We start from the raw sequence: 278,596 nt of genomic DNA, 5'->3' as shown, positions 1-278,596 counted from the left end.
TCCCCAGCTCCTCTTAAGGATTTGCACATGGGTGTTTCTAGAAAGTTCCAGGACAATCAAAGCTGCTGCTTCAAGCTGAGTCCAGTTCCAGCACCCTCCCCTGCTCCTCTCCAGGAAAAAACAAAAACAAAATCCCTCTTTGAATGAATGCTGCTTTTTTAATGTACAGAAGTGATATATAGATATCCAATTGATAAACTTAACTGTGTCAATCGCATATGGAGTCCATAGGTATACAAATGCAAATTGAACACCTCTAATCTGAAAACCTGAACTTCAAAATGCTCTCAATCAAGAGGTAAAGTCCCACACCTGACTTCACGTGCAAGGTCAAAGTCACACACATGACACACTAAAAAAAAATATTGCACAAAATTTTCCTTCAGGCTATGCGGAAAAAGGATGGACATTACTGAAAGCCGGTGTGGTACTGCACACCAGTAATTACAGCACCTAGATTCACAGGTGGAAGAATCATGAGTTCAAGACGACCTTAAACATAATGAGATGGAGACGACGTCTCAAAAAAAAGAGAAGCGCTAAGAGATCTCAGGATGGTACTTAGTTCTCATTTTCCCCCAAGATACAATTATTCCAAACTCTGAAACAAACCCAAAGTATTTTGGGAAAGCAATACTCTGTCATAAGGAAATAATAGTTGAGCTCTGATGACTTCACAGATGCTACCGGCCCAGAGGCATTGATAGATAGCAGCCTTCCAGAAGCTTCTAGATCAATGTTTCTAGAAGTTGAACCATGGCCCTCTAGTATCAAAATCACTTACAGAAGATGGAGATTTTTTTTCCTGGAGGCTCAGAATCTCTCCCAGGAGAACAAAGCGTCTGAACTTTTCCATTAGATTTATTTTACTATCGTGAGAAGTTTCAAAAACTCTATAATGGGAAAAAATGAGGTATAGGGTGCCAGTGGTTCACACCAGTAATTCTAGCTACTCCAGAGGCTGAGATCTGTGGATCACAGTTTCAAGCCAGCCCACGCTGACAAATCTGAGAGATGTTTATCTCCAATTAACCATTAAAAAACAAAAACAAAAACAAAAACAAAAAACAAGATAGAAGTAGAGCTGTGGCTCAAGTGGTAAATTGCCAGCCTAGAGTGTGGGAAAAAAAAGTTAAGTAAGAGCTTGAGGCCCCAAGTTCAAGCCCCAGCACACACAGAGTGACTAGCTATAAAGAAACGCTCTTGGGCCAGAAGCATAGGCTAGTGGTAGAATGCTTGCCTTGCATGCATGAAGCTCTGGGTTTCATTCCTTGGTACCACATACATGGAAAAAGCCAGAAGTGGTGCTGTGGCTCAAGTGGTAGAGCTCTAGCCTTGAGAAAGCTCAAGGACAGTGCCCAGGCCCTGAGTTCAAGCCCCAGGACTAGAAAAAAAAAAAGAAACACTCTCTTCTCTTGCTCTTTCCCACTTCTCACTTTCATTCCTCCCCCCCTTCCTCTCCACATCTCATCCCAACTTATCTCTATAGACAAATTTTCCCCCACAAAACCTCAGGGAGAAGAAAATGTCTAAGATGTCTAATCAGGGCATTTTATTCTCCACGCTCTACTTTTAAGTGGGGTCAAAGACTACATAAACAAATATCCCTCAAGTAGAAAGTACTTGGTGCCCTTGAACAAAATCATAAACCACTCAGGAACCAAATATCCTCATTGCCACCTTCTCAACTCAGCTATGACACTCATTTGTCACACTCGTGCGTGCTGTGCTGTGATATAGGTATAAAAATAGAAAAAAGCCAAGTGCCAGTGGCTCACACCTATAATCTTAGCTACTCAGGAGGCTGAGATCTGGAGATCACAGTTCAAAGCCAGCCTGAGCATGAAAGTCTCTTTTATAACCAATTAACCACCAGAAAAAAACAGAAGGGGTGTTGTAGCTCAGAGTGGTAGAGTGCTAGCCTTGAGCTGAGGAGCTCGGGGACAATGCCTAGACCCTGAATTCAACCCCACAACCAACGAAAAATAAAATAGAATAAGGTAGAAATATGGTTGATTCACCACTTCCAGACAATTCCCAGGTCCTGTGGTCCTGAGATGCATAGTCTTTCGGTGACCTCAGGCTCCCTCCAATCATAAAATGACAAAGCAATAGATCTTTACATGAGTCCTCACCACCCCCAACCACATAGAACCAGGTCTTTGTGTTCTAGATGTTTTAGGTTGAGATAAGGATTTGAAGGCAGGGCCAGGAGTTCGGCCTGGTGATAGAGTGCCTGCCTAGCATGCACAAAGACCTGGGTTTGATTCCTCAGTGAAACACACAGAGAAAAAAGCTGGAAGTGGTGCTGAGGCTCAAGTGATAGAGCTCTAGCCTTTAGAAAACCCAAGGACAGTGCCCAGGCCCTGAGTTCAAGCCCCAGGACTGGCAAAAAAAGAATTGGGTCATGCCTGTATTCCTAGCTACTCAGGAGGCTGAGATCTGAGGATCAAGGTTCAAAGCCAGCCCGAGCACTAAAGACCACAAGACTCTTCTCTCCAATTAACCTCTAAAAAATGGGAAGTGGGGCTTGGCTCAAGGAGTAGGGTGGTAGCCTTGAGCTGAAGAGCTCAGGGACAGTGCCTAGGCTGAGTTCAAGCCCCATGACCCACCAAAAAAAAAAAAAAGCATTGGAAAGCTGGTCATTGGTGGGTGAGATCTGAGGATCACAGTTCAAAGCCATCTCCGTCAGAAAAGTCCCTAAGACTCTTAACTACATGAAAAAAAAAATGGGGGGAAAAAAGGCAGAAGTAGAGCTATGGTTCAAGTGCACTAGCCTTGAGCAGAAAAGCTCCCTGAGTTCAGACCCAAGGACTTGTACCTGCCCCACCCCCCCCCAAAACAAAACCAGCACTGGTGAAAAGAAGCTGTAGGCACAGCTGGTTCTGACAGCCTGGGGTATCCTTAGGAGAGAAGAGGGGGGAGGTGGCCTGGCTGTCTCCCACAAGCATGGCTAGAGAGCTGGGCTGCAATCTATCATGATACTCTACAAAATGTGCACTCTGCTGTGTGGCGTGCAAACCACTCACTGTGAACACACCAGGCTTACTTCCTGGGACTTTGAATAAATTCACACTCTTAGGAAAGCCTATATTGTTTATTGTATTTACATCATATTGTGTTTACACAGATGGCATCAGTGACAAGCCATTTAAGAGGCCAAGTTTTAGGGGTCCTTCCATTTGGTCAACCCAGCAGTAATTTTCATGCTTTGCTAGAGCAAAACTTTCTCTCCCCTCCTCTCTTCCCCTGTCAACAGTATTTTACTCTCTTTCAAGCCACCCCAGGATCCCATCCTGAATCCACAAACCATACTTCGTAGATCTGGGAATTAGTGCAGGACAAAGGCTTGATCGATTACACTGTTCTATTCTCCTGGAGATAAGAAAGAAGATTGGGGGTGGGGAGGTAGAGGGAAGTGGGAGTCCAATACTGCTTTTCTTTAGAATTCGAGAAATAAGGAAGGCTTTCACCACTGGGTACGGCATGGAAATGTAAGCCTAGAGCCATGATGGTCATATACTTCCATCAGGGAACAAACCTTCAGAGAAGAAAAGAAGGCCAAAAGCAAAGAGAGCTGTGAAAATTCACACCCAATGATATCATTTGGTGCCTGGAACCAGCTGTTCCTGAAGACACATACTTCCACACTGCCTCATCATGGGAATCTGTAAGATTCCTCTTCATACTTCAGTCCCTTTAAGCTAGATTTTTCAGTCACTTACCAACCAAAAGATTATGTAGGCAGATGGACAGTTCCGAGATCAAATGAGCTACCCAGAAGCACCCGCCCTTCCAGCTTCCCCACCCCCTTCTCATTGCCTCTCAAGAGAGTTTATTTCAGAAGTCAGAGAATATTTTCAGGGCATCTTGCCACCATGGGACTGAGGGATGTACCCCGAGCAGATTCTGGCTGGCAGGCAGGATGACACACACACATAGGTCACTTCAGGATCCGGATGCTCATTTTTTGTTCAATGTTCATCTTCTCCAAGGTCTGGGGAGAGATAGATGTGGTTGACACAGGAGGCTCCAGTCTCAATCCTTTAACCTTCCAGCCTCTTTCCCAGGGCCCTGCCTAGGGCTCCAAGAGCTCCTGGGGACAAATGTTGTTCTGCCCCCTTTCCTTCCCTTCCCTTCCCTTCCCTTCCTTTCCCTTCCCTTCCCTTCCCTTCCCTTCCCTTCCTTCTTTCCTGCCTTCCTTCCTTCTTCTCTTCCTTCCCCAAAGGCCTGAACACTGTCCTTGAGCTCCTTTGTACCCAAGGCTAGCACTTTACCACTTGATCCATAGCTCTCTTCCTGCTTTTTGGTGGTTTATTGGAGATAAGAGTCTCACAGACTTTCCTGGCCAGGCTTTCTATAAATTGTGCTCCTCAGATCTCAGTCTCCTGAGCAGCTAGGATTCTAGGCATGCGTCAGAGTTCCTGGCTGCCCGCTTTCTTTGAACTTCACTTCCCTGTCCATCAGTCCCAAAAGACACCTGACATAAACTTTCATTCCCCAGGGACATTCCAACCTTGGCGAATTCCAGGAAGGACACAGCCCCATCCCCATCTTCATCCGCCTCCTGTACCGTGCGGTCTGTGATGCTCTCCAATTGTTCCTCTGTCACCTGGACCCCAACCATCAGCCGGAGAACCTGGGAAGTGAAAGAAGAGATTGTGGTAAGCCAGGCAGGATCATGAGTTCAAAACCTGCCTATCTCAAAAACAAAATTGAGGCTACGAGCCATGGCCCTAGGTTCAATCCCCAGTACCATAAAAAGGAATGAGAGAGAAACTACAATAAATTTAAAAAAAAAAAAAAAAAGCTTCTCTCTCAAGACAGGGTGTGAGTGGAGTGGTTCATGCCTGTTATCCTAGCCAAGGATCCTGGTTCAAAACCAGCCTGGGCAAGAAAGTCCATGAAGCTTTTGTCTTTAACTAGCCAGCAAAAAGCTGAAAGTAGAGCTGTGGCACAAGGTGGGCAAAAAGAAAAAAAAAAGCCAAGCAAAAATGCAAACACACGCACACACACACACACACACACACACACACACACACACACACACACACACCATTCTCCCATCCTTCAAGCCTTTCCTGTAACGAGTAGTGATTTTACAGCATTCTATAGCAGTCTCGCCTCCTTACTAATTCCCCGACTTCTGCACCATCCAATCACCCTGGAATCCCTAACTTCAACAGTGAATCTGCCCATGCCCATCACAGCAACGTACAACCCAGCCTCCACACATCTCCATCTCCCAGACCTGAAATCCAAGGAGCTACCCCATTCTGTCATACCTGCTCCCACTTCTCAGCTTGATACCACCAGTCCCTGGGGGCTTGACAATGGCCTTCTTGTGTTCAGATCACACCTCCTAGGCAAAATTCCTGACCTCTTTCCCCATCCCTGTCCTCTTGAAACATAGACACTGGGTCTAAGTGGTACCATCTTGGCATGTTATCAGAAGGTGGGGATTTTCCGAAAACTCAAGGTGAAATTCCACTTCCCTGTCCCCACCCCCAGGTGACAGGTGCCTGAACTAGCAGATGGGGCTAGGATTTGGATAATAGGTTCCCGGATCTGCCAGATCTGTATCATGAACTCGGGAGACTTTGAACTCTCCAGCTCCTTGGGACCTAGCCCCTTAACCATGACCCCATTTAAGTCTCTCAAACCCTGCCACCATAGCATCATGTCTACTGTCTCCTGACTCTCCTCAGGATACTGTGGCATCCCTCTTCAGATCTCCATTTGAGTTGATCTGGTTTGTTGAGGTTGTTTTTCTGCTTTTCTTTTACTCTCCTACCCTTGTGGTAGTGTTTCAGGAGTGTGGCCTAGTGGGAGAGTGCTTGCCTAACATACAGGAAGCCCTGGATTCCATTCCTGGTACCAAATATACAGAAAAAGCCAGAAGCGGTGGTGTGGCTCAAGCGGTAGAATGCTAGCCTTGAGAAAGCTCAAGGACAGTTTTCAGGTCCCGAGTTCAAGCCCCAGGACTGGCAAATGTATGTAAATATATATATATATATATTTATTTTTTTGCCAGTCCTGGGCTTGAGCTCAGGGCCTGAGCACTGTCCTTGGACTTTCTCAAGGCCAGAGCTCTACCACTTGAGCCTCAGCACCACTTCCGGCTTTTTTTTTTCTGTGTATGTGGTACCGAGGAATCGAACCCAGGTCTTCATGCATGCTAGGCAAGCACTTTAACCACTAGGCCAAACTCCCGGCCCCCTGGCAAATATATTTTTTTAAGTACTAAGTGCATTTGTGGGTTCAAGTGGGACAAGTCAGCTCCCAGGAGTGGGCATTCTAATAAAGACTCCAGATTTGACCTCTCAAAATTTGGCTTCTCTGTATCTCCAGATCAAATTCCCCTTTCAACACAGGTAACTACATTTCCAATGACACTTCCCCCACTCCCTCACCCCGATCTCCCAGCTAACCCACATCCACTCCTCCCCCTGGTTCTTCCTAAGCTCCCCCCCAGCCCCACAGCGCCCCTCCAAAGCTCCCACCCTCCAAGCAGCATGTCCTGCCTTGGAATTCCCCCCACCACCACCCCCCACCACCAAACCTGTAGCATCTCCTGTCTGGATATCTTCCCATCTCCATCCAAGTCGTACAGCTGGAAGGCAACTGGGGAAAGAGAATGGAGGTGAGATGAGTCCCCTGCTAGAGCTGAGAGGCAGGAGGCCCACCCGGGCACCTGTCTGGGGTGGAGAGACTGGGGGCTGGCTGGGCAGGCGTGCCCCAACACACAACCAGTGAACTCACATCGAAGTTTGTTCATCCTGCTGTTGAGAGGCTCGGGTTGCTTAGGATCTCGGGTTCCCGGATCCTCATTCTCTATAGGGCGAAAATGAGCCAGGACCCTCACAAAGCCTGGGAAATCCACTCGCTGGCTCCTGCGGGGCGGGTGAGGGGTGACAGTGGTCATACTCGTTCCGTCCCTCTGTCCCTTGGTCCCTCCCCCTCCTCATGGGCTCACCCATTAGGGAAGAAGCTGTCGATGATGCGGTCTCCCAGGGGATTCACCGCCAGCGCCCCAATTTGCTGGAGATCCATGCGACTGTAACGACCAAGTTGGAAAGTTGGGGGGGGGGATCTGTCAAAGGCGTCCAAGAGGGAGGAACGGAGTTGGGGAGACAGATGGGAGGACCAGCGGCTCCCCCTCACCTCAGGTAGCCCTTCTGGTTCCTGTCCAGAGCTCGAAACCGGTGGTAGAGACGGAGCAGGCTGGCCTGAGAGACTACACGAGGGAATGAGGGACGAGGTCACACACACACACCCGGGACGCGCACGCCCTCCGGATTGTGGGGTGCCTCCATGCCTTCCCTGCACAGATGCAGCTGATGGGGCTGGGATCAGCTTGGGGGAGATCTAAATTTGAGATCCGGGTGGTTCCTAGAGCCGCCTCCCATCAGAAAGCCAAAGAGCCAAAGCGCACCCCCTAATCACCAAACAGCCCCCCCAAAACGAGATCCTCCCTGAAGAAGGACTTCCAGGACCTGTGAATTCACCCCCACACCACCCCACCCCACGCGGGACCCTGCGATCGATGGCAGACACCCAGGAGGGGGTCTAGCCCCTGGGTAGGCAGGAGTGGGGGCGCAGATCGGGACCTGCAGACCCATCCATCCCTCCAGCGCGCGTTCCCGGGGTCCCCACGCTGCGCCCCGCCGCCTCCGATTCCCAGCCCCGGGGACTCACAGCCCGTGTCCCGTCGGATGTCGTCCACGTCGGGGATGATGGCGACGTGGGAGCTGCGCGCCCCCATGCTGGAGCCGGAGCCCAGCGCCCTGCGCCCTGAGCCCTGCGCCCGGCCGGGGACCCAGGCGCGGCCACCCCGTGACCCCTGGGATCGAAGGCCACAGGCCGGCCTGGCAGACAGCCAGGCTACAGAACCCCGGCGTTCCGCGCCTCCCACCTGCGACCCGGCGGGGAGAGAACAATGCCCGGGGCTGCGGCCCAAAGCAGGCGCGAACAACGGGTTGTTTCAGTCCTGAGATTGAAGCTGGCTGGGGAGGAGCTGGGCGAGGCCCGGGCACCTCCCTCCTCTCCTCCTCCTGCTCCTCCTCCCCCCCCCAACTCCTCCTCCTGGGCCCCAGATCTCCAAGTCCTGCTAGGAAAGAGAGAGACATTTGTCCCCGCCCTGCCATGCCCTCCTCTGGGGACAGGATGGGATGGGGACTCTTCAGTGGATCTGGAGGACTTACACCCGAACCCAGTTACACTGAGCCAGTCTAGTTTCACTTCACCTGTTGGTTGTTGGTCTACATATTTCTGTTAAGTAACTTGAGCCAAGGCTTAAAATCCAGGCTAATCCTGAAGGAAAAAAAAAAAATCAGCTGTCCTAGGGGTTAGGGATGTGGTTCGGGGTAGAGTAGCTGTCTACCATATAAACGTGTTTAGCCTTGGGCCAGGAGTGCAGCCTAGTGGTAGAGTGCTTGCCTAGCAGGCACAAAGCCCTGGATTCGATTCCTTGGTACCACATACTCAGAAAAAAACTGGAAGTGGTGCTGTGGTTCAAGTGGCAAAGCACTAGCCTTGAGCAAAAAGTGTCCAAGGACAGTGCCCAGGCCCTGAGTTCAAGCCCCAGAACTGGCAATAATATTAATAATACTAATAATTAATAATAAAAATAAAAGTGTTTAGCCAGGTACCTATGGTTCCTATCTATACCTATAGCTACTTAAGAGGCTGAGATCTGAGGATTATGGTCTGGAAGAAACCATAGATGGTTATCTCCAATTCACCAACCAAAAGCCAAAAATAGAACTGTGGTTTAAGTGATAGAGTGCCAACCTTAAGTCATAAAAGCTCAGGGACAATGTCCAGGCCCTAAGGTCACACCCCAGGACTGGAACATGAACACACACACACACATACACACAATGAAGGAAGGAAAGGGAACAGTAAAACAACATCTAAAAGACACTGTGAACGGAGGGATAATGAAAAGTAAAGACTGAGAAACTTAGTTGGAAGGCACGGGTAACTAGTTTTCAAATAGTTCCCCCACCCCCATTATCACTCATAGGCACAAATAAGCAGCACAGAGCTAGTCTTGAATCAAAAAAAAAAAAAAAAACTCAGAATCAGGAGCCAGTGGCTCATACCTGTAATGCTAGCTACTCAGGAGGCTGAGATCTAAGGCTCACAGTGTGAAGCAAACTTGGGGCAGCAAAGTCCATGAGAGTCTAATCTCCAATTAATCACAGAAATAACCAGAAGTGGCACTGTGGCTCAACTGGTAAAGTGCTAGCCTTGAGCAAAAAGAAGTTCCCAAACCCAGAGTTCAAATCCCAGGACCAGAAGAAGAAAAAAGGCGCTCTCTCTCTCTCTCTCTCTCTCTCTCTCTCTCTCTCTCTCTCTCTCTCTCTCTCTCTCTCTCTTTCACACACACACACACACACACACACACACACACACACAGTTCAATACAAAGGTTCAAGTTCACATTTGCCTCTAGAGAGAAGGGGCCTAGACACACAGTACCTTCTCCAAACCCAAGGCAGTAGGGGTGCGGCGGGGCGGGGGTGGGGGTCCCCTGGTAAGGAGGCTTCCCTACAGTCTGGCCACAAGCCAGCTTGGGCTGCTGATACTGGAAAGGATTCTTCTTGTAAAGAACAGCAAACAGTCCCTCATCCAAGACAGCTCTGTGTCCTATCCTGGTCCTCCTCAACACATATGGGAATGGATTTAAGTCATTTCCATGACCTGGAGCGTGGTTCAATTGGTAGAGTGCCTGCCTAGTAACTAAGAGGTCCTAGGTTCGGATCCAAGGAGAAAGAAACTGGGCCACTTTGGTTTTGGGTTTTGTTTTTGTTTTTGCCTTTAAATTGTATAGAAATGGCCAGCTATCTTTGAATGAAGGTTCAATTAGGAAAATGAGCTTACAAGAATAATCAAGAACACACAAAGCTACTTTTTCCACTCAATAATAATTAAATAGGTCTCAAATAAAAATTGACAAAAATGCTGGGCATTTTTGACTCATACCTGTAATCCTAGCTACTCAGGAGGCTGAGATATGCAGACCGCAGTTCAGTGCCAGCCTACGTAGGAAGTCCATAAAACTCTTATCTCTAGTAAACTACTCACAAAAAGTCAGAAGTGGCACTATGGCTCAAGTGGTAGAGTGCTAGCCTTGAGCAAAAGAAGCTCAAGGACAGTGCCCAGGCCCAGAGTTCAAGACCTAGGACCAGAAAAAATGGCCAAAAAAATTGAATATAGATTTCTTTAAAGAATAGATTTCAGAATTGTAATTCAGGGCCTTCAATTTGCTAGACAAAAGTGACCCATTTGACCCATGTCCCAGAACTCTTTTGCTTCGTTTTATTTATTTATTTATTTATTTTGTGCCAGGCCTAGGCTTGAACTCAGAGCTGGGTGCTGTCCTTGAGCTTGTATTTATTTGTTTGTTGTTTGTTTTTGTTCAAGGCTCACATTCCACCACTTGAGCCCCAGTGCCCTTTGACTTGGCTTCTAACTACGTTCCTGAGCTCATAGCCTCCTCAGTAGCTAGGATTACAAACATGAGCCACCCGCGCCCAGCTAACTTTCAATATAGGGTCTGGAGCGGGGCATGGTGGTGCACACCTGTAATCCTAGATCTCAGAAGGCTGAGATCTGAACATCGAGGATCAAAGCCAGCCTGGGCACTGAAGTCTATAAGAATCTTATCTCCAATTAAACACTAGAAAACAACTGGAAAGTGGCACTGTGGCTCAAGGATGAGGGCAGTAGCCTTGAGCTGAAGAGCTCAGGGATGGTACCCACGCTCAGAGTTCAAGCCCCATGACTGACCAAGTAAATAAATAGATAATCAACATAAAATAAAATAGGGTCTAGTACTTTAGCTCAAACTAATCTCAGATAAAAATCATCCTACTTCCTTCCTTGCCCCCTGGATAACCGAGTCACATACAGGTATGTGTCACTACACCTGGTTTAACATTCTTTTAAAAAAAGACAAAGTGTCAGGCACTGGTGCTCACACCTGTGTTCAAGAGGCTGCACTCTGAGGATTGTGCTCCAGGCCAGCCTGGGCAGGACATTCCATGAGATTCTGAACTTCAATTAACCACAGAAAGTTGGAAGTGGAGCTGTGGCTGAAGTGGTAGAGTGCCAGCTGAGCACAAAAGCTCAGGGCCACATCCAGGCCTGCATTTAAGCCCCAGAACTCATACACACACACACACACACACACACACACACACACACACACACACACACACACACTTAAAAAAAGAGTAACTAGAGGGGCCGGGAGTTTGGTCCAGTGGTAGAGCGCCTGCCTAGCATGCACAAAGACCCGGGTTCAATTCCTCGGTACTACATACATAGAAAAAAGCCAGAAGTGGTACTGTGGTTCAGGCGGTAGAGCTCCAGCCTTGAGAAAACCCAAGGACAGTGCTCAGGCCCTGGACTCAGGCCCAGGACTGGCAAAAAAGAAGAAGAAGAAGAAGAAGGAGGAGGAGGAGGAGGAGGAGGAGGAGGAGGAGGAGGAGGAGGAGGAGGAGGAAAAGCTATTTGAAAAAGGACAAAATAGCTCCAGCAATTGAAGTTCTTGGAATTAAACTCAGGGCCTGGAATTTGTTTGTGGAAACACTATCACCTGAGCTAGACCTCCAGCCCTTTTATTTTCAGTTACTTTTTCAGGTAGGTATTTGTTTTTTTCCTAGGCTGGCCTCAGACTATGAGCCTCCTATCTCCACCTCCAGAGTAGCTGGGATTATAGGTATACACCATCACACCCAACATAACAAAATTGTAAATATATCATAAAAGTACAATTCAGGGGCCGGGAGTTTGGCCTAGTGGTAGAGTGCTTGCCTAGCATGCACGAAGACCCGGGTTCGATTCCTTGGTACCACATACATAGAAAAAAGCGAGAAGTGGTGCTGAGGCTCAAGTGGTAGAGCTCTACCCTTGAGAAAGTCCAAGGACAGTGCTCAGGCCCTGAGCCCAAGCCCAGGACTGGCAAAAAAAAAAAAGAAAGTACAATTCAGATATGCAAGAGACAGGTGAGACGCAGTAACAAATCTGAAATAGATGCAAACACATATAGGAATTTGTCACATGATAAAAAGGACATTTTATATCATGGAGAGAGTACAGATTACTCACTAAGTATCATTTGGGTCATGAGCATTTTTTTTTTTGCCAGTCCTGGGTGCTGTCCTTGAGCTTTATGCTCAATACTGGCCATCTATTACTGAGTCACTGATCCACTTCTGGCTTTTAGGGAGTAGTTAAATGGAGATATGAGTCTTATGGACTTTCCTGCCCTGGCCGGCTTTGAACCACAACCCTCAGATCTCAGCCCCCTGAGTTGCTAAGATTACAGGCGTGAGCCATCAGTGCCTGCTTCAAGGGACATCTATCTCTTATGGAGAAGAATAAAACTGTACTCTGACCCCTTACTTTGTGTGTGTGTGTGTGTGTGTGTGTGTGTGTGTGTGTGTGTCTGTTCCCGTGTACACCAGTACTAGAACTTAAACTCATCAGATCCTATTCTCACTAGTCTTTTCTACTCAAGGCTGTTGCTTTACCACTTGAGCCACAGCTCCATTTTGGCTTTTTTGGTGGCTAACTGGAAATAAGAGTCTCACACACCTTCTTACAAGACTGGTGCTATCCTTCTACCTTCCTAAACAAAAATAAATTACAGATTAAATTGATGTAAAGACAAGAGGAGCACATATACCATAGGAAATCCTGGTATATTTTGCTATGATCTTAAACAGGCCTTTCTAAGCATGAAATAAAACATAGAACTCACAGAGAAAACACTGACGAGCCATATGAAAATTAGACCTCTACGTGTGCGAGTGTGTCTCTATATACACATATGTACACACATACTTATGTATATAATCTATATTCTCTATAAAAGGTAAATGACAACCTGATAGAAAAAAAAATATATATATGGGCTAAGCCTGACACCAAGCTGTAATCCTCTCTGGGATGCTGAGACCTGGATAATTGAGGTTCGAGGCCAGCTTGAACAGAAAAGTCCAAAGTACTCCATCTCTAAAATAACCAGAAGCTGGGGTTGTGGAGAAAGAAGAACCCTACTGTACTACTGGTGGGAATGCAAACTAGTTCAGCCACTCTGGAAGGCAGTTTGGAGGTTTCTTAAAGAACTGAAAATAGACCTTCCCTACGATCCCGCCATACCACTCCTGGACATCTACCCTGAACATCATAAACCAGGATATGATAAGGACACCTGCTCAGCTATGTTCATCTCTGCACTATTCACAATAGCCAGGCGATGGAAACAATCCAGATGCCCTACTGCAGATGAATGGATACCAAAAAAAATGTGGTCAGTTGATGAGTGGATCAACAAGATGTGGTATTTATACACAATGGAATTGTATGCTGCTGTCAGAAAGAACGACATCGCCCCATATTAAGTGAAGTAAGCCAGACTCAAATGAACATAGGCTCAATGGTTTCCCTCATTTGTCATAATCAGTAGAAACCTTGGGCTCTCCTAGCAGAGATTTGCAATAGAGCAAAACCTAGATACATAAGGCCATATAGTATGAGACTAAATGAAAAGACCTCCAGGATATAGAAACAAAAGCCATATAATGAGTGATTGTTGTCCCTTAATGTACCATGTTATCTCTCATCTCTTTTGCTGTCCCTTGGTTATCTCATATTGTTACAGTATTTCACTTTGTTATCTGATATATTGGATATATACGTATTTGGTTTTTTGAAATTGGATAAGGAAGGGGGGAAAACAAGATGAGGGGCGGGGGTGGGGGGGAGGGAAATGGGGACCAAGACATGAGAAATGGTATCAATGTATGTGAAGTAATGCACCTTCTATCTGGTGAATATAATGTAACCCTTCTATTATTTACAATAAAAATATATGAAAAAATGTGGTATATGTACATATATGTATATGTACAATGAAATTCTACATAGCCAACAGACAAGATAAAATAATGGCATTTGCAGGGAAGTGGATGAATCTAGAGCAAATCATGTTGAGTGAGACAAGACCAAAGGAACAAAAGGTGCATGGTATCCTTAATATGTGGATTTTAGAACCAAACAGTAAAAGCGATGACCCAAGATTATGGACATGATCTTAGAGATATAAACATAATTACATAGGCATAAAAATCCATGATGGGCTATATACTCTATAGACATAATGTTTTATTATATAGATTAATTTGTATCTATGACATACAAAGACTCAGCTTAATTTTAATTACGTTCCAGTGATTTTATATAGAGATTCCCTTCTTGAATATTTGTTTGTTAAACATGACATATGAAATATGATGTAAAAATCAATGTTAATAAAATCTTGAAAAAAAATAACCAGAAGTTGGGTGCTAGTGGCTCAGACCTATCATCCTAGCCACTCAGGATGCTGAGATCTGAGGATCAAGGTTCAAAGCCAACCTAGGCAGGAAAATCTCATGAGACTCTTATCTCCAATAAGCCACCAGAAAACCAGAAGTTGAGCTGTGGTTTAAAGTGGTAGAGTGCAAGCCTTATGGGAAAGAGCACAGGGACAGTGCCCAGGCCCTGAGTTCAAGTCACAAAACCAACATGGGGGAAAAAAAAAGGCTATCCATTAACTAATCCATTCCAGCAACAGCAGTGCTAATGGATTCCTGAGCACAGAATCCTCAACACCTAATAGCACCCATCCCCTTAGGTCCCGCCTCTCAGGACAAGACAATTCCTTTGGAGATTAAATTTCCAACACACAAACTTTGTATTACATCTCCAACATATATTCAAGGTACAGCTTCAGGCATCCAATCCACACTGAAAAGAGCCCCTACCCATCCACTTGTGTGGCCAGCTGGGATCTTCCTTTCACCCTGAGGATAGAGAGGGTGGGACTATCCATGATTGACAAGCCTTCAGATGGGGAGGGGAACTAGAGGGAAAAGTACTTTCCCTGGGCAGATTAAACAACAGATGTCTGCCAGAGACAGCCAGTAATAAAACAATAGAGTGGCACTTCCAAGCAGGGGGCATGTGACAGGAAACAGAAGCTGTGTTGCAAGGAGCAGCACTTAAGCATGCCACTAAGGAAGAAGCCCTTAGTTGCACCTCTACAACTTCCCCAAACCATTTCAAAGTCCCAACCAACATCCCTTTCTGTTTCATTTCATGCTTCATGAGACACTGGCACAAAAACAGGCAAGAGCAAGAAAAGTGTCACAAGAGAATCGCCTACAATGGTCTTGTCTCCAGCAGAAAAAAAAAAGAAGAAGAAAAATTCAGAGGGAAAGGGAATAGAAGAGAAGCATGGATTGGATGGATGGATGGATGGATGGATGGATGGATGGATGGATGGATGGAAAGGCAGGAAGAATGAAGGAGGCCAAGGGAGAGAAAGAATAGAATTGTCGCCCTCTTCTGGTAGGCTGAGGTAGTCCAGGTCTCCTCAATTCCTCTCCATTTCTTCCTGTCCTGTAAGATTGTGTATTGAGCATGAACACACATGATTGCAGGTATGAATGAGGAGAAGGACTCGAAATGAGAGCAGGACAGACCCAGCTCCTGGAGCCCAGAGGCAGGAGAAGACACTAAACACGAATTGTGCTCATTCATTCGTGTATTTAATCATGAAAGGTTGCCCACAGATTCCCAGCCAAGCACCATCAGGAACTGAGATGAGCACTCTCTCTATGAGGTGTCCATTCTGAAAAGGGGCTGCAGGCAGCACACAAAACAGAAAGGTATATCATTTGTAAGATGATGGTAAGAGAGATGGAGGGACAAAGAAAAGCAGGGGAAGGGAAGGGCTGGTGACATTTGCAACTTTAACAGAGGGTGGCGAGGTGACATTGACTAAAGACTCAGAAAGCGAAGAAGAAGAAAAGCAATTAATTATCTAAGAGCATTTGAGGCAGAGAAAAAGTATACTGCATGCACAAAAATCCTGAGGTATATGCACAAAGTTGGGTCTGGAGTGCATAAGGAAGGAAGAGATAAAGGGCTATGTGCCAAAAAAAAGAAAAGAAAAAGAAAAAGAAAGAAAGAAAGAAAGAAAGAAAGAGAAACCTACAAATAATCATTTTAGAGTGTATTGGTTTCCTGTAGCTTCTGTAGTAAACCAATCTTGGTGGCTAAAAGCAAGGCCAATCTATTACCTTGTGTGGCCTCAATGGACAAAATCAAAATGGTGTGGGCATTGGAGCTGGAGAAGAGTCTGCTTCTGGGTCTTTCCAGGGTTATAAGTAGCCAGAAATCCTTGGCTTGTGGCCCCTGCCTCCATAACATCCACATTGTACATTATCCACAATGTGTCCATCCTCCATCTTTTTGTGTGTCTCTGACTGGGCGTGTGCTACACAGAAAATGCTCAGGGCCCCTGCCCTCAATGCCATCTGGGCCAGTGAGAAGCCATGATCTCAGATTCCTGGAACAAAAGAGATCTTTGGGCAGTCCTACCCTGACCTAGTGTCACCTAGTTTATAAGTTCTGTCAATGGAGACAGACTGCTGGGAGAGTGATGGCCCAGGTGGGGGAGGTGGGTGTTTACCATGTCAGAACTGTCTAGAAATGCATCTCCAGGGAAAGCCGTGCTTTTCCTAGCCAAGAACCCACCAATCATCCCTCACCCTCAGCACTCTCCTCCCACCTCAGCCTAGAGCAGGCCACTCCAGCCCCTAGCCAGCAGGCGTGGTTACCTCCTTTCCCTTTCCTGGAGCCAGGCAGGGTGTGGAACAAAGCAGAACTGTGCCAGGATGATGCCAGATGGAATCAGAATTGTCCTGGTGGCCATGAGCAAGGTCCCTGGGGAGCCCACAGATCGAATACCCATGCCCTGGCTCACGGTCCACACACAAAAGAGTCCTTTTCTTTTCCTGTTTGTTGTTTGCTTTTTATTTTTATGTATTTGGTTGGTTGGTTTTGGTGGTGGTGGTGGTGGGGTTTGAACTTAAAGCCTGTGATGCTGTCCCTGAGCTCTTCAGCTCCAGGCTAGCACTCTACCACAGTAGCCACCTCCCATTTTCAAGTGGTTCATGGAAGATATTGGTCTTCTAGATTTTGCTGTCTAGGCTGGCTGTGAACCACAATCCTCACCCTCCTGAGTAGCTAGGATTAAAGACATGAGCCACCACTGATGTATTTATTGATGTGTATTAAATCGTTCATTCATGCTCAGAATGTACTGCGTATTTTTATTACTCATTCCTTCCTCCTTTCTCTCTCCCTTTTCCCTTCTTCCATACTCTTTGCTCTTGCTCCTCTTCCTTCTTCTTTCTTCTCCTTCTCCTCCTCCTCTTCCTCTCCTTCCACCCTCCTCCTCCTTTTTCTTCCCTAAATAGCCATGGTCCTTCTTGCCATGTCCTGATCCCCATACACAAGCCCTCAAGGACTCCAACAGGACAGAATGGGAAACTCAGTCCCATCCACAGAGCCCTCCTATCAGGCCAGCCCCAAATCAGGGCACTCTTCCTCCAGGCTGAGCCACTGCACCCTAAACAAACGCTCCAGCCAACAACAGACACAAGCCCCGTGTCATGATTACAAACAGCACATTTCTTCCATTCCCTCAGTCCTGCTGAAGATCACCAGTTTCCAGTAGGAGGCAAGAGAATCTATTAGCTGGGAGTGGTGGTATATCCATGTAATCCGAGCACTCAGGAAGTAGACGTGGAGGTGTTGTGAGTTCAAGGCCAGTATGGGATTCAAGGGCTACACAGGGAGACATTATCTTTAAAACAAAAAAATCAAAGATTCCAGGTGCCGGGACCTCACACCTGTATTCCTAGCTCTTCAGACTCTTATTTCCAGTTAATCATCAAAAAGCCGGATGTGGCTGAGCACAGTGGCTCCCTCCTGTAATCCTAGTTACTCAGGAGGCTGAGACCTGAGGATCAAGGTTCAAAGCCAGCCTGGGCACAAAAGGATCTGAGAGTCTTATCTCCAATGAACCTCTAGAAAACAAGAAGTAGGGCTTGGCTCAAGAATAAGGAAGTAGCCTTGAGCTGAAGAGCTCAGGGCCAGCACCCAGGCCACAGTTCAAGCCCCATGACCCACAAAAAAAAAAAAAAATAGCCAGATGTGGAGCTGTGGATAAAGGAATAAAGTGCTAGCCTTGTGCAGTGGAAGCACACAGACACTGCCCAGTCTAAGCCCCAGCATGCATACACACACACACACACACACACACACGCACGCACACACACACACACACACACACACACACACACACCATATTCTTTGCACTTGAAGTTCTTTTTGCATAGGATCTTATAGATGGAAACTCATAACTGGGGACAGAAATGATGGGCTTTTCCATAAGAAAGCCATAAATATTCTCAGCCTGCAGACTGGGGTGTAGCTGAAAGGTGGCTGCAGACAATGTGTAATAAAATGGGCTTTGCTACAAAACTTTAATTTTCCAAGGGAAATGGTCCTCATTTCCAGGACAATGGGCTGGGCTGTAGCAGGAAATTAAACGTGTAAATCAACATGTAATCTTTAAAAAAGAAAAAAAAAAAACAGGTACAAACTGGGCACTGACGGCTCCTGTCTATAATCCAAGCTACACAGGAGGCTGAGATCTGAGAGTCACGGCTCAAAGACAACCCAGCGCAGGAAAGTATATGAGAATCTTCTCTCCCTTTAACTAGCAAAAAGCTGCAAGTGGTGCTGTGGCTCAAGTAGCACCAGTCTTGAACAAAAGAAGCTTGGGGACAGCACCCAAGTGCTGAGTTCAAAACCCTAGGACTGACAGACAAAAAAAAAAATGTATAATCAAAATTGCCCATTGGGGCAGGAGGAGGCGCACTCTTCGGGGTGTAAGTTAATATTGAACATGCTACCATGGGGTTCCAGCTGCCTGACTAATGAGGTACATTATATATTTTGGCAGGTAAATCCTAGAGGACTGCTCTCCCAGCCCTGATCTGTCCACCAGCCCCCCACTTTGCAACAGTATGGCCCAGTGGTAGAGTGCTTATCTAGCATGCAGGAAGCCCTGGGTTTGATCCCTCAGTACCACATACACAGAAAAAAACTGGAAGTGGTGCTATGGTTCGTGGTAGAGCTCTAGCTTTGAGAAAGCCCAAGGATAGTGCCCAGGCCCTAGTTCAAGTTCCAGAACTGTCAAAATAATAATTATTATTACAATAATAATATTATTTTGTTACTATTAAGGTGATGTACAGAGGTCAGGTAAGGAGTACATTTCTTATTTTTGGACAATGTCACGCCTTCCTTCGCTTTTCTCTGTTTCCCCTCCATTCCTGCCCACAAGTTCCACAGACCATTTCCAACATCTAGTGTTGAATGAATGGCATGCCTGTTGTTTGTTCAGCCCTCATCCCTTCCTTTCTGCACCTCCACTTTTTCACCTAAAAGAAAAGAAACATGGGCCGGGAGTTTGGCCTAGTGGTTAAAGTGCTTGCCTAGCATGAGCAAAGACCCGGGTTCGATTCCTTGGTACCACATACATACAAAAAAGCTGGAAGTGGTGCTGAGGCTCAAGTGGTAGAGCTCTAGCCTTGAGAAAGTCCAAGGACAGTGCTCAGGCCCTGAGCTCAAGCCCAGGACTGGCAAAAAAAAAAAAAAAAAAAAAAAGAAACAAACAACTATGTTTCCATTTCCTGGAAACATTTCATTTTCTCAAAATACTATTTCAAGAAATAGTATTTTAAATGTTCAGAACAGTTACTGTTTGTCTCTCTGAGCTTCACTTACCTCACTTAACAAGATTTATTCTAGGTTCATCTATTTCCCTGCAGATGACCGACATAATCTTATTCCAATGGCTGTGTAAAATTCCATTGTGTATAGGTATCACATTTTATTGATCCACTCATCTGTTGTGGGGCATCTGGGCTGTTTCCATAACTTGGCTATGGTAAATAATGTAGCAATAAACATAGATGTGTAAGTGCCTTTACCATATCCAGACTTACACTGATCTGGGTAGATGCCCAAAAGTGGAATATCGATGTTCAATTTTTTGAGGAACCTTCTTCCAGTAATAGGGTTCCATTTTCCCAACATCCCCACCAGCATTTGCTATGGTTCAAGTTCTTGATGATAATCAATGTAACTGGGATGAGATAGAATCTCAAAGTTTAAAACTTACTCTTTAATACATGAAATATGTAAAATGTCATTTTAAATAGGTTTTGTAAATGAAAACAATAAGTAAGGCATAGTGATGCAAGCCTGGGAGACTGGGCACTTGGGATACTGAGGCAGAAGAATTGTGAGTTTGGGGCCTAACAAGACCCTATCTCAAAAACAACACGTACATAGGTATGTACTTTATTTTCAGGAAAATGTATATGACCACATACATATATGAGTGTACAAACATAGACACGTATACTGTCACACATAATTTTGAAACCTCTGCATGACAAGACACATATAATTCTTTGTGAAGAGAAAAATCACTGTGAAGAAAGGAGCTCAAGCAACAAGATCCAACCTGGAGAATTCCATGTATGTGTTTGCCAACCTTCCTTATCTTGGCTGGAACTTACAGCTCCTAGAATTCTCCTATGCATTTCCCTTGTCCTCAGCCCCCTTCTTCTCTTGGGCATCAGGCAATCTAAATTAACATTAAAGTGACACTAACGTTCCGTGCAGTGTGAATCCAGCTTGTGAGCTCAGGATTTCCAAATCAGTAAATCTTACTTTAATCCAATACATGGTTCCACTCGGCTAGCAAATCAATGAGATATTTGATTTGTAGACACTTTCCACAAAGACCAGAACACTGGCTCTATATTTCCATGGAATAATTGGTTACTGAATTTCTTCAGCACACACCCAAGTAGATTTTGCATAACCTTTCCATAGCTGAATTCTTCCAACTAAAGAAAACGTACATTTCGTGTGCAAGGCTCAAGTCCAAGAGAGATTGGAGGTGAAGTTGCTCTGCTGTCAGGTGGTGTTTCTTCTCAGGTAGAAACTCCCCTAGACAGTGTTTGTGCTCACTGTGTGAGAGAGCTGGGTTGTGGATGGGCTTCAGAAGTAAAGGTGGTAAATCTGGGACCGGTGGATGGCCTCTCTCAATCAAGGAACCCGGAGGCCAAAGACTGAGAAGATCCTAAGGGAGAGACAGACATTGCAGGCCAGCGAAGGGAGGGGTCAACCTAGCAATGGAGAAACAGCACCTTGCAGTGAGCATCAGGAGAGATTCTACTCCTAGACCCCAGCAAGGGAATTTATCTCAATGTTGGGAAGGATGAAGAGGTGCAGGTGTGTCTTATGGGCACCCCATCTTATGGTCGTGATGTCACCAACTCACAAAGCTGCACCATGGACAGGCCAGGTAGAAACCATCTCCCCAGCTGCCCAGAACCGGAGTCAGGGAAGCTGGTAGAGGGTGAAAAGCCCACGGCTAGTCCACCACCAACCCTGCTACGCCAAAGCTGGTCACTCGTAGAGCCCCCCAAAGGTAAACGTCGTTGCCATCTGTGGGTCTCTTGCTGCTGCCAGTGTCAGGGGTTCATGGTGAACTTACTTCCTGGCATGGGTGCCCATAAAAAGACTCGGACATGAGAGCACTCAGTCCACTCACAGGAAAATCTGTTGGAAAGCTTGGAGGATAGCACAGACATGGTGACAGATGGCAGGGACCCCAATCCTATCTATTCTGTTCTCCCATCTGAAGAAGGGACTTGGGGCTCGTTGCCCCTGCCACTGTACACTTGGAAGATTCTAGCTCTTTCCAACACCACCAATGTGGAAGAGCAGGCTGTGGGGTGGATGGGTGGGGGAAGTAGAGGAAGACACATGCTAACAGCCCTCATCACACCCTAAAGAGAGACTGATGCCTAAAATCAGTTTCCTTTCCGCTTCCCCAACAGACCCTTTTTTCTTCCAAATAATGAGAATAAAGACCATCCTCCTATGTCCTCATCCCTTAACCTCCTCTCCCACGATATTTGCACACCTTTCCCGCACAAAGGAACCCCCCCCCCAGCCCTGCATGTGTAGAGTTCACTCCTTTTTCCTTCCCTACTCCTCCATTAGTTCCACTGAGCAGGGGCAAATGTGAATACTGACCCCCCACAGCCACTGGGTTAACGCTTTCCCTCAGGATATCCTCTCTGGTCACCAGTCATCCGGCCACCAGTGATGATGATGTTGGCATGGATGCCACTTGGCTCAGCCAACTGATGTTCATAGGGTTTGAACCGCACCTGGCTTGGGCTAGTGTGTTAAACCCTAGATCTGGCAAGATGGTAAGATTCTTCCTCACAGATTTCAATATCCTTCTTTGCCCCAGTTTGCTGTTTGAGGGGACTCCAGGAAAGGGGACGTGCTGTTGTTCTCATGTTGCTAGGGTGTGGTTGGCACCTCCCTTGCAGAGGGCACAAGGGCACACCATCTAACAAAGCCCCAGATGTGCATGCTCCTGGACTTCTCAGAATTTGCCCCACTGGTACACTCCCCACTCATGAAATGACGTGAGCAGGATTACTTGAGGCCGCATTGTTTTCTCCAGGAAAACCTGGAAATCATCCAAGTATCCATCAAGTTCATGAAACACTGTAAAAAGCTGGATTTTGTTTTTGTTTTTGTTTTTAAGAAATTCTATCAGGTTATACAGGAAAATCTCTGGGATATAGTGAGTGAGAAAGCCACGTTGCAAATGTTTTTAGCCATTAGGGAAATGCAAATCAGAAGAACACAGATTCCTTCACACCCCAATAAGAATGGGCATCATCAAGAAAACAGTAACGAGCCAAGTGCTGATGGGTCACAAAAAAGAAAGAAAGATGGGCCGGGAGTTTGGCCTAGTGGTAGAGTGCTTGCCTAGCATGCACGAAGACCCGGGTTCGATTCCTTGGTACCATATACTTAGAAAAAGCCAGAAGTGGTGCTGAGGCTCAAGTGGTAGAGTTCTAGCCTTGAGAAAGTCCAAGGACAGTGCTCAGGCCCTGAGCTTAAGCCCAGGACTGGCAAGAAAGAAAGAAAGAAAGAAAGAAAGAAAGAAAGAAAGAAAGAAAGAAAGAAAGAAAGAAAGAAAGAAAGAGCAAACACTGGGGAGGATGTAGGGAAAATGGAACCTTTACAGTTGGTAGAAATGTAAACAAATGCAATCAGCATGGATGTCAATTTGGAGTCTAGTTTTTTGTTGTTGTTAGCCAAAGGGCTTGAATTCAGGGCCTGGACACCGTTCCTGAGCTCTTTCACCCAAGACTAGCATTCTACCACTTTGAGCCACAGCTCTACTTCCAGTTTTCTCACAGTTAATTGGAGATGAAAGTCTCACATACTTTTCTGCCTAGGCTAGCTTTGAACCACGATTCTCAAATCTCAGCCTCCTGAGTAGCTAGGATTACATGCATGAGTCACCAACGCGTGCTGGAGTCTCCGCATCAAACCAAAAATAGATCCTACCCTATGGTCCTGGTATATAAAACTTCTGAGTTGAAGAAACGAAAGTCAATAGACTCGAAGCGACTCAGGAAACTGGGACATGGAAGACTGTGGTTTAAAGCCAGTTTGAAGGACAAAAGTCTGCCAGACGCCATCTCCAAAATAAACAGCAAAAAGCTACGCTAGAAAAAAGGCTCAAGTGGTAGAGTGGCAGCTTGAACAACAACAACACTAAATCCAGTTCAGGATATGAGGCACTGCCCCTGAGCCCCTTTGTGCTCAAAGCTAGACTCTACCACTTGAGCTACAGTGCCACTTCTGGTTTTTCAGTGGTTCATTGGAGATAAGAGTCTCATGGAGGGCCAGGAACTTGGCCTAGTGGTTAAAGTGCTTGCCTAGCAAGCACGAAGACCCAGGTTCGATTCCTTGGTACCACATATATAGAAAAAGCTGGAAGTGGTGCTGAGGCTCAAGTGGTAGAGCTCTAGCCTTGAGAAAGTCCAAGGACAGTGCTCAGGCCCTGAGCTCAAGCCCAGGACTGGCAAAAAAAAAAAAAAAGAGTCTCATGGATACTTGTTTCTGCCCTGGCAGGCTTTCAACTGAAATCCTCCTATCTCAGCCTCCTGAGTCGCTAAGATTCCAGGTGTGAGCCACCAGAGCCTGGCTAGAAGCTATTATCAAGGGGTAGCCTAGAGGGCAGCAGAGAGCCATGTGGCTCACTCAGGTCAGTGTGGAAAGCAGCTGGAAGCACTTTGCACTTCATACCTTTCCATATGGCTAAGTTTGCAACTGTGGAGCTGAGATAACATTACCCACTAAAGGCTTCATTGTAAAAATATTCAATTAAAGCTAGAGGTGGGGCCAGAACTGGCAAAAAAAAAAAAAAAAGCCTAGCTAGTGGTGGGCACTGATGGCTCATGCCTGTAATTCTAGCTACTCAAGAAGCTGAGCTCTGAGGATCAAGGCCCAACATCAGCCTAGACGGAAAAGCCCACAAAACTCTTGTCTTCAATTAACCACCAAAAATCCAGAGATAGATCTGTGGTTCAAGTGGTAGAGTGCTAGCCTTGAGTGGAAAAAGCCCATTGAGAGCAAGAGGCCCTGAGTTCAAGCCTCAGTACACACACACACACACACACACACACACACACACACACACACTAATACACACACAGCTTATAAAGTACATTTTAGTATGTTTTTCATGCTCACTTGTACTTGAATAAATTCAGAAATAAATTTCAGGCCAAGAGTTTGGCCTAGTGGTAGAGTGTTCGCCTAGCATGCACAAAGACCCAAGTTCAATTCTTTGGTACCACATACATAGAAAAAAGCCAGAAGTGGTGCCATGGCTCAAGTGGTAGCGCTCTCGCCTTGAGAAAACCCGAAGACAGTGCTCAGGTCCTGAGCCCAAGCCCAGGACTGGCAAAAAAAAAAATGAAATTTCATATTTTTCTCACTTTTGTTGAAAAAGGATGAGCCTTTTATAAATTATGGAAGTGATTTTTTCCCATTGTGGGGCTTGATCTTGGGGCCTGGATGCTATCCATGAGCTCTTTTGCTAAATCACTTGGAGCCACAGCTCCACTTCTGCTTTTCTGGTGATTAATTGGAGATAAGAGTCTCACAGACTTTCTTGCTTGGGCTGGCTTTGAAATGGGGTCTTCAGCTCTCAGTCTCCTGAGTAGCTAAAATAACAAGCATGAGCCATCAACACCTAGCTTAATGACTTTTTTGTTTGTGTACGTGGTACTGTGGATTTGAATCCAGGGCCTCATGCATGCTAGGCAAACACTCTACCACTAAGCCACAATCCCAAACCCATTTTTCTCATTTTTTTAATTTCAGTTTCTTACATTTTATGTTACATATGCAATATTAAGATGGGTTATGCATATAACGTAAATTATATATATACGCATAATCAAAACATTGCCATTGAAAGGCATGTAATTACAAATTATGAGACCTAAAGTGTGAAGCCAGTTTCAGAGACTTGAGACAAAAAAAAAAAAATTAACCACTATACTCTACCGCCCCCTGCTGTAAATTGTACCCTATGTTTCCAGAATTCAGGCCACAACTTTAATGCCATCCTAGTGACAAAAGGAAACATGAATAGGAAAATCTCAAGGATGGCCCTGAGCATGAAGCCAGATCCTAATCTTAAAAATAACACAGTCAGGTGTCAGTGACTCATGCTTATAACTATTCAGGAGGCTGAGCTCTGAGGATCATTATTCCAAGCCAGCCCCAGTATAAAGTCCATGAAGCTGTTATCTCCAATTAATCACCAAAAGGCCAGAAATAGACCTTGCAGTTTAAATGGTAGAGCACTAGTCTTGAGCACAAAAGCTCAGGGAAAGTACTCAGACCCTGAGTTCAAGCCCCAGGACCAGAAAAATTTACAGAGGGGGGGGAGGGGAAGGGAGGGGAGGGGAGGGGAGAGGGGAGGGGAGGAGGGGAGGGGAGGGGAGGGGAGGGGAGGGGAGGGGAGGGGAGGGGAGAGGAGAGGAGAGGAGAGGAGAGGAGAGGAGAGGAGAGGAGAGGAGAGGAGAGGAGAGGAGAGGAGAGGAGAGGAGAGGAGAGGAGAGGAGAGGAGAGGAGAGGAGAGGAGAGGAGAGGAGAGGAGAGGAGAGGAGAGGAGAGAGAACTAGCAGATTGGCTTATGTGGTAGAATGCCTAACTAGCAATCACAAGGCCCAGCGTTCAAACCCCAAAAGGGATTGGGAAGGAAAGAACAGTAAGGGGAAAAGTTCTTTTGGCTTTTCCATTTTTTTTTTCTTTTCTTGCCAGTCCTGGGCTGGCACTCTACTACTTGAGCCATACCTCCACTTCTGGTGTTTTGCTGGTTAATTATAGACAAGAGTCTCACATGTTTGTCTGCCTAGGCTGGCTTTGAACTTTGATCCTCAGATCTCAGCTTCCTGAGTAGCTAGAGTTAGTTATAGGGATGAACCTTATGCACTCGGTTTTTTATTCTTTCTCTGCAAACCAAGGAGATCTTTTTTCAGTCTCATTATTTCTAATCAGTTCAAACTTTCAGTTTCTCTCTCTCTCTCCCTCCCTCCCTCCCTCCCTCCCTCCCTCCCTCTCTCTCTCTCTCTCTCTCTCTCTCTCTCTCTCTCTCTCTCTCTCTCTCTCTCTCTCTCTCTCTCTCCTTCTTCACCCTTCCCTGGGAAAGTAAATCAAAGCAACCTCTTTTGAATAAAGTCTTCAGGGGAAAAAGGAAGTTGTGGCAGACAGAAAAGCATGTTAATATTTCAACAAAGGCATTTACTAGATGGAGGGGAGGAGGCAGAGCAGAAAACACCTGAGGATACATGGCAGAACATTAATACAGATGCTCTGCTCCCAGGAGATACAACCGTGAGTAAAATATTGTATTATATTCCTATTAATATTTTTTCTCTTTTCTGTGCTAGTACTGGGTCTTGAAATCAGGATCTATTTTGTTGTTATTATTGTTTTAGTTTTTTTACTCACATCTGGTACTGTACCACTTGAGCCACCACTCCGTTTGTGGCTTTTGGCTTAAATGGAGGGAGATATGAGTCTCACATCCTGCCCAAACTAGTAAATCTTCAAATCTCAGACTCCTGAGTAACTAGGATTACAGGTATGAATCACCAGTGCCCAGTACAACAACTCTTTTTTGTTTGTTTGGGGGGTTTTTTGCCAGTCTTGGGGCTTGAACTCGGGGTCTGGGCACTGTCCTTTAGGTTTCTCAAGGCTAGTGTTTTACCATGTGAGCCATAGCACCACCTGTGGCTTTTTCTGTTCTTGTGATACTAAGAAATGGAACCCAGAGCTTCATCTATGCTAGGAAGCACTCTACCACTAGACTCTACTCCTGGCCCACAACAACTCTTTTATGTTTAGACTTTTGTGTTCTTTCTCTTAGCTCTTCATAAAATGTAAGCTCCATGGGGCCAGGAGTTTGGCCTAGTGGTAGAGTGGTTGCCTAGCATGCATGAAGATTCAGATTCGATTTCTTGGTACCACATACATAGAAAAAGCTGGAAGTGGTGCTGAGGCTCAAGTGGTAGAGCTCTAACCTTGAGAAAAATCCAAGGACAGTGCTCAGGCCCTGAGCTTAAGCCCAGAACTGGCAAAAAAAAAATGTAAGCTCCAAACACTCGGTTAAGCTATAGAACCAGGGTGTAAATATTCCTGTGGCTCACACGTGTATTCTGAACTATTCAGGAGACTCAGATCTGATGACCAGGGTTTGAAGCTAACTGGAGTAGGAAAGTCCATGAGACTCCTGTCTCCAAGAAAGACAAAAAACTCAAAGTAGAGCTAGGCATCATCGTCCCTCTAAAGCTGAGAGGAAGGTGGTGAGGATGGAGGTGGCGTGGCTGGAGTTGAGCTTCTAGTCACAGGTGGAAAACAAAGGAATTGCACTGGGATATCTTGTATAATGGGTTCGTTATAGCCAAAAATTAAGAAGGACTCTGGGAATGAATGGTGTCATGATTTAAGAAGTCAATCTCAGAAGAGAGTTGGAGAACAGAGATGTGCTGGTCTAAAGGATGTGGTGGAAAATGGCCAGAGTTGACCTCACTGACTTCTACAGATCCAGCAATGGGCATAAGGACAATGTGTTGTGTGACATCTTTCCAGAATGTTCTGTTGGGTTGGAGAGGCAGACCAGGAAATGATGATCTCTGCTTTTAGTAGATCTTGTAGCTCGATTGTATGGATTCCCTTTATGAGGTAGACTCGCATCCCCCAGGGACTGAGTTACCTGCTAAGAGTGGTTCTCTCAGAAGTCACCCCTAATGGTTGAAAGCTGCCGTACCTGGGAGGTCAAATCCCACCCCAGTTGAAGCCTGTACCCAGTGGCTTACACAAGGGAAGGTCTGGCCCCTCTGCCAGATCACTAAGACTTTTTTTTCCCTGGCTCTGGGGCTTGAACTCAGCGACCTGGGCTCTGTCCCTAAGCCTCTCTGTGCTCAAAGCTAGCACTCTACCACTTGAGCCACCATGCCATTTCTGGCTTGTTTCTTGAGTAGATGTTTTTAGAGATAAGAGTCTCACAGACTTTCCTGTCTGGGTTGGCTTTGAGCTGTGATCCTCAGATCTCAATCTCCTGAGTAGTTAGGTTTATAGATGTGAGTCACTGGTGCCTGGTTGAACTTCCATTCTTTTTCATTTTTTATTTTTTGGTCATGGGACTTGAACTCTGAGCCTGGGTGTTGTCCCTGAGCTCTTCAGGCATGAGCCACCTTGCCCAGCTAAGCATCCAGTCCTGGGCTTCAGCTCAGGGCATGAGCATTGTCCTTGCTTGGGCTTTCTCAAAGTCAGAGCTCTACCACTTGAGCCACAGCACCACTTCTGGCTTTTTTCTATGTATATGGGACTGAGGAATTGAATTCGAGTCTTCGTGCATGCTAGGCAAGCACTACACCACTAGGCCAAACTCCAGGTCCCTAAGCATCCATTCTTATTCGGTTCTTTCCCTGCACTACTCCTCCTTCAGCTCCTTTTGCTCCAAATAGCACCACTCTAGTAAGATCCTGGGGTTGGGAGGAGAGATCAAACAGCTGAAAGGACAGGACAACATGGTAAGGAAGAGAAAGATGCATTTGGTCAAGGGATATATTTGGCCAAGTGAGGTACAGATGAAAGCTATGACCCACCTATCAAGTCTTTAGCCACTGGGGGAATGTCACTAAGGAAGAACATGAGTGACAGAATGGGAAAAAGGGGCCAGGATGCATAACCCTCAGATCAACAGGGGTTAATTTTGTACCATACTAAGATTTGAACTTAGGGCCTCTCACTCCCCATTAGCGTCCCACTTCCACCCGTGCTCAAAGCTGGTGCTCTACCACTTGAACCAAGCTCCACTGCTAGCTTTTTGGTGGTTAATCACCAGTGAATCTCATGGACTTTCTTGCCTGGGTTGATTTTGAACCAGGGATCCTCAGATCTCAGCCTCCTGAGTAAGCTAGGATTACAGGCTGGAGTCACCAGTGTCTGGTTTAGGCAGGAGGTGAAAAAAACATATATATATATCTCCCCATCCTGGGGCCTGAACCCAGAGCCTGGGCACTGTCCCTGAGCTTCTTTTGCTCAAGGCTAGCACTCTACCACTTGAGTCACAGCACCTCTTCCAGCCTTTTCTGTTTATGTGGTACTGAGGAATTCGAACCCAGGGCTTCATGCATACTGGGCCAGCACTCTACCAGTAAGCCACATTCCCAACCCTGAGCCAATATTTCTTCAGAAAGCTGAGTAGACATTCCTGTCAGGAGGTGATGAGGTCTGCCTGAGGCAGGATCTTCTCTGCCAGGCATTCTGTGGCTTCAGTTACCCAAGCAGAGGATTCAGTGGTCCAAGCTTTCCTCCAGCACTGCCCAGAGCTGTCTGTGGGGCAGACAGGGTGGGCAGGGGATGGGAAGGGCGGAACCATGGTAGGTGGAGGTTCCACCCAAGAGTCTGGCCCAGCCTGGGGCGGAGTCACCTCCCTATCGGGCGGGGTCGCTCTGTCCCCAGGTGGCACAAGACACCTGGCTGACTCGTGCCACTGCCCACGGGAACCATGGGGAGCGTACCTCGGGGGTCGCAGCTGTGGACCCCAAACAAGCTCTGGCTCCAGATGGCGGCGTTGCTGCTCGGGATGCTGGAGACCCAGGTGAGAATTGGGGATCTTGGGGGACCCCCAGGATCAGTCAGCAAGGCACAAAGGCTTGGGGCAAGCTGTGGGACGAGGGTGCAGGCAGCCAGTGGGGGCGGGTCTCCCTCCCTTGGTCCCCACCCCCACCCCGGCTAGCTCCATGGTTATCTCCAGAAGGGTGGAAAGTTAAGCTTGGGGGACAGTCGCCTGTCCCCAACACCACCTAGCTAGGGAGCAGTGCCTGGCATAGATAGGTGCTTCCCCTGAAGTAGCTGAGGCAGGAGGGGAGACCTGGCAGTAAAACCAGGCATCTCAAAATGTCTTGGTTGTGGGGAGGATAGGGGTCAACAAGCTTTAAAGGGAGTTCCTGAGTTTAATCCCCAGAACAGCCAAATGTGTGAGTGCATGTGTGCGTGTGTGTGTAAAGTAGTTATTACATAAAGAAGTTACAATTCCATAAGTCAGGTTATAGGTACAGTGCATCTCGATCAATGCCCCCCCTCCATTCTTCTCTCCCATTTCTCCCTCCTATCCCTACCCTCGTTATTTATGTAGTTACATTTTCACATAATATACAATGAATAGAATGGTCCCATTTACTCACCTTAAAAAATAAAATCAACTTAAGGATCCTCTGTGGAAAAACGTGATCCCCCCTCACTCATGAGGGGACCACACACACACACACACACACACACACACCAAGTTCAGAAGCTCTGGGATAAACGAGCTTCAAGTACAGGAATCCAGCTTAACCCAGGCTGAACAGATCAGACTTACAGAAAGGCAAGGCCAGTAACAGACGTCAACCAGTCCATAGCATGCATGTCCAGCCCAGGAGCTAAAAGGCTACTTGTAAAGTTAGGGGTCCACCAAGACCTTTCCAGCCACTCTGAGCTCATCCAGGTGCGCAAGCCATGATAAGTGTCTCCAGACAAATGAGAAATGAGAGCCAGTAGAAAAGAAATCTGGATTTTAAAAAAATCTTATTTAAATAATTTTTTAAAAGATAATTAAAAATAAAAATGTCAGCCCTGGTGGTCAAAACCATGTGTGGGTAGCCAGTGAGAAACCTCTTCTCTGTCTAGTCCTGCCTTTTACCTGCCATGTTACAAATGGCAAAGCTGAGTCTCAGAAAAGAGAAGGGTCTAGAAGGTGGCACCCTGGCTCTTACCCAGCCACCTTTGGCTCAGCCTTAAATTTGAGGGTCCCCAAAGCAGGATGTGGTCTCTGCAGGGGTGCAACAGGCCACCCGGATATCAGGGTTCCTGCTGTGAGTTCAGCCTCACCCTGTTTGCTCAAGGAGAGGCCGGAGTTGGTGAGTTGGCCCAGCAAGGGCCAGATGTAAGGGGAGCCCCACAGCCTCCCTCCCTCTCTCCTTTCTCCTTCCTCTGTCACACTCCCCTCCACCACACACACACACACACACACACACACACACACACACACACACACACACACACACACACACACACAGAGCTGAGGCTCTGGGGCACAGGAGAACCTGGCAGCAGAAGCCGTGGAGCCAGTTTGGGGAGCGAGAAAGGGACATCCAGAACAAGGCAGGCAAAGGAGAAAGACCAGGATTGTCAGAGAGAAGGTCTTAGCTGTGTCATTTATGATCTATGTGACTTCAGACTAATTTCTTATGCTTCCTCAGTCAGAGAGATGGTCTTCGCTGTGTCATTTATAATCTATGTGACTTAAGGCAAATTTCTTATCCTTCCTCAGACTCAGTCTACACCCTCCTTTCAGCTTAGACTAGAAGGAAGTGACTGTAGCCTAGACCCTCCAGCTCTCCACTGTAACATTCCAATAGGAGATATCAGCAAGATGGTCGGAAGCCAGGCACTGGTAACTCAACGCCTGTAATCCTTACTGCTTAGGAGGCTGAGATCTGAGGATCTCAGTTCAAAGCCAGCCCAGGCATAAAACTCTGTGAGCCACTTATCTCCAATGAACCACCAGAAAACTGGAAGTGGTGCTGTGGCTCAGAGTGGTAGAGCAATATAACCTTGAGCTGAAGAGCTCAGGGACTGTGCCTAGGCCCAGAGTTCAAGCCCCACAACCAATAACAACATCAACAAGAACAAAAAGGATGGTGGGTGAGGCAGCAGTATCTCTGATCTTTCCATTCTCCTCTCTGTCCCCCTTCTGGGAGAAGGGACACAGTCAGACCTTCCCAGGGCAGGGCAAAATCCTCCCTAACCAAGACCTAATGTCACTAACCACTCCAGGTCCAGACCCTCAGGCCAGAGAACCTCCTGCTTGTGTCCACGTTGGATGGAACTCTCCATGCACTGAGCAAGCGGACAGGGGACTTGATGTGGACGCTGAAAGACGGTGGGTGAGAAATGGCTGGTTCTCTGTCCTTGGGTCTCTAGTGTGATGAGGAGGGGTGAGGGGGAATGTGTGTGTCTGGTAACACAAGCACTGGAAACCAACAAGCCATTGTCTGTGGGCAACTTTACCATTTACCAGTCCTGTGGGACCGTGGCTAATGAATGACCTTACCTCTTAGAAACTTGACATTGAATCTTTGTCCCGTGTGGGGCTTGGGGTCTGCCACATGGCAAAAAACACTCAATGAGACTCTAGAAGGGACTCACTCTGTGTCCATGTCCCCTGCAGATTCTATCATCGAAGGACCCATGTATGTCACAGAGTAAGTAAACTTGGGGGGCTGGGGGAGGGGCTCTTAAAGGGAGGGAGCAGCTGGAGATGGAAAGATTTGGAGGTAAGAGAAGAGATTCATCATGCAGATGCACTAGGGAGCAGGATCTTGTGACTCTCAGCTGCTTCCCACAATGACAGGCTCAGATAGTGGAGAGGGTAGAAGAGTGGGGACCTCATGAAAGCAGCAATAAGTACCCCATCTTCTCCATGATCTTCTCTTCCCCACAGAACGGCCTTTCTCTCAGATCCAGCAGATGGCAGCCTGTACATCCTGGGGAACCAGAAGCAGCAGGGGTTAATGGTGTGTTTCCCATAATGCCCTGGAGTGGGTGAAGCCCAGGTCTCCATCAAGGACCAATATGAGCAGTGGAGAGGTGTTTTGCAGAGGCTATAAGTCAAAGCTCCATGCACGGCAGGAAGGATGTCTGTTAGTAGTCCATAGTGAGTGGGGGTGTCTGTTAAAAGTGGTGAACCATGTCTGGCTAGGTCTCTGAAGGAATTGCAAGGGAGTATTGCTTCTTCAGGATTCTGAGAGGTCTGAAGGAGAAACCCTAGGTATCACTCAGTTTTTCCTAAACAAATTGAGTCCCCAAAGTCAAAGGCTCAAAAATCCAAGGAATTTCATTACAGGAGATCACACCTGGAATCCTAGCTAATCACGAAGCTTAGATCCAAGGACTGAAGTTTGATACTAGCCCGGGAAGGGAAGTTAATGAGATACTAACCCAGTTAGCCACCCCAAAAAAGCCGGAAGTGGAGCTGTGGCTCAAGTGGCAGAGAGCTAACCTTGAGGATTAAAAAAAAAAAATAGCTGAGAGACAGTGTCCAAGTTCTGAGTTCAAGCCCCAGGACTGGCAATAAATAAATAAATGCACAAATAATACAAATATCAACGGAAGCTGTATGGTCTTTGGCTGACAACAGAGCTTCCAGACTCTGATCCCAGCCTGTCCCTATCATCAGATCCCAGCAGTGACCCCAATCACAAAAGCCTGGCAGGCCTGACACCCAGAAGAGCATAGGGTGGGAAAAAGAAAGTGGGGGCTGGGTCTCCATTCACAGCACCCCCGCCAGAGTTTCCTGTATCCAGGAACAGCTCATCTTTTCTGATCATTGGCAGGTTTTGTTCTGGGTTTTATTTTTATTTTGGCCAGCCCTGGGGCTTAAACTCAGGGCCTAACACTCTTGTTTGGCTTTTTCACTCAGGACTGGCACTATATACCACTTGAGCCATACCTCCATATTTTGGCTTTTTGCTAGTTAGAGATAAGAGTCTCACAGACTTTTCTGCCCTAACTAAACTTCAAACTGTGATCTTCCAAATCGCAGCTTCCTGAGTAGTTAAGATTACAAGCCTGAGCCCATAATAAACAGTTTTGATATCTCTGAGATTTTTTTTTTTTTTTTGCCAGTTCTGGGCTCATTGGCAATACGAGTCCCACAGACTTTCTTGCCTGGGCTAGCTTTAAAACTTGATCCTCAGGTCTCAGCCATCTGAGTAGCTAGGATGGCAGGCGTGAGCCACTGGCACCTGGCAATGTCTCTGTGATTTGCGGGGAGGTCCTTGGGCAGGCATCTTAGCATTGAGTATGAGATTTTTTTTTTTTTCTTCAGTTCCTCAAAGAGATGAAGAGCAAAGTGGTTAAGTGGTGGTTAAGTACCCTGGACTCAAGAAACCTGTCCTGCTGGGTTGAAAACCTGGCTCTTCCATCCACTGGCTGTGTGGCCTTCGCTGAGTTACTTAGCCCCTTTGAGCTCCAGTTTCCTTTTGTGGAAAGTGGGAATCAATCCTGAGCATGCCCGAGGAACATCGGTGCGTGGATTCCTTCTCTGACTTCTGGGGTCTGCTTCCTCCTTCCCCTTAGAAACTGCCATTCACCATCCCTGAGCTGGTTCACGCCTCTCCCTGCCGCAGCTCTGATGGGGTCTTCTACACAGGTGAGTTTCTCTCCAGCGCCCATCCCACAGGATGGTGATGGGTCATACTGTGCCAGTTTGGGAACAACAGGACCCGTGCCCTCTGCATGCTGTCTCCACAGGCCGGAAGCAGGATACCTGGTTTGTGGTGGATCCTGAGTCTGGTGAGACACAAATGACGCTGAGCACAGACAATGTCTCTACCCCTCGCCTCTACATTGGCCGGACACGTGAGTCCCTCTGAGGATGCTCCACAAGTTTGGGGGGGGGCTCCATTCTGTGAGTTGTGTGTGTGTGTGTGTGTGTGTGTGTGTGTGTGTGTGTGTGTGTGTGTGTGTGTTGATCCTGGGGCTTGAACCCAGCATCTAGGCACTACCCCTGTCCCCCCACACACACATCTGCCCCTGCTCATAGCTGGCACTCTACCACTAGAGCCACTTCCATCTTGGTGGTGATTAATTGGAGAGAAGAGTCTCACAGACTTTACTGCCCAGACTGGCTTTGAACTGCAGTCCTCAGATCGCAACCTCCTGAGTAGGTAGGATTATAGAAGTGACCCACTGGCACCTGGCAAGGCCCCCTTCACTTTTTCTCTGCTCAAGACTGGCTGCTCTGGAGTCCAGAGCTGTCCATCTGTCAGTCATCAACAAACATCTTACCAAGCACTGAAGAAAGCAGCTGTGGTAGTCAAGTGCTGGTGACTCATGCCTGTAATCCTAACAACTCAGGAGGCTGAAATGTGAAGATGCTGGTTCAAAGCCAGCACAGACAGGAAAGTCCATGAGACTTTTTACCTCTAATAAACCACCAGAAAACTGGAAGTAGTGCTGTGGCTCAAGATGGGAGAGCACTAGCCTTGAGCAGAATAGCTCACGGACAGTGCCCAGGTCCCCAAGTTCAAGCCCCACAACCAACAAAACCAAAAACAAAGAAACCAGAGGCTGAGTCTTGGGTGACAGAGCAAGAAGCAACTCAGATCTGGTTTCTGCCGTTGTGATGGTCATTCAGAGGCCTCCAGGCTGGATGCTACAAAGATGAATGATTCCCAGGGTGGAGGGCTGGGGGGGGGGGAGTGGAGAGAGCTCCACACATGAGTTCCTAACCACCTTGCTTCTGGGAATCCCCCAGAATACACCATCACCATGCACGACCCCAGAGCCCCAGCCCTGCGCTGGAATACCACCTACCGCCGCTACTCCACTCTCCCCGTGGATAACCTGCCTGGGAAATGTGAGTACCACCTTCTTCTGGTCCCCACCTGAGAGCAAGATCCCCTACCCAGGGCATCCTGAGGGACCATCCACAACCAAGACCCGTCCCCCCATCCACCTAGACCCCGCCCCCATCCAGTGACCCCCCTCAACACCAGGCAGCACCCCGACTCCCCTCAGCACCCCGACTCCTCTATACTCTAGACAGCCCCTTGTCATTGTGACCTTGGGTGGGTGGTCCCCCCACATCCTGAGACACCCCCAAGTAACTCCCTCTCATCCTGAGCAGCCTCCGATAGTTTCTCCCACAGGCTGGGTGACCTGTGTACCTGGCCTCGAGTGACCTGTTCCCAAAGTGATCCATCCACCCCTCATCTTAGATGTTACAGATGCATCTAGGGATCCCCACACATCTTGGTTCCAGCTGGGCTTGTAATCCTGGCTACTCAGGAGCCTGAGACCTGAGGGTCAAGGCAGACACATTTGAGAGATTTTTTCAATTATTTTTATTGTTATTATAAAGGTGATATACAGAGAGGTTACATTTGTATGTCAGGTATAAAGAGTACATTCCTTTTTAAACAATGTCACCCCTAGCGAGAGACTCTTAACTCCAGTTAACCAGCAAAAACCTGGAAGTGTGCCTGGCACCAGTGGCTCACGCCTGTCATCCTAACTACTCAGGAGCCTGAGATCTGAGGCTCATAGTTCACAGCCAGCCCAGACAGCAAAGTCCATGAGACTCTTATCTCTAATTAACCACCAAAAAGCTGTGGCCCAGGTGGTAAAGCACTAGCCTTTGAGCAAAAGAAACTCAGAGATAACACCCAGGTCCTGAGTTCAAGCCCCAGGATGAGCACCAAAAAAAAAAAAAGCTGGAAATGGAAATATGGTTCAAGTGGTAAAGCTCCACCCTTGAGCCAAAAGCCACACAAAAGAGGGAGGCCCTGAGTTCAAGCTCTAGCATTACACACACACACACACACACACACACACACACACACACACACACACACACACCACCTTGGCTCTGGCACTCAGCCTGAGCCTCATGTAGGGATCCAGAGACATGGCAATGACACTCTAGCTAGGGACCATGACTGGTGACCCAAAGCCACCTATATGTGGATAACCCCTGTGTTCAATGTCCTCTCACTTGACCACCCCTGCAACTCTCAGTCGCCACCCCTGAGAGCTACCTGACACCTCCCCAGCCACGTTTCTTGGCAGACATGAGCCACCTGGCATCCTGCGGGGCAGGCCTGCTGCTGACTGTGGACCCAGGAAGCGGGGCAGTGCTGTGGACACAGGACTTGGGCATGCCTGTGATGGGCATCTATGCTTGGCAGCAGGACAGCCTGCGCCAGCTCCCCCATCTCACCCTGGCTCGAGACACTCTGCACTTCCTCGCCCTCCGATGGGGCCACATCCGACTGCCTGCCTCAGGCCCTCAGGACACAGCCACCTTCTTCTCTGCTTTGGACACACAGCTTCTGTAGGTATCCCTGATCTGGGAGGGTGGGGGGTAGGGAGGGAGTTAGTGGAGGTGGTACAACCCAGACCCAGTGGCCAAAATGGATGGGCTAAATCGTGACCCACCATGTTTGAATCAAGCTGAGCCCCTCACACCTGAAATCCTTATTATACTCCTGTAATCCTAGGCTGAGGGCTAAATGATCTAGGCTCAAGGCTAACCCCAGGCAGAAAAATTCATGAGACCCACCCCCATCTCCAAAATAACCAGCAAAAAGCAGGGCTGGAGGTATGACTTAAGTGGCAGAGTATCATCCAAGCAACCTGAGCAAGGCTGAGGCCTCTGAGTGCAAACCCCAGTACTGCTTTAAAAAATATAATAGGTGAGGCCAGGAGTTTGGCCTAGTGGTTAAAGTGCTTGCCTAGCATGCATGAAGACCCGGGTTCGATTCCTCGGTACCCACATACATAGCAAAAAAAAAATAAAAAATAAAAAGCCGGAAGTGGTGCTGAGGCTCAAGTGGTAGAGCTCTAGCCTTGAGAAAGTCCAAGGACAGTGCTCAGGCCCTGAGCCCAAGCCCAGGACTGGCAAAAAAAAAAATATATATATATATATATATATATATATATATATATAATAGGTGAGCTAGATGTCAAGATAATACACCCCTAGATCCTAGATAGTCCGATTGTTCAGAAATTCACAGGTTATAATTTTGCCCAGCGGGGTCAGGAGCGTGGCCTAGTGGTAGAGTGCTTGCCTGGTATGCACAAAGCCTTGGGCTCCATTCCTCAGTACCACGTATACAGAAAAAAGCTGGAAGTGGTGCCGTGGTTCAAGAGGTAGAGCACTAGCCTAGAGAAAACTCAAGGACAGTGCCCGGACCCTGAGTTCAAGCCCCAGGACTGGGGAATAAAATAGGCCCAGATGATAGGGGTGGTAGCCACACCTGTAATTCAGCACTCAGGGGCTGAGACAAGAAGGTCACAAGTTTGAGGCCACTTTGGACTATATAGTAAAGAGAGAGAGAGAGAGAGAGAGAGAGAGAGAGAGAGAGAGAGAGAGAGAGAGAGAGAGAGAGAGAGTGTGTGTGTGTTTGGGGGCTGGGAATGTAGCATAGTGGTAGAGTGCTTACCCAGTAGGCATAAAGCCTGGTTTGATTCCTCAGTACCACATAAACAGAAAAGGCCGAAGGTAGCTTTGTGGCTCAAGTAGTAGAGTGCTAGCCTTGAGCAAAAGAAGCTCAGGGACAGTACCCAAGCCCTGAGTTCAAGCCCCAGGACTGGCAAGAAAAAAAATGTTGAAGTTATGGCTCAAATGATAGAATAACCCCAGTTACAGGGGCCGGGAGTTTGGCCTAGTGGTTAAAGTGCTTGCCTAGCATGCACGAAGACCCAGGTTCGATTCCTTGGTACCACATACATACAAAAAAGCCAGAAGTGGTGCTGAGGCTCAAGTGGTAGAGCTCTAGCCTTGAGAAAGTCCAAGGACAGCGCTCAGGCCCTGAGCTCAAGCCCAGGACTGGCAAAAAAAAAAAAAAAAGAATAACCCCAGTTACAGAGAGAGGCGGGGGAGGGAGAGAGCACATAGGAGGGCTTTTAGATCTCACCCTATCCTGAGCAGTAGGTGGTGGCACATATACACTTATTGCTAATTGCTATTTTAGAATGTCACCTCTCCTTATACAACTGACTACTCTAGCGTCTCCATCCCGTGATACCAGACAGGCTGGGAAATCAGAAATTGTTCATTTATTCGATCTACTCTACACATATTAGCTGAGACCTTCCTATGTGCCAGCCACTCTCCGGCCTCTGGAATTGCAGAGTCTGGTGGGGACATGGTTATGTCAAGGTACCATTATCCAGCACTGATGACTCATGCCTGTAAAACTTAGCTGGTCAGGAGGCTGAGATCTGAGGATCTCAGATGTTTCAAAGCCAGCCTGGACAGAAAAGTCCACATTTGATTCTTATCTCCAATTAACTACCAAAGCCAGAAGTGGAGGTATGACTCAAGTGGTAAAGTTCTAGCCTTGAGTGAAAAAGCTGGTGCCCAGGCCCTAAGCTCAAGCCTCAGTACTGATAAAAGAAGAAAGAAGCCTGTAATCCTAACTACTCAGGGGGCTAAAATCTGAGGATCGAGGTTCAAAGCCAGCCCGAGCACTAAAGCACATGAGACTCTTACGTCCAATTAGCCACTAGAAAATGAGAAGTGGTGCTGTGGCTCCAGTGGTAGAGCGGTGGCCTTGAGATGAAGAGCTCAGGGACAACACCCAGGGCCAGAGTTCAAGCCCCATGACCGAAAAACGAAGAAGAACATTGACCCAGTTTCTATGTGATGAAATCTTGGATGTTGTAGGAGAAACTGGGCTTTCTCATGTGGTGAGCAGATTTGCTCTGTCTCATTGGCTAAGGCAAGTCACCTGACCAAGCCCACCCTGGGAACCAGGTACCAAACTACACCTCCATCCTCACTCATCCTTCTCTTTTCTCTCCTCCACCAGGATGACACTATATGTGGGGAAAGATGAAGCTGGTTTCTATGTTTCAAAAGCACTGGTCCACGCGGGTGTGGCTCTCGTGGTGAGCCAGGGTCATCAAATGGAAAGGGGTGGAGCGGGAGAGGAGCCCCTGCCAATCATAGCTGTCCATCTTCTGTTCCAGCCTCGTGGATTGACCCTGGCTCCTGCAGATGGCCCTACCACAGACGAGGTGACACTCCAAGTCTCAGGGGAGCGAGAGGGCTTACCCAGCACTGCGGTCAGATACCCCTCGGGCAGTGTGGCCCTCCCTAGCCAGTGGCTGCTCATTGGTGAGGTCCTGAGCCGCAGGTTCTGGGAGCCTAATTTCTGAACTGGAATGCTGAAAGCAATTGTCTACCCTCTGATTTTTGTCTCTGCCATTTAGGACACCATGAGCCACCCCCAGTCCTTCATACCACCATGTTGAGGGTCCGTCCAACCCCAAGGAGTGGGACTGCTGAGACAAGACCCCCAGAGAAAAGCCAAAGGCCAGCTCTCTTCTTTGAGGTCAGGGCCATGAGGTCAAAGGGTATGGAGGAGGAGCCTGGCTTGGGGGGCAGGGAGGGGCAGCTCTCTAACCTTGACTCTGGCCACTAAGTGTTGTCACTTGAACTCCCATTAGTTTTCAGATGTCAAATTTTTATTCTTGTGACATGTGACTTTGTTCTTGTCCAGAGTGTTAGAAATACCAAAAACTAATTCTTGGAGCTAAAAGCTGGTGACTCAGTTATAGTCCTAGTTACTCAGGAGGCTGAGATCTGAGGATTGCAGTTTGAAGCCATCCTGGACAAGAAAGTCTGTGAAACTCTTATCTTCAAGTAACTATCCGAAAACAGGAAGTGGAGCCATAGCTCAAAGTGGTAGAGCGCTATCCTTGAGCAAAAAAGCTCAGGGACAGTGCCCAGGTTCTGTGTTCAAGCTCCATGACTGACATAAAAAAATTATCACATAAAAATAGGAAAGCTGGGAGTTTGGCCTAGTGGTAGAGTGCTTGCCTAGTATGCACAAAGATCTGGGTTCAATTCCTCGGTACCACATACATAGAAAAATGCTGAAAGGGGTGCAGAGGCTCAAGTGGTAGAGCTCTAGCCTTGAGAAAGTCCAAGGACAGTGCTCAGGCCTGAGCTCAAGCCCAGGACAGGGAAAAAAAAAAAAACAGAAACCAAAACACATGAGTAGGGGTATCAATGTGTGAGAAGTAATGCACCTACTATGTGATGAATGTAACAATAACCCCTCTATACATTACCCCGGCAATAAAATATAAATTGAAAAGAAAGAAAAAAATTGCTAGATATGGCATACCAGCCAGCCACCATCATGTTTCAACACCATGGAAAGAGCCCCAGTGCAGACCCTCCCCTCCCCCGCTCCTCCATCCCCTCCACCCCAGATTAGGTGATAAAGAGCTAGTGGGGGGATCCATGGCCAGAGGGGAAACCAAGAGTGGATGCCTTTCTTCCCCAGCTCTTGAGCCTGAACCACAAGGAGCCCTGGGAGCCAGAGCTGCATCCTAAAGAGAACAGCCCAGAACAGTCTCCAGGACTGGCATCCGGAGACATAGTGACAGCGGTCCTCACGGCTGTCCTCCTGGGGGGCTGGCTTCTCCTCCTCATCAGGCAGGTAAGCCCATCCACTGAGCTCAGGACCCCCTGGCAGGGTCTATAGGAGGGAGCTCTGCTTCTCTCTCAGAGACCAGTTAGCAAGTCTTTCCACCACCTGCTCTGCTGGCCTGCCTCCCTGCCTTTCCTGAGGCCTCCCCCAGGCTCTGGCTCCTGGGCTGTATAAGTTCAGGCCATCACAGGCAGAGCCCATCAATGGGCGGGCCTGGCAGAGGCGGGACTCTCTTAAGCCTTTGCATTGTAGCAGCAGCAGCAGCAGCTGGTAAAGCAGCCCCAGATGCCTTTGGCACCTGCAGACCCTCATGACATCTTGAAGGTTGCTGAGGCACAGCCCTCAGGCACCACATCCCAGGACCAGAAGAAGCTTCAAAACCACTCAGAGCAAACCACGCCATCCTGCCGCCCTGATGGTGAGCTCATTGTCATTTTGTTTTGTTTTGGGGTTAGTACTGGAGCTTGAACGCAGAGCCTGGGTACCGTCCCTACGCTTTTTTTCTTTTTATTTTTGCTCAAAGCTAGCCCTCTACAAATTAAGCCACAGGTCCACTCCCTGCTTTTTTTTTTTTTTTTTTTTTTTTTTTGGTGATTAGTTGAAGATAGGAATCTCATAGACTTTCCTGCCTGAGATGGCTTCGAGCCTTGATTCTCAGATCTGTCTCCTGAATAGCCAGGGGTACAGTTGTGAGCCATCAGCATCCAGCTGCCGGAATCAACTTCCTGTGTGTAGCCAACAGACCCTCAAAATGAGTCCATTGCAAGGGTGGGGGTGGGGCTAATGCACCACGGATCCCTGAATCCTCACGTGAATGCAGTACGGACATCTGTGCACATGTGGGGAAAAACCCATCAGGTCTCAGTAACTTGCCTAGCCCACACATCAGGAGCCCAGATGGTACCAGGCACAGGAACCATCAATACCAACTCCCACTTCCATGGGCATTCCTCTCACCCAGGGGACCAAGCCAGGTGGAGAAGGGTGGAAATCGACAGGAAGGTGGAGCATGGTGAGGGTGGGTTTGGACTGGTCCAAACTGTGGCTGGCAGAGGTAGGAGTGTGCTAAAACACATGGCCACCCTGTCTTCTAGGGGAGCAGGTCACGGTGGTGGGAAAGATTTCTTTCAACCCCCAGGATGTCCTGGGGCGTGGAGCAGGCGGGACTTTTGTTTTCAGGTGAGTGACATTTATAGTCCTCCTGGCCACTGCCCATTGGGCAACTACAAACTGGTTGATCTTCTTATATTCACCAGTTCCCACCTTTTTGTGCTGGTACAGAGGCTTGAACTCAAGGCCTGGGCGCTGTCTCTTGTCTCCACTAAACTACCAAAAAAAAAAAAGGCTGATGTGGAGTTGTGCTAGAGAAGTGATGTGCTAGCTTCGAACAAAAACCAGCTCAGGGACAGTGCCCAGGACCTGAGTTTAAACCCAAGGACCAGCAGCAGAAAAAAAAATAAAATCTCAGACTTTCCTATCTAGGCTGGAAACTGCAATCCTCAGACCTCAGCAGTCTGAGTGGCTAGGATTATAGGCTCATATTCTGGCTCCATTTTTTTTAGCATCTTTCTGAGTTCCCATCCCTTGTCTTCCCCTTCCCCCCCACAAGAGGGCAGTTTGAGGGGCGGGCTGTGGCTGTGAAGCGACTCCTTCGAGAATGCTTTCACCTGGTTCAACGAGAAGTCCAGCTACTTCAAGAGTCCGACAGGCACCCTAACGTCCTCCGCTACTTCTGCACCGAACGGGGACCCCAGTTCCATTATATAGCCCTAGAGCTCTGCCAGGCCTCCTTGCAGGAGGTCAGTTAAAAACCCGTGTTGGGGGGGGGCATCCTAAACCAAAGACCAACACTTCACCCTTCCCTGCTTCCCAGTACGTGGAGAAAGGCAGCACGGCCCGCTGGGGTCTGGAGCCTGAGATGGTTCTGCAGCAGATGATGTCTGGCCTGGCTCATCTCCATTCCCTGCACATAGGTATTCATGTCCCTGTCCCCTGGTTCCCTGCCCTTTCTGCCCTCTGCCCCTTCCACCAAGCACAACTGGCTCTCTCTGCTCTTCCTCCATAGTGCATCGTGACCTAAAACCTGGCAACATTCTCATTGCTGGCCCTGACAGCCAGGGACATGGCAGGGTGGTCCTCTCAGACTTTGGCCTCTGCAAGAAGCTGCCTGCAGGACGCCATAGCTTCAGTCTCCACTCTGGCATTCCTGGCACTGAAGGCTGGATGGCACCTGAGCTCCTGCAATGCCCACCCCCCGACAGCCCAGTAAGCCTGCCCCCAGTAAGCCTGCCCCCAGGAATCTTGCCCCCAGGACTAGGGACTCCCTTTTGCCCTGGTCCCATCCACGTGGGTAGCAGGGAGCCTCTTTCCAAGGCTACTTTCCGGGTACCAGTGCCTCACGCCTGTCATCCTAGCTACTCAGGAGGCCAAGATCTGAGGATCACAGTTCGAAGACAATCTGAGCAAGAAAGTCCATGATAATCTTATCTCTAACAGCAAAAAGCTGGAAGCGGAGCTGTGGCTCTATCAGTAGTACACTAGCCTTGAGCAAAAGAGCACAGGAACAGAGCCCAGATCCAATTCAAGCCCTAGTATGGCACAAAAAAAAGAACAAAAAGAAACCCTCAATCCTTCTCACCTAGAGCAGCAGCTCTGGTTCAGGGACTATTTTGAAGCCCAGGGGACATTAGACAATGTCTGCAGTCATTTAGTTTTTTGGAGGAAGGAAATGGTTCTAGAGCAGGGCCACGAATGCAACCATGTAGGTCCCAGAGCTCTGATCTGGCTTACAAAATGACCTTTAATCCTGTTTCATCCATCAGAGAGAGAGGAGAAGCTGGGCCTGTTGGCACACATGTGATCCCAGCACTCTGGGAGGCTGAGACAGGAAGATCACAAGTTTGAGGCCTGGGCTGTCTAGTGAGATAGTGACTCAAAAAATAAATAGGCCAGGGGTGTAGCCTAGTGGTAGAGTGCTTGCCTAGCATGCACCAAGCCCTGGTTCCATGCCTTGGTACCACATACACAGAAAAGACAGGAAGTGGCGCTGTGACTCAGATGGTAGAGCGCTAGCCTCGAGAAAGCTCAAGGATGGTGCCCAGGCCCTGAGTTCAAGCCCCAGGACTGGCACGCATGTGAACACATGAAATAATCAGGCGTCCGTGGTGCACGCCTCTCGGGAAGCTGAGACCTGAGGATTGCAAATCAAAGCCAGCCCAGTCATCGCCAGTGAACAACCAAAAAAGTAGACACGTGATTCAAGTGGCAGAGTATAAGAGCTCAGGAACAGCACCCATGCCTTGAGTTCAAGCCCTAGGACTAGCAGACATTCAAAAAAAAATGCCAGGTCCTGGTAAGGCACTAGATAATTGAAATGTGGCACCAGGATCAAGCCCACAGACTGACAGGGCTCCAGAGAATATCAACTAAAACAGAGCTTGTTGCAGCATGACCCAGACCCCAGGATTGCAAATTCCAATGTGTGTGTGTGTGTACGTTGAAATAAGTTGAAGTCATAAATGACTAACACTCAACTCTAATGACAATGACAAGAGAAAGACCCAATGTAAGGAAGGCAGTTCAAAGCCAGCCCAGTCAGATTCCTATATCCAATTAACCAGCACAAAGCTGGAAAATAGAGCCGTGGCTTCAATGGTAGAGCACCAGTTGAAACCGTGCCCAGGACAAGTTCAAGTTCTAGTGTAGCTTCATTACCGCCTCCCCCTCCAAACAAAAGAGAAAGCTAGAATCTCTAGCATCACACATACTGATGGCATGATGAGTTTGTACTGAGTTTTCTCAAGTTAGTGGCAGGGATTTTAATATTAGGAGAATCATAAAAATCTTGGGTTTGCTGAGTAGTAGTGGTTCATGTCTATAATCCTAGCTACTTCAGGGAGACTAAGATCTGAGGATCATGGTTCAAAGCTGGACTAGGCAGGAAGTCAGCGATTCTGACTTCCAATTAGCTACCAAGAAAACCAGAAGTAGAGTTGCGGCTCAAGTGTAGAGAGTTAGCCTTGAGCACAAAAACTCAGGGATAGCGCACACACACACACCTGGATTTCTGGATTCACTTTGGAAGAATCTGCTCTGCTTCTCCAGCTGAGTCTGTATTCAGGGTCTGGGCCAGGTCCTCACAGGGCCAGCCAGCTTCACTCAGGACACCACCCACCCTGCCACAAAACAGCTGGCAGCCAAGCCCCTGTGGCTCATGCCTGTAATCTTAGCTGAGATCTGCAAGATCTTGGTTCAAAGCCAGCCTGGAAAGGAGTCTGAGACACTTAGCTCCAATAAGCTACTCCCTAAAAAGCCAGAAGTGAAGCTGTGGCTCAAGTCATAGAGCCTTGAGCATAAGCAGTTGCGTTCAAGCCCCAGGACTGGTGTACCAACACACACACACACATGTACATATATACACACATGTGGATCAGAAGCTGGGGGATGAATCTGGAGCCCAGAGACACCCATTGATGAGCTCTAACGGGAATCCTCTCCCTAGACAGCCAGACTGACTTCTCATATCCATCTCTTCCCCTAGACGAGCGCCGTGGACATCTTCTCCGCAGGCTGTGTGTTCTACTATGTGCTTTCTGGCGGCAATCACCCCTTTGGAGAAAGTCTGTACCGCCAGGCCAACATCCTCAAAGGGGTTCCCTGTCTAGCTCACCTGGAAGAGGAGACGCATGGTGAGGGAGAGCTGGGTGCCCAGCAGAGACAAAGAGTGGGAAGCCAGGTTGGCTAAGCCTTTCCTCTTTCTGCCTTCCAGATGGGGTCACAGCCAAGGACCTCGTGCATGCCATGCTGAGCTCGCTGCCCCAGGCCCGGCCCTCCGCTCCCCAGGTGCTGGCCCACCCTTTCTTTTGGAGTAGAGCCAAACAGCTTCAGTTCTTCCAGGTCAGAGGGCAATCCTGGGAGAGTTCACCCCACCCAAAGTCCCAAGTCCTGGGTAACAATTAGAGTGGTGAGGGGCCAGTGGCTCATGCCTGGAATCCCAATTCCTCAAGAGGCTGAGATCTGAGGATTAGGGCTCAAAGCCAGCCAAGGCTAGAATCATCTCGAATTAAGTGCAGAAATGCCAGAAGTGGAGATGTGGCTCAAGTGGTAGAGCACTAGCCTTGAGCCAAAAAAGCTCAGGGACAGTGCCCAGTCCTTAAGTTCAAATCCCATAACACACACACACACACACACACACACACACACACACAGTGGGGATAAAACAAGAAGAGCTCCCTGTTCTAGGGAGCTTTTTATCTGAACCAGGGGTGTGGAGACCTACACACTACCATTCTGGCATATTCTGGTACTAGGGTGTCTTGCTTACTTGCAGCTTCCCTAGTGCCAACTGGGTGGGAGACAGACTACTCCTTGCTACCAGCACCGTCACTCGTGCTGGGTGGCGTGATCTTTAGCAAGGGACAGACAGTGCCTTGAGCTTCCACTGCTCACTGTGTGGAAGCGAGATTGGGGTGCCTCCTCTTGGAAGGCTAGGGGAAGAGGGATCTCTGGAGGCATGGCAGAGAAAGCTATCCTTGTCATTCTAAACCCACCCTGATGACACATGACACACTCCTGGCCTTGGGCCTCTGGGGGTCCTAGGACGTCAGCGACTGGCTGGAGAAGGAGCCTGAGCAGGGAGCCCTGGTGACAGCCCTGGAGGCAGGAGGCCACACAGTGGTTCGGGACAACTGGCACCAGCATATCTCTGCCCCACTGCAGGCAGGTAGAAGCTACATTGGGAGTGGACACGGGGGCGGGGGGCTGAGGGAAGCCAACCAGGGCTCCTCTGGGCAGTCAATCTGTCCACAGATCTGAGACGGTTCCGGTCCTATAAAGGGACATCAGTGCGAGATCTGCTCCGGGCCATAAGGAACAAGGTATGTGTGGGGGACTGGGGAGGGCCTGGGTCCCAGGAGAGCCTGTCACAGCTAAGCCAGTCTCTGTGCTTTGCTGCCACCCACCCCCACCTCCCAGAAGCACCACTACAGGGAGCTGCCCACCGCTGTGCGTCAGGCCTTGGGCCCGGACCCCGAAAGCTTCATCAAGTATTTCACACGGCGCTTTCCCAGGCTGCTTCTCCACACCCACCGCGCCATGAGGAGCTGTGCCCTCGAGGGCCTCTTCCTGCCTTACTACCCACCCGTGTCTGAAGTCACAGAGCCCCACCAGGGGCCAGGAGGAACTGGGGCAGCTGGGAGGCACAGAGGCGGACAGCTAAGGCTGGCTACAGCATCTGCCAGTACCAGCATTATCTGCTGAAGTGGGGGATGCGCCCCTCGAGGCCGGGCCCTCAGCAAGCACAAGATGGTGGGGGTGGGGCGGGAGGGAAAAGAAATTAATAAATGTTTAATATGTATAAAGCCAAAGGGAAGAAAAAAAAAAGTCCCAAATTCAATAGAAATAATACTCTGTACACTTCACACAGGGTGCAGCAGCCACACCCCCAACATGTACAAATAACTTACAAACAGCCCCAACCCGCAGCAGGGAGAGGGGCCACCAGGACAAGCCCGGCACGGGCCGAGGCGCAGAGGGGCGGCACCGGTCCCGAGGCGGGGGCCTAGGAGGAGGCCTTGAGGCGGTTGCGGGAAGAGTAGGAGCTCAGCAGCTTGTCTACCATGATCCTGGCGAAGCGGAGGCGGCTGGCCAGCTCCTTGGAGCAGCCGTGCTCCTCCAGCAGGCTCAGGCGGTACGTGCGGAAGTCCCGCTTCTCGTCGATGTAGGTCACCGCCGCCATCAGGGGGCACAGGATGAGTTTTGTGTGGTCCTGGAAGGACAAGTGGGGAGAGGGGGCGGCCCCGGCTGCTCTGATGTGGAAGACCTCATAGGCACCACAGAGCCTGGCTGCGTGCTGTGTCCTGTGTCCACTCCCCCACCTGCCCGCCCGGCTGCCCACCTGGAAGAAGTTAATCTGCACGGTGCCATTGCTGAGGTGAAGGATGATGGCGCTGCGTGTGCGGAACCAGGTACGCAGGTAGGGCAGCCGGGCCAGCTCGTCGCCCTCCCTCGGGGTGATGTTGGCACCGGCCTTCAGGAGGTGCTCGCTCATGTAATTGCGGAAATACTTGAGGAGGGTAATCTGATGGCAAAGAGAAGGGGGGAGGCGGGGATCCCAGAATGAGGAAGGGCCGGGTCCCTGGCACAGCCCGCTCCCAGCCTCCCCCCACTTTAAGAGGAGAGCAGATCACCCTCTCACCCACCTTCTTGGTCAAGGAGTTGGGGTGGGAATTCACGGTGAGGTAGGACTCCGTGCCATCGCGCTCAATGTACTGCAGGCTCTCCCCATCATCGTAGAGGATGAGGCGAGTGGAGTCATTGAACAGCACTCCCACACTGTTGTCGCACAGCTGATACCCTGAGGGCACGGGGAGAGAGACCTCAGAAGAGCAGGAGAGGGTGAGGCGCTAGGGCTCCCGCCTGTAATCCTAACTACTCTGTAATCCTAATTACTGGGAGGCTGAGATCTGAGGATCAAGGTTCAAAACCAATTAACCTCTAGAAAATGGGAAGTGGGGCTTGAGCAGAGTAGAGCCATAGCTTAGAGTAGAAGAGCTCAGGGACAATGCCCAGGCCCAAGGGTAGAGAAGTAGCCTTGAACTGAAGAGCTCAGGGACAGGGCACAGGCCAAGTTCAAGCCCTATGACCTACCAAAAAAAACCCCAAAACAAAAACAGAGTGAGGGAGGGGCAGGCAGGGACTGGAGGAAAGAGGGTTGCTGGAACAGGAACAGAGACAGGAGGGAGGACAGAAGAGGACCTGGGGCGGGTGGCTCACGCCAGTAATCCTAACTGCTCAGGCAGTTGGAATCTGATGATCACAGTTTGAAGACAGGCAGGGGAATTAAGTCCAAGAGATTCTTTATCTCTAATCGGCCCCCCAAAAAGTTGCAAGTGGAGCTGTCGCAAGCGGCAGTGCATCAGCCTTGAGCACAAAAGTTCAGGGACAGTACCCAGGCCATGAGTTCAAGCTCTAAGACTGGCACCAAAAACTAAGTAAGTAGAAAGACCCACAGCTGGGTTGCTGGTAGCTCTCACCTGTAATCTTAGCTACTCAGGAGGCTGAGATCTGAGGATGTCAACTCAAAGCCAGCCCAAACAGTTAAGTCTGTTGAGACTCTTATCTCCAATGAAACACCAAAAAACTGCAAGTGGAGCTGTGGCCCAAAGTGATAAAACACTAGCCGTAATAAGTGAGAGCTCAGGGCCACGGGAAGGTCAGCACGTGGCCCCAGCGAGCTGCTCCCACATTCTGGAAAGAACTTACCAAGGCCATACTTGTCCGAATAGTCGACCCACTTGCTGACCCAGAAGATTGGAATGCAGGCAGGGTCCTCGGCCTCCTCTGTGATGCAAGCAAGGCAGGGCAGATTGGTCAGCGCCAGCCTCCTCCCCACCGGTCCACTCAAAACCCACATCAGGGAAGCTGCTGTGCCCGTACCCCAGACTCCTCAAGAACCCTGGAACCCCGGAAAGAGCAGAAAAGCACAGCATGGCATCTGATGACCACAAATTCCCAAGTCATAGTGCACCAAAGGCCACCCACTCCTGTCTTTGATTGCCACTTAGTAAAATCCCTCTGTGTGCCCAGCACGATGGGAGCCACAAAGATGAATAAAACAAAGATGAATGACATGGCGGCCAGTGGCTTCAGATGGTCCACTGCTTGGGCCCCATCATGCTCACCTTGCCTCACCAGGCCTCGCTCGGAGGGCTTGGATGCATTGACACTGTTCAGCTGCTGTAGCATGTCACCGAGGTGGCACTCGACAGCCTCGTTGGGCTCCTGAACCACGGCCTCTTTTTCTTCCCGGGGTCGTTCTGGCGGGGTGTTCTCAGGGCCTAGAAGATGATATGGCCATGAGTTAATAGGTGCACACAAATGAGTGTGGGGAACTTGGATCACCTGCCACAGCTGGCAGTCTCCCCAGAGGAAAATCTTTAGCTACTACTGCTTTGGGGAAATTGAGTCAGTGCCAGGCTATTCAGAGCTGCAGCTACCAGGCATTCCAGTGGTAGAATGGTAAGCCTTCAGCAAAAGCAGCTCAGGCATGGTGGCTAGAGTTTGTAAGAGTCTCGTGGACTTTCGTGCCCTTTGAACTGTAATCCTGGCTAGTTTGGAGGCTGAGATAAGAGTATTTCAAATTAAGGGCAGCCTGAGCAAAAGTTCAAGAGGGCTGGCTTAGTGGTAGAGTGCTGGCTTTGCATGCCAGACATGGCACTGTGGCTCAAGTGGTAGAGTGCTTTTGCCTTGAGCAAAAGCAGCTCAGAGCTCAAAGCTCAGGTCCTTGAGTTCAAGCCCCAGGACCAGCCCAAGTTCAAAAGGCTCCATCTCCACAGAAGAAACTGGGTGCACATATACATATCTTATCCTATCTATTGCAGGAAAAGCAAATTATGAAGGAATGTCTGCTCAGCAAGTCCAACAAACTGAGTATGTATCAGAAATATCAGAATTACAAGATCACCCTCAAACTGTATTTCCTAACTTTGTCCTCTGAGGAGATCCACAAAGACAACCTAACCAGGGACACTTGAAGTGTCATAAGACAATGTCCACTTTTCTAGAGATTATAGCTTAAAAGAGTTAGATGGACAATTGCTGGTTAACTCTAAAACAAAGACATGTTAAGTGCCAGTGGTTCACACCTGTAATCCTACTTAGGTGGCTGAGATCTGAGGCTCCTGACTGGAAGCCAGCTGGGCAGGAAAAGTCCATGAGACTCTTACCTCCAGTGAAACACCAAAAAGGGATTCAATAGAGGTGAGGTGTTGCTTCACAGCTAGCCTTGAGTAAAAGGACAGGGACAGTACCCAAGGCTCAAGTTCAAATCTGAGGACTCACACACATCTGGGAGTAGAGGGTGGGTGAGGAATATAAGGTCATTATACTATGCTGTGTGGCTGGAATTTTCCATTTTCCATTGATGAGGACTGATGAGACCTTCCCCCTACCAGCCCCCCAGTCCTGGGGTTTGAACTCGGGAGCCTGGGCTTTGAGCTCTGAGCTGCTTTTTCCACTCCAGACTTAAAACTTGAGCTACAGCTCCACTTCTGGCTTTTTTCTTTTTTGCCAATTGATGGGTGATTAGTCTAACTTTTCTCTCCAGGCTGGTTTTGAATGGAAAACCTTCTATCTCAGCCTCCTGAGTAGCCGGGATTACAGGCATAACCACTGGCACCAGGTTCAACAGACCTTTTTTTGTTCGGTCATGGGACTTGGACTCTGGGCCTGGGCACTGCCCTTGAGCTCTTCAGCTGCCCCTGGAGCCACAGTGCTACTTTATCTCATGGACTTTAGTGCCTGGGCTGGCTTTGAATTGCCATTCTCAGCTCTCAGCCTCCTGAGTATCTAGGCTTACAGACATGAGCCACCACACCCAGCTCAACAGAACTCTTTAAAACTCATCAAAAACAGATTTCTCAGGGGTAGCATTCAATCTATTTTTGCTTTCTTGGGTCCAGTGGGTTATCTGGACAGTAAACTGTTTTTCCCAACAGGAGGACAAGGGAAAGAGACTAGGGACCAGAATTCATCCTATAAGAATTCAAGGTCCCAAGCCAGGGCGCAGTAGCTCAGGCCTGTAATCCTAGCTACTCAGAAGGCTGAGATCTGAGGATCGTGGTTCAAAGCCAGCCCAGGCACTAAAGTCCATGACACTCTCATCTTCAATTAACCACTAGAAAACGCCAAGTAGAGCTCAAGAGGTAGGGTGGTAGCCTTGAGCTGAAGAGCTCAGGTACAGACCCCAGGCCTAGAATTCAAGCCCCAGGACTTCAAGGTCCCATGCTATACCCATCTCTGTGGCCAGAGCTCTGGCATCTTCTGCACACCCTTTATCTGTACCTTTATTGAGCACTATGAGAGGCTTCCGGATGTTGGGGTCAAGGCTGCTGGGAGCGATGGAAAACCTGGGTGCAATGGTGAGGCAGGTGATAGGGAGACGGGAAGGGATGTAGCCAGAGGTAAAGAACTCGTCGTCCAGCAGCTCGTGGATGGTGGGGCGGGCGGTGGGGTCTGTCTGTAGCATCCTCTGGATGAGTGAGGTGGCCACAGGGCTAATGTGCTGCAGTAGAGAGGCAGCCTTGAGCACGGTGGGGTCCCAGAGCACACTGCTGCAGCCCTACCCACCTGGAGCCAGCAGCCTGGTCTCCATCATGCCACAGCTCAGCACCATAGCAACAGCAAGCCCTCCACAACTGGCTTTACTGAAGGGACGAGCATCACGCTAAAAGCTCCGAAGACGTTTTCTGCCAGTTACTGGAAGCTCATACCTGCAATCCTAGCTATTCAGCAAAGATCCCAGTTCAAAGCCAGCCCAGGCAAAGTCCATGAGACTCCTATCTCGAATAAACTTTGTGAAGCTATGGCTCAAGGTGGTAGAGTGCTAGCTTTGAGCAAGAGGCCAGGGACACAGCCCAGGCCCTGAGTACAAGCCCTATGACCAATAAAGAGTCGGGGGTGGAGAGACGGATATATGTGTATGTGTGTGTGTGTATGTATATACACACACATATAATTTCTCTTTCCTTATAGTCAAAATTAACTTGGGGGAAGTTTTTTCTCTTTCTTAGAATCCTAATCTTCAAAGTAATGGAATAGTATTCACTCATGACACATTTGTGTGCGTGTTATGTGTGTGTGTGTGTGTGTGTGCCTTGAACTCAGGGCTTGTGCTCTTGCTCACAACTGATCCTCCACCACTGGAACAATAGCTCCATTCCAACATTTTGCTGGTTAACTGGAAATTGGGAGTCTCAAATTTCTTCCCAGGTTGGCCTCCAATCTCAGTACTCTTGATCTCAGCCTCCTGAGTAGCTGGGATTATGGGCACTGAACCAAGGGCACCTGGCCCATTAGCAACGCACTCGTTGCACCTGTCTCTGTGGAGACAGAAGGCTTGGCTTCTTCTGAGTCAAGGAGACCAAACCGGCCTTCACAGTGACTTATCCACTCTACAAACAAGGAGTCCCTTGTTACAAGTAGCCAGGCCATGTACCCGACATGACCGGCAAAGTGGCGAGGGCCATTTCAAGACTTGAGTACTTTACTGCCTTCATTTCCCCTCCACTGCTTCCATAGCTCTTGAGTCTCTATCCCCAGGGTATGCTGGGCTCAGCAAATACCTGACCAGAGGTGTGGGGGGGGGGGGGGGCTGACTTTAGTCACCTTGGGAATACTGTACTCATTCTTCTTGATCCGGAGGTAGGTCTCTTTCAGGCAAGAGGTCTCAAAAGGAGGTTTGCCCACTAGCAACGTGTACCTGGAAACACACAAGTGAGATGTAGTTCAAGACTCCTGGCCAAACTCAAAGAACTCATCTGAGCCACAGGACTGGGACATCCCTGGATAGTCACCAAGAAGTCCCCCAAAGACAAACTCCCCATCTGCTTGCTTAGCAGCCCCGGCAATGGCTGACATGAGCCGTTGGGAGGAGGCAAGAAAGCCCTGGATTCCAGCGAGGGACTGTTCTCTAGCTTGCAAGAGGACTTGGTTTACAGACTTCAAGGCTGCTAGCTGTCCAGCGAAGTGAGGGGGCTATTCACTCTTGCTGACGGGAGCTCAGCGTCCCATTCTGTATTAAGCCTTGTCATTTTCTATTTGGAAAAAAGCTCCGCTGCGATGAACTACAGAAGCCATTGCTCCAGTGCAAGTCTTTCTCTGGTACCCAGGCTAACATGAAAGCTCAGATCTGGCAAAGCCCCAGTCTTAGCCTGGCCCTTGGCTGGTCTGGAGATGAAGCTGGCATTCACCAAACCCACTGGCCAAACTCCTGGTTCAATTTTCCTTTCTTTTTTCTTTTTGGTTAGTTGTGGGGCTAAGGCACGGTCCTTGAGATTTTTTTTTTTTTTTTTTTTTTTTGCCAGTCCTGGGCTTGAGCTCAGGGCCTGAGCACTGTCCTTGGACTTTCTCAAGGCTAGAACTCTACCACTTGAGCCTCAGCACCACTTCCGGCTTTTTTTCTATATGTGGTACCGAGGAATCGAACCCGGGTCTTCATGCATGCTAGGCAAGCACTTTAACCACTAGGCCAAACTCCCGGCCCCGGTCCTTGAGATTTTTTTGCTCAAGGCTAGTGCTCTACCACTCGAGCCATTTCCAGCTTTTTCTGAGTACTTTTTGGAGATCAAGTATTTAGACTTTGCTGCCCCGGTTCAGTTCAAATGGCAATCCTCAGAATTCAGCCCCCTGAGCAGCTAGGATTACAGACATTGAGCCACCAACGCCTCCTGACTCATTCCCATCCATTCTCTTTACTATACAGAGGGAATCTTCTAGAGATGTCATTAAATTCTGATTCGAATCCAGAAAGACCAGGTGCCCTGGACGACCCGGAAGATGATGAGGAGGAGAGAGTCTGTGGCAGTGTTGGAGAGGCCTGGGCTTCCCTTTCCTGGACCTCCAGTCTGGCTGCAACAGAGTGACGAGTGAAAGACATGGAAATGAGGCTTTTGCTGGAAGCAGCCTCTCTTTAGGAGCCACCTTTCCACAAGGTAGAACGATCTCTAGGATAAGCTCAGCCCAATGCCAAGTGTTCAGGAACCCCACGGAGACCCAACAGGTCCTGAGTGGGGGTCCACTTACATGATGCAGCCAATGGACCACACGTCCACCTCGAAACTGTGCCCTTTCTTGCTCAGCACCTCCGGAGCTATGTAGTTTGGAGTCCCGCACAGAGTCTTCTTCCTCTCTCCATCATATTCTACTTTGGTTGCCAGGCCAAAGTCCCCTGGGATAGGAGGAGGAGGTAGGGTTACTGAGATGGCCGCCTGATGACTGTCACCTGTCATTGTAGATAGCTGGAACATCTACTCCTAGAGTCCTCTGTTCTCTGCATGCCACAGGAGCTGTCCAGGAATCTGCCCCCAGTGCTGGCCTCGGGACAGCTCCCCACTGATGCCACTCTACCAAGTTTCTAAAGGAAAGCTATCCAAGGAAAGCAGGAATATAAGACCAGGTGATAGGGGAAGGATTTGTCTAAATAATTAACATGTGAATGAAAACATCATAATGTAACTCACTATTCTATGAAATCAATGTTTTTGTCTTGTTTCTGGTGCTGTTCTAGGTCTTGAACTAAGGGCCTGGAAGCCTTTGTGCTCCCTAAGCCTTTGTGCTCCAAACAAAGTGGAGCCACAGCTCCACTTCTGGCTTTTTGATGTTTAATTGGAGATAAGAATCTTACATTCCTGCTTGAGCTGGCTTTGAACCATGATCCTCAGATCTCAGTCTCCTAAGTTGCCCAAATTCCAGGCATGAGCCACCAGCACCCAGCCTAAATTAATGTTTTTTTTTTAAGACTACGATTTGGCAAAGAAGTGGCTGAAGTGGTAGGGACTGTGGGAAACCAGAGGGAATCTGAAAGGGGCAGGACCGAATACAGAGCTTGCAATGAACCCTCAAAGGAATTTTTTTACAGAAGAAAACACAGGTCTAGACTTTCACCATTCTCTTCCTCCCTCTCCCCTGCCCATTTCCTGCTCCCACCTTCCTGGCTGGCTTGGCAGAGGGAGTGCTTTCCTAAGCTACCTACTTGCTGCCTCTGCCAGGTGCCTGAACTTAAAAGTTTACATTCCAGGGTCCGGGAGTTTGGCCCAGTAGTTAAAAGTGCTTGCCTAGCATACAGGAAGACCCAGGTTCGATTCTTTGGTACCACATACTTAGAAAAAGCTGGAAGTGGTGCTGAGGCTCAAGTAGTAAAGCTCTAGCCTTGAGAAAAATCCAAGGACAGTGCTCAGGCCCTGAGCTTAAGCCCAGGACTGGGGAAAAAAAAAAAGTTTACATTCCAGAAGGAGGTTAAGACCTGGCTAGTAGAAACTTCCTGAAGGAGGAGGTACAAGTGAACTCTCTAGTTTTCCAAGCTCCTGGAACCCAAAACCCAGAATGAATCTCCTTTTCTAGGGGCACCCATTCCCAAGTTAGGGTTGCTTTCCCAAGATACCCAGCGGTGCATCCAAGTCCCTGTCAATCAAAATTTCTCCGCAGCTGTCCAGCGTTTAAAGGGGCTCCAGCTGAGCTTTGCATCTGCCATCTCACCTATCTTCACTTCCAGATCCTCGTTCAAGAAGAGGTTGCCCAGCTTCAGGTCCCTGTGAATGACCCGGTTGCGGTGCAGGTACTGGCAGCCAAGGACGATCTGGCGCAGGTAGTAGCGAGCCTCGGGCTCAGTCAGTGCTTTCCTCCTCTTGTGTAGCTCCAGGAGGGACTGTGTGCAGGAGGGGTGGGGGACAAGGGAGTGCATTGAGGACCAGGAAGGGAAGGGAGGTAAATGAGGCCCAGGACGAAGCCCAGGCAGCCTTCTCTTCTTTCCTGATGGCCCCCAATGCTCTCAGCACCCCTCCCGGGCTTCCTCCCAGGAGCGGACCCCTTCCTTCCTGCGAGCCCCAGGCCTGGTTCCAATCATCTCCGCCCAGACTCAGAACCCAACCGCACTCAGAAATGATCTGGGCCCGGGTCAGCCCTGGTCCCGGACTCTCTGAGCAGCTCCTGGGCTCTAGCTACCTAGCATTTCTTTTCTTCTTTTTAAGTTTGGTCGATCATGGGGTTGAACTCTGGGCCTGGGCACGGTCCCAGAGCTCTTCAGCTCAAGGCTAGCGCTCTACCACCTTGAGCCATAGCGCCACTTCCGGTTTCCTGGCTGTTACTTGGAGATAGGAATCTCTCCGGCTTTCCTATCCAGGCTGGCTTCGAACCGCGATCCTTAGATCTCAGTCTCCTGAGAAGCTAGGATTCCCAGAGCCTTCCGGGTCCCGGCCCCCAGCACCGTCCGGAGGCCGCCGGCTTGCCCCAGCAGCAAAACCACCACCGTGTTTTTATTATTATCATTATTATTTTAGCCATCCGGGGCCCGCTCCGCTCCCGAGACCCCGTCCCCCCCCCAACCCCCGCCCCGGCCGGCTCACCCTGCGGCGGCAGAGCTCCAGGACCACGAACACGAAATCGCTGTCCTCGAAGAAGCCGTGGAAACCCACGACGTGCTGGTGGGCGAGGCTGCGGTGGATGGAGATCTCCATGGACATCTTCTCCTTCTGGTGCGGCTTGAGCAGCAGGGACTTGGGCACGATCTTGCCGGCGAACACCTCCTTCGTGTCGGCGTCCGAGATCTCGAAGCACTTGGCGAAGCCGCCTTTACCCAGGAACCGGCCCCGCATATAGCGCCGGCGGCTGCGCGGATCCACCAGCACCTCGGGGATCTCCTTGGCCGGCGGGGCGGCCGCGGCGACCCCGGCAGCGCCCACCGCGGGGACCCCGGCCTTCCCCGGCTCCGCGGGTGCCCGCGCCAGCTTCCCCGCCTTGGCCGCCGCACTCATGGTCCCGGAGCTTGCTGGGTGCAACCGTGCGGGCGGGATCGCGGCCGAGGCTCCGCCGGCTCTGCTCTGGCTCCGCTCCGGCTCGGCTCCGCTCCGGCTCCGCTCCGCCCGGAATTCAAACGCCGCGCTGGGAACGTTACTAGAAGCTGCGCGCCCCTGATTGGCCGCGGGGGATTTAAAATCCAAACCCGCCCGCCGCGCGGCATCATGGGAGCGCTCTGCGCAGCCGCCGTCGCCGCCTTTAAACCCCGGGCAGCTGGACCCGAGGCTTGATTGACACCGTACGCACGTGGGACGTCCCTGGGAACCGGATCCGGCGTGCGGAAGCGGAGCCCCTGACCCCGCCCCACCCTCCGATCCCCCTAACCCTCTCCCTCCCCCTGAACCTGTCTCCCCTCCCTCTACCCCCCTCCCCACCTCCGCCAGCCCTTCGCCTATTGGCCCGGCCCCTCCCCCAGGGGCTCAGGGTTTAGGACTCCACCTGAGCCGGAAAACTTTATTTCCCCGCCATCCAGACTAGAAACCTTAGGCACTGACACCAGCCAGCCTAGTAGGTAGCTTGGCAAGACGGCACCCATTGTCCGCTGTCTGTCTGCCAAGCCAACCTAAATAAACCCCAAAACCTAAGCAAAGCCAGGATGCCACCTACAGCTTCGTGACCAGTTCTCCAGCTCCTGGTACCCCAGGATGACAGCACCGAGGAACTTAAGGAAAGCCAAGGAACTGAGGTTACCCTGCAGAATCTGCCTGTAACCATTAGGCTTCCCAGCCAGGTGTCAGTCAGTGGCTCGCGCCTGTAATCCTAGATACTCAGGAGGCTGAGATCTGCGGATCAAGGTTCAAAGCCAGCCCAGGCAGGGAAGTCAGAGAAACTCTTACCTCCAATGAACCACCAGAAAACCGAGGGTGGTGCTGTGGCTCAAAGTGGTAGATACTACTAGTCCTGAGCCGAGAAGATCAGAGATAGTACCCAAGCCCAGAGTTCAAGCCCCAGGACCGACAAAAGAAAGAAAAAGAAAGTCGTTGCTTGGCTTGCTCTCCCAGGGCTAAACCTAGTAGATACTGAGGGTTTGGTTTGTGCCATGCCATTCTGGGTCTTGAACTGAGGACCTAGGGGCTGTTTCTAACCCACGCCTCCTCCCCCACTCCCAAGCCACTCCAACCTCCCCAAGACTGGCACTCTACCACTTGAGCCACAGCTCCACTTCTGGCTATTCTGTGATTAGTTGGAAATGAGTCTCCTGGGTTTTACTGTTAGGGCTGGCTTTGAACTGTGATCCTCACAAATGCTGTAAATGAATTCCAAAACCACTGGAGCCACAGCACCACATCTGGCTTTTTCTATGTATGTGGTACCAAGGAATCAAACCTGGGTCTTCATGCATGCTAGGCAGGCACTCTAACATTAGGCCCTTAAAAACTTTTTTTTGGAATGCATTTACAGCGTTTGAAAAAGTGACTACACAAATTCAGATTTATGGATCTTCCTGAGACCCATCTGAGGCAGAGGTGGGGCTGCCATCCAGCTGTTCACCTCACGGAATCCATGCTATATAAGCCACAGGTTCAGATAAGAATAAGGTACCGGGGCCAGGTATGGTGGCTCATGCCTGTAATCCTAGCTACTCAGGAGGCTGAGATCTGACGATCTCGTTCAAAGCTAGCCCAGGCAGGAAAGAATGTGAAACTCTTATCTCCAATTAACCTCTAGCAAATGAGAAATCAGGCTGTGGCTCAAGGGTAGGGCAGTAGCCTTGAGCTGAAAAACTCAGAGACAGCGCCCAGGCCCAAAATTCAAGCCCCATCACACACACACACACACACACACGCACACACACACACACACACACACACACACACACACACACGAATATGTCACAGGGGGTGGGGGAGCATGGCCTAGTGGTAGAGTGCTTGCCTAGCATGCAGGAAGCCTCAGTACCACACACACAGAAAAAGCCAGAAGTGGTGCTGTGGCTCAAATGTGTTAGCTCAAGTGTTAGCCTTGAGCAAAATGTGTCCAAGGACAGTGCCTAGGCCCTGAGTTCATGCCCCAGGACTGGCAGAAAAAGAAAAAAAGAAAGTCACATAGTGACTTTTACACATCCTGTAAACCCCATGGGACTAAAGGGGACCATAAGAAAGCAGTCCCATACAGAAAACACAACCAAACGGCTCCTTGTCAAACATTCACTTTGACTTAGCAATTTTCTCCCTTTTCCCCTTAATTCTTTTTTTTTTTTTTTTTTTTTTTTTTTTTTTTTTTACAGTCATGGGGCTTGAACTCTGGGCCTGAGCAATGTTCATAGGCTCTTCAACTCAAGGTTAGCACTCTACCACTTGAGCCACAGCACCACTTACAGTTTTCTGGCAGTTAATTAGAAATAAGAGTCTCATGGACTTTCATGCCCTGGTAGGCTTGAACCATGATCCTCCAATCTCAGCCTCTTGAGTAGCTAGGATTACAGGCATGCGTCACCAGTGCCTGGCTTGTCCCCTAATTCTGATCCAAATACCTCTTCAAGAGTTACCTTTAGAAGGAGCCTCCAAGAGGAAGAATAATGCAAGACTGGGCAGGGAGGAAGGGCAGGCAGGAGGGAGAGAAGAGTGAAGGCATGTGGGGAAAAGCAAGAAGCCTGAACAGGCATCTGATGGTTTTCCTGTCCTTGTCACCTTTACCACAAGCCCCTAGGCACCAGCTATGTGTATACACCCAATCCATAGACATTGCTATTTCATTTTCTAGTCTGTCAGGATGACACAAGCCTGGATCGATGAGAACCAAATCCAGGAGCTTGGTGGGGAGTCATACTGCGGAGGCTGAAAAGACAGACAAGTCAAAACAGGCCTGAACTGCACAGATATGCCTAATGGCCCTGTTCCCATGCAGCCTGAAGCCCAGTCTGGCCGTGGCCTTCTCTGCTCTGTGGTCCAATACATCCCAGTCAGTCCTCAGCCATTGGGAAAGGCCTCAGTCAAGGTCTTGCCCATCTGTATTCTTTTCTAGGGGTTTACAATTCCTTATAGAAATAATTGCCAATGGGGTCGGGAGTTTGGCCTACTAGTTAAAGTGCTTGCCTAGCATGCATGAAGACCCAGGTTCGATTCCTCAGTACCACATACATAGAAAAAAAGCCGGAAGTGGTGCTGAGGCTCAAGTGGTACAGCTCTAGTCTTGAGAAAGTCCAAGGACAGTGTTGAGGCCCTGAGCTCAAGCCCAGGACTGGCAAAAAAAAAAAATAGAAATAATTGCCAAGTGACAAAAGTGTCATGGAGATACAGTCCACCTGGCCTTGCCTAAGTTACACATTCACAACATTCACAACAGCTAACACACTCTCAAACAGTATGGCTACATAATGATAGCCTCCCTGACTGATCGCTGGACTGTTTTGTCTTCCCAGACCCACTCAGGAAGGGACTTTGCACCCCCATACCATTTAGGGAGCAGTAGATGAAAGAAAGGTCACCACCCAGATGGGGTTTGTCACAGTGATTGATCAAAAGGGTGCCACAAATCACTGAGTACTTGGGAGACTGCCTTAAAGTAGAAGGAAAACTAAGCACCAGTGGCTCATGCCTGTAATCTAGCTATCTGAAAATCATGGTTCCAAACCACCCTGGGAAGAAAAGTTCTCATCTCCAATTAACCACCAAAAAGCTGGAGGTGAAGGTATCAAATAGTGCCAGCTCTTGAACTCAAAGCCCAAGTACTGGTGTGAGTGTGGACATACACACAAAATAGAAGGAATGGCAGTCTCACATCTGTAATTCTAGCTAGCTATTCAGGAGGCTGAGATCCGAGATCGTGGTTCAAAGCCAGCCTGGACAGGAAAATCCCATAAGACTTTCATCTCTAATACTATCAGAAAACTGGAAGTGGAGTTGCCCTCAAAATGGAAGAGTTCTAGCCATGACCAAAAGAGCTCAGAGACAGTACCCAGGCTTTGAGTTCAAGCCCCATGACCTATCATAGAAAAAAATTAAAAAGCCAGTGGCTCATTGCCTGTAATCCTAACTGTTCAGCAGGCTGAGATGTGATGATCATGGTTTGAAGACAGTCTGGGCAGAAAAGTCCCTGCAACACTCTCGCCTCCAATTAATTACTCAAAAATTGATTTGGTGCTGTTGCTCAAGTGGTAGAGGGTAAGCCTTGAGCATAAAAAGGCTCAGGGATCCTAAGTTCAAGCCCCAGGACAGGAAGAAGAAGAAGAAGAAGAAGAAGAAGAAGAAGAAGAAGGAGGAGGAGGAGGAGGAGGAGGAGGAGGAGGAGGAGGAGGAGGAGGAGGAGGAGGAGAGGAAGAGGAAGAGAAGGAGCAGGAGGAGGAGGAGGAGGAAGGAGGAGGAGGAGCAGAAGGAGGAGGAGGAGGAAGAGGGGGAGGAGGAGGAGGGGGAGGAAGAGAAGGCGGAGGAAGGAGGAGGAGGAGGAAGGAGAGGAAGAAGAAGAAAGCTGGGTGCAGTGGCTCATGCCTGTAATCCTAGCTACTCAGGAGGCTGAGATCTGAGAATCAAGGTACAAAGCCAGCCCGGGCAAAAAAGGACCTGAGACTCTTCTCTCCAATTAAACTCTAAAAAATTGGAAGTGGGGCTTGGTTCAAGAGTAGGGTGGTAAGGTGGTAACCTTGAGCAGAAGAGCTCAGGGACAGCGCCCAGGCCTAGTTCAAGCCCTATGACTCACAAAAAGGAGGAGGAGGAGGAGGAGGAGGAGGAGGAGGAGGAGGAGGAGGAGGAGGAGGAAAAGGAGGAAAGAAAGAAAAAGAAGAGTGATTACTTACATCCTAGCTTCTCATGAGGCTGAGATATAAGTATCCCAGTTCAAAGTCCTCCCAGACAGGAAAGTCTGAGAGATTATTATCTCTAATTAAGCACCAAAATAAAACTGGAAGTGGAGCTATGGCTCAAGTTGTAGAGTGCTAGCCTGGGGGTGCAGGGCCAGGGAGAAGAGCTCAGGAACAATGCCAAAGATTTGAGTTAAAAATTCGGGACAGGCATTAAAAACAATAAATTAAAAAACAAAAGTAGAAGGGGAAATAAAGTCCTCTCTTTAAGGATGAAACATGAGCACAGAACCATGTCCTCAGGTTCAGAGAGGAAGTCCACTCACTGTAGGAGATAAAAAGGCCTCCTGGGCCAGGAGTTTGGCCTAGTGGTAGAGTGCTTGCCTAGCATGCACGAAGACCCAGATTGGACTCCTTGGTACCACATACTTAGAAAAAGCCAAAAGTGGTGCTGAGGCTTAAGGGGTGGAGTTCTAGCCTTGAGAAAGTTCAAGGACAGTCCTCAGGCCCTGAGCTTAAGCCCAGGACTGGCAAAAAAAAAAAAAAAAAAAAAAAAAAAAGAATACAAAGCATCTCTGGTAGGACTCCCTTTCTCACCATGACAAGTTATGACAAAGCCGTGTGCAGGAAGCTTATACCTGTGTTCCTGGCTATTCAGGAGGCTTAGATCTGAGGATCTTGGTTCAAAGCTGGCCTGAGCAGTAAGACTTAACAGGAGTCCCGAGCAGCAGGAGACTCTTATCTCCAATTAACTAGAAAAAAAAAAAAAAGATGGAAGTGGAGCTGTGGCTAAGTGGTAGAGAATTAGCCTTGAGTAAAAACACTAAGGCCTTAGATTCAAGCCCCTGTACTGGCACACATGCACATGCATGCATGTACACATACTTATTACTTAGTGTTTTCTAAGCATCAAGAACTGTCCTTAATAGTCTTGTTAGATTGTTATTTAGGAATTTTTGTGTTTGCTTGGCTTACTTGCTCTGCAGGCACTCTAACCACTTGAGCCATGTCTCCATCTCAGTATTTTGCCAGTTAAATGGAGATGGAGTCTCATGGATACTTTTCTGCTCTGGCTGGCTTCAAACCAAGATCCTCTAGATCTCTGTTTCCTAGATAGCTAGCAGCAACTGGCAGTGTGTGTGTGCGTGCGTGTGTGTGTGTGTGTGTGTGTGTGTGTTAATGCTGCAGTTTGAATTCAGAGCCTTGTGTATGCTAAGCAGGTGTAATTCCCCTCACCCATAAGTGATTATATCTTTTGAGATCCTCCACCTTTGCCTCTTTAAAAGCTAAGATTCTAGGTACACACCACCTATTTTTTTTTTTTTTTTTGCCAGTCCTGGGCTTGAGCTCAAGACCTGAGCACTGTCCTTGGACTTTCTCAAAGCTAGAGCTGTACCACTTGAGCCTCAGCACCACTTCTGGCTTTTTTCTACATGTGGTACCGAGGAATTGAACCTGGATCTTCATTGAGCATGCTAGGCAAGCACTTTAACCACTAGGTCAAACTCCCGGCCCCACACCACCTTTTTTGTCTACATTCATTCAGGTGGATTTCTGTCACTTGCAACAAACCATCCTAACTAAATTTTCCTCTAGCACACATTCTTCTAAACAAGGTATAAAACTTAAGACATCATGCAATACCAGCAGAGAGTACCTGCAGAAAGTAGTCTCCCTTCTCAGACCACAGCTGTAGCCACAGAACAACAGGGACATGTGTCAAAAGGGACAATGTCCTTCCTGCCTAGAGAAGATACTGTTGAACAATTTACCCAATATCTGCTCCCAACCTTTTCCTTGACTGCCTGGCAAAGCAAAATAGCCACTTCCTCAGCTTGCGGTGCAGTTAGAGCTGGTCAGATAGACAATTTGGGGCAATAACAAGGATTACAACATGGAAGATTCCAGAAGACTGTTAACAGCATGGGTTCTAGAGCCAGAATGCCCAGATTCACTCACTGTAGCTGTACAGATTTTACAAATCACCTGTCCTTGAGGATAATGCCCATCTAGGTCCTGGGGCTTAAATTCAGGGCTGAGACTGAGCTGTTTTTGCTCAAGGCTGATGCTCTATCACTTGAGCCACAACTCCACTTCTGGTCTTTTTGGTGTTTAATCAGCGAAAATGAGTCTTCAGGCCCTCAGATCCCAACTTCCTGAGTAGCAGAATTAGAGGTGTGAGTCACTGGTGCCCAGCTTTAAAGGACTTTTTAATGTTGCTTCTGGATCTCGAACTCAGGACCTTGAGTATTTTCTTAGCTTTTTGTTTTTTAAATCAGTTATGGGGCCTGAACTCAGGGCCTGAGTGCTGTTCCTGAGCCTCTCAAGAAGTTTCCTGAGTGCTCAAGGCTGGCACTCTACCATTTCACCCACTGCACCACTTCTGGTTTTCTAGATGTTAACTGGAGGTAACACGGGAACTTTGATCCTCATATTTCAGCCTCCTGAGGAGCTAGCCTCTGGCACCCAGCTCCATAGCTTCTTTATTCAAGGCTGGCACTCTATTACTTGAGCCACAACTCCACTTCTGGTTTTTTCCTGGTTTATTGGAGATAAAGAGTCTCATAGACTTTCCCACCTGGAATGACTTTGAACCATGTTCCTCAGATGTCAGCCTTCTGAATCAGCATTTATTTTAAAAGCCTAAAACATAATGTGTGCTTTTTGTTCACCACTCACATGGATAGATATTAAATGTGCCACGCTTACTTTTTGCAACACAAATTGGAGAGGAATCTCTTAGACAAGTCCTGGAAGATTTTTATAGTCTTTTTTTTTTTTTTTTTTTTCCTTGGTGGATCATGGGGCTTGAACTCAGCCTGGGTGCTGTCCCTGAGCTCTTCAGCTCAAGGCTATGGCCCTACCCTTGAGCCAAGCCCCACTTCCCATTTTCTAGAGGTTAATTGGAGATAAGAGTCTCAGGTCCTTTTTTGCCCGGGGCTGGCTTTGAACCTTGATCCTCAGATCTCAGCCTCCTGAGTAGCTAGGATTACAGGCAGGAGCCACCATGCCCGGTTCTGAGTTGCTGGAAGAAGCACTGCCCCGAGCATATTCAGTACACCAGGAGGCTGGGAAGTGCCTAAGGCACAGCAGCTGCTGGATTTCAGACCTTCAAGCTGGTGGTTCAGCCCAGTTGGCTTATAGCACTGAACCTACTGTGCTTCTCAGCCTCTCCCTGCTCAACCTGGGAATCAAGGCAGAACCAGAGCCTTGTGCCATCAGATGGTGGAGATGGTATGAACAGGTGTGTCCAGGAGACAATTTTAAGGGTTCATTGAGCACAAATGTAACTGGGCTCCAGGATAAACATTATTCTCTGAATTGTGGGGGACTGGGCACAAAGATGGGGCAGGCAGGGGGAGCAATGCTAGGATAGATGACATGTGGTCATAAAGGTCTTATTTATTTATGTGTTTAGTGCCAGTATTAGGGCTTGAACTCAGGGCTTCTCTCTCCCTTGGCTTTTTTCCTGCTCAAGGTTAGGGCTCTACCACTTGAGTCACACTTCCCCTTGTGAATTTTGCTTGTTCATTGGAGATGCGTCTCTTGGATCTCAATCTTCTCAGTAGCTTGGAATATAGGCAGGAGCTACAGTGCCTGGCCCTGTCTTCCATTTTATAAGACAAACTCCTTGAGGGAGAGTGGAGGGAGGGACTATGTGACTTGATCCACATGGGAGACCGGAACCTGGGACTTTGCAGAGGCCAGTCAGGGGGGACGGAGGTACCCCTGTTCTAGTGAAAGCCAAAGGCCCTGGAGCAAGCAGGATGCTACAACAAACACCTTTTATTAACCACATTGCCCGCTGAAGTCCCTTGGGAAAGGAACAGCACTATTTGACGTGGACCTGCACTTCTGACTTGGACCTCGAAACTACAAACACTTTTCCTCGTGATTAAGAGCAATTATGGCTACTGCCAAATGGGAGCAGATGGGAAGCTGCACTGAGTGGGAGTGCGGGTTTAGGGTGCGTGGGGAGACTGTGCAGCTCTGGAGGCCCCTCCCTTGCAGCAGCATTGATGTCCTGAATGTGCAGGCTGTGGGGCTGGGGACAGTTTCGACTTCCAAACTGTGGTACACAGCCACCATTGGTAGGTCAGGTGTGTGTCTCACATGACAACAGCTCTTCCAGATGTGCTCAGAGAATTCTTCAGTACTTAGAGCCTTGTATGATTGGAAAGGCTAACTTAAAAAAAAAGAAAGAAAGGTAGATGGATGATGGCAATGATATAATTGCTCCTACGGACGCTGACTGGTCACTTCGTTCCCCAAGTTTATCTTAGAGCTCACGCGAATTCAAGGCAAGAGCAGACACTAGACTTGCGTCAGTGGCAAAAACTTCTGGTAGTAGCTCTTGGTGACATCAATCATCAGCTCCTGAGTGCATTCTGGGAGCTCCCCTGAGAAGAGTCCTGAAAGACAGAGAGACCTACATCAGCCACGAGAGCAAGCAAGGAGGGCTGCAGTGCTAACCTCGGGTCCATCTACACCTGGAGCTCTTTTCTCTTCCTATAGTATCTACCTGCTAGGTTAAGACGGACAGAATAGTCCACGGGGCCAAGAGCAGTGGCTACTGCCTTCATCTCAAGATGTTTGGGAGGCCAGTGATCAAGGAGATCCTAGTTCTAGGTCAGCCTGGACAAGAGGTGAGACCCCGCCCCCACCTCAACCAACTAGCAAGGCATGGTGACACAGGCCTGGAATCCCAGCTGCACAGGAGGCAGGATCACGTAAGAAGGTTCTTTCTTTTTTTGTTGTCGGTCATGGGGCTTGAACCACGATTCTCAGAGCTCAGCCTCCTGAGGAGCAAGGATGACAGGTGTGAGCCACCAGCGCCGAGCAGAAGGTTTTTCTTTAAGGATCTGGCTTAAGGATGCAGGGTGGGGGTAGGTGGAGGAAGAAATTCTGGAGGCACAGGGTAAAAGTAGTGATCCAGGAGATTAAATTGAGACTGAACTGCGTGCGATGGCACAGACAGCTTTACAGCAAGCAGAAAGAGGTGACGCTCCAAATTTACTCAAACGAAGATGAGTCAACTTTTAAAAAGCAGTTCTGTGAGGGCAGAATAAAGCAGGGAGTTTGAAGTGTCAAGATTTCTGTGTAGCTGACATGGCACAGGTCTATGTCATCTATGATGACAAGCTTTGATTTGTCACAGCATTTCAGCCTGGCTGAAATGACCTAGATCCTTTCTCATGGGTTCCCTCTCCTTTGTTTCACACTGAAGTATCATCTGTAGAGATCCAAAATGTGCCAGTGTCCTGGACCCTGTGTCTGTATCAGAAGACAGAGACTGTGAAACTGCATTCAGATGACTGGCACGCTCTGTGAAATGGCACTGAAGAAACTTTACAGGTTACCTGGGAGCCTGGATACTATGGGCCTCCCAGCCAGCCTCTGTTTCCTCATCTGCACTATGGTTGCACACAGCTTCACCAGAGTTTCATTCCACCAGTGTTCATTATTCAGATTTGACATACCCAGCAGTGCTGCCCTGTCTCCTGCCACTAATGACCAGAAGAAGCTGATAATAAGGAACTCGTGAGCCACTGGCTCCCGGCTGTAATCCTAGCTATTCGGGAGGCAGAGATCTGAGGATCGCAGTTTGAAGCTAGAATGGGGAAGGAAAGTCTGTGAGACTCTCATCTCTGATTAATAAGATAAAAGAAAAAAGCCAGAAGTGGAGGTGTGGCTCAAGTGGTAGAGTTCCAGCCTTGACTGAAAACACTAAGGTACAGTTTCCAGATTCAAGTCCTGATGCCAGCACGCATGCTTACTTCAGACTGGATACATGTCTGGCAATTACTTAAAACAACTGCTGGGGCTGTTCTGAACCATTACTTGCTAAGAACTTGCTTGTGATCCCAATATGGGGAGAACCACAAAATAAAAGCATCCCTTCCTCCGTCAGTAAAACCATATGCAAGAGACAACAGAATGGCCAACTGACTCCCTGAAGAATCTATACATCTTAGAATGATGAGATGTTTAAGTGAACAAACAACGAGCCAGGCTCACACATGTAATCCTAGCTACGGGAGAGGCTGAGATCAGAGGTTTAAAGCCAACTTGGGAAGAAAAGCTCATGAGATTCATCTCCAATGAACCATCAAAAAGCCAAGAGTGGAGCTGTGGCTCGAGTAGTAGAGCACAGCCTTGAGCTAAAGTTCAGTGACAGTGCACAGGCCCTGGGATCAAGCCTCAGCATCTGCACAAAAACAAAAAAGAAAGCAAAACAATGCCCCTAGTCTCCCTCTTCCTGTCAGGCTCCATCTGGGAATTTACGATGTGTCTTGTAGATGTAACATGTCAACTGTGTAAAATAACTAGGAGGAAAAAGACAGGTCTGGGTGCGGCTGGGCCTTTCCTATCACTTTTCTGTGTTTTCTGTTTTCTGGGATGAGCATCCATGACTTTCTGACTTAGAACTCAGCTCATAAGGGGCTCCACCCAGGGGACCCTCTAGGGCTCCACCTAAGTCCTCCTGTCAGCACAGGATGAGGTCACACACTTGATCGATTCTCCCAATTTAGGGATTTCTGCCTGTCCTGGAGGTATAAATTCAAATGTGCAACCAAGGTGAGAAAGCAGCATGAATTCTCTAAAGACAACTTGTCTTTTTCTTTTTCGTTTCTTTTCCTTTTTTCTTTCTTTCTTTTTTTTTTTGTCCATTGTGGGACTTGAACTCTGGGTGTTGTCCCTACACTTTTCAGCTCAAGGCTACCACCCTACCTCTTGAGCCACAGAACCATTTCCTGTAGTCTGATGGTTCATTGGAGATAAGAGTCTTACGGACTTTAGTGCCCAGGCTGGCTTTGAACCAAGTCCTCAGATCTCAGCTTTCTGAGTAGCTAGGATGAGAGGTGTGAGCCAACATGCCCAGCTCTTTTTTTTCTAGTCCTGGGGCTTGAACTCAGGGCCTGAGCACTGTCCTGGGGCTATCTCAAGGTTAGTGCTCTACCACTTGAGCCACAGCATCATTTCCAGCTTTGTGAATGTGGTACTGAGGAATCAAATCTAGGGCTTCGTGCATGCTAGGCAAGCACTCTACCACTAGGTCACACTTGCAGCTCCATACTTGTCCCACCAGAGGCCAGACCAGCAAGAGGTGCTTCTTCCTGCTTGCTGGGCGGACTGGTTCTGCATCAAACTTTTCTTTTTAATTTAATTAATTTTTTATTTATTTATTTTTGCATAAAACTTTCTAAAATTATTCTTTATTTATTTGCATCAAACTTTTCTTGAAGGAAAGGCCTCTTGGGGTTTTTTGAAGATCTTTGCTGTGGGGAGCTGGCAAGACTTTCTCTCTAGCTATGTCATTTTAGTTTTACTTTCCTCTTAGTAAGTTTTGTTTTTGTTTTTGTTTTTGTTTTGTGGGTCATGGGGCTTGAATTCTGGGTCTGGGCACTGTCCCTGGGCTCTACAGATCAAGGCTACTGCCCTACCCCTGGGCCTGGGTACTGTCTGGAGTTCTGCAGCTCAAGGCTACAGCCCTACCCACTTCTGGTTTTCTAGTGATTAAATTGGCAATAAGAGTTACAAAGTCTTTAGATCTTTACTGCCTGTGCTGGCTTGGAATAGAGATCCTCAGATCTCAGCCTCCTGAGTAGCTCAGATTACAGGCATGAGCCACCATGCCTGGTAAGTTCTTTATTTTCTTGAGAAGCCAGTTATACATTTAAAAATCTTAAGTTCATGATGAGAGATAGGAGTTACATACATGACTTTTGCAATAGGAAATTAAATGTTCTAAGAAGGCTGAAATAAAAGCAACCAAGCGAAGGTTACCTGGGCATCCTGAGAAGACAGTGAAGGGTGGGACCACGGTTTCTGGAGGCAATACTGTGTTGTCAAGAATTTTGCAGCAGTCTTTCAACACACAACGGCGCCCCTGAAATCCAAGTCTTATTAATAGGAAACACATCAGGACTGGAAGGGGAGGTTTTCTCTTGTGCAAGCTCTTCCTTATTTTTCTCCATTTTAGATATATTACAGCATAGCCAGGGACAGTGACGAGAGGCTGAGCCTCAATTACCTGCTTTGGGCGGAATCTGAAGAAGCTGAGAGGAGAGTGTGACATGTGCACCCACATGCACACCAGTGCATTTTGGGGGGAGGGTTTGTATACTAGGGATAGTACTCATCTGGTTTACTCATCTATTTTGCTCCTGTTCCTTCTAGCCACAGAATCTCTACTTTCTTTGGGAACTACCTCAGTCTAAACCCCAGCCCACTTGCTACCTACTGCCCTACCCCTCCCCCCCCCCAATAAATCTGAGCCTGATCACGATGACTGCTTTAGAAACTGGTCTATGAGTCAACTGAGTCTCATGAACCACAGGTATGGGTCTAGCTGGGACAACTGGGAGAGGCAGCATCTTTTTTTTTTTTGCCAGTCCTGGGCTTGAGTCCAGGGCCTGAGCACTGTCCTTGGACTTTCTCAAGGCTAGAACTCTACCACTTGAGCCTCAGCACCACTTCCGGCTTTTTCTATATATGTGGTACCTAGGAATCGAACCCAGGTCTTTGTGCATGCTAGGCAAGCACTTTAACCACTAGGTCAAATTCCCGGCCCCGAGAGGCAGCATCTTTCCTGGGACTTCCAGAGGACAGGAAGTTCCTGGAGCAGCCATATTCCCTCCTCCCAGGACAGTCAGACCCCAGATGAAAGAACAGGGATGAAGACTCATTCTTGTGATCCCTGGAGCCTGCTGAGCATGAAATCAGGTTCTACCTCTGGCTCTGCATTCCATCATGTTGTACATTATCTACTCTTCCTCAACACCCTCTGAAAGCTAGCCCCTTCCTTTTCTCCCTTCTATTCTGGGATCAAACAATCTGTCTACATACACACTAAGGGATTCCTCTGAGCTATCTGCACAATGAGAAGTAAATGATGGAAGGAAAGAAGCTTAATACAGGGAAGAAAATGCGCCCATTATCACGACAGTGGAATGGTCTTCCCTGAGCTGGGATTAGCCACTGCTGTCCACCTTTGCTGTGCCCTGCTGGTTCCAGGAACATGAACTGCAGCCAGTTTTGATACTTTAGAGTCTGAGTCATATACAGAGTGAGAGAGCTGGCTTGCATTCATGGGGCAACCATGGAAGAAACATGAGCTTGATTTGGGCTTTATATAGCTGAAATATAGGAAGCATTTTCCCTAAACAATAGGCAGATCAGCTCATTCTCACCTAGTAGTTCTGAGAAACCCCAGCAGAAATCAGGCTCTTGCCGGGCACCGGCGGCTCATGCCTGTCATCCTAGCTACTCAGGAGGCTGAGATCGGAGGATCAGGGTTCAAAGCCAGTCCGGGCACTAAAGACCATGAGACTCTCATCTCCAATTAACCACCAGAAAAAAACCGGAAGTGGCGCTGTGGCTCAAGTGGTAGAGTGATAGTCTTGAGTTGAAGAGCTCAGGGACAGTACTCAGGCCCCATGATAGACAAAAAAGAAGAAATCAGTCTCTTTGCCTAGGAACAGCAATAAATCCAAGCTGTGGCTGGATGGAAAATATGGAGGCCTATACACCTAAGCAGCAGAACCCTGTGGGTGTCATGATGGATGTATATAGGCCCTATACTACTCTGACAGGATGGCCACTGGTGACTCTAACACTCACCTGCCAATCCCTTCCCTGCAATGCTTAAGCTCCTCTCATTAAAAAAAAATATTATTAATTATTATTATTATTTTTTTTACCAGTCCTGGCCTTTGAACTCAGGGCCTGGGCACTGTCCTTGAGCTTCTTATGCTCAAGGCTAGCACTCTACCACTTTAGCCATAGTGCCACTTCCAGCTTGTTCTGTTTATATAGTACTGAGGAATCGAATTCAGGGCTTCATGCATGCCAGGCAAGCACTCTACCACTAAGCCACCTTCCCAGCCCCAAAATCTTCTCATTTACTGTGTCAACGTGAACTTGGTCCTCAGACCCACCTCCACGCGACTGTACACTTTCTGAAGAAGACAACATGGAGCTACTCACAAGTGTGGAGATTAAATCCTGCCTCTACTCTTCATTAGCTTTTGCAAGTGCGCTGCCACTTGAGCTACAGGGCCATTTCTGGCATTTTCTGAGTAATTCATTGTAGCTTTCCGGCCTGGGCTGGCTTCAAAACGAGATCCATAGATCTCAGATCCTCGGTGTAGTTAGGATCGCAGGGGTGAGTCACTGGCACCTGGCTCTTCTCTAGCTTTGTCAAGTCCACCCACATCTACAGTCTCAGTCTTCTCATCTGCAATCAGGGACAATGTGAGAGGACCAAATGCCTTGGCATGGCTGTATTGATTAAATCAAGTCACCGAAGGAAAAAGCATAACATATGGAAGAAAAACTAGCCATTTTATATATTTCATTTTTTTTATAGTCAGTCTTAGGGCTTGAACTCAGGGCCTGGACCTGTTGCAACTTTTTTACTCAACGCTTACACCCTACAACTTGAGTCGTAGCTCCATTTCCAGCTGTCTAGTGGTTAACTGAAGATAAGAGTCTTTCTTCCAGGCACCAGCAGCTCACTCCTGTAATCCTAGCCTCTCAGGATATTGAGATCCCAGGATCATGGTTCAAAGTCAACCCAGGCAAGAAAGTCTGTGAGACTCTTATCACCAATGAACCACCCAAAAACTGGAAGTGGCACAAAGTGGTAGATTGCTAGTCTTGAGCAATCTAGACAGTGCCCAGGCCCTGAGTTCAATCCTAAAAAACAAACAACAAAATAAAACAATCTCACAGACTGTCCTGCACAAACTGACTTTGAACTGGGATCCTGTGACCCTCAGATCTTAGCCTCCCAGGTAGTTAGCATCTGGCTGTCATTATAATTAACATGGAGAAAACACTAAACACTACAACCTCAGGAGGCTAGATAGTAGTCCTGTCCTGTCTGCCCCGGAAGTGGGCCAGCTGACTACGGCATGGAGTGGAGGGGAATAAGGCAGCTTAGGTAGCCAAGTCATCATACTCACTATCACACAGTTCTTGCCCACGTGAACATAAGAACCAATCTGAGCGGCGTTGACCACACAGTCTTCCTCAATAAAGACATGGTCTCCGATATGTAAAGGAAAGAATGCAACACTGGAGAAGAAGAAGATGACAATGAAAGGTCAAGGTAATGAGCTTTGGGAGAAGGATTCTAAAAGTACAGATTATAATTTCAACAAACAAGATCATAGGCTACAATTTCCAGGACCCACTATCCTTCAGCTTTATTCATTCATCATATTTACTGTGTGCCTACTAAGTGCCAGAGTCTATGTAAGAGATACGCTGTCCCAGAGAAGTAGAGTCAAGAGAAAACAAAAGCAAAAACAAAGATGCTGGGGGCTGGGAATGTGGCCTAGTGGTAGATTCTTCAATACCTCATAAACAGAAAAAGCTGGAAGCAGTGCTGTGGCTCAAGTGGTAGAGCACTAGACGTGAGCAGAAAAGTTTAGGGATAGCCCTGGGAAAAGAGAGAGAGGGAAGAGAGAAGGGAGGGAGGACAAGGGGATAAGCATGGAAGGGAGCGGGGGTGGGGGGAGACAGAGGGAAAGAGAGAGACGAGAGAGAGGCAGACAAATGCAGAGACTGCAATCTCCCAGTTTCCTCCAATGTCATCGATCAGGTTCTGCGTTCAGACTTACTTTTATTAATTAATTAATTTTTTTGTGGGTCATGGGGCTTGAACTCGGCCTAGAAACCCTGAGCTCTTGAGCTCAAGGCTTACTGCCCTACCCTTGAGCCAAGCCCTATTTCCCGTTTTCTAAAGGTTACTTGGAGATAAAGAGTCTCAGGTCCTTTTGTGCCCACCTGGCTTTGAACCTCGATCCTCAGATCTCAGCCTCCTGAGTAACTAGGATTATAGGCGTGAGCCACCAGGCCTGCTCGGCTGTGCTCAGACTTATTACATCACATTTTAGGTCTTTGGACTAGAATTCACATAAAGAAGGCATTTGCTCACTGGGTCTCTCTTGTTTTCATTGGATAAAACATTTATTCTAGGGGCCGGGAGTTTGGCTCAGTGGCAGAGTGCTTTCCTAGCATGCACGAAGAGCCAGGTTCAATTTCTCCGTACCACATACATACAAAAAAGCCAGAAATGGTGGTGTGGCTCAAGTGGTAGCGCACTAGCCTTGAGAATGCCCAAGTTCAGCCCAAGGCCCTGAGATCAAGCCCCAGCACTGGCAACAAAAATAAAATAAAAAAAATAAAATAAATTTCCATGACTCAAGATTCACTTCCATCTTTGTTATTAATCTAGTTGTATTTTTAGTTTCTGTTCCTTGTGCAACAATGGGTTCTTTGGTGGAATCATACTCTATAATAATACTGATATTTCTGTTTTATCATTTTGAGTCAGGTACTTGCTATGTAGCTCATACTCACCTTGAACTTGTTCTCCTGCTGCCTCAGCCTCCTGAATGCTAGAATTATAGGCATGTGCTACCATGCCTGGAGATAGTGTTGTATTTTTAAATTAAAAATTATCCTTTTTCTTTTTTTTTTTTTGCCCATCCTGGGGCTTGAACTCAGTGTTAGGGCACTGTCCTTGAGCTTTCTCAAAGATAGCACTCTGCCATTTGAGCCACAGCACAATTCTGGCTTTTCCTGTGTATATGGTATCAAGGAATTGAACGCAGAGCTTCATGCATGCTAGGCAAGCACTCTACCACTAGGCCATACTCCTGGCCCCTCTCTTTTTCCTTTTTAAATGTCAATCTTGGAGCTAGAACTCAGGGCCATGGCCACTGTCCCTGATCGTTTAGCTCAAGGCTAGAGCTCTACCACTTCCAGCTATCTGGTAGTTAATTGGACTTTAAACTCTGATCCTCAGATCTCAACCTCTTAAATAGCTAGGATTATAAGGGTGAGCCACTGGTGCTTGGCTCCTTTTCATACTCAACACAAGGATGCCTAGGTGTGATCAATCAAATTTCATTGCTCTGGACAGCTTGGGCAGACTCAGGCTACCGGCATCCGCCAGAGTACAATAACCACCATCAGAGCTGTGTCCTTTATGCTGAACTTTTACTCAAGCCTCAGATAATGGGATGGACCTGCTCAGTGCATAACTCAACCTTTCTACAGGGCTGCCAGCAGCAGCACTGGCCCAGGACAGGAAGGAGGCTATGGAATTACATACCCTTTGCTGAACTTCTTGAACGGTGGCCTGATGACACTTCGACTTTTCACAACGCAGTGGCGTCCAACCCTTACATTCGCCAGATCTCCTCGGATAATGCAGTCATTCATTATGATGGTCTACAAAACAAAGCAGATATTCAAAATCACCAGCACAGCTGAGAGCATGACAAAGTGAAGTACAACAGGACATTGATTGATGGTTATCTTACAGCCTACTGTATCAAATGTTCAGCCCTCCACACTGCCTGCAGACTACCACTGGAGATGGTGCCAGCATATCACAAACTTGTGTGTTCATGTGTATGTTTAGTACTGTGGTCTGAGGCCAGGCCTAGGGCATTCCAGTCAAGAACTCTACTACTTGAGCCATGCCTTTGACTCACTGAATGAACACTTGTTTATTGAGAATTACTACAGCAGACTTACTTTAGATGGCTTTGTTGATTCATTCAGGTCTATCTGCATGCCCAGTGCACTGGGGTGCTCTCCCAGTCACTGTTCTGGCAGATCCCACTTTTCCACATCTCCCTAAACTACTGACTCTCTCAATCTGTATGCTCCCACCAATGGATCTACTAAAATTCTGGTTCATCACCTAGCTTTGGGACACAGATTGCCTGCTCTACTGCAGGTTTCTCTAGAGACTGCCTGGAGGGCTTCAGTAACTCATCTTGAAATCTAGGGACATGAGTGCCCTACACTTGGCATTCACAAAATGTCTACTGAAAAGAAAATGAGGTTAAAAGAAAATGAGCCTGGCATTGGCAGCTAAAGCCTGTAATCAGAAGGCTGAGATCTAAAGATCATGATTTAAAGCCAGCATGATTAGGAAACTCTGTGAGACTCTTATCCAGTTAATCATCACCAAAAAAAAAAAAAAAAAAAGGTGCAAGTACAGCTGTGGCTCAAAGAGTAGAGTGCTAGCACTGAGCACAAAAGCTCAGGGACTGTGCCTGGGCGCTAGTTCAACCCTTAGGACCAGTATTTAAAAAAAAGAAAAAAAAAAAAAGCCAGGTGCAGTGGCTCATGCCTGTAATCCTAGCTACTCAGGAGGCTGAGATCTGACGATCTAAAGTTCTAAGGCAGCCTGAGAAAGAAAGTCCATGAGACTCTTATCTCCAATTAACCACCAAAAGGCTGAAAGTAAAACTATGACTCAAACGGTAGAGCTCTAGCCTTGAGCAAAAAATCTCAAAGACAGCACTCAGACTCTGAGTTCAAGCTTAGGGCTGGCACATGCACATGTGTGTGCACAGAAACCCGCCCCCCCCCACACATACACGGCAAGGAAGAGATGGAATAGACTGAAGACTGAGGAGAGGAGGGAAGAACTGAGAATTATTCCTTAATGGATGTTGAGTTTCTATGCAGGATAATGAAGTTTTAGAAAGAAGTTACATTGAATATAAAATATTGTGATGACTATTATATTTTGTGAGTCGTGGGGCTTGAACTCAGGGCCTAGGCACTGTTCCTAAGCTCTTTTGTTCAAGTCTAGCACTCTACCATTTTGAATCACAGCTCCACTTCCAGTTTTCTACTGGTTAACTGGAGTTAAGAGTCTCATGAGCTTTCCTGCCCTGGATGGCTTTGAACCATGATTCTCAGATCTCAGCCCCCTGAGGAGCTTAGCTTACAGATATGAGCCAACAGTGCCCAACGTGTGACTATTATTAATGGGGTTTACTTGTATATTCTGAAATGGTTAGAGCTATGGGTGTAGCACTTTTGCTATGGCAACTACATTACACATATTTCATCACCAGAAAACAAGTCTTCCCTACAATTATAAACCTTAGAGTGAGCTGAGGGATTTTAAAAATTCTTCTTCTGTTTATTGATGAGAAAGACAGAGTTAACGGAAATTTGTAATTTAATACAGAAATGGTAGGTCTGAACAACTTCTGCATAATATTTCTTCTTGTTTTCAGTGGTACTGGAACTCAAAATCAGGGCCTCACACTTACCAGGCTACTATTCTACTACCACAAACACTATTTCTTCCCTATTAAATTCTCCTACTACACCATACAGGCTTCCTGCATGCTAGGCAAGCACTCTACCAATATGTCACACTCTGAATTCCCATAATGACATCTTATCTACCCAGCTAATGTGATGATTAGTGAAAAGCAAGCAGAATTTTGAGTCTTGAAGCTGACTTTGTCCCTTACCTTGCCATTGAGAACAATGTTCTGGCTTCCACACAACACTGACTGGCGACTCACTTTATTTCCAGAGGCCTAAAAGGAAACAGAAAACTGGGTTAGCAAAGTGGGCTAGTATAGCTTTTCACCAAATAAGCTCATATTGAAAAGAAAACAACTTGACATAGAATGCAGTCTGAAATGGAATGAGGCTGAGTGTTGATAACTCACACCTATAATCTTAGCTACTTAGAAAGCTGAGGTCTGAAGATCACAAAGAAATCCCTGCCCCCCCCCCCAACAAGTCTGTCAGACTCATCTCAAATTAAGCAGTAAAACTAGGGAAGTAGACATGTAGCTCAGCTGGTACAGGGTCAGCCTTAACCAAAAAAGCCAAGAAAGAACAAGAAGTCCTGAGTTCAAGCCCCAGTACCAACACACCCATTATCCAATGGTAGAGTGCTTCCCTTAGCATGCATGCACACATGTGCACACGGGCTAACACAAATGCACACACACACAGAGTAAACTGGAATGAATTCACTATCTCAAAAAAGTAAGGATGGATTAGGAAAGTAAAGATTCAGGGACTGGCTGGTGCCAGTGATTGAAACCTGTAATCCCAGTACTCAGGAGACTGAGATCTGGAGAATTTCAGTTCCTGGACAGGCAGAAAAGTTCACTATATTCTATCTCCAAAACAGTCAGCAACAAAGGAGGGCTTTCGAGGCAAGGCTCCAGTGGTAGAACACCACAGCAAGCAACAAGTGAGGCCTTGGATTAAAACAAAAACAATGAAACAATAGGCTGAAACAAGAATTCAGAGAATGGATCATGAATTTGTATGTGGCACGTCTATAGCTTAGGGGCATCAGATAGAGGGGGGGGGATTCAAATCCCGGTTCCATACTTCTGTTTTAATCCCTAAAATGGGGGTAAGGACTTTAATATTAATGTGTTATGAGATTACAACAAAAAATAATAACCTCAAATAGGCACTTACTCTACTTCCTGATATTTTGTGTGTGTGCCAATCCTGGAGCTTGAACTAAGGACTGGGATATACTCTCCCTTAGCTTTTTTACTCAAGGCTGATGTTCTACCACAGTGAGCCACTGTACCACTTCTGGCTTTTTGAAAATGAACTGGAGATAGGCATTTCATGACTTTCCTGCTTGGGCTGGCATCAAACTGCAATCCTCAGATCTCAGCCTCCTGAGTAGCTAGTAGGATTACAGACATTAGACATTGGCACCTGGTTATTTGCAAATTCTTACACACATATCTTGTGGACTATAATAGCACACGGTATATATACTGTACATATAGCATAAATACTACTACATTTGTAAGACATATAGTAGATATAACTATTCACAATAGCCAGGCAATGGAAACAATCCAGATGCCCTACTGCAGATGAATGGATACAGAAAATGTGGTATATATGTACAATGGAATTCTACATAGCCAACAGTCAAGATAAAATAATGGCATTCGCAGGGAAGTGGATGAATCTAGAGTGAATCGTGTTGAGTGAGACAAGTCAAGACCAAAGGAACAAAAGGCGCATGGTATCCTTAATATGTGGCTATTAAATCCAAAGAGTACAAGAGCAAAGACTCAATAACTGCATACCCAAAGCTATGGACATGGTATTGGAAAAATAAACATAACTACATAGACATAAAAACCTATGACTCGATAGACACAATGTTTTATTACATAGATTATTATGTATCTATGATATACAAACCCTTAGCCTAATTTTGATTAGGTTCTAAAAACTAAGTGCCAGTGACTGTATATAGAGATTCCCTTCTTGAACACTTGTTTGTTAAACATTTGAAATAGGATGTAAAAATCAATGTTAATAAACTCTTTAAAAAAATAAACTAGGTATATACAATTATGAGTATGTACAGTACATAGTATACACATTATATACAGTACATATGTGTACTCATAATTACGTAAATATACGCATACTTTATATAATTACATAGATTATAAACGTGGTAGGACATGTCCTATCTATGTAGTATAACCATAACAACAAACCCGGACGCCCTACGCGGCTCCAGGCGACCCTGGGCACGCGTGGGGAGGAACCCTGGGGAGGGTGGGGCAGGGACGGGGGTGGGGCGCTCGCCAGGCCTCGAGAGGCCGCAGGCTCGGCCGGGGGAGGGCAGGGCTCTCCGGTACCGTCTCGATGTACTCTGACTTGTTGTAGAGCTGCTCGCTCAGTTCCATGACCGCTGTCCCAGCCTCTCCGGCACCGAGGGATGCTGTCAAAGTCTGGATGGCTGAGATTCCGGCTACTTCCGGCTGCCCCTTCGCTTCCGGTCCCATCGATCGCTCGGCTTTCCTCCGGGCAGCCCTGCGCCGGTGCTCGGCGATCCCCGAGCTGTGCGTACGTAGACCAGGCGGAGGTTTTGATTGGCTAGCGGTGTTTTGGCGCGCTGTGGGCCGGCTGGTTGGTTGTCCGCTGAGAGCACAGCCCCGGGTGTCCCGTTCCCTTCCCCGGGCTGCGTGCTCGGTGCACGCGGGGGTCCGTGTTCGGCTTCTGAGGGTCCGCAGGCCCGGGAGCTGACGTTCGGCCTGGCGGCCCCATGGACGAGGTTCCCGGGAAGTTCCTGAGCTGTGCGGAGAAGGAACAGGTGCCGCGGGCATGGGGAGGGCCGGCGCGGGACCCGAACCCCGGGTCCCCGGAGGGCTCCAGGCCCGGCCTTGTGTCCTCGGCGGTCCGAAGGCTGCAGTGTCCTGGGACGAGCCATCCTCGGAGGACCGAGGGGCGCCAGAGATGCATGCCTGCCCGTGTGGAGGCGTCTAACAAATTAGCCACACAGTTGCAATGCAGAAATACAAAATGTAGCGCCCCCTCCTCCCCCGCTGTGGATAAAGATTACGGTCCTGACCCTCTTTCCCGGCACCCCTCAAATCTTGGTCTTTGTTTTGTGCTGGCACAAGGGCTTCAGTTGTATTTGCTCCAGCCTAGCACACTACCATTTGAGGCACAACTCCAGTTCTGGCTTTTTGGTGGTTAACTGGAGATTAGAGGCTCACAGACTTTCTGCCCAATCTAGTATTGACCCTTTATTCTCAAATCTCAGCCTTAGGAATAGCTAGGAATAGGCTTATCTGTTTTCTCCTTTCTTCTTCCGTTCTTTTTCTTTTTTCTTTCTTTTGTTTTTGGTCATTCCTGGGATTGAACTCAGGGCCTAGGGGCACTGTCTAGGGACAGTCTTTTGTTCAAGGCTAGCACTCTACCACTTGAGCCACAGTGCCACTTCCAGCTTTTTCTGTGTATATGGTACTGAGGAATCAAACCTAGGGCTTCAGGCATGCTAGGCAAGCACTCTACCACTAAGCCACCTTCCCAGCCCCTGTTTTCTTGTTTCTTCTCTGTATCCTTCTCTGTATGGAATTTATGGCAAACTTTCAATATCTTTAGCATCTGAGACAATAAAGACTCACCAGCCGGCATCAGTTACCTTCCCAAGTGTTAGGAGATGTCTGCACCATTATCAGGCAAGATGTTCATTGGCTGAGCTAGGGTGAGTGATGTGGAGAAGTAGACAACACAGTGGGTATGGTAAATGCTGGGATCAAGGGAACACATAGCAGGGAGGGAGTATGTAATCTGGACTTGCAGAAGAATCTTAAAGTCCACCCCAGGAACATAAAAATCTGAGGCCAGGTGCTGGTGGCTTATGCTGGTAATCATGATAAGAGACTAAGATCTCAGGATCAAAGTTCAAAACCAGGCAGAGAGGAAAGTTCAGGGGATTCTTACTTCTAGTTAACTGCCTGGGACAGGCCCTGAGTTCAAACTAGCACCCACTCACAAAAATCTTAAGGTGAGGCTTGGAAAGTATAAGAATGTGCAAGGTAGAAAATGCTCTAGGTTCAGGAACAGTTTCCACCAAGGTCCTTAGAAGAAAGCTTGGTTCTTTGTGGGTACTGAGAGTGAGTTTGGGTAAGTCAGTCAGTACCCCTCCCTGCTACCCTGAGTCTTGTTTTTGTTCCTGGCAGAGCACACTCAGGACTGATAGCTATTTCCTGTCTCTGACTCCAGCTTTTCACTGTTAAACATTCTTGCTGTTTTTCTTCTAGCTGGAGGAAAAACTTGCACTTTTGAAAAAGGAATACAGGAGGACCCTGGCCCGTCTCCAGGTAGGTGAATCATCTTTTCAAAGGTGTTGTGCAAACTATATAAAAACATTTCTGGGGGCCTGGAGTTTGGCCTGGTTTTAGAGTGCTTGCCTAGCATGCCTGAAGACCCCAGTTTGATTCTTTGATCCCATATACATAGAAAAAAGCCAGACATGGTGTTTTGGCTGGAGTGGTAGAGCCCAAGGATAGTGCTCAGGCCGTGAGATCAAGCCCGGATCGAGCCCTCCCTCACCCCCCCCCCCCAAAAAAAAAAAACTCTGGCCAGGCACAAATGGCTCGCTCATTCCTGGTTTGGTTTTTTTGTTTGTTTTTGCCAGTCCTGGGGCTTGAACTCAGGGCCTGAGCGTTGTCCTTGTCCTGTCTCAAGGTTAGAGCTCTATCACTTGAGCCACAGCACCATTTCCTTCTTTTTTCTATGTGTATGGTACTGAAGAAATGAACCCAAGTCTTCATGCATGCCAAGCAAGCACTCTACCTCAAACGAGGCCAAACTCCCACCTCCCTGCCTCTCTTTTTTTTCTCCTGGCTCTGGGGATTGAAGTCAGGGCCTGGGCACTATCCCCGAGCTTCTTTGTGCTCAAAGCTAGTGTTCTATCACTTGAGCCGCAACACCAACTTCTCACTTTTTCTGAGTAGTTTATTAGCATCTCACAGACTTTTTCTGCCTGAGCTGGCTTTAAACTGTGATCCCCAGCTTCCTGAGTAACTAGAATTAAAAGCATGAGTGACCAGCACCTCCTAACTACTCAAGAGGCCAGATCTGAGAAACATGGTTTGAAGCCAGCCTGGGCAGAAAAGTTCTTGAGACTCTTAGTTCCAGTTAACTACCAAAAAGCCACAAGTAGAGCTGTGGCTTAAGTAATAGAGTGCCATCCTTGAATAAAAAAAGGTAAGAGATAATGCTTAGCTTGAGCATTAGCCTGAGCTAAAACCTCAGTACTGGAACAAAAATATAAAAAGATATGGCTGGGTGCCGGTGACTCACGCCTGTAATCCTAGCTACTCAGGAGACTGAGATCAGAGGATCAAGATTCAGAGCCAGCCTGGACACTTAAACCCATGATACTCTTTATTTCTAATTAACCACTAGAAAACTGGAAGTGGCAGTGTAGCTCAAGTGGTAGAATGCTTGCCTTGAGCTAAAGAGGCCAGAGGTCAAGCTCCCTGACCAAAAAAAAAAAGATTTCTAGAGGACAATATAGCTTCAAAAATAGTTCATGAGGTTTAGGCTATATATAGCTCATTGGTAGAGCATTCGTTTAATATTATATGTACAAGGCCCAGTACCAAAGAAAGAAAGGGAAAGAGGTAGGGAACAGAGAAGGAAAAAGGGAGGAAAAATGTATTTCTTGTATTGCCTTGCTTTTCTCTAGCGTGCCCACAGAGCTGAAAGGATTAAGAATTCTGTTAAGAAAAAAGCAAGACAAGATGACTTGCTGGAACAGCAAATCACATCACAGCTATCACATTCAGGTAAACCTAGCCTGCTGACCCTGGTTGACTTTAGTGTTTAATTTCCGGGTACCTGTAGCTCTTGTTCTTTTAGTCAGTAAATAAAGAGCAGTAGACTTTGTAATTGATGTGAACTTTATGCCTTATAAAATTCAAGTATGCATAAGACCACTTTTTGAACAATGAATAATGCTGTGTGAACATCCATATACAAGTTTCTCTGGGTATTTGTTTTCTTCCTTTTTTTGCCAGTCCTGGGGCTTGAACTCAAGGACTGAACACTATCCTTGGTCTTCTTCAAGGCTAGTGCTCTACCACTAGAGCCACAGCACCACTTCTAGCTTTTTTCTATGTATGTGGTACTGAGGAATCAAACCCGAATACATGCTAGGCAAGCACACCACTAGGCCAAACTCCTGGCCCACATTTTTATTTTTTAAGAAATTTGCTGGGCGGGGCTGGGATGTAGCTCAATGGCAAAGCACTTACCTAGCAAGTGCAATGTCCTGGGTTCCATCCCCAGTGCCAAAAAAGAAAAGACCAAAAAAAATAAATTTGCTGGGCACAGTGGCTCACACCTTGTAATCCTAGCTACTCAGGAGGATGAGATCTGAAGATCTCGTTCAAAGCCATCCCTGGATGGCTAAAAAGTCCGTGAGACTCTTATCTCCAATTAATCACCAGAAAACAGGAAGTGGCACTGTGGCTCAAGGGGAAGGATAGTAGTCTTGAGTTGAAGAGCTAAGGGACAGCGCCTAGGCCCAAAGTTCAAGCCCCATGACCACACCCCCCTGCCCAATTTTTTTTTCTATGGGCTGGGAGCATAGCCTAGTGATAAAGTGCTCACCTAGCATGCATGAAGCCCTGGGTTTAATTCTTGGGAACCACATACACAGAAAAAGCCAGAAGTGGTGCTGTGGCCCAAGTGGCTGAGCATTAGCCTTGAGCAAAATGTGTCCAAGGACAATGCCCAGCCCCTGAGTTCAAGCCCCAGGACTGGCACCAAAAAGAAAAAAAAAAAAAAAATTCTAAACTGGTACTTGAGGTTGGACCTTGGGCCTTACATTCCTGTGTGACTTGGAACTGTGATCCTTATATCTCAGCCTCCTGAGCAGCTAGGATTACAGGTAATGAGGCATCAGCACTGGTTTTATTTTTATTTTTTGCCAGTCCTGGGCTTGAGCTCAGGGCCTGAGCACTGTCCTTGGACTTTCTCAAGGCTAGAGCTCTACCACTTGAGCCTCAGCACCATTTCCGGCTTTTTTATATGTATGTGGTACCGAGGAATCGAACCCAGGTCTTCATGCATGCTAAGCAAGCACTCTATCACTAGGCCAAACTCCCAGCCCTGGTTTTATTTTTTATTCTTTAAATTTTTTTTTCTTTTGGTTGTGGGACTTGAACTCTGGGCAGCCTCAACTCATATTTTCTAGTGATTAATTGGAGATAAGAGTCTTATAGTCTTGTGTGCCCCTGCTGACTTCGAACTGAGATCCTCAGATCTCAGCCTTCTGAGTCGCTAGGATTACAGGTATGAGCCACCGTGCCCAGCTCCAACCCCTATTTTTTATTCTTAAATAAATGTTTAGTAGTTTGTTTATTATTGTGATGGTAGAGGACAGAGCCTCAGCATGTTAGGCAGTTTTTTGTCTTGCATCTATACTCCCAGCCTTATAAGTAAACTAGGGGTGTGTGTGTGTGTGTGTGTGTGTGTGTGTGTGTGTGTGTGTACATACGTATATGTACTAGAGACTGAGAGATACATGTTTGTTTTTCTCTTCAGAGCCTAAAAGTGAAGGATGTCCTTGTGACAGATTACAAATCAATACCCAGCTTAACAAAGAAACTGGAGAAAAGACATCATTGACCATTGTTGAGCCAAAGTCATTTAACCCTAAAGGTGGCTCAGAAGGATTACATATACTAAATGCAGATGACAATCAAGAACGTTTCCCCAATAAAGTCAGTGGCCCTGATGATAAGGAAAAGCAGAATGAGCTGCCAGGGAATAGAGAAAAGCAGCCCAGAAGAATGCTTGTTTCTCAGGAGACAGAGTGTTCCTTTGACACCAACTCACTCATTGTCTCTGGACAAAGAACTAGGAGTCAGGAAGCAATCAATAGCAAAAATCCTAATTCACCAGCAACTGTAATAACTTCTCTCACAAGTCCTCAGCCTGAAATTCTGGGCTTTCCAGTACCAGCTACAGAAGCTGCTAGAGCAATCACAGTAATTCCACCAAGTACTGAGTCGAGAAGAGGAAATCAAATCTCCAAGGAGACCACAGTTCCATTCCACCCTGCATCAGAAATTACTGCTCCAGCATTTCAAACCATCAGTCCTTCTCCACCCCTAGACCTGCAAGCACAAGGCAGAAAAATGTCCACCCTTACAGATGACCCCATAGCCAGTAACCCTTTTGGTGCCAATGACCAGCTGCCTACAAGTCTTAACTTAGAGGCAAATAATTCATGTTGTACAAATAAACTCACTTACAGTGACTTAGCAGCCAATACAACTCAAGACTTAGAAAAACAAAGTTATCACACTGGAAAGTCTTTAAAATGCACTCAGGAAAGTGGAAATGAGACTGTGCAGGAGAAGGAGACTCTAAGCCAGCTTAAGAGTCTTACCCTGGAACCAGGCTCTCCTATTTCTACAGAAAGTCAAACACATTCTTGCACAATGGTTGAAGGCCTTCTGTTTCCTGCAGAGTACTATGTTAGAACAACACGGCACATGTCAGACAGCCAGAGGAAAACAGCCCTGGAAGCTGTGATTCAAAGTCACTTGAGTGTCAGAAAGAAAGGGTTTAAAAATAAAGAAAAAGGAGTGACTAGAAATGTAAAGCTTTCTAATGAAGAAGCTGACCAAAGTGGAATCAGCTTGTCAGACACGAGCTTAGGACTGCCAAGTTCAAGTCCGTCTCAGGAACTTCTGTCACAAAGTGAAGGCCACTCTCCCCCCCCACCCACTGAAAACAGCCACTGTCCTAGGAAATCTGTCACCAAATCATCTGCTAGAAGACAAAGAGGAAAAAGGAAGTCAGTCTGCACCTTGGCTCTAGATCCGTGTGAACTGCTTTTGCCATCTTCTAGCGTGTTCGGTGTTAAGTGGTTCAAATATCAAAGTGAAAACACAGCAGTTCATGGTAAGAAGAGAGGTAAGGGAAGTCTGGTTGGGTAGTAAGGAAGGCAGATAATTTCTCAGTGCCTGCCAGTACCTGTACATACTACACAAATAGGAACTTCTATGAGTGCAGTAGCATGCTATGTTAAAGTAGAATCTTTTGGTTTATGGAGGTGAGGGGTTTTTTTTGTTGTTTTGTTTTTTTGTTAGTCATTGAGTTTGAACTCTGGGTCTGGGTACTGTCCTTGAGCTCTTCAGCTCAAGGCTAGCATTCTACTACTTTGAACCATAGTGCCACTTCCAGTTCTCTGGTAGTTAATTGGAGATAAGAGTCTCATGACCTTTTGTGCCCAAATGGAGATCCTCATATCTCAGCTTCCTGTGTAGCTAGGGTTATAGGTGTGAGCCCCCTGCTCCCGGCTTAGGGTTGTTTTTGTATGTGCTAATATTGGGGCTTTTCCTCAAGGCTAGCATTCTACCACTTCAGCCATGCTAGTTAATTGAAGATAAGATTCTCAAGAATTTTTCTCTTGAGGAGTTGGGGTTATAGCTATGAGCCATTGCATGTTATGTATGTTATGCTCACTTTTGGGTGAGATAAGACACTAAGAAATTAAAATTAATTTGATTAGCCTCGTTCAAATTACAGAGTCACCATTGAAACCTGGCAATTTCACTAAGGTTGTTGAAAACCCACCACTGCAAAGAAAAATATATTGGTTGCTTGACAAAATTAGTATCTTACAGGTACAGAACGGTCTTTATCTTCAGGTAGAATCCTATAATGTAAAAAAAGTATTTTGAAGTAAAACGAAATATGTTTGGAGTACACTGAAAAACTTGCTTGGAAGTAATCAGATAATAAAAAGGCATAAGGGGCCTGGAGTTTGGCCTAGTTGTAGAGTGCTTGCCTAGCATGCAAGAAGACCCAGGTTCCATTCCTCGGTACCACATACCTAGAAAAAAGCCCGAAATGGTGCTGTGGCTCAAGTGGTAGAGCTCTAGCCTTGAGAAAGCCCCAGAACAGTGCTCAAGCCCTGAGTTCAAGGGCCAGGACTGGTAGCATTTTTAGATCAAAGATCTAATATTCCTTGAGATATGGGGCATAAGTTTTTTGCAGCAGCAAGCAAGAAAATGCTGTGAATTTAAACTAATTGTTCATTTTTGTGGGAGCTAATCTGATGACTGAGCACAGAAACTGCACCATTGCTTGTAGCTACATACAAGGGATCAACAGAGGTCCTGTGAGGGCCATATGGTAAATACTGCACTCTTGTCATTTGTTTCAACTACTCGGCTAAGCAGCCAAAGTAACCACACACTTTTTGTAAATACACACTTGTGTTCCAATTTTTTATTTTATTTTATTTTTTTTTTTTGCCAGTCATGAGCTTGAGCTCAGGGCCTGAGCACTGTCCTTGGATTTTCTCAAGGCTAGAGCTCTGCCACTTGAGCCACAGCACCACTTCTGGCTTTTTTTCTATGTATGTGGTACTGAAGAATCAAACCTGGGTCTTCGTACATGCTAGGCAAGCACTCTACCACTAGGCCAGACTCCCAGCCCTCCAATAGAATTTTTGTCCAGGCATAGGCAGCAGCCTGCTTTGTACAGTGAATGTAGACTCAGGTTGGGAGTTTGGCCTAGTGGTAGAGTGCTTGCTTAGCACGCACAAAGACCTGGGGTTTGATTCCTTGGTACCACATACGTAGATAAACTGGAAGTGGTGCTGTGGATCAAGTGGTAGAGCTCTAAGGCTTTGAGGAAAGCCCAGGGACAGTGCTCAGTCCCTGAGATCAAGCCCCAGGGCTGGCCAAAAAAAAAAATTTGAACTCAAGAGTCTTGCCTCTGGTGCTTTACCACTTGAGCCACTCCCCCAAGTGAAGCCAGCCATAGTGTATTTATAATTCTAACATTACCTCTAACTCCAGCATTACCAAAGCAGAGTTAGGATGAAAAGTTTGTGGCTTGTACCAGAAAACAAACAGAACAAAAAAAAAGATGCTAATTGTAGGCTTGAAGGTCTGGGGTATTGTCACTGGCACTCTACCACTTGAACAACACCTCTACTTCCAGCTTTTTGCTTGTTATCTGGAGATCAAAGTCTTGACTTTGTCTTCCTGGGCTTTTTGACTCTTGAGTACCTAGGATTGTAAATGTGAATCAGCAGCACTCAGCCTTAGCTTTTTTTTTTTTCCTTTCTAGTACTTTTCTTGAGGCTTGAACTCAGGGCCTGGGTTCTGTTCCTGAGCTTTTTTTTTTTTTTTTTTTTTTCTCAAGACTAGTCCATTTGTGAATTAATAGATTGTTGGCCCAGTTCCCTTGTGAGTGACAATGAAAGAGGAGGGAAAATGACAATGAATTGATTGACCCAGTTTTATGTAGTAAGTCATGGGCTTGAGTAGAGCCTGTACCAGTTTTCCTATTCCCAGTTTAATACTCAAAGTGCCACATTTCAGGGCCTGCATAAAACCAGTCGCTAGCTAACCACTCTCTCTAGGTTTCAGAGTTATGCATGAGAGCAATGAGAAAATTCTCTACTGTATTTAATCTTGGAAGCTAACTCTTTGGTGTGTTCCTATTGTTTTAGCTTACTTTTCTGTCTTGGAGAAGGAAAGTCATTGTCCAAAAAAAAAAGTTTGTTGAGCTTTGGGTGATGATACTTTCAGTGTCCCATTTCATAGGAACGAGGTGCTAAGTTTGCTTTTCTTCCCTATCACAGATTTTCAGTTACCCGATGAGGACTTTGGGCCTCTGAAGCTTGAAAAACTGAAGCTTTCTGAGAAACCCATTCAGCCTCTTGAATCAAAAACACATGGAAAGAAGCTTCTTCAAGAGGAACTAAGTCCTTGGTGCATAGCTGCCACAGTGAAGGACTTGAATGAGGAACCTACTGTTGTCCCAGGAAAAGCACATCCTCAAATGCCAAACCCAAAGAGCCAGACTCCCCCCAAGGGCCTTTCTTCATCCATGTTACTCTTCACTCCTTTAAATACTACTGCTGCTGCTGCTGGTGATGAGAGTACCAGGCCTGCCACAGACCCGTGTTCCCCGACTTTCCCTACCCTAGGCACCACTCCAGCTTTCAATTCTCAGGCATCTCATGAAGGAATGTCTGTCCAGCTTGATGAATCAGCTTGTTCCTTGCCCCACCTTTCTCAGTTGGAAGACACAGTCAGTCTACCTAGGGCTTCTAAACAATTGGACAATACAGCCGACCCCCTTAAACTGGATACCAGCCTGCATGAGCCAGGTAGGCGAGGACCGTCTGCCTGTCACCATGACTCTGGCCCCCAAGCAACACCTGCTCCCACTGAGTCATTCACTTTCAGAGAAAATCAGCTGTGTGGAAACGCATGCCTGGCGTTGCATGAGCATTCCACTGACCAGGTACAATTGCTTCCTTGTGAATTTTCTCTGAAAGAATGAAATGTCTTAGCAAATGTGGGCAAATGCCTTTCTTGCCAGTGGCATCTGTGTGTAAGAGAACATTAAGGTCCTGGGGGAAATTCAGGGTGATAAAGAGGATTGTTAAATCTGTCAGTGGTACAGCTACACGTACAGGCAAGGTCCTGCAACCTGCAGTACGCGCAGTGAGGGATGCAGGCAGATACACAGGTAAAATGTGCACTGATGGCGTGGCTTTGTTTCTACAGACCGAAACCACACATCTTCCTGTTGATGATGGCTTAAACCCAGGAAGCCTACAATTGCTTTCAAAGTTAAAGGTCAGGAAATTGTTGTTACTATGCATAATGAATTGATAATTGAAAAGTATTCTGGTCAATTTCTGGTTCTCTTATTATTAAGTATACTGATATTTGAATTATTTAATTTAGGGCTTTTTTTTTTTTTTTTTTTTGCCAGTCCTGGGGGCTTGAACTCAGGGACTGAGTACTGTCCCTGGGCTTTTCTTAAGGCTAGAGCGCTACCACTTCTGGCTTTTTCTATTTTGAGAAATGGAACCCAGGTCTTCATGTATGCTAGGCAAGCACTCTACCGCTGGCTCCAAATTTAATTTTTTTTTTCTTCTTTTAATGGATAGGTTGTGGGGATTGAACTCAGGGCCTGGGGCAGTGTCCCTGATCAAGCTCTTTTGCTCAAGGTTAACTGCTTTGAGCCACAGCACCACTTCTGGCTTTTTGGGAGTTAATTGGAGATAAGTGTCTTATGGACTTTCCTAACTAAGATGGCTTTGAACCATGCTCCTTAGTATGCCTCCTGAATAGCTAGGATTATAGGCATGAGTCACCAGCCACAATATTTATCCACATTTGGATTTTTAGTTCTACAGCTTATATGTCTAGACTGTTGCCAAGAACAACTTAAGCTCAATAACTTAAGTAAATATAACTTAGTATCTAAATTTAAATCAGGCATTTGGATAGGAAAACAGAGTTGAGAGTCATACATACCTCTCTTGCTCAAATAATCTAGTGCTTCCAGTATAAGGAAATGGGCTGGTGGTTCCTGCCTGTAATCCTAGCTAAACAAAGGCTCAGGGATAGCCCCCAGGCCCTGAATTTAAGCCCCAAGACTGAGAGGGAGGAAAGGAAAGGAAGGAAAGGGGCTAGTTGTATTATCACATTCTTGTAATCTCAGCACTCAGGATGCAGAAAAGGAGGATTGCATAGATATAGTCTCAACTATGTCAAAAGAATGAATGGGGGGCAGAAGTTTGGCTAGTGGTAGAGTGCTTGCCTAGCATGCATGAAGACCTGGGTTCAGTTCCTCAGTACCACATGTATAGAAAAAGCCAGAAGTGATACTGTGGCCAAGTGGTAAATCTCTACCCTTTGGGGGCTTTTTTTTCTCAAGGCTAGTGGTCTGCCAATGAGCCACAGCACCATTTCCAGCTTTTTTTCTATGTATGTGGTACTGAGGAATCAAACCTGGGTCTTTGTATATGGCTAGACAAGCGCTCTACCGAAGCTAAACTCCCAGTCCCAGTTTTAGATTTTTTTCTTTTTACTTGGTGGGTCATGGGGCTGGAACTCTAGGCCTGGGTGTTGTCCCTGAGCTTTTCAGCTCCAGGCTACCGTTCTACCCCTGAGATACAGCCCCACTTCCAGTTTTCTATTGATGAAATGGAGATAAGAGTCACATTCTTTTACTGCTCAGGCTGGGTTTGAACTGTGATTCCCCAGATCTCAACCTCCTGAGTAGCTAGGATTACAGGTGTGAGCCACTGCACGTGGCTTCAGTTTTAGATTTTGGTGTAGTAAAATGTTCATCTGGAGCTCCACTTTTGGCTTTTTTTTGTGGGGGGTGGGGGGTGGTTTGTAGTCATGGCTCAGTTGGTAGAACAAAAGTGGATGCAAGTACAGAGTTTGAGTCCTAGTCTTGGACCAAAAAGAAAAAAAGAAGAAAAATGTCTCATGAATTTTCCTGCCCCAGCTGGTTTATAACTGTAACCCTAATGTCAGCTTCCTGAATAGCTAGGATTATAAACAGGAGTCACCAACACCCAGCAGGAGATGTATTCATGTATGTATGTATGTATGTATGTATATATGTATGTATGTATGTATGTATGTATTTATTTATTTATTTATTGCCAGTCCTGGGCTTGAGCTCAGGGCCTGAGCACTGTCCTTGGACTTCCTCAAGGCTAGAGCTCTACCACTTGAGCCACAACACCACTTCTGGCTTTTTTTCTATCTATGTGGTACCGAGGAATCGAATCCGGGTCTTCATGCATGCTAGGCAAGCACTGTACCACTAGGCCAAACTCCTGGTTCCTCGTTCCCTTTCTTAAGCATTTCATTTCATCCTTATACTGTATCACTTGGCATACTTGTTCTTTTTGTGTGTTTGCTGGTCCTGAGACTTGAATAGAGGACCTGGGCTTTGTCTCTTAGCTTTTTTTCCCTCAAGGCTGGTGCTTTCCCTCCTAAGCTAAAGCTCCATTTCGAGTGATTGCTTGTTTTTGTCATAACACAGATCTCAGGGGTCCCTTTAACAGTTGTTGTTGCCATTCTGGGTCAGAACCCCTGCAGTTCCTGTTCCGTGGATGTGAGCGCCCTGTGGTGGGAACAAGCTGGCTTGAGGGAGCCATGCATCGTAACTGCTTGTGAATACACAGTTTCTCTTTGGAAGCCACTGCGTACGTGGCAATGGGAGAAAATGTACACCTGGCACTTCACAGAGGTAAGTTCGAACCTTAGAGCTAGCTGAAAGGCATCTTGGGCAGTCACTCCTGTGATCACGTAGATTGACAGTTTAGCAGAATTGCACGTGACAGGCCCAAGACAAAGGGGGTTTATTGCTCACTATGTATTAATGAAAAAATTCAAAGAATTGTGATATCTATATCTATGTGCCATCATCTTGATCCCACCATCATGTAGGGCACTTTGTCTTAACATGTGTTTTGTTAAGAGATGGACCGAGGCTTGTTGGGTGCAAGAGCGTGGAATTTTGTGTCTATTCTGACTTCTAAACATGTTTACACTTCTTCTTTCTCCTTCTTCTCTATTTGTCATCCAAGTAGCTGGGTAAGCATATATTTTAAGTATAATGTTTTTTATACTCACTGACTAGAATTTACTAAACAGTTTCTCTGTCATTAGAGATATAAATAGTATTAGATAAATGCTAGCTATCTGGGCTTGGTGGCACATCTGGAAGTCAGAAACGGGATCACTTGACCTCCAGAATTCAAGGCCTTGGCTTAAAAGAATTTTGATCTGGGTATTGATGGTTCACTCTGTCATCTTAGTTGTTCAGGAGACAGATATGAGGATTGTAGTTTGAAGCTAGCAGAAGCTGGAAGGTCAGTGAGATGCTTACCTCCAATTAGCCATCCCAAAAGCTGGAAGAGGAGGTGTGACTTAAGTGGTAGAGTGCCAGCCTTCGTAATTAAAAATAAATAAATAAATAAATAAATAAGCCAAGTGAGCCAGGCACTGGTAGCTCATGCCTATAATCTCAACTACTCAGTAGGCTGAGATCAGGAGGAATGTGGTTTGGAGCCAGCTAGGAAAGTCTATGAGACTTTACAATTATTTATTTATTTTTTGTTGGTGTGGTACTGAAGTTGAGCCCAGGGCTTCATGCAAGCTAGGCAAGCACTCTACTTCCTTATCTCCACTAAACTACAAAAAAACAAACAAACCAAACCACTGTGGCTCAAGTGGTAGAAGCACCTTGAGTTTAAGCTCCAGTAGCAGCACACACAAAATAGCGAAGGAAGAGAAGAAAAGGGACAGAGGGAATGCAGTTAAGTTTGAGGCAAGTGCTAACTAAGCACGGTACACAAGGTGGCTCCAGAACTTTCTCATATCTACTTCAGTGTTGGAAACCATCCAGGTACAGTAAGGATACAAAACAATGTAGAAAATGTTTGATTTAAACTGAAACAACAAAATATAATTTTAACTGTTTTTATCTAGATTCCAGTGTTACAAATAGTTCCACTGCCCGATGTTTGTAATCTGGTATGTGTGGCGTTGGGAACTTTGGAAATCAGAGAAATCAGGTATGGAATTCCGAAGGAACAACTGCTATTTGGTTTTGGGTGTGATTTGTGTGTGTTGTGTTATGTTTTCTTTTCTTTGTCTATGTCAGCTTGTTATGAGTCCAGATTCTTTTAAGAATCTGAATTTAAGTGTAAAGGAAGTTTTCTGTGTGTGTGTGTGTGTGTGTGTGTGTGTGTGTGTGTGTTTGCATGTTTGCCAGTCCTGGGGCTTGAACTAAGGGCCTGAGCACTGTCCTTGGGCTTTTTCTACAAGGCTAGCGCTCTATCACTTGAGCCACAGCACCACTTCTGGCTTGTTTTTTTTTTTTTTGCCAGTCTTGGGCTTAAGCTCAGGGCCTGAGCACTGTCCTTGGATGTTTCTCAAGGCTAGAGCTCTACCACTTGAGCCTCAGCACCACTTCTGGCTTTTTCTAAGTATGTGGTACCAAGGAATCGAACCCCGGTCTTCGTGCGTGCTAGGCAAGCATTCTACCAGTAGGCCAAACTCCCAGTCCTTTCTTTCTCTTTCTTTCTTTCTTTCTTTCTTTCTTTCTTTCTTTCTTTCTTTCTTTCTTTCTTTCTTTTTGGCATCATGTCATGTCTGATTGATGTTTCTGTTTTAGACTTTGCACTCAGTCTTTTAATAGCGCTTCCCCTTTTGGCTTAGGGCATTGCTTTGGTCCTGTGGTGATAAAAGTGAAAGGCACATGCTCCTACATTCTGGTAATATAAAGGCTGTGCTTGGCCTGACAAAGAGGCGGCTGGTCAGCAGCAGTGGAGCCCCCTGTGGTCAGCAAGTGGAAGTGATGGTGCTGGCAGAGGACGGCCGGTAAGGAAAGCATTGGTTGATCTCTACTACTAGGAAGAGAGGCTTGTATTCATAAGTTTTGGAAACAGTAGATTCCTAGGATCTCACTTCCTGTGCTAGAGGCGAGCCGGAAGTCCCTCCACCCTGGGTCACAATCTAGAAGTGGGTCTGAGAGGTGGAAGCCAGCAGAGGCAGAGAGGAAGTCTACAGAATGAGAGGCTTTTCTTCCTTCAGCCTTTTTTGAAATCTTTGTGTCCTGGGACACTGGTGGCTCACGGCATAATAAGCTAGTTTACTAGGCTGAGATCTGAGAATCATGAGTCAAACCCAGCGAGGACAGGAAAGTCCTATGACACTCAGTATCTCCAGTTAACTACCAAAGAAAGCCAGAAGAGGAAGTTGTGGCTTAAATGATAGAGCACTAGCCTTGACCAAAATAAAAACAGGACCCAGATTTAGTGCCCAAGTTTTTAAGACTGAGGATTGAAACGTGGGACTCACGCATGCTAAGTATGTGCTCTTCCACTGAACCTGTTCCCAGGCTTTGTGTGTGTGTGTGTGTGTGTGTGTGTGTGTGTGTGTGTGTGTGTGTGTGTGTGTGTGTGCGCGCGTGCGCGTGCGCGCGCACGCATATGGATATGCACTCACACACCATTACTGGGGCTTGAACTCAGGGGCCTTTCACTTTCCCTTGGCATTTTCTCTCAAGGCTGATATTCTGCCACTTGAGCCACAGCTCTGCTTCTAGATTTTGGGTAATTGGGAGATAAGAGACTCACTGACTTTCTTGCCTTGGCTGCCTTCTAACTGCTATCCTCAGAATTTAGCCTTTTGAGTAGCTTGGGTTATGTGAGCCACTGGAACCTGGACACTTAATTATTATTAATTTTCTGTCTTTCCTCATAACAGAGCAGGGACCTTGGCCGTCTTTAAAGATAAGTAACATGCTGTAGTTAGGAGAATGTTAGTGAAGCTAAATCTTTGCAGTTTGAAGATAGACTGGACATAGAAGAAATTGGCAAGGTTGATAGCCAGATTTTAGCACAGGTGACTTGGGAAATGGTTGTGTAGTTGTTGAGAGAATGCCAAAGAAATGAGATTTTGTGTGTGCATATGTGTTGTGTGGTGGTCCTGGGGTTTGAGCTTAGCCTGGGCACTGACCTGGAGTTTTTTTGCTCAAGACTAGGGCTCTCTCATTTGAGGCATATCTCACTCCTGGCTGATGTTTGTTTGTTTGTTTTTTAGGGCTTGATTGGTGATTAGAGTCTCAAGACAAGCTAACTTTGAACAGTGAATCTCAGATCTCAACCCCTGAGTAGCTGGGATTTACAGATATGAGCCACCTGCTCCTGACCTCAAGAAATGAGATGTCAAGTGAAAGTTGATGAGTTTAATATTGGATACAATGCATCTGAGATGCCTATAGCATATCCAAGTACATATGTAATGTTTATCGTAGAGAGTCTAGACTATATAGTCTCTGCTTTAAATGCAGTATTCTTCCAGTATTAGGTCAGTTTTTATGTACAGTTTCTGATGGATACTAGAGCTCTTTAGATATTGCTTTGGTGCAGGGTGTTGATTTCTAATACCATCTTCAATGCAGAAGCAAGGAGAAGCGGTTTTTGATGCCCCCTGAAGAAACGGTGCTAACTTTTGCTGAGGTGCAGGGGATGCAGGAGGCTCTGCTTGGCACCACGGCCATGAGCAACGTCGTCATCTGGTAAGCTTCCTTTGGGTCTCAGTTCTATGCATATAGACTTCCCTCTCTAACTTTGTTTGCTTGCTTGCTTCTTTATTTATTTATTACCAGTCCTGGGGTTTGAACCCAGAGCCTAGGCACTGTCCCTAAGCTTCTTTTTGCCCAAGGCTAGCACAGCACAAATTCCATCTCTGTCTATTTATGTAGTACTGAAGAATCAATCTTAGGGCTTCATGTATGCTAGGCAAGAGCTCTGTGCTGTACCACCTGAGCTACAGCACCACTTGCGTCTTTTTTTTTTTCTGTATAAGTGGTACCGAGGAATCGAACCCAGAGCTTTGAGTATGCTAAGCAATCGCTAGGCCACACTCCTGGATTCTGGGTTTAGTTTTTGTTGGTACTAAAGTTTGAACTCCAAACTTCCTGTTTTCTCTACCACTTGAGTCATATCCCCAGCCCTTTTTGCCTAGTTTTCAGATAAGGTTTTACATATTTTTTTGCCCAGAGACAGCCTTAGATCTTAGTCTTCCCATTTAAGTTTCCCACATAGCTAGAATTTAAGATTGAGCCACCATGCCTTGCCTGTTTTTTGAGATTGGGAGGTTGGGCAGGGTAGGGTCTCATTAACTTTTGCCCAAGTTGATCTCAATCCACGATCCTCTTGCCCTCTCTCTCCCTAGTAACTGGAATTACAGTAATGACTCACTGCACCTAGATTTTCTTATACATAGTTTCTATGCAAAGAAGTTTTATATTTGTTATGTGGCCTCTCATACTCATTATTGCATGTATTAAATACAAAGTGAGGCACGTGGACTATATTGCAGGAGTTTAGAAGAGGGGGCGTCACCAAGCTGGCATAAACGGAGGAGGAAGCTAAATTGGCTTTCTGCATCTTGGATGTGTGGGACCCTAAGCTGTGGGATGTGGCGGGGGTGGGGAGAAGCATGGGTGGTGGGGAACTGGCCAGTAACAGCAGGGCATTGGAAGGGAGAGCCTGAGCAGGTGTGGATCAGGGAGACACATGGCAGCCATGGGTGACTAATGGTAGTTGCCTTGCTGGCCAGGCTTGGGTGGGCATCACACAACATGAGATAGATGGTGTGTCAGTGAGGATCCTATAGTGGGGTGCCGGGACTAGTGCCACAGGTCCTTGACACAGTGAGGAGAACTCCCCAAACTCTTCCCTCCTTCCTCATGTCCCCTCTGCCTTTCCCCAGTTTCTGCCCCATCTCATTCTTCTCTTCCGTCTTCATTATCTTGGCTTACCTCTACTGTAGACACAGACGCTGCTACAGCTGTATTCCTTCACCCAGCCAAGTCTGCTTTCTTGGCCATTTTCTTCCCTAGAAAATGTAGACGTGCAAGAAGATTCACAGAAGTGTAGTTACACTGCTGTACCAGGAGGCTGAGATCTAAGGATTGTGGGAAGCTATTCCAGGCAAGAAAGTCTAAGAGATTCAACCAGTAAATTACAAGTACAGCTGTGGCTCAAGTGGTATAGTACTAGCCTTGAACAAAATAGCTCAGGGACTGTGCCCAAGCCCTGAGCTAAATTCAAACCTCAGGACCAGAAAAACAGCAACAAAAATGGAGACCATGGAAAATTTCCTGTGAACTTGGGTGACATTTGTCCCCAGTGGCTTTGCAACTTCAATTTAAGGCCTTGTGCAGTTGGTAAAGTTAGCCTACGATTCTACTTTTAGCAAAATTTGATCAATCAAAGGTATGTGTGCCTTAGTATTTTCTTGATCGCTTCTTAAATGAATATTGTAAGCAAGGCAGTTGGCTGGAAAGATGATGTCAGCTAATTTATTTTTTGGTGCCTTAGGAATTTAAGGACCGGTCAACTCCTGAAAAAGATGCACATGGCTGATTCTTACCAAACCTCGGTGTGTCACAGAGCCTATTCTGAAATGGTGAGTCAGCCTTACCATGTATCTCCCTGTGCCCTCTTGTCAGCTTCCCTCTATAAGACCTGACCTGTTGTCTGCTTTCTCAAGAGTAGGATGAACTGTGTTTGCCTTTTCTTGAAGTTTCTGAATGAAGACAAGTATTGGCGTCCCAATTGCTTATTAGATTTTCTGGCTGTTCTATGGGAAGAAACACCATCATTTGGCCATTGTGTTAGGTTTTAGTTTCATCGTCTGACACACAGCTGCCCAAGTATGGCGTGGAATGTCAGCATGAGTGTCTGTGGAAAAGCCATGTGCAATGTCAGGCATCAGTGGCTCAGGCCTAGAATCTTAGCTACTCAGGAGACTAAGATCTGAGGATTATGGTTCCAAGCCAGCTCAGGCAGGAAAGTCTGTGAGACTCTTTTCTCTAATTAACTGGCAAAAAGTCATTAATGAAGCTATTGCTCAGGTAGTAGAGTACTAGCATTGAGCAAAAACAAACAAAAAACCCCAAACAGACAGGGCCCAGACCCTGAATCAATACAAAAAAGAAAAACCAGGGCTGGGAGTTTGGCCTAGTGGTAGAGTGCTTGCGTATGAAGATCCGGGTTTGATTCCTCAGTACCACATACATAGAAAAGGCCAGAAGTGGCATTGTGGCTCAAATGGTAGAGTGCTAGCCTTGAGTAAAAGAAGCTGAGCCAGGAGCCGGGAGTTTGGCCTAGTGGTACAGTGCTTGCCTAGCATGCACGAAGACCTGGGTTCGATTCCTTGGTACCACATACATAGAAAAAAAGCTGGAAATAGTGCTGTGGCTCAAGGGGTAGAGCTCTAGCCTTGAGTAAAGACCAAAGACAGTGCTGAGGCCCTGAGTTCAAGCCCTAGGACTGGCAAAAAAAAAAAAAAAGTGAGTAGTGTTACTCATTCTAAAGTGGTGGTATGGTGTAATTTTCCCTTTCTCACCAAGAGAATGGTAATGTCTGGGGATCCCAAACAGTAGGCTCTCAGCTAAGCGTGGGTGGCTCATACCTGTAATCCCAGCTGCTCAGTGAGCTGGGAATCTGAGGTTCATAGTTACAAGTAAGCCAGGGCAGGAAAGACCATAAGACAGTGTCTTTCTCTCTCTCTCTCTCTCTCTCTCTCTCTCTCTCTCTCTCTCTCTCTCTCTCTCTCTCTCTCTCTCTCTCTCTCTCTCTCTGTCTCTGTCTCTCTCTCTCTCTCTCTCTCTCTCTCTCTCTCTCTCTCTCTCTCTCTCTCTCTCTCTCTCTCTCTCTCCCTCTCCCTCCTTTTAGCCAGTCCTGGGGCTTGAACTGAGGGCCTGAGCACTGTCCTTGAGCTTTCTCAAGGCTAGAGCTCTATCACTTGAGCCACAGCACCATTTACGCCTTTTTCTGTTTATGTGGTACCGAGAACTCAAACCCAGGTCCTAATGAATGCTAGGCAAGCGCTCTACCTCTAGGCCAAACTCGCAGCCTCCAAACTCGCAGCCTCCAGACTCTCTAATGAACCATAGAAAATCTGGAAGTAGAGCTATGACTCAAGTGAAAAGGCTAAATTGACAGTGCTCAGACCCTGAGGTCAAGCCCCCCTGTACAACACACACACACACACACACACACACACACACACACACACATTCTTAGGACCTGTCTTTAAGTTGGGAGAGACTGTTAATGCATCTTCTCTTTGTCACTCGACAATTAGCAGCACCTTAGTGTTTGCCCGCTCTTTGGACTTGCCTGAGAATCTAGCCCACTTATAGGGTATTCTTAGGAAAACATGTTCTCAGCTACTTTACACCTGGGTATTTCTTTATTAGAGACTCTACACTGTGCCAAGACTTTCTCTACAGGTGGAGGAAATGCTGGCTTATCTAGACTCATCCTCCACACAAGAATACCCCTCTGGAACCCATGCTTAAAGCCACAAGTTGTCTACATCCTGACTGCAGAGTGATAGAACCACTGATGCATTATACCCTAGATACTCACGAGCTTACTGATCAATCCTATTACTTTTTGATCTTGTCTTTGCCGAATATTCTCTTGATGGTCTGATTATTTCTCTCCTACACTAGGGGCTCCTGTTTGTTGTTGTGAGTCACCCTTGTGCCAAAGAGAGTGAAGGGTTGGGAAGCCCAGTGTTTCAGCTGGTGGCGATCAACCCCAAGACAGCCCTGAGTGTCGGGGTGCTGCTCTATTGCCTGCCCCAAGGGCAGGCCGGAAGGCAAGTGGGTACAGCTTTGATTCAGGGGGTGTGGCCTTTTAGAAGGCACTAGAGAAATATAAAACTTTTTTTTTTTTTTTTTTGTGGTTCATGAGGCTTGAACTCTGGGCCTGGCCGATGTCCAGGAGTTCTTCAGCTCAAGGTTTCCACCCTACCCCTTGAGCCACAGTGCCACTTCCACTTTTCTAGTGGTTTATTGGAGATAAAAGTCTCACGGTCTTTAGTGCCCAGGATGGCTTTGAACTTCGATCGTAGCTAAGATTACAGGCATGAGCCCGGCTGTATAAAACTATTTTTATGTCACTTGGATAACTGGGAATTGCCCTATTATAGCAGTGTTTGGGCCAGAAGTGTGACCTAGTGGTAGAGTGTTTGCCTAGTATGCATGAAGCCCTGGGTACCACCTACATAGAAAAAAGCCAGAAGTGGTGCTGGGCTCAAGGGTAGAGTGGTAGCCTGGAGAAAACTCAGAGACAGTGTTGCCCAGACCTTGAGTTCTAGCCCCAGGATTGGTTTTAAAAAAAAGAAAGTAGATTGTTTAAAGCCTGGCACTGATGGCTCACGCCTGTAGTCGTAGTTACTAAGGAGGCTGAGATCCAGCCCAGGCAGGAAGAAGGTTCACGAGACTGTCTCCAGTTAACCAACAGAAAAGCTGACAAGAGCTGTGGTTCAACTAGCTCTCCACAAAAGCCCAGGAACAGTGCTGAGGCCCTGAGTTCTAGGCACCGCCCCCCCCCCCCCAAAAAAAAAAGAATGTTCCATAAGGTTGAATGAATCTCAGATTCCCTATCTTCTGACCCCCACCAGTGTGGGTTTAGACAAAGGTTTGGGATTTCCCTCCCCTCCCTCAAGAAACTAATCTTTACTCAACAGAATTCTGAACAACTGGAATCTCAGGCCACCTCAGTGCCAATCACAGCACTGTAACAAATGGACAGATCCCTGAGCCCTCAGGGAAAAGAGGGGAGAGAGGGACAGGAAGTGGGGATGACTGTAGATCAAGCCCAGTCTGGATCCCTAGCACTGGCCAGGGAAGGTTAAAAAGCTGAAACTTTGTTGTACAAAAAAGACAATCACAAATAAAAAGCTAATAGTTTTGGATTAAGAAAAAAAAAAAAAGAAAAGAATTGGTGCTGTGGCTCGAGTGGTAGAATGCTAGACTTGAGAATTGAAGAGCTCAGGAACAGCACCCCAGGCCCAGATTTCAAACCCCACAACTGCGAAAAACAAATAAATGGGCAACAAATCTTAAAGGAGTTACAGGGCCCAATTTTCCCAACAACTGAAATAAGAAGGCCCACTTCCCTAGCGGAAGGTAGGAGGGCCCTTGTACTGTGACCATATCCCCTAGGGTATCTGCTCCAGTTTTGGTGGCATCTCTGGGCACTGTTATGGGTGTACAGATGGGGATATTTGCTTTTCCCCTGCTGGAAGCCCGAGCTCTCATTCTTACCTGGAAGGACATGTAACCACCATTGAAGAGCTTCCTCCCAGAACGCTAGAAGTGGGCTCCCAGGAACAAAGAGCAGACTGCCCTTAAAGATGCTTCTGGGGGCCGGGAGTTTGGCCTAGCGGTTAAAGTGCTTGCCTAGCATGCATGAAGACCCGGGTTCGATTCCTCTGGTACCACATACATAGAAAAAAGCCGGAAGTGGTGCTGAGGCTCCAGTGGTAGAGCTCTAGCCTTGAGAAAGTGCTCAGGCTCTGAGCTCAAGCCCAGGACTGGCAAAAAAAAAAAAAAAAAAAGATGCTTCTGGAGGGGCTGGGAATGTGGGTTAGTGGTGGAGGGCTTGCCTAGCTTGCATGAAGCCCTGAGTTTGATTCCACAGTACCATATGCACAGAAAAAGCCAGAAGTAGCACTGCAGCTCAAGTGGTAGAATGCTAGCCTTAAAGAAGCTCAGGGATAGTGCTCAGGCCCTGACTTCAAACCTCTGGACTTCCAGAGATGCCAGGGACAGGCAGCAGGGACAGAGGGCTGCCCCTAGCCTCTTCAAGGGGAGGGAAAAGCTCCCAGCTCACTGCTTTCCAGAATCAGCACAAGCCAGGGGGACAGGGCAATCTCAGGTCACCCCCTGGCAGCTGCTGAGGTGGTCCCTACTTGGCTTGCCAGAGAGGACAGAGATGAGGGCACATTGCCTGAGGCTACTGCCAAACTGGCAGGAAGCATACGGTGTGAGTCTGCAGCATGCATATGCCCCCAACGTGGCTCTCCTGCTCCAGCCCTCCACTGAGCCCTCACTGACTTTCTTGCCTGAGCTGGCTTTGAACCGTGATCCTCAGATCTCAGCCTCCTGAGTAGCTCAGATTACAGGCATGTTGGCTCAGTTCTTAAACAAAAACCAACTTGTTTGTTGTGTGATGTGAACCGTCTTTTCTGTTTGCTGCCAGGTTTCTGGAAGGGGATGTGCGGGACCACCGTGCAGCCGCAGTGTTGACTTCTGGGACAATTGCCGTCTGGGATTTAGTGCTGGGGCGCTGTGCCGCCCTCCTGCCACCCACCCAAGGTCAAAATTGGTCTTTTGTGAAATGGTCAGCTACAGATTCTCATTTGCTCGCTGGACAGAAAGATGGCAATATATTCATATATCGCTACTCATGAGCTAAAGGGAAAACACTTTTTGGGGTGTATTTAGTCTCCTAGCACTTTTGGGGGACATTGGAAGAACTATAGAGTAAAGGGACGATGTGGGGTGTTTGTGTGGGTGGTGGTGGCACTGCTGGTTCATGCCCACTTTGAAGTAAAGGGTCTAGGGTGCTTTGGTGAGAGCTACATTTGCACATTTACTTTTAAAGATGTACAGAAAACTTCAAATGTCAATAAATATTTATTTTCATACATTCTGCTTGGCTTTTTTTTTTTTTTACATTGTATTGAGATCACTTTCCAAACCAGAACCCAATAAGTCTGTCCCCAGTGTATTTAGTCAGCCATGCTTGCTGGAAGACTTAGTTTACTTAGAGTGCTATATACCTCTTGTGCTATCTGTATTACTTTATTATTATGTATTAGTTGTGGTATTTTTGTATTATTGTATTATATTTTCTTTATTTCCAGTCCTGGGGCTTGAACTCAGGGGCTGGACACTATCCATGAGCTTCTTTTGTTCAGGGGTAGCACTCTACCACTGGAGCTACGGCACCACTTGTAGCTTTTTCTGTGAATGTGGTACTGAGGAATTGAACCCAGGGCTTCATGCATGCTAGGTGAGCATTCTACCACTGGGCTACATGCCTGGCTCCCTCCACTTGTTTTTGAGACATGGTCTCTCACTGATTGTGGTGGGTTTTTTTTTTTTTTTTTTTTTTTGCTGACCACGAATCAATGTCTTCCTGTGTGTACCTCCCATGGAACCACGATTACAAACAAGCTTTGCTTACTTGTTTTGTGATATTGGGTTTAAACTTGGAACTTACTGGAGCCACACCTCCAGCTCAAGTTATTTGAAGATGGAGTTGGAGTTATTTGAAGATGTGATTCAGATGATTAAAATGAACTTGCCTTGGGCTGGGAGTTTGTCTTAGTGGTAGAGTGCTTGCCTAGCATGCACGAATACCTGGGTTCCATTCCTTGATAGCGCATACATAGAAAAACCGGAAGTGGTGCTATGGCTCAAGTGGTAGAGCTCTAGCCTTGAGAAAGCCCAGGGACAGTGCTCAAGCCCCAGGACTGGCGAAAAAAAGCTCAGTACAAGTGCTGTCACAACAAAGGGGATGTGGTTGAAGTGCCAGAGCACCAGTCTTAACAAGCAGGAGGCTCTGAGTTCAAATCCCAAGTATCACCGAACAGAGCCTCAATACCCTTAGACTCCCTAGGAAGTCTAAGAAATGTGTGAAAACTTGTATAAATTACTCCCATTTATCTGTTTTGTTTTGTTTTTCTGCCAGTCCTGGGGCTTGAACTCAGGGCCTGGACATTGTCCTTGGGTTTCTCAAGGCTTGCACTCTACCATTTGAGCCACAGCGCCACTTCTGGCTTTTTCTGTGTATGTGTTACCAAGGAATCAGACCCAGGTCTTCATGCATGCTAGGCAAGCACTCTATCACTAGGCTATCCTCCCAGTTCAAATTTGTTTTATGTATATATTTCACCTTTTTAAAAATAAGAGTCTCATCATGTTCTCAGGCTTCTGCTTCTTGATTGCTGGGATTACAGATCCTGTGCCACCGTGCTCAGATAATCATATATTAAAACTTTAAAACTAGGGTTTATTTATGTATGTGTGTATTTATTTATTGGGTCATGGAGCTTGAACTCTGGGCCTGGGCACTGTCCTTGAGCTGCTACCGCCTCACCCTTGAGCCTCAGCCCCACTTCATGTTTCCTTGGAGTTGTTTGGAGATAAGAGTCTCTTGTACTTTAGTGCCCTGGCAGGCTTTGCACCAGAATCCTCAGAACTCAGCCTCCTGAGTAGCTAGGATTACAGGAGTGAGCCACCGTGCTTGGCCTCCAGGGTTTAGTTTTTAATTAACAAATTGATCTTTGTGCTAGTCCTGGGGCTTAATAACCTCAAGGCCTGGAAGGTGTCCTTGAGGTCTTGTGTTCAAATATACCTACCACTTGAGCTACCACTCCACTTCTGGTTTTCTAAAGTGGTTGATTAGAGATGAGTCATAAATTTTCTTCCCCGAGCTGGGTTTGAACTACAATCCTTAAAATCTCATCCTCCTGAGTATGTGGGATTACAAGCGTAATTCATCGTGGGTTTTTGTTGTTGTTGTTTTGTCGGTTGTGGGTGTTGAACTCAAGGTCTGGGCACTGTCTCTGAGCTAGGCTATCACTCTTCCACTTTTAGCTACATGGCCACTTGTGGCTTTCAAGAGGTTCAAGGACTTTCCTGCCCAGGCTGGCTCTGAACTGTGATCCTCAAATCTGAGTCTCCTGAGTAACTGGGATTACCAGTGCCCGGCTAACTCATCCTTTTTACTGGAGGTTTGGTAGCATTATCCGGGCTGGCCTGGAAGTCCTGGGCTTACGAAGGAAACACATCATTTAAAGACAATCCTTTCCACGTGTGTACTGCGTCTTCCACCTGTTAAATCAGTGTTGATATCCGTGGAAGCATCGTTGCGTAGACACTTTTACGTACAGGCACTTCGATAAGGAAACCAAACTCGCTGGTCTTGTTCAGGATGCTGTGGCTCTGGCACCTGTCTTGGTGGAGGGACTGGGCCGCCCCGGGGAATGCAGTACCACCCCGGGCCGCTAGGGGCCGCCATCGCCGGCGGGGCGCCGGGTCGACGCTCTACGCCACCGCGGTGCCGCTGAGGAGGAGACGTGGGCGGGAGGCCGCGGCGCAGTGCATCCTGGGTCGGCGTAGCCATGGCGGCTCGTGTCCTTTCCGCTTGTGCCCGCCGCCTGCCCGCGGCCTTGGCGCCTCCACCACGGGTCCCGACGCTGGCCCTGGCCCGGCCGCTTAGCACTGCCTTGCGGCCCTCGGAGACTTGGAGGAGGATCGGGGCCGCGCACGCGGCCGCGGCGCTGGCGCAGGTGACTCGCGGTGACTTTGCCGGGGCCTGGCCGGGGTCAAGGGCTGCGGGGGGGGAGGGGGGGCGTCCCGGGGTCGGAGGTCGCGGGGATCGGGGCCGGCGGGCGGCGGACCTGGCGTTGCTGAGCCCCGGGGGGGCCGAGGTGGGGACGCCGCCGGGGACCCCGCCGTGGTGATGCCGGCCATCGGGGGTGGGGGGCGGGAGGCGCCCCGCCAGCCGTCCTAGCCGCAGCCCTCCGCAGCGTGGGTCCCTTCCCACGCGAGGCGTGGGGGGGGGCGGGGGCTCCGCAGGCCCCGGCCGCGCGCTCGGATCCTCCCCCTCGGGGCCTCCCCTCCGTGGAGTTTTAAGTTCCCGCCCGTGTGACGGACTCCAGGGCGTCCAGCATGGAAGGATGGTTACCTTGGGGCCGGAGGCGTGGCCCCCGTGGGAGGCTGCCCGCTTTTAGCAAGCCGCAGGGCCCGGGTTCTAGCCCCGGGACAGCCAAAACAAAGGAACACAAAGAACTGCCCTCAGGTAGGGTTAACATCTCCAAGTCGAATTGGGAAACCTCTTTTTATACTGCTGGGCCTCTGTGTAAAGTTGTGAGAGTCTATCACGACCGTTACGGTTCCGAGGAAGTTATGCCCAGGCCAAGTAAGGGAGGATCAAGGCATCCTCTCTTATACGGACCGGTTGTGACTTGCTGACAGTCTGAACACACATTGGCAGGACATTTCCTTACTGGCTGTATCAGAGGTGAAGACCCTAATGCTCTGTGTTAGGAAGGGTAATGAGAGCCAGGCGCCAGGGGCTCACACCTGTAATGGTAGCTACGCATGAGAGGCGGAGATCCGAGGATCCTGGTTTGAGGCCAGCCCAGGCTGACAAATCAGAGAGACTTTTACCTCTAATGAAATAGCAGCAACCTGGAATTGGAGGTACAGCTCAAGTGGTAGATGTAAGTTAAAAAGCTACTCTAGAATGACAGACCCAGAGTTCAAGCCCTAGTAACAGCACAAGACAAAAAAAAAAAAAGAATAGCTGGTAGACGTTGCTGCCTGACTTGAGAGTGATTTCCACAGTCGCTAAGGTCTTCTTTCAGCATTGATTCTCAAGCCTTCCTCTGTGTGCACAGCTCTGCAGTTCCAATCCAGGTTATGACTCTAGGTCTGCCTAGGAGCCAAAACCTATCATTTGCCTTGCTGCTGCCTGATGGTCCTGCCCTGTGGGCATTGGTCCTGCTTTGAAGAGCTCCCATCACCCCAACCACCACCTTGGCTGGGTTCCATCTGCAGCAGAGGAGCCATTATTTTAGAGTTACAATTTTGTGTGTGGGGGGGGGGGGAGGGTTATGGGGTTTGGGGCCTGGGCGCTGTCCCTGAGCCCAAGGTAGGTAACTCAAGGCTACTGCCCTACCCCTTGAGCCATAGCCCCATACTTGGTTTTAGCTAGATTCATCACTTCCTCTCCTGCTAGCCAGGAACCACAGAACTCCCGTCCTACCTCCTGAGTCAGTTCAGGCTTCAGCTGTTCTTCTCAACAAGCCTGCTCAATGTTCACTTTTTGGGAATCAAGAGAACAGTGGTGAGGCCTAACACAGTTTTGTTAGGCCTCACACTGTTCTCTTGGTTTCCCAAAAAGTGAACATTGAGCCAGGCTTGTTGAGGAAGAACAGCTGAGTGAACATGACTGAGGAGGTAGGACGGGGAGTTCTGTGGTTCCTGGCTAGCAGGAGAGGAAGTGGATGTGTGTAAAACAAGTATGGGGCTGGGGTGTGAGATGTCTGGGCAGGTGGTAGGGAAGGCCTTCAGAGTTGTTCTGCAGCTGCTTCTGGATCTCGCTCGCAGAGGGGCTCCTGGTGGAGGAAGGTGGATTCCGTTAAGACACTGGATCTCTGGTGGAAAGGAGTCATTTTGAACCCTGTCTCTTCAGAGGCCTGGCCTCTGTGATTGGCATCGAGTACAGTTGTGTGTTGGCTCTTAAGGAGGTGCTTGCTTGTTCACGAGACTTTCATCTCCAGCTAATCATAGAAAAAGCCAGAAGTAGAGCTTTGGCTCAAGTAGTAGATAGCTAGCCTTTAGCACAAAAGCTCAGGGACAGCATCCAGGCCCAGAGTAAAAGCCCCAGGACTGCCCCCCCCCCAACCTCCCGCCCCAAGCCTCCCACAATTCTAAGATTAACTTGCTCAAGGCCAGGGAGCTCATAAAAGCCGGCACAGGGGCAGCAGCAGCAGCCTGCTTCCTGAATGTGGCCTCTATCTGGGTACACCTTAGGGTCTCATTCTGACCCTGTTGCCCTGCCACTCACCTGCCAGTGCTGCTGGAGGCAGTGGCGACACCTAGTGGCTAGGGTGGGTACTGCGGACACCTGCATCTGGTACACTTGGAGGCCTCTCATCTTCATGGCATACCAGTCCTGTCTGATTTTTGGGGGGGGGCAAACTCCGGCCTCTGTCCTGGCTGGTTTTGAACCTCAACCCTCCAGTCTTGGACTGAGTAGCTAGGATTATAGGTGTGAGCTACTGGTGCCTAGCATGCTGTTTGTTTCAAGTCTTCAATTTGTCATTCTTAAGGATTTCTCCATAGAAAGTAAGTTTGCTTGTAGAGGCTTAGGTCCTCAAGACACACACAATACTGGAAAATACTAATAAAAATGAAGCTGAGAGCCACACTCACACCTGTAAGCCTAGATACTCAGGAGGCAGGGATCGGAGGATTTCAACTTGAAGCCAGCCCAGGCAAGAAACTCCAGGACACGTATCACCAATTGACCACTAAAAAGCCAGAAGTATAGCTGCAGCTCAAGTAGTAGAGTGTTAGCCTTCAGCACAAAAGCTAAAGGACAGTGCCTAGGCCCTGAGTGCAAGCCCCAGGACTGGCACAAAACAGAGGAGAGTCGGGTGCTGGTGGCTCACGCCTGTAATCCTAGCTACTCAGGAGGCTGAGCTCTGAGGACTGCAGTTCAAAAACAGGAAGTGGTGCTGTGTGGCCAAAGCGGTAGAGTGCTAGCTTAGAGCTGAAGAACTCAAGGACAGCCCCCAGGCCTTGACTTCAAGCCCCAGGACTGGCTAAAAAAGAAAATAACAAAAACAAAAACCAGCCAAGGAGCTGGGAGCGTAGCCTAGTAGTAGAGTGCTCACCTAGCATGCACCAAGCCCTGGGTTCGAGTCCTCAGTACCACATACACAGAAAAAGCCACATGTGGTGCTGTGGCTCAAGTGGTAGAGTACTAGTCTTGAGCAGAAAGTGTCCTGGGACAGTGCCCGGGCTCTGAGTTCAAGCCCCAGAAATGGCAAAAACAAAAAAACAGGACAGAAAAGTCTTTTGAGATGCCATCTCCAAAGTAACCAACAAAAAAGGCCTGGCTAGAGGTATGCATCAAGTTGTAGAGCAGAATCCATGGATAAAAATCCTAAGGGAGAGTGATGGTGAGTTCAAACCCTGCCAACAGCACACACTCACTCACCACACTCACTGTCACTCTCACTCACTGAGATGAGCCAGCTTAGATTGTTCCGTGTTATCCATTCACCTCTTTAACCCCTGGCTTATGAGTTGGAGCTCACCCCACATTTGGTAACTGAATCTGGCCAGGACTCTAATGCCTGAGTCATGCAGGCAGGCTTATGTCAGAGATGCCAAAATATGAATTACTCTCTCGTCCAAACCCCAGGCTTAGCCAGGCTGATGCCTGTAATCCTGCTACTCAGGAGGCTGAGACCTGAGGATCGAGGTTCAGAGCCAGCCCAGGCACTAAAGTCTGTGAGACTCTTATCTCCAATTAACCACTAGAAAACTGGAAGTGGTGCTGTGGTTCAAGGAGTAGGGCAGTAGCCTTGAGCTGAGGAGTTCAGGGACAATGCCCAGGCTAAGTTCAAGTCCCATGACCAACAACAACAACCAAAAAAACCAAACAAATGCCAGGTTTCCTGGAAGAAATCTGTTGAAGCGGAATGGGTGATGAGGGCTTCCCTCCCTCGGAGCTGGCTTCCTGGGAACTGGCCCAGGGTTTTTTGAATACTTCCTAAGCCAAAATGGGCCTTTCCAGTGCTAGTGGGAACTGCCTTTCTAGGCCATGGGGAGTCTGGGAGAGTTATTCTGACCCCCACCAACCCAGTAAAAGTGGGAGAGGTGCAGGGTGCTGGTGGCTCATGCCTGTAATCCTAGCTGCTTAGGAGACAGATGTGAGGACCGTGGTCCAAGGCAGCTTGGGTAGAGACCAGACTCCCCTTGTTTCCGTTCCTGGGGCCAACCTGCTGAGAACTGTCAGGATCCTGAGGCCCCCAAGCCTGGAGAGTCCCACCTCTGAGCTGCCTCTGTCTATGTATGTGCCGCACGGGGTTCACTGACTTTCCCCGTCCTCTTGTAGGTGCCAGGGCCTGTGCCACAGTGGGGCCGCTCCTACAGCGACTTGCCGCCCTTGACACTCGAGGGCATCAAGGACCGAGTACTGTACGTCTTGAAGCTGTATGACAAGATTGACCCAGAAAAGGTAATTGTGCTGTCTACACCCCCCTTTAATCACAGCTTTAATCACAGGCCTCGTGACAGCAGCCGCCAGGTACTGGCTTTGGGATGTGCCAGCATGAGCATGTTAGTGGGCCTCCCCTGCTTTTAAAAAATGGAAGTGGGGGGCGGGAGCGTGGCCTAATGGTACAGTGCTCACCTAGCATGCACGAAGTCCTGGGTTCGATTCCTCCGTACCACATGCACAGAAAAAGCTGTATATGATGCTGTGGCTTAAGAGGCAGAGTGGTAGCCTTGAACAAAACAAGAAGCTCAGGGACAATGCCCAGGCCCTAAGTTCAAGCCCCAGGGCTGGCCAAAAAGGAAGAAAGGGAGGGGAGAAGGGAAAGAGGAGAGAGAGAAAGCAAAGAAAAGAAGAAGTGGGCTGGAGGTGGAGTTTCTTTACGTAGGCAAAGGCCCTGGGTTCAATCCCCAGCACCTAACCCACAAGTCACCAGAGATAATATACCATGAACACTTTTCAGCCTCTTCTGCTTTTTTAAAATGGGGGAAATGCTTTTTTGTTTTTTGCTTTTCAGTGCTGGGGCTTTTATCACCAGCCCTTCCTCCCTCCCTCCTTTTGAAATAGGCTTTGATCTGTAGGCTAGGTTGGCCTCAATCTTGCCTCCTCTTGAGCACCGATTTTTGTTGTTGTTGCCAGTACTAGGGATTGAACTTAGTACCCTAAGCTTGCAGAGTAGGCATTGTACCACTTAGCTACACCCACAGTCTTTTATGTTTGTTATTTTTCAGGTAGTCTTACGATTTTCCCCTGGCTAGACTACACTGCGATTCTCTTACCTATGGCTTCCTTCTTGCAGCTCTCAGTAAATTCTCACTTCATGAAAGACCTAGGCTTGGACAGTCTGGACCAAGTGGAGATTATCATGGCCATGGAAGATGAATTTGGTAATGTGCTGTGCACAGCGTGGTTGTCATAGGTCTGTCAGTGGAAAGAAGTGCTGCAAGTCCAGATGGGAATCAAATATTAACAGAAGCTGACTGGGAGTGTGGCCTAGTGGTAGAGTGCTTGCCTAGCATACATGAAGACCAGGGTTCGATTCCTCAGTACCACATACATAGAATAAAGCTGGAAATGGTGCTGAGGCTCAAGTGGTAGAGCTCTAGCCTAGAGAAAATCCAAGGACAGGGCTCAGGCCCTGAGCTCAAGCCCAGGACTGGCAGAAAAACAAAAATATAAATTAACAGAAGCAGTAGCTCCCACCCCTTACCATCCGACAACACCCCTAGTGGGGACCAGGCTGGCACAGGGCAGGCACAGGGTACAGGATGGAACTGAAGAGTCCCAGGGGGAGGGCAAAGGCGGCACCTGAGCAGATGTGCATGCCACTGAGTCCCCTTATGAGGTATGGCCACACCAAGCTTGGTGGCAGTCCCATTGTGCCTCTGCCTGGCCCTGTGTGCCCCCCATGTACTGCTCCTTTGAGCTAGCACGCCCTTGCGAAGCCGCTTGGCTTAGTCCCTGGGTGGGAATCCGGGGGCCTCCATTGCACCTTACAGAGGACACGGCTCAGAGCTGCACTCAGCAATCACTGCCTACTGGTTCCCAGGGCCTATCTCCCTGCCAACCCTATCTCCTCGGCTGTGAAATGAGCTGGCAGCAGCATGGAGTGTTAAGGAGAAGCCATATGTAGACAGTGGGCAGGGTCTGGGCAAGCACTCAACAGGAGAGGAAGTGGCTGCCTCGCTAGGTGGAGAAAGGCATGATGTCTTGATCACACGGCTTCTGGTACATGTGGTACACATGCAGTGAGCTGCGTAAGTATGCCAAGTGAAGGGAGCCCTGGCACAAACGGCAGTCAGGACAAAGTGGCTGGGGGGAACTGCTAAGGGATCCTAAGGATTTGGTTGAGAAAGACTTTTCAGTTGGCATCAGTGACTTACACCTGTAACTCTAGCTTCTCAGGCTGAGATCGGAGAAAAGTGCTGAGAAGTGGAGCTTTGGCCAAGTAGTAGAGCACTTGCCTTGAGCAAAATAGCTCAGGGACAAGGCCCAGGCCCTAAATTCACACTCCAAGACCCACACAAAAAAACAACCAGCAGTGTCCCCAGCACAGTGCTAGTACCACTTGTTCTTTGCTCACAGCCAGAGTGGGATTCAGGGTGGCTGGATGATTTTGAGTTGTGGGTTTGGGAGAAGAGTGGGGTGCTTTCAGTACTGAAGCATTTGTTCTTTCTGTACACACCTATTGTCAACTTTCTTCATTTAGGGTTTGAAATTCCTGATATAGACGCAGAGAAGTTGATGTGTCCACAAGAAATTGTAGATTACATTGCAGACAAGAAGGATGTATATGAATAAAATACCAGGTAAATAATCTCAACTTTGTAATTAATTGTCTGTAGTTCTTCAGCAAAGCTAGAGTAAAGAAAGATGGAAATGCGTGACAGATTTTTATAAAATGGACGTGGAGCTGGGTTTGGTGGCTATGCCTCGAGTCCTAGACACTTCCCATAATCTGCCTTGGGAAGCAGGCTATCTATCGTCCTTCTCCTTGAGTGAGGAGTCACCCTTGGACAGGACTCCCTGATCACCAGCCCTCCTCGCTAACATGGCCTTCCTGAACCCCCACGAGGCAGACCCCCTGCTGCACACGAAGTGGGAGTGGATAGCCCGATGACATTTTGTCAGGGGACAGGGACAGGCCTGCCTAGGGTAACATTGTAAAGTGTCTGCAGCGCTGAGCACAGCGGCCCATGGGACGTGGCCAAGGTTTTGCACAGAGAGAACATGACCTTACTTTGTCCTTACCAGAACCCATTCCTCACAGAGAGGACTCGGATGATACCGGAGAGGGTCGAGGGAGAAGGTGCCTCGGCGGCAGTGGTGGCACAGGCTCTGTTGGACTTCTATTTAAATTGTCTAAGCGTTTTGCCCTTTGAAAATAAATCTATGAAACCAACACTTCTCAACCTTTGCTTTTTCAATGTGTTATAAAATGCCTTTATGTGATGACATAGTTTAATCATGTATACTAACAATATAGGGAAGGGCTGGGAATGTGGCTTAGTGGTAGAGTGCTTGCCTAGCATTCATGAAGCTCTGAGTTCGATTCCTCGGTACCACATAAACAGAAAAAGGCAGAAGTGTCTCTATGGCTCAAGTGGCAGAGTGCTAGCCTTGAGCAAAAGAAGCTCAGAGATAGTGCTCAGGCCTTAAGTTCCAGCCCTAGGACTGGCAAAAAAAAAAATTACAGGGAAGCCAGGAGCTGGTGGCTTGTGTGTAATCCTACTGAGGAGGCTGAGATCTGAGAGGATCGTAATTCAAAGCCAGCCTGGGCAGGAAAAGTCTGTGAGACTCTTATCTCAGTGCTTAGGCCCTGAGTTCAAGCTCCATGAGAAGACAAAAAGAAAAAAAAAAAACTCAAACTCAACGTGTAGGGCAGGGCAAAGGCAGAAGATGTCAAGGTTAACCTGAGATGGTGAGGTGGTCTGGAAAGAACTTGCTGAGCGGAGGCTGAAATCTGAAACACTGAGGTTCAAAGCCAGCCAACATGGAAAAATCTTTGAAACACTGTCTCCAATTAACCAGCAAAAGGCAGGGCTGAAGGCATAGCTTCAGTACGACCCCAGCAAAGCAAGCAGGAGGTTCTGGGTTCAAGCTTCTGTACTGTGAAAGGCAGTGCTTCTCCAGTAGCGTACTTTTAAAAAGTTAAGAATGAATAAATGTGCTAAATGTACTGGTTACCTGACTTATGAAATGGTAGCCCCTCTGTATAGCACATTGTCAGTCACAAAATGATATTAAAAATGGCTGTTCTCATGAACAGAGGACTTTAAACGTGTCTGTTAGCAAATGGACTTGTTGATAGTAGAGTGCCGGTCTAATTCACCACTGCCTGAGGCCCTCTTTCTAAATAAACTGATAGCACTCAGGCTTGGGTCCGCCTGCATTGCTTTCTTCTGTCTTACGTGGGTGAACAGCAGCTCTGTGCAGCCCTCCAGTCTATGTAGCCCAAGTGCCTTTCAGCTCCTCCTGCCTTAGCCTTCTTCCAGCTGCTCCTTTCATTATTGCGGTGTTAGTTTCTGGAGGTCAATGTAGCTAAACTACGTGTACCGCCTAGATCTGAGATTTAATGGTGTCACCATTCCTGTCACTGGAATGTGTAGTTTGTAAGGGAGGGGGGGCAGGACTGAGTGTCAGCTCCCCCTGGTGGGGGGATGAGTCAGGAAGCCTCTAATTTGAGGCCCCCTCAGGCCTGCCTCTCTGAGTTAACTCTAGGAACACTAACACTGATGCATACATTCCTTCTTCCACACAAAACAGCTGTGGTTACACTGCAGTGTTTAGTCATTGTTGCATCCTCTACTGAGGAAAAGGGACACTACTCCCCTATTTGTATACTAGACAAATGCTCTACTCCCCACCTCTGTACCTTAGGAAAGTTCCAGTTTGCAGCACTGGGTAGCTTAAGTCCTTGTGGGCTGACCTCTTACCCAGATAGCTGTAGTAGTATGGCCCATTCATGTTGCTCATTGCACAAGTCCCAGGGGAATAATGAGGGGCTTGGCCACACAGAATTCATTGTAAGGTCTAGGTGATTCAATAGAAGCCCTGGCCTTTCTGCTCCAAAAACAAGAATGGGATGGGAGAAACTAAACACTACTGCTACAGGTAAGCAGTGAATTGGCCAAATGCAGCATTCCAAAGTGCACGGGTCACAGGAGGATTGTTTCTCATGGCCTATAAGGAGGCGGCCTACTTCTGCTTCCATGCCACCTATGATGTGTCACTCCTGGGGGTGTTGGTTGCCCTGAACTCATGATCCTCCTGCCTTTGCCTTCTGGATTACAGGTGCATACCCTCATGCCCACCCAGCTCACCTGAGGTTTTTTTTTGGTTGGGGGTGGGTTCTTTTTCCAGTCCTGGGGCTTGAACTCAAGGCTAACACTACCTCTTAAGCCATAGACTCCAGTTCTGGCTTGGTGGTGGTTAATAGGAGATAAGGAGTCGGACTTTCCTGTTGGCTGGCTTCAAACTACTATCCTCAGATTTCGGCCTCCTTAGTAACAAGGATTATAGGTGTGAGCCACAGCACTCAGTTCTGTTTTGCTCTTTTGTCTTTTGCAGTACTGGGATTTGAACCAAGGGCCTTCTGTTAAGGACTCTACTACTTGAGCCATCTTTGTATTCTGTATGGTCAAACCAATGAAGTGTTCCTCATTCTTCCCACGGGACTAGTGATGGTCACTAACTACCAAACTGGTCCTGAACTCCTGCTCTGCCTGACTCCATCACTAGAGTAGCTAGGATTTCACATATATACCAGCCAAACCCAGGTTGTTCTCAGTGTTGGGTTTTATTTTTTTGGTGGGTCATGGGGCTTGAGCTCAGCCTGGGCACTGTCCCTGAGGCTCTTCAGCACAAGGAGCCAAGTCCCACTTCCCATTTTCTAGAGGTTAATTGGAGAGTCTCGGGTCCTTTTGTGCCTGGGCTGGCTTTGAACCTTGATCCTCAGATCTCAGCCTCCTGAGTAGCTAGGATTATAGGCATAAGCCATCTAGCCTGGCTCATTGTTGGCTTTTATGTTTGTTCTTAGAACTAAGATTTGAACTCAGGGCCTCATGTAGCTTTCTTGTTCATGGCTGGTGCTCTACCCACTTAAGCCCATGTCACTAGTCCTGGCGAGTTAACTGGAGATGGGAGTCATAAAGACTTTTCTGCCAGGGCTGGTTTCAAACTGCAATATTCCTGATCTCAGCCTCCTCAGTAGCTATGAATATAGGAGTAAGCCACCCCACTAGGCCTCAGTGTGTGTGTGTGCGCATGCGTGCGTGCGCCACCCACACTAGGCCTCAGTGTGTGTGTGTGCACGCGTGCCAGTCCTGGGGCTTGAACTCAGGGCCTCAGCACTGTCCTTGGGCTTTCTCAAGACTAGCACTGTATCTCTTGAGCCACAGCACCACTTCTGGCTTTTTCTGTGCATGTGGTACCGAGGAATTAAACCCAGGGCTCCATGCTGCATGCTAGGCAAGCACTCTACCACTAGGTGAGGCTCCCTCAATGTGTTTTAAACATGTTCTCAAAAGCAAAATGGTCAGTGGGGTGACAGGACACTCTGCCAGACAGTGGGCAGCTCCCCTAACACGGAGGCTACGCAGACCGAGGAGCGCTTGCTCCCACAGGAAGAGCGGCTTACTAGTCCCCGTACTCCACAACAAACCAAACCATTACCTTTTACTTGGGTAGATACACTCAAAACCAAGCAAATAAGACCAAGGCCGGCAGAGGATGTCTTTCAGCCCACTTCCAATCTTGGTCAGTCCTCAGTATGGAGCAGACGCGTGAAGAATTGGAAAGGAGACACAATTAATTATCAAACTTTAATCGATAGACTAATCTTACAGGATAAACAATAAGACATCTAGTCAAGGTTACACACTTAAAAAAAAAAAATCCAGCAGCGCAAATCTAATAGACTAAATACGTTCATCTCCTCTCAAACAGGCATTTAAGAACCAAACCAGAACAGAGCACACACCACAAGGAAATAGGGTACTTACAGATTTTTGTCAAATAACTGCAGAACTCTTTTAAGAAAGAGAGGAAGGCTGCTAGACATTGAAAAAGCAGTAGAACCACCCAGCCTGGCAGGTCTATGTGCCAGGAGCTCCTCACTTCACTACTGGCACCTCAGCAAGGCAGCCAGGCCCCGAGGAGGAAGAGGATAAGGACATAGACTGAGCCTAACAGGAAGTATCAAGACAAAGGGACCATCCTCTTCCAAGCCAACAGGCATTTTACAGAGGCTGAGGAGTAAGGCGTCCTCAGCAGACAGAGTGCAAAGCAAGCCTGCCCTTGCACAGCCCTTGCACATGTACTCACCCCTTTTTCAGCCCCTCAGAGAAAGGACAGGCCTCTTACGGGCAGTCACTGAATGCTCCTTCAGGCACACAGTAAAAGAAAACAAGGTCCCTTCTTGGTGAACTATGGCGTTTCACTGACATGGCAATGTGGCAGGTCATCCTTTCAGCCCTCCTAAAGTGGCTACTAAGGGCCTCCCTGGGCCCCCATGCTGGCTACTTCAAAAGAGCAAATGCTATTCACAGAAAGCTCACTGCAGTACCTCACCCCAGAGCTCCCGTCATTCCCGAGTCTATGTGCTCTGGCTGGCTTACAGGGGTCAGGTGTGGTGGCCCCAGAAGAGAGGGAAGGAGAGCACCAGTACCAGTTCCAGGTGGTAGGGAAGGCGTCCGGCCTCCAGGATGGAACCCTAAAGAACACGAGCGCTGATGCAGCTCAGGGCTAAGCACATGTGTGTCTGCTCACAGACCGGACAGGCTAGTCCAGAGGAGGAAACACTGTCCACGGGGCAAGAGAGAACATCACATCAGTGAATACTGGGACAGTGACAAGAGTGACAAAGGCTCCCAGGGCTGTCTGTGCCCTCCGGAAGTGTTCCCAAGCCCTGAGCTGACAGTGAGTCCAATGTCAACTTAGGGCCCACGAGCTCTGCAAAGCAACACTGAAAAACAGCTCTACACAAGAAAAAAAAAAGCCGTCATGTATATTTTTATTTATATAGAAAATCTCCAAGTAAGGAATAAAAGCACCATTTTTACTGAAAAGAAAAAGGCTCACACAGGCTTTGGTCCTCTTGACACTGGCACCAGCCTGAGTGAGAAGCGATCAGGCCCTTGGGCAGCAAGATGAAGGCAGGCAGGCAGACACATGGAGGGAGGGCACAACACATGGGCACACTGGCAGGAGTGGGCTCAGAACCAATCCGGGCACAGATGCCGGTAATGAGACCAAAACCATGAGCTCATGGCACCGTCAAGGCTTGAGGACTAACGAAAAGGGCAAAGCGAGATGAGGCGCTGCCTGCTGCCTGGTCACAACTGGGGACAGGCTGAGCAACGAGGCACACACTTCCCCCAGAGGCTGGGCCGCACAGAAAAAAATCCAGCGAAGGGATGAACGCCAGGCCGTTTCATGGACGTTGAACTTCACGTATGTACTTAACATTCACCAAACAGCAGAGTAGATTTCCCTTGCCAGAGACAAAACTTGGCATTGACTACAGCACGAAAAGCAAGAGTCTAGTGGGCAGGGTTCCTGGACTACAGCTTAGAAGGGAAGGGACTAGAAGAGCGTCATAGCTGGCTCACAAGGGACAGTCATCTTGGTCGCGTACATGCAAATACGGTTCACAGAATGAGGGGACAGGCTCCAGTGGGAAGCTGCGACCAGTGAGAGGAGAATTGCAAAGACAGCAGCAGAGAAACATCACGGCACAAAGGGGATCACCCAAAAGACACTCCGCCTTTCAGTCAAGCCATCAGGAGACAACACAAGTACGCGTGTACAAAGGTAGTCGGGACTGAAACCAGAAGAGGATGAGCTGGTCATGAGAGGGCAAGGAAATTATCCCACTTCTGGGGGTCCAACACACCACTGGGTCCACCCACTGGGTGACATGACGTAGTGGGGAGGGCAGCCTCGGAGGCTGGGATAAAGGGCACTTGAACATAACGCTTAAGCAGAAGGATGGAATGGAGAAGTCGAACTGAAATCATCACTGGACTGCTTGCAGGTTTCTGGGGGCACTTCCAAACAAAGGTCTGCGAACCTAACCTGGCCCTAGGAACTTCCTTCCATGGGGCGCTGCCTTGAGCTGGAGCAGCCTAGCCCATACCTGCTGGCGCCAGGCTGGGCATCTCCAGGGGGCGGCCTGAAAAGCAAGACATGGAGACAGCCCAGTTCACGACCACCACAGAAAGGTGAGAGCTCCTGACCCAGGCCCCCCCAGGTCTTCTCTCTCAAGCACCCCTAGGCAGCAGCATGGTGGGGGGAGCTCAGAAAGGAACTGTGGATGAGGTACCAAAAGAGGAAATGATGTCTTTGGATTAACAAAATCTCAAATCTAGGCAACTGAATTGAAATTAAAAAAAAAAAAAAATCAGAATCAATGGACAGCAAAGTATGGCTTACCAACAACAGTCCCCTTCCTCCCCATTTTACATACAATTTAAGACAAAAAACACCCCCAACTCATCACAAAGCAGTCCAAATGTTTTCAAAACCAAGGTTTATGAAAATATTTCATTTGAAATCACTTCTTTAAAAACAACAACAACAACAACAACAAAAAAAACCACCAAAAACCAGCAACAGTGAAAGCAGAAAAAGCTTTTGATCATTCCCTTCTCAGCAACAATGGCAGATCTACTCTCACACAGAGTGTTCCACACCACAGGTTCGGAATTCAGATTTATTGATTTCCACCATACTGACTTTAAAAAATGGTCTGAAGCCGACTGCAAGAAAGGGAACCGGTGATTTTAAGTTAAAATTAAGCTATGGTGAAAGTACATCACCTCTGGCTTCAGTCAGCACATCGCCTCAGATTGAACAGATGAGTTTTGTGAACAAAGTTCCAGAACTCGGAAATCCAGGGGTGCTGCAGGCCTCTCCCGCAATGTCCTTCACTTTGGGTCAGTCTCCTGGGCCAGAGGTGAAAGTGCTTTCAAAAATACTGCCATTTTCCCAGCACAGTGTCCTTGATTGCATCCACATATTGAGTTGGGACCCAGTACACCCAGTAGTAAGAGGCTTCGGTGGGGCCCAACTGAAATGCCTGGAAGGGAGACAAGGAAAAGCAAGCCGGACCTCAGAGATGGATCACCAAGCAGTCAGCATAACAAACGCGAGGAGGGAAGTGAGTTAATCAAAAGGGGATGAATGACAGAAGGTCATGAAGCACACGGGGAATGTTCTCCTAATGTTTCACCCCTCCCCCCAAAAAAGACAAGTTCAGCATAGACAACTCCTAAGACAGTAAGACAGTAGCAGTCAATGTCAGTGCACGTCAGAACCTCTGGAAGGCTTGTGAAAGCAGCTTGATCCAGGAGGAAACTCTTCACCAGCTCACAGGGATCTGAGAGCCTGAGCCCAGAAAACCTGCATCCACACAGGAGAAACAGTGACATAATGGCACGAAGCACCCACACACCCGGCAGTAACGGTGCCTGGCAGGTTCACAAGGATACTGAAGTGCTTTCCAAAGGCACGAGCCAGATCTTACGGATCTAGTTATTAGACAGATCGCAATTCATGAGTAAGTTGCAGAATGGTACACATCATGATACCACTTAGGAAAAGTGAAAAAACAAAACTACTCTGTCTTGCTCATAGACATAGGCCCAGACAAGCAGACGGGTGGTCATAATGGGAGCCAGAGAGGAAGACAATGGGGTCACTGGAGATGAGTCTCATGGACTTTCTTGCCTAGGCTGGCTTTGAAGTGTGATCTTCAGATCTCAGCCTCTGAGTAGCTAGGATTTCCACCAGCACCTGGCCCTTTCTTTTTTTTGGTGGGTCATAGGGCTTGAACTTAGCCTGGGCGCTGTCCCTGAGCTCCTCAGCTCAAGGCTACCACCCTACCCACCCCTGGACCTAGGAGTTGTCCCTGTACTCTTTAGCTCAAGGCTACTGACCTACCCTTGAGCCAAGCCCCACTTCCCATTTTCTAGAGGTTAATTGGAGATAGGAGTCTCAGGTCCTGTGGTGTTCCGGCCGGCTCTGAACCTTGATCCTCAGATCTTAACCTTCTGAGTATCTAGGTTTACAGGCATGAGCCACTGCACCCGGCACTGGCCTTTTTCTATATTTCTTAAAACCTAACTAAAATGTAAGAACACAAGCATACTTCTAACTGTGCGTGTGACAGGTGAGTCTAGTTAGAGAACCACAGCTAGAAGGGGAATGCATACTGGCATTATGCTATCCAACACCCGAGCTCCACCTTGGCATTTAGAAAGGGGGCTATTGGAAGCGGCTCTGGCCAGGAATGAGTGCAGAAAGAAAAAAAAGCATTTCATGGAAACACTAGGCTATTACCCATACCCCGAGTCCTTCCACTCAACTCCTCTGTATCATCAGGCTGTCCCCAAACTGGGTACTGCCCCCACAGGGTCACATTGTTCCCACCAATGTATCAAAACAGACCAAAAGGCCTAGCTAAACATTAGAAAATCCATCTGTTCCACAGAGAAACAAGTGAGCATGCCCAACAAGCCCATCTGCAATCTTGTCTTCCAGATGAGGGTTTTGTGCTTGCCTGGAGCACTCCCAGGAGCTCGCTCCTTTTGTGCAGCCTTTCCCCTGACTTCTTATTGCCAATTATGGGCTTGATCTCAGGGCCTAGGCACTGCCCCTGAGCTTTTGAGTCAGAACTCCCCATTTTTACATGATTATTAGAGGTAAGAGTCTCCTGGCCTTTCCTACCAGGGCTGGCTTTGAACCATGATCCTCAGATCTCAGCTTCCCAAGTAGCACTTTTGTCCTACAGTGAATGGGTCTCCTCACACTTCCCTCTGCCCCCTGACCCCCATGGCCCAGGGTAAACCATTAGCTGCTGTTCCTCATGGAGGGGAATGGCAAATACTGTGTCCTGTCAGGTATCTGGGGCAGTGCCCTTGGGACTTCCTTTACTAAACTGCCTCTCTGAGCAGGAGTGGGAGCATCACAGACCCTTTGCTTTGCTGACTCCTTGCAGAACACCTCTATATGGGCTGTCCTGGAAACCTACACTGCAGGGCTGGACCTCAGACCCTGTTCCCTAGAGGGTCTCCAGCCAAAGCAGGGATCCTGCAGGAGAGGCTGCTTGGGGACCTTACAACCCTGAAGCTGGAGGGACACTCTTGTTTTGTAAACCAGACCAAAACCCCCACAAGCCATTCTTCTTCTGGGTATTTATTATCCTGGTGTCAAAGCAAAGAATTACAAATCGAGAGGGAGGCATGACGTTTCTGAAGGGGACCGAAGAGGACCAGGGCAGGGCGAGGGGAACACGGGGCTGCAGCCGAGGGGCACTCACCATCATGTGGTAGTCCTCGTGCCCTTCGATGGGCTCGCTCACCACGTTCTTAATGGAGCCCATGGGCAACTTCTCAGTGCGCTCTAGGTGAGAGGGATGACAGCAGTGATTTATTTTTGTCAGTCATGGGGTTTAAACTCAGCCGGGGCACTGTCTCTTGAGCTTTTTCACTCAAGACTAGCACTCTACTACTTTGAGCCACAGCACCACTTCCAGTTTTCTGGTATTTCACTGGAGTAAGAATCTCAAAGACTTCCCTGCCTAGGCTGGCTCTGAACCTGGATCCTCAGTTGTCAAGCCTTGTGAACTGAGCTAGGATGGTAAATGGGGGCCACCAAGCACCCAGCTCGAGAGCAATTATCCACAGCCCACCAGTCCCAGTTCCTGCCATAGCACCCCTCCCTCATGGAGCTGCCAGAACTGCAGGCATCTCCAGAAGGTACAGTGGGTCTAAAGCTTCTCACTGGTGCTTCCTGAGACCCTCCGGGGAGCCAATGAAGAGGATGTCAAGAGGGCAGACAGGCCTTTCTTGGGAAGAGTCAGAAAGCCTAGAAACTAATAAACACCCACAAAACAGCCCACGCCCAGGGCTAGCTGAGGTGTGGGCACCCAGACAGGGAGAAAAATGAAGGAGCAGCAGGTCCCTGTGGCTTCAGTTATGTGGGGTGGACATCACCGTGCAGCAAGTTTAAGAATGGCAGCCAAGTCAGGCAGTGAGGGGCATCTGGAGAAGGAGAGAGGGAGAGAGAAGAGGCTGCAGGGTGCAGGCCAACCACAGGACCAGTGGAAGGGACACCTGCAGATACTGGGGTATAGGCATGCAGCCTCAGCAAACACTTCAAGCAAGGTGGAAGACTCAGTGCAGCCCTTGCAGGAAGAAAAGTCTAGAAAAGCAGGTAGGGTGTGAAGAGTTGCCAAATGGAGTAAGAATGAACAGGCCTTAGCTGTAGTCTAGTGGCTTTTGAAAATGGGTAACAAAAAGGGGGGTCCTCATGCACAGAACAAGACTGATAGCACTAAAAGTACATTTCATGAACTATACAACTTGAGATGGAGAGGCGCTGGGAGGGGAAAACTGGAGAACATGAGGAGGGAGTGACACTGCTTAAAAAGAAAAGTACAGGGGCAAGGAGTTTGGCCTAGTGGTAGAGTGCTTGCCTAGCATGCATGAAGACTAGGGTTCAATTCTTCGGTACCACATACATAGAAAAAGCCAGGAGTGGTGATGTGGCTCAAGTGGTAGAGCTCTAGCCTTGAGAAAAACCCAAGGACAGTGCCCAGGCCCTAAGTTCAGGTCCAGGATTGGCAAAAAAAAAAGGAAGAAATGTGCAGGGCCTGTTGTGTGGCCTAATGGTAAAGTACTTGCTTAGCATGCACAAAGACCTGGGTTTAATTCAATTCCTCGGTACCACATACATAGAAAAAAAAAGAAATGTGCTCATTACCTGACATATAACTGTAACTCCTCTGTACATCACCTTTACATTAAGATTTTTAAAAATAAAATTAAGGGCTAAGAGAGTAGCCTAGTGGTAGAGTGCTCGCCTAGCATGCACAAAGCCTTGGGTTCCATTCCTCAGTACCATATACTCAGAAAAAGCTAGAAGTGGTGCTATGGCTCAAGTGGCAGGGTGCTAGCCTTCAGCAAACAGTGTCCAAGGACAATGCCTAGGCCCTGAGTTCAAACCCCAGGACTGGCAAAAAAGAAAAAAAAAAGTTGAAGCAAGCACATTTCACCCCAAAATGTCTGTAGATCTCACAAGAAAATAGGGATTTTAATTTTCTCTTGGTTCTCCAAAGATTGGACAACAGTGGGCCACAGTTTCTGATTGGAGTGACAGCAATGAGATAAAGGATAGACAGACTCCCCTCCGGACAGTGCAGCTGCCTGTTCTTGTTCTGTGGGGGCCTGAGGCTGCCCACACAAGGCAGCACAGGGGAGGAGTGGCCTTGAGGGTCCTTGCTAGCAAAGTGCTGCACAGATGCCAGGACTGCCAGCTGCTTCTTGCCAGAGGCTAGCAGCCAGCTCTAGGAACAGGGTGTGCTCCTCCTGATACAGGGAGACACACTCCCCGACACATGGGAGGGGCACATGACCCAATGGACATTGGCCAAGGGGTCTGTGAAGAAAGAAGAGCTCAGCTTTCCTCAACTCTGGAAGGCACAAGGAATCCCTCAATAAGGCTAGTGAGCCAGGCGCTGGTAGGACACACCTGTAACTCCACTCAGGAGGCTGAGATTGGAGGAACGTGGTTCTAGGGCAGCCTGGACAGGAAAATGAAACTTTCATTTACAACCAACTGCAAAACAAATCTAAACTAAAACCAGAAGTGGAGTTGTGGTTCAAGTGGTAAAGTGCTAGCTTTCAGCATAAATGCTCAGAGATAGTACCCTAGGCTCTGAGTTCACATCCCAGAACAAGGAACCCAGCCGGGCCCACCTCCAAAAAAAGCTAGTGAGGACGAGGCCGCTCAGTGTCAGGCCTACAGAAATAAAAGCTCCAATGCATGGGGCTGGGAGTTTGGCCTAGTGGTTAAAGTGCTTGCCTAGCATGCATGAAGACCCGGGTTCGATTCCTCGGTACCACATACATAGAAAAAAGCTGGAAGTGGTGCTGAGGCTCAAGTGGTAGAGCTCTAGCCTTGAGAAAGTCCAAGGACAGTGTTCAGACCCTGAGCTCAAGCCCAGGACTGGCAAAAAAAAAAAGCTCCAATGCAGACCTTGGCGTCCTCCATAGCCCAGGCCATGGTTCTGGGGCATGTCATAACTAAAGTATTCAAGATTCTAACAAGCACCTGGGGCCTCAGGCCCCATCGGCTGTTTGCCTGCACCTACTCTACCCACAGTCTGCTCAAGCTCCCCCTTGGCCACTGCCTTTAACTGGGCTACCTGAAGACAAAGGCAAAGAAGTCTGGTGAGGGGCAAGTGAATGGCAAGACCAGGAAAGCTGGGCAGCTGACTCTGACCCAAGGCATGCTAGCAAGCCTCTGCAGAAGGGAATGGTCCAGTGAGGGGCTCGGAACGAGAAGACCCCTTCTAAGTTTGGATAGCTTGCTCTGTCCAGGCAGTGAAAGGTTGATAAGTGAAATGCAGGAAAAAAAAAAAAAAAAAAAAAAAAAAAAAACACCCACAGGTTAGAAAATTGTTAAAGTTCATGAACAGCAGCTCGTACTTTGGCTTACTCATTTCAAGAATCAGCAGAGGGTTGTTCTGGAAAGGAACAAATTCAATTCCCACCCCCCCCCTTTTTTTTTGCCAGTCTTGGGGATTGAATTCAGGGCCTGGACACTGTCCTTGGACAGCTCAAGGCAGACTAGTACTTTGCCACTTGAGCTACAGCACCACTTCCAGTTTTTTCTATGTATATGGTACAGAGGCATGGAACCCAGGTCTTTGTGCATGCTAGGCAAGCACTCGACCACTAGGCCAAACTCCAGACTCCTCCACATTTTTGTCCCTAAACAAAAACCTATTAAGTGGGGCATGGTGGCTCACACCACTAGCTACTCAGGAGGCTGAGATCTGAAGATCTCACTTAAAGCCAGCCCAGGCACTAAAGAGCCGAGACCCTTATCTCCAATTAACTACTAGAAAAGGTGATACTGTGGCTCAAGGGGTAGGGTGGGTAGCCTTGAGCTGAAGAGCTCAGAGACAACGCCCAGACCCAGGGATATGGCAGTAGCCTTGCGTGGAAGAGCTGAGGAATGGCCCCCAGGCCCAGAGTTCAAGTCCCATGACCCCTCACCCCCCCCCCCCCAAAAAAATCTCTTGTTTTGAAAGTCCAAGATAGTGGCCAGAAAATTCCTGTTCAACCAGATTCTGTTCACAGATGGGAGCAGCAGGGGCCAGAAGGCAACCAGATAGGGTCAGCATGACTAATCATGTCTGAGTGATAGGAAATGAAGGAAGCCCACGCCTGTAATCCTAGCTACTTAGAAGGTAGAGATCTGAGGATCATAGTTCAAAGCCAGCTCGAACTAAAAAAAAAAAAGTTTCTGATACACTTATCTCTAGTGAACCACCACAAAATCAGAAGTGAAGCTTTGGCTCTAAGTAGTACTCTCCCTGAGCAAAGAGAGCTCAGGGACAGCACCCAGGTCCTGAGCCCAAGCCCCACAATGGACCGGGGTGGGGGAAAAAAAAATTAAAAAATTAAAAAATAAAATAAGGAGGCTGAGTGTCATCCATTAGGAAATAGTCCTTAGCTCCAGTCCTCATTGCCATGTAAGAATGCATGTGTATCTTTTGATTCTTCTTTACAAGGTATATGCCCCACCATCAGAAAAAGTGAACCTCTCAATTTTTATAAATGTGTGTACATCCATACACACTTTTCTAGGAAGCAGGCCTGATCAGCCCAAGTATTCAGACTTCTGGCTTTGTGTTGCAAAGAGAAGAGTCAGTGTCTGATGGACTGTCTCTGAGAGCAGAGGGGAAAAGGCCAAACAAGAGGCAAGTGTTAGCTGGCCACCAGTGGCTCATGCCTATAATCTTTGCTACAAGGAGGCTGAGATCGAGCCTGGGCAGAGAAGTCTGTGAGAATCTTATCTCTGATAAACCACTCAGAAAAAGATGTAAATGATGCTGTGGCTCAAGTGCTAGAGTGCCAGCCTTGAGTACAAAGAGGATGGGGGAGGGACAGTGCCCAGGCACTGAGTTCAAACCTCAGGACTGGCAATAAAAAATAAATTTATTTATTTATTTAAGAAAATAAGTAAATAAATAAAAGGCAAGTGTTGAAAAAGCAAAAGCCAAAAGTACGGAGTACAGCAAGGAGTGGTTTCCATAGGAGGAGCAGACAGCACTGAGGCATGAGCAGTGGGTACTGGCAGCTGAGCAAACTAGGAGCTCCAGAGGGACACATACCTTTAGTGCCTATCCACAGCTGGTCTTGTTCTAGCTTAAAGGTGAGTCTCACTTTTCCTCCAGACTTATTGTACATGCCAGACAAGGGCACTGTTGGCAGACGCTCCTGGAGGGAGATAAGAGCATGGTAAGAGACGGGGACAGGATTCAATCACAAGAATCTCAAGAGGTGGACTGACTAGATCAAAGACGCTCTCAGAGCCATTTGGCTTACCTGGGCACCCTTCACAGAAGGCATCACATCCTCGGGTTTTCCTTTATCTAACACTTTCCTGTGTTGCTAGAACGGAAGTCAGAAGACAAGGTTAAATGAGACTGCTGTCCACACTGGAATCGGGTGGCTATCTCTCTGACACATGGGAGGAAAAGAAGACCTTAACATCTGTATATGAAACCTTTTGATTTCTACTGAATCTTGGTCCCTTCTAGGTGCTACAGAGTTCCTGTCTCACAAGCCCACAAAGCAGTCTCTACCTCTGAAGGAGTACTAAGCCACTGCAATCTACCTCTCTGGGAAGACAGGAACCCACACTTAACTTCAGGTACCGTACTGTTCATTAGCCGACCTGAGTAGCCCAAGCAGGGTGTACAGGCTGCCAGTCCAATCCCTCTAGTCCCACCAAACAATGAAGCATCGAGCTAAAGTTGGCAATAAAGGTGTCACTCTCCTGGTAGGGCAAGAATGACAGTACCTGCTGTCATCTTCAGCTCCAAAGAAAACTACAAAGTGCTAACCACCAGCTGAAAGTCTAAGGGAATTTCTTCAAAAACAGACCTCCAAGCTAGCTAGGGTCTGGTGGCTCACACCTCTTGTCCTAGCTACTCAGGAGACTGAGATCTGAGGATCCGACTTCAATGGCAGCCCAGACAGGATAAGTCTGTGAGACTGTTATCTCCAATATCTACCAGAAAACTGAAAGTGAGGCTGTGCTTTAATGCAGTAGAGCACTAGCCTTGAGCAAAATAGCTTGGAGACAGTGCCCAGGCCAAGTTCAAGTCCATAACTGACCAAAAAAAAAAAAAAAAGCTCTAACTTAATACAGAAATGTCTGCATTAATCTCAGCTGTGCAGAAAACCTGAGAAGCCACATTTCCAAGCTCAATTGCTGATCCCTCCTGTTTCCAGCCACAAAGCAGCCTCCAGCCCTCACCCACCCAACCCTGAGGGCTCAGAGGCAGCTCACTACCAGTAAGTCCACAGCCCCCTAAATGCCAGACGCTCGTCTCTCTACCTATGGCTTTATTGCTATGGCAAGCTTGGTAAAGCTGGAACTACAGATCAAGAAATTTGATTCAACTTAAGCACCAGGAGGCCAGGAGCCAGCTCTCATTTTCACAGCCTGGTCTACCCTGTGGCAGGAATGAATTCAACCACTGTCAGAATGCTAGCAAGCACATTAAACTCCACACCCCTAACCTGCAGATGCAAGGGAAGGGGCTGGATCCTCTCAATCAGGCCAGGCAGGGCCTCATAAAGTGACATGGTTGAAACACAGCAGCACAGGCTGCGAGCATCATTTGTGTCAGCCTTGCTTCTTTACGAGAACCTTTTAAAGGCTCTCCTCTGCACGGTGGAGACTAGTTCCAAGCCTGACAGGCTACCATTAGTAACTAAAACCTGTACTTATGAGGCAAGTTCCACTCAGGGGCGTGGCCTTGAGTAAGAACCTGGGCATCAATCTCATAGGCGTGGGGAAGACAGGAAAACAGAAATGAACTCAGCAGATGACCAGAAACTAGGTCCCCATCTTTGGTGATGAAACTACCCAAATAAACACTTTTTAGGTATTAATGTAGATTTTTAGCCTAACAGCCTTATCTAGCAAACTCTTATCTAAACCTGGTAGATAGGGGCTGGGGTACTCAGTTGTAGACCTCATGCTTAGCATGTATGAGGCCCTGGGTTCAAACCAACACTAAAGCCCAAATGAAAAACAAAAAACTGGAAGTGGAGGTATGGCTCAAGTGTTGAGTGGCAGGAAAGGCCCAGAGTTCAAGCCCCAGGGCTGCTACAACCCCGCCCCAAAACAAACAAACAAAAACACATAAAGAAAAGATCATGGGAAGATGTTTTAGACTATAAAGTTTCAGAGATTTTTGTAAAGACAATATCCTCTATGGTGTCTGAGATAGCAATTTGTCCCCAGATACGCTTTATTCACCTATAGAAAAATTAGCCTTTTTTAAAAAAAAATATGACTATTTCTTAGGAATTCTGCTTAGGTCTTTGCTACCAGATTGTAAAAACACTTATCCCTTTTGGGATTTGGGAACACATACGTGGGATCATGGATTCTGGTCATATGCTTTTGAACCTACTATCACTAAAACCAATGTTGGCTCAAAGTAAACGCTACTGAAAATACAGGTTCAAGTATTTGTGCTGGGCATCGGTGATAGGCTTGGCAAGTGCAAAGCTTTGGGTTCTGGCTCAAAACACCGGTTTTCCTTCCTGAGTGTGATTCAGCAACAAGTGGGGCTTGGGGGAGGGGAGGATGGGCACAGGGAAGGGCTCTTCCAACCCGTTTCTTCTACGTAAAACCAAGAAGTTAATGGCTACAGAGAGCATCACATCACTAGAACCTTTCTGTTCAAAATGAGCAACAAAGGTCAAAGCGAAAACCAAGCCGCCAGCTCCAGGGATTAGAACAAAAAGGCGAAGTAAAACCTAGTGTCTTTATCTTTTTACAGCTCCACTGGGATTTCTGAAATGGTCACTTTTAGAGATACCTCTGATATGTGATTTCTATACCAAGACTGAACTTGGTGATTTGGGGGGGGGGGGACAAAAAGAAAGAAAAGGAAAAAAATGTGAACACTTGGACAACATGGGGCTGACTCAAACTCGGGCAGTTTTCCTCTGGCAAACAACAGGACAAAGAAATCTGGATGTGACTCTCTTTATTCTGTGGTCTGAAGCTTCCCTTTCCAAAGGCCTTATCCTAAAGTAGGTAGACTTAGACACACTGACCCGCCAGATGAGACAAAGTTGCAAATCTCAGGTAGTTGTCACCTCCACTCAGCCGCACCCAACTGCTGCCATAAATTTCCATCATGGACCCTGTCCAAAGAGGAGCTTATTCTAGGGAGAATGTAAGCAGCCAAGGCTAGAGAGGACAAAGCCTCAGATCGCTCAGGACCAACAAGCACAGGGTGGACTCACTTTCTGCCTGCAAAGAGGCTCCTTCTTGTTCTCTTCGGCCTTTGCATCCTGCTGAGCAGCATCTTTGGGTGTGTTCACTGCTAAAACATCATTTATGGTGGAGCCAACCACCATGATCTTGGCTCCACTGGTCACTTTTATTTCTCTCAACGTCTTATCTTCAGGAACAAGTCCCTTATACATGACCTTCTGCATGGCAGGCGGGAGACCTTGGGAAAATGGTAGAGTGCAGTGAAAGGAGATGTATAGATCAGATGCATGGACTACCCATGGGTAAAAGAATAGGAAGTGAATGCTGATTCCAGCAGCATTCTATCGGCTTTGTGAATTTGGGCAGTGCCATCAACTGAGCCCCAATCTAGAACTTTATATAATGAGGGGAGTAGACCCTCCTGCCTGGATTATGAGATGGGTTAAATGTAAAGCATTAGTGTCTGGCATTCTATAATTAGTCCGTTGGTCCTATCATGCTTTTCAAGTTTTTTAGTAATTAGCCCATTGGTCCTATCATGCTTTCCAACCATTAATTGCCCACCTATTAAGTTACGATTCATAGGTGTCAGGGACAGAGAAGCCAACCAGGTTACTATTCTTCCATACCTTATAGGGCTACATGGAGAAGAGTTTGGGGGGGAGGGGAGAAGAATGGCCTAGTGGTAGCGTGCTTGCCTAGCATGTACAAAGCCCTCAGTTTGATTCCCCAGAACCACATACACAGAAAAAGCCAGAAGTGGTGCTGTGGCTCAAGTGGCAGAGTGCTAGCCTTGAGCAAAAAGTGTCCAAGGACAGTGCCTAGGCCGAGTTCAGGCCCCAGGACTGGCAAAAAAAAAATCAAGGGCCAGTGGTGGAGTGCCTGCCTAGCATGCACAAAGCCCTGGGTTTGATTTCTCAATGCCACACACAGAAAAAAAGTCTGAAGTGGTGCTGTGGCTCAAGTAATAGAGCAATAGCTTTGAGAAAGCTCAAGGACATTGTCCAGAGCCTCAGTTCAAACCCAGAACTGGCAAAATAATAATAATAATAATAATAATAATAATAATAATTTCCACTGGGCACTGGTGGCTCACCCCTACAATCCTAGCTACTCAGAAGGCTGAGATGTGTGGATCACAGTTCAAAGCCAGCCCAGGCATAAAGTCTATGAGACACTTCTCCAATTAACCAGCAAAAAAGCTGGAATTGGTGGTGTGGCTCAGGTCGTATGACACCAGATTTGAGCTTTGAAAAACCCATGAGTCAGTGCCCAAGCCAGAGTTCAAGCCTCAGTACCAGCACACGTGCACGTGTGTGGGCACATAAACAGAAATAAATTCCAAAGGCAAAGTAGTATAAATAAAATGGACAGATACGAGTTCACTACCCAGGGCCAACACCATACCTAGCCAACAGCAGTGTTTGCTAAACTTCCCTTAGAAGAGCTACCCAAGACATTTACTAAAAATAAATCTCTGGCTACATCCCAGACCCAGGAAAACCAGAATGGGCAGAAGAAGGTCCCAGAGCCCGCTGGAAGGAACACACACACACACACACACACACACGAACAAGTGTTCACGGGACACCTGGGGCTTCGACCTCGGCTTAGCTCATCTCGATCTTCGTAGGTGTCGGCCCCCCTCCGCAGCCTCCCCCCCACCCCAACACACACACACACACACCCACACCTGATGGATCAAGGCCCTACGGAGAACCGCAGGGAGAGCCGAGGGGAGGGGACGGGCGCGCATGCGAGTCCAGCCCGGCGTGCGGAGCGGAGGGAGGGAGGCGGCGGGCTGTCACCGCCCGGGGTTACCTGTGATCGAGTGGATCTTCTGCTTCAGCTCGGAGCCGGTGCTGTCCAGGGGGACCCTCACGTCGTGCTTCGTCTTGTTCCAGATGATCTTGAGGTCCACCAGCTCCCTGTCCGCGCCGCCGCCGCCGCCCGCGTCCTCGCCGTTGCTGACCGAGGCCTGCGCGGCGGGGTCCCCGGGGGGCTGGGCCGGGGCGGGCTGCAGACGGCCTCGCGCCTCGCACGAGTCCTCGGCCGCCCCCGCCGCGGCCTCGGCCTCCACGCAGCTGAGGGGCCGCGCGGACGCCTCGGCGGCCACGCTCTCGGCCTCCGTGTCCATGCCGGGCTCCTCCACGCCTGCAACGGGGGTTACGGGGTGGGCGCTCGCCACGGGGCTGGGCCTGGGACGCGACTCTGCCCCGGCGCCGACGCCGCACCGCCGCACCGCCGCCGCCGCCGCTCCGGCTCCCGCGCCGCGCTCCGCCCCCCTCCTCCCCCCCCCCCCCCCGCAAACCTCGGCAGCTCCCGCAGCCTCCGTGCCAGCCGGGCGCCCGCCTCCCCCTCCGCACTCACCATCCGGGGCCCCGGCCGCCGCCATGATGATTGTGTACAACACCCACCGCTCCCGCAGAGGCCGCTGGGAAGAAGCGAGCGGGCTGAGATTGGCCCCCGCTGCAGCCCCTAATCTCGCCCCGACCAGCCGGAAGCAGGTGGATGTTTCTATGGAGATCCGCCCCCTTCGCTCGCCCCGGCCGGCCCTGCCGCGGAGGGGGGCGGGTCCGGAGAAGTGGCCCGGCGCGCCGGTCTCAGCCCCCGTGGCGGCCGCAGCCCTCCAGAGGGGGGCGTGAGCTTTTTTTTTTTTTTTTTTTCCCGCTCAGACGCCTGCGACTTTAAGGGGCGGGGCTGAGCGCGCTGTGGCGAAAGCGGATTGGCTGGGAGGAGCTTCCCGGAAGTGTCGCAGGAAGAAGCCCCTCCCCCCGCACGTGTGAGATTCGACTCCACATGGCGGCGCTCCTGAAGAAGCTGTGGAGGCCCAGGACAGCCTTAGAAGGCCCAGGCCGCGGCGTGGGATGGCGGGGAGCGAGCCTGGGCATCGATCCCGGGGTTGCGGTGCGAGTGCGATTCGCACCCAGCCCCACAGGTAACCTTGGCGGACGTGACGCGGACTGACCGCGGCCCACCGTCCGGTCTCCGCCCTCCATCCCTCCTCCACGAGTGGCTTCCGGTGCTGTCAGTCCGCCAGGGCCGCGCAGACCCCTGGTCACCGGGGCGGAGGCGGAGGCTCGGGCGCCGAGGGACCCGCCTACCGTACCGTGTGGCCAGGCCCTTGTTCTCCAGCGTGCAGTAGCCGTGTGTTCATTTGAGTATGAGCTGACAGGTTCAAGGGAGACCGGGATCATCAAAACAAAGTTGAGTCCCCTGCCCTTGAGAAGCCTTCACTACGACTCACATCGACCCCAAAAAAACCAACTCACTGGGGTGCAGCTCCAGGCCAGCGCCTGCCTTCAATTCAAGTCCCAATACCACCCCCGATTTTTTTTTTTCCCCCTTTTCTTCGTGGTGGGCTGGAACTCAGGGCCTCGATGCCCTCCTGAGCTGTTGTTTTGCTAGCTCTCTGCCGCTTTGAACCACTTTCTGGTTTTCTGACGGTTAACTGGAGGATGAGAATCTCATAGATTTTTCTTGGCCTGGGCAGGCTTTGCACCACGATCCTCAGATCTCAGTCTCCTGAATAACTAGGATTACAGGTGTAATCCTGAAGCCTACCTTCAGAAGATGATTTTGTTTTTGTTTACTTTTATGGAAGTTATCTTATAGGTACATGTGTTCATTCGAGAAATGAAGTAGAGTAGACTGGGGTTAATTACAAGGTGCTCTACAAGGCCTGGCAAAGAGAACATTTGAACTGAGACCCAAATGAAAATAAAAAAAGACCACTCCCTGGGAAGCCTATATGAGGAACCTGGGCAGTGGGAATGACAAGTACAAAGGCCCTGTGGTTAGTGTTGTTAGCTTAATAAGCCAAAGGGAAGCAGAGACCTAGTGTATACCCTTGAAGATCCCAGACCACATTAGTCCCACCTGGGCAGCCTTTGCCCATTGACCATGATTTTCTTTTCTTCTCCTTATGCCAATACTGGCTTGAACTCATGGCCTGGGTGGTAGCCTTTAGTTCTTTTGCTCAAGGCTAGCACTCATACATACCACTTGAGCCACAGTTCCACTCTCAGAAACTTAACAAATATAAGCACATTTCTTTCCTTTTTTTTTTTTTTCTTTTGGCTAGACCTGGGGCTTGAACTTAGGGCCTGGGTACCACCTTAGGCACTCTCAAGGCTAGAGCTCTACCACTTGAGCCACAACACCACTTGTGACTTTTTTTTATATATGTAGTACCGAGGAATCGAACCTGGGTCTTCATGCATGCTTGGCAAGCACTCTGATATTAAGCCAAACTCCCAGCCCATGTATTTCTTTTTATTAGGCTTAACAGACACAAAGTCCCTCAACAGTGCTAGTGGCTAAAGTTTACTCTGATTCTGTGTTTACCTGTTATGAACTGGCAAGTTTGTAAAACAGCACTGGACTGAATACAAAACACTCCCATTGTGGGCCAAGGCCTGAGATTGTTTGGATCCAAACTTCAATCATGGCCAATTCCTAGATGTATAATTTAGTTAAATTACTTCGCCTCTCCGAGTCTCAGTTTTGTCACCTGTCAAGCAAAGCTAATAATAGTGCCTGTTTTGTGAGTTTGAGCCAGTTCAGCAGAACCACTTAGCAAGATCTATATATGTGGAAAACATTTAATAAACAATAAAATTCAATTTCTCATTTTCTTGCTGATTTGCATGAAAAAAAAAAACAAATAGAAAAGACTGTTGACTACAGATAAAAGAATCAAGCAACAAAGATCACTGTAAGAACTCAAATTAATTGAAAGTATACTTTGAATAGATACCAAGCAGCTACCTGATAAGAAAAGTCCTATTTTTTGTGTTTTTAAATCATCCTCACAGATGAGGAAATTGAAGCTCATGCAAGTTAAGTAGTGCTGGGCATTGGTAGTTCAAGCCTTTAATCTTAGTTACTCGGATGGTCCTAGGTACTCAGGAGAATAAGATATGAGGACTGTAGTTCAAAGCAAGCCAAGGCCAGAAAGTCCATGAAACTTTTATCTCCAGTTAACCAGCAAAAAGCCAGAAGTGGAAGTGTAGCTTAAGTTGTAGAGTATCAGTCATGAGCGAAAAAGCCAAGCCTCTGCCCTCTTAGTTCAAGCACCAGCCCTGGTAGACACACAAAGATTTCAAGAAGACACAGTTCCAATTATATGCTATAGAGTATAATGCATAATGTGCTTTTACAGTATTTAAGATGTGTTTTCCTGTAATTGTCATATCGTGTGTAGAATGTGTTAAATTTGTGTGCAAGCTTATGGCTTCAATGAATAATTTTCTGATGCTTGTTGAGCAGAAATTTGGCCCTGATACAGATATGAAAATACAATGGCAGTTTGTTTGGGAGAGTTGGTGAACTTTATGTGTCTATGTCTATCCTGGTGCTTCCCTGAGTTGATTTCTTTTTTTTGGGGGGGGGGTCAGTCATTGGGCTTGAACTGTGGGCCTGGGTGCTGTTCTGAGCTCAAGGCTACCACCCTACCCCTGTGCCTGGGCATTGCCCCTGAGCTTTTCAGTTCAAGGCTACTGCCTTACCCCTTGAGCCACAGTACCACTTTCCAGTTTTCTAGTGGTTAATTGGAGATATGAGTCTCACAGTCGTTAGTGCCTGGACTGGCTTTGAACCAAGATCCTCAAATCTCAGTCTCCTGAGTCCATAGGATTACAATCATGGCACTTGCATTTCACCCAGCTCAGAAACTTGGGTGGTTTTCTAGTTCCGGGATGAGGTTTCAGAGGCTGCCCATCTTCCAGTGGCTGGCTGAAATTGTCTGGGACATTGTGTCCTGGGCAAAGTTGTTTGCCTCTTGCTGAGGCTTATAGCTGACTTTTTCTGTTAAGGCTGAGCCACTCTCTTCCACCAGGGTTCTTGCACCTGGGCGGTCTCCGTACTGCTCTCTACAACTACATCTTTGCCAAAAAGCACCGGGGCAGCTTCATTCTGAGGCTGGAGGACACAGATCAGACTCGCCTGGTGCCTGGGGCGGCAGAGAACATCGAGGACATGCTGGAGTGGGCAGGTGAGTCTGCTGAGATCTTGGGGTCCAGGGTGGAAGATGGCAAGGAATTCATGGGGTGCCAGAGGCCTTGTAAAAGTGCTGAGGTCCAAGGCTAAATTAAGGTTCTTGGTTTTAGAGCTTGTACTCGGGGCCTAGGTGCTTCCTTTAGCTTTTTACACTCAAGGCTAGGAGACATAGCTTCACTTCCTGCTTTTGCTGGTTAATTAGAGATGAAAGAGTCACAGATTTTCCTGCTCAGGCTGGCTTTAAACCACATTTCTTAGATCTCTGCCTCCTGAGTATGTAGAATTATAGGTGTGATCTGCTAGCACCAGGCTTGGTGTCCCTATTTTTATTGCAGAATTGTTAGGTCCATTCCCTGTGGGGACCAGCCAGGAAACAAGCTGCATGGGAGTTGGAGGACATGACCTCATACGAAGGACAAAGTGCCTGCTCCCGTGGGAATGCAGGCTCAGCCTGTCCAGCATCCGGATTCCACGAGGAGTCAGAAATCCAGATGTTTTTATGACTACTTCCTATTATTAAATCTAGATTCTGAATTTTTTAAAAACTATACCAGGTGAGTAAAACAAAGTATATGTAGTGTTCTGAAGTGGATCTTCTAGTTAAAAGTCCTGAAGACAGTTAGGCTGAGGGAGAACAAAGAGGATAGTGTGTTTCCTTGTGTGTCCACACAAACTTCTGCAGGCCTGGATAGGATGCCTGCTAGGTGGCATAACCACTGAAGGGAAACGGCCCTATGAAAATACCAAGACATGTAGTCTCCTCCAGGTAAATTATTCACTGGATTCTGAGGTCTGAGGCCCTGGAGAACTAAAACCTATTTTTCCTTCTAGCTTCTCTCCTGGAAGGTTTCAGACCATATTCTGTTGAAATTCACTGTATAAAGGAATCAAGATCACTTATTGTGGTCCACATATCTGTTTCAGGTGCTGGGGACTAGTGTCCCTGGAAAGACACAGGGCATAATGGCAGAGAAGGGATATAAGCAGACTTTTCTTGTGTTCTTGTTGCTTTTTCTTTATTTTATTTTTTCTTATTTTGCTTTTTTTGAGAATGTATCTTGCTCTGTAGCCCAGTCTGATCTCAAACTCAAGATCTACTTGGCTAAACATCCTGGGTGTTGAGGTTTCAGGTGTGTAAGCTCCACACTAGTTAGCCTAATTTTGTGTGTGTGTGTGTGTGTGTGTGTGTGTGTGTGTGTGTGTGTGTGTGAGAGAGAGAGAGAGAGAGAGAGAGAGGGAGAGGGAGAGAGAGAGAGAGAGAGAGAGTGTGTGTGTGTGTGTGTGTGTGTGTGTGTGTGTGTGTGTGTGTGTACTGGCTTGAACTCATGGTTTCATTCTTTCTTGGCTTGTGCTTTATCACTTGAGCCATACTTTTAACTCTGCTTTTGCTGGTTATTTTGCAAATGGAGGATTCAAGGATTTTTCTGTTTGAGCTGGCTTTGAACCATGATCCTCATCGCTCAGCCTTCTAAGTAGCTAGGATTACAGGCATAAGCCACCAGCACCTTACTTGGCTTTCTCTCTCTCCCCCCCTCTTTCTCCCTCTCCCCCACCCTCTCTACTTTTCGCAGTACTGAGGTTTGAACTCAGATTCTTGTGGTTACTAGGCTAGCACTACCATTTGAGCCACACATCAATCCTTGGTGTTTGTGTGACAGGTTCACACCGCTGTTCACAGTCATTGTGTTTCACTCATAGCCTGGATAACAGGCCCACTCCACCCTACCCAGCCATTAGTTTAGTCACAGCCAGAAAGGACAAACAAGGCCAGCCAAGCCCAGCAGGCTAGATCTTCAGCCTTACACCCTCTCGCCATCCACTGCAGCAGGCCGAGACTGGTTTCTCCCTCACCAGGAAAAAGATGGATAGAGGGGAAGTTGGTGTTGGGGCACCCCCATGACCATTTCGCTCCTCAGGTACCAGGTGGTCACCTAGAGGCTTCAGCCTCTCCGTTCTTCCTCTCATAATCTCTAAAGTGAAGTCCTAATAGTATTGATTAATGGGATTATTGGGGGGCTGGAAAGGTTTAGTATGAGCCAAGTGTGGTGGTACACAGCTGTAATCCTAGATAACTAGAGAGGTTGACGTAGGAAAATAGCAGTTTGTGACCAGCTCAGACAAAGATACCAGACAGTACCTGAAGAAACAAACTAAAAAAAAGGACTGGCAAAGGATCGAGTGGAAGAGGGAAACAAGGCCTAGAGTGCAATCCTCATTATTGCAAAAAAAAAGAAAAATTAATAATGTGTGTACCTTGTGCCTAGAGTCACGTGTGGGACTGAACACTGTACTATGTGTTTCTCCCCTGCTCCCCAGGTATCCCTCCCGATGAGAGCCCCCGACGGGGCGGTCCTGTGGGGCCCTACCAACAGTCCCAGCGGCTGGCCCTGTATGCTGAGGCCACAGAGGCACTCCTGCGCTCTGGAGCTGCCTACCCCTGTTTCTGCTCCCCGCAACGGCTGGAGCTCCTGAAGAAGGAGGCCCTGAGAAGCTTCCAGACACCCCGGTGAGAACCCTGGCCAGCGCTCAGTGTGCCATCACTGCTGCGTAACAGCTGTCCCCACACTTTGGTTGCCTGTCAGTTTCTATGGGTTGGGGTCTGGGCAGAGCTTAGCTGCATTCTTTGGTGCAGTGAATCTCTGCCATTTGGGTCTCAGCCAGGCCTGAACATTTTCTTTTTTTCACTTCTGGTGAAAAAACTCTCTCCTATAGCTTGAACCAGGGCCTGAACACTGTCCCTGAGCATTTTGCTCAACACTGTGCTGTACCACCTGAACAACAGCGCCATTTGGTGGTTAATTGGAAATGAGAGTCTCATGGACTTTCCTGCCGAGGCTGGCTTTGAATCATGATCCTCAAATCTCAGTCCCCTAGGTAGTCACCGGTAACAACTCATAGCCTGCAGTATTTGAAGGCACCACTGGGGAGGAGCTGCTTCCTTTTTCCTTCTGGGCTGTTGGCAGCCCTGAGTACCCACTTGCTGTTGCTGGCTCGGTGCCATTGCTTCCTTGCCACATAGGCCTCTTCAGAGGGCAACTCACAGCATGGCAACTCTTAGAGAGCTCAAGGGAGAAGGCAAGAGGTCCCATGAGATAGAAGAAGTGACCTCTGGTCTTGGGTAGAAGCAAGGCAGTGGGTCCAGCCATGTTGAAGGGAGAGCATCGTTCATGTGAGGAGCTGGCTCAGACAGTTATTTATTTTTTAATTTTATTGTTTTTTTATCCAGTCCTGGGGCTTGAACTCAGGGCCTGGGCACTGTCCTTGGACTTTCCAAAGGCTAGCACTCTACGACTTGAGCCACAGCACCACTTCTGGCTTTTTCTGTGGTATTGAGGAATTGAACCCAGGGCTTTGTTCATGCATTCTGCCACTAGGCCATGCTCTCAGCCCTCAGGCAGTTATTTTAGTCACTGATACTTTTTTTTCACTCTGTGGATATTCTACTTCAAGTAACAAAACATATGAAGTCCTGTGTTTTCTTGCCATATAAAATACAGTGTACAGAAATTTCTATCAAGTAAACTTAACTCAAGGGTGTTTGGGTGCCCATGGCTCATGCCTATAATCCTAGCTACTCACGAAGCTGAGATCTGAGGATTATGGTTTTAGCCAGCCCTGGCAGAAGAGTTCCCATGAGATTCTTATCTCTAAAACCAGAAGTAGCACTGTGGCTCAAATGGTAAAGTGCTGGCCTTGAGCACAAAGAGGCTCAGGAACAATACCCAGGCCCTAAGTTCAAGACTACAACTGGGGGTGGGAGGAAGACACCAAAAACATCCCTTGGCTTTTACATTTGGATATTTAAATTAGAAAAAAACTGCTCTATATGTAAAAAAAATCACAGTACTTTAATAGGGAAATTTTTTTGTGTGTCTAGGATGAGTTTTCCTAAGCTTACCTCTCGCTCTCACTTACCTCTCGCTCTCACTTACCTCTTTCGAACTTCTGGTGTAGGACTTAATTCTCTGCATAGGCTGACCAATGTCTCTTTTGCCCTAATTGGTTGCACATAATTTGTTATTTGCATTTCCCATACTGTCTTGAAGGTTGAATCCATACCAGTCCACAGTTACTTTTTCTTCTTTTTTGTTTGTCTTGTGACTTAAACTTAGGGCCTGAGTACTGTCCCTGAACTCTTTTGCTCAAGGCTAGCATTCTGCCACAGCTCCACTTCCAGTTTTCTTAGTAGTTAATTGGAGATGAGGATCTCATAGACTTTTCCTGCCTAGACTAGCTTTGAACCTTGATCCTCAGATCTCATTCTTCTAAGTAGCTAGGATTACAGGTATGAACCACCAGCACCCAACTCACCTTTCTTTCTTATACTCTCTCAATTTTCCATGGTATGCATATACCATCTATAACTCAGACAGTTCCTTATTGACAAACCTTTTTGTCATTTCTCATCTATTACAATGACATTTTGCTTGTGTGGTAGTTGAAGAATGACCGGGTTAGTTTATACTGGTTCATACACTGGTCAGCAGGAATATGATAATATTAAAGTTCCATCTCTGGTGAAATATTGGCCAAGGGCTCAAATGCTTGTACATGATCACAACATCAATGCAGTGTTGTCTTTCTTAGATAGGATGGTGCTTTGTAGCCCAGGCTGGCCTCCAGCTTCTGATCTTCCTGCTTCCTGCCTCAGCCTCCTGAGTGGTGGAGTTACAAAAGTGCTTTTCTTTCCTCCTTTCTTTCTTTCTTTCTCTTTCTTTCTTTCTTTCTTTCTTTCATAGTCTACATGGCTATTGATAGAATTAAGTTGTCACATCCTATCGTGGGATCTATGCAGCCATCTATGGATTGAGCCTTTCACTGTGTCAAGAGACTGAACACACAGGCTTTACATTTGTACATTACCTAGGACAGCTGTGTACGAGTAAGGGAGTACCTTGTTCAAATGGACATGGTAGAATGCCCAGAACTCTGGCTAAGATGAGCCTCCGGGGGATCTGGTAATATACTACTTCCAGTTAACCTGAGAGCTGCATTTCTGACAGGCTTTCAAGTGGAACTGGTGCCAGGTGTTTGTACACCCCAGTGAGTAGGGAGGACAGAACCCACACAGACCTCCTCTCTTGTGTGGCACTCTGGGGTGGGTGACCAGAGTTACAGGTTGCTCAAGATACTAGGGCTACATTGTGGCCACTTTCTACTGTCGTGGCCTCTGTAGCTTCAAACACAGCTGCCTCATAGGAAAACATCCAAGGAGGTCTGATAGCAGAGATGTGGGGATTTAAGAAGGGGTCTAGCTGGGCACTTTGGTACACATTTACAATCCTTAACTACTCAAGAGGCTGAGATGGAAGGATCACAAGGCCCAAGACCAGGTCGGACAAAAAGTTCAGAGGTCCTATGTCAGCAGAACAAGTTGGGTGGGCGTGGGGGGTGCTTACCTGTCATCCCAGCTATGGTGGGACGCATAAACAAGATGGTGGACCAGACCTTTCCTGGCAAAAAGTAAAATAAAAATCCTAAATCAAAAATAACTGGAGAGGCAGGGCACAGTGGCTCACACCTATAATCCTAGCTACTCAGGAGCCTGATGAGGATCAAGGTTCAAAGCCAGCCCAGGCACAAAAGGAGCTGAGACTCTTACTCCCATTACCTCTAGAAAATGGGAAGTGGGGCTGTGGCTCAAGGGTAGGGTGGCAGCCTTGAGTTGAAGAGCTTAGGAGCAACGCCCAGGCCCAGGGGTAGGGCAGTAGCCTTGAGTTGAAGAGCTCAAGGGCAGTGCCCAGGCCAAGTTCAAGCACCAAGATCCACTAAACAAATAAGAACTGGAGCAAGCCCGGAGCTGGTGGCTCAGGCCATTAATCCTAGCTACTTAGGATCTGAGATCTGAGGATAGTGGTTCAAAGCCAGCCTGGAAATGTAAGTCCATGAGACTCTTATCTCCAGTGAACCACCAGAAAACCAAGAGTAGTGCTGTGGCCCAAATGTTAGCCTTGAGCTAAAGAGCTCAGAGACAGCACCCAAGCTCAAAGTTCAAGCCCCTTGACCAACACAGAAATAAATAAGTAAATAACCAGAGCAAACAGAGCTAGAGTCATATAAAAACCTGAGTTCAAACTCTAGTACTGAAGAAGAAGAAGAAGAAGAAAAATAGAATCTTCTTGTGACTATTTCCTAGCTTCATTTGGAGAGGAAAGCCTTTCTTAGACCTTAGGCCTGCCTTACCTACCACATGGACTTTTCTGCCTCTTGAGAATAGAATGGGGTCCCATTCCGTCCCTGGACTGCTCCCTGGCATGGAGTCCTGGGATTACAGGGTTGGCTGTAGCAACTGGTCTTGGCACTTACCACTTCCTCCTCAGCAAGGGCAACGGGGAATGGCTGGTAGGTGGGTTGGCACTGGAGTCTGCGCCTTTATACTCCCACCTCACCATTTCTCTCATTCTGCACAGAGCTTGATGAGAAGGTAACCGACTACTACGCTGGAGGCCAGGGAGGGAACTCCTGTGCAACCACAGTCTCTTAGGTATGCCGCTCTGCTTCCCAACAGGTATGACAATCGGTGCCGGAACCTGAGCCAGGCACAGGTAGCCCAGAAGCTGGCCACGGAACCCAAGCCCGCCATCCGCTTCCGCCTAGAGGAGGAGGCACCGGCCTTCCAGGACCTGGTGTATGGCTGGAATCGTCATGAAGTGGCCAGCGTGGAGGGGGACCCAGTCATCCTGAAGAGCGACGGCTTCCCCACCTACCACCTGGCCTGTGTGGTGGATGACCACCACATGGGCATCAGCCACGTGCTGCGGGGCTCTGAGTGGCTCGTCTCCACCTCCAAGCACCTGCTCCTGTACCAGGCCCTGGGCTGGCAGCCACCTCACTTTGCCCACCTGCCCCTGCTCCTCAACAAAGATGGCCACAAGCTCTCCAAGAGGCAAGGGGATATTTTCCTGGAGCATTTCATGACAGCTGGCTTTCTGCCGGATGCTCTTCTTGACATCATCACCAACTGTGGCTCAGGGTTTGAAGGTACCTGTGTGGTTCTGGTGGCACAGTTGGATGGTACACAGCACAAGCTTTGCCATCTGCCAGCCTTGTGATCTTAGACCAGTTCTTTTGTTGCTGTTAGTGGTGGCGGTGGTGGTTATGGGGCTTGAACTCAGGGCCTGAGCACTGTTCCTAAGCTCTTTGGCTCAAGGCTAATGCTGTGCCACTTTGAGCCATAGCTCCACTTCCAGTTTTCTAGTGGCTGATTGGAGCTAAGAGTCTCACAGCCTTTCCTGCTCAGGCTGGCTTCTAACCATGGTCCTCAGATCTCATCCTCCTGAGCAGGTAGGATTACAGGCGTCAGCCACCAACATTCATTGTTTTATACAGTAAATGTTCATTGTGCCACACAATGTGTGAGGGCTGAATCCTGAAACAGCATACTGAGCTTACTTCTTGCATTCAAGATGCTTAAAGCTCCTTGCTTTATCCAAATTGTGATTGCGAGGCTAAGAGTTTCCTTCACAGTAGTTAGTGTGGACTCACTGAGCTCAAGAACTATGTGGTACCCTTCACTGCTTGCCACATAGTAACCCCCATGATGGCTGCTATTATATAGATGTGCTCTCTAAGTATTGCACATGTCTCCATGAGTTTGTTGTTCCTAGGTTGAGCCCTTAAATGTGGCCCACAACTCAGCCCAAACCATGAAGAACCAAGCACCAAATGGGATGTCCTCTCACAGGGATTTTTTTCTTCTTCCTCTTTTTGGTAGTACTGGTGTTTGAATTGAGGACTTTGCACTTTGTAGGCAGATGCTCTGCTGCTTGACCTACCAAGCCCAGCCCATGGCAGGGAGATCTGAAATTGAGCCAGTAATTCTTTTCTTACTGTTTTGCTCTTACATTGTGTAACTTTAAGTACCCTTGCGGGAGCCAGACGCTGGTGGCTCAGGTCAGTATTCCCACCTACACAGGACTCTGAGGCTTGGAGGATTGTGGTTCAAAACCAACTCCAGGTAGAAAAGTCTGCAAGACTCCCATCTGAACTTAACAAGATGCTAGACTGGAGGAGTGGCTCAAGCAGTAAGAGTATGAGGCTCTAAGTTCAAACCCCAGTTCTGACAAAAAGTAAAATTATACATGAGGGGTAAATATTTGTTATTCCCCACACTTTGGAAGGTGATGGTGAGACTCAGAGAGGTTGAATAACTCGCCAAAGTCACATAAGTAGTAAGTACATGGCTTCCAGCTCCTCAGAAGGGAGTAGATGCTTAGAAGCAGCAGCTAAGGCGCACCCAGCTAGGCTGGGCAACAGAGAAGGGAGGAAGGGAGGAAAGGTGGAGAGGAAGCTAAGTGACTGGTGGCCTCACTTGCAGAGAACCAGATGGGCAGGACGCTGCCAGACCTGGTAACACAGTTTGACCTGAGCCGGATCACCTGCCACTCAGCCCTGCTGGACCTTGAGAAGCTCCCAGAATTCAACAGGTGGGTGGGGAATGGAGGTCCCTCCAGTAGGAAAGGACTTTCTTGTCCAGTCCTCACAGTGAAAGTATAGTGGACTCTGGAGTCACCCACACTTGATTCTGACTTTGGGGTGTGCTATCTACTGTTCCATGTCACCTATAAACTTTTCAACTTTCATTTCCTCTTCTCTAAAATAGAGAAGAGTTATTATTTTACTATTATTTTTGTTTTATTTGTGCCCATACTGGAGCTTGAACTCAGCTTGGGTGCTGTCCCTTTAGCTTTTGGATCAAGGCTAGCACTCTACCACTTGAGCCATGGTACCACTTCTGGCTTTTTTCTATGTATGTGGTTTCGAAGAATTGAACCTGGGTCTTTGTGCCTGCTAGGCAAGCACTCTAGCACTAGTCCAAACTCCCAGCCCCTCAAGTCTTTTTTAAATGGTTGTAATAATTATTGTTCTTTTTTACTTTCTTGCTTTCTTTCTTGCTTGCTTGCTTGCTTCCTTCCTTCCTTCTTTCTTTCCTTTCTTCCTTCCTTTCTCTCTTTCTTCCTTTCTCGTCAGTCATGGGGCTTGAACTCTGGGCCTGGGTGCTGTCTCTGAGCTCTTCAGCTCAAGGCTAGCCTTCTACCATTTGAGCCATAGCACCACTTCCGGTTTTCTAGTGGTTAATTGGAGATAAGGGTTTCTCGGACTTTCATGCCTGGGCTGGCTTTGAATTGCCATACTCTGATCTCATTCTCTTGAGTAAGGAAGGAGTACAGATATGAGCCACCAGTGCCCAGCTTCCATTTTTTTTTTATTATTAGAGAATTTATTAACGTTGGTTTTTACATCATATTTTAAATGACAAGTTTAACAAGTGTTCAAGGAGGGAATCTCTATTGACAATCACTGGGACTTAGAATTTAGAACTTAATCAAAATTAGGCTAAGGGTTTGTATGTCATAGAAACATTAATTTATGAAATAAAACATTATGTCTATAGAGTCATAGGTTTTTATGTCTATATAGTTATGTTTATATTTCCATTACCATGTCCATAGCTTTGGGTATGCAGTTATTGAGTCCTCACTCTTGTACTCTTTGGATTTAATAGCCACATATTAAGGGTACCCTGCCCAGCTTCCATTTTTTATACTACTTTAAAAAGCCAGAAGTGGTGCTGTGGTTCAAATGGTAGAATGCTAGCCTTGAGAAAGCCTAAGGCAATGCCCAGGCCCAGAGTTCTAGCCCAGGACTAGCAAAAAAAAAAAAAGAAAAGAAAACAAAAGAGGTCCCAAATGATGTAACAGGAGGAAGAAAGAACATTGGTGAACATTTATGTGCAGACAGCAGTTGTCCAATCTGTTTAGATATATGTGAGTAGACAGCTGTCAACATGTATCTAGAAACCCAGACCAAAGCCCATGTGATATTTGATAACAAGTAATATCTGGCCTCTCCTGTGAACCAGTATGCCAGTCTTGTATTTGTATCTTCTGCCTGGCCTTGGCCTACAGCTTCTCTTAGTGGGAGTCTCAGAGCAGATGAGGGAATGAGAGCCTCATGAAGGAAGAGGCAGGCTGATGCCCTCTGAGCACTGCCTCGGTTCTCTCTGGGAAATAAACGTGAGTATTGTCTACCTTCAAAGTCAAAAGATTCCAGTTTTATGTGTAAAAGAAAATTAATTCGCTGCAACAAAATTTGCGTAGGCCTTGAAGGTCAAGCCTCCATTTTCAGTGGCCCTGAAGGTCAAGCTGTCATGCTGTCTTTTCATCTGCGTGTGCAACATTTTACCCTCAGGCTCTTCCTAGTAGACAGTCTAGGTCCCGGTGACCACCAGCCATCACCTAGAAGGCCAGGGTACACTAGGTGCCCTGGACAACGCGTCCTCCTAGAAACCCTGATTGGCATGGTCAGGCAGAGTGTGAGCAGGGTGCTGGGGCCCAGGGGCAGTGGCAGCAGCAAGGGTGACAGCAGCAGTGGCTGCAGGAGGGTTGTCATAATTACATGTCGCATCCACGTGCCTTGCACAACCCTTGGCCCATGGGTAGTGTTCCATAAATGGCAGGCACTGATTTATCTTAACTGTTCATATTCCTGGTCCACTCATTCCTTGCATGGACCTGGTTGACACCCAAAGCCTAAAAAGTGTCTTCCTTTAGCTTCCTTCCTCGTGCTCATCCCCCCAGCCAGCACAATGAGCACTGGCTCATGCTATTGTGTTTTTCAGGTACTTGCTATTTCAAGACAGTTCTTCATCTTGAAAGCCAAATGTGGTGACAGTTCAGATGTCATTGATCTATCTCATCCAGGGGCATCTGTGCTCACTCAGGTTGTCCTGGGCACCTTCTCTTCAGCACTAGTTTAGGAACAGGCTCTTGTCAGTACCAAGACCTCATAGCAATTGCACCCATTCTAACATGACTATTTCTATGACTTCTTCCAGTAGACCTGAGAGGACAGGTAAATGGTTTTGCCCTGTGTTACTCACAAGGACCAGGACCATTTGAATAAGAGTGTGTGCAAGTAAATGTAGCATCTATGCCTGTGTACTTGTGCCTTTGTTGTCATGGAGAAAATGGTACTTGGGAAGATGGAATCAGGTCAGGGAGATGCTTTGTGGTCTCTAAAGCAGGCTGACTTTGCTGAGTGAGTCACTGAGGGATGGAGTATGCGCATTGATGCTGCAGACTTAATGTGGCCAGAACTGGTGTGTCGAGGTGTTTCTGTAGTCAAGTCACAGGTGTGAACTGAAAGTGGATCTGTGGCTCCACTGGTAGAGCACTAGCCTTGAGCATAAAAACTCAGGAACAGTACCCAGGCTTTTACTTGCAGCCCAGGGACTGGTATCACACACCAAGAGAAAAAAAAAAAATAGGAGAGGGGGGCAAGGGTGTGGCCTAGTGGTAGAGTGTCTAGCCCTGGGTTCAATTCCTCAGTACCACATACACAGAAAAAGCCAGAAATGGTGCTATGGGTCAAGTGGTAGAGCCACTACCCTTGAGAAAGCTCAAGGACAATACCCAGTCCCTGAGTTCAAGCCCCAGGACTGGGAGAAAAAGGAAATAATAAAAAAAAAAAACCATGGCCAGGCATTGGTGGGTCATGCCTGTAATCCTACCTTCCTAGTTAATCAGGAAGCTGAAATCTGAGGCTCATAGTTCAAAACTAGCTTGGGCAAGAAAGTCTGTAAGACTTGCCTGGCACAGTGCCCCACACTTGTAAATCCTAGATACTCAGGAAGATGAGATCTGAGGTTCACAGACATTAAAATCTATGAGACTCTTATCTCCAATTAACCACCAGAAAATCAGAAGTGGCATTGTGGCTCAAGGGGTAGGGTTGTAGCCTTGAGTTGAAGAGCTCAGGGACAGTGCCCAGGCCTAGAGTTCAATCCCTACAACCAACAACAACAAAAAAAAGAGAGAGAGAAGAAAGGAAAGAAAAGAATGTAAGACTTATCTCCAGTTAACCACCAGAAAACCAGAAGTGGTGCTGTAGCTGAAAGTGGTGAGCAAAAAGCTCAGCCTCTGGATCCTCCAATAAATCATAAATGTAAAGAACAGCTGAAGGGCAACACAGGGGGTAGTTCATGTGATGTGTTACCCTTTGAACTTTACCTACTGCCCTGGGGGAGCCTTAGAGCCAGCAGCACAGAGTAGCCCCCTTGCCTTTTCCCACAGGCTCCATCTCCATCGACTGGTGAGCAGTGACACCCAGAGAAGCCAGCTGGTGAGGAAGCTGCAGGCCCTGGTCCAGGAAGCTTTTGGGAGCCAGCTTCATAACCGGGCTGTGTTAGACCCCACCTACTTGGAGAGGATTATTCTGCTGCGACAGGTGTGGGGTTGGGGGTCCTGGGAAGCGGAGCCATTCCTTCCCCTTCCTGTGCCTGAGGAGCCCTGTTGGCAGGACAAGCTGTGTATAACTACTGCTTCTCCAGGGCCACGTGTGCCGCCTGCAGGATTTGGTCTCCCCTCTATACTCCTACCTGTGGACACGCCCCACTGTGGGCCGAGAGCAGCTGGGCGCCATCTCAGAGAAGGTGGATGTGATTGCTGAGCGTGTGCTGGGGTGAGTGCCTGCAGACCCAGCTCAGGGTTCTGTGCCCTCCCCCACTTTCTTCCTTTGACTGCTTCCCCCACCCTTCTTCTTCCCCATTGGACCACTGCACAGACCTATGGCCTCTGGAAAAGTGTTCACTCGTTGGTTTCTTGGGAAGCGGAGCCGCCAAGGGACACCGGGATCTTCTAAAGAATGCAACACTTGGCTCCAAGGCTTGAACCCACCTTGGCTACATTCCATTTTTGCTTCTCACTGTTTTCCTTTTTTTTGGTCAGTTGTGGGGCTTGAACTCTGGGCCTGGGCTCTTCAGCTCAAGGATACTGCCCTACAGCTTGAGCCTCAGCCCCACTTCCAGTTTTGTTGTGCTTAATTAGAGATAAGAGTCTCACAGACTTTAGTGCCTGGGTTGGCTTTCAACCGTGATCCTCAGATCTCAGCCTCCTGAGTAGGTAGGTAGGATTACAGGCATGAGCCACCCTGCCTGCCTTTATTTTCCTTTTTGTGTGTGTGTATGTGTGTGTGCCTGTATTGGGGCTTGAACTCATGGCTTAAGTACTGTCTCTTAGTTTTTTCACTCAAGGATGATCCTCTCCCACTTTGATTCTTTGCTGGTTAGTTAGGAATGCTGGTGATGGCAATGAAGAGTGATCGTTAAATTTCAGCCTCCTGAGTAACTAGGATTATAGGCATGTGCCACCAGTGCCCAGCTGGGAAAGGTTTTTAAGTTTGTCAGCTATATGCCAGGCTAAAAGTTCTATTTTTGCAAAAAAGGAGTACACAGGCAAAAATGACGACGTAGTTCTCTTACAGATTTTTATTTTAAACTTAATATTGTGATTATTATTGAAACCTACTTCATGATGTAATCCTTCCTTTTTTGTTACTTGTCCTAGGAATTGAACGCAGGGCCTGGGCACTACCCCTGAGCTTCTTTTGTTCAAGGCTAATGCTCTTAACACATGAGCCACAGCACCACTTCTGGCTTTTTCTATGTATGTGGTACTGAGGAATGAAACCCAGGGCTTCATCCATGCCAGACAAGCACTCTACCACAAAGCCACGTTCCCAGCTCCCTACTTTGTTTTACTCAAGACTAGTGTTCTATTCCTTGAGCCCCTGCTCCAGTTCAAGCTCTTTTTTTGCTAGATAATTGGAGATAAAAGTTTTCACAGACTTTCCTGCCCAGACTGGCTTTGAACTGCAATTCTCAGATCTCAGCTGGGATTATAGATTTGAGCCAGCAGCTTCCTGGTTATTTCTTTGTTAAGTTAACTGACAGGGTCTGCATGTTGCCCTGGCTTGTCCTAAACTGGCCTCAGGCAGTTCCGTGTCTTTGAGAGTCCCAAGAAGCTGGCATTCCAGCACAGGCTACTATATCCAAATTTGTTCAGAACTTGGAGGTCATCTGCAATCTTTCCACAGCTAAACCTGCTCTGTAATAACGCTTTTAGCATCGCTGATTTATCTCCTCTCCTATTACTAGACATTTGAGTGGTTATTACAGAGAATGGTGCAGTGATCACCTAGCATAGACATTATTAAGCATGTTTGTAAGTTTATTTCCAGGATCAATCCCCAAGTGCTATTATTAACACCACTCTTAATTTAGGACATTCCATGGCAGGAACCACTCGTTCTATGTCACCAAGGCTCATGTCTTACCTCCTCAGCCTGCCATGGAATTGGATGACAGGCACTGGAACTCCCACTCCAGGCAGGAAAGCTGACACCCAAATGTTTCAGAGCTGCTAGATCACTAGAAGTCTCTTTAGGGCCCACGCCAAGTGTTGGGCTAGCTCTTATGTGACCAGAGTTGCCAGCAATGGCCATATGGTGCCTGTCAGTCTTCCTTCAGTTCCTGGAGTAACAGTAGGAAGAGTGCTGATTTTCTTCCCACATCACTTGCTTGCTTTTTCTCCCTCCCTCCCTCCCTCTTTTTCTTCCCCCCCCCCCTGCTGGCATTACTGATTCAAACTCAGGGTCTTATGCTTGCTGGGCTGGCCCTGTACCACTTGAGCCATAATCCCTAGCCTCTTCTCATGTTCCATTTGATACTTAAGATTTCTTCTAAATCAGTAATGGTAGAGGCCCAGGGAAGCTTTCTGGGGTCTCTTCTATGTGGGCAAAAATCTTACTCTCTCCCCAAATCCCACCCCCTTCCTCCTAATACCATAATACCATCACCTTGAACATTAGAACATTTGGAAGACATGAACATTCAGGCCATGGCAAGGATGCAGTAAGTATGGTTACTTTTAGGCCAACCATGGTGGTGCACATTTGTAATCCCAGCTACTTGGGAGTCAAAACCAAGATTATAAATTCAAAGATAGCCTGAGCAAATGTTGTAGTTTTGGTTTTGTTTTTCTTTTTTGTGCCAGTACTGGAGCTTGAACTCACACCTAAATACTTTCACTTAGCTTTCTCACTCAAAGCTTTCATCCTTGAGGAGTTTGGCCTAGTGGTAGAGTGCTTGCTTAGCATGCACGAAGACTGGGGTTTGATTCGTCAGTACCACATACATAGAAAAAAGCTGGAAGTGGTGCTGTGGCTCAAGTGGTCGAGTGATAGCCTTGAGAAAAGCCCCACGACAGTGCTGAGGTCCTGAGTTCAAGTCCCATGACTGGCAAAAAAAAAAACAAAACTTTTTTTCCTCTGCCACTTGAGCCACAGCTCTGCTTCTGGTTTTTTGGTGGTTAATTGGTGAGAATAGTCTCACAGACTTTCTTTGAACCCAGTCCTTAGCCTTCGGCCTCCTAGTACCTAGGATTGCAGGTGTGAACCACCAGTGCCCAGCCGCAACATAGTTTCTGCCTCAAAACAAAACACAAGGAAGCTGGGTGCCAGTGGCTTTTACCTGCAATCCCCCAAAAACCCAAAGGTAGAATTCTAGCCTTGGCCTACTGAAAAACCTTAGGAACAGTGTCTGGACCCCCACCACTGACCCAAGGAAACAAACAAAAAAAAGGTTTCTTTTGTCTTAAACTGAAGGTCAACTGCTGCTATTCTGGCAGTTAGAAAATCTGTGAACACTAAGAAGCTGTTTCTTAAAATCACTCTGAACCCAGTTTCTTGAGCCAGTAAGTGCCCCCCTCCCAGCTGACCTTTGGACCACATGTCTGTGGACTCCATTAGTCTGGGGGGTGGGGAGAGGGAGATATTTACAAGGGCAGAGCTCACAGAATGAGGGTTGGGGCCAGGAGCTCAGCTGGACTGCCAGGAGTGTGGGGGTATTTGCTAGCCTACTGGACTTTCCATCCCTATGTGCTTCCCTTGGCGGGAGAAGAGGAAGGTTCTAGCAAGTGGGTACCAAGGTGTTCCTTGAAGCAATCTCCTAATTTCATTATGCTCTGTCACGTTACATCCCCAAAGAAATCTCTCCCAGCCAATTTTGAGGCTGTTTCAGATAATTTCCCCAGAAATGAACCAGCCTTCTATTCCTTAAAGTATCCCTGAGGCATTTTTTTTATGCATCTCTGAGGTAGTATGTGTGTGTATGTGTGTGATTATCTTTATTGTTGTTTGTTTTATGCCAGTCTTGGCATTTGAACCTGGGGCCTGGGTGCTGTCCCTAAGCTTTTCTGCTCAAGGTTAGTGCTCTACCTATTGAGCCACAGCTCCACCTCTGGCTTTTTTTCTTTGGGGGGAGAGGGTGGGTCGTAGTTAGTGGGAAATAGAATTTTCCAGACTTCCCTGCCTGGGCTGGCTTGAGAATCTCACATCTCAGCCTCCTGAGTAGCTAGGATTAGAAGCACCAGGCCTGGAATTTCTTCTGACAATGTCTCTTGAGCTCTTCAATCTAAACATATTAAAATAAATATTACGTAATCTTAAATTTTTGGATTCAGCTGGATTATCTAATACTCCTGAGTATCTAGCATGTGTTCAGGCACTGTTTGTAGCACCTGTCAGGCTGACTTCACCACAGCCTGTGCAGGGTGGATACTGTTAGCACTTCCTCTGCCCAGGTGGAAAGATAGGCTTAGCAGTTGCACATAGGCAGCCTTCACACATCCCACTTGCATGGCTCATGTAGGCACGTAGTCTCCCCTCTTGTTTTTTCCACCTTGGATAGAGGCAATGGAGGCTATCTCCCCACACCCCAACTCCAGGTCTTCATTGTCAGTGAAGGATCATCCATGATATGTCCCCTCCCACCCACTTGCCACCCGCCCATGTTGGTTCCTTTGGGACTGGTCCTCTTTTAGGCTTTTGGAAAGATCTGATGCGAGCTTCACGCAGGACATGTTGAATGGAGAACTGAAGAAGCTGTCAGAAGGTCTGGAAGGCACCAAGTACAGTGACGTGATGAGACTCCTCCGAGTCGCCCTCAGTGGACAGCTGGTGCGTGGGGCTGTGGGTGGGGCTACAGCCTGGAGTCACCCATGGATTGGCTCAGCTACCAATTACTGGCAGGCACTGAGCACGCTTTGGGGAAATACAAAGATGGCTGCTGCATTGAGTCACTCAGAAGACGTTCATGTTTTTGTTTTTTGGGCTATTTTTTTTTTTTTTTTGCCAGTCCTGGGGCTTGGACTCAAAGCCTGGACACTGTCCTTGGGCTTTCTCAATGCTAGTGCTCTACCACTTGAGCCACAAGCCACAGCACTGGCTTTTTCTGTGTATGTAGTACTGAGGAATTGAACCCAGGGCTTTGTGCATGCTAGGCAAACACTCTACCACTGGACCAAACTCTCAACTCCAGATGGTCTTTTTTTTGGTAGATCATGGGGTTTGAACTCTGGACCTGGGCATTGTCCCTGAGCTCTTCAGCTCAAGGCTACCACCCTACCACTGAGCTGAGCCCCACTTCTCAATTTCTAGTGATTAATTGGAGATAAGAGTCACCTCACATTCTTTAGTGCCTGGGCTGGCTTTGAACTTCTGTCCTCAGATCTCAGCCTCCCAGTAGCTAGGATTACAGGCATAAGCCACTGTCCCTGGCTCAGATGGTCATTTTTTGAGCATCTTTTTACCTGTATGCAAGTGCCATGCAAATACCATATGTACCCTAGTGAATGAAACACATGAAAGCCAGGAACCAGGGGCTCACACCTGTAATCCTAGCTACTCAGGAGGGTGAGATCTGAGGATCTCAGACAAAAAGCCATGAGATTCCAAACACTGAAATGCCTGAAGTGGGTCAGGTGGTAGAACTCTAACCTTAGCACAAAAGCTCAGGGACAGCACTCAAGCCCTCAATTTAAATCACAAGACTGACAAGAAAAAAAAAAAAAAGAGGGAAAGAGGGGAGGGGTAACATTATCTAAAAAGAAATGTATTCTTTAACTGACTGTAATCCCCCTTGTATATCATCTTTATAATAACAATAAGAAACTAAAAAAACTATAAAATACTACAAACCTGTCTTCATAGGCCTCACTGAGGGAACAGGTCTGTCAGCAGTTTACCTAACAGGAAAATGGGCTCCTGGGACCCAGCATCATCTAGGGATGATGTGTAGCTCAGGGATAGCACACCTATCTAACGTGCTGAGGTCCTGGGTTCTATCCCTGGGGCTATCAATCAATCCTTGCTACTCAGGAGACTGAGATCTGAGGATCGCAGTTCAAAGCCAGTGCAAACACAGCTCCAGAATTGGAGCTGTGGCTCAAGTGATAGAATGCCAGTCTTGAGGTAGGGGGAAAGGGGGCCAGGAGTTGGGCCTAGTTTAAAGTGCTTAGCATGCATAAAGACCTGGGTTCCATTCCTCACTACCAAATACATAGAAAAAAACTGAAAGTGTGCTGTGTCTCAAATGGTAGAGCTCTAGCCTTGAGAAAGAAAGCCCAAGGGCAGTGCTCTAGCCCCACCAAAAAAGAAAAATAAATAAAAGCCAAGCTGAAAAGCATTAGGCCTTGAGTTCAAGCTCTAGTACCATCACAGAAAACAGGCTTCTTGAGTATAGGCCTCAGGTTAAGGCTGAGCACAGATCCTGAAGCTGCACCAATGTGTTTTTTTTTTTCTCTCTCTCTCTCTCTCTCTTTCCATAGCAAGGACCCCCAGTGGCTGAGATGATGGTGTCCTTGGGACCCCAGGAAGTATGGGAACGAATCCAGAAGGTGCTTTCCAGCTAAGGAGCACATGTGCAGGATAATGGAGATGGCCCTGGGATCCTGTGCCCCTGGAAACTTCCCCAGGAGGCAGCCAGGCCCAGGCCTTTCAGAGGGACCAGGTATGGAAAAAGTCTGACCAAATTCAGAGGATTGATGACACCCCAGCAGGCCAGGGAAGCCCAGCCTGCCGAAGCTCCTCAATTCCAGGAAGAATGTCCTTCTGTATGGATTCCCACACCATATTCTACACAGAGGTTAGGAACAGGAGCACAGAAAAGGCTACTTTCCAGAACAGCCCAGAAGGCTCAGGTACAGGTTTGTCATGCCTGCCATCAGCAAATACCACAGAACTGGGTGGCTCATGCAACAGCAATTTCTTATAGTTACAGAAGCTGCAAAGCCAAGATCAAATATTTCAAGATTGTTGTTTCTGCTGGCCTCTCTCCTTGGCTCACAGACTATCTTTTTGTTGTGTCCCAGATTCCTTGGAGCCCCTGCATCCCTGGCTTCTCTGTGTGTCCTAATTAACTCCTCCCAGAACACCAGTCACAGTAGATTAGGGCCTACCCTCCCAGCCTCAGTTTACTCTTAACCCCTTTTTTGGGGTAGGGGTGGGGGCAGGCAGGGCAATCCTTGGCTTGGGCTCAGAGCCTGAGCACTGTCCTTAGGTTTTCTCAAGGCTAGAGCTCTACCACTTGAACCTCAACACCACTCCTGCCTTTTTTCTATGTTTGTGGTACTGAGGAATCGAACCCAGATCTTCGTGCATGTTAGGCAAGCACTCTACCACTAGGCCAAACTCCTGGCTCTTAACACTTTTCAAAGGCTTATATAGTTCATATCCTGTGGTGCTGAGGGTAGAGTGTCAACATGTGACATAGGGCTGACCGTGTGTGTGTGTGTGTGTGTGTGTACACAATTCAGCCCATCACAGCTTGGCAGTAGCCTAGACTAATAGATCCTAGAACAGTAACCAACAGCTGACACAAGCAGGGCCTCGCTAGATATTAAACGTTTCTGGGGATTGTAAAGGGAGACACACTTGGTTTGGAGTTACTCTTCATCTTTGGACCTTGGACAGCCTGTGTTCCTTTCCCTAGGGAGAGCTCATTTCTCTCTCTGCTTTTCTGATCCTTCAACTGGATACTTTGCCCCTGCCTGTTTGGTGTCTGTTTCTCTTTAGCCACTCCTCCTTTCCACCATTATTGTAAAACCTTGCAGATTTCTGAAGGGAATTTCTGCCCTTCCCCCTCCCATCCGGGGGGTCTTAGGTGACTTGGAGCAGCTAAAATGAACAGGAGTGGGGAGATAGGGAGGGACTATCTACAAAAATCCTTCAAGGTTTCTCAAGCTTCCGGTGAGCAACCAGCCTGGAAGATGGCCCCAGGCCTTCCCTGCCTCCACGTGGCCAGCAGGCCTTGAGGAAATGATAGGAACTTGACCTCTCAAAGCTTCTAGCTTGTTCCCTTGAATTCCCTATCTTGGGCAAGCCAGCTTCCATGTCAGGAAGGCACTGGAGCAGCCCTTTGCACAGGGGTCTTGCAAATGGCCGGGGTGGGGTGTGGGGGGGAGCGAGGGTAAGTGGTGTGAGAAACTGGCCTTTCTTTCCATTCTAGCCAAGTGGTCACATGACTGCCACCTCCCTGAGAGACTGAGAGCCACTCAGCAGAGCCCCTCTGGAATGTAAGGGACCTGGTTGTGAAATAGTAAATGTTTATTTTCTCAAACCACTGGCTTTGGGGGTGATTTATTGCCCACAATAGATAACTGCTCCCTGCTCAGGAGAGCAGGATGAATGCATAAGATTTTCTTAGGCCTTACAGAAGAATCCTAATCTTTGCTCTAAAGATAATCCACCAGGCCAGGCACTGGTGGCTCACACCTGTAATCCTACCTACTCAGGAGGCTGAGGTCATGGTTCAAAGCTAGCCCCAACCAAAAAAAAATCCAGGAGACTATTATCTCTAATGAACCACCAGAAATCTAGAAGTGCTTCTGTGGCTGAAGTGGTAGAATGCTAGCTAACCTTGAGCTGGAGAGCTCAGGAACAGCATCCAGGTCTGGAGTTCAAGCCCCAGGAACAACACACACACACACGCACACGCTAAAAAAAACTCACCAGAAGCTGGGTACTGGTGGCTTATTTGGAGATGGAGATTCAGAGCCAGCCTGGATAGAAAAGTCTGTGAGCCTCTTAAATCATTAATCACCAAAAGCCACAAGTATTGTGAATCAAGTGAAAGAGCATCAGTCTTGAGTAAAAGAACCAAGTGAGTTCTACCACTAGGCCAGGAGTTTGGTTTAGTGGTACAGTGCTTGCCTAACATACATGAAGCCCTGGGTTTGATTCTTCAGTACCACACACACAGATAAAGCTACAAGTGGTACTCTGGTGCAAGTGGTAGAGCACTAGCCTTGAGGAACGCCCAAAGACAGTTCCCAGGTTCAGAGTGCAAGCCCCAGGACTGGCAAAAAAAAAAAAAAAAAAGAACCAAATGAGAGCATAAGACCCTGAGTTCAAGCCTCAATACTACCAAATAAAGTTCTCTGGTTAGGAACCATAGAAGTTGACCATCTAATAAAATTCACTGGAGGCAATAAACACCACAGAATCTATGAAAAAGCCCCAGAGCCCTAGAGAATGCAAGAGCCACACATCAGTGGTCACTCTGGTCCCTGTTCTGTAGTGGGGACATATGAACTGCATGTTTTGCTATTTCTTTTTTGTTGTTGTTTGTTATCTCTTTTTCTATGTGTATATGGGTGTTCTCAGTTTTGGATGTTAGGTTCAGATTCTGAGTCTAGCTGGCTGAAACCATGTTGCCAGATTAGATCTTAACCAGAGCAAGCAGTCCCTTGGAGACTGTCTCCTGTGAAGGAAGTGTTCCCAAGCAAACTAGAAAAAGGGATAATGGAAGACAGACTAGACATGAAGAACAAGGAAGGGCATGTTAATAATATATGCACTCTAGGGAGTCTTTAACTACATCTGCTTAACCACTCTGGTTTCAGATAGTGCAGGGGGGCTTGTTTCTCTCACTAAGCCTTCACAACCCCATGACAGGGTAGTATAACTGCCATCTGCATTGTAGATGGAGAAACTGAGGTTAGGAACACTTAAGAACACTGATGAAACTATTTTTTGCAGCAAAGTTGGCATTTAAGCTTGGGCCCGTAACAATCCAGAATCCAAATCTAAATCTTTGCTGCTAATTGATATCAAACTTTGCTTTTAAGACATCAAGAACCATTATAGAAAGCCAGGTGCTAATGTGTCATTTTTCTAATCCTAGCTATTCAAGAATCATGGTTCAAAACCACACAAGCAGGAAAGTCCATTTAAAAAAAAATCTGGAGCCAGCGTGGTGGTAGCTCATGCCTATAATCCTAGCCACTCAGGAGACTGAGATCTGAGGATCAAGGTGCAAAGCCAGTCTGGGCATCAAAGTATGTGAAACTCTTATCTCCAATTAACCACCAGAAAACCACAAGTGACACTGAGATAGCCTTGAGCTGAAATGCTCAGGGACAACACCCAGGCCCAGAGTTCAAGCCCCATGACTGACACAACCCCTCCCCCCCGAAAAAAAAATCTATCCAGTGAACCAGCAAAAAGTTAGAAGGAGGGCCCAGGAGTTTGGCTTAGCGGTAGAGTGCTTGCCTAGCATGCACAAAGACCCAGGTTCAATTCCTCTACCACATACATAGAAAAAAAAAAGCTGGAAGTGACATTGGTGCTGTGGTTCAAGTGGTAGAGCTCTAGCCTTGAGAAAGTCCAAGGACAGTGCTCAGTCCCTGTGCTCAAGCCAGGACTGGCAAAAAAAAAAAAAATCTAGAAGCATAGGTTCAAGTGGTAGATGACCAGTCTTGAGTGAAAAAGCTAAGGGACAGTGCCCTAAGTTTAAGCCATGGTTCTAACATAGACACACACAAGCAGAGGAGTTATTTGGCTGTCTGGGTTTGGAGGTAAAAGCAGTGAAGAATTGCTGCTTAATGGGGTGCAGTTTCAGTTTCAATATTAGCTGTTTCCTCGTGATCACCACTGTTGTCTTATTCTTAGAAACAGTTATCTTGGGCTGGGAATGTGGCTTAATGGTAGAGTTCTTGCCTAGCATGCATAAAGCCCTTCAGTACCAAGTAAACAGAAGGAGGCAGCAATGGTGCTGTAGCTCGCGTGGTAGAGCACTAGCCTTGAGTACAAGAAGCTCAGGGACAGTGCCCAGGCCCTGAGCTCAAGCCTCAGGACTGGTTAAAAAGAAGAAAAAAGAAAGAAATAGTGGTCTTGGTTGAGTCACAGGAACATTCTCAGTGATTGAAGCCATCAATAATTTCTTGAAGCCAGGCTCTAGTGGCTTATGCCTATAATCCACAGCGCCTCAGGAGGTTGACAACTGAGGACCATGGTTCAAAGTCAACTCAGGCAGTCAAATCTGTAAGACTTAGCTCCAATTAACCACTCAAAGGCAGGAAGTGGTGCTATTGCTTGAACAAAAGGTATAATAATAGGTAGAGCACTAGGCTTGAGCACAAAAGTACAAGGATAGTTAGTACCTAGGCCCTGAGCTCAAGTCCCAGAACTGGCACCAAAAAAACTCAATCTTTTTTTTTTTTTTTTAGCATCTTCAAATAAAAATGAATAAAACGAGTAGGAACTGTGACTTAATGGCTTACCCAGCATATATGAAGCCCTGGGTTCAATTCCTCAGTACCACATACACAGAAAAATCCAGAAGTGGCATTGTGGCTCAAGTGATAGAGCACTAGCCTTGAGCTGAAGAACTCAGGGGTAGTACCCAGGCCCAGAGTTCAAGTTCCACTACCAAAAGAAAAAAGAGAAAGAAATAGCTCAAGGACATTGCCCAGGCCCTGAGTCTAAGCCCCAAGACTGGAAATAAATAACTAAATGAATAAATAAATAAATAAAAATTTTAAAAATTCTTGAAACTAATAGGATTCTCACAGATACAAAGGGCAGGACTTCCACCGTGGTCCTGATGAGAGACGTTCATTGAGACCCATTGTCACAGTCATCTCACTCCAGGCTATTCTCTACATCTCACTAGTGGCTCAAACCTGTAATCCCAGCTACTTAAGAGGCTGAAATCTGAAGTTCCTAATTCAAAGCCAGCCTGGGCAGGAGAGTCTGTGCCACACTAATCTCCAATTTACCACCAAAAAGTGGGAAGTAGAGGTGTAGCTCAAATGGTACAGTGCTAGCCTTGAGCCAGAGTTCAAGCCCTACTGGCACATGTGGAAATAAATATGTTTAACAAAACAAAAAACATTGAGGGCCAGGAATTTTGGCCTACTGGTAGAGTGCTTGCCTAGAATGAATGAATTCCCAGGTTCAATTCCTCGGTACCACATACATAGAAAGGCTGGAAGTGGTGCTGTGGCTCAAGTGGCAGAGTGCTAGTTTTGAGGAAAAAGCCCAAGGACAATGCTCAGGCCCACTGGACTGGGAGCGTAGTCCCAGTCCTTGAGCAAAAAGTGTCCTAGAATAGTACCAAGGCCCTGAGTTCAAGCCCCAGGACTGGCAAAAAAACAAAAAAACCCTTCAAATACCAAGAAAATAAGACCTTTTCTGAAAAAGATGTTAGATTTGGAGAGGAAGCTTTTGGCTGACTTCAGAGAACTTTACATATTATGTGTACCTCGTTGGGTTCTGAGGGATGAGTAGGAGTTTCCAAGCTAGAAGTAGATTAGAAGGATATTCCAGGTGGAGGAATGAGAAGAGAGCTTCACAAAGTTGGAGATGACTGGAACCAAAGGTAGGAGTTAGGGAAAGGTAGCTGCTTAGGAGCCAAGCAGACTTGAGGTCTGAAATGATCTTTAACGGTAAAATAAATCCAGACATGACAGGATGCAGATGCAACACCCTCTCATTCTAGCCAAAAACAGGAAGAAATGGTTGGCCCGCGAGGCTAGTTGGTGACCTCAGCCAGTGCCCAGGGTCTTTCCACCTCTACACTTCTACCTCTGAACCCAAAACAGCCTGGGGGTAGTTCTTCTCATAGTTGACTGACTGCCTGAGGGTCAGGTGTCTACACTTCCTATCTTGTCTGCCTGAGATGGTCTTTGCTCTAAATACTGTCCTCTGACTTTGCCTTTGTGAGCCCATCACTGCTGAGATAGTAAAGGACTGTGGGACTCAGAGTTAGACTCGAATCTGATTGGCTGGAGCGGGGTATCTGTGTGTGTGATAGGTACATGACAAAGATGAGGGGGTCTTGCAATGTTGCAAGACTGAACTCAGGGACTGTTCTTGAGCTTTCTCAAGGCTAGTACTCTACCACTTGAACCACAGCACCACTTCTGGCTTTTTCTTTGTATGTGGTACCATGGAATTGAACCCAGGGCTTCGTGCATGCTAGGCAAGCACTCTACCACTGGGCCAAACTCCTAGCCCCTCATGCAGTGTGGTATACAGTGAAATAACATGATTGCATGTGTGAGGGTTTGTGCTTGTGCATGCATGTGCCAATACTAGGCCTTAAACTTGTTCTCACGTATAGCCACCTGTTTCCCTTAGGGCCCAGGGCCCTTTCCTGTCTGTTCATGCTGTTCTTTCTAGAAAACTCCTGGTTATAGGCTTTTTTTTTTTTTGCCTCATTTCCCCCCTCTCTCTTTTCTTTTTCTTTTGAGTACTGGGCTTTGAATTCTGGGACTCTCGCCTGCACTAGCTTGCTCATCTAGCACTCTACCAATTGAGCCATGTCTGTAGCCTAGCTTTTTATCTTTTTGGTGGTGAGGCTTGAACTCAGGATCTTGAGCTCTTTTGCTCAAGGCTAGCACTCTCCCAGTTGAGCCTTACTACCACTTTTTGTGTGGTTAATTGGAGCTAAGAGTTCCCTAGGGACTTTTGCTGTTGGGGCTGGCTTCAAACTGTGATCCTCAGGAGATCAGCCTGCTGAGTAGTAGCTAGAATTACAGGCAGGATCCATTTGCATCTTATATAGTCCTCCTCTCTCTTAGCACTTGAGCTTGAGTTTAGCTCCACTAATACCTCCTCAGGGAAGCTCCCCTATTCCCAATTCTGGGAATTATCACTTGACTTTTCCCACAGCTCCCAGGTGTGTGACAGCCCCGTCACACCCAGACTGAGTCAGACAGTCAGGTGTACAGACAAATCCACAGCTGTTATCCTACTAGAGTTCCTGTGTCTTTCAGTGGAATCTGTTTTGCAGCAACTGGAAACTTCACTGTTCTTATTGTTGTTTTCTTTTTTTTTTTTCTGCTCCTGGAGCTTGAACTCTGAAGTTGGGCTCTGTTTCTGAGTTTTGTTTTGTTCAAGGCTAGAGCTCTTACCATTTGAACCACACCTCCACTTCTAGCCTTTTTGGTAGTTAATTTGGTATGAGTCTCGGGGGCTTTCCTGCCTAGGCTGGCTTTGAACAGCGATCCTTAAATCTCAGCCTTCTGAGTAGCTAAGGTTACAGGTATGAATCCCTGGCATACAGCAGAACTTCACATTTGTGTTTTGTGTGTGGGTTTACCGGTACTGAGCTTGAACTCAGGACCTGATGCTGCCCACTAGCTTTTACTCCCAAGGCTGTTGCTCTTGTCACTTGAGCCACATCTCTACTTACAATATTTTGGTGGTTAATTGGAGATAAGTGTCATGGACTTTCTTACCCAGCCTGACTTCAAACTTGAAGCCAGCCCTGGATCTGAGCCTCCTGATTGGCAACAGTGACAGGCACGAGCTATTATTGTTCAACTATGGTTGCTCTTTTTTTGGTAAGTCACATGCTAGGAGGCCAGTTTGAGTTGGTTCCCACTAAGATCTTTATGATGCTCTGGGACTTTCCAACTTACATTGAAACCCAGGCAATAGGTTGGAGTCCCAGGCAAGAAAGTGAGCCATGCCCCTGACCACTCATAATCTTGGCTTCAGCTAGATGGCCCACCACAAAGAGTCTGGCCTGTTCAAAGAGCCCCTCTTGCTGGGGTCCATCAAATCTCCTGTTCATTCATTCATTTATTTATGTATTTATTTATTTGCCAGTCCTGGGGCTTGAACTTGGGGCCTGGGCTCTGTCCTGAGCCTCTTTGTGCTCAATGCTAGCGCTCTACCACTTGAGCCACAGCACCACTTCCAGCTTTGTCTGTGTATGTGGTACTGAGGAATTAAACCCAGGGCTTCATGCATGCTAGGCAAGCACTCTGCCACTAAGCCACATTCCCAGCCCTCCATTCATTTATGGTACCTACACTGAGCTGGATCCTTTAAGATCTGGAGGTGTGTACAGAAACAACACAGGACTTGTCCACTCCACAGGTATTTGTTACCCCACAATTTTTTTTCCCCTGTACTAGTGCTTGATTCTAGTGCTTGATATCAGGGCCTTGAACTCTCACTTTTTTTTTTTTTTTTTTTTTTTTTGTCAGCCTGACCTCTGGGCCTGGGCATTGTCCCTAAGCTCTTCAGCTTAAGACTACTATCCTATTCCTGGAGCCATGGTGACACTTCCAGTTTTCTAATCTCATGGACTTTAGTGCCTAGGCTGACTTTGAACTCAGATCCTCAGATCTCAGCCTCCTGAGTAGCTAGTATTACAAGAGTGACCACCTAAACTGTTTTTTTTTTTTTTTTTTTTTTTTTTTTTTTTTTTTTGCCAGTCTTGGGCTTGAGCCTAGGGCAGTACTGTCCTTAGACTTTCTCAAGGCTAGAGCTCTACCACTTGAGCCTCAGCACCACTTCCGGCTTTTTTTCTATGTATGTAGTACTGAGGAATCGAACCTGGGTCTTTGTGCATGCTAGACAAGCACTCTACCATTAGGCCAAACTCCTGGCCCCTCATTTAGCTTTTTTGCTCCTGTCTGAGTGCTCTACCACTGGAGCCACACTTCTAGTGTAGCCTTTAAATGGTTAATTGTAGATGAGAATCTGGTGACCTTCTCTGCTCAAGATGACTTTGAACCTCCATCCTCAGATCTCAGCTCCCAAAGAGTAAGGATTACACGTGTGAACCAGTGGTGTTGGACGTCACAGTCTCTTCTTATTGCCTCCACTGTTCTTATGTCCAATCAACAAAGATTTATTTCACTGGTTTGTCTAACATTGTTCATTGTGGGGGAGAGACAGAGCTGTTTGAACTTTATTAGTGGGTTGGACCAGGGAAGGGACTGTAGGAAAGTATTGGTGGTGTCTGAGAAAAGGGGGTTCTATCTAGCGTTCTTCCAGGTTCTAGCCTTTCATTTTACAAGTTCTGCTTCTGTCAGCAGACCACTAATAGCAGTGCAAAATAATTCTGGCCTGTGGAGTTGCAAATTAATTCTGTCCACATCAAAAACAACTCCTTCAGCTAGTAAAAGCTAGTTTTGTGCTTATTTGCATATTTTTTTCCACATTTGTTTCTATGGTCCTTTAGTCCATAGAAATTTGCCTTTCTGACTTCTCTTGTGGACAGATGATAACATCTGCTTGATTCCCTCATTCAATTTATAAAATAATTTTTTTTAATTTCACTTTCTTTTCTCTCTTTCTTTCTTTTTTTTTTTTTTTTTTTTTTGCCAGTTCAGGGCTTGAGCTCAGGGCCTGAGCACTGTCCTTGGACTTTCTCAAGGCTAGAGCTCTACCACTTGAGCCTCAGCACCACTTCCAGCTTTTTGCTATGTATGTGGAGTACCAAGGAATTGAACCCGGGTCTTCGTGCATGCTAGGCAAGCACTTTAACCACTAGGCCAAACTCCCGGCCCCTTTTCTCTCTTTCTTTTTCTTTTCTTTTCTTCTCTTTTCTTTTCTTTCGTCCATCGTGGGGCTTGAACTCTGATCCTGGCGCTGTCCCTGAGCTCTTCTGCTCAAGGCTATGGCCTACCCCTGAGCCACAGTTGCACTTCCAGTTTTCTAGTGATTAATTGGAGATAAGAGTCTCAGGTTTGGGGCCGGGAGTTTGGCCTAGTGGTAGAGTGCTTGCCTAGCATGCACGAAGACCCAGGTTCGATTCCTTGGTACCACATAAATAGGAAAAAAAAAGCTGGAAGTGGTGCTGAGGCTCAAGGGGCACAGCGCTAGAGTTGAGAAAAGTCCAAGGACAGTGCTTAGGCCCTGAGCTCAAGCCCAGGACTGGCAAAAAAAAAAAAAAGAGTCTCAGGTTCTTTAGTCCTTTGAACAGCTATCCTCAAATTTCAGCCTCTTTTGTAGCTAGGATTACAGGCATTAGCCACTGCATCCAGTTCCTTAAATTTCACTTTATTTTTTTGTATTGGTACAGTGGCTTGAACTCAGAGCCTAGGTACTGTCTCTGAGTTTTTCATTCAAGCCTAGTGCTCTGCCATTTGAGCCACAGTTCTACTTCTAGCTGGCTTTTAGTGCTTAATTGGAGAGAAGAGTCTTAATAACTTTCTTGCCTAGTGAGCTTTGAACACTGATCCTCAAATCTCAGACTCCTGAGTAAGATTACAGACATGAGGTGCTTGGCTTAAGAGTTATAAAATAATTTGTGTGTGTGTGTGTGTGTGTGTGTGTGTGTGTGTGTGTATGTATGTGTGTGTGTGTGTGTGACCTGAATTTAAGGCTTGAATTTAAGGCCTGGGGGCTGTCACTGAGTTTTTGTACTCAAGGCTGCAGCACTACCACTTGAGCCATAGTACTACTCCCTGCCTTGTGGAGATGTGAATGAACCAAAATCCTCAAATTTCACCTTCCTGAGTAGCTAGGATTTAAAGGGGCTAGGGTTTTTAGGGGTGCGTCACTGGCACTCTGCTAAGAATTATATTTAATGAACTCATTTCACAGATTTGGAGAATCATAACTGACATTTTGGGGGCAAGTAGAAGTATCCTTCCACTAAATTAAGTGTGTACTTAGTTGATGATGGCTTAATACGTTATACAGAAAATAAAGGAGAAAGCCACTTAATATGTTATAAAGAAAATAAAGGAGAAGGCCACTAATTAAGTGTGTATTGAGTTGATAATGGCTTAATGTTATAGAGAAAATAAAGGAGAAAGCCAGTGGCATAAATTTGTAATCCTAACAACTCAGGAAGCTGAGATCGGGGGTTATGGGTCAAAGCCAGCCCAGGCAGGAGAGTCCTTGAGACTCTTATCTCCAAATAACTGCCAAAAAGATGGGAGTGGAGCTGGGACTCAAATGATAAGAGCACTATCTTTGAATGAAAAAGCTCAGGGACCGTGTCAAAGACCTGAGTTCAAGTCCTGGGACAAGTACCAAGAAAAAAGAAAAGCAAGGGAGTGTAGAAGGAAGCTGGATATTACTTTAGAAATGGTGGTCTGAAAATCTAGGAAAGGCCATTCAGGATAAAAATGCTGAAAGACGGCTGTAATCCTAGCTACAAGATATGCAGATCCCAGTTCAAAGTCTGCTGGAGCAGTAAAGTCCACGAGACTTACCTCTAACCACCAAAAAGTAAGAAGTAGAGCTGTGGTTCATGTGGTAGAGCTCTAGCCTGGAGGCCTCAGGAGCAGTGCCCAGGCCCTGAATTTAGGCCCCAAGACCAACATGCGCACACACACACACGAAATGCTTTTTCTGACATTCTGCACTAGCTGGGTGTCTTAAATTTTATCTGGGACCAGCCCACTTGCGAAGAAATACGGGATACAAGCCTTGTGAGATTACTCTGTGGGTTGCCAGAGGCAGCGCGGGGCCCGGCCTTGGGGGGGCGTGGCCAAGAGGGGCCTGAGCCCTGGTGTGGGCGTGGCCACGCCGGGACCCGCCCAGGTCACGTGCCGCCGCGTCGGCAGCTCCGGAGCGCGCCTGGCGGCGACTGCAGCAGCAGCTTTACGGGTCTGTGGCGGCTGCGGGACTGTAACGGGGCCGGGCGGATGGCGGCGACGGCTGTGGCGGCGGGGAGCGGGCCCGCGGCGGGGGCCGAGTCGGCGGAGGGGCCCCCGGGGCCGGCGGCGGCGCTGGAGCTGTGGCTCAGTGAGTGGCGGGGCCGCCCCTAGGTGAACGGGGAGGGGGGTGGGGGGACGGGCCCCACGCGCGGCGTCGCCTCCCGCCGCCTGCCGGGGCCTGGCCTCGGGGGGCGACGGTGCGGGAAGGCGTCGCCCCAGGTTTCCCCTCCCCCCCCTCACTCTTGGGGGGGCAGTGCCGAACGTCCAGCGGCTGCTTTTGTGCCCAGCGCCGTGCAGCCATTGTTAGCCCTGACTGCGACCCCCAGACGTCCACCGAGCCAGCCCGGTCTCCGGGCGGTGGAGCGGGGGCGCCCAGTCTGCCCGCGGACACGGCCTCTGGCCGCCCGCGAGAGGGAGATCTTGATCTGGTTGCAGCCTCCTCCGTGCCTTTCCTTCGCCCAGTCTCGTCCGTGTGCTCCGGGGAGCTTGGCGGCGCTCCCGGGGGGGTGGGGTGGGGTGGGGTTCTTCCCGCACCCCTCCACCACTGCGGAATCAGGGCGTGAGGGGGGGCTCACGACGGCGCCCCTCGCCGGAGGCCCTGCAGGGTGCCCGGGTTAACGGGCAGGGGGAGGGGCGCGAGCTCGGCCCGGGCTGTTTACCTGGGGATTGTCCCGGTTGATGGAGAGGACGGTGGAACCCCTGCCCCCCCCTCCCCCGCCACAGACAGAGGACGAGAAAATGGGGGACACTCCGGCGTGGGGAACAAGTTGATCAGTGGCCTGGGGTTTGCAGAGCCTCCGACCGAATCTGGAGGGCACTGCGGGTGGTGTGCTAATCTGCTAATTGGGTGGGATAGGTAGGGTCTGGGGGTGAGCCACCAAAGGGAGTTTCTATGTGCCATCGAGGAGAAGCTGTTGGGAGTTTCTAGCTGGAGATTCTCATCCTGTAAGCTTGACAGGCACATGTCCACCGTGGTTTAGCTTTGCTGGCTCGGACTTGGTGAGATTTTGGAAGATGGCTCTTGGTAGTCCTGGGGCTGCATCAGAACAAAGGCAATGGGAAGGAGAGTAGAAAGGATTTGCAGACGGTATCAACAGCCTAGGGGCTCTCCTCAGTGGAGGAATGTAGGGTGGATCCCAAGTTTTGGGGCTCATGGATAATGAGGAGGAGGTGATTTATGAGAAAACAGTTGAGTGGGTTAGAAAGGAATGCTGCAGGCATTGGGCTGCTCCTAGACAGAGAGAGAGAGGATAGGAGAGTGCAGGAATTATGTCTGCCAGCCAGTTTGCTCAGTGAGAATGTTACATGTGAAGAAGAGCTGAGGTTTTGGAGGTGCATCCCCAAGAACCTCAACATTGAAGGCCACAGATGGGAAGAATAGCCTGGAAACTCAAGAGGCTGAAGAAGAGTCCCGGGGAAGATTGAAGAGTGACAAATTACACAGCTCCTAAAGGAGAGCTGTTTGAGGGTAGTTTTATTGTTTAGAAATGAAAAGGGAATTTTGAATTCTTCAGGTAAAAGGTTACTAATGGAAGATATTATTTGAGTTAACTGATAGACAGAGGCTGTGTTTATGGAATAACAACCAAGTTTGTTGGTGTTATAACACCGCTGACCATGACTGCCCATAGAGAGGTTCCTTTAGCCCCAGCTTTTGGGGTAGTATATTTCAAAGCTGCGTGTTTTTTCTAGCTTGTTTTTCCACCTCCCTGTCCCCCACTCCCTTCTTCATGGTTCTGGGGATTGGACTCAGCTTTGAGCTTGCCGGGCAAGTGAGAGCTTGAGTTATATATACCTCCAGCCCCCTCCCCCCCACTTTTTTTTTCCACTTTTCAGGTAAAGTATAGTCCTGGCTATCTTCCAGAAAGTCAGGAAAGGCTAGAATTATTTTTCATGTGAATTTTTCAAAAGTTGGCAACTACTTTGAGTCATAACTTAGTACTTTAGATGTTTTCTTCTCACTCAGTGAAGGTCAGGCAGAATAAATCTACAAGTAGGATGTGGTATGTGGCCTTAAAATTTATTTAAAAAGGGTCAGGAGTGTGGCCTAGTGGTAGAGTGCTTGCCTAGCATGTATGGAGCTCTGGGTTCGATTCCCAGGTATCACATATAGAGAAAAAGCCAGAAGCGGTGCTGTGGCTCAAGTGGTAGAGTGCTAGTCTTAAGAAAGAAAGCTCAACAACAGTGCCCAGGCCCTGAGTTCAAACCTTGGCCCCTCCCCCCAAAAATTGTGGGTGCTGGAGTTTGAACTTAGGGGCTTTCATGCTCAGTTCGATTTCTTGCTCATGGCTGGTGCTCTACCACTTGAACCATGCCTTAAGCCTAGCTATTTGCAGGTTAATTGGAGAGACAGGGAGTCTCCTGAATTGGTCTCCCTGGGCTGGCTTCAAACTGTATTCCTTTAGATCTCAGCCTCCTGAAAAGGGAGGATTACAGATGCAAGCCATATGGCCTTTTTCATGGTGCTTTCAGGGAAAGAGGAGAGAAGGCAGCTAGTGAGAATCTAGAAGCAGAAGAGAGGAGGTAGTCCCCACTTTGGACTGGTGGTCCTTCAGTAAGGGAACTGGCTCTCTTGGGAGGTGCTGGGGGATGTCACAGTCAAAGCAGGAAGCCTGACAATCTGTCAGAAAGGAAAGGCAGCTTTTGTCTCTGAGTGTCTGGGGAGGGAGATAAAGGTGACTGCTCATGCAAGCTAGTTTGTCACTTCAGTAGGCGGGGCTGGTAAGAGAAGCAAAAGGGAACCCTCCTGAGAAGGCTAAGCCTTTGTGCTCTTGACATGCTGGGTTAATAATAGTGTATGGTGGTGGGTTGTCCCCAACACTACACAATGTTTAGCCACATCCCTGGCCTGGACTCCAACAGGACGATTCCTGCCCAGTCCTGACAGCCAACTTCTGTCTTCTGTTGCCAGATTTCTAGGGGAAAGGAGTTGGAGAATCTCTATAGACACTTTCCCCTGCTGAGGGTCTGGGCACTGTCTGTCTGTTCTACCATTTGAGCCTTACCTCCACTTCTGCTTTTTGGTGGATAGAGATAAGAGTATAATGGACTTTCCTGCCTAAGCTGGCTTTGAACCATGACCCTTTATTTAGTAGCTAGGCTTATAAGGGTGAGACATGGGCAGACTGCTAGACTGATTTTTTTTTTAATTTAGTTTTTTTTTTTTTTTTAATTTATTTTGCCAGTCCTGGGCTTGAGCTCAGGGCTTGAGCACTGTCCTTGGACTTTCTCAAGGCTAGAGCTCTACCACTTGAGTCTCAGCACCACTTCTGGCTTTTTTCTATGTATGTGGTACCAAGAAATCGAACCCAGGTCTTCCTGCATGTTGGGCAAGCACTCTACCACTAGGCCAAACTTCTGGCCTTAGACCAAGATTTTTGTTGGTCGACTTGGGGTCTTTAAGTGTTTGCCCTGGCTTCTTACAGCCTCCTAAGTAGTTAAGATTAAAAGTGTGAGACATTGCACTGTGCCTGCCCAGTGCTGGTACTGGAACTTGAACTCAGGGCCTCATAACTCCCATTTAACTTTACACTCAAGGCTGGTGCTCTAGTACTTTTAGCTATACTGTTATTTCTGGCTTTTTGCTGGATAAATTAGAATTAGGAGTAGAGGATTTGACTGCCTAGGCTGGCTTCAAACCACAATCCTCAGATCTCAGTCTCCTGAGTAGCCAGGATTGTAGGAGTGAGCCACTAGCTTCTGGCTTAAACTGTGTCTTTAAGGTGAACATGGAGACTGATATTTTCCCCTTAGAGTTGTTGGGAAGATCAAAGTTAATACACATGAAGCACTTAAAATATTGCCTTTCTGTGGTACCAGTATAAGATGATAGATACATTTAGTAAGCCAAACGAAAGGCCCACCATTAGGACTAAGTTCAATCCATGAGCTCCTTTTTGGCACCAAGATTATTTTCTTGATTTTTTTTTTTTTCCTACTTTGCTATACTGCCAGCAGAAGTAATGGATTTGAGAAAGCTACAGCTCTTCCTGCTTGTTGATCCAGCTTAGGCTGCAGGTCCATTTTGGAATCTGATGACCTGGAATATGAATTACAAAGGTTTTCAGACCAAGAGTGGGATGGAGACAGCGATCTCTAGAATGGGAGGTAGGGCTGAATAATTTCCCAAGACTAAGCTTTCAAAAGGCAAACAGCAGCTTTTGTGCATTCTGCTCTTCAGCTTACCTCCCCACACAGTGTATTTGATTATTGACCTGTGTGGTTTTGCATGTGCTTTCCTGACTTCTGTTAATGGAAAACCCTGTGGGCTCATTGTGTGGATGTCTGTAGTTCATTTCTGAAGCTCCTTGCTAGAGGAGTCTTAATTGTTGACTCAAACTTGCTAAGCAGGTGCTCTACCACTTGAGCCACACTGCCAACCTTGTTTATTTTTTGAATAGTCCTTCTCTTTTGCTTTCTGCATAACAGGGGTGACAGGCCTGGGCTATTAGACCAAGATTTTTTTTTTTTTTTTTTTGGTTCCAGTCCTGGGGCTTGAACTCAGGGCCTGAGCACTATCCTTGGGCTTTTTCCTCAAAGCTAGCACTCTGCCACTTGAGCCACAACACCACTTCTGGCTTTTTCTATGTATGTAGAATCCAACCCGGATCTTCGTGCATGCTAGGCAAGCACTCTACCACTAAGCCAAACTCCTGGCCCTGACCAAAATTTTTGTTGGTTGACTTGGGGTCTTAAGTATTTGCCCTGGCTGGCCTCAAAATGAGATTCTACTGATCTCATCCTCCTAAGTAGTTAAGATTAAAGGTGTGAGACATTGCACTGTGCCTGCCCAGGTATGTGTACGTATGCTTATGCATGCATGCATGGGACTTCAGGTCGGGGCCTTGTTCTCTCTCAGCTCATGACTGGCACTCTACCATTTGAGCCATGTTTCCAGTCCAGCATTTTGCTGGTTAAGTGGAGATGGGAGTCTTTTCTGCCTTGGCTAGTTTCAAACCTCTAGATTTCACCTCCGCCTCCTAAGCAGTAGGATCGATTTTGGTTATGAGCCACTGGTGTGAGCTTTGGGTACTATTTTTTTTTTTTTTTTTTTGCCAGTCCTGGGACTTGAACTGAGGGTCTGAGCAGTGTCCTTGGACTTTCTCAAGGCTAGATCCAGCACCACTTCCAGCTTTTTCTATATATGTGGTACCGAGGAATCAAACCCCAGCATTCATGCATACTAGGCAAGCGCGTTAACCACTAGGCAAAACTCCCAGCCCATGGATACTATTTTTAGGAGATTTGGTCCCTTTGGCCTCCAAATATGGGTTCTGGCTTTAATAGTGCTGTTAGAAGAGTAACTTAATAAAAACGGAGCTTAGAGTAAATCTTGTCTTCCTTCTGCCTGGTGATAGATCCCATCTTCCTCCAGCTCTTATTCCTCCCTAGGGTTTCATGGCGGTCTAGGTTTCTGTCTATTTACACACTGAGCTTCTCTAGGCTGAGCTCCGGAATCCAGCAGAGAACCTTCCCATGGGTCTCCTTGGGGTATCATGTATGCTGAATTGTTGGCTGCTGGGCACCCATGGGAAGGGCCCCCTGAAGGCAACTGAGTGGTCTCCCCAACTTCAGGGTTTCCCTTGCCAGCACCCGCAGTTACTGGGGTCAGGGTCATGACTCTTGGCCAGTGCTTGGCAGCTGCTGTTATCACTGGATGTAGGAGGTTAGTGAAGTTTCCTTTTAGCTATAGGGTCCATGACCTCGATCACAGAATAAGAATTTCCAGACAAGTCACAATGACAAGAAAACTTGACAGCTTTATTGAGTATATAAATGAACAGGCAGTCGGACAAATAGACAAAAGGCAGACAAACAGAAGGTCAGGGCGCAATGACAAAGTGTGAGTGATTCCATAGGGAAATAGAGAAGCCAGGAGACATAGAGAGGCACAGGGACAGAGAAGTGGGTGGGGGGAGAGAGAGAAAGAGAGGAGAGAGGAGATTGAGTGAGCAGCATGAGGGAGAGGGTGGCACCCAGAGAGACAGAGAGGAGAGATACAAAGAGCAAAGCACAGAGCCACCCATCCTTAGGCTGCTGGGGAATTTATTTATAGGGCAGAGGCAGGAGGTCTGGCTTGCTCTAACCACACCTGTGTTTTTTTCTTGAGTTTCCTCATAAGAATGCTATGAAAGCAGGTGCTTACCCTTGGGAAAAAGGGGTACCCTGCAGTCTGCATTTTGGGGCATCCTGTCAGACAGTTGTTAATCCTTGGGTGAGAAATGCATCTCTCAGGAAGAGATACATCCTGTTATCTCTCTTTGAAGCAAAGATGCTCTTGTATGTTTCTAAACACCCTATTTCTGAGTTGCCTTTACCAGTAGTTTCCTTAACTTATCCTGTTTCATTTCCCCTAAAATCTCCTGTATTTGCTGTTAGCTGACTATATCTCATTTCCTTAGTCTATATGGCTTCATTTCCCTCAAAATGACTTTGGTCCTTTAATCTTAAGGGAAGTAGATGGACAGGCTTTAAGTTTGAGTCTTTGAGTCTCTGGCAGCCATTTACCATGCTTCATTTTCCCTAGGCTATCCTGCCTCGCTATGAGAAGATTCAGTTGTGAATCAGTCACTCTTAGGTGAGCTATTTCACTCCCAGTGAGAGTCTCAGCTGTTTTCTTAAAATGGCCAGCCCAGGAGCAGACTTGAAGTGAATCCTACAAAATGTTGTTTTTATGAAGTAAATCTGTGGTTGTCGTGTGGTTTGGGGCACCCCATGTCCTGCCCATGTGACTGCTCAGTCTGCTCTAGGACCTGGAGACTTCATAGTCATGGAGAGAGAAGGTGTCTTGTCACTTTCGTCCTGGCCCCTCAGAGTGGCGTCACAGAGCCTGGCCATCTGTTGGGCCTCTGGGGATCATTTTCTCTGGAGCTGCCTGAGGCCGCTGAACTAGTTTGAACACCCAGGATTATGTATTTGGAAACATGGTAACTGAAATAATAGTAGCTAGGCACAGTGGTGTAATCCTAGCTACTCAGGAGGCTAAGAGCTTAAGATTGCAGTTCAAAGCCAGCCTGGGCACTATGATGCCAGTGAGACTCTTATCTCCAGTTAATCACTTCTAGAAAACTAGAAGTGGAGCTGTGGCTCCAGGGACAGGGCAGTAAGTAGCCTTGAACTGAAGAGCTCAGAGACAGTGCCCAGGCCCAGAGTTCAAGTCCCATGGCCGGAAAAACAAGCAAACAAACAAACAAACAAAAAAAAAACCCCAAAACAAACCCTGAAATAGGGGGCTGGGAGTTTGCCCTGGTGGTACAGTGCTTGCCTAGCATTACAAAGACCTAGGTTTGGTTGCCTGGTACCACATACATAGAAAGAGGCGGTAGAGCACTAGCCTTGATAAAACCCAAGGACTGTGCTCAGGTGCTGAGTTCAAGCCCCAGGACTCGTTAAATAAATAAATAAATCTGAAATAGCAGCTGGGTGCCAGCAGCTCATGCCTATAATCTAGCTACTCATGCCTATAACCTAGCTGAGATCTGAGGATGTCAATTCAAAGCCAACCCAGGCAGAAAAGGCTGTGAGACTTCTTTGAGTGTCTGCGTGTACGCCTGGTCATGGAGGTTGAACCTGGGACCTGGGCACTGTCCCTGAGCTCTTTTGCTCAAGGTTAATGCTCTGCTACTTTGAGCCACAGCTCCACTTCCAGTTTTCTGCGAGTTAATTGAAGAGAAGAGTCTCATGGACTTTTCTGCCCAGCTGGCTTTGAGCTGTGATCCTCAGATCTCAGCCTTCTGATTAGCTAGAATTGTAGGCAAGAGCCACTAGCCCGGAGCAGAACTTGAACTTCCTTGCTTCAGTCTAGCACTTTGTCCCTTGAGCCACAGTTCTACTTCTGGCTTTTTTATTTTTATTTATTTTTTTTTCCTGGGCTGGATTTGGACCATAATCCTCAGATCTCAGCCTCCTGAGTAGCTAGGATTACAGGAATGAGCCCCTGGTGCTTGGCATTAAAAAAAAAAATTGGTATCACCCTTGAACTCAGGAACTCAAGCAATTGCTAGACATTCTTGTGTACCTGCCACTCTACCACTTCAGCCATGCCTCCAACGTAGTTTTTTCAGTTCATTACTTGGAGATGGAGTCTCTTGGGGTAACTTTGAACCATGATTCTTCACGTCTCATCCCCTTAAGTAGTCTGTTTTTGTAGGTATCTATTTATCAGATCCTTGTGATACAAGATCTAGCAAATTTAAAGGGAAAAAGAAACTACATCTTGTTTTGTAGGTGCTTTAGCTGGGCTTTTGCCTTGGCTAAAGGTTTGGAAATTGACTTAATCTCCCAGAGGTTTCTCCCTTTCTTTGTCCTTCTGGCCCTGGTCCTGGGTAAGCCTGGAGGAGGGGGGAGGGAGGCTGGGCCTGTAAGCTGGCCCTGCTTGCCTTGTTTTCTGTTGCCACGACCAATCATATGTGGTGGTTGGAATTCCATTCAGGTGTCAACCCTGACCTTGTCATGAACTTAGATGGTGTAGAATTACTTTTAAGTAAAACAGATTCTGAATGTGGATTGTTGCTTTGAATCATTTATTCAAATAGTTACTCATAGTCCCTGACTTAGAGTTTTTTGACTTGTTAGCATGTAAGCTCATGCAGAGTGGAGGCGGTGTATATTTTGTTCTACGAGGAAAGAGGGCCTTGTACTAAGCACTGGAAGAAATCTGTGCCTCTGTCTTCAAGGGTTGTGTTTCTTCAGCCATATAAGGCATGTATACCTGTTTTGGTTTTGGTGCTGGTACTGCTGTTTGAACTCAGGGCCTTGAGATCTCACTTGGCTTTTTACTTTTCAGGCTACCCTATACCACTTAGAGCCACACTTTCACTTCAGGCTTTTTGCTGGTTAATTGGAGATGAGTCTCTCATATTTGATTGTTTAGGCTGGCTTCAAACCTTGATCTTCAGATCTCAGCCTTCTGAGTAGCTAAGATTACAGGCCTGAGCCACCAGCACCCAGATGTGTAAGTGTTTTTTAATTGGAAAAGATGGAGACTCTCTTATATTGCAATAATAATTGCTTGAGCTATGGTGATATTGGGATTTGAATTCAGAGCTTGGCTTTTTTTTTTTTTTTTTTTTTACTTGCCAGTCCTGGGGCTTGAGCTCAGGGCCTGGGCGCTGTCCTTGGTTACTTTTTTTTTTTTGTCAGTTGTGGGGCTTGAACTCTGAAACTGGGCACTTATCTGAGCTTTTTAGCTTAAGGCTACCGCCCTACCTCTTGAGCCACCGCGCCACTTCTGGTTTTCTGGTGCTTAATTGGAGATAAGAGCCACACAGCTGGCCTTGAACTGTAAACCTCAGATCTCAGCCTCCTGTACAATTAAAGGCATGAGCCACCGTGCCGGGCTCCTTGGACACTTTTTTGCTCAAGGCTAGCACTCTGCCATATGAGCCACAGCACCACTTCTGGCTTTTTCTGTGTATGTGGTGCTGAAGAATCGAACCCAGGACTTTGTGCATGCTAGGCAAGCACTCTATCACTAGGCTACACTAATGGTCCCAAGACAAGCACCTGTGACACTCTTGTTTGGCTTTTTCACCCCAAGCTGGAGCTTTCTACTTGAGTCAAATTTCTACTTCTTTTGTGCCTGGACTTGGGCTAAGGGCCTGAGCACTGGCCTTGGGTTTTTTTTTTTTTTTTTTTTTTTCCTTCAAGGGTAGAGCTCTACAACTTGAGCCACAGCACCACTCCCAGCTTTTTTTTTTTTTTTTTTCCTGTGTATACGACACTGAGGAATCGAACCCGGGTTTTCATGAATGCTAGGCAAGCACTCTACCACTAGGCCAAACTCACAGTCCCTACTTCTGACTTTTTTCTGGTTAGTTGGCTAAAGGTCTCTTGAATTGGTCTGCCCAAGCTGGCTTTGAGCTGAGGTCCTTAGATTTTTAACCTCCTGAGTATGAGCTATTTTTTTCTTTTTTTTCCCTGCACTTTTGGTCCCAGGCATGTGTGGGCAAGTGGTCTACCACTGAGCTACATCCCCAAGTCCCTCCAGTCCTCTCTTTATTGGATACTTTTCTCCTTCTCTGTGACTGTGCTGGACACTTTAGACACTATCTACTTTAATCCCGTGACAGTCCCATGAGGGAGAGCCTGGGGACATTGTGACTGATGAGGGGTGGGGCTTGAGAGCCTCACTGTAACATGGGGGAGGGACAGATAAAATAGCAGAGTTTTAACTGGGCATCGGGACACATGCCTTTAGTCCTAGAGACTTGGGAGACTGAGACTGGGGCAACATTCATTTGGCAACAGGGAAACTGTCTCAAAAAAAAAAAAAACTGAGTTAAAAATAGCTTCTGTTTTGTGCTGTAGATTAAAAAAAGAAGTGGAGGAGGTGTTTTTGAAAGTGGGACATCTGAGTTGGGACCCAGATAGTAGTAGAGAGAAAGTTTTGAGACTTGGGCCAGTGGAGGGAGTACATGTGGGGTGTCTTTGCTCCCCTTTGTCAGTGGGTGTGGCCTTTGACTGGCTGTCCAGGCATGGGCACATGACTTGAGTATACCCCAAGTGCTTAACCTGCTTGACGACTTGAGTGTGGTTTCATCCTTGTGGTTAATTAATTAATTAATTTTGCCAGTCCTGGAGATCATGTAGCCATGATCTCTTGCATGTGGGATTTACCTTTAAAGCTCAGCCCCATTGAAGCTCAAGGCTGCTCTCTATCAGCCCAAAGGGGGAGAGCGGTCACTACACTGCTATTAAAATGACTCCTAGCTCAGTTCACTGAGTGCTGGTGACTCTACTGGGGGTGGGGGTTGGAGGGGTTCCAGGTCTCCCCAAAATGGCTGGGATATTACACTCATGTGCACACTTGGCCATCTTCAGTAAAGGTGTGTCATGTACCAGACGGGGTGCCTCATGATGGTGAGTACCACAGATCTGCTTCTGCCCCTATCAGCCTTCTGCCCACTCCAGTCTCCTCTAAGGGTAATGTCACAGCCCTCCACCCCCATGTTTATGCTTATGTGTGTGTTTATACATGTTTCCTTCATAGACAAAGCCACGGACCCAAGCGCATTGGAACAGGATTGGTCAGCTATCCAGAATTTCTGTGAGCAAGTAAACACCGACCCCAATGGGTAAGGTTACACACAAGCACAACTGACTGTCACCCATGCTGAGCACAGGCCTGGGTCTCTTGAGACTGACTAGTGAGCACTTGAGATCCTCTTCATTCATCCTCCCTCCCTCCCTCCCTCCCTTCCTTCCTTCCTTCCTTCCTTCCTTCCTTCCTTCCTTCCTTCCTTCCTTCCTTCCTTCCTTCCTTCCTTCCCCAGTCCTGGAACTTAAACTCAGGGCCTGGGCACTGTCCTTGAGCTTTTTCGAGGCTAGTGCTCTACCACTTAGTCACAGTACCACTTCCAGTTTTTTCTGTGTATGTGGTACCAAGGAATCAAACAGATTTAGGCCATACTCTCAGCCCCTTCACAGTGTTTTTCTAAAATCAGCAAATTCATGTTGCTTTTTGTTGTTGTTGTTTTTTGGGGGGGTGTCTATTTGGAGCTGAACTCAGGGCATAGGCCTCTGTCCCTGAGCTTTTTCTCTTAAGGCTTGAGCCAGTTAGGCTTTGATAATTAATTGGAGATAAGAGTCTAATGGGACTTGCTTTTCTCAACTGGCTTTGATCTATGATTATCATATTTCTGCCTGTTGAGTAGCTAAGATTATATGCTCCTGGTATCTGACTTCATTTTGCTTTTTTAAAAAGTAGTTTGTCCAGGGGCCAGTGACTCACCTATAATCCCAGCTACTCAGGGGCTGAGATCTGAGGATCACAGTTCAAAGCCAGCTTGAGCATTAAAGTCTATGAGACTCTTACCTTCACTTAACCACCAGAAAACATGAAGTGGCACTGTGGCTCAAATGGCAGAGCACTAGTCTTGAGCTGAAGAGCTCAGGAACAGTGCCCAGGCCCAGAGTTCCAGCCCCACAACCAACAACAGCAATAAGAAAAAAGAAAGTTGTTTGCAACTATTGATATTTATTTATTGAGCCCAGTGCCCCATGCATGTTAAGCATTCTCTCCACCACTTAGCCCCAGCTCAGCCCAGCCCAGGGTGAGGTTTTCTTGAGTTTGTTTCCAAAACCCCTGGAGAGACTGTGAGGAGTTGTCACTCACCCAGGTGCCCAGCTGTTCTGGAATGTGCCCTCACTCTGTTGACACTCTCTGTTCTACTGTTTACATAGCCACTGGGGTGGAACAGAGGGTACTGTGGTAGTTGTGGCTGGAGTTCTCGGGTAGGCTGATCAAGAGGAGGGTGGGCCTGGCAGAGGGAGACCTGGAAGGTTCACAACACAAGTGGGTGAGAGTTAGTCCCTGACTGGGGCATTGGAGAGCAGATGTTATATGCAGCATTATACCTCTGCTTTGGGATAATAGCTCCTGAAAAATAGGTGACTTTATCTACATGCAGCCAGACTGGTTAGTGCTCTCCTCTATGCCTTTCTTCCCTTTAGGCCAACCCATGCACCCTGGCTATTGGCCCACAAGATCCAGTCTCCACAAGAGAAGGAAGCTCTTTATGCCTTGACGGTAAGTCGATTGTTCCTCGGCCTTAGTCTTTCCTATCCCAGTGTTAGGAAGAAGCTAGGGGGTCTTTACCTCTGCCCCAGGCCTCTCTGTGCCATCTTTGTGTGCCATTGGAGCCTTTCAGCTTCACAGGCCTCTAACAACAGGCAGGAGTGTCCCTCAGATCTGTTTCTAGTGAGCTGCACTGAGAATGTTTTATTTCTGCTTGTTCTGGCAAGTAATAAGTAACAGAAATGAACAAAGTGGCTAGATGAGGGCCTTGGCCTGTGTGGGGAGGCAGCAGCTGCAGTACCATGCCTGGCTTTGGGCCCAGTGTTATACACAGGAACACTTATTTTGTTTTATGAAATAAAATGCTGTCCAATTCTAGAATTAGAAACAAAGCCAATTAATACCTTTGTTTTTGTTTTTGGTCACCCATGGGGCTTGAACTCAAGGTCTGGAATTGTCCCTGAGCCTTTCTGCTCAAGGCTAGCACTCTGCCAGTTTGAGTCATACCTTTATTTCTCAGTTTTCTGCTGGTTAATTACAGATGAGAGTCTTGTAGACTTTCCTACCCCAGTGGGCTTTGAACCTTCATCTACAGTTCTCCACTTGCTGAGTAGCTAGGATTATAGGCATAAGCCTCCCCAATTAATATCTTTTTTTTTTTTTTTTTTTTTTTTTTTTTTGCCACTCCTGGGCTTGAGCTCAGGGCTTGAGCACTGTCCTTGGACTTTTCTCAAGGCTAGAGCTCTACCACTTGAGCCTCAGCACCACTTCTGGCTTTTTGCTATGTATGTGGGGTACCGAGGAATCGAACCCGGGTCTTCATGCATGCTAGGCAAGCACTAGGCCTAACTCCCGGCCCCCCAATTAATATCTTAAAAAAAAAAAAGTTGGAGATACGGTGACTGAGGATAGATTGGGTTACAAAGTGAGACCCTCTGTCTAAAAGGAAAAAACAACAACAAAAAGCTGACACTGGTGGCTCACACCTGTAATCTTAGCTATTTAAGAAGCTGAGATTTGAGGATCAAGGTTTGAAGCCAGCCTAAGCTAACAGACTTGAGAGACTTATCACCAATTAACCACCAAAAAACCTGAAGTAGAAGTATAGCACAAATGGCAGCATATCAACCTTGAGCCAAAAAAAAAAAAAAAAAAAAGAAACAGTCACCAAGCCCTAGGTTCAAGTTTTAGTGATGCATAAAGAGAAAAACAACACCCCAGATTGGACATTTGAAGAACCAGAGGCCAGTCAGGATCAGCTTGTTGTGTCCACCTCTGGGGAGAACATGATTCTCATCCCATAGTCACCTGCTTAGAAGTCCTCTTGAGTGAGATAGCCTCAGGATGGACCCTCTTCCAACCCACTAAGCTACTTCCTGGACTCAGCTGGCATTTGCCTCTTGATTCAAGGATCAAGCATCCGTGGTGGGCTTGCCGGGGGTGGGGGAGCTGTGACGCTTTTGGAGGAGTGAGCTATACCATATGTTACCCCGTGCTCCTTAGCAAAAGGTGAGTCCTAGAGCCACTGGCTTTCCCTCACTGGGGACCCATGTCCTCAGGTGCTGGAGACCTGCATGAACCACTGTGGAGAGAAGTTCCATAATGAGGTGGCCAAGTTCCGCTTCCTGAATGAGCTGATCAAGGTGTTGTCTCCAAAGGTGAGTGCCCAGGATTTGGCCTCTGTTGCCCCCTACTTTCAAGGTCCTGTGGCTGCACAGAGCAGTGTCCACGCATGTGCAGTACCTCCCTGCTACAGCAGGAAGAAGTCCAGCACGGGTGTGCTGTTTCCTCTGCAAGGTGTGGGGATATGGTCCTGCTTGTCAGCTGCCCCTGCCCCTTATTAGTTAGCATTTCCTTATTTCCCCCTTGAAAGTGGCCACCTATTTTGGAGTTGTGTGCCACCAGCTTGGAGGCCTGAAGTTCTGGTAGAGATCCTGTGAGCTTAGGTATGATTAAGTGTCCTGTTGCCTCCAGCCTCGTCCTCTACACAATTTCTCCTTCATCTGTCAGCCTGGCCACTCCCACAGAATCATCAATTGAGCCCTGACTCTGGAGCCAGCAATTCTCTGATCCATTGCAGTTGACTTCAAGCCCTGTGTGGGGTTACATGTTGTACCTATACCCTGCACATTAAGAGCTCACTGTACATTAAGTGCTTCGGGTGCCAACCCTGAGCTTTGGCATCTAGTAAGCAGGCATTTGTGCACCACTCATTACCACCTGCCTCCTTGTATAGCTCACTGGAGTCACAGACAGCTCACAGGAAGGCACTCTGCTTTTTTTCCTTTCTCTTTTTTGTGCTAGACTTAGGGCTTAAATTCACTATCCTTGAGCTCTTGCTCAAGGGTAGCACTATACCACTTGAACCACAGTACCATGTCTAATTTTTTTCCCTCAGTGGTTAATTGGAGATAAGAGTCTCAGATTTTCTTGCCCAGAGTGGCTTTGAACTAAGATCCTCAGATTTTAGCCTCCTGAGTAGCTAGGATTACAGGTGTGATCTACCATCACCGGTTGGCATTTTTTTTCATTTTTTATTGTAATTAATAAAAGGGTTACATGATATTTGCCATATAGAAGGTGCATTAATTCACATACATTGATACTCTTTCACATGTCTTGGTGCCTTTTACCCTCCCCCACACCCCCAACCTGTTGGCATTTTGCTTCATCATCAAGTGTAGGAATGGACGTGACCCTCATGGGCACCCTGTACCCACTTTGGGATCTGTGCTTGTGCCCTCCTGGAGTGGCATAGCTCACCAGGCAGTGAGCTCTCCAGACCTGCTGGCTTTGTGTTTCTCTCAAACTGTTATGAAACAGGACTGCGGAAGTCCTTGCCTGCCTGCTGGAATGCTGCCTCCAGCATACACACACACACACACACACACACACACAGAGGAGTGCACAAAGGCCAAGGAATCAGGCTAAAACATTCTACCTATCTAATGCTGTGGCTAGTCTTTGGTGACTATTGAAGCACCCCATGAAGAATCATTACTGTAAACTCAGCTACAACCCAAGGAGACTTGTTTGAAATAACAAAACACCATTATCACTGAGGAAATGCCACAAGGTTTTTGTTTTTGTGCCAGTCCCAGGCTTAAGCTTAGGACTGGACTTTTCTCAAAGTTAGAGCTTTAGCACTTGAGCCTCAGCACCACTTCTGACTTTTTTCTATGTATGTGGTACCGAGGAATTGAACCCGGGTCTTTGTGCATGCTAGGCAAACACTCTACCACTAGGCCAAACTCCCTGCCTCCCCCCCCCCCACATTTTTTAAAGATTCTATCCTTAGTCAAAAATGACTATTCCAGTGTTGTAGATGGGCTGTAGCCTGGCTTGAATGTGGAACAATTCATACTCTGGACCTCAGGAGTACCTCTTGGCTGGGAATGATAGCCAGGTGGTCTCAGGGCCTTCTACTCTCTGTCTCCTTCCTCCTCAGTACCTGGGCGCATGGGCCACAGAAAAAGTGAAAGGTCGTGTCATCGAGATCCTCTTCAGTTGGACTGTCTGGTTTCCTGAGGACATCAAGATCCGAGATGCCTATCAGATGCTGAAGAAGCAAGGTCCAGCTGTGTTCCTAAGGCCCTCTGCCCTCTCTTTGTAGGCGTCGTATATGGAAAGGGACCATTTTGTGGAGGACAATAGGGACCAAGTTAACAAGCCGGTAGCTCTTGTCATAGGCCACGCTTCCTTCTGATGGATAGAGAGTAGGCTGTTATGCAGTTGCTCTGGTTACCTCCACAGTGCCAGCAGCCTTCAGATTTCCACAGCAATTGCTGGTATTTAGGTTAGGCACTGACTTACTGGAGTTTTTCTGAGTCCCTGTTCCCCTTCTTGCTGCCCTGTGTCCAGGAAAGGTGCTTTTTTCCCCCCTCCATTCTCTTCCCTACAGCGTTAGCCTCAGGAGGCTGAGGGCAGTCTGTTCTGACTCAGTATCCATCCCTAGCCGGCTATGGATCTTAGGGTTTGGGTGGTCAATCCTTTCCCAGTCAGGGCATGGTTCCTCCCTGGAGAATGGTGTTTCTTTCTTGCTGGAAGTATTTTACTCTGGGCAGGTGTTGGGGAATGGAGCTCAGGCTTTGAGCAGACTTGGCAAAGCTCTACCACTGAGCTCCCTGTCTAAGCAGGCTGTTGATGGTTTCCTAGTGTATCAGGAACCAGGGCTTCCTGAACTTTGTTCTGGATCACATCAAAGTCAGGAGCACTGTGTCCATGTCTGAACTTAGTGCGCTGCATATTTTAGGAATCATAAAGCAAGACCCAAAACTGCCTATGGATAAAATCTTGCCTCCACCTTCCCCCTGGCCCAAGAGCGCCATCTTTGATGCTGATGAAGAAAAGTCGAAGGTAAGAAACTGCTCCGTGACCTTGGTGCCTTTCCTGGGAAACTTCAGATGCTCTGTGGTCTGTGAGAATGAGTGTGGACTGTGGGGAGGTAGAAGAGCAAGCCCCCTGCCCTGCAACAGACTTAGCTGTCAAGTAGCCAGGAGGCGTGATTCTGTCCCCTGTGGTCATTGTGTTTTGGTGACTGCGGATTGGGGGCTCTGTTAGGACACATCTGTGCTTGGTAGGCGCTCCTTCCAGCTGCACCTGTTCAGTGTCCTCTCAGGCCACTGTGTGCAGAGTGAGCAAGGCTGGGCTGGAGTCTGGGTTATCTCCCGTTCCGGCTCCTCTTCTGCTACGATGTGACATTTGTAGATAGTGTGGCGTGATCTCAGAACATGGGAGAAGCTCTGTCCCTGCAGTTCCTGCCTCTAGTCCTCTAAGCTTGTGTTGACTAGCCTGTGTGCCAGGTGTCTTGCCAGTCCTTGGGACCCAGAGTGGACCATGGAGTCTGTCCTATCACATATCATGGGCCTTGTGCATGTCAGCTGTTACAGGCTGGAAGGGGGCCCAGACATCCCTAGAGCCTATTGTCCTCCCATGTCCCACCCCGTGATAACCAGTGGTCTTTCGGGATTGGCCCCGTGCCCTGTCGGTCCTGTCTCACTGTGGCAGCTTTATACAGTAGCACACAGATTGTTGGGGCAGCATTGGCTCCAATTCCACTGCACCTCCCTACTTCACTCCCTCTCTGTTCTCTTCAGCTGCTGACGAGACTTCTCAAGAGCAGCCACCCCGAGGACCTCCAGGCCGCAAACCGGCTCATCAAGCACCTGGTCAAGGAGGTGAGCACTCCTTCGTTCCCTAGGTACCATGCTGGAGGGCAGGAGCAGAGTGTCAGAAGAGAAGGACTGCCTATCTCCAGTCTGTGACAGGGGAGCCTTGATCCCCCGAAGGGCAGCAGTCATGCTCTTGTGACTTCAGCTGCTTTGTCTACACACTCAAAACATTCTCCTGTTCCATTGATGGATTGATGGTGGTGGCGGCGGCAAATTTGGGTCTGGTTTTTTTTTTTGCCAGTCATGGGGCTTGAACTTGGAGCCTGGGCATTGTCCCTGAGCTTCTTTTGCTAAAAGCTAGCACTCTACCACTTGAACCACAGAACCACTTCTGGCCTTTTCTGTGTATGTGGTACTGAGGGATTGAATCCAGGGCTTCATGCATGTTAGGCAAGCACTCTACCACTAGGCCACACTCCCAACCCCTCCCTGGAGTTGTTTTTGTTTTTTTTTTTTTTTGTCAGTCATGGGGCTTGAACTCTGGGCTCTGTCCCTGAGCTCTTCAGCTCAAGGCTAGTGCCACAGTACCACTTCCTCCCTGAGCTTTTTTAAGCTCACTTGTTTTTGCTGGCACTCTACCACTTGGAGCCAGAGCTCCACTTTCAGGTTTTGGGTGATTCATTGGAGATAAAAATCTCAAACTGCTGCCCCAGATGCCTTTGAACCATGATCTGTAGATCTCAGCCTCCTGAGTAGCTAGGGTTACAGGCATGAGCCACCAGTGCCTGGAAGGGTCAGTTCTTACAGAAAGTCTGAGATGGAAAGGAGTGGATCTCAAGGCCACCATGTTACATTCACTGCACACCCCCCTTCCCCCCAGGAGTCCCGGAGTGCCTTCCTCACAACACAGTGAGCCCTGTTCACTTAGTGTTCTAAAAACTTACTTTGCTCCCTTCCCATCTCATGTTCAGGCATCATCCGGGGCTTTGCTCACACTGGGTCCTCTTCTTTCTCCCTAAAGGAACAGGAAAAATCAGAGAAGGTATCCAAGAGGGTGAGTGCGGTGGAAGAGGTACGAAGTCACGTGAAGGTGCTGCGGGAGATGCTGAGCACATACCGCAGGCCAGGCCAGGCCCCGCCGGACCAGGAGGCTCTGCAGGTACCTGACACTAGGAACCCTGCAGGTACCAGGACAGTAGTCCCGGAGCCTGTACCTCTCCTAAAAGTGCCATTCACATGCTTGATCCTGTACTCATTGTCAGATGAAGACAGGAAATGTGACTGTTGTCCCCCAATTTCCTCAGTCTCTTCCTCCCTCTGTTCCCCATCCCTTGGCAGTCACCGATTTCCTTTCAATTTTTATCAGACTCCTGTAGATGGAATGATAGAGCATACCCTTGTTACTTTTTCCCAGCTTGTGTATGCGTCTCTGGACGCGTGCGCACATCTGCTTGCTATGACTGGTGGTTTCCACCTTTGGGTGGGCATAGATTAAGTGGTCCTAAGCAGTGATGTGCAGAATGCTGAGTGAACAGTCTCTGTGGTTCTCTTGGGTAGCACCTACTTGTGTGATCGCCATGTTCAAAGCCAAAATTTTATTTATTTACTTATTTATTTATCTTTTGGTGTTGACACTGGGGCTTGAACTCAGTACTTCACATTTTTGCTCAGCTTTCTTGCTCATGGCTGCCACTCTACCCCTTGAGCCACATCACTAGTGACCATGCTCCTAGTTTTTAGGGCTCTACAGCACCCCCTGCAGGCCCACCTCAGTCTTCTCTCCATTCCAGGAGAGATGGCTTTTTGGCTCCTTTGTTTGCCTGTCCTTCCATTTTACAGTATTGGCCGCAGTGAACTACAATCTTCCAGTTACAAACTTGTGAGAATTCAATGTGGCCAACTTGGTTTGTACATCTACCCCAGCTCCCAGCCATGATTGGATTGAACAGTGGGAGAAACACTTGGTCTAGGTGGCAGGTAAAGGGTCAGGTTTCTAAGCTCTATCCAGGCGTCATTTGCAGGACCTGCCTCCTCTCAGAGTGAGCTCACATCAGGAAGGTCAGTGCAGGACAGCTTCCCTCCCAGCAAAGGGGCCAGAGAGAGGCAGCAGGTAGGGGAGACCTGGCAGGTTACCTTAGTTCTTTGCACTCCTTTGAAGGAGGGAAGCAGAGAGAAGGGGAGCTTATATTCCTCAGCAGCAGACCATGAAGCAGTGTGAGTTGCTAAGGGCTTGAGATGGTCACAAGACACTTGGAACTGGAAGCTCTCACAACAGTGGTATACCGGGCCTCAGGAAGACATAATGGTATTTCCTGAATTAAATGTTTCACTTTTTAGAAGACCTTTTACTTAGGGCTTTGAGTTCTTGTTTATTTTTTGTTTTGTTTTTTCACTCACAGCTGGTACCCTATCCATTGAGCCACACCTCCAGTCTGACAGTTTGCTGATTAATTAGGGATGGAATTTCTCAGACCTTACTGTACTGCCCTAGGCTGGGCAATATAGTCTTTTGATCTCAATCCTTTGATCTTAGCCTCCTGAGCAGCTAGGATTCCATGTGTGACCCATCAGTGTGCTCTACTCATAAACTTCTTTAAAAAATCAGCAGGAGGGCCGGGAGTTTGGCCTAGTGGTAGAGTGCTTGCCTAGCATGCACGAAGACCCGGGTCCGATTCCTCAGTACCACATATATAGTAAAAGCCGGAAGTGGTGCTGAGACTCAAGTGGTAGAGCTCTAGCCTTGAGAAAGTCCAAGGACAGTGCTCAGGCCCTGAGCCCAAGCCCAGGACTGGCAAAAAAAAAAAAAATCAGCAGGAAGCTGAGATCTGACTGTCTCAATTCAAAGCCAGCCAGAATGGAAAAAACTATAAGACATTTATCTCCAATTAAGCACCAAAAAGCTGAAAGTGGAGGTATAGCTCAAGTGAGAAAGTGGGAAGCCCTGAGTTCAAGCCTTCTTACACATATACTTCACACACACACACACACACACACACACCCCATACACAGTAAGCCTAGACTTTGCAAAACACGTTACTTCAACTCTGTTATGAATCTGGAACAGCCTGAAGAGTCTACCATGCAGCAGGACCGCTGCTTGCTTGAGTGCTGGGGTTTGGGACCTTGTGTGGTCCTGGGACTGTGTGAACCAGGCTGTGTTTTCCAGGTGGTGTATGAAAGGTGTGAGAAGCTGCGGCCTACTCTGTTCCGGCTGGCGAGTGATACCACGGATGACGATGACGCGCTCGGTGAGGGCTCTGGTTCCCCAAGTGCTAAACAGCTGCGGGGACAGGGGCAGGATGAGGGCCCTCTGGGTCCTGGGGCAGTGGTTGGGCTGAGAAGGTGTGACTTCCAGAAGAATCTGGACTTAAACAAGGAACAGATCTGAAAGGTTGGACAGGGGAGAGTGCTTACTAGGCTTTAGGTGTGTGAGCAGCCTCACAGAGCATTGAGAAGCAGGCCAAGACAAATGGGTCCCTGGGAAAGTTCTCTGGATCTCATTCCATTTTGCCGTTTGCAGGCCTGTTGAATGTTTGTGTTTTTATTTTATTTCATTTATTATTTATTGCCAGTCCTGGTTTTGAGCTCAGGTCCTAAGCACTGTCCTTGGGCTTTCTCAAGGCTAGAGCTCTACCATTTGAGCCACAGCACCCCTTTTTCTAGGTATGTGGTACTGAGGAACTGAACCTGGGTCTTCGTGCATGCTAGGCAAGCACTCTACCACTAGGCCAAACTCCTGGCTCTGTGTTTTTATTTTTTTAATAAATTTTTATTATTTTTTTTATTTTTAATTATTATTATTTTTGCAGTCCTGGGCTTGGGTTCAGGGCCTGAGCACTGGCTTTGGGCTTTCTCAAGGCTAGATCAAGCTCTACCACTTGAGCCACAAGACCACTTCTGGCTTTTTTTCCCCATGTATGTGGGAATCAAGCCCAGGTCTTCCTGCATGCTGGGCAAGCACTCTACCACCAGACCAAACTCTTGGCCCTCCCCCTCCAAATTTTTATTATTGTATGTGATGTGATGTACAAAGGGGTTACAATTATATAAGTCAGGTAAAGAGTACATTTTTTTTTTGTCGGTGATGGGACTTGAACTCTGGGCCTGGGTATTCTCCCTGAGCTTGCTCAAGGCTACCACCCTACCCCTTGAGCCACAGTGCCACTTTTGGGGGTTTTTTTTTGGTTTTTTTTTTTGTTTTTTTTTTTTTTTTGCCAGTCCTGAGCTTGAGCTCAGGGCCTGAGCACTGTCCTTGGACTTTCTCAAGGCTAGAGCTCTACCACTTGAGCCTCAGCACCACTTCCAGCTTTTTTCTATGTATGTGGTGCCGAGGAATCGAACCTGGGTATTCGTGCATGCTAGGCAAGCACTCTACCACTAGGCCAAACTCCTGGCCCCAGATCTCAGCCTCTTGAGTAGTTGGGGTTACAAACATGAGCCACAACACCCTACATAGTACATTGGTTTTTGAATGTTACTCCTCTTGATCTCTCCAACTTTTTCCCTCCTGTCCCCACCCACAAGTTATATAATGTCTAGTATGTACTACTGCTACATTCGCCCTCTGTCCTTCCATTTCTATCCCCACCTCCAACTCCCCAGAGTCCTGGTGCTTGAACTCAGGGCCTGAGCACTGTCCTTGGACTTTCCTCAAGGCTAGTGCTCTACCACTTGAGCCACAGCACTATTTCTGACTTTTTCTATGTATGTGGTACTGAGGAATTGAACCTGGGTCTTCATGCATGCTAGGCAAGCACTCTGCCACTAGGCCAAACTCCTGGCCTCTCCACTTCCATTTTATTTCTTATACTTCTCATTTGGATAGGGACTTGATCAGATTTTGCCTCAGCAAAGGGAAGAGGATTAAGTGGGAAGCTGTGTGGGGGTGGCTAGCTCTATTGGCTTATGCTGTGATCCTAGCTACTCAGAAAGTTGAGATCTAAGGATTGTGGTTCAAAGCCAACCTGGCCAGGAAAGTCCATAAGACTCATATATTTAGCAGGTGTGTTGTCCCAGGTCTGCGATGCTAACACTCAAAAGGTGGAGGCAAGAGGATTGAGAGCTAAAGCCTAGGTTTAGTTACATAGTGGACCTATAGTTAGACTCAATTCTGCCTCGAGGGCAGTTTACAGCCTCCTTTGGCAGCCAAACATTTGAGGAACATGAAAGTTAGAATCAGAGTTAGCACTAGACCGTTCCTGAGAAGTAGTGTATGACACTTTGGCCTGTGAGTGTTATTCTGTTAGTCTCCCAAGAGAGACTCCATTTTAGGTCATTCATGCTTGGGCAGTTTCAGAATCCAGGTGTGTAGGTACCATTTAAATACATTCAATTTGGATGCCAATTCTTACAGGGAAAATTCGTTTTGTACTTACATTCCTGTTGAACTGATAGGCTCAAAAGCTGATTTTGTGTTTCAGACTGCCCTCAGAATTCTTTTCATATTTGCATTTACATCGACATGATGCCTCTTTTGGTTTGTTTGCTTTTAAAACAGGTTCCTATGTAGGCTAAAACAATTTTCACTGCCTCAGCCTCCTGCATGCTGGGATTGGATTTTAGTTTTCACCTAAAAATGAAGCGTTCCTTTTCGTCCCCTAAAGAGCAGCATTTTGAGCAATCATGTCAGCTTGGTAGTGGTGAGAGCATGCTGGAGAATTTGTTTTCTCTTTTGAGAGCATAGAGTGACTCAGGTTGAGTGACAAGGGCTGGCAGGGCCCTCTCACGTGCTGGGGTTTGAGTGTGCTCAGCCTGGTGTGAGGACTGCCTTTTTTTTTTTTTTGCCAGTCCTGGGCTTGAGCTCAGGGCCTGAGCACTGTCCTTGGACTTTCTCAAGGCTAGAGCTCCACCACTTGAGCCTCAGCACCACTTCCAGCTTTTTTTTTTTTGTATGTATGTGGTACCGAGGAATCGAACCCAGGTCTTTGTGCATGTTAGGCAAGCACTTTAACCACTAGGCCAAACTCCCGCCCCCCCCCCTTTTTTTTTTTAAATGTGTGTGTCTATACTGAGGCATGAACTTGGGGCTTGGGTGCTGTCCCTGAGCTTTTTTGCTCAAGGCTATCCCACAAGTACTTGAGCCACATCTCTGCTTCCAGCTTATTAGTGGATAACTGGAGATGAGTCATGGAGACTTTCCTGCTAGACTGGCTTCAAATCTCAGATCTGGACACTCAGGGCTCAACCTCTTGAGTAGCTAGAATCGCAAGTGTGAGCCTCTGTCACTCAGCTCACGAGGGCTGCTAGGAGCATTGGCTGAGAAACACAGGGAGTGCTGCTCACCCGGGGTTCTTGTTCTCTCATTCCTTCAGCGGAGATTCTCCAGGCCAATGACCTCCTCACCCAGGGAGTTCTGCTGTACAAACAGGTGATGGAGGGCCGAGTCACCTTTGGGAACACAGTCCCTGGCTCAGTGGGAGACATTCCTGTCTCCAGAGGTACGCGCCAGGAGCTTCTCTGCCTTCTGCCAGCCACTGTCTGCAAGTCCTGAGCGCAGGGCCAGAGGGGTGTGGAGTGGCTATGGCACAGAAAAGAGACCTGTCTCTATCCCCTTTAAGAGCTACAGATCCCAGAAATAGTTTTCCTTAGCTCAGCACTTGCCTAGCACAATGTTCTAGGTTTTATCCCAATAATGTAATAAAGAAATATAAGGCATTTATATCATAGTATTTCTGGACAGGGGCTGTTTGGCATGCCAAGCACGATGGGTCACACCTGTAATCCCCGTTGTATGTGAGGTAAGGGTAGGTGGATCCTGGTCCTTAAGGCCAGATCCAGGCAAAAGTCCAAGATCTCACCTGAAAAATAACGAAGCAGAAAGACGCTGTGGGCATGGCTTCCTTGGTAAAATGCCTGCTAGGATGTGTAAGGTCCTTAGTTGAAGCCCCAGAACTGCTTAGGGTGACAGGGGAAGACCGCTTGGGGCTGAGTCTTATAGCCTCTAAAGAGTTGGGGTTGGTATCTTCGTAGGCGCTGCTGTGCTAGGTCTGGGATCTGGGTAGGTGACATGACATACCTGCTCATAAACCTCTAACGGCCTTCAAGTTGGAGAAGAAACCAGAATCTGCTGAGGCCTGGGCTCATGAGTCACTGAGAGGACAGTGCAGTTTCAGCAGGAAGGCTGTCCCCTGGTCCTGACTCCAGTCCTGGCTCTGTCCAGATGCCCAGCTGCTGTGGGTGGTGTTTGAGGGTTGAGGGTGGGATTGCTTGTCTAACCTTATCTAATCTTGTGTTTTTATTTCTAGTCTTTCAGAATCCCATAGGCTGTAGCAAGAACTGCCCCCTGATCGACCTGGAGATGAGCAGTGCATGTGGCCAGGCTGGGCCAGGGGCTCCTTCCTTGCTTCATCAGGACCTGGCAGCCTTAGGTGAGAGCCATGCAGAGTGAACAAGGAGTGGTGAGTAGGGCTGAGTAGGGAGTGGGGAGCACAGGCTTGCTTTTGAGGGGCAAAAAAGTCCCCTCAAGTTTGCTGTGTCCACTGACCATTAGTTTTTCTTCAATGTCCAGGGAGGGCAGCTGTGTCATGGTTTCTTGTCCCCGCTCACTCTGTTTCTCTCTTCCAGGGATCAGTGATGCTCCTGTTCTGAGCAAGGTAAGGAAGCTCTAGCTAGTGGTGAGAGGGGCCAGGGAGGGTCTCTAAGCACTTGCCCCAGAGGAGAGGTGATTGCTGGATATCAAGAGACCTACAGGAGCCGCTGGAGGGTTTGGGGGGCCAGAGCTCACTCAGTCTGCAGCAAACCTTTCCTGCCCCCTTCCTAGAGATGTGTTCTGATGTCCCCTGCTCTGCACTCTCTCCTCCCTCACCAGGCACACAACTAAGCTAGGGCTGCAGCACCTGTGTTAACACGGCTAGTGATCCTTCCTCCCCTCCCCTCATCCTGCTTCTTCTTTGACAGGTTGTTAGTCCGAGTTGCTGCAAGGAGAAGAATCCTCAAGAGGGGGGCCTGCAGAGCCCTTCTGGAGACAGGAACTTGCTGGATCTCCTCTCGCCACAGCTCTCTCCAGGGTCCTTGTGAGTCTTTGGGTTGGGCTTCTGCGTATGCTGTAAGGGCCAGGGTGGCATAGGAAGCCAGCAGCCACAGAGCATCATCCTCTTACTGTCCAGTGCAATGTGTCGCTTCCCCATTTCCTGGTCTCAACCCAACCTACGTGCTCTGGCTGGGATTTCCAGGAGTTATATAAGATTTAGGGGAAAATATATGTAAGAAGAGGTCCTAAGTGCTAGTCCATAAAAATAATGTAGTGCATTATTGTAGCTGGCTTTTACAAAATACATTCCATCCAGCCATTTCATGTCATGGGTTTTCTTTGGGCCCCCGTTTGCCCCATCCTCCTTACTGGCTGTAAGTCTATGTGTTAGAGGTCCGTTATTCCTTCTGTGTGAATATTGTGTGTTTCCCTTTCTTACCTTGTTCTTGAGAAAGCCGAATCATGGATTCTAGGGATTCTTGAGTTTTATTTGTTCTCTTTGTAGGAATTATGTGCCACAGAAAAGTATTCCCAAGGAAGTGCCACCAGGTACCAAGGCCTCCCCAGGCTGGTCCTGGGAGGCTGGCTCCCTGGCCTCTTCCCCAGCAGCACAGAACACACCTCTAGCTCAGGTGTTTGTACCTTTGGAGTCTGTGAAGCCTAGTAAGTACTGTGGTTCCTGCTTTTCTTCTCGTTGGTAGCCTCCTGGTCTTCCCTCTTATCATAGGGAAGAAAGGGTGGTCAGCTTGCCAGAGGCAGAGGGTAAACAGCGGCTTTCTTGCTACCCCTCCCCCACATATTTATAGATATACATATATACATATCTATGTGTCTGTGTATATATATTATGTATATGTATTATGTCAGTACTGGGTTGTGACTTGTGCTTCTGAGGCAGCAGGTACTCTATCCCTTGAGCCATACCTCCAGACTCTTTTCCTTTCATTATACTTCAGATAGGGTTTTATTTTTTTCTCAGGCCAGTCTGGGCTGCTATCGTCCTGGTTAAACTGGGGCCTCATAAATTTTTTGAATTCTGCATATTTATCTGTAGTGACAGATGTGAGCCCCTGGGCCCACCCCTGATGAAGTATGCTTAGGGATGTGATGTTCACCTTTGGGATTCAAGAATGCATGTTTCATATGGCCAGCAAAGAGGAGGAGGGAGCCAGGCACTGATTGCTCACATCTGTAATCCTGGGGGAATTCTATAATCTCAGGAGGCTGAGATCTGAGGAACACAGTTCAAAGCTAGCCCAGACAGGAAAGTCTGTGACACTCTCTCCAATTAACCACTAAAAAACCAGAAATGAAGCTGTGGCTCAAATGGTAGAGCATTAGCCTTGAGTAAAAAGGCTCTGAGACAGCACCCAAGCCCTGAGTTCAAACCCTAGGACTCACAAGAAAAACAAAAAGGAAGAGGGAGTCAACCAGATACTCATAAAAGTGGGTATTACTTCTGCTCCAGAAGAAAACTAAAAGGCCCCACCAGTGAGCCACTGGTACCTGGAAGTATTGTATGTTTTTATAATTTAAGCCCCAGGACCAGAAAATTTAAAAATTAAAGAAAATTTAGCATATATTCCAGAAAATAGTTTTATTATAATATTTTCATTTAAAAACCATGTATTCCTCCTCTCCCCAAATATGTTATAATTACTTTTCTGGTAAATTAAAACTTTTTTTTTTTTTTTTTACAATTTCCATTGAAATTTCCTTACACATTGATTCAATACTTGCTTTCTTTACTGTTTATTTTGGTCAGTTAGGGAGCTTGAACTCGGGGCCTGGGGCACTGTCTCTGAGCTCTTGCTCAAGACTTTCTCTTCCACTTTGATCCACAGCTCCACTTCCACTTTTCTGGTGGTTAATTGGAGATGAGTCTCACAGACTGGCTGGCTTTGAACAGCAGTTCTCAGATCTCAACCTCCTGAGTAGCTAGGATTATATGCTTGAGCCACGAGCAACTGGCTTCTTTTTGTTTTAGAATGTGGAGGTGTGAAAGAATGAAACAAGCCTCTTTGCTTTTTAAAAAAATTCTTTGTAATATTCTGTTTTCTAAAGTGTTTATGCATTATTTTAACCATAATGTTATCTCTTTTAAACCACTGATGGGGGCTGGGGAATATGGCTTAGTGGTAGGGTGCATGCCTAGCATGCATGCAGCCCTGGGTTCAATTCCTCAGTACTGCATAAACAGAAAAAAGCTGGAAGTGGCGCTGTGGGTCAAGTAGTAGAGCACTTGGTCTTGAGCACAGAGACAAAAAGCCCAGGCCCTGAGTTCAAGCCCCAGGACCGGCCAGAAACAACAACAAAATCCTCCCCAACCCTTGATAGTGGCAAGAGGTTAGTTGAGAAGGTTGGGACAGCATGTCCCCAGGGACCCTGGAGCTGCACCAACCCTTCTGTTGGGTCCTTCTCTCAGGCAGCCTGCCCCCGGTTATCGTGTATGATCGCAATGGCTTCCGCATTCTGCTGCACTTCTCACAGACCTCGGCCCCTGGCCATCCAGAGGTGCAGGTCCTACTGCTGACCATGATGAGCACTGCCACGCAGCCTGTCTGGGACATCATGTTTCAAGTGGCCGTGCCAAAGGTGAGCCCTCTGCTGGCCAGCAGAATGAGAATCTTCACTGAACTGTGAATGGGAATCACATGGGAATGCGAGTGGCTTTCAGTCCTCAGCTGTAAGCGAATCCTGGCAGGTTTTCCAGTGATTCCCTGAGGCTCTTCCCATCTCTTGACTCCTCCTTGGCACTGTTCTCACACAGTCTACTACAGAGCAGGAGAATGACCACCAGCTGGTTCAGGATTACATGGTACCTGGCCCATTGAATTGCTCAGTCAGGTTGGTGGCACATGCCTGTAGTCCCGGCCCCTTGGGAGCCCAGGAGTTCAGGAGATCAATATAGTGTGCCAGCCTATCTCTTAAGACAACTAAAAGCTGTCTTCTGGCCTGAGTTGTGCATAAGGGCTACTCAGGCCAAGGCTGTGCTTGGCCTTGTTGAGATCACGTGTTACCTTGGACCTGGGGCATAGAGGACCTTCGCCATTGTGTCCATTCTTTTCAAAGGAAGTCAGCCTTTCCACCATCACTGAACAGGAAGAGATCCTGGAAGAAAGACTTGCATTCTTTAATCCTGTGGTAGTCTTGGGTAGTTACCAACTGCTGTTATTAAATGTTTTATACAAAGGTTCAGAAATTAAAAATTTGCTCAGGATCACAGAGACAGAGACTTCAGCCCACTAGGGGCTGTTGTCACTACGTCAGCTGTTGTCATTGGTTCAGATGTGAATGGAAGAAAGGCCTTTAGGACTCCTTTCCTTCAGCTACTGGAGGGAAACCACCATGGGTCTCTACCACTGGAGGGCTTCTTTTCCTCTACCCACACATACACATCCTATCTCCTCCTAGAACAGTAGGTAGAGTCAAGCTTCTGCCTACATGAACTCTGTCACGGGGCAGGGGCTTGCGGGGGGCTCAGGGGTGGTGGTACATGATGGATTATGTGTCTTCTCTCCCCCGGCAGTCCATGCGGGTAAAGCTGCAGCCGGCCTCTAGCTCCAAGCTGCCTGCATTCAGCCCTTTGATGCCTCCGGCTGTGATCTCCCAGATGCTGCTGCTCGACAATCCACACAAAGTACGTACATCTGGAGGCCTTAGCAGGGAAGGGTGCCATAAGCTGTAGGGGGTGACTGTGAGTGGAGAGAGGCACACCGAGGCCTGCCTCTAAGATCTCGAGTGGGTTCCTGTGCTAGGAGTCGACAGCTATTGCTCGGGGCTGGTTGTCTTTGGGACTCACAAGAAGATATATGGTGGATTATCATAGCTTGATAATGACCTGACACCCGTCTTCCTAGTGGAAGCTTAACGGGCCTCAAAGAGGCAAGGCTGGAAATGGTACTGTGGCTCAAGGGCTAGGGTGGTAGCTTTGAGCTGAAGAGCTCAGGGATATTGCCCAGGCCCAGAGTTTCAAGTCCTAGGACCAACAAAAAAAAAAAAAAAGAAGCAAGGCCAGTGTGCCCTGTGTCTATAGACAGTTCTGGGAGCTTCTACCCCTGGAATTGACCGCCTTCCCCTTGTCCCCCACCATCTCCTACCTTCTGCCTTTCCCCCTGGAATCTAACATCTTCCCTCCCTCTGTTGCAGGAACCCATCCGGTTACGGTATAAGCTCACCTTCAACCAGGGTGGACAGCCCTTCAGTGAAGTGGGAGAAGTGAAAGACTTTCCAGACCTGGCTGTCTTGGGGGTGGCCTAACTCCCCAGAGGAGCCTTCAGCTTAAACTTGGGTCACCGTTCCTCTCACTGTCGGCTCTCATCCCAGGGCTTTAGTGCGGAGTGCCAAGTGTTCTCTCCTGATGTCGGGCTCTGCATGCCAACCTCTGGCCTGTTCTGCAGACACTGTGTGTGTGTGTGTGTGTGTGTGTGTGTGTGTGTGTGTGTTGGAGGGGCAGCTGGGAGATGTAGAAGTGTTTCACATGACCATCTGGGCTGACTGCTGTCTTGTCTCCGCATATTGGTGGGCACTGCTGTCTCTACCAAAGCTTTCCTCCCAGATTGTTACCTTCTCATCCACCCACTCTGTGCCTTGTCAGCCTTTGAAAGTCTTGGTTGCTCCCAGGCTGCTGTTCTCAGGGACCTTCCGAGGGACCTGGTTGGTCTTGGGGCAGAGGGGCCTCTGGGCACTCTCTTCCAAGGAAGACCTTGTCTCCATCATTTGAGAATGCTGCATGCATGTGTTCAGAGCAATTTAGGTGGAATGAGTGACCTTTTGGCGCTGTCTGCAGGAAGGGGGCCACTTGCCAGAGCAGAAAATCACACTTGGTTGGTCAGTCCTGTCCTTCACCACTGTGCCTTAGAATTGCCCTTAGATGGAGCCTCTGGACAGAGGGCAAAGCTGACCCCAGGCCTTGCTCAGGCCTCTGGGCCCTGACTCAGGACCCCCATGTCTATCCTCTCTGTCTTCTTTCACAAGCTCCCTTCGCGGTCTTTTAATGTGAACCCCATTTAGTCCTTGGAGACCCCAGCTGGCAGGTCAGCCCTGGCTTGTTGACCTCTCAATCCCAGATGGAGAGCTGAGGTATGCAGATGGCCAGAAGAGTTTAGCAATTATGTAGGTGGTCATTAAATTCAGAATGTCATTGAATAAATACCACGTAGCAAACCAACCTCTTGGTGTCAAGTGGATACGGAGCCAAGGCACTGAGAGGTAACAGGCCACAGCAAGCTGTTTTCTGGTTAGAAGTCATGGAATCTTGGCATTGTCCCATCCAGAAGTAGAGCTCTAGAACCCTGTAGAAAGCTGGAGAGGAGAGCTTTAGAATCTGAAGGGCAAACTCAGGCTGACCAATCTGATTCTGCTCATACACACCTACTACGTGCTATGAACATGATGTGCATATTTAACAAGTCCACTTGTTGGCAGTAGGAGGAGGGTGGGAAAGGGCTGGGAGTCTGGGCAGGATTCTACCTCAGAAACAGCAAGGCTGTTGGGAGTTCTTACTGATGAGATCCAATACTTTGATTCTGATCTTTTACCTCTACGTACAGCTGGAAATCTTATCACAGTCGTTGGTGGGGGTGAGAGTTGTACAGATGATCAAGGCATGCTGATTTTGAAGCCAATGTGAAACGTTATAAAGCAGATAACATGATTCATGTAAGACTGAGTGTTCTTGTGGCTTCTATCTATAGCCATGACAGAATGCTAGTGTCGTGGGCACATGAAGAGAGATGCTTTTCATGCTGTTGTTCAAAGGTAAACTTGGACACCCTCTGTTTGCTTGATCAGAGGCACATAGGTATTGTGCCTTTGTGTGCCTCTCCTAAGAGTATCCCGTCTTGGTCTCACTGTGTGTGTGACTGTATAGAATTATCATGTCCCAGTATATTTTAGATCTAGCTTCCACATATGAGAGAAAATGTACCATTTGTCTCTCGGAGCTTGGCTTACTTCCCATGATTTATTCTAAGTCTATCCATTGCAGATATAATTCTGACAAAAGTCCCTGGCTTCCCAAATAAGTTCTTGAGAGAAAAGTCCTCTTAGTGTACCATCACACTTGAGGCTAGGATTTTCTTTTTTAGATACACAGAAATTATATTTTAGCTAAAATCTTGGCTTCAGAAACAATGTTATCTTCAAAACACAAACACTACAAGTTGTGCCCTGTTGGATCACGCCTTTAACCCCAGCTCCCCAGGTAGGTTGGAATTTGAGGATTACAGTTTGAAGCCAGCCTAGGCAGGGAAGTCTGGGAAATTCTTATCTCCAATTAACCACCTAAAAGAAGTGGGTCTGTGGCTCAAGTGATAGAGTGCTCACTTTGAGCAAAAAGTCAGGGACAGTAAGTACATCTGGAGTTCAAGCCCCGGACTAGCACAAAAGAAAACCCAAGGTACAGCAACATTTATTAGAGCAATTAAAAATTTTCTAGCTATGTAGGTAATTAATAGCTCAGAAACCTTGTGTTGATATATGTAGAAATGATATTTTTTTAAATCACAGTTTTAATCAAATACCCAACCCCATGCTTCATAAAGGAATAGTACAGGTCCTGGTAGCTCACACCTGTAGTCCTAGGTACTGAGTTCTGCAGGTCAGCCTGCACAGGAAAAGTCTATTAAGACTTATCTCCAATTAATGAGCAAAAAGCCACAAGTAGAAGTGTGTCTCAAGTAGATCCATTAGCCCTGAGTGAAAAAGCCAACCAGGAGCCTGTGGCCCAGAGTTCAAGCCCTAGTACTGGCACAAAAACAAAGAAGAAACTGTAGTTTGAAAGCAGACCCGAACTAGTGCAAGCTTTACAAGTCACGAGGGACCTAAGCTCTAGCCTGCTATTAACACTCCAGGCTAAGACACTCCTCACAGCCTGCCCCACGATGCCTTCAGCTCTTTGTACCTGTGTTTACCTTGTAAGTCAAGGAGGAAAAGGACAAAGGAGAGGAAACTGCATTCCTCCTAATGAAAGGCCTGGAACTCTCATGTTTATATTCACATCCTATCCTTGTGAGCTGTACGGCCACACTTCTACACAGGAGACCAGGAAATTTTTAAGTTCGTACACAATGCTATACTACAAAATTGGGTTTGGTTAAGGAAGGAGAATTGGGAAGTTACTGAAGTTAGCAGACTGCCATGAGATACGGCCATCTATTGTGGCACAGGCTGTTCTGAACTATTGCCGAATGAAGTGCAGGTCTGCTGCCATGAGCCACGTTGCTCAGGGTGCCAACACAGGGCTCACTTGTGCTACAGGAGTGCTCTACTCACTGAAATGAATCCTCAGCAGTGGTCACAAGAGCCTAGGTGGTATATTGGTGCATACCTGTAATCCCAGCTATGCAGGTAGGAAGGTCATGGTCTGAGATTGGTCCTGAAAAATAATGCCAAGACCCTGTACACAAAATAAAAATATGGTTGGGGTGTAGTTGTCTAGCAAATGAAAGGCTCTGGAAGGCATGTAAGGATCCATGTTGATTTAAAGATTGGTTATAGCTCAGTGGTAGAATGCTTGAATAGTATGCATGAAGCTCTGAGCTCAGTCTCCAACATCAAAATTTTAAATGCCATAAAGAAGGCAAAGGGACCAAAAAATGTTGCTGGGGCATAGCTCAGGTGGTAGCAAGTAAAAAAGCCCCGAGTTGGATCCCTACTTCTGCCAAAAATAAAACTGACATGAAGGAGACAAAAGGGAAACAGCAAGACATCAAGTGTAAATCTGCATATGTCAAGCCCAATCAAAAGCAAAAAGATGAAAAGAGCTTGAAGTTGACAGGAATAACATAACATGGAGATCCAAGTATAGATTATATGCAAGGGACACCCTTAGCTTTCTAAAGGTGTTGGAACTAGAAGATAAAAGGTTGGCCTGGCACAGTGGCTCACACCAGTAATCCTAGCTAGTTGGGAGGCACTAAAGACTCGAAGTAACCCCCAGAAAACCAGAAGTGACGCTGTGGCTCAAGAGGTAGGGCGGTAGCCTTGAACTGAAAAGCTCAGAGATGGCGCCCCGGCTCAGAATTCAAGCCCCGCGAAGGACCATCTCCCCCCCCCCCCCCCCTTGCGAACATGAGAATAGAAGAATAGCAAGGTTACTTGTTCTCACTCATTAAAAGGAACCGGAAACTTACATCTCCCGTATTGGAAGCAGCCCGCTAGTCCCTCCTTTCTGGAGTTCCACGCGATTGGGTTGAAGGCGCAGTTTGAGGCCAGAGGAAGCAGTGCAGGCCAGGTCTGAGAGTGGGACAGCGACGTGAGAGCCACAGGGCAGCCAGGCAGGCGTGATCACCGCCCCCTGGGCCTCCCCTGCCCAGGGTAGGTGTGAAGAACACCGGTGCAGCCCGCGTTCAAAAATCCGGGCTTCCAAGTCATTTCTTTTTGCCCTGCGGGGAAGAATAAAAGTACCATAAAGACCGTGGCGACCATGCGATGACTTTCTAGTAAGCACATCGTTTATACCGCTCAGCAAGTCGAAAACGCATCGGCTGTTTTTGCCTAAGAGCTCCTTTCCACTCGGAAGCACTGCGCAGGCGCAGCGTCCACCGTCGCTATGGTAACGACCTCCACTTCCGGGAGGACGACGGCGAGCGGCGAGGGCCACGCAAGCAGAAGTCTTAACGTTCGTCCGCTCGCGGGGTGTCGGTGAGGTGGCGGCGCGGTTCGGGGCTCGGACGACGGCGGGCGTCTCCGAGGCCGGCCCTGTCCTCTCGCCGTGCCGCCCGCCTCGGTGTCCCTAGGGCCGCCCGCAGCGAGCTCGCGAGGCTCGGCCCTCAGGCCTGCGCCGTGCCGGCCGCCATGGACTTCTCCAGGTTCCTGGCTGACGACTTCGACGTGAAGGACTGGATCAACGCGGCCTTCCGAGCGGGCCCCAAGGAGGCGGCCGCGGGCACGGCGGACGGCCACGCGGCCACGCTGGTCATGAAGCTGCAGCTGTTCATCCAGGAGGTGAACCACGCCGTGGAGGGTGAGCCGCGCGGGGCCCGGCCGGGGGTGCGCGGGACCCGGGCTTCCCGACCTGTGCGGGGGGCGGGCCTGCGGCTTCCGGAGTGGAACTCGGCTTCGTGAGCCACGCCCCCAGCCTTTAAAAGTTCGCAGCGGCTGACTTTCTGTGGGCTTAGGCCTGTGATCTACCACCGAGCCGCATCCCCAGCTTTTAGAGGGGTAGAGATGGTTGGGTCTTGTTGTCGTTGGTTTTTGCCTGGCCACTGTGCCTGAGCCTCTGTGTGCTCAAGGCAGCATTCTGCCACTTGAGCCACAGAGCCACTTCTGGCTTTTTCTGTGTCTGTGGCATTAAGGAATTGAACTCAAGGCTTCATGCATGCTGAGCAACCACTCTACCACTAAGCTGCATTCCCAGCTTCTTAACCTCACCATCCTTCCTCTGCTCTTAACTCCATGGTTGGGTCGGGATGGCTGGTTTCTAGGCCAAACGCACAGCCAAGGATTTCGTCAGTCTGGGAAGCCCAGGCCTGACCAAAGCTACCTGATCACCCACCCCTTGTCCTGTCCCTCGTGTCCTCCCAGGCCTCAAAGCCTCTCTTCTGTGTCACATTTGTAACTGGATGGTCCAATTTTCACATTTTGTGTATATTGCTCTGGGTGTATGTGTGTGCATGCATATATGCCACATGCATGTGCCAGTACAGGGCCTGCTGCTCTTTTTTAACCAAGGCTGGTGCTCTGCCACTTGAGTCATATCCCCACGTCCAGCATTTTGGTTGATTACTGGGGATAAGACTCACAGCCTGGGCTGGCTTTGAACCTCAGTCCTCAGATCTCAGCCTCCTGAGTATCTAAGATTACAGACGCGCACCACCAACGCTCATCTCATTGTGCTGTTCTTCATTTTTGAGACAGAAACCAGTCACCAGGCCCTTCAGAGCATGCCCAAAGTGCTCCGAGACGTGGAAGCCCTGAAACAGGAGGCATCGTTTCTGAAAGAACAAATGATTCTTGTCAAGGAGGACATTAAGAAATTTGAGCAGGATACGTCACAGTCGATGCAGGTACTGTCTCTGTCTTGTTTTCAGCAGATACTGGTTCTCATGAGGAATCAGAGCATCGTAATGTCTTAGAAAGTTGGGGTGAAGAAGCTCCCTGGAGAGAGAGTGCCATGGATGTTTTGGTTTCAGGTTATTGGTGGGAGGAAGAGAAAGAGAATTCATGTGTATGTGTGTGTGTGGGTGCGTGGACGCATAAGTGCATGCATGCATATCAGTCCTGAGGCCTGAACTCAGGGCCTGGGTACTTATCCCTTAGCATTTTCACTCATTTGGCCCTCTACCAGTTGAGGCATACCTCTCCTTCTGACTTCTTAGTGGTTAATTGGAGATAAGCGTCTCATGGACTTGGCTGTCTGGGTTGGCTTTGAACCTTAATCCTCAGACCTCAGTCTCGTGACTAGGTAGGATGCCAGGCAGGAGGCACCAGCACCTGGCCTGAAATGCCACTTCTTCATTCTTTATCCCCATTACTCTCAGGTGCTGGTGGAAATTGACCAGGTGAAATCCAGAATGCAGCTTGCTGCGGAGTCTCTTCAGGAAGCAGACAAGTGGAGCACACTCAGCGCTGACATTGAGGAGACATTTAAGACTCAAGTAGGTGTCCCATCCAGAGGATGGGGTGGGATTTTTTTATGCATGAACTTGGGGTAGATGGGATTCTACCCATCAAAACCACCAGGGTGTCAGTGGTGTCAGGCAGAGACAGTCAGACATTAAGTGTGTGTGTTGTACCCAAATTCCTAGAACCCCGAAAAGACCACCAGAGGCCACAGTCAAAGCTAAAAAGCATGGGTCATTTATTACAAGTCTAGACTCAGACCTCCGCATACCCGTAGCATTGCCTGCTAAGAGGTCCTGAACAAGGATTTTACACCGCTTTTATAGGGGAATTCCATAATTAGAATCACCTGATTGGCTGTTTGGTAATCAGAGCTCAGGTGTCTAACCACTGAGCATCAAGTTGTTGCCACCTGGGGTTCAAGTACATGGGCCCTGAGCGAGAGGGGAGAGGGTCATGCCCAGAACATGGGACAATCTTGGCACAACATGTGCAGAGGGAAGGTCCGGAACTGCTCTGAGTGCCTCCACCCTCCTTCATTGGAAGCTGGATGGATTGCTCTCTCATGCTGGGGGATCTTTTTTTTTTTTTTTTTTTTTTTGCCAGTCCTGGGCTTGAGCTCAGGGCCTGAGCACTGTCCTTGGACTTTCTCAAGGCTAGAGCTCTACCACTTGAGCCTCAGCACCACTTCTGGCTTTTTTCTACGTATGTGGTACCGAGGAATCGAACCCGGGTTTTCATGCATGCTAGGCAAGCACTTTAACCACTAGGCCAAACTCCCAGCCTGGATCTTTTTTTTTGTGTGCCAGTAATGGGGCTTGAACTCAGGCCCTGGGTGCTGTCTCTTAGCTTTTCTGCCCAAGGCTAGTGCTTTGAGTCACAGCTCTTCTTTTTGGTAGTTAATTGGAGATGAGTCTCATGCATTTTCTTTTCTGGGCCTGCTTCAAATTGTGTTCATCAGATCTCAGCCTCTTGAATAGTTAGGATTACAGGTATAAGCTATGGGAATTTTTCATTATTATTTTATTTATTTATTTTGGTGCTGGGGCTTGAACTCTGGGCCTGGTGCTGTTTCTGAGGTTTTGGGCTCAAGTCTAGCACTCTACCACTTGAGCTACAGTGCCTCACTTCCAGCTTGTTGGTGGCTAATTGGAGTCTCACAGACTTTCTTGCCCAGGCTTCCTTTTTTTTTGGCCAGTCCAGGGCCTGTGCACTGTCCCTAAGCCTCTCTGTTCAGGGCTAGTGCTCTACCACTTGAGCCACAGCACCATTTTCTGTGTCTGTGGTACCAAGGAGTTGAACCCAGGGCTTTGTGCATGCTAGACAAGCACTCGACCACTAGGACACACTCTGAGCCCCAGGCTGTTTTTGAACCATGATCTTCAGATCTCAGCCTCCTTGGTAGCTAGCATTTTTATTTTTTTTAAACAGATGTGAGTCTGAGTCACTGGCACTGGTTTTTGACAGAAGCTTTTAATAGCTTTACACCTGCTGTCCAGGCAGACCTTTTTTCTCACAGTCCTTCGTGTTGAACACTACTCACCCACACACCTTTTGCTCCTCTGTTAGTTATCAATGTCTGAAGTAAGGGAAACCCTATTTGTCCCCTCCCCTTTCTAGCCCTCAGATGTTTCTTGGGTGTAACTAATGCAGAGCTCATAGATGTCTTGCATTGTCCTGGATTATGTGGAGTGGAGAGAATGAACTTTAGTGTGGTCTCTGTTTGGGCCTCATTATGTAGCCCAGGCTGGTCTGGAACTTAAGATCCTCCTGCCTCACCTCAAGTGCTAGGATTACAAGTAGGAGTCACCACCTCCAGCTCTCCTTCAAAAAAAAAAAAGTATTTTGGGGCCGGGAGTTTGGCCTAGTGGTAGAGTGCTTGCCTAGCATGCATGAAGACCCGGGTTCAATTCCTCGGTACTACATACATAGCAAAAAGCCGGAAGTGGTGCTGAGGCTCAAGTGGTAGAGCTCTAGCCTTGAGAAAATCCAAGGACAGTGCTCAGGCCCTGAGCCCACGCCCAGGACTGGCAAAAAAAATAAAAAAACAAGTATTTTTACTTCATAAAATAAAAATAATGTATTCAAATTCAGCTTTCAAGTATCTACCTATGAATTATTCATTTATTTTTTTTGCCAGTCCTGGGCACTGTTTTAGACTTTTTTTGTGGGTCAAGGGGCTTGAACTCTAGGCCTTGGCACTGTCCCTGAGATCTTCAACTCAAGGCTACTGCCTTGCCCTAGAGGTTAATTGGAGGTAAGAGTCTCATGTCCTTTTCCCTGGGCAGGCTTTGAACCTTGATCCTCAGATCCCAGCCTCCTGAGTAGCTAGGATTACAGGTGTGAGCCTGCTTGCTCAGCTCTTAGACATTTTTTTTTTTTTGTCAGTACTTGGGCTTGAACTCAGGGCCTGAGCACTGTCCCTGGGCTTTCCTCAAGGCTAGTGCTCTACCACTTGAGCCACAGCACCACTTCCAGCTTTTTTTCTATGTAGGTGGTACCAAGGAATCGAACCTGGGTGTCGGGGGTCCCCGGTCCCTCTCTACTAGTAGGGGGATGGGGAAAAGCACACCCCGACCAGGCCAAGCCTCGAGAGGAAGGGGCCCACTGTCCTCCTGCACCCAGCCTTCTTACCCCAGAGCAGGAACAGAGATACCACGCAGCTTCAACAAGGCAGGAAGATCTCTCTTTATTCCCTAAATTCCTCCTCCTTATATTGGGTGAGGGAGCCTATCAGTATACAAGATGGACAGGACAAAGAGCTCCACGTGTTTTATCTCTACTACAAGCCTCAGCAGAAATTTATTAGACATGGCGTTACTCGGCCCCCAACATCTCCCCCGTTTTTATCTTAAAAAGACAAAACCTAGGATATGTGGGGCTACCACCATATTAGATCGGCTGTGCCTGCCTTAGGTGTTTCCAAGCTCATTAGTCTTCTTACCCATCATGGGATCACCAAGTCCTTTTTACTTGGCTCCTGTCTTAGGTCGATAGGCTAATAGCTGGGACTTTCCCATCTTTGACTACCAGCCGTCTATTTAAGCGAACCAGACTTGAGGGGATGCACTTATTTCCATGGGAGCAAACGCCTGTCGCATTAGCATTCACTTTCTGCGTTGACTTTGTATTATTTTAGGCAAGAAATATTAGACATATTACAATTATAGTGCATAAAAACAAATCCAAACTGATCAATCCTGCCCATCTTTGATCAAGTCCTAAAATAGTCTCTAGTAAAAATAACCAATCATTTAAAATTCAACATATGTCTGTTATATGGCAGTTCCATCAAGCAAAATCTAGAACAAGCAGCTACACAAAATGTGCTCATCACCTGCTCTAGAATATTCAATTGTTCTCGCAATAAATCAATTCATTGATCAAGCATAACAATTCCAGTCCTCACATGCTGATCAATGGCTTCTGAGATCTACAACACAGTATTCAAATCATTGTCTGTAGAAACTGCAGTGGCAAGGGCAATACTCGCAGCGGTAACAGCAGCTACAGATGTGGCAATGGCCACCACCACAGTCAGGAAATTACCAAAGTCTTTTTTACTGATGAGCGGGAAAGCATTCTCCTCCGCCTGTACAGGCACTGGTATATACCAAGGGGCTCTGACTACAACAGCCAGAGAAAACAGGGAAGCATTCCAACATCAACTAGAACAACATTATTAATAATTAAGAGATTGAAACCAATAGAAAAACAAAGGCTATCACACAAGCAAACTGTATCATAGCCAAGCAATGGATGAATCAGAAATACTGAAGAAGTATTGGTTAGAGGAAGTCGCCAAGACTGTTCAGGTCCCAGCAGCGTGATCCTCAGCGACGTTGTTAGGGTCGTCATTGCCTCGTGGATTCACTCGGGGAACCGCACTTGTAGAAGAGTCTTTGTCTTGACCGACGAGCTTCCGAGCAGTCTCCCCCGTCTGACGTATCAGTCTCTCCGGCACCCAAACGGGACTGTCAGCATCCTGGGGAAAACACAAACACTTCCTCGCCCCCACATGAGGACAGGGTCTGTCTGGTCCTTTCCAGTTTCCAGAGAGAATATCTTTCCACAATAGTAAAGGTTTATGACTTCTAGAAGGATTAAAATGCCTCCTGCAGAACGTCCTTCAGCATCAAGTGTTAGAAAGTTTAAGGAAAAAGAGCCATAGCTCAGCTCTGGGGCATGAACGCAGGGCCTGGGCGCTTGCTGTCACTGAGCTTTTTGCTCAAGGCTAGTCACAGCACCCCCCCCCTTTTTTTTTTGAGCTGCCTTCCAGTAAGCCAGTGGCACATTAACCATGGCAGCACATGGTGGTTTTCATTTTGTTCTTCTCCAGTAATGGACCCTGTAATTTTTCAGAGACTTTTCCAGTTGGCTAAGGAAGATGGCATTTTCTTTTTTAATTTGCATTTATTTCAGTACCAATAGTGTTGAATATAGTGTCTTTAGGCTTTTTCATGTATAGAGGTGAAAAGAGTCTTTAATAATATCCATGTTCCTGTCCTGGTCTTTTCATAGGACACAGCTGTGATTTCTGCCAAGCTCATTGGTATGCAGAATAGCCTGATGATGCTTGTAGATACCCCAGACTACTCCGAAAAGTGTGTGCACTTGGAGGCGTTGAAGAACAGGCTAGAAGCCCTGGCCAGCCCCCAGATTGTGACAGCATTCAACTCCCAATCTGTCGGTGAGTATCGATCTTCTCAGCTTGTACTCTAAACCTTCAGCCTGTGCAGTGCTCTGATAGGGATTGATTATGAAGATTGCAAATAGACCCGTCTATGTATGATGCTTATATGTTTACAACCCTACTCGAAGCACTGGCGTGAGCCACCAATACCTGACTTACTTCATGCGCTTGTTTAGCTTTTTTCTTCAAGGCTGATGCTCTACCATTAGAGCCATGCCTCTACTTCTGACTCTTTGCTTATTAATTGCAGGTAAGAGTTTCCTAGACTTTCCTGCCCAGGCTGGATTCAAACTATGATCTTCAGATGTCAACACCTGAATAGCTAAGATTATAAGCATAAGCCACTGGTGCCTGGTGATTTCTCTTTCTTTCTCTCTCGCTTTCTTTCTTTGTTCGTTCGTTCGTTCCTTCCTTCCTTCCTTCTTTTCTTTCTTCCTTTCTTCCTTTTTTCCTTTGTGCTGGTCCTGGGGCCTGAACTCGGGGCTTGGATGCCATCTCTGAGCTTCTTTTGCTCAAGGCTAGTGTTCTACCACATGAACCACAATGCCATTTCCAACTTCTTCTGAGTAGTTAATTGGAGATAAATATCTCAGACTTTTCTGCCCAGGATGGCTTCAAACTATGATGCTCAGATCTCAGCCTCCTGAGCAGCTAGGGTGTTAGGTGTGAGCCATCAGTACCTGACTTTATTTTAATCATTACTTTTTTTTTTTTTTTGGTGCCAGTCCTGTGCTTGAGCTCAGGGCCTGAGCCCTGTCCTTTCTCAAGGCTAGAGCTCGACCGCTTGAGCCTCAGCACCACTTCCAGCTTTTTTTTTTAATATGCATATGGTACCAAGGAATTGAACCCGGGTCTTCGTGCATGCTAGGCAAGCACTCTACCACTAGGCCAAATTCCCGGCCCTAATCATTACTTTTTTAAAAAGTCATTTTTGTTTCTTTCTTATTCTTATTTTACTAATTTCCTCTAATAGGATTTATTCTTTTCTGTATCCTCCTGGTTTATTATTTCCTTCTGTGATTAGAATTCCTTTAAGTTTCTTCAGTGCTGGTTCAGTCATCACGGGTTTAACTTTGTTTATCATGGAAGATATTTATATCTACCTCAGTTATGAAGGATTAGCTTTGCTGGGTTGGCAATTGCTATATTTCAGAGCTTGAAGTATGTTCCTCCTTGGTTTTAAAGTTGGGTGGTTTTCTTTCTTTTTTTTTTTTTTTTAAAGAAATCTATTATTCTTATAAACTTAACCATTGTGTAACTTGTCTCCTCTTGTCTGCAGCTTTCAGTATTTGTCTTTATTCTGTTTGCTGTGTTAGCTATAATGAGTCAAGGAGTGTTTTCTTTTCTGAAATTGCCTGTTTCGTATTTTGTAAGCCTCTTCTCTTCCACATAAATGACTCTCTCTTGAGGTTGGGGAAATTAATCTGCTATTATATTACTGAATAGGTTCTCAGTGCCTTTAGTTTCTTTCTCTTCTTTGGCCTATGAATCATAGGTTTGATCTTTTAATGGAGTCCAGTAGATCTCTTAATTGCATTTATATCTTTGCTGTGTCTTTTCATGTTTTTAATTGTTTGATCTAATTCTCCTGCTTTATGTGCATTCTATGTTAACTTGTTTTCAACTTAATTCTACTTGCTAGGCTAAACTTTCAGTTGAGTTTTTAATTTGTGCAATTGAGCTCTTCATGTCCAGGACTTCAATTTGAATTTTATTTTTCAAGATTTCTGTATGTTCTTTCATATCCTGCATTATCTTATTTAATTCAGCTGTTTGTTTGAATCTCTGATTGTGTTTTCTTTGAGTTTGTTCTGCTCTTTGTGCATCACCTCTTTTATTTCATTGGTCATTCTTGTCCTTGTGTTGGATTTGTTTGAACTTTCTTGCTTTTCACTGTCACTTAAATCCTTTATTGTGGAGTGGTTTGGGTTTTGTTAGTGATCTTTTTCCAGGATTTCTGCATCTAGGGCCAAGTTTTTTGATTTCAGTCTTCTATGTCTTTTTAGTTGGCGATTGGGTAATAGCTGGGATCAGTAGATATTAGACTGAAGGGGTGATTCTAAGTTGTCAAAGAATAATCGTTTCCTGTTACGTGGTGCTGAGGAACTGAACCCAGAGCATCATGCTTGCTAGGTCTATGCTCTATTGCATGTCTGTAGGTCTGTCTTATGCTGATTATTTCTTAGATAAGATCTTGCTGTTTTTCCCAGGAATGTACCTTGGCTGTGAACCTTTCCTATCTCAGACATAGACCACCATGCTCAGTTTCTTCTGTTGACATGGAATCTTGTAGACTTTGCCACCCAGGCTGGTCCAGAACCACAGTTCTCCTGATCTCAGCCTCCCATTGGCTGGGATTATAGGCATATGCCACAAAGCTTAGCTGTTAGGCTGAGAAGGGTCTCACAGGTATGTGCAGACTGGCTTCAGCCACCATCTTCCTTAACTCAACTTCCAAGTAGCTTTTCTTTTTTGTTGTTGTTGTTTTGGGTTTTTTTGTTTTTGTTTTTGTTTTTTTTGCCAGTCCTGGGCTTGAACTCAGGGCATGAGCACTATCCTTGGACTTTTCTCAAGGCTAGAGCTCTACCACTTGAGCCACAGTACCACTTCCAGTTTTTTTCTATGTATGTGGTACCAAGGAATCGAACCTGGGTCTTCGTGCATGCTAGGCAAGCACTTTACCACTAGGCCAAACTCCCGGCCTCCAAACCCAGATCTTTGTGCAGGCTAGGTAAGTACTCTACCACTGGGCCAAACTCCTGGCCCTTTATTTTGTTTTGAGAGGGTATGACTGTATAGCCCAGGCTAACCCAGAATTCTCAGTCCTCCTGGCTCAGGCTCCTGTTTAGGAGGGTGCCCTGACACATCCTTGAGGGAAAAAGCCTCCTTAAAGTTTACATCCTAGGGGCTGGGATGTAGCTCAGTGGTAAAACACTTGGCAAGCAAATGCAATGTCCTGGGTTCAATCCCCAATATCAAAAAAGAAAAGGCAAAAAAAAAAAATACAGTTAAAAAAAAAACAACCTCAAATGAAAATTTATATCGCAGGCTCAGTCCTCAGTTCCAGGGCGGTTCCTGTTACCATGCATGTGTGCCCATCCCTTTGCCAGGGTGTCGTCCTAGCCGCCAGCAATGGAGACATTACATAACAAGCCCCGGCTTGCAAGGTCTGGTCGAGAGTCACATGGCTCACCCTTCCCTTGTTCCTCATGCTTGTGATCCCTGTGGCTCCAGTTAGCTCACTGTCTAGGTAGGAACGTGGGAGTCCTAGCTGCTCTTAACCCTCACTAGTTTTTTGTGAGTTCTTTTTCTTGGCTTTGTCAGAAAGCCTGTCAACGATATCTCCATACTGTGTCCTTTAGATCAGTCCAAAGCATTTGTGACGGTCTTCAGTGAAATTGACCGGATGCCTCAGCTCCTGGCCTACTACTACAAGTGCCACAAGGTGAGAAAGAGGCCCCTGGCTGTGCCTCAGAGCCAAGAAGGTGGCCTCTGGCTGCTGTTCTCCCACTTAGTCAGCAGGGGGTGCTCTTGATCCAGCATGCAGTTGCATTTAAATGCCAGCTGGGAAAAGTTAATTGGTTTTGGTCTTTTTACATTTACAGCTGAATTCATGCACAGCATTTAAGAGTTGCTTCAACGTTCCCTCTTGGTTTCTCAAGGAAGATTCGTGTCTTAAGCTTTATTGTGCCCTCGGCCATTTGGAAGAATGTTAGGCTTTCTAACAATGTACAAGTTAGATGTTCAGAAAGACCCTGGCAGCTTCCTGGGCCAGCCTGAATGCCAGCAAACCCAATGCTCAGTTGTCTCCTAAGCTGTGAGGTGAGGACAGGAGAGAAAGGCACGAAGGTTCAGGACATGCCCTGCCCTCCACTGAGATCAGTCAGATGAGGCCATATGCCAGGTGGAAGGGACACAGGGTCATATGGAGAGGACAGTCCAGCTGCGGGCGAGAGAGAACAGGTCTTGTAAGTGCTCAGCTTGTTTGTTCTCTCTTTTGTCTTTAGGGAGTGGAATGCCAAGGGTACTGGTCTTAGGGGGCCCCCCCGGGAGGTGCTGCCTGCCTGGTAGGGGCAGGGCCTCGTCAGCAGGCAGCCCTTTCCTGGTGGGTTCAGGTCCCTCTCCTCCCTCTGCAGGCACCACTTCTCGAAACCTGGCAGGAGCTGTGTCAGAGCGACCTTCCACTGGACCGGCAGCTCACCGGCCTGTATGACGCCTTGCTGGGTGCCTGGCACACGCAGATCCAGTGGGCCTCGCAGGTAATAGCTCAGCTGGGCTCCAGGGTAGCCCACAAGGGGCCATCGCCTTGGGAACAGCCACAGCTACTGAAATCACTCCACGGCTGCCTGCCCCCCATGGGGTTAAAAGATAGGCTTAGAACGCAGTGAACCCTTGAAGTCACCATTCCTTATCACACTTATCTGCGTCTTTCCCAGGGTCTAATGTGACAGGGCTCTGGAATTCCTGAGTGGCTATCTTCACATCTAACAGTGAGGCCCTGGTCAGGTGGTGCTGAACCAGGGTGGCTGATTGTTTTTTTTTTTAAGTTTGACTTCAGGTCAGGTTTACCCAGCCTGCACTTTGCCTGCTTTTTTCTCTCACTCCCCTATGAGTTGGAGAAGCATTAAATGTGACCAGGGGAAGGGGGAGACAGATGTCCCAGTGAAAACTTTCTATCTAGCAATGTCTGCAGCCATTTGCAGATGTTGGAAGTGGCCCACGTCCTTGTCCCCAGTGTTGGGCCACACACATTGTCTGGTGCATCGGGAGAGCCATCTTGCTGGGGAGGGTGACTTCCTGGGCTCGCGGGAGATGTGGGTGGTAAGTCATTTGCAGTTAGCAGGGACTTGCTCTGTGGACTCGCTCTCAGTCGTTGGCTGGGGAGAACCAGATTGCGTTTGGGAGGAATTCCTGCCGAGCCATGTCACTCTCATTGGTTAAAGTACTCTTCTCCATCCCTGTCTGTTTATCCTTAAACTGACCTTATTCTCACTTAGGTTTTAGCTTCAGGTCCCACTTGCCATTTTTATGTCATCAGCAGTTTCCAGGGAATCTATCCACTGCGTACTCACTGTCATCTTCAAAGTTCTGCAGCCTGGGAAAAACAGTATATGCCCACTCTGTCATCAGCCTCTGATTTCTTTCCTTCTTTCTTTCTTTCCCCCCCCCCTCTCTCTCTCTCTCTCTCTCTCTCTCTCTCTCTCCCTCTCTCTCTCTCTCTCTCTCTCTCTCTTTCTTTCTTTCTGTCAGTTCTGGGGCTTGAACTCAGAGCCTGGGCACTGTCCCTGAGCTTCTTTTGCTCAAAGCTAGCATTCTACCACTTGAGCCACAGCACCACTTGCAGCTTTTACTGTGTATGTGGCACTGAGGAATCGATCCCAGGGCTTTGTGCATGCTAGGCGAGCCCTCTACCACTAGGCCACACTCCTGCCCTCCTTGGCCTCCATTCTCTAAGACAGCACTTGTTCTTTACCAGATGTAGGCATGACAGACACACTTCCATCTCCTGAAGCTCAGAATAGAACAAAGGAAGGGCCACAGGCACTGAGGACAGTGGTTTGCTTCAGGTTTGTTTGTTTGTTTTCAAATGGCCAGATTTATTTATCTATTTATTTTTGTTTTTTTTTTGGGGGGGGTGTTGCCAGTCCTGGGCTTGGGCTCAGGGTCTGAGCACTGTCCTTGGACTTTCTCAAGGCTAGAGCTCTACAACTTGAGCTTCAGCACCACTTCTGGCTTTTTGCTATGTATGTGGGGTACTGAGGAATTGAACCCGGGTCTTCGTGCATGGTAAGCAAGCACTCTACCGCTAGGCCAAACTCCCGGCCCCTATTTATTTATTTATTTATTGCCAGTCCTGGGCTTGAGCTCAGGGCCTGAGCACTGTCCTTGGACTTTCTCAAGGTTAGAGCTCTACCACTGAGCCTCAGCACCACTTCCAGCTTTTTTTTCTATGTATGTGGTACCGAGGAATTGAACCTGGGTCTTTGTGCTTGCTAGGCAAGCACTCTACCACTAGGCCAAACTCCCAGCCCTTATTTATTTATTTATTTATTTATTATTTTGTAGATCATAGGGCTTGAATTCTGGGCCAGGGCGCTGTCCCTGAGCTCTGCAGCTCAAGGCTACTGCCCTACTCCTTGAGCCACAGTCCCACTTCCCGTTTTCTAGTGATTAATTGGCGATATAAGGCTGATGTTCTTCAGTGCCTGGGCTGGCTTTGAACCTTGATTCTCAGATCTCAGCCTCCTGAATAGCTAGGGTTACAGATGTGAGCCACCGTACCTGCCTTATTTATTTAATGTTAATGTGGGGCCTGGGCATTTTCCTTTAGCTTTCTTTGTTTGCTTCATTATTTTTTTGTGCCAGTCCTGGAGCTTGAATTTAAGACTGGAGGACTGTCCCTGAGCTTTTGTGCCCAAGGATATCGCTTTACCCCTTAGCCACAGTTTACTGGAGATAAGAGTCTCAAAGTCTTTTCTGCCTGGGATGGCTTTGAACTGTGATCCTCAGATCTCAGCTTCCTGAGTAGCTAGTATTATAGAACCACCAGTGCCAAGCTACCTTAGTATTTTAATGTGTGTGTGTGTGTGTGTGTGTGTGTGTGTGTGTGTGTTCAAACTCGGGCCCTGTGCATACTAAGCAGCTGCTGTATCACGAGCTATATTCCTAGCTCTTTTCAAGTATCTTAATTTGTAAATTTCTTTTTCTTTTCTTTTTTAGTTTTTTTTTCTTTTTTTTTTGCCAGTCCCGGGCTTGAACTCAGGGCCTGAGCACTGTCTTTGTGCTTCTCAAGGCTAGAGCTCTACCACTTGAGCCATAGCACCATTTCTGGCTTTTTTTTTTTTTTTTAATGTATGTGGTACTGAGGAATTGAACCCTGGTCTTCATGCATGCTAGGCAAGTACTCTACCACTAGGCCAAACTCCCGGCCCCTTAATTTGAAAATTCCTATACACATAAAAAGTGGAAAGAATTGTGCCACTTCCCTTATGACATAGTGAGCTTCGGGTATGTGTGCTTTATCACCAATCTTTCCTCTAGCTACGTCTCCATCTGCTCATTGAGCCTTCTTATTGATTCACTTCGGAGTAAGTCACAAGCATCACTCGCTGTTTTATTAACTGGAGTTTTAACTTTTTTTTTCCTAAGCAAATGAGTTTTATTTTAAGTAAAATTGTGAAATGTAGTGTTCTTAAAAAGATGCTACTTGATTAATGGGAAAAATGCAAATACTTGCATAAGTTAATGCCCTCCCACTTGGTATATGTGTGTGTATTTGTGCTGGTCTTGGGGTTGAACTCGGAACCTGTTCCTTAACTTTTTACTCAAGGCTGGTGCTCTGTGTCTTGAGCCATAGCTCCACTTCCAGAGTTAATTGGCAATGAGTGTAAGGCTTTCCTTCCCTAGCTGACTTTGAGCCACTATCCTCAGCTTTCAGCCTCCTGAGTATTACAGACTCAGTTATTATAGTATTATGTTATTTGTACTTCCTGGGATTATAGATGTGAGCCACTGGTGCCTGCCTGGCTACTAATCCCTTTTGGAGACATACGACATTCCTATAACCCTAGGAAGCTCCTTCCCTCTCCTTCCCCCTGCTCTGATTGCTTTCCACATGAGTCAGTCCATTCTGTTGTAGAATTTCATAGGGCGCACTCACACACACCTGTGGACTGTCATTCTGCAGGGTTTGAGGCGTATTTGTTGGGTAGTTTGACTACGACATTGTTCCTCTGTGTTGCTGGTTTCTTGGACATGGCATGAATACACAGTTGGTTGTGTACCCATTCTCTATTTGATGGACACTTGGTCTAATTCCAGGGAGGTCGATTATGAGGAAAACTGCTCTGAACATTGTTCCCTGAGACCTTTTGTAGACATATGTGTTCCTATCTCTTGGGTAAATACTTCCAAGTAGAACTATGGGGCCTTAGGGCAGGTATATGTTCCAATGTAGGAGAAGCAGCCAGGTTTTGTTTTTTTTTCCCCCAAGTGGTTGGACATTTTGCCCTCCCGTACTAGGGTGTGTGAGGGTTCTCGTTGCGAATAGAAGCTGTGTGGTTCCTTTTCCTTTTAGCTGTTCTGGTGGGTGTGTGGTAGCATCTCCTTGAGTCATCCTATTTCCCAGATGACTAAGCATTAAGCACTTACTCGTGCACTGTCTGGCTCCTGCACTACCTTCCTTTGTGAAAGATGAACTCAAAAACAAGCCTGGGTTGCTTTTCATTTTGTTATAGCATTGTAGGAGCTTGTAACCTGTTGCATGTTTTTTGTCTCTTGGGCAGTACTAAGGTTTGAACTCAGGGCTTTCCCTTTCTTAGGCTGTACTGGTTGAGTCACATTGCCAGCACCAAACCTTTGGTTTGATAATGTTTAGAATAGGACCTACATCATTTTTCTTTTCCCTGGCTGGCCTCAAACTGGGATCCTTTCAGGTCTCTGCCTTCTATCTGAACTGTTTCTGTTTATGTGGTACTGAGAAATCGAATCTAGGATTTCAGGCATGCTAGGCAAGCACTCTACCACTAAGCCACATTCCCAGCCTCTGGAACTGGTTTCTTATGCATGGTAAAATAGTAATCATAAAGAAAAACTGATAAAGAAGTACTCAACACCTAAACCTCTGCTTAAGCCGCAGGCTAGAAGGCAGTGTCCTAAAAACGTCTTGACAGAGGACTTCATCTGGAATAGATAAAGAGCATCATAAGAAGGAAAAGAGCCCAAAATGTGTGTGTGTGTGTGTGTACTAATAATGGGATTTGAACTTGTCCTCATGCACTTGTTCTGCTTTCTTATTTGTGATTGGTGCTATACCACTTGAGCCACATCTCCACTCTAGTTTTTTTTTTTTCCTGCTTAACTGAAGATGGAGTCTTACCAACTTTTCTGCTAAGGCTGGCTTTGAAGTACGATCCTCAGATCTTAGGCCTCCTGAGTAGGTAGGATTACAGGTGTGAGCCACCCCCACCACCTCCCAGGGCTTTTTTTTTTTTTTTTTTTTTTTTTAATAAGCAGACAAAAGACTTGAGTAGGCACTTCACAAAGGAAGGTGTTGCAAGGGCCAGTAAGCACAAGAGTGGGTGCTCAGTGCTTAGTCATCAGGGAAATGCAAATGAACAGCCCAGTGAGGTACTACCACACACCCACCAGAATGGCTAAAACTTAAAAAAGAACGACAGTACCAAAGTGTTGAGCTCAGTCTCCAAAGGAACTAGGATTCCAGACAAGAACCAGTGGTGCCCAGCTCTCACAGAAATGAGCATGAGTTAGGGGATTGATGTGTAGTTCTATTCTTTCAGAGTCTTTGGCTTGGATACTGCACAATGCTTGACTGCGTAAAATGAATTTGGGATGATTCTGTAGTGGACTATTTTCTATCATAGCAGAGTACTTAAGACTGGGTAGTTTGTAACAACAGTAATTTTTTTCAAAATTCTTGAGGCTAGAAGTCCAGGACTAACATATTTGTAGGGCTTGTTTCTTCTGTCCACCTTTCCCCTGTGTCTTCTCTCCAAGTGTCTCTTCTAGGGAACCAGTCCTGGTAGAGTAGAACCCTCCCATATGGCATTATAATGCCTGCATTGACTTTTTCTTGTTGTTTGTGGTGGTTGTAGGGCTTTAACTCAGGACCTGAGTGCTCTCCCTGAGCTCTTTTGCCCAGGACTAGTGCTCTACAACCTTGAGCCACAGTTCTACTTCTGATTTTTTTTTTTTTTCCAGTCTTGGGGTTTGAACTCAGGGGCTAGACACTGTCCCTGAGTTTCTTTTGCTCAGAGATAGCACTCTACCACTTGAGCCACAGCACTACTTATGGCTTTTTCTGTTTATGAAGCCAGGGCTTCATGCATGCTAGGCAAGCACTTTACCACTAGGCCATATTCTCATCCCTACTTCCGGTTTTATTTTTTTGGTTTTTGCCAGTCCTGGGGCTTGAACTCAGGACGTAAGGCTCTCTCAAGGCTAAAGCTCTACCACTTGAGCCACAGCACCATTTCTGCCATTTTCTATGTATAGGTGGTACTAGGGAATTGAACCCGGGTCTTTTTTTTTTTCTTTCTTTCTTTCTTTTTTTTTTTTGCCAGTCCTAGGGCTTGAACTCAGGGCTCGAGCATTGTCCTTTGGGGCTTTCTCAAGGATAGAGCTCTACCACTTGAGCCACAGCACCACTTCCAGGTTTTCTATGTATGTGGTACTGAGGAATCAAACCCTGTTCTTCATGCATGCTAGGCAAGCACTGTACCACTAGGCCAAACTCATGGCTGTGTTTTTTGTTGTTTTGTTTTGTTTTGCCAATCCTGGGCTTGAGCTCAAGGCCTGAACATTGTCCTTGGACTTTCTCAAGACTAGAGCTCTACCACTTAAGCCTCAGCACCACTTCCGGCTTTTTTCTATGTATGTGATACCAAGGAATCGAACCCGGGTCTTCGTGCATGCTAGGCAAGCACTCTATCACTAGGCCAAACACCTGGCCCCTGTTTTGTTTTGTTTTTAATATAAGTATCTTTCGGCCAGGAGCATGGCCCAGTGGTAGCTTGCTTGCCTAGCATGCACAAAGCCCTGGGTTCAATTCGCAGGAACTACATACACAGAAAAAGCCAGAAGTGGCACTATGGCTTAAGTGGCCTAGTGCTATCCTTGAGCAAAAAGTATCCAGGGACAGTGCCTAGGCCCTGAGTTTAAGCCCCTGGACTGGCAAAACAGTAATAATAATACAAGTAACTTTCTTAGCTTTTTTGGTCTTGTTGTGGCTCTGGGAATTGAACCCAGGGCCTTGCAACTTGTCAAACAGGCACTCTGTTCCTGAGCTATACTCACAGCCCCAAGTCTTAACATTCCTGGCTCCTGTTTTTTGTTTTTTTTTTTTGGTCTATCTTGATGCTTGAACTCTCAGCCTGGATGCTCTTCAGCTCAAGGCTCAGGCTCTACCACTTGTGCCACAATACTACTTCCAGTTTTCTGGTGGTTCATTGGAGATAAGAGTCTCACTGACTTTTGTGCTCTGGCTGGCTGTGAACTGAAATCCTCAGATCCCAGCCTTCTGAGTAGCTAGGATTACAGGCGTGAGCCACCAGCACCTGGCATGGGGTTACTATTTCTTAAGTCAGGTAATTAATATATTTCTTTTTGGACATCATCACCCTTCCCTTGCCCTCTCCCAAAATTTTCCTTCTGACTCCACCCACAAGTTTTGTAGTTCATTTTCAACATAATGAGGGGCAGCTCTTTTTATTACTAATGTTTAGGCTTGTCTGCCAAGAACAGCAGGAAGCCTACAGGACTTGGAATCTGATGAGTGGATCCCATACTTACTTTTCCTGTTGAGCTCCGCTCCCTGTCTCCCCAGAAGCCCGGGGCCAAGATCCCAGCAGAAGAGATTAGTTCTCAGCCTTCTCAAGAAAAGGATGCTTTGTGTAGTGTCTAGTGGTTGGCTTTGTTCCACTGCTGAGTGTTGGAAACATTTCTTATTGGAGAATCTTAGTGCAGCAGAGGAAATAGGTCTTGGGATTTAACTCAGGGCCTGGGCATTGTCAGTGAGCTTTTTTTGCTCAAGACTGATACTCTAGTACTGGAGCCACAGTGCCATTTTTGGCTTTTTTTTTTCTTTTTTTTTTGCATTTTTTTTATTGTAATTAGTAAAAGGGTTACATGATATTTGCCAGATAGAAGGTGCATTAATTCACGTACATTGATACCCTTTCACATGTCTTGGTACCCATTTCCCTCCCCCCCCACCCCCCACCCCTTTTTTTTTTTTTTTTTTTAATGTGACACTGAGGAATGGAACCCAGGGCTTCAGGCATGCTAGGCAAGCACTCTAGCACTCTACCACTAAGCCACATTCTCAGCCTGATGATTCATTCCCCCCCTCTTTCTTTTTTTTATACCAGTCTTAGAACTTGAACTCAGGGCCAGGGCACTGTCCCTGAGGTTTTGTGCTCAAGGCTGGTGCTCTCCCATTTGAGCCACAGCTCCACTTCCAACTTTTTGCTGGTTAATTGGAGATAAGAGTCTCATGAACATTTCTGCCTGGTCTGGCTTCTAACCACAAACAGGATTACAAGTGTATGCCACCAGCACCTAGCTAGAGGTGACATTTCTTATGTCATAAATGTTGAAGTTACCTTGTTATTATTCAGTGCAAGTAATTTATTTAAACACACTTGTTCTTGCTTTGGATGGGATGAGAAGTAGTCATTTCTAAAATTAAAACAGGATTATTTTTGTTTGCTTTGCTTTGAACTTAGTTTGCTTTCTGGACCTTTAATTTGTATAGCTAGATCATTAATTTGAAATCTGTTTTTTTCTTTTTCTTCTGATTTTTTTTTGGCCAGTCCTGGGCTTGAGCTCAGGGCCTGAGCACTGTTCGTGGACAGAGCTCTACCACTTGAGCCTCAGCACCACTTCTGGCTTGTTTGTTCGTTTGTTTGTTTCTATGTATATGGTACTGAGGAATCAAACCCGGGTCTTCATTGCATGCTAGGTAAGTATTCTACCACTAGGCCAAACTCCCCGCCCTCTTTTTTTTTTTTTTTTTGTGCTGGTACATAGGGCTTGAACTCAGGGCCTCATGCTCTGGCTTAACTTTGATTTTTTTGTTCAGAACTAGCACTCTACCACTTGAGCTATACTTCCACTTCTGGCTTTTTGGTGGTTAATTGGAAATAAGAGTTTCACAGACTTTGTATCTGTCTGGGCTGTCTTTGAATCACAATCCTCACATCTCAGCCTCCTGAAAAGCTGGGATTGAAAATGTGAGCCCTGGGTACCCAGTTCTGTCTCCTTTTATATTGTCTATATTGAAGCTGTCAGTTTCCTTCTAGCTCTGCTTTTGTTGTATTCAGAAAATTTTCTTACAGTATGTTCTCATTTTCAGTTATCTCAAGATATTTAAGCTATTTTCTTTTCTTTTTTTCTCTTTTTTTTTTTTGTGGGTCATGGGGCTTGACCTTGGGCCCTGAGCTGTTCAGCTTAAGGCTACCGCCCTACCCCTGGAGCCACAGCCCCACTTCCCATTTTGTTTTTCCCTTTTTTTTGAGGGGGGGTGTCATGGGGCTTGAACTCAGCCTGGGCACTATCCCTGAACTTTTCAGCTCGAGGTTTCCGCCCTACCCTTGAGCCAAGCCCCAATTCCCATGTTCTAGAGGTTAATTGGAGATAAAAGTCTTAGGTCCTTTTGTGCCCGGGATGGCTTTGAACCTTGATCTCAGATCTGAGCTTCCTGAGTAGCTAGGATTACAGGTGTGAACCACCTTCCTGCTTCCCCCTCCCTCCTTCCCTGTTTTCTAGTAATTAATTGTGCCTGGGCTGGCTTTGAACCATGATCCTCAGATCTCAACCTCCTGAGTAGCTAGGATTACAGGCAGGCGTGAGCCGCTGCATCCAGCCTTCCAGATACTTTTTTAGTAAAAAGATTTTTTTTTTTGGGGGGGGGTGCTGGTCATGGGACTTGAAGTTGGGGCCTGGGCTCTGTCCCTGAGCTCTTCAGCCTAGTGGTAGGCTAACACTGTAGCACTTTGAGGCATGGCACCACTTCCTGTCTTCTGGTGGTTAACTGGAGATAAAAGGCTCACAGATTTTCCTCTCGGGGTGGCTTTGAACCAGGACCCTCAGATCTCAGCCACCTAGGTGAACACCAGCGCTGATTGGTGACCCTTATTGGTCTTTTTTTTTGGCCTTAGATTTACCTGAAACAGTTTTTATCTTATTTTATGTTGATTCATGTTTGAGGAACGTTATTACAATAAATTACTCAACCCAGGGTATGTTTGGGGTCCCTTCTGAATGGGCTGACATGACTTGATTTTGTCCCAACAGATCTAATACACATGGACTGGGAAGAGAGGCAGTTAGTGAATGAGTTCAGAATGGAAAGCTCTAGATACACCTTTCCTGCTGAATCTAGAGAACCCATCTAGACAGAAAGTGTGTGTCAGGTAGCCGTGGTGTGGGCCTCACTGGATGTGTGGACAGATGCTTCCAGCTGTTCCTCAGTGCATTGCTCCTTTTATTCCAACTCCATTCCTCTCCACCTGGCCTCTGCAGCCTCTCCATCCTCTTCTCCCACTCTCTGGTCAGGTAAACACTACTGGGAACAGTCCATAAATCTGCAAACAGCATTCGGGGCCAGTGGCATCTGTGAGGTTGCCAGCTGTGGACAGATGCCTCTGCTCCTTCCTCTGTGCGCTCTCTAAGTTTGCAGAGCTCCAGGCTAGCTGAGACTTCGCCATCAAAGGCCAATCATTTCTTTGACGCTTGCGCACTGGATGCTAAGGCAGACAACTTCTCTGCAGGTTTTCAAGAATCCCCACGAGGTGGTGACGGTGCTGCTGATTCAGACCTTGGGGGCCCTGGTGCCCTCCCTACCCTTGTGCCTCAGTGCCGGGGTGGAGCGGGCGGGGCCTGAGCTGGAGCTCAGCAAACTGCTGGAGTTCTACGATACCACCGCCCACTTTGCCAAGGCACTGGAGATGGCTCTTCTTCCCCACCCACGTGAGTAAGGAGTCATTCCTCCCCTTCTCTCTCTGACTTATCTTCACCCGATTGCATGTGTGGAAGCTTCTGGGGCCTGGGTTTGTTTGCGCAATATTCTGAGGTGACTTGTATAGAAGTGGAAGGGATGGGGCGCTGATGGCTCATGTCTGTCATCCTAGCTACCTCAGAAGGCTAAACTATAAGGATCACAATTCCAAGCCAGCCTTGGCAGGAAAGTCCACGAGATTCTTACCTCTAATGAATCAGCAAAAAGCTGGAAGTAGAGCTGTGGTTCAAGTGGTGGAGCACCTTCAGGAGTAGTGCCCAGGCCTGGAGTTCAAGCTTTAAGACCAGCACATGTACGAACACACACACACACACACTCACTCACTCTGGAAGGGGTCAGTGAAGTGGTGTTTAGTGCATCCTCCCGGGCCTCTTGCTCTTGCCGGGCACAAAGGGCAGTTTCTAGAAGGACATCAGCAGGCTTTGTAGGGGAGCCAGGCCCGTACTACGGCTGGCTTTGTAGGGAGTGCAGGTTCTCCAGGGCCAGCTAGGAGCACTTGTCCTTCCTCTCGGGGTCAGCACGCCTGGCCCCTGCCTCTTCCCAGCTGTTCCCCATCCACACTGAAGCCTCGTCCAGTGTCAGTTTTGCCCTCCTGACAGATGCTGTTGGCATACCAGGAAATGGCTTCAGGAAGGCCCCGTTCTGCCATGTGGCTGCCATGTGTCACTGACTCCGTTTATTTAATGGTTACTCTCCTCAATTACCATGTGTTTAATTGCCTGGACATTCCAGGGAGTGTGTTTATTGTTCAGGTTCCTGATGATTCACAGGTATTTTTGGCATACTCCCTGGCCAGGCCTCAGTGGTGGGAGCTGCCCCGGTGCAAGTGGCTTAGGAATGTTGAGCCCTCAGTCCTGCCAAAGCAGAACAGACGGGGGACAAGGGACAGCAGGGGACAGGTTATGCTTCTGCTTCTTCAAGCCCTAAGCAAAAAGAGCTCAGGGACAGCATCCAGGCGCTGAGTTCGAGCTCAGGTTCAACACACACACACATAAATAGAAATGTAAGTTGGTTTTATGGTCATAAGCAGCCTGTATATATGGATTTACTTGTTTTGCATTACTGGGGTTTGAACTCGGGCCCTCACTGTTACTAGACCAGTGCTTAACTGCTGTGCCGTACTGCTAACCTTTTTGCTTACTCATTTTTTAAATAGGATTTTGCTTTTGTGACTGTGCTGTGATGATCCTCCTCCTCCTTCTCCTCCTCCTCCTCCTCCTCCTCTTCCTCCTCCTCCTCTACCTCTTCCTCCTCTTCCTCTTTCTCCTCCTTCACTTCCTCCACCTCCTTCTCCTCCTCCTCTTTCTCCTTCTCCTTCTCGTCCTCCTTTGCCAGTCCTGGGGCTTGAACTCAGGGCTCCAGAACTGTCCTTGAGCTTTCTCAAGGCCTAGAGCTCTACCACTTGAGCCACAGCACCACTTCTGGCTTTTTCTAAGTATGTGGTACCAAGGAATCAAGCACAGGGCTTCCTGCATGCTAGGCAAGCACTCTATCCCTAAGCCACACTCCCAGCCCCTGATACGTCTATTTACACTACTTGAATAGCTAGTATAACAAGTTTATCCCACTGTGCCCAGATTTTTATTGACTAAGCATGGGGTCTTATTGTCGAGGCTGGTCTTGAACTGTAGTCTTCCTTATCTTAGCTTTCTAAGTATTTTAGCATTACAGGTATGACCTACTGCAGCTGGCTGCAATATGTATTTATTATAGAAACATCTAAAAGTACAAGGAAGGATTAAAAAAAATCATCTCTAATCTGTCATCCCAAGTGTTCGTCTATGAGTTTTTTGAGCCAAGTTCTCACACTGTTAGTCGAAGCTATCCTTGAACTCATGATCCTTCTGACTCAGCCACCAGTGCTGGGATGTTGTGTTTTAATAGAATGTTGTGTCGTCATTCTCACACGAAAACTTTAATATTGACACCATACTGACTATTTACAGTCAGTGCTCTTCCTCCCTGCTCTGTAGATGCCCTGACAGCTGGGATTCGGCTGTTCATGAATGGTGCCAGGCTTCCTGCCTCCTCAGTCTCTTTTCACCTCCAGCAGGCATTTCATTGACATTTGTGAGGAAAATGGGTCATGGTATGTCCCAAGGTTTCACTTTTCCATCTCTTCCTCATTACTAGATTTATATCAGACTTTTTTTTTTTTTTTTTGGCAAAAGTCTTGCACTGAAGCCAGTACCTAGATTGTGTGACCTGAGGAGGCACAGGCTGTCCAGCTGTGGGTGACAGGTTTGATTAGCTGTGTGGCACATGTATTTGACTTTGGCATTATGAAGTATGGAGTCTTGACACTGAGCTCGCAGGACTGTCTCATACCATAAGCAGAGTTTACTTTAGCTCCGTTCATAGATAACTCCCTGTATGAATACACTTACAGTGTTGACTTTGAAACTGATTTCTTAACTCTGTCATTCCATGTCATTCTTTTGTAAAGGGAACATCTTCTTTCCTTCCTTCTTTTCTTTCCCTCTGTCATTTCTTCTGCCATTCATATTTTGAGTGTATGCTAATTGTACCAAAGAGACCATAACATTTTACATGTTCATATATTTAAACCAGAATAATCGCCTCTATGGCTCTCTTTCCCCACCCCACCTGTATTGTATACATATATATTTCAGTTTATTTTTGAGACAGTCTTGATGTGTAGTCCAGACTGTCCTTAAACATAAGATCTTTTACTAAAAGTTTAAGTGCATGTTTCGACATCCAATTTTCTTTTTAGTTTCACTACAAATTCAGGTTTTTTTTTTAAATTCAATGTGTTATGATCCATTATTGTTATTCATATTGGTGTCAAAATTGTTACTTTTATGGTTATTATGAAGGTGATGTACACAGGGGTGACAGTTACAGAAGTCAGGTAAAGAAGACTTCTTTCTGGACAATGTCAACCCTTCCCTTGTTCTCTCTTCCAGTTTTTCCCTCCCATCCCTACCCATAAGTTGTATCATGTCAAGTGAGTACCACTGCTGCATTTGTTGTAAAAACAAATTTTATTTTAAAGGCTAGATTAAGGCAGGTATGATGTCTTCCATCTGTAATGAGGCTGAGGCAGGAGTTTTTTATTTCAAGGCCAGCTGGAGTACATAGCGACTTTTTTTTTGTTTTTGGTTGGTCATGGGACTTGAACTCTGGGCCTGGCCGTTGTCCTTGAGCTCTTCATCTCAAGGCTACCACCCTACCCCTGGAGCCACAGTGCCACTTCCCATAGTGACTTGTAAGGCCAGAAAAAAACCCAGATAAAATCTTAGTTTTAGTTTAAAAACAAAAATTGCTAGTTTACTTCTGAATCAAATTTAATACCACTAGTTCTTTTTACCTCTTTTTTTTTAAAAGAATTCTGTTTTAGCATATATGAATTATACAATGGGGGTTAATTATGACACTTCCATACATGTATACAGTCTACCCACCAACTTATACCTCTCTCACTCTCCCTTATGCTTCTCCCACCCCTCTTTAAAGCCATTTCAGTAGGTATCAGTGTTCTGTTGTTTGTTTTTCCAAATCTGCATTTAAAGTACTGGATCTTATGTTCACTCTCCCACCCCCAACAGAGCATGCTTTGCTCTGCTGCCATTCATATTTTTAGTGTATGTTAATCATATCATAGACTCTCCTTAGCATTTTGCATGTTTATACATTATATTTTAATCAGAATAATCTCCTCTATGGCTTTCTCTCCACCCCACCCTTATTGTGTACCAGCGTTCAGTGAATTTCCTTATGCCATCTTCATACATGGCTGCTATGTATATCAGTGGGAAAGTGTTACCTTCTTCTGTGGCCTGCAGTGAGACTCTTGAATTTCAACTCGTGGTGGTGGGGGGGACTTGAGCCACGATCCTCAGATCTCAGCCTCCTGCATAGCTAGGATTACAGGTGTGAGCTACCACATCTGGCTTCTTCTTTTTCTTCTTCTTCTTTTTTTTTTTTTTAAAAAAAAAAAAAAAAACGTAGGTGTTAGAGCTTGAACTCAGGACCTGGGTACCGTCCCTTAGTTTTTTTCACTCAAGGCTGACACTCTCCCACTTGAGCCACAGCCCCACTTTTGGTTTTGACTGAATTAGAGATACATTTTCTTGCCTAGATTGACTTCAATCCATGATCCTCAAACCTTAGCCTCCTGAATAGCTAAGATGATAGCTCAGTGGTAGCTAAGATGAGCACCAGACCTCAGCCTTCAGTAGCAGTGTTGTGAGCTTCACAGGAAGGGGCAGGTTGGGAAGACTCTGCCGCTGGAGTCTTTCTAATAGTGCTTTCAGCAGCTGCCACACAAAGCTTAGATTTCTGGAGATGCTTTCTGAAATGTCAATCAAAGAAGCTTCCAGGAGCGATAAAAGCAGATTAGGCAAACATAGTCGCCCAGAAGCCAGAATAGGACAAGTTCTAGCAAATACAACTCTGCTGCTTTTGCTGTTTGTTTCTGATGTCTGGTTCCTTCCAGATGAGTACAACCTGGTGAAAGTGATGGAGCTGGTGGATGCTGTGTATGGGCCTTACAAACCCTACCAACTGAAGTATGGCAGCCTGGAAGAAAGCAACCTCCTCATCCACATCAGCGCCGTGCCTTTGGTAAAGCCACTGGCCGTTAGGGGGAGCTCGGTGTGCCAAGCCCTCAGTGTGCCCAGAATGCGGGGAGGGCTGAGGTGCCTCTTTGAGCTAAATGTAAAATGCACGTGTGGATATACTACCAAGTCTTCATTTAAAATCCCCCCCAAAAGCCCAGGGCTGGTGGCTCATGCTTGTATTCCTAGCTACTGAGATCTGAGAGTGTGGTTCAAAGCCAACCTGAGCAGGAAGTTCTGTGAGACTCTTTTTATCTCTGTTTCACCAGCAAAAAGCTGGAAGTGGAACTGTGGCTCAAAAAAAAAGTGCTAGCCTTGAGCAAAAAAAAGCTCAGGGACAGTGCTCAGGCCAAGTTCAAGCCCCAATATTGGCGCGCGCGCACACACACACACACACACTCCACACTGAAGAGCCAGGCACTGGTGGTTCACACCTGTAATCCTAGCTACTCAGGAAGCTGATAGCTAAAGATCATGGTTCAAAGCCAGCCTGGGCACAAAAGTCCATGAGATTCTTTTTTTTTTTTTTTTTTTTTTTTTAATGTCTGTTGTGGGATTTGAACTCTGGGCATTGTCCCTGAACTCTTCAGCTCAAGACTAGTACTCTGCCACTTGAGCCACAATGCCACTTACATTTTTCTGGCAGTTGATTGGAGATAAGTCTCATGGACTTTCATAGCTGGACTGGCTTTAAACCGTCACCCTCAGATCTCAGCCTCCTAGGATAACAGGTTTGAGCTGAACTGGTAAAGGTCCACTGCCTCTTGCCTTTTTTCCTTTTTTCCAGAGACCAGCTTAAAATTGTTCCCTTCCAGTTCCATTCTTGCCTGCAAAGGATGCATTTTCCTACTCCATTCTGGAGTGTCTGATACGGAGAATTTGAATCATAGCTTGAGAGCTTCAGTGGTCTCTAGCAAGAAGAAAGAGGCAAGAAATAAAAACTTAGGGTAGCCAGGTGCTGGTAGCTCATCACAGTTCAAAGCCAGCCCTGGCACAAAAGTCTGTGAGACTTTTTATCTCCAATAAACAGCTCAGAAAAAGCAAGAAGTGGAGTTGTGGCTCAAGTGGTAGAGCACCAGCCATGAGGGGGAAAAAAATGTTAGGGACAGCGCCCAGGCTCTGAGTTCAAGCCCCAGGAACAACTAGCAAAACAAAACAAGACCCCTTCACCCCAGATGACAGGGGTGGGCCGTCTCCCTGTCTTTTGGAGTCTGATGCGGCTTCCGCTGGTCGGCGTCACTGCAGGAGCACGGGGAAGTGATCGACTGTGTGCAGGAGCTGAGCCACTCCGTGAACAAGCTCTTCAGCCTGGCGTCTGCAGCTGTCGACAGATGTGCCCAGTTCACCAATGGCCTGGGGACCTGCGGCCTGTTGACAGCCCTGAAATCCCTCTTTGCCAAGTAAGGCCAGGGTGTGGGGACGGGGGCTGCCTTTCTGGAGGGTGGCAGCTGAGCCAGTTGAACGTGTGTTGTGTCTTCCTGCGTCAGAGCCCGAGGGCGTTCTTACACATGTCCATGGCAGCATGGATCACAGAGGTAGAGTTGGAGCAACAGTGTCTCTCCACTAGGGCTCAGCAGCTATTCAAGGAGGAAGCCCACACGTAGTGACACAGGTGGAGCGCCAAGACACCACTAAGTGAAAGGCAGTTGTTGCGTGACGCAAAGGCTACTGTTAGCCATGAAAGAAAGCAAAAAACAATGGAATATGTTTTCTTTTGTCTGTTTCTGTTTCTCTCTCTCTCTCTTTTTCCAGTCCTGGGGCTGAACTTAGGGCCTAAATGCTGTCCTTGAAGCTATCACTCTATGGCTTGAGCCACAGCCCCATTTCCATTTTTTTCTGTGTATGTGGTACTAAGGAATCGAACCCAGGACTGTGTTCTTGCTAGGCAAAGCACTCTACCACTAGGACATGCTCTTGGTCCTTTGTTTTGATTTTTGAGCCAGTACTCGGATTTGAACTCAGGGCCTGAGTGAGCCCTATTCCTTAGCTTTTTCATTCAAGACTGGTGCTCTTCCACTTGAGCCACAACTCCATTTCTGGTTTTCTGGTGGTTCTTTGGAGATAAAGAGTCTCACAGACTTACCTGCCCCAATTGGTGCTTTATGTGTGTGCGCGCGCGCATGTGTGCCAGTCCTGGAGCTTGAACTCAGGGCTTGGGCACTGTTCTTGAGCTGTCTCAAGACTAGCACTTTCCCACTTGAGCCCCAGCACCACTTCTGGCTTTTTCTGTGTATGTGGTACCGAGGAATTGAACCCAGGGCATTGTGCATGCTAAGCAAGCCCTCTACCACTAGGCCATATTCCCAGCTCCCCCTGTTGGCTTTAGACCACGATCCTCACATCTCAGTCTGCTGAGTAGCTGAGGATCCCAGTTGCTGAGCCGTCAGCACCCAGCATTGAACATTGAGCATTGCTCTTCCTTGTGCTGGGGATGGCCAGTCACGTGGACACCTGTTTTGCAGTCACGTTATTAAGGGGTAGGAGCCTTGAAGAACCTTCTCAAGGCCCTCAGCAGTTTGTCCAAAGCTGGGAATTGTGTGTCCTTCCTCCTTTTCCCCTAGGTATGTGTCAGATTTTACCAGTGCGCTCCAATCAATCCGGAAGAAGTGCAAACTGGACGACATCCCTCCCAACTCCCTGTTTCAGGAGGATTGGACAGCTTTTCAGAACTCTATCAGGTAGTGGGCACGACATCAGCATGGGCTGATGTCGTAAACACCTCTGTGCTGGCATATGTGTGCAGGAAGCAAGTGACCTTGGAAGGCATTCATGTTTCTCTTTCATTGCTCCTTTATAAAGCCAGCCTTTTGTTCTAAAAACAAGCTAATTATTCAAAATCCAAACCACTGTCAGCGAAACTGAGAAGAGTCCTCTCACTTGACCTGTTTTGGGGGGGGGCTACTCAGGGGGCTTGAACTCAGGACCTGGGTACTGTCCCTGAGCTCCTCTAGGCTAGTGCTCTACCACTTTGAACCACAGCACTACTTCTGGATTTCTGGTGGTTCACGGGAGATAAGAATCTCATGGACTTTTCCTGCCTGGACTGGCTTTGAACTTCAATCCTCAGATCTCAGCCTCCTGAGAAGCTAGGATGACTGGTGTGAGCCACCAGTGCCCAGCTTACACTTAAACTGTTTTTAAAAGTTCTTTCTGAATGCCTCACTTTGGGTTTTGACTTCGAGTTTTTCTATGTGGTGTGAGGATCTCCTGCTTAGCCTGTAGTTTTTATTGTGGGTTTTTTATTTTGTTTTGTTTTGTTTTTGCCAGCCCTGGAGCTTGAACTAAGGGCCTGAGCACTGTCCTTGGGCCTTCTCAAGGCTAGCATTCTACCATTTAAGCCACCACACCACTTCTGGCTTTTTCTATGTATATGGTACTGAGGAATCGAGCCTGGATCTTCGTGCATGCTAGGCAAGCATTCTATCACTAGGCCAAACTCACGGCCCCTAGCTTATAGTTTTTATAGACAGAATATCAAGGGTGGGCTTAGAGAAGGCTCTGGTGGTTTGGGAGCCACAGGTCTAAGTGGTAAGGCAGTACTGTATGTTTGTCTGAAAGGCACTGAGTGATACTGGCCAGATTCTGACTTAGTGCTTGCTGTCTTAGGCCCATGGTAGACACCCTGTTGCCCCAGGCCCTGAGGTCTGCTGAGAGTATGGCCAGCTACAGCTTTAGGCAGTCTGGCCCTTGAACTAATGCAGCCAGAAAAGACAGGCTAGCAGACCTGTCACACAATCATGCTTTTGTGATCACAGCATTTGGAAAATATTGGGATTAGTTGCCAACATTTTAAAACCAGATTTAGCCCAATCCAGATTTCTTTCATTTATTTGTTTTTGTAAACTCTGGGGCCTGAGCACTGTCCCTTATTAGCTTTTTCACTCAGGGCTGACGCTCTGTTACTTGAGCCACACCTCCACTTGTGGCTTTTCAGTGTTAATTGGCGATAAGAGTCTCATGAACTTTCTTTCCAGAGCTAGCTTTAAACTGGATATCTCAGATCTCAGCCTCCTGATGAGTTAGAATGACAGCCAGGAGCCGTGGATGCCTGACCATATCATTCTGACATCTTAGAAACTGGAAACCATGGTCTCAGTGAACTGGACTGTCAGTTGTTCCCAGCACCCTGCTCGGCCTGGCAGGCAGTCTGTCCTCTGTGCTTCTCTCTCCCCAAGTGGCCTAACAACTACATTCTTCAGCTGATACACGAAGAATTCTCCAAGTTTCTTTCCATTCCTTCTTCATGGGTATACATTCCAAACAGACAAGCTGCCTCCCATGGCCCACTTCACCTGCTTGCATTTTTTTCCACCTGACCTCCAGCTGTGAGTCCCACCTGCACCCCGTGTACTTTTCAGGGGATCATGACCTGCTGAGACAGTCACAGGAGATCCAAGGGCCACGGTTGCTTTAGGGACTCTGTCCTGGACTTTCATTTATTTACTTTTTTTTTTTTAAATAAACTTTTTATGTTCTAGATCCTAACTGTAACTCCCATCATCTATTGGCGACTTGGCATATCGGGAAATACTCTGCATGAATTGGCTGTGTTGTGCCAAAGGCACATGGAATATTTTACTTTCTCATAAACCTTTATTATGATGGAATGCTCAGATATCCTGGTGATGACAGGCTCTTTTAGAGAAAGTTAAACGTTAACTAGACCTGAGATCCTTTTTTTTTTTTTTTTTTTAATCCTCGGATTTGTCCTGGCATTATTATGAGCTCAGCATTGAAGGACTCAGTGTGACCGCTACAGCTTGAGACCTGGCACAGAATCTGGCATAGAGTCACCTAAGAAGTGAAGGACCTTATGGATGGCACACACAGACCATTACCCAGGCTGATCTCTGAGGCACCAATGGCCTGGTCTTCCATCTTTTAGGGAGTGGAGAAGATAGCATGGCTCCCTAGTCACAGGTCTAGTGCTATCCATTGTAGGCATCCAGAAATAATAAGTAAATACCTTTTGACTTAAGGCATTTAAATACAAAGTATTCCAACTTTTTTTTTCCTTCTCTCAGGGCTAGGAATTTGGTCTAGTGGTAAGAGTGCTTGCCTAGCATACATGAAGCCCTGGGGTCGATTCCTCGGTACCACATATATAGAAAAAAGCTGGAAGTGGTACTGTGGCTCAAGTGGTAGAGCTATCTAGACTTGAGAAAACCCAAGACAGTGCTCAGGCCATGAGTTCAAGCCAAGACTGGCAAAAAAGAAAAGGAAAAAAGAAAAAGGCAAAACTCAGTGTGTTGGAAATGTAAATTATTTGAAGGGATCCTTCCTAGAAGATATTGGAAGGGGCTTTTAAGTTAACTAATCACCAGCTAAGGACACCGTAGCAGTGGAGCCAGCAAGCAGTTAACACATTTCCCAGAACCCAGTGGCACCTGGAAGAGTGAATACTTAGAATTTTTATGAATGAGACAATGTTTGTCCTGTAAATGTTGGCATTCCAGGCACTTGAACTTGAAGGGCTTTTTCTGTTTTGTTTAGGATAATAGCCACCTGTGGAGAACTCTTGCGGCAGTGTGGGGATTTTGAGCAGCAGCTAGCAAACAGGTAGGAAAGTGGCATCCTCCCTGCCCTCCCCCTTACGCCCGGGGTTCTGGGTTGGGAGGAACTTGATCCTGGGAACAGCACCCCAAGGGCAACATATGGTCCAGGCCACGGGGCCTGGGAACTGTCTGTCCCTAGATATGAGGTGTCATTATTGTCATCATTAAACATTTATTGAGCCACCGAAGAAGGGCAAGGCTCTCTCCTACTTGGCAGTGCTCACGTAAATTTGGTTAGATATGGAGGTCTCAGTCTAAATGAGGAAACAGTACACAATGTTTCCAAATTGTACATGGGCTGGGTTCCTATTGATTGCTTGTATAAGGCAGTTATTGGGCTCCAAATACATTTCCCTGGAGAAATAAAAATGTCACAAGTGGTGATTCAGGCTCCAGACACCTGCCTTCCATCTGAAGCAGAACTTTGGGATGCCAAGGGGCGTGTTCTTCTAGAGGGGCTCTCTAGGAGACATATGTGTCCCCCTCTCCAGCTAGGCTTAAGTGACCCCGGAAGCCCCATCCAGACAGCTTAGAAAAGGGCTCCACACTGATTTTTCTAGTCTAGGAGTTACATGCATGTTATTTTTGTCCTTTTCTCCCTTCTTTCTTTTTCTTTTTTTAATATTTACACATTGCTTTTTTATTTTTTTATTAATTTATTAACGTTGATTTTTACCTATTTCAAATGACATGTTTAACAAACAAGTAGTCAAGAATGGAATCTATATACAATCACTGGCACTTAGATTTTAGAACATAATTAAAATATAAGCTGAGTGGTTTGTATGTCATAGATATATATTACATTGCTTTTTAAAGAGTCTATAAAGTAGGTTTTATTCTTCTACTGTTTTAAGAGTCTCAGGTACCAAAACAGTACAAACAGTCTAACTAGGTTTTGCCAATCCTGGGGCCTGAACTTAGGGCCTGGGTGCTGTTCCTGAGCTTCTTTTGCTCAAAGCTAGTGCTCTGCTACTTGAGCCACACAGCACCACTTCTGGCTTTCTCTGTGTGGTTTATTGGAAATGAGAGTCTCGTGGACTTTCCTACCCAGGATTGGCTTCAAAGTATGAGCCTCAGATCTCAGCCTCCTGAACAGCTAAGATTACAGGCATGCCGTTTTTTGAGGCTGAGTTTTACAATGTAGCCCAGGCTGGCCTTTCAATGCAGTTCTGTCTCAGTCTCTTCAGTGCTGGGATTACAAGCGTGTACTCTATGCTTGGCTCCTACAGACATTTATTTGAGGGACTAATAGTCCTTGGACCTGTGTGGAAGAGAAGCGTCGTGGTGGTGGGATTGCAGGAAGCCGTGGGGCTGGATGGGATGTAGTAGAATGGGCTGCTCGAGCAGCTTTTGCCTTGTCATGATTCTGTGTTTACATACAGCGCTGTTTCGTGGGGGCTTTCACACTAGGTGTAATCCTGTGCCAGGGCAGCGTGGAGGTGGCTCTCTCTGCCACAAGTAGCCCCACTCAGAAACTAGGCAGAGTGACTAAAGTCAGCGCAGCTCAGCCCTGCAGTGGGTGGTATGTAAAAAGCAGACGCTAAGTCAGCCGCCCGCCTCCTCCAGCACACAGGGCTATGCTGCAAGGAGCTGGCCCAGGGTGGACCTGGGTGAGTTACAGAGGATGCTTAGGAGGAACTAGAGATTTCTTACATCATGTGTGCATGCACACATGCACGTGTGTGGTCTGGTCCTGGGGCTTGAACTCAGGGCTTGGGCATTATCTCTGAGCTTTATGCGCAAGGCTAGTGCTCTACCACTTGAACCACAGATCCATTTCAGGCTTTGGGGAGTTAATTGGAACTCAGAGTCTTACAGACCTACCCACCTGGGCTGGTTTTGAACTTTGATCCTCAGGTCTCAGCCTCCTGAGTTATTGAACTTCATGATTATAGGTATGAGCCACTAGCACCTGGCTAATTTCTTACATAATTAAAAGAGATGTATGGTGAGATTGTCTTTAAGGAAAGAAGGAAGGGAAGCAATGTATTATCACATTTTCTTCTTAAACAATACTTGTTCATTTTGAGAATCAAAACAGCTATAGTTCAGTGATCGAGTCTTGCCCAGTATATGCAAGGACCTGGGTTCAGTCACCAACACTGGAAGCGCTAAGGAAAATAAAAAGACAGAAAAATAATTTTCAAGTAATTAAAATAAAACCAGAAGTGAAGCATTGATGGCTCACACCTGTCATCCTGCCTACACTCTGAGGATTGAGGTTTGAAGCCAGACTAGGCAGACAAATCCAAAGGATTTTTTTTTTTTTTGCTAACCCTAGGGCTTGAACTCAGGGCTATGCTCTGTCCCTGAGCCTTTTTGTGCTCAAGGCTCTATCATTTGAATCACAGCCCCACTTCTGTTTTTTTGTTTTGTTTTGTTTTGTTTGTTTTTGCTTATGTAGTACTGAGGAATCGAACCCAGGGCTTCATGCATACTAGGTAAGCACTCTACCACTAAGCCACATTCCCAGCCCTCCAAAAGACTGATTTCTAGTTAACCAGCAAAAATCTAGAAGTAGACCTGTGACTCAAGTGGTAAGAGTGCTAACCTTGAATGGAAAAAGCTAAGCAAGAGTGTAAAGCCCTGAGTTCAAATCTCACTGCAGGCACGCACACAGAAAAACCTGAAAGTCTACTCACCCTTAACCTCCTCCTCCACACTTCTATGTGTCATTTCCGGCTTCCCTCCCACTCTCTGTCACTTATAGAGCTGACATGAGGGATTAGATGTGAATCAAGTTATTATTAATCTCCCCTCCCACCCAGTGCCCAAAGAGCTAAGCACTCTTCCTACCCCATCTTTACTGACAAAGGCCACAGAGCCCAGAAACAGCTGCTTAGGTTAAAAGAAAAAGCTAAAGGACAGTGCTGAGACGCTGAGTTCAAGCCCCAGGATCGTAACTGTGTCGCCTGAGTGGTGAGAGCATATGAGCGTCATCCTCTTAGGCTGGCATTGCTCCAGTGGCTTCCTTATCAGGCAAAAGTTGTGGGGGAGGCTCTGGTGTGGAGGGAGCGGAGTGCTGTACTGGGTATTCCCAGGCTGAAAGCCCAGGCCTGCTTGTTGTATCAGGGGCAACCTGGGTGTAGCCAAGGTAGCTCGACATGGGTGATGTCATCCTGGGAGCTCTGAGCCTGGAAAGGGACAGCCACCATCTGTGCTCCTGTCTGGGGCGCCCAGAGCATGTGTAGCAGCCATCTATAAAGCTTATCTCCTGGCAGCTGGCTGCCACCGCCTGCCACCAGCTCCCAGGCTCCTTAGGTCACCGATGCAGAAGCACAGAGATTTCCCATGTCCTGGACAATCTGGGCACCATGCAGGAACTAGCCATGGTTTCTCTGGACTATGCCAGAGCCCAGACACAGTGGGCCTCTCATGATGGTGTTCCGTGTATGTGTGTGTGTGTGTGTGTGTGTGTCTGTGTCTCTGTCTGTCTGTGTGCATGCGCACCTGTCTGTACATGAACACAGCACCCTGGTACTGGTGTTTGGACTGGGTGTTGTCCTTTTCCATTTAAGGCTGGCACTTTACTGCTCAAGTCACAGCTCCACTTCTAGCTTTTTGGTGGTTAATTGGAAATAAGGGGGCTCAGATTTTCCAGCCCAGGCTGCTTTTGAGCCTTGAGCCTCACACCTCATCCTTCAGAGTTGCCAGGATGAAGGTGTGAGCCATTGATGCCTGGCTTCTCCGTATACTTCTTAGCATTAAACTTTATGGTGGTACAGAAAGGGTAGACGCTCAGGAGAAGCCATCCTAACCGGTCTGAATTTGGGTCTTTCGTGGACCCGCTGTCTGTGGACTGCAGTCCCTCAATGCGGGGCAGATGCTGAGGGCCACAGGTCTACCCCATCATCTGGACTGAGCCACTGCTCCACAGCCGGGCGTGTCAGATGAGATCTTCAGCCTGTGTGGGGCTTGTCAGAACATCCCCTGTTGTCAGTCTAAGATCATCTGTGATTCACCAGGAAAAGTGGGGAAATGGAGCACAGGTTCAGGACTCCAGCATGGACACACACGTTGGCATGATCAAGAAGGGGAGGGGTTGAGGACTGATGGCACTGGGGCCTCACGGTGCACAGGCTGCACTCCTGACACCCAGGAGTTCATGCAGGCTAGGCAAGCACGCTACCACTAAGCCCCTGCACTGGTCATTGTCCAGATAGGGGCTCACTGTCTCCTCAGTGCATACCTGGACCACAGTTTGCTCCCCAGCAGGGCGGGGATGATAGGCTCATGGAACCACACCCAGCCCCTTGGAAGTTGTGTGGTCCTGCCTGGTTGGCCTAGGACCACAATCCTCCCAATCTCAGCTTCCCAAAGTAGTTGGGATTATGGGTGTGACCACCTGTACCCAGCTTCACAAATAGCTATCGAGTGCCTGCCATGTGCCAGGTGCTTTGCTAGGTACTAGGAATTCAAGGATGAAGATTCCTCTGTGTTTTGTCTAATGGGAGAGAAATGAGACAACGCATGGACAGTGCATGCATGGCATGGCAGGGGTACTGGGACCTGAGGACAGGGTGTCTGGGGAGGAGGCTCGAGGACCAGACCTTGGAGGAGAAGCAGGACCTCCTTGGCACATGTGGCAGGGAGAGCATGGCAAACGTATCTGTGTGTGAGGCACACAGCTCTGGGAGGCCAGAGATAGAGCAGTGGGGGTTGGCCTGGCTAGGCACCGTCTTGGATGGTCCTGAGACTTTGTGGTGGTGCCGCTTACAGCACGGTCCTCACAGTGGAGGCTGGATGGCAAGGGAGAGTACAGGAAGCTGGAGGGCTGTCAGAAGCAGGGGCGCATGCTCATGGGGTCAGGGGTCACAGTCCCCAGCAGCCCCAGAGGCTAGGTCTCACACAGAGCCACCATCAGATGGTCTTTTCTTGGAGGAATTGGAAAGTGCCAGCCTCTCTTAAGTAGAAAGCACCTAAGCCACAAAAGTCAACTTTGTCGAGTGTGTGTGTGTGTGTGTGTCTGTTGTGGGCTTGAACTCAGGGCCTGGCCTCTGTCCCTAAGCTTTGTGCTCAAGGCTAGTGCTCTACCACTTGAACCACATCTCCACTTCCAGCTTTGTTGTTATTGTTGCCAGCAGTTTGTTGGAGATGGTTTGGAACTGTGGTCCTCAGTTCTCAGCCTCCTAAGTAGGTAGGATGACAGCCATGAGCCACCAGTCCCTGGCACAAGAGTCAACTTCGCAGTGCCATAGAATACCAGGCAGCCATCTGCTGCCTTGCGCATTGGTGCTCATGTAGCAAAAAAAGGCCCATGGAGCCAGGGCACAGTGATCCACTTGGTAGCTGGCTGTCACACTGGGGCAATGACAACCTCCAGGAGTATTCTAGGAGAAAATAAGCACCCAGCCCTCTCTTAGGTGGCCAAGGATGTCTTCGACCCGCTCTCTGGTTATAGAGAACACTCGGTGCAGACAGCTCCAGGCATGCTGGTCTTGGCTTGTGTTTCAGGATTTTGGCCACCGCTGGGAAGTATTTGTGCGACTCGTACAGCCCCCGGAGCCTGGCTGGCCTGCAGGAGGCTGTCCTCCCAGACAGGAAGGCCTCGGCCAGGAACCCGTGGCAGGAATACAATTACCTCCAGAAAGACAACCCCACTGAATTCGCCAGCTTGATGGAAATGCTTTATACTCTGAAGGTATGGCCTGTGTCACAGCCGGCTGCCAGTTGTCTCATTTATGTTGAGATGTGAACTTGTTGAACTTGCTGATAAAGTAAACTACACTGAGTTAGAGCTGTAGAACTTGGGGTGGTTTGGTCTTTCGGTTTTCTTTTTTTTTTTTTTTGTGATAGTCTTGTGACTTGAACTCGGGGCCTGGACACTACCTCTGAGCTTTGCTTTTTTTTTTTCCTCTCAAGGCTAGTGCTCTACCACTTGAGCCACAGCTCCGCTGCAGGCTTATCGGTGGCTAATTGGAGAAGAGAGTCTCCTAAACTTTCTTGCCTGGCTTTGAACTTGGATCCTCAGATCTCAGCCTCCTACGTGCTGAGATTACAGCACTTTGCACCTTGTGTGGATGGTCAAAGGCTGATTAGAGGATGTGGCTTTAGACCTGCAGCCTCATGGCCTTGCCGAACTTGACTTCAGAATTTAAAATATCCATGAAACAAGGGACAGTCCCCTTTACTGATGGGACCGGATGTGTGTAGGTTGCAGGTAGGCTGACTCTGAAAAAGAGGACCTCAAATTAGACACCAGTGACTCAAGCCTATAATCCTAGCTTCTGAAATTTGAGGATGGAGGTTCAAAACCCAGTGCCCAGGCCCTGAGTTCAAGCCCTAGGACTGCCACAAAAACAACAGCAAAGAAAAGGGCCCCCAAGTGCACAGTTGGAGATGTTACCCCTTCCCTAGAGGCGGGATTGTGGGATGCCAGAAACTGCTCTAGTGTGATTTCCCACAGAGGACATGAGTCCGCCCCCCCAACCTCCCACCCCACCCCACCCCCTGCCCAGTGGTTTTTTTGCAGCCTTAGTTGATGTGCCAGCTCAGCTGCCCTTGGCTTTGCACTGGGTGCAGAGACCAGAGAGCTTCCATCAAATGGAGAATCTCGCAGCACCCCAGGGTAGGGGTGTCATTCCATTGCTTGCCTCCTCCTTCCCGGTCTGGTTTGGTCCTCCTGTTACTGGAGATGCAATCTATAATTCCCTGACCAGCCTTGAGCTCCGGGTGGGGGTGGGGGTGGGGGGGAACTATATAGTATGCCTGGCCACGTGTGAGGCCCTGGTTTGCCGTTCCAGGCCTCCCCTCTCTGCACCCTGGCCCACCAACCGGTTGGGTTTGAGCTTGCCAAACACACTTCTTGGAGCCGTTCTATAAACTCATTCATCCATGCTTTTGAGATTAAGTTTGGGCAACTCTGTTTATCTTTATTACTAATCTGATTTATGTCTGTTGTAATCAGTTCATTTGTGCCAGTGAGGGTAGGGGCACATTTTCCACTTCTGCGTTTTCTTTGGCTGTGGGAAGGGACTCTCACAGGCTCTACATGCTCTGGCTTCCAGCCAAGGAGGGTTGACCTGACCCCCTGGGAACTCTTGTCTGTGTATGACGCTTCTAATCTCTTTCCTCTCCTCAGTCCTCCAGGGGCAATCGCAGACTCCCGAAGTGCCAATCTCATACTAAGATCAGATGGATCAGACTCACATGGAAAAGTGAACTGAAAATAGTAAGCTAGGCACTGGTGGCTCATGCCTGTCATCCTAGAAAGTCAGGAGGCTGAGCTTTGAGGATGGTGGTTTGAAGCCAGCCTGGGCAGGGAAGTCCAGGAGATTCTATATCTCCAGCGAACCACCAAGCAAGTGGTGTTGTGGCTCAAAGTGGTTGAGCCCTGACCTTGAGTGAAAAAGCTCAGGGACAGCGCCCAGGCCTTGAGTTCAAGGCCCATGACCAACCCCAAAATAATATTATTAATAATAATAAGTCCAGGCTTCTAGCTCTAATGGCATCTGACCTGGTTGGAGCTCACGTGTCACCCTCAGCTGCTCCCCGGGAATGGGAGGGGGCACAGCCAGGCTCCAGGTCTGCTCTCTTCTAGAAAACCCTTCACTCTTCTCTGTCGATGAGCTGTTAATCTCAATTGAATTTGAGGCCTCACGGGCTTCCTTTGTGTTTTGTGTTTGAAGGAGAAAGGCTGCAGTAATCAAACCCTGCTGGCCTCGTCCCGGGCAGCCCTGACCCGGCTTAACCAGCAAGCCCACCAGCTGGCTTTTGATTCCGTCTTCCTGCGCATCAAACAGCAACTGCTGCTCGTTTCCAAGATGGAGGTGAGTGCCCTGTGACTGCAGTCCATTCCGCCAGGCCTGCATCGCCCACTCCGGGGTCCTAGGCTGCAGCCTCCATCCTTTCTGTCCTAGCTCGTCGCAGCTATGGTCCCTTGGAAGTGTGGGCTGTGAATGAAGCCTGGCCCACACCCCCCACTTGCAAAACATAACTTGTCTTCACTCGAGGAGTCAGAGAGCTCAGTGCAGAGGGAGGCCATGTCAGGACAACTCTTGGTCCTCAGAAAGACGACCTGTTCGACTCCATCCTGTGAGTTTGAGTTGTATACATGTGTGTTTACCAGTCCTGGGGCTAGAACTCGGGGTTTGGGCACCATCCCTGTGCTCAAGGTACTCTACCACTTAAACCTCAACTCCACTTCCAGTTTTTGTGTGTGGTTTTTTTTTTTAAATTAGATAAGACTCTCACAACTTTCCCACCCAGTCTTGCCTTGACCTGTGCTCCTTAGAGCTCAGCCTCCTGTGTAGCTAGGATTCCAGGCGTGAGCCACTGGCAGGCAATCCTAACTCATGCACTGAGCAGGCATCTATATGTAGGTCCACAGGAGGAGTGGGATTGTATTATGTTACACATTTTCATTTTTTATGTTGGTCCCGAGGCTTGAACTCAGGACTTGGGTCTTCCCCTTAGCCTTTTTGCTCAAGGCTAGCACTCTACCCCTTGAGTCACAACTCTATTTCCAGCTTTTTCCTGGGAGTCTCAAGACTTCACTGCCTAAGCTGGCTTTGAACTGAAATCTTTGCACCTTAACCTGTTGAGTAGCTAGGATTACAGGCATGAGCTTCCAGCCCCTGATAAGTGCTTTTTTTTTTTAATATGTACAACATAAACACATTTGAATATAACTAGGAAGAACAAGAAACACAATAAAAGTAAAGAGTTGTTAAACTAGAAATCATGTTTCCTTGTGGCAGAAGCTATTCTTTCCCTGGAGCGCTCTGTAAGGTTAAGAAAGTTCCTGAGAACTCCAGAGCTTACTCATTACTAACTCCAGCGTTAACTAATCTGAGGATGGGGCCCGACTCAGCCCTACGCACCGGTGTCACTGGCTTCCTGATCTGGAAGCTCATTTCTCCCAGGCTTTGGTCTCGGCTCTGTGTCACAACTGGTCAGGTGTTCCCATCTGTCCTTTGGCCTCCACTGGGGCTCTGCTGGGGTGCTGGGGCGCATCTCCTCACAAGAGGCTTTTGGAGATTAGACGTTTGCCCCCAGTATACAATCCAAAGGCAAACACCAGGCCTAAAGGCTGTGCGGCTTTGGAGATTAGACGTTTGCCCCCAGTATACAATCCAAAGGCAAACACCAGGCCTAAAGGATTTGGAAATTAAATCCTGGTCATTAGATGTTTGTTTTTAGTGCTGGCTGGTAAATTCTATTGCTCTTTTGTATTCTAAGACTATAAGCTAACACTGTATTTGATTTCAGAATAGATCATTGACATTTACCTATAGTGCTTGATGACAGATGACTAGAAAAAGCCCCTGTGAAGGACAGTTTAAATAAATCGTGGACAATGAAGAAGTAATCACATCACTTCCCTATTGTTCTCTCTTCCAGTGCACCTCTCTAGCCTGTGTTTCAGGGCTTGCCCTCTCCCCGACGTCTTTCCCCCTCTGCTCCTTCCCTGTCTCTTTCATGCCCAGCCTCATTCCCACTTGCTCTTCCCGCCACCCTCAGGACCTTTCCCAGGCCTCACCTGGTGCACAGTTGGTGCCCACATCAGTTCTTCCCCCGTCTGCCTTGCCCCTTGGGTCACTGCTGCCCCCCTTCCTTTCTGTTTGTGCCTGCTTCCATGACCACTGCCCCCTTCCCACCCTCTTCTTCCTTGAGCTCCACTCTGCACTCTCCTGATCCCCCTAAGTCCTCAGAGTTACCAGCTGTGACTTCTTCACAAAGCAACCCCCTCCCTCCTCTGCTTTTTTTTTTTTTTGGTGGGGGGGCAGTTCTGGACTTGAGCTCAGGGCCTGAGCACTGTCCTTGGACTTTCTCAAGGCCAGAGCTCTACCACTTGAGCTTCAGCACCACTTCCAGCTTTTTTTTTTTCTATGTATGTGGTACCAAGGAGTTGAACTGAGTCTCTATGCATGCTAGCACTCTACCACTAAACCAAGCTCCTGGCCCCCCTCCTCTGTTTTTTGTATGTGCTGGTACTGGGGCTTGAACTTACAGCCTGGCACTGTCCTTGAGCGTTTATGCTCAAGGCTGGTGCTTACCACCTGAGCTGCAGCTCCATTTCTAAATGGCTCACATACTGTCGTGCCAGGCTGGCTTCAAGTTGAGATCCTAGATCTCAGCACTCTAAGTAGCTACAACTACAGGCGAGAGTCACTGGGCCTCTGTCCTCCAGCGTTGTTTCTGCCTGCACAGTGTACATCCTTTTACCAAGCCCTTCTCTAATCATCCTGAGTATTACTGTAAAAAAAAACAAACTTGTACCTGATACAGAAGTCTCTCAGCCTGTTTGTTTGTTTGTTTGTTTTTGGGGGGGGGGGAGTGTTGCACAGGAAAAGAAAAGGGGAGAAAAGGGGATGTGGACTGGAAGGATGGCAGCATCCAGGGATCCTTGTTTGTCAGGTAGCTTATGAGAACCAGAACCAAGCTTTCGGTTTCTCTGTCCTGCCAGCAAAGCCTAGCAGGACACTAGTCTTCTATCCTGAGTGGGTTGTGTGCCTTCATGCAGGATTGGAGGTAGTAGCTTGGGAAAGCCAGGGGGTTTGGAATGAGGGAGGATTCTCAAGAGAGATCAAGGAGTCCAGCAAACAAGGATGAGGGCAAGGGTGGGGAGGGAAAGGCCACCAGGTGGAGTTGGCACATGGGGGAGGCCAGGTGCCCAGGGCCGGAAGTGCTCCTTCCATTCCCGGAGTGCTGCTTAAGGGAGCAGGCAGAGAGATGGGGCACCAGGTGAGTGACGTCATGAGTCACTGGAGGTCCACCAGCCCAGGCCCTGTGGCCCAGGTTGGCCTGAGGACCCAGGCTGGAGCAGGTGGGCCAAGCCTGACAGTTTCCCTGGAAGCTTCTGTAGTGACCTGGGGGTTGTTCTCACAGCCAATGGCCAGAGCCAGAGCCGTGTGCTGGCACCGAGGCCTGCCTGTGGCACATCCACATGGCAAACAGAGGGTCCGAAGCTCTATTCTCTGCTTGTTCTCTGAGCAGATGAGCAGAGGCAGGTGGAAGTCAAACAGCCGCTTTGTGGGGATGGTGTGGTCCTGGGCCTCCCCACCAAGCTGAGGGGCTGGAGCGGGTCCCAACCCCCACATCCGGCAGTTTTGCTGCTTGGAGACCCCACCACATAGCTTACGACCTGACTCTCATTTTACCTTCTTAGCAAGACCACCAAAACCGATGAATAGTCGAGAGAATGAGTGATTCTCAGCACCAGTGACTTATGATTCTAATCCTAATACCTAGGAGGCTGAGATCTGAGGATCATGGTTCAAAGTCAGCTTAGATAGGAAAGTCTGACACTGGTAAAGAGAGTAAATGATGGCTCTCAGCTTCAGAGAATAGATGTTTTTCTGGGTGGCAGTGACAGCAATCCCAAGGCCAGCACGGACCCCAGGCATTCCTACGGGGAAAGCCACGCCATCTTGTGTGCCATCTTGTATGCCGTCTTGGCGTCCTGCCTGGTGGTGTGGTTGACTGTTTCCTCTTCCTCCCTCCCCAGAGCTGGAACACAGCTGGCATTGGAGAGACGCTGACGGATGAGCTGCCTGCATTCAGCCTCACCCCCCTGGAGTACATCAGCAATGTAAGAACCCCGGGTGCCTCTCGTTCACCTTCTTTTCATTCAGTCCCTTCTAAGTGAGCAAGGTGTGTTACTTTTCATCACCGGCAAAATCCGGGATTGCAGGAAGCTTGCGTGAATGACTGTGGCACTTCCTCTAGGAAGGACCCACTTCCTAGTTTCAAGAACATCCCAAATCCTGATCCATGTACTGTCTGGCCTGTTTTGCAACAGTGTATATCGTGTGTGTGTGTGTGTGTGTGGTGCTAGAGCTTGAAATTTGGGCCTGGGCACTTCAGAGCTTTGTGCTCAAGACTAGCACTGTACCATATGAACCACAATTCCACTTCCGACTGTTTGCTGGTTGATTGGGTAGAAGAGTCTCATGGAGTTTGGACTTGCCCAGGCTTTGAATCTCAGCCACCTGAGTACCTACAAGTCCAGGCATGAGCCACCAGTGCCCGGCCTACATCACTAAGTAACTGTTTTCAAAATGACTGTCCTCTCCTGCTTAGACCATCTTGAAAGGAGAGGACTACATTCAAACCCAGGGGCTAGGATTTGAATCCTCACTGGGCCAAACATTTGCTGGCATTGCATCCTGGTGTTTCACCCGCAAGCACCTGGAAGTCCTGTCTGCACAGGTCTTCAAGTCTCATAAAGCACTCTGCTCCTGCTGCCTTGTTTGAGGTACATCATGTGCTGTGTAATGGAGTCACTGGATCCCCAGATCCAGTGGATCCCCAGATCTGCCGTGTGGTACGAGGCCCCGGGATTTCACGGTGTCCTCATAACTGGTACCACTCATCGGTGCTCAACACTGATGTCATCTTTGGCACGAGTGAACCACCCAGCTCATCTCTCCAGGGCACTGGCACTGGTGAATGTCTTTCTTTGGCTTCAGATTGGACAGTACATCATGTCCCTGCCACTGAACCTCGAGCCCTTTGTCACTCAAGAGGACTCTGCCTTGGAGCTGGCCTTACACGCTGGGAAACTCCCATTTCCTCCCGAGCAAGGTGAGTCTGCTCCTGTCGCTGGGTGCAGACGCAGGGGGTGGACAGCGGCCCGGGTATAAGTCAGTGGCCCCGAGCTGGGCAGTGGGGAAGCATCCAGGACTCTGGATTAGCTGAGTGCAGCCATGGTGGCTGTGAGTGCTCAGGGCGAGCAGCCCATGTTTTCCATCCCTGACATGGGGTCTTCCCTGCCATGAGCACTGCGAGTGTGAGTTAAGCAGTGTGGCGGCTTCACGCCTGGCCTGTGCCTCTGCTCTGCACTAGCTTCTCACTCCTTTCTAGCCCCTTCTATGCCCCTTGTCCCTCACTGCAGAAGCCCGTGGCCTGTACCCCAAAATTGCACCTCCTCCCGCATCTTTCCCTTCACGCCCTTCAGCTCTGGGTTGCGTTCATGCCCATCACTTGCACGGGTCAGGTCATGGGAGCAGTGGGTGCCAGCATGTTCAGTAGCTTTCTGTCCCTTTAGGAGACGAGCTGCCTGAGCTGGACAACATGGCTGACAACTGGCTGGGCTCCATCGCCAGAGCCACAATGCAGACCTACTGTGATGTGATCCTCCAGATCCCAGAGCTGACCCCGCACGCCACCAAGCAGCTGGCCACTGACATCGGTGGGTATGGGGGGCTTGCCATCCCTCCCCGTCCAACACCACAACCTGCAGGAACATTTCTGCCCAGGCTGGCTTTGAACCTCGATCTTCAGATCTCAGTCTCCTGAGTAGCTAGGATGACTGGCATGAGCCACCTGATGCTTCCACTTTTGATTGCGCTCCACTTTAAGGGGCACAGCCTGGGCTGCAGAGGCTGGGCTGATGGGAGGCCCGGGCAGGAGAGACAATAAGAGAGAGGTGAGGGCCGAGTCAGCGTGTGTCCCCTTGAAGACCCTGCAGCCAAGCAGTGTCAACAATGCAACCACCACTGGTCTCCCTCCAGCTGGGAAGACCCAGGCCCAGTGAGGGATGGAGACAGATCCAGGCAGCCATGAGAATGAGCAGTGTGGGGGCGGGGAGGGCCCTAGGGGCCTATCTGGTGCCACCTGTGCCTTGAGAGATAGAGGCAGAGACTGGAGGGCGTCCCTGGCTGTCCCCAGCCCCCCAGGGCCTCTCCACGTGGTTGTGTTTGGCAACAACAGAACCTGGAGTCCTGATTAGCACATGCTCCTCGGAGGGTGGACCCAGAAATGTGTACCAATTAGAGCGAGCCCTGAGGAGCTGTCTGGGAGGGAGCTGCGTTTTAGCCACCAACCACCTTACACCATCCTTGCCACCAGCCCCTGCCCCTTTGTTTTGGGGGGAGGTATGGAGGAGCTGGTACAGGTGGGGGGTGGCAGGGAGTGGCCATGTTGCCTAGTCCTCTGCACTCGGGCCAGGCCATCAGGTGCAGGGCAAGTGCCCAGCACTGGGGGATTTGAGGGCTTCTCTGCCCTCCCCTGGTGGGGGAGGCCCCCGGCCTGCGCACTGCTGACCCTCTGCCCTCCCCACAGACTATCTGATCAACGTGATGGACGCCCTGGGCCTGCAGCCTTCCCGCACCCTGCAGAGCCTCAGGACCCTCTTGAAGGCCAAGCCCGAGGACTACAGGCAAGCCAGCAAAGGGCTGCCCCGCCGCCTGGCCTCCACGGTGGCTGCCATGAGGGGTGTGAGCTTCTGACCCCAGACCCCTCTTGGGTCTTGGGAAGAAGTCCAGGCTGGTGTCTGCAGCCACCACGGATCCGACGGAGCTGGGTCCACACGTGCCGGCAGCACGGGAGGGCTTGCTCTGCAATGACTTGGTTCTTCGGTGTACTCAAGAAAAGGTGGTGAGCTGGGCATGGCAGGACAGCCTGTAATCCCAGCACTCTGGAGCAGAGGCGGGAGTTCCAGCCTGGACTCCATAACGAGACCGTCTCAAAACAAAAAGTTCATAAATGAGAAGTATATTTAAGAGAACTTTTCAGATGATTTTTAAAAAGAATGATCTATGAATTAAACACTGAAATGAAAGCGATGCTTCCTTCCTTAGCCTCGCAATGACCCCCGTGACCATGTGGGAAGACCAGGAGGGAGGAGACTGGGGGGACTGGTGGGGGGAGAGGATAAGTCTTCAGTCTAGACTGGAAGCTTGAATTGTGGCAGAGAGCATCCACCCAGGCCCAGAGCAGCGCTGCCTGAGGCCGGTCCCAGGTCTGCCCAGTGCTGGGTTTAGCTGCAATGTGAGGGCATACATAGCCGGATAGGAGAGGAGGTGGGGATCCTCCCATCTGGGGATCTTGCAGCCATAGGAAGGTCTTGGGTTTTCAGCTTTTCCCTTGTAAAATGTGCACAAGGGCTCACATCTGTAATCCTAGCTCCTCAGGTGGTTGAGATGGAAGGATCCAGGTTCAAAGCCAGCCTGGGAAGACAATCCAATTAGCTAGAAATGGAACCGGACTTGAGTTTGCAGAACTTCCCAAGCAGTTCCAGCCTGGGTTCGCAGACTAGCCAGCACCATCCTTCCTCCATGAGGTGCGGGCCAGGCTCTGAGATCAGGGCTCCTTCAAACCCGGGGCCTAGAAGGTGGCTTTGGGGCTCTCCAGTGGGCAGACCCTGTTATCTGGGAGGGGGAGTCACTAAAGGTTGCCATACTTAGCAGTGAAATATCCAGGTGCTTGAACTTGAATTTCAGAAAAAAAAAACGTGAATGAGTTATTGAATATATGTCCCAAATGTGTGAATATACCTACATTAAGAAATTACAGCCAGTCTCTAGTGGCTCATGCTTGTAATTCTAGCTGCTCAGGAGGCTAAGAACTGAGGATAATGGTTCAAAGCCAGCCTGGGCACCAAAGTCTGTGAGACTCTTCTCTCCAATTAACCATCAGAAAACTGGAAATGGTGCTGTGGTTCAAGTGGTAGAGTGCCTAGCCTTGAGCTGAAGAGCTCAGGGACCACGTCCAGGCCCACAGTTCAAGCCCCATGACTGACAAAAACAAACAAAAAAACAGGCTGGGAGTTTGGCCAAGTAGTAGTGTTTGCCTAGCATGCACGAAGACCCGGATTTGATTCCTCAGTACCACATATATCAAAAAAGCCGGAAGTGGTGTTGTGACCCAAGTGGCAGAGGGCTAACCTAAGGAAAAAGCCCAAGGACAGTGCTCAGGCCCAGAGTTTACTTGTTTTTCTGACATTCAAATTTAAGTGAGCAGCCTGAACTTTATGTAGTAATCCTAAGAGCCACGCCCCTGCTTTGACCACGTGATCTGTGGCTTCAGAACTGACCAACCAAAGCAACCTGTCCAGCTGGGCCCACTGATTGGTTCAGAATCAGGCATGTGACCTGGCCAGGGACAACATCTTGGAGCAGGCCAGATGTGGGGAGGTGGCTGGGAGCAGAGAGACACTGGATAGGTAGAATAAGGTGAGTTTGCTGAAGACATTTGAGCTTCCCTCTTTGTCCTTATGAGAAAGTAGGATGGTTTACCTTACAAAAGCCAGTGACCCTAACTACACATGAAGTGTAGGTGGATCACAGTCCTGGCCAACTCTGGGCTAAAGTGTGAGCCCTTCCTGAAAAACTAAAGCAAAGCAAGCTGGGGGTATGGCTTAAATGGTAGAGTACAGCTAAACCTCTGTCAGGACCAGCTGGAGAGCCAGAAGCATCACAAGGCATTCCCTGTCACCTCCTTAGGGCCCCAGTCTGGGGCCTGAACTCAAGGCCTGGGTGCTGTCTCTGAACTTCTTTTTCTCAGGGTTAGCACTCTACCACTTGAGCCACAGTGCCACTTGTGGCTTTTTCTGTGTATGTGGTACTGAAGAATTGAACCCAGGGTTTCATGTGTGGTAGGCAAATACTCTGCCACTAAGCCACACTCCCAGCCGAGGCCCTGCTCCGAAGCTGCCCGAAGAGCAAGAACAAAGCTCCACTCAGTATCTCCTTTAATGTTTATTATTTTCAGAGCCAGGGCTTCACTGTGTGGCCTGGAACTCGCTCTGTAGCCCTGGCAGGCCGGGAACTCCCCATCCTCCTGCCTCCCTGCCACACCAGACTGCTCTCTAGAATGAAACTCAAGCCACCCGGCAGGCCCCACGCCTGGAGCTCCCCAGTTGAGACCCATCACTGCCCTCCTGAGCCTGTTCCCAGAGCTCAGCAGTGCCCAGTTGTGCGACTTCGTGCAGATGGAAAGGGCACTGGGGGAGGGAGGCCTGCCACCAGGATGGGGATCCTGTCCTAGGCCGCAGGTCATGACAGGTGGGCAGGAGCCAAGTGACAATACAGCCTCTCTTGTTCCCAGGGCCTGGGTGATGTCCCTTAGCCTTTATGCTCAAGGCTGGCATTCTACCACCTGAGCCACGGCTCAGCTAACTTGTTGCTTTTTTGCTGGTTAATCAGGTAAGACAGTATCACCGCCCTCCCTGCCAGGACTAGCTTCCGCTGCGATCCTCAGGTCTCGGCCTCCTGAGTGGCTGGTGTGAGCCCCCCCCCACCCCTAACTTTTCATCTTTTTAGAGCAGCCTGCTGTGGAGGAGGGGCTGGCACCAGCGTCCTCAGAGTCCTGGCCTGGCAGTGGTCAGTTGCTGCCAGTCTAGATGGCGTCTCCCTCACTGTCAGACTCGATGGTGTCCAGAGGCTGCAGCCTCAGGGAGTCGTAGTTGGGGGGCGGAGTCCCCGGGATGGGCAGAGTCCTCTCCTTGGGGTGGGCGGCCGTGTGGGGGTCAGGGCTGGCCGCATCAGGCTGGAAGCCGAAGTTGGTGTGGGCCTCCACGAGCTCAGCCACGGTGGGCGGCGGGCCGGAGTACGGTGCCTGCGCGTGCCTCTGCCGCACGCCCTTGAAGAAGGCCACGAGTTTGATGACCGTGATCCACAGGAAGTCAATGATGATCTCCCCGAACTCGATGAGGCACAGCACCGAGCCCCCCATCCAGAAGCCAAACTGGCCGCCTAGGTTGGAGAGCAGCCAGACGAGCTGGGGGGAGGAGAGCTGGGGTCCGCTGGGGGTCGGGGTGGCACATTCCTGCCTCCAGTCCCCCCTCAGGGCTCCCTGGTGATGGGGGGGGCCAGGCCCATCTCAGCATGGGCATAATTTTGGACCTCTTATTTTTTGTGCCACAGCTGGGGCTTGAAGTCGGGGCCTCGTGGGGCACTGTCCCCGAGCTCTTACATTCCAGGCCAGCATTCTGCCCCCTCTGGCGTTTTGGTGTTCATCAGAGATAAGCCTTTCATGGACTTGCCTGCCCACTCTGGCTTCGAACCTCGACCTCAGATTTCAGCTTCCCATGTAGGTAGCGTTGCACACGGGCATCACCAGCAGGCAGCTAGTTTTTGTTTTTTTGTTTTTTTTTTTGTGCCAGTCCTGGGCTTGAGCTCAGGGCCTGAGCACTGTCCTTGGACTTTCTCAAGGCTAGAGCTCTACCACTTGAGCCTCAGCACCACTTCCGGCTTTTTTCTATGTATGTGGTACCGAGGAATCGAACCCGGGTCTTCATGCATGCTAGGCAAGCACTCTACCACTAGGCCAAACTCCCTGCCCAAGGCAGCTAGTTTTGAACCTTCGAGCCCCCACCTTGGGGTGCAAAGGTGAACTGGGAAGGAGCTCCGTTAACTCACATTGTTGGCTGGGGTTTCCTCAATGGTTCGGTAGTTGAATTCTTGGAAGTAGATGTTAAGTTTGACCACACCCTTCCTGCAGGAGACAGCACGTTGGTGGAGACTGGCTGACCCTCCCAAGGGAGAACGAACACACACACACACACACACACACACACACACACACACACACAGCAGCAGCAGCTTTTTTCTGGTTAACAAAAGACAATCCCGAATTTTCCTGCCTGGATTGGCTTTCACCCTTGATCCTCAGATCTCAGCCTCCTGAGTAGCTAGGATTGCAGGTGTGAGCCACCAGCGCCCTGGTATGTCTCTTACGCTGAGTGGATGGTAGTGGATGAGTGCATGGAGGCCTGGGTGGGTGGGTGGGCGAGGGGACATTCCAGTCATAGATGGAACAGTGTGCTGCTCCTTTCAGGACTGGCAGACCCCCAGCCCCCTGGTGGGCTTCTCCCCCCACCCCTACCCCCCAGGTTTGCATCTGGGTCTGATAAAGCTGGGGTCCCACCCAAGGCTCTGGCTCTTCCCTCGTCTACTTTCCCGCCCCGCCCAGGCTCCAGCCTCACCTGCTCATGGTGATATTGGGGCTCTGGTCCCGCTCCTGAGACAGGACGTGTAAAATCCAGTCCTGGGAGCCCAAAACAACAGCTGAAAAACATGACTCCCGAGACCCCACCCCCACCCCCATCACCATCCCTGCCGTGGAGAGGTGAGCTTGGCCCTGTTCCTTCCCAGAGCTGGCAGGGGGGCACAGGAGGATGCAGTGGAAGCCTGGCTGCTGTGAGGGGAGGCCAACCCCACCTTCATCAGCCACTGGGTCTTTAGCTCGTCCCCACCCCAGACCATAGCATTTGCTGCTCCTCTGCCCAGAAGCCTCCCTGGCTCTGCCTCTGGGATTCAGATCAGATGTCTCTATTTATTTATTTGGTGTGGGACATGGGGCTTGAACTTGGCTTGCTCGCTGTCCTGAGCTCTTCAGCTCAAGGCTACCACACTACCCCTGAGCCACAGCCCCACTTCCCATTTTTCTACAGATTAACTGGAGGTCAGAGTCTCACGTTCTTTAGTGCCTGGCTAGCTTTGAACTGCCATCGTCAGATCAGACGTCACTTTTTAAGAGAGGTCTTCCCCGACCTTGTTTCTTCTCCCTTAGGCCCGCTGCCTCTCGGGTTCACAGTGGTGACGGCACTGTGACACTGCCCACCCGCAGGTGCACACTTCAGTGTGTGAACTCAGCCATAGGCTTATGGCTCTAGCCCTGCTTTTTGTGTGTATGGCTGTGGCACCGGGGCTTGAACTGAGGGCCTGTGTGCTGTCTTTAGCTTTCTTCACTCGAGGCTGCTGGCATTCTACCACTTAAGCCACAGCGCCATTTCCAGCTTGCTGCTGGTTAATTGGAGATCATTCTTTTCTGCCTGTGATGTCATTTCTGTGTGTGTCACCATGCATCCTTGCACAAGCAGGGGGGGGGCCTGGGAGGGCATGGGGGGCACAGAAGGGAGGGAGGGAGGAAGGGTACCCCCAATTCCTGGACATATCCTCAGCTGAGAGATGGGGACCAGGAACTTGACCACCCTGCTGTCTCACCTCGGAGGCCTCGGAAGGCCAGTCAGCCATGGAGATGGTCATCTTGTACTGGGTGTCACTGCAAGAGAGGAGAGGAGAGGGGAGGGGAGGGGAGGGGAGAGGGGAGAGAGGGGCCAGCACTACTGTGGTCCTGGCAAAGTGCCGCCCCGCCCACTGGTCCAAGCCCCGCCCACTGGTCCAAGCCCCGCCCACCGGTCCAAGCCCCACCCACTGGTCCAAGCCCCACTCACTTGCAGGACTCCTGGCACATGCTGATGCACGTCTCTCTCTGGGCCATGCTCATCTGCAGACCCAGGTAGCAGTAGGCTGGGGAGGAGAGGGGCCGTGCTCAGGAGCTTCCCTCTGGCCCATCTCTGCTCTCCTTGCCCTGAGCATCTATGGAAGTCTCAGTCCTAGCTCTTCTGCCATGAGGAAGCATTGCCCTCAGTCCCACCCCGGGGAAAAGCTGGGGTGTGCTCCCTCAGCTGTCCTAGACACAGATCAGCCCCACAGAGTAGCTCCCCCTTTCCTTATCCCTGCCCAGAGCCCCGGGTTCTGGAGCCATGAAGCAAGGGAGGGTGCACTGTGGGGGTCTGGGACCCTTGGCCGCCTATCACATCCGGGCACTCTGGGACACCACAGCTCCCAGGCCGGGCTCCAGCTGGACCTCAGGTTCAAGTCTGTGGTGCCTATTCAATCCTCAACCCAACAACTCACCCCCGTGGGCTTGAGGCCCGTGTACACACACAAACCTGTGCACCCGAGCTGGGGCGTGTGTGTGTGTGTGTGTGTGTGTGTGTGCGCATGCATGCATGTGTGATGCAGACAGTGGAGTAATCAGTGCCTGGCCAAGCACACACACGTGTCTTACACTCCCCAGCACAGTCCAATTAGTCACAAGTGTGGACACATACACACTCACCCACAGCACCAACTCACTGTCTTTGGCTGTGTGTCAGGGAGGGCCTGTCCTGGGCACTAAACCCACTTACCCCATCCCACTTCAACCTGGGGCGGGGGGATGCTCACCCCAGTCCGGGAAGTCCTGGTCGTTGCAGTATCGCTCCCCGGGGGGCAGAGGGTACAAGTAATGGCCGCAGCTGCAGTTGTGAACCATGTGGTCCTGGAAGCAGGAGTGGAGACAGGCCTGGGGGGGCAGGGGGAGACACAGAGGCCTGTGGGGTCCTCGCTCCAGAGAAAGGATCCCAGCTGGGTACTGTAGCTCACGCCTGTAGTCCTGGCTACTCAGGAGGCTGAATGAAGCCAGCCTGGGCAGGGAAGATATGTGAGACTCTGATCTCTAATTAGCCAGCAAATACCTGGTGTGGCTTAGGTGATGGAGTGTCAGACGTGAGTAAAATGTAAAGGGATGGAGAGAGAAGGAGACACAGAGGAAAAAACTAGAAGGAAGGAGGGAAGAAAGGAAGGAAAAGTGGAAAAGAAGGAAAGGAGAGAGGAAGGAAGGAAGGAAGGAAAGAGGGAAGGAAGGAAAAGATACCCATCCAGTTACAGGCCAGGCCAGGGTCACTGAGGGACCGGAAGTGGCCTCCTTTAGTGAAATGACCCTAAAGTAGGATGCCGTCTCGTGGAGACTGCCCTGTTCTGCATCCTGCAGAGGGCCCAGGCCTGACCCAGGCCCCATAGATGTTGGGGGGACAGTGTGGAGGGAGGAGTGCCCCAAACCCCACAGCCCATTCTTAGCCATGCTTAGCGCTTCCAGCGGCTCTGCACATGCGCCCACCCAGAACCAGGCCACTCAGAGCCCCGGCCTCCCAGAGGTAGCCAGAAAGCAGAGGATGACTTGATTATTCAGAGTGGCCAGCAGGGAAGGACAAGAGAGGACACAGGATCCCCTCTGGTGGGTGTCCAGGTCATTCCAACATGGTTTCAGGCTTTTCAGGGGCCAGCCATGTGTGCTGGGGCAGGTTACTACCTATGACCCTGTGCTTTCTCTGCATGACACCCAGGGAGTAGCAAGTAACTCACCTCTCCCTTCCCCTGGCTGTTCCCCAAGTGCTGGACTGAGCACCTAGTACCAGCAAAAGGTGGTTTGTCAGTCTTGCCCTCTCTAGTCAGGCTGAGGCTGGGGGTGGACAGATAGTTCTGGGCCAACCCCAGAAACCTCAGCCAGAGGGAATCTCCCAGTTACAGCAAGGGAGATTGAGGGCAGATATGAAGGGGGACTTCCCCAGGTAAATGGATGAGGTGGGTAGACTGGAGACTATCAATCGATTTCCTTGTTCCTGAATAGGGATTGCAAAGCGCATGCCTATCATCCGGTGCTGTGAGAGTTCCCTGACATAAGCTGTGCAATGTCCTTGCAACAGTGCCCGCCCAGCTGCAGATGAGTGGCTGTCATGGTATGTTCCTCTAGTGTGCTGCTTCCCGGGAGTGACAGGGTCAACGATGGCGTAATGCACGCACTCCCTTAGCCCAGCATGTTACCCATAAGGGGCGGGGGCTCACTGATGGTCTCTTGTTTTCTTTTGGGACACCCCCACCCAGAGTTCCATCCTGTCTCGGGGGTGGAGGAGCCGTGGTCAGTGCTGTCCCAGGAAGTCCTGGCGTCACCCTCAAAGGCCCAGCAGGACCGGGAGCCAGTGACTCACTCACGCCTGTCATCCTAGCTACTCAGGAGGCTGAGCTCTGAGGACCCCGGTTTGAAGCACGGCCTGGGCAGGGATGTCTGCCCAGACTCTTATGGCCAACGAGCCACTCAGAAAAAGCTGGAAGTGGTGCTGTGGTTCCGGCGGTAGAGCGCTAGGTTGAGCACAGAGAGGTCCAGGCCCGGAGTTCGAGACCCAGCCCCACCTGGATGGAGTAGGTGGTGTTGAAGATGCTGTACAGGTTCTGGATGGCGACGTCCGAGCCGTTCTCGGTGCACCTGCTGTAGGGCTCGCCCTTGCGCTGCAGCTTGTCCTGGGTGGAGAGGAGGCTGGTGGGGACCGCAGGCCGGCGCACCTCCGCCCTCGCCCCCCCCGCACCCGCCCGGGGAAGCCTCTGGGCCCCAGGCTGTACCACCAACACCCCGATGGATGTCTCGGTCCCGGACATGGCGTAGATGCCCTCTTCTCGGATGAAGGGGAACGCCCTCTGATCGTGCAGCATCAGCCGGGCCCCCGCCGTGGAGGCCAGGAAGGGGACGTAGTCCTCCTGGCCGATGTCCAGAATCAGCTTCAGCCCTGCGGGGAGGCCGGCCGGGGCTGCTGAGCAAAACCCCGGAGCCCCGGGGACGGGGGAGGGGGGGGCCGCCTGGCAGACCAAGATCCAAGCCCAGCCAAGGGGTCCATTAGAGGGCCCAGGGGGTGAACACCCGGACCCCAAACACTTGGTGCCTTCTCCAAAGCACCACGACTTCCTTCTTGGCCCTTCTTGCCTGGGTTCGGTAACCATTTTCCTGCACAGCAGGTGGATCTTGCAGGTACAGCATGCCCCGCCCACTCGGTATCTAGTCCACACCATACAGCCCCGCCCACTCCACAGCCACGCCCACTCACACCGCCTGGACCAATCTACAGCCATGCCGTCAGCAAGGTCCGCCCACTCCGCACAGCTCGCAGACCCGTCCCCTTTCCAAGCCCCGCCCACTCCACATGGCTCCACCCACTTACATTGCCTGGTCCTCTCCACACAGCCATGCCCAGTCAGCAAGCCCCTCCCACCCACTCCACACAGCCACGCCCACTCCCCGTAGCCCCAACCCTCCACAGGGCACGCCCTCCTCCTGAAAGTTCACTTGAGTCTCTATGCTCCCTCCTGCTGCAGGGCCTCTGCACTGCTGTTCCTTAGATGGAAGTCCAAATGTCACCATCTCCAGAAGCTCTGGAATTTTCCTTGCCGCCAAGTCTCCCCCTTTTCTCTTCTGGGAGATCTCCTTTCTCCCCTTAACCCCTGCAGCTGCAGTATTCTGCCCAACCTGGCCCTGTGAGCAGGGGGCACTGGCGCTAAGGCTGTGCTTGGGGAGACAGGGTTGGCATGTACTGAGCACTTCATACATGCTGCATGCGGCTGCCCTGAACTGTGTTTATTTTGAGACAGGCAGGCCTCAAGCTTGCAATTCTACCCCCCCCCCCACATTGCTGGCACACCAAGCTTTTGCCAACCCTTCCTGGGGGAACAGATGAAGGCAACAGAAATATTAAGCAAATACCACATAGTAACTGGAGATCGTGGTGGGTAAATTACTTGAAAAGTTTCACAGACTTTCTTGCCTAGGCCGACTTCAAACTTCCATCCTCAGGTCTCAGCCTCCTGAGATTATAGGCACCAACCACTAGTACCTGGTTGGCCTTTGAGCTTGATCCTCCTTACCTGTGCCTCCTGCACGGCTGGGCTGACAGGTTACCCCACTATACCCAGTTTATCTGTGGAGACGGGGTCTTGCTAACTTTGTGCCAAAGCTGGCCTTGTTGAACTTCAGTTCTCTTGATCTTGGTCTCTTGAGTAGCTGGAATTAGAGGCATGCACTTCTGTGGAAGAAAACACTCACCGAACTCGGTTCCGGGGTTGGCAGAAGGAAGGGCCTGCCCCGTCATGCCCCAGTTGAAAATGTAGCAGTTGCCATAATGTGGGTAGAAGATGGGTGTGAAATTCCTAAAACAAAATAAAACAAATCATGGGCGGAAGGGCAGGACATATCCCAGCCGAGCCTCCTGGAAGCATCTGCCGCCCTGGCTGGTTACAGCATGGGGCCACTGCTCAGAAGCTGAGGAAGAGGAACCATCGGCTACCCAGTGCCTCTCTTCAGAAGCCAGACAGGGCTCCCTGACTCCTTGGGGCCCCGTCCCTCTGCTCTAGCCGTGAGTCCTGAGAATGATCTTGCACTCCCAGGCTGGCACTCTACCATTGGAGCCCCAGCTCCACTTCTGGCTTTTTGCTGGTTAACTGAAGATAAAAAGTCTCATGAATTTTCCTGCTTGGCTGCTGACTTTGAACCTAGATATTCAGATCACAGCATTTTTTGCTGGTAGGGAGGCTTGAACTCAGGGCCCAAGCGCTATCCCTGACATTTGCCACTCAAGGCTGGCAGTTTACCACTTAAGCAACAGCTCTACTTCTGGTTTTTGGCTGATTAATTAAAGACATGAGAATCTTACAGGCTTTTCTGCCTGGGATGGCTTTGATTCATGATCCTCATATAGCCTCCGATGTGGCGAGGATTACCGGTGTGAGCCACCAGTGCTGGGTTCAGAAAGAGCTTTCTCAGTTATCTCTCACCCACATCACCCAAAAGAAACAGCCTTGAAACAAACAAACACCAAAAACCAGGATCTGAGGGTATAACCTCATTTGGACAGAGACTTGGCTCTTATAAGCAAGGTTCATGGCAGATGACTTGTGGGTGTGGCTGCTTTGGAGGCAGAATCAACCTTTCTGTAGATCTTTTTTTAAAATTATTATTATTATTTTTTTTTGCCAGTCCTGGGCTTGAGCTCAGGGTCTGAGCACTGTCCTTGGACTTTCTCAAGGCTAGAGCTCTACTACTTGAGCCTCAGCACCACTTCCAGCTTTTTTTTTCTACATATGTGGTACCAAGGAATCAAACCCGGGTCTTCATGCATGCTAGGCAAGCACTTTAACCACTAGACCAAACTCCAGGCCTTTTTTTTTTTTAATTATTATTGCCGGTCCCAGGACTTGAACTCATAGCCTGAGCGCTGTCCTTGGGCTTTCTCAAGGCTAGAGCTCTACCACTTGAGCCACAGTACCTTTCGGCTTTTTTCTATGTATGTGGTACTAAGGAATGGAATCCGGGTCTTCATACATGCTAGGCAAGCACTCTACCACTAGGCCAAACTCCCAGTCCTCCATATCCTTTTTCGATACTTAGTGAAACAGGAAGGGAAGGGGCAGTGTTTCACATGCTCCAAAAACATACAAGTCAACCTCCTCCCTGCTGGATTCCTGCCCTTGCCCGGTCTGCCTCTGGTCCTGCTGCTTGGGGCTGCACAATGCCCCCCCTCCCCCAGCCCCAAGGCACAAACTGCTCTCAACCACAAAGCCCCGTCTTGATCCTCTTGATGAGCCACTTCTGCAACTCTCCAGATGATTCCAGACTCAAGTGCCTGGGGACCTGCTCTTGTGTCTGGAACATTCTCTAAGCAGCTACCCCTGTGTCTCCTCTTCCTTCAGGCCTGTCTACTTTGAAAGCTAGAGTTCTCCCCTCCCCCTTCCCTAGGCTGTAGTCAGCTCCGCTGCAGGACAAGTGAGGGTCTGCAGCTCACTGTGACACTTGAAACATCTCAGCTCTCACCCTTGGCCCTCCAGGCCCAGGTCTGGAGTGTGCAGGGCTGCAGACACTTGATAAATGTTTGTTGATTTTATTAACTGCCATCTGTGATAAAGGCTTGGGCTGAGATAAGCCTTGGAGTGACACTGAGGTCTCAGAGGGGATGAGGGGATAGCTGGAAGGAGGTGTTAGGCTGGATGAGAGGTCTGAGTGGAGAGAGGGGATGAGTGATTGGCCCAGGGGCTCACGCCTGCCATCCTAGCTGCTCAGGAGGCTGAGATCTGAGGATCATGGTTCAATGTCAGCTTGGGCAGTAAAGTCCCTGACTCTTTGAATCAGCAAAAAAAAACCACCAAAACCCAGAAATGGAGCCTTGCTTCAAGGAGCGCTAGCCTTGTGTGCAAATGGTCAAGGACAGAGCCCAGGCCCTGAGTTCAAGCCCCAGGACTGGCATGAAAGAAAACAAAAACAAGAAGAGGATGAGCATGGGGAGGCAGGGAGGAGGGAGCGGGGGGTGGGCCGACCCCTGGGATCCGGGCTAGAGAGCCGAGGCCAGGCTCTGCTGAGAATGGACAGGGGGGAAGGGAGCCTGGCCCTGGGGCTGCTGCGGGGACACAGAGCGCCCCTCCCCGAGGGCCAGCGAAGTCTAGACATCATGGCCAGACCCCTGAGAGACAGACACAGAGAGACACGGGAGGAGGGGAGGAGGAGGAGGAGGAGGAAGAGGAGAGGATCGCTGCAGGTGACACCTGAGATAACATCCTTGCTTTCCTGTTCCTGACCACGCCCCACTCAGAACCACGCCCCAACCACGCCCACACACAGACAGGCCACGCCCACCCAGAGACGCCAGCCGGTTCCAAGCCACACCCACACCCACCGGGCCCCGCCCCAGACCACGCCCCCTTCCCCAGGGCCCCGCCCAGCCGGCCCTCCGCTCACCGGTGGCTGCAGGGCTGCGTCCCGAACAGGCAGGCGAGCACCAGGCGCTCGGCCGGGTAGCCCATGGCCACCAGCTCGGGCCGTGGCACCCGGGCGAAGATGTTGGTGGCCTGCAGCGCGTACCATTCGGTCACCGCCCGCGTGGCGCTGGTGAAGTTCCGGAGCGTGCACACCGTCCTGTTGAGACTGCACTGCGGGGGGGGGGGCGGAGTCTTGCTTAGGGCTGGGGGAGGGTCCCCCACGGCCCCCTCCCCCAGGGGCCACGACCCCGCGGGGCCCACGCACTGACAGTGGCCGGTGACGGCCATTCATCCTTAGGCCCACGGCGATGGGCGTAGAGATGTGCAGGCGACCTGGCCAGTCAGTCCCAGGCCTTACGCTGGGTCTTAGGAAAGACCAAGGGGATCCTGGTGCGCAGAGGTGGCGGAGCTGGAGGGAGCTGAGCCCCCACACTCGGAGGGCCGGGGAGTCAGCCTCAGGAAAAGCTGAACCACCTCTGAGCACCTAGATCCAGCCGCACCTGAATGCGGAAGAACCCTGGACGTTCTCAGTTTTGTGCACTGGTGTGTCCCTTGTTTTCGTTTTTTGCGTGTGTTATTTTTCAAGTGGGTTAGTTGCATCCCTGAGTCTGGGTATTCCCGTGTGCGTGTGTGTGTGTGTGTGTGAAGAATCACTTACTAGTCTCATGGCCACGTTGCACTCCTGGGCAGTGCACGTGCTGGCTGAGCTGTTGGGGTTGCTGGCTAGGAGATCAAGGGTCACCGGGCGTTGGGGGTCCCGCTCGTCGATGAAGACGAGGGGCGTGTGGTTCCAGATTGTGAAGTTCAGGGTGTGGGAGGAGTTGAAGCGGCCCGGGTCGGGCGCCAGGATGCGCTGCACAACCGCCTCCATCAGCTGGTCCAGGTCTTCCAGGAGCACCTTGACCTTGGAGTACCTGCGAGGGGAGGAGGAGAGGAGGCCCAGGCTGTGGGGAGGATGCCCGGGGCACAGGGGACCCGCAGAGCAGCTGGGAGCTGGTGATGACCTGTGCCAGGGTTCAACTGTCCCCCCCCCACTCCTTGCACAACTTTCTTTCGCCATGGCATCCACAGAGGAGGCAGAGAGCTATGAGATCTAAGGATACGCCCACAGTGCCCGCCAGAATGACATAGGTTGTTGGCTTGTTGTTGTTTGTTTGCTGGTCCTGGGGCTTGAACTCAGGACCTGGACGATGTTCCCGTGCTTTCTGCTCACAGCCAGTGCTCTACCACTCAGGCCATATAGCTCCACTTCTGGCTGGTTAACTGGACATAAAGTTCTCCCTGCCCTGGCTGGCTTTGAACTACAGTCCTTCAGATCTCAGCCTCATGAGTAGCTAGGATGATAGACGGGAGTCACCGGTGCCCAGAGACGTGGTGTACTTTTAATCATCAGAGTAACAGCGAATTCTCCATTTGTGGAAAGCTATGGACGCCTTCCCTTCCCCGCTTAGGTAGAGAGGGCAGGAACTCAGTCCTGTTCACTGCTGGGGCCAAGAACAGTGCCCAGCATACAGGAGGGCTTCGGGGCGCATAGTAGGTGCTCAGTAAACCCCAAACGACAACACACACACATACACACACATGCCTGCTGAAAAAAGGTAGGGAGTATGTTTTTTAAGACGGAGTCTCTCTAGCCCAGGCTGGCCTGGAACTCAGATCTTCCTGCCTCAGTCCCCTGCCTGCTGGAATCACAGGCTGTGCTAGGCTTCCCACATAGTTTTTGAGGTTCTGTTTAGGAAGCGTACAACTTTTTTTTTGCCAGTCCTGGGTTTGAGCTCAAGGCCTGAGCACTGTCCTTGGACTTTCTCAAGGCTAGAGCTCTGCCACTTGAGCCTCAGCACCACTTCCGGCTCTTTCTGTGTATGTGGTTCTGGGGAATCGAACCCAGGGCTTTGTGCATGCTAGGCCAGCGTTCTACCACTAGGCCCAGAAGCTTAACATTTTTAATCACACCCATAACCCTAGTTACTCAGGAGGCTGAGATCTGCGGATGAAGGTTCAAAGCCAGCCTGGGCAGAAAAACAATCAGTGTGATTCTTACTTCCAAAGAGCCAGCAAAAACGGTGGAGCTGTGGCTTAAGTAGCGCAGCAGTAGCTGTGCTTGAGAGAGAAAGTCAAGTGGGAGTCTCAGGTGAGGTCTTGGGTTCAAGTCTGGGTCCTGGCACCAAAAAGGAGGAGGAGGAGGAGGAGAGATGGAGGAGGAGGAGGAGGAGGAGGAGGAAGAGGAGCAGGAGGAGGAGGAGAGGAGGAGGGGCGGAGGAGGGGGCGGGGGGAGGAGGAGAGGTGACAGGGGGAGGGGGAGGGGGGAGCAGCCCCCCCCCCCCCGCCGGGCACGCACCGGAAGGGGCTGGCGTTGCACAGGGTGACGGCGGGGAAGGCGGCCGTCCTGAAGCCCGTGGACAGCGCCACGCTGACGTCCCAGGCCAGGTAGGTGTGGATGAAGACGCCCCACTGCCAGCACACCAGGCAGGCGAAGAGCAGCGTGAGCAGGCCCCACACGGCCTTCTTCTTGGGCCCCTCGCAGACGATGCGGCGCGGGCCGTGCGTGTTGGTGTTGTTGCAGTACCACACCAGCAGCTCCTTGTAGGTGTAGCCGGGGCCCTTCTGCAGCCGGTGCAGGCCCTGGCGCAGGAGCCTCCGCACGGGCATGCTGCGCCGCGCCTGCGGGAGGGACCCACGGTGTGCGCCAGCGCCTACTGTGTGCCCCGAGGACCCCACTGTGTGCCCCGAGGACCCACGGTGTGCCCCGAGGACCCACTGTGTGCCCCAGGACCTACCACGTGCGCCAGGAGCCTGCCACACACCGCCCAAACCATGTGCCCCGAGGACCCGCTATCGGCCCTGAGGACCCACTGTGTGCCCCGAGGACCCACTGTGTGCCCCAGGGCCTGCCACGTGCGCCAGGAGCCTGCCACACACCGCCCAAACCATGTGCCCCGAGGACCCGCTATCGGCCCTGAGGACCCACTGTGTGCCCCGAGGACCCACTGTGTGCCCCAGGGCCTGCCACGTGCGCCAGGAGCCTGCCACGCACACCGCCCAAACCATGTGCCTCGAGGACCCACTATGTGCCCTGAGCACCTACTATGTGCCCCAAGAACCTACCATGTGCATCAAGAACCTGCCATGCACCACCCAAACTATGTGCCCTGAGCACCTACTATTGGCCCTGAGGACCCACTATGTGCCCCAAGGACCTACTATGTGCCCCCAAGGACTTACCACATGTGCCAAGACCCTGCCATGTACTGCTCAAACTATGTGCCCTGAGCACCTATTATCAGCCCTGAGGACCCACTATGTGCCCCAAAGACCTACTATGTGCCCCAAGGACCTACCACATGTGCCAAGAACCTGCCATGCACAGCTCAAACTATGTGCTGGACACTGTTGTCGACGACACTGGAAACACAGCGGTGAACAGAACTCACTTTGCTGCCCAGGCTGGCTTAGAACTGTGATGCTCAGACCTCAGTCTCCTGAATAGCTAGGATTACAGGCGTGAGACACTAGGGCTCCACTGGGTCATAAAATAAACCAGACAGGGCACTTTAGGGAATCCTCGGGGGTGCTGCAGACTCAAGGAGCCAGCCTCATCCTGGGGACATTATATCCTCGGCTTTCTGAGTTAAGAGTCAAAAAACAGAAGGAGGAGGAGGGGGAGGGGGAGGAGGAGGAGGAGGAGGAGGAGGAGGAGGAGGAGGAGGAGGAGGAGGAGGAGGAGGAGGAGAGAGCCGGATGCTGGTGGTTATAGGCTGCCTATAACCCTATCTACTCAGGAGGCTGCGATCCAGAGAATCAAGGTTGGAGGAGCAGAAAAAAAATCCATGGGATTCCCTGTTCACATAACCAGCAAAATGCTGGACTGGAGGCATGGCTCAACTGGTGTACCTGTGGCCTGGAATTCAAGCCTGACTACAAGCAAGCAAAAATGAAAGGTCCTCAAAGATAAATGAGGGGGGGAGGCTGGAAGTTTGGCTGATCGGTAGAGGGCTTGCCTGGCATGCATGAAGACCCAGGTTCAATTCCTCAGTACCACATACAGAGAGAAAAAGCTGGAAGCGGTGCTGTGGCTCAAGTGGTAGAGCTCTAGCCTTGAGGAAGCCCAAGGTCAGTGCTCAGGCCCTGAGCGCTGGCAAAAAATAAAATAAAATCAAGATGAATGGGGAGCACATTTGGGAGACTAGCGTTGTGGCTGGTGTGAAAGGAAACATGTGAAATACACACATCCACTGAGCAGCAGACTAGGCGTGCCAAAAGGGGAAGAAAGGGGAAAAAATGGGGGAGGAAAGAAATGAACAAGAAACGAATGAAGCAACTCCAGAGCTAGTGGGGGAAAATCCCACCTCGATATCCGATCCAGCGTTCGCCATAAATTTGGGGGACTGGAGTTCTGAGTTCAAATTCAACCCAACTAGGTTCTAGATTCTAAGAATCCATTGCTACCTGTGCTTGAAGCAGAAGGTTCTGGCATGCACATGAGCTCTGGGCAGCCATCTTGTCTGATCTGCCCTTGTGACTCACCCCTGCTTTTACTGAAACACCAGCTTCCCCTGCAGGGCTGGCTGCCAAGTCCACAGAAATCACAGCGTGGACATTTCTAACCGTGTTTGTTTATGAACACAACTGCCAATTGTCCTCGCTGGCTCTCCGCAGGCTGTGGGCACAGGGACACACACTCGGCAGAATCCCTTCTGTGTTGTTGTCATCTCACCGGATTAGGTGTGGCCCTCTCACGAGGGACACACTTTCCTGCCCAGGCTGGCTTTGAACCTCGACCCTCAGATCTCAGCCTCCTGGGTGCTAGGAGAGCCCCACCCCACCCCCGCCACGGCCACGTGGGGTGTGCACTGCACAGATCCAAGGGAATCAGTCCCCTTGTCACTGGGTCTGCTGTGAGTGGCTCAGGGATGCACCCTGCACCCCCAAAGGAGGCTGGAAGAAGCCTCCCAGTCCCTCAGCCGCCCACCCCTAAACCACCCCTCAGGAGCAATCCAGCCTGGACTACACGCGGTTTCCTGCCGTCCCGGACCTCAGCTTGAGCTCCAGTCCCTAGTCCTGGGCCAGGCTGAACCCCCATCCATGGCCTGGGGAAGCAAGTAGGTTCCTTGAGGGGTCTCTCCAGCAGACGCCCACCCCATCCAAGCCAGGTATCCCCACCCCCTGCTTCTCAAAAGCCAGGGTGCTGGGAAGTGCCCCGGGCCCTGGGGCAGGCGGGCCCTGGGGCAGGCAGTTGCTGCCCGGCCCAGCCCAGCGCTGGCCAGTTTCCCTGTTTATTTTGCTCTTAGGATGGGAGCCAGGCCTCATGGTGCCTGCCCCCCCCCCCATGTCAGTGCCCAGTCCCCTCCAGCCCTGCCACATACACTGTGGGCTCCATCACCATTAATTTGATAAACCCTGTTTTTCTTCTTCTTTTTTTTTTTTTTTTTTGTGGGCCATGGGGCTTGTACTCAGCCTGGACGCTGTCCCTGAGCTCTGCAGCTCACCGCTACCACGCTACCCTTGAGCCAAGCCCCACTTCCCGTTTTCTAGAGGTTCATTGGAGATAAAAGTCTCAGGTCCTTTTGTGCCCAGGCTGGCTTTGAACCTTGATCCTCAGATCTCAGCCTCCTGAGTAGCTAGGATTACAAGCGTAGGTAATTACAAGGCAGGTGCTTTGCCACTGGAGCCATGCCTCCATCCCTTTTTGCTTTCGTTATTGGCCTCGACTGTGAGCCTCCTATTTACACTGTCCATGTAGCTGGGGTGACAGGAGGATACACCATCATGCTAATAATTTTTTCTCCCTTGAGATGAGGTCTTGTGAACTTTTTTTTTGTCTTGGTTGGCTCAAATATTGGAACTTCAGATCTCTGTCTCTATTTATTTAAATAAACTTTTTGTCGATTGTGGGGCTTGAACTCAGGGTCTGGGTGTTGTCCCTGAGCTCTTCAGCTCAAGACTACGGCCCTACCCCTTGAGCCACAGTGCCACTTCTGGTTTTCTGGTGGTTCATTGGAGATAAGTGTCTCATCGGCTTTTTAATGCCCGGGCTGGCTTTGAACCATGATCCTCCAATCTCAGCCTCCTGAGTAGCTAGGATTCCAGGTATGAGCCACCAGCGCCCAGCGGATCTCTGTCTCTTGAGTAGCTGGGACTACAGGCATGAGCCACTGTGCTTGGTTTACTCGAGAGGCAGAGATCTGAGGACCACAGTTTAAAATCAGCAGGCCTAGGAAAGTGTCTGAGTCCCGGGAACTGAACTCAGGATCTGAGCACTGTCCTTGCACTTTCTCAAGGCTAGAGCTCTACCACTTAAGTCATGGCACCACTTCTGGCTTTTTCTATGTATACGGTACCAAGGAATCGAACCTAGGTCTTTGTGTATGCTAGGCAAGCACTCTACCACTAGGCCAAACTCCTGCCCCCCCCTTTTTTAAGGTGGGTGGCACTTAAGCCCATTTCATTTCTGCATCCTCAGGACCAGGCAGGCACGCTGTAAATACCAGGCAGCAGTTAGACTCCACTGTGAACCAGGCGTGGTGATGCCTCGCCCAAGGCCCAGGGCTCTGGCCACACACTTGGGGTACTGTCTCCCCCTTCAAGGACACCTCGGGGGGTGTCTCCTTGTGCAGGACAACACCTGTGCTTAGTGGAAGCACCTGCCTATCACCTGACAGTGAGGTGATGATACAGTGTCTCCAATCTTCTTTTGTTTGGCAGTACTAGAATTTGAACTCAGGACCTTCTGCTCTTTTGGCTTCCTTGTTCCCAGCTGGTATTTTGTCACTTATGGACCATACCTCCAGTGCAGGTTTTCGCTTTCTGGTTAATGGGAGGTAGAGTTTCATAAACTTTTCTGCCTGAGTGGACCTCGAACTGTTACTCTCTGGGCTAGGAGTTAGGGGTGTCAGCCACTCCTGGCTGACTTAAGGAAGCATTCCAGGCAATTTTTGTTGGTCACAGCCCACATTCCTGGCCAATAGCAGCCAGACACCACTGCCTGGCCCTGTCCCCTCTAGCTCAGGAGGTAGAGCAGTTATGGGGTACACTTGGGTGTGTGAGGTCTCTGCCCACGGGGATTTGACCCTCTCAGCACCTTCAGGCACCAGAGCTGGGGCACTTGTCTCTACCCACAGATAGAGAGGCATTCAGAGTGTCTGTGTGTGTGTGTGTGTCTGTGTGTGCGTTTGGAAGCGTGGCTTATGCCGGGGTGTGTGTGTCCACACACACACACACACGTGTGTTCACCCACACAGAGATGACTGTGTGGACCTCACTCCCACATTCAGCCCCCGCCCATGTGACTTTAGGATGAAGAACTGGACGCTGAGCCTCACCCGACGGGTCTACTCCTAAGCAAACCAAGTAAGAAAGGGAACGCGCAACCCACACCTGAACAAAAACACACACTAAGGCCCTCACGGCGCCCGGCCACTGGCAAGCACAGCAGACGCCGTCCCTCCCCAGGATTACTGCACACGACTGCTTTGTGGGTGCCCTGCTGTTTGGCTGAGATGGGGTCTCTGAGAGACCCAGTCTCCACAGGGCTGGGATTGCAGGCTGAGCTACCACGCCTGTCTGCCTGTCTGCCGGTCTTTAAATATAGTACATAGTATAAATATGAAATAATATAATACATACATAGAATGTAATTCTAGTCTGTAATTCTATTCTATGGAATCTAGTCTATAATTCTATTCTATGGAATCTAGTCTGTAATTCTATTCTATAGAATCTATTCTGTAATTCTATTCTATAGAATCTATTCTGTAATTCTATTCTATAGAATCTATTCGATGTCTAGAGTATACATCTCTGTATAGATTATATTATATTGTATTTTCCTCAGAGCTTTCTCCTGCGCTGGCGCGGGAGGCGACGCCGTGCCTCAGTTTCCCCCGCGGGGCCCCGGCTGCCCGCGCTCCGCAGCCGTCGCTGCCCTCCCGCCCCCGCCCAGCCTCAGTTTCCCCTCTGTCAAGCGCCGGGGACGGGGGGTCGCGTCCCGCCCGCACCTCGAAGCCAGGGCTCCGTGGTGGCCCCCGCCGTCCCGTCGGCGAGGACGCGGCCCCCCCCGCACCGTGCCCAGCCTCAGTTTACTCCCGCGGCCCCCAGCGCGTCCCCAGCGCCTCCGCCCAGCCCGGGTCCCCGCCCCGTCCAGTGCGGCCACCGGCGCCCGGCGCCTCGAGGGAAACTGAGGCTGCAACCCGGGAGCGTCGGGCGCGGGGACCCCGCGGAGCCCGGGGTGCCTTCCTACCTGCTCCGGCGGCGTCGGCGGCTGGCGGCGGAGCGGCCGCGGCACCGGGAGGGCGGGGAACGAGAGGAGGGAGGGGAGGCGCGGAGCTGGACCACGCCCCCACCCCGCCCCCGGATCACCACGCCCCCTGCTCGCCACGCCTCCGGCGCATCACGCCCCTGGCCTGCCACGCCCCCAGATCGCCCCGCCCCCGGCGCGCCTCGTCCCTGACCCGCCCCGCCCCCCGGCCCGCCCCGCCCCCGGCGCACCACGTTCCTGACCCGCCACGCCCCCAGATCGCCACGCCCCCGGTTCACCACGCTCCTGGCCCGCCACGCTCCCCACGCCCCCGGTTCACCACGCCCCCGGCGCACCACGTCCCTGGCCCGCCACGCCCCCAGATCGCCACGCCCCGGATCGCCACGCCCCTGACCCGCCACGCCCCCCGGCTAGCCCCGCCCCCGGCGCACGATTCCCCTGGCCTGTCCCGCCCTCGGCGCGCCACGCCCCCGGTTCGCCCCGCCCTGCCCCCGGCGCTCCACGCCCCGACTCGCCACGCCCCCGGCTCGCCACGCCCCCGGATCGCCACGCCCCCAGGTCGCCACGCCTCCTGGCTCGCCCCGCCCCTGCAGTCCCCTCGTCCTCGCAGACCCAGTTCTACACACGGGTCCCCAAAAGGTGAGCACGAGGCCCCCAAGATGCGTCCCCGAGACCCCACAACTGTGCACACAGACCAGTGCACGTGGACCCCCAAAATATCCGCCACGGGGGGCAGCTGCGGGCAGGCCAACCGCACACGAGTGCGCACGCGCCCCCGCCCGAGCTGGCTGCCGGCCTCCCCTCCGCCGCCGTCCGCACTGCGGGTCCCCGGCGCGGAGAAGCGCGGCCCGGCCCGGCCCGCAGCACCTGCGGCGGGAGTGCGGGCCTGGGCTGCGCGGCCCGCCCTGCCCCGCCCCGAGCAGGGCCCGCCGGCTGGGAAGGGCGGGCGGCCTCCCCGGGTGGCCGGGCAGGAGCTGTCCTGTGCCCGGTCACAGAGGCAGCGCTCCTGACCCCAGAGGAGGCGCGGACAGCGTGTCCTCCTCCCTGCTCCCCTGTTTGCCCCCTACTTTTTCTCCTTGCTTCTCTCCTTTTCGTGTGTGTGTGTATGTGTGTGTGTGCGCATGTGCCATTCCAGGGACAGGGGCTTGAATTGAGGGCATGCTTGCTGTCCCTGAACACTTTTGCTGTTTTACCACTTGAACCACAGTTCCATTTCTGGCTTTTGGAGAGAAGCGTCTCACAGACTTCCTTTCCCCAGGCTGGTTTCGAACCAAGACCCTCAGATCTCAGCCTCCTGGGTTGCTAGGCATACAGGCATGAGCCAACAGTAAGGGGCTCTTGTATTTTCCTTCCAGGGGTCTTAAACATTTCATGGAGATTTCTCCGTGTATGGTCCGAACACAGAAAGGGTTTGATCTCAGGAATCTTTTGCACTTTGAAAAATGATCAAAGATGAGCAAGACCCAGAGTTCAAACCTCAGCATCACCAAACAAAGAACTGAGGAATCATATTTAAAAAGAAATCACAAAATAGCCAGGCACTGGTGGCTCATGCCTGTAATCCTAGCTACTCAAGAACCTAATAGAGGGAGGATCAGGCATGATTCAAAGACAGCTTGAGCAGAAAAGTCCTCAAAATTCCATTTGTAAGCTGGGCACAGGCGGCTCACACCTGTAAATCCTAGCTACTCAGGGGTTCAAAGTCTGAGGATGGTTGGTCAAAGACAGCACAGGCAGGAAAGTACATGAGGTTCTTATCTCCAATGAGCCACCAAAAAATCCAGACACGGAGCTAGGGCTCAAATGGCAGAAAAGCCCAGAGACAGCACCCAGGCCCTGAGACACAGACATAGACAGACAGACAGACAGACACACATACATGCATACTCTATCTCCAAAATAGCAAGAACAAAGCCAAGCTTGAGGCGAGGTTGTAGTAGCATGAGCAAAGCAAGATTTCAAATCCTGAAACAGCAAACAAAACAAAAAGCAATTAAGTGGGCTGGGAGTTTGGCCTAGGGGTTGTATTTATCTAGCATGCACAAAGATCTCATTTCCATTGCTCCGTATCACATACATAAGAAAAGTTGGAACTGGTGCTGTGGCTCAAGTGGTAGAGCTCCAGCCTTGAGAAAGCCCAAGGACAGTGGTCAGGCTCTGAGGTCAAGAGAGAGAGAGGGGGAGGGAGAGAGAGAGAGGGAGAGAGAGAGAGGGGGAGGGGGAGGGAGAGAGAGAGAGGGAGAGAGACAGAGAGAGAGAGAGAGAAGCAATTAAGGAAGACCCCAGTTGTTGGTGGAGATTATATTTACTGCTGTTTTTTCACGTAAGAGACTGTGCTAATTCACACCTGCAAGCCCAGCACTCAGAGGCGGAAGCAGGAGGAGGAGAGTTGGAGGCCAGTCTGGGTTACATAGCAAGTTCAAAGCCCGACTAAGCTATGAGATCCTGCTTTAAAAAAAAAAATAGTCGGGGCCTGGAGTTTGGCCTAGTGGTAGAGTGCATGCCTAGCATGCACGAGGACCCGGGTTCAATTCCTTGGTACCACATACATAGAAAAAAGCCAGAAGTGGTGCTGAGGCTCAAGTGGTAGAGCTCTAGCCTTGAGAAAGTCCAAGGACAGTGCTCAGGCCCTGAGTTCATGGCCCAGGACTGGCAAAAAAAATAGTCAACTGATCATTTCAAAGTATTTATAAGCCAGGTACCAGTGGCTCACATCTGCAATCCTAGCTATTCAGGAGTCTGAGATCTGAGGATCATGGTTCAAAGCCAGCCTGGACATGAAAGTCCATGAGACTCTCATCTCCCCCTCCCAAAATATGTATATATATATATATTTCTGAATTAATAATAATAATAAAAACGCATACAATTTGATGTAAGAAAAATGTTTTATTTTTATTTATTTATTTATTGCTTTTGTGCTTAAACTAAGGACCTGGGTGCTGTCCTTGAGCTTTTTTGCTCAAGGTGAAGACTCTGCCATTTGAGTTACAGCTCCACTTCCAAGAAAAATACTTTTGTGAACAGTATTTCTCAGAACAAAACCAGACACCCAATGAGAGCGTTGTAAAAAAAAAAATGTCCTGGCTTAATAAAAGCCTCTACTGGTCTGGTATGGATGGCTCATGCCTAGGATTCTAGCTACTCAGGAGGCTGAGATCTGGGAATTGTGGTTCAAAGCCAGCCTGGGCATGAAAGTCCAAGCGACTTCCCCCCCCCCCCAGTCCTGGGCTTGAGCTCAGGGCCTGAGCACTGTCCTTGGACTTTCTCAAGGCTAGAGCTCTACCACTTGAGTCTCAGCACCACTTCCGGCTTTTTTCTATGAATGTGGCACCGAAGAATCGAACCAGGGTCTTCGTGCATGCTAGGCAAGCAGTCTACCATTAGGCAAAATTCAAATTCCTTCCCCACTCCTTTTTTTTGATAGGTGAGATGACTTGAACTCTGGGTCTGGGCACTGTCCCTGAGCTCTTCAGCTCAAGGCTACCCCTTGAGCCACAACACCACTTCCAGTTTTCTGGTGGTTAATTGGAAATAAGAGTCTCACGGACTAGTACCTGAGGCTAGCTTTGAACCATGATCCTCAGTTCTCAGCCTCCTGAGTAGCTAGGATTACAGACATGAGCCAATGAGCCCAGCACATCCATGAGACTCTTACCTCCGATTAACCACCAGAAAATCAGAAGTGGCACTGTGGCTCAAAGTGGTAGAGTGCTAGCCTTGAACTGAAGAGCTCAAGGACAGTGCTCAGTCTCCAAGTTCAAGCCCTATGACTGACACACACACACAAAAATGCTACTGCACCCAGTCTGTTGCAATATTTTGTTTAGCTGAAGTTGATGAAGTTGCCCCAAGTTTATAGATCTTGAGTCACAGTGGAGCTTTGAGTACCATTTGTCCCCTCTTGGAGTTTAATCCCTATTGTAGCTTTACTAGGGTGCTGTCCCACCCTGCTAATCCGTCTGTGGTACTGCCAGGTAGGGCTGCCAGGTGATTAGGATCAGATAAAGTCACCAGGGCGGGGCCCCCACCACTGAGATCTGGTGGCTTTGTGAGAACACACACACACACACACACACACACACACACACACACACTCACACACTTCCTCTGGCTCAAGATGTGACACTGTCAAATCACCTTGGGACTCCATTATGGAGAAAGCCATCACCCAAGGGGGACCTTTGATTTCAGCCCGCAATGTGAGCCTGAATAAGGCTTCCATGCTTTGCCAATTACCAGAGCCTGTGGTACTGTGTTACAGGCACAGAACATGTGCTAAGATAACAATAGTTCCGACCTTCCCTTGCGAACTGCAACTGAGTGAAAAAGACAAATGACATTTTGGTTTCTTTCTTTCTTTCTTTCTTTCTTTCTTTTCTAATTCAGTTTATAAATAGCATGCACACGGGGCCCTTCTCTCCTCCCCCCCCCATATATATTTATTTAAATACTTAGGTTTTATCTTATTATTTTGCCAGTCCTGGGGCTTGAACTCAGGGCCTGGGCACTGTCCTTGGGCTTTTTCCTCAAGGCTAGCGCTCTACCACTGGAGCTACAGTACCAGTTCCAGCTTTTCCTATGTATGTGGTACCGAGGAATGGAGTGCGTGCTAGGCAAGCACTCTCCCACTAGGCCAAAGTCCTGGCCCATGCAAGCTGCAATTCTTATAATGATTGAAAACAGGGAAGGAGGCTTGTGCTGGACCAAGCCAGCCTAGTAATGGATAGGATGTTGGAGGTTGAAGCTCTCTCCCAGCCTCCATTTCACAGAGGGCAGGGCAAGTGCTCCTTTTGCAGGAGAAATCAAGTGCTTACCTATTCAAGGTCAGGCAGTGGTGCCTGAGTTCTAGCCTAAGTGTCTGGTTTTGCAGGTTTGAATCTCACTCATTCTCCACTTCCCCCGGAGCCATGGCCCAGGCTCTGCAATGTCCCCTGATTTTGTGCACACTGCCACTGGAAGTTGTTCGCACAACACTGAAGAAGGAAGCCACCCTGAGTGGCTCAGGTATCTACTCTGAGAATCTTGACAGACTGGAATGTTTAGCCCTGAGACAAGAAGAGACACGGATGAGGGTAAGTTATAAGGCTGGGCTCAAACCCACCACTGTGTGGGCCTCCTCTCCCATGGAGCTGGGCCTGCACCTGGGGGGGGGGGGGGGGAGGTCCTGGGGCTGCAGCGCCCCCTGCAGGCCTGGAGGCCGTGGTGTGGTTGGAGGATGCTCCTCTCTCATGGCAGGTGCAGGATGGGCCTCACCTGCTGATGCCTTGGGGGGCTACTCACACCCCTCTCCTTCCCCCCAGGGCTCCTTGGGGGTGGCTCCTCCATTATAACTACTTCCATTATTGAGTTGGGGTGCCATCTACCAAATGTACACCATCTTATGTGGAAGGATCCTTGGCCGTTGTTTTCTTTGTCTTTTTCTTCACCATTGTAGAGATCAAGACACAGATTGGAGTCAAGAACTCATTCAAGTAAATGCTGTCTGTCTGTCTGTCTGTCTTCTGGTACTGGGGTTTGATCTCAGGGAATGCTCACTCAGTTTTCTTGTTCACAGCTGACTTCTCCTCCTCTTTCTTTCTTTCTTTCTTTCTTTCTTTCTTTCTTTCTTTCTTCTTCTTCTTCTTCCTCTTCCTCTTCCTCCTCCTCCTCCTCCTCCTCCTCCTCCTCCGCTTCTTCTTCTTCTTCTTCTTCTTCTTCTTCTTCTTCTTCTTCTTCTTCTTCTTCTTCTTCTTCTTCTTCTTCTTCTTCCTCTTCTTCTTCTTCTTCTTCTTCTTCTTCTTCTTCTTCTTCTTCTTCTTCTTCTTCTTCTTCTTCTTCTTCTTCTTCTTCTTCTTCTCCTAATCCTCTCCTCCTCCTCCTCCTCCTCCTCTTCCTCCTCCTCTTCCTCCTCCTTTTCCTCTCCTCCTCCTCCTCCTCCTTTTCCTCCTCCTCCCTCCTCCTCCTCTTCCTCCTCCTTCTACTTCTTCTTCTCTTTCTTTTTTCTTTCTTCTTGGCTTGAACTCAGCGTGTGGGCATTGTTCCTTAGCTTATTTCTTCAAGGTTAGTGCTCTACCACTTGAATGACAGATCTACTTTGGGCTTTTTGTGGTTCATTGGAGACTAAGAGTCTCTCTGGCTTTCCTGCCTTGGCTGGCATCAAACGGCCATGCTCAGATCTCAGCCCTCTGAATCACAGGGATTACAGGCGTGAGCCACTGGTGCCCACCTGTTCCTCAGCTTTTAAACCAATGCCGAAAAATCAGGGACTAGAAAAGGCAGACTTCCTGATTCCATTACAATAAGCAATCCACAGCAAAGAAGTAGAGCCCTGCAGAGCTCGGCTTCCTACATGGCCTATGTGGCCCTGCGCCATGGAGTCTAGACAGAATCTCACGCCCCTGGGTTCCCCTTGGCCTCAGCCTGTGCCATGTGTGTACCCTGTGGCACCAGTGAGAGGCTTCTGTTCCCCCCCCCCACACACACACTCAGATCCATCCAAATTCTCCCTCCATCTAGCCAGCTCCGGCCCCCGCCAAGCTGGCAGTTCCCTCTGGGTTCTCAGAAATCCAACCACAGCTCAGATGGCACAGGAAGCTGCCAGGCTAGCGCTCGATGCTTACCTGGCCCCATAGAGCACAGGACTTTCCGTTCTTCTCTTTCCCCTGGCCTGGCTCCCGGGCAGAGGCCCAGAAAAAGAGGTCGCTCTGTGAAGCCCTGGCACAGATCACCTGGGGGCCAAAAGGGAGGCGTGATGACTTTAACACCAGGCAGAGACAAGGGGCCATTCTCTACCATCTTCAAATGCTCTGTTGAAGAGGAAAGAACAAGATCAGCCCCCAAAAGGAGCCCAGCACCAAAAGAACCAGTAGACAAAGATTACCAAGTGATCAGTCCATAGATACAAATAAGCAGTGTTAGGAATCTTCCAGAAGGTAATGGCTATAAAGGGGGAAAAATTCATGTGAGCCAAGGCAACTGGGCTGAACTTTAGATCGTATGAAATGAAACCAAGGAACAAGGATATACAGCAGGGAAGGAGGCCAGATCTGCAGGTGTCTGGGAGCTGAATGTAATCAAGCAGGGAGAAACAGCATGTGTAAGGGTCCTGGGGTAGGAAGTGTGCCTGGTGTGTTTGAGGAGTGGGGGAGAGACCAATGTGCCAGAGGGGGGGGGGAACAAAGCGGGTGGGTTCAAAACCAACCAGGACCCAAAACTCAGTGAGACTCTTATCTCCAGTTAACTAGCAAAAGGCCAGATGTGGAGCTGTTGCTCAAGTAGTACGGCACTAGCCTTGAGTGAAAAAAGCCAAATGGGACTGCACAGCCCTAAGTTCAAGCCCTAGGACTGGCGTGTACACACACACACACACACACACACACGCACACACTCTCACATTTTGTCCACCATGGGGCTTGCACTCAGGGCCTGGGCGCTTGTCTCTGAGTGTTTTTGCTCAAGGCTAGTGCTCTACCACTTTGAGCCACAGCTACACTTCCAGTTTTCTACTTCATTGGAGATAAGAGTCCCATAGCTTTTCCTGCTCCAGCTGGCTTTGAACCCCGATCCTCAGACAGCAGCTTCCTGAGTAGCTAGGATTACAGGTGTGAGCCCTCAGCACCGGCTAGATATAAATGTATAATATATATGTAGATATCATGAACTTTCCCATTTTTACCATTTTAAGCATTCAGCGTTATTAAGTACCTTTATGCTGTAATTATCATATCTGGCCACGCCTATTTTTTCATCTGCCCTCCAGCCCCTCCCCCTGCCCTCCTCCCCTCTCCCCCTAGTCCTCCCCGTCCCCTCCAGCTCTGAGCAGCTTCACCCTCTGAATTGGGTCATGCCAGGAGCCTGGAAGACACAGAATTAAACAACCTTTCCTTTGGGGGTGGAGCCTTCCCTAAGCCTCATGTTCCCATAGCTTATTTACCTTGCAATGCGAGGGAGATGTTCGATTATTTTAAAGTACTGGTGCCCGGCAGGGTCTCTCCCAGTCAAGCCTTGCCTCCAGCCCTCTTATGCTTTAGTTATTTCTCAGAGCCTCATCAATTCAGCCTCAGATTTCCGTCCTCCTCCCTCCGACCTCCTGAACAGCTGACGTGACAGGCAAGCCCTCATCTCTAACGTGTTACCTGGGACGGCATTCCTCTCCACCTCAGCCTTGTGAGTGGCTGGGATTTCAGGGGTGAGCCACCATGCTTAATTCAGAGTTTTGTTCTTCCTCCATGTGGTTTGTTTTTTTTTTCCAGTCCTGGGGCTTGAACTCAGGGCCTGGGCATTGTCCTTGGACACTTTTTTGCTCAAGGATAGCGCGCTGCCACTTGAGGCACAGCGCCACTTTCAGCTTTTTCTGTGTATGTGGTACCGAGGAATCGAACTCAGGGCCTTGTGCATGCTAGGCCAGCCCTCTACCGCTAGGCTACAATCCTGGCCCCTGTGGTTGTTTTTTGAGTCAGGGTCTCACTGCCTCTACCTCCTGAGTGTTGGCATTTACAGGGGTGCATACCATGCCTGTCGATGTCCTTCTTTTGGGGGGCTTAACACAGTTGGTCTGTGCTATGTCTGTGAGAGTGGGTGTGACTGCCGATTCTCTGTTTTCCAGTCTTTTGGGCGTGCCCACTGGAAGTTTGAAAGCCTCACTGTGTAGGGACTGTCCAGCCCGGGGGTCCAGGCCGGTGCCAGGAGCTGGTGAGAAGTGGTCAGATTCTGGCCGAGGGTTTCAGGAACTGCTGACGTGCTCGCTGGGTGAGCGTGCTTATGGCTTGAGTCTGTGACAAGGTCCTGTGGTGGAAACTTGGGACACAGTGGAGGCCCAGAGAGAGGTCTCTGTGGATTGGCCTTGGGCTGGAATTAATGTAGTCCTTCTCCCGAGGTGATTGCTGCCTTTCCATGCTTCACGATGGCCTTACCAGAGCCAGGCTGAGGTGTGTCCTTGGACTTCCAGAGCTGAGGGCCCAGACAAGCGCCATTTCCTTCCTTCCTTCCTTCCTTCCTTCCTTCCTTCCTTCCTTCCTTCCTTCCTTCCTTCCTTTCTTCCTTCCTTTCTTTCTTTCTCTCCTGTTGGTTGTGGGACTTGAACTCTGGGCCCGGGCACTGTCCCTGAGCTCTTTAGCTCAAGGCTAGCACTCTACCACTTGAGCCACAGCAGCACTTCCGGTTTTCTGGCGGTTCCTTGGAGAGAAGAGTCACACAGACTTTCATGCCAGGCTGGCTTTGTCCCTCAGTCCTCAGATCTCAGCCTCCTAAGTAGCTGGGATTACAGGTGTGAGCCACCAGCACCCGGCCACCTGTTGTCTTTATAATGCCAATAGCCTCCGGTGTTTTGTTTTGTTCACACAAGGTGAATCCACATGAGATGTGGGCTAGGAAATCAGGGGTGCAACCCGATGTCTGTATAATATGCAGTTGTTTATTGTTAGAAAACAAAGAGCAAGGGACTGGAGTTTGGGCTACTGGTAGAGTGCTTGCCTAGCATGCATGAAGACCCGGGTTCGATTCCTCGGTACCACATACATAGAAAAAAAGCCGGAAGTGGTGCTGAGGCTCAAGTGGTAGAGCTCTAGCCTTGAGAAAGTCCAAGGACAGTGCTCAGGCCCTGAGCTCAAGCCCAGGACTGGCAAAAAAAAAAAAGCAAACCAAGATCTAGAGCATGGATATATGTAGTTTCACATAAATAGATCACTGTAATGGGATGGGTGTGTTTATATCAATGCTGAGACAAAGTTATATTGTTCCAGGGGTTTACCTCTGAGAGAGAGGCAAGGATTCAGGCCCGGTGGCTCATGCCTGACACCCTCGCTACTCAGGAGGATGAGATCTGAGAATCGAAGTTCAAATCCAGCCTGGGCAGGAAAGGCTGGGAGACTCTTATCTCCAATGAATCACTGAAAAAGCTGGAAGTGGCGCTCTGGCTCCAGTCATAGAGTGTTAGCCTTGAGGCAAAGGAGCTCAGAGACATTGCTCAGGCCCAGAGTTCAAACCCTAAGACTGGCAGAAAAAGAGAAAGAAAAAAGAAAAGAATGGAATAAACCACCCTGATGCACGGTGTTTACCCTTCTAACAGGAACAGGAGGGGTGTGACTGGATTCAAGACTAAATCCATGGAGACAATGAGCGTTTCATGACTCAGACTTCTTTTGAAGCTACTTAATTACTAAGTAAGCGGCTTGAAATCACTGGTGTGCGCTGGGCAGAAAACAAGCGCCCTTCCTTTGGTCTGCGGAAAGATAAGCGTTTAAACTGCTACGTGTACGACACTGGTCAGCGTTTGGAGGTTTTGTTTTGGTCTGTTCCAGAATTGGAACTCAAGGCTTTGTGCGGATTTGATTTCCTTGGTCAGCTCTCTACCACGTGAGCCGTACATCCAGTCCTGCTTTTTGCTAGTTAATTAGAGATGGCTTTGAATGGCGATCCTCAGCCCTCAGCCTCCTGAGTAGCTAGGATGACATACGGGAGCCACCAGCACCCAGCCATAGTAATATTCTTGAACAAATGAAGTCATGTTTCTACTCTGACTGTTTCTTCACAGGAACTTCACAGGCCTCCCTGTTGCTTCATGAACACCAAGCACACTCCTACCCCAGGGCCTTTGCATATGCACACCTTGAATCTGAATGCTCCTCCACCAGCCATGCCAGTACTACTCACCTTTTATTTTTATTTTTTTGACAGGGCCTGAGCACTGTCCTCGGGCTTTCTCAAGGCTAGAGCTCTACCACTTGAGCCACAGCATTATTTCCAGCTTTTTCTACGTATGTGATACCCAGGAATCGAACCCGAGTCCTTGTGCATGCTAGGCAAGTACTCTACCACTAGGCCAAACTCCCGTCCTCATTTCGGTTCTTAACACCAGTACCAGAGGCTTTGCCAAAAGTGAGGAGGCAGCCCTGAACCTTTCACCCCGAGGTTCAATAAACATCCATGCTCCTGGCCTGATTCAATGATTGCATTCTGGGTTGCAAAATCCAAGCCCCGGTGAGCTGGCACAGTGCCTGCAAGGGGCATCTTGCCTGCCCTGAGCCAACAGCCTGGGTCCTAGCCTTTCACTGGGATTTCTAGAATAGTCGCTGCCTTTAAGGCCTACAAATCACTTCTCTGTATTCCTAATACCTTTATAAATCCTTTCATCTTAAAACTAGATGTAAGACCAGGTGCTCATGCCTCACCCGGGGTCATCCCAGCTGCCCAGCTGAGATCTGAGAAGTGTGGTTCAAAGCCAGCCAGGGCATGAAAGTGTGAGAC

At 48.5% G+C, this 278,596-nt stretch overlaps 11 protein-coding genes across 14 annotated transcripts; 6 read left to right on the top strand and 5 right to left on the bottom strand.

The window, feature by feature from the left end:
* Positions 1-3,093: 3,093 nt before the first annotated feature.
* Positions 3,094-7,875, bottom strand: Chp2 (calcineurin like EF-hand protein 2). The gene is made up of 7 exons (XM_090357701.1): positions 7,699-7,875; positions 7,165-7,237; positions 6,977-7,057; positions 6,763-6,893; positions 6,563-6,624; positions 4,517-4,639; positions 3,094-3,997 (listed from the first exon to the last, which is right to left on the bottom strand). The coding sequence occupies exons 1-7, from the start codon at positions 7,763-7,765 to the stop codon at positions 3,944-3,946; spliced, it is 591 nt and encodes a 196-aa protein (XP_090213827.1). The 5' UTR covers positions 7,766-7,875; the 3' UTR covers positions 3,094-3,943.
* Positions 7,876-29,905: 22,030 nt separating this feature from the next.
* On the top strand, positions 29,906-47,654 carry Ern2 (endoplasmic reticulum to nucleus signaling 2). Its single transcript, XM_090318671.1, has 22 exons — positions 29,906-29,998; positions 32,218-32,323; positions 32,612-32,645; positions 32,885-32,957; positions 34,522-34,594; positions 34,696-34,803; positions 35,702-35,803; positions 37,015-37,279; positions 39,765-39,843; positions 39,925-40,072; positions 40,168-40,289; positions 41,250-41,405; positions 41,649-41,814; positions 42,491-42,575; positions 43,006-43,195; positions 43,270-43,369; positions 43,462-43,661; positions 45,937-46,084; positions 46,165-46,292; positions 46,995-47,118; positions 47,205-47,272; positions 47,370-47,654. Exons 1-22 carry the CDS (start codon positions 29,906-29,908, stop codon positions 47,652-47,654), a joined length of 2,853 nt encoding a protein of 950 aa, XP_090174797.1.
* Positions 47,655-47,728: 74 nt separating this feature from the next.
* Plk1 (polo like kinase 1) lies at positions 47,729-57,813 on the bottom strand. Of its 2 annotated transcripts, XM_090357848.1 has the most exons (10): positions 57,296-57,812; positions 56,430-56,598; positions 54,978-55,122; positions 53,562-53,655; positions 52,239-52,458; positions 50,078-50,233; positions 49,659-49,736; positions 48,596-48,750; positions 48,292-48,474; positions 47,729-48,162 (listed from the first exon to the last, which is right to left on the bottom strand). In XM_090357848.1, exons 1-10 carry the CDS (start codon positions 57,701-57,703, stop codon positions 47,956-47,958), a joined length of 1,815 nt encoding a protein of 604 aa, XP_090213974.1. In that variant the 5' UTR covers positions 57,704-57,812; the 3' UTR covers positions 47,729-47,955. The 2 variants fall into 2 exon arrangements, with proteins under 2 accessions (XP_090213974.1, XP_090213972.1); XM_090357846.1 differs by having other exon boundaries at positions 47,729-48,474; positions 57,296-57,813.
* Positions 57,814-66,247: 8,434 nt separating this feature from the next.
* Dctn5 (dynactin subunit 5) lies at positions 66,248-80,099 on the bottom strand. Its single transcript, XM_090357845.1, has 6 exons — positions 79,965-80,099; positions 77,787-77,855; positions 75,611-75,729; positions 73,452-73,563; positions 70,270-70,372; positions 66,248-66,893 (listed from the first exon to the last, which is right to left on the bottom strand). Exons 1-6 carry the CDS (start codon positions 80,010-80,012, stop codon positions 66,796-66,798), a joined length of 549 nt encoding a protein of 182 aa, XP_090213971.1. The 5' UTR covers positions 80,013-80,099; the 3' UTR covers positions 66,248-66,795.
* A 174-nt stretch (positions 80,100-80,273) lies between these two features.
* On the top strand, positions 80,274-103,402 carry Palb2 (partner and localizer of BRCA2). Its single transcript, XM_090357844.1, has 13 exons — positions 80,274-80,419; positions 81,876-81,935; positions 83,309-83,408; positions 85,171-86,538; positions 89,237-89,904; positions 90,171-90,242; positions 92,503-92,664; positions 93,909-93,994; positions 94,641-94,802; positions 96,388-96,504; positions 98,315-98,402; positions 100,459-100,607; positions 102,998-103,402. The coding sequence occupies exons 1-13, from the start codon at positions 80,372-80,374 to the stop codon at positions 103,206-103,208; spliced, it is 3,291 nt and encodes a 1,096-aa protein (XP_090213970.1). The 5' UTR covers positions 80,274-80,371; the 3' UTR covers positions 103,209-103,402.
* A 2,490-nt stretch (positions 103,403-105,892) lies between these two features.
* Positions 105,893-113,504, top strand: Ndufab1 (NADH:ubiquinone oxidoreductase subunit AB1). The gene is made up of 5 exons (XM_090357843.1): positions 105,893-106,097; positions 110,444-110,566; positions 111,402-111,489; positions 112,812-112,911; positions 113,357-113,504. The coding sequence occupies exons 1-4, from the start codon at positions 105,930-105,932 to the stop codon at positions 112,901-112,903; spliced, it is 471 nt and encodes a 156-aa protein (XP_090213969.1). The 5' UTR covers positions 105,893-105,929; the 3' UTR covers positions 112,904-112,911; positions 113,357-113,504.
* On the bottom strand, positions 107,733-132,884 carry Ubfd1 (ubiquitin family domain containing 1). Of its 2 annotated transcripts, none has more exons than XM_090357841.1 (7): positions 132,794-132,883; positions 132,245-132,577; positions 130,453-130,661; positions 127,504-127,569; positions 127,290-127,395; positions 122,424-122,506; positions 107,733-107,930 (listed from the first exon to the last, which is right to left on the bottom strand). In XM_090357841.1, exons 1-7 carry the CDS (start codon positions 132,816-132,818, stop codon positions 107,883-107,885), a joined length of 870 nt encoding a protein of 289 aa, XP_090213967.1. In that variant the 5' UTR covers positions 132,819-132,883; the 3' UTR covers positions 107,733-107,882. The 2 variants fall into 2 exon arrangements, with proteins under 2 accessions (XP_090213967.1, XP_090213968.1); XM_090357842.1 differs by lacking the exon at positions 107,733-107,930 and adding an exon at positions 119,617-120,182 and having other exon boundaries at positions 132,794-132,884.
* Positions 132,885-133,156: 272 nt separating this feature from the next.
* On the top strand, positions 133,157-156,511 carry Ears2 (glutamyl-tRNA synthetase 2, mitochondrial). Its single transcript, XM_090357840.1, has 9 exons — positions 133,157-133,361; positions 136,263-136,418; positions 138,740-138,929; positions 142,932-143,404; positions 144,741-144,849; positions 148,498-148,651; positions 148,755-148,885; positions 153,085-153,220; positions 154,870-156,511. Exons 1-9 carry the CDS (start codon positions 133,223-133,225, stop codon positions 154,951-154,953), a joined length of 1,572 nt encoding a protein of 523 aa, XP_090213966.1. The 5' UTR covers positions 133,157-133,222; the 3' UTR covers positions 154,954-156,511.
* Positions 156,512-166,672: 10,161 nt separating this feature from the next.
* Gga2 (golgi associated, gamma adaptin ear containing, ARF binding protein 2) lies at positions 166,673-197,999 on the top strand. Its single transcript, XM_090357839.1, has 17 exons — positions 166,673-166,825; positions 177,728-177,812; positions 179,191-179,266; positions 180,814-180,912; positions 182,703-182,826; positions 183,507-183,610; positions 184,351-184,431; positions 185,387-185,524; positions 187,532-187,613; positions 190,677-190,802; positions 191,610-191,732; positions 191,929-191,957; positions 192,262-192,377; positions 192,840-192,997; positions 194,760-194,929; positions 195,864-195,974; positions 196,484-197,999. Exons 1-17 carry the CDS (start codon positions 166,726-166,728, stop codon positions 196,592-196,594), a joined length of 1,833 nt encoding a protein of 610 aa, XP_090213965.1. The 5' UTR covers positions 166,673-166,725; the 3' UTR covers positions 196,595-197,999.
* Positions 198,000-200,942: 2,943 nt separating this feature from the next.
* Cog7 (component of oligomeric golgi complex 7) lies at positions 200,943-246,779 on the top strand. 2 transcript variants are annotated; one of them, XM_090357837.1, is made up of 18 exons: positions 200,943-201,302; positions 202,196-202,344; positions 202,819-202,935; positions 207,422-207,590; positions 210,956-211,038; positions 211,730-211,852; positions 221,885-222,083; positions 226,595-226,722; positions 227,961-228,115; positions 229,277-229,393; positions 232,209-232,274; positions 237,728-237,914; positions 239,355-239,444; positions 239,902-240,042; positions 243,723-243,806; positions 244,687-244,801; positions 245,265-245,408; positions 246,281-246,779. In XM_090357837.1, the coding sequence occupies exons 1-18, from the start codon at positions 201,134-201,136 to the stop codon at positions 246,445-246,447; spliced, it is 2,403 nt and encodes an 800-aa protein (XP_090213963.1). In that variant the 5' UTR covers positions 200,943-201,133; the 3' UTR covers positions 246,448-246,779. The 2 variants fall into 2 exon arrangements, with proteins under 2 accessions (XP_090213963.1, XP_090213964.1); XM_090357838.1 differs by lacking the exon at positions 239,355-239,444.
* Positions 246,780-248,386: 1,607 nt separating this feature from the next.
* Scnn1b (sodium channel epithelial 1 subunit beta) lies at positions 248,387-267,413 on the bottom strand. Its single transcript, XM_090357836.1, has 13 exons — positions 267,353-267,413; positions 261,455-261,777; positions 259,775-260,030; positions 259,097-259,287; positions 256,415-256,518; positions 254,944-255,107; positions 254,737-254,844; positions 252,955-253,072; positions 252,177-252,252; positions 251,947-252,004; positions 250,926-250,987; positions 250,360-250,435; positions 248,387-249,718 (listed from the first exon to the last, which is right to left on the bottom strand). The coding sequence occupies exons 2-13, from the start codon at positions 261,763-261,765 to the stop codon at positions 249,338-249,340; spliced, it is 1,905 nt and encodes a 634-aa protein (XP_090213962.1). The 5' UTR covers positions 261,766-261,777; positions 267,353-267,413; the 3' UTR covers positions 248,387-249,337.
* Positions 267,414-278,596: the final 11,183 nt, after the last annotated feature.

The sequence above is a fragment of the Megascapheus bottae genome, chromosome 25 (genome assembly GCF_031878675.1).
Source record: "Megascapheus bottae isolate mThoBot1 chromosome 25, mThoBot2.hap1, whole genome shotgun sequence".
Taxonomy (NCBI): domain Eukaryota; kingdom Metazoa; phylum Chordata; class Mammalia; order Rodentia; family Geomyidae; genus Megascapheus; species Megascapheus bottae.
The sequence above is the reverse complement of the archived record's forward strand: the minus strand, read 5'-3'. Positions and strand labels throughout refer to the sequence as shown.

What these genes read in the sequence shown, in the direction of transcription:
- Chp2 (XM_090357701.1), bottom strand. Translation starts at nt 7,765, where the DNA reads ATGGGGGCGCGCAGCTCCCACGTCGCCATCATCCCCGACGTGGACGAC. An exon ending in CCAGACAGGAGATGCTACAG is followed by an intron (nt 4,640 to 6,562) that starts GTTTGGTGGTGG and finishes TTCACTTCCCAG; the next exon opens with GTTCTCCGGCTGATGGTTGG. An exon ending in CCTTCCTGGAATTCGCCAAG is followed by an intron (nt 3,998 to 4,516) that starts GTTGGAATGTCC and finishes ATCTCTCCCCAG; the next exon opens with ACCTTGGAGAAGATGAACAT.
- Ern2 (XM_090318671.1), top strand. Translation starts at nt 29,906, where the DNA reads ATGGGGAGCGTACCTCGGGGGTCGCAGCTGTGGACCCCAAACAAGCTC. An exon ending in TGATGGGGTCTTCTACACAG is followed by an intron (nt 34,595 to 34,695) that starts GTGAGTTTCTCT and finishes CTGTCTCCACAG; the next exon opens with GCCGGAAGCAGGATACCTGG. An exon ending in GCCCACCCCCCGACAGCCCA is followed by an intron (nt 43,662 to 45,936) that starts GTAAGCCTGCCC and finishes CTCTTCCCCTAG; the next exon opens with ACGAGCGCCGTGGACATCTT.
- Plk1 (XM_090357846.1), bottom strand. Translation starts at nt 57,703, where the DNA reads ATGAGTGCGGCGGCCAAGGCGGGGAAGCTGGCGCGGGCACCCGCGGAG. An exon ending in GGATCTGGAAGTGAAGATAG is followed by an intron (nt 55,123 to 56,429) that starts GTGAGATGGCAG and finishes CTCCTATCCCAG; the next exon opens with GGGACTTTGGCCTGGCAACC. An exon ending in CCAACTCCTTGACCAAGAAG is followed by an intron (nt 48,475 to 48,595) that starts GTGGGTGAGAGG and finishes CTTTGCCATCAG; the next exon opens with ATTACCCTCCTCAAGTATTT.
- Dctn5 (XM_090357845.1), bottom strand. Translation starts at nt 80,012, where the DNA reads ATGGAACTGAGCGAGCAGCTCTACAACAAGTCAGAGTACATCGAGACG. An exon ending in TTCAAGAAGTTCAGCAAAGG is followed by an intron (nt 73,564 to 75,610) that starts GTATGTAATTCC and finishes CTTCTTCTCCAG; the next exon opens with TGTTGCATTCTTTCCTTTAC. An exon ending in TGGGCAAGAACTGTGTGATA is followed by an intron (nt 70,373 to 73,451) that starts GTGAGTATGATG and finishes CTTGGATTTCAG; the next exon opens with GGGCGCCGTTGTGTGTTGAA.
- Palb2 (XM_090357844.1), top strand. Translation starts at nt 80,372, where the DNA reads ATGGACGAGGTTCCCGGGAAGTTCCTGAGCTGTGCGGAGAAGGAACAG. An exon ending in GGACCCTGGCCCGTCTCCAG is followed by an intron (nt 81,936 to 83,308) that starts GTAGGTGAATCA and finishes GCTTTTCTCTAG; the next exon opens with CGTGCCCACAGAGCTGAAAG. An exon ending in ATCACAGCTATCACATTCAG is followed by an intron (nt 83,409 to 85,170) that starts GTAAACCTAGCC and finishes TTTTCTCTTCAG; the next exon opens with AGCCTAAAAGTGAAGGATGT.
- Ndufab1 (XM_090357843.1), top strand. Translation starts at nt 105,930, where the DNA reads ATGGCGGCTCGTGTCCTTTCCGCTTGTGCCCGCCGCCTGCCCGCGGCC. An exon ending in ACAAGATTGACCCAGAAAAG is followed by an intron (nt 110,567 to 111,401) that starts GTAATTGTGCTG and finishes TCCTTCTTGCAG; the next exon opens with CTCTCAGTAAATTCTCACTT. An exon ending in GGCCATGGAAGATGAATTTG is followed by an intron (nt 111,490 to 112,811) that starts GTAATGTGCTGT and finishes TTCTTCATTTAG; the next exon opens with GGTTTGAAATTCCTGATATA.
- Ubfd1 (XM_090357842.1), bottom strand. Translation starts at nt 132,818, where the DNA reads ATGGCGGCGGCCGGGGCCCCGGATG. An exon ending in AGCCTCTTTGCAGGCAGAAA is followed by an intron (nt 127,570 to 130,452) that starts GTGAGTCCACCC and finishes CTTCCGTTCTAG; the next exon opens with CAACACAGGAAAGTGTTAGA. An exon ending in GCTGTGGATAGGCACTAAAG is followed by an intron (nt 122,507 to 127,289) that starts GTATGTGTCCCT and finishes CCTCTCACCTAG; the next exon opens with AGCGCACTGAGAAGTTGCCC.
- Ears2 (XM_090357840.1), top strand. Translation starts at nt 133,223, where the DNA reads ATGGCGGCGCTCCTGAAGAAGCTGTGGAGGCCCAGGACAGCCTTAGAA. An exon ending in GGATTATTCTGCTGCGACAG is followed by an intron (nt 148,652 to 148,754) that starts GTGTGGGGTTGG and finishes CTGCTTCTCCAG; the next exon opens with GGCCACGTGTGCCGCCTGCA. An exon ending in ATTGCTGAGCGTGTGCTGGG is followed by an intron (nt 148,886 to 153,084) that starts GTGAGTGCCTGC and finishes GTCCTCTTTTAG; the next exon opens with GCTTTTGGAAAGATCTGATG.
- Gga2 (XM_090357839.1), top strand. Translation starts at nt 166,726, where the DNA reads ATGGCGGCGACGGCTGTGGCGGCGGGGAGCGGGCCCGCGGCGGGGGCC. An exon ending in TTTGGAGTCTGTGAAGCCTA is followed by an intron (nt 192,998 to 194,759) that starts GTAAGTACTGTG and finishes TCCTTCTCTCAG; the next exon opens with GCAGCCTGCCCCCGGTTATC. An exon ending in TTCAAGTGGCCGTGCCAAAG is followed by an intron (nt 194,930 to 195,863) that starts GTGAGCCCTCTG and finishes CTCCCCCGGCAG; the next exon opens with TCCATGCGGGTAAAGCTGCA.
- Cog7 (XM_090357837.1), top strand. Translation starts at nt 201,134, where the DNA reads ATGGACTTCTCCAGGTTCCTGGCTGACGACTTCGACGTGAAGGACTGG. An exon ending in GGTGAACCACGCCGTGGAGG is followed by an intron (nt 201,303 to 202,195) that starts GTGAGCCGCGCG and finishes TTTTTGAGACAG; the next exon opens with AAACCAGTCACCAGGCCCTT. An exon ending in GGAAAAGTGAACTGAAAATA is followed by an intron (nt 239,445 to 239,901) that starts GTAAGCTAGGCA and finishes TTGTGTTTGAAG; the next exon opens with GAGAAAGGCTGCAGTAATCA.
- Scnn1b (XM_090357836.1), bottom strand. Translation starts at nt 261,765, where the DNA reads ATGCCCGTGCGGAGGCTCCTGCGCCAGGGCCTGCACCGGCTGCAGAAG. An exon ending in CAACCCCGGAACCGAGTTCG is followed by an intron (nt 255,108 to 256,414) that starts GTGAGTGTTTTC and finishes GCCTCCCCGCAG; the next exon opens with GGCTGAAGCTGATTCTGGAC. An exon ending in ATGTGCCAGGAGTCCTGCAA is followed by an intron (nt 252,005 to 252,176) that starts GTGAGTGGGGCT and finishes CCTCTCTTGCAG; the next exon opens with TGACACCCAGTACAAGATGA.